Source organism: Hydractinia symbiolongicarpus, chromosome 1 (genome assembly GCF_029227915.1).
Source record: "Hydractinia symbiolongicarpus strain clone_291-10 chromosome 1, HSymV2.1, whole genome shotgun sequence".
Lineage (NCBI taxonomy): Eukaryota > Metazoa > Cnidaria > Hydrozoa > Anthoathecata > Hydractiniidae > Hydractinia > Hydractinia symbiolongicarpus.
Genome location: NC_079875.1, coordinates 12,310,059 through 12,517,268, shown reverse-complemented (window position 1 = coordinate 12,517,268; position 207,210 = coordinate 12,310,059). Strand labels below are relative to the sequence as shown.

Sequence of the window (207,210 nt, the reverse complement as noted above, 5' to 3'; positions counted from 1 at the left end):
AAATTGCACAAGTTCAACTTAAAGACATAGGCAGGATACTTACTGTAACATAACTATAATCTTGACATATTATAATGAAGAGTATAATAAATATATATGTTTTGGACTGTGCGTGAAGCGAATGTGTTTGCTGCCCATCTAAAGGTTTATTAGTTCATGACGTCAAAGTTCGCATAATTAGCGCAACTTTAGGATACATATCTGGAGAACCAATAAAGATTTTTTTTTTAAAATTTCAAAGATCATTTATATGAGCCCAACTTGTTTTTTTCGCGGGAGGTAAGCTTTAATTAAAAAGAAATAAGAGGGTAATTCAAATTAATAAGTAATTAGTTCATAATTATAGTAACTAAATATTAAAATTTATATAGAATGTTCAAAGCACTATGAACGTCAAAACTGTAAGTACAACACCCAGAGCGAGTGCATGATGTCATACAAATTAATGGAACTTCTTAGTCCAAATTCTTAAAAACCAATTAAGATATTTTGAAAAAGATGTACAAATTCCTAGACATCTTTTCAAGCTCTTTTATATGAAATTGATTTGTTTCGTCACTTGAAGCATTCTTTACGACATTGTTGAAATAAATTTGCAGACTCCCACATCCTTCGTGTCAAACATTTTGAAGAACGTATAACAGTGGCCTTCGATTTTCTGAATCTTAGTTTATTTTTATCTTCATTAAAGATTTTATCGCCGTCTTGTTGAATGTACATTGTAATATTTAACTATTATAGTTAGACAATTCTTCATCTAGGTGATATATTCAGAGAGTACATGTCAACAAGTCATATCAATGCAAGCTTAGTCAGTTGTTTTTTTCCTTTTTTGGTTTTTTTTTTAAAGTTTAAATGATCGAAAAGAATAAGCAATAAAAAGGTTCGACATTTTATAATCCGAGAGAAATGTTGCGATATAGATGTTTTTTCTTTCTACTTGCGTTGTTCGTCATTTTTATATTATTTGACGTAAACGGTCACCGTCGCAGGAATGGACTCGTCTTGAGGAAACAAAATTTTGCCGAGAGACGGCGGGTCAGTAATAGACTGAAATTTCGTCGAACAAGATATAAACTTCGTATTGCTAAAAGAAAAAGACTCCGGGTAAGACGAGTACCAGCTCCCAAATGGAACGGAGGATACGCAGGAACAAGTGGTGGATTATCTACATCGTGTCGTTTTGAAGTTACTCCTACATGCTTTCAGTTTTGTTATGCAGGCAATTGCAAGAACGTGTGTTACTATCCAGTTATTGAACGTTGTTTAACGAAGAAGTAGCAATCAAAATATTCTATCCTTCTACAAACAACAATAAAGACGCCAGTTATTGAGAAAGATTTATTTAAATTGTATGACTTAAAAACATTTTTTTTCGATAATAAGATATATAACAAGATAGAATACATTTTTGACGCCTATTATGTCTACATAATATGCTTCCGTGTACAAACATGCTTGTCTTTTAAAAGTTGATAAAGAAAATATACTTACCTTCTTTATCGCTTAGCTTTTTGTAAAAACAAAACATCGTCGTAATTTTATTGACAAAATACACAAAGTAATCACCATACGCTTTTTCTTCAGCATTTGGTTTGTAAATAGTGTTTAAATAGCGTTCAACTTTCATATCTGGGGATTTTTTAAGAATACATGCGGCGATACGTATAGCAAATAGCATTACAAACTGCGCTCATACGGTAAATTCGCTAGTTGAGAACTGATGATCCTGCAAAGTAACTCTCCCACCAATTACATTAGGTTTTCGATTATTAAAGTTTTATCTGTCCTTGTAATTTCAGAAAAAGAAGGTATATATGCTATTAAATAAAAATCATTCTTAAGCGCATATAAATTTCTTACAAGAAATTGCATTATGTTTTATACAGTTTATGCACAATGTTCCTGGTTCATTTGTACATTATGTCATTTCAGGGACCAACTTTTAGTAGTTTCTGCTTGACATCATGGTCGAAATCAATGTCTTTGTTAGCTTCTCATTCGCACTTTTTGTGTGAAACAAAAGAACCATAATGGCTAACCTTAGATGGTTTCCTAATTTTTCGTTTGTATTTAACCTTTAACATTATGCTGCTAGTCTTCTCTGCAGTACAGTCATTTGGTATTAAGCTCTAGGTAAGGGCAAATTAAAAGTTAGATAAGTGGCATATTTCTCTAATTACAAAGGCTTTCATTGCTCTCAATTGTTACCAAGCAATGAGACTTTTCATACAAGTGTCCTTCTTATACAAAAGCGTTGAATAATAAGCTAAGCTAAATCTCAAAATTCCTTTTCTGGGCTATGTGCCATGCCAATCTATAAAATAACTAAATGCAAGTATAATTTGAGCATCGATTAATGGTGTATCTAATTTCAGTTAGTCACACTTGGTTACTGCATTGACAATCGTAATATCCAAAGTCATGCAAACAAAAACTACTAAAACAATCGATTTTACTTTGATCTGTTTTAAGTTTTTTTTACAAACGAAGCATGTTAGCACAAGCTGTTGAGTACGAAGGCTTTTACCGTAAATTAATACTATAGAAACGTCGGTTAACAACACTAATTGAAGAGATAGATATAGTATTAGCACTACCATAAGTTATCTTTTACAAACCAGCATCATTATTTAAGCGAGCACTACGCCTAACAATGCATAAAAAAGGATTTCAAATAACTTGATAGCAGAGTAGAAGTGTTGATATGCTAAATAGTTGGTTGATAAGCGGCAATGATATTAGCCATAGATCTTTTAAAGGTAGCAGTTTAATTTGTATAATGCAATTTCCGTAATGCGACTATGCCGCCAGTTTTTTTGAAAATACTTCTCTTTATGCAGGTTGCTTTCAAATGAACACTATCAATTTGTCTTTATTAAGTTTCAATAATAAACACTTGTTTTTACATTTGATAAATATATATGGTTCATTGTGAAGCTTTTTAATGTCGTTTGAAGTCTTTTGGTGCCTTAAAGTGCTTAAAGTGAGGTCTGAATGGTGTGAGCATATGCTGTTCTAACATTTATCAATTACACAGAAATGAAGATGGCAAACAATTTAACTTGTAATTATAATGTTGCAAGTTACAGTTCTCACTCCAGTGACCGTTTGTCCGCCTTTTTAAATCCATATATTGGCTGCAAATTGACTTGCAACGCAAATAAACAAACCAGAGCATTTTTTACACAAGTAATGTGACTTAGTGTCCGCAAGAGGGGAAGATTGGTCAGCCATTAGGATTCAGGCCTAAAGCGCAACTCACAGCTGGGAAAACATTGCAAGGATTATTTTATGCAAACACAACTAATTTCAATTGTCCGACAGGAAACGCGCAGGCCAATTTATCTTATCTTTAAACCTACTAGCGAGTAAAGAACTCAGATCGAATAATAAAAGCCTTTTAAAGATTTTTTTGCGATGTTACTTTGTCAAAATTTTGTGTAAGAAAATCAAGAGCATTGCGTGAGTAGCGTTACTTTTTATTTTTCTTTATTAGTATTTTTCACTGATGAAGTAACTTATCATTCTGTAGTATTTCCATGCGATAATAGTGCTTACTGACTGAACAAATGCGAATTACCGAACACGTTTACAGAAAAGATAAAGATTATCCTTGTGTCTGACCGTTTGTTTTGTTCCCTTTTTCGACATCGATGAAAAACTTGAATTAAGAATGTAAGCGATTTGAAAGATGAAGCAGAAAAAAAGGCTTTTGCTTGCCAATACTTAATTGATGGATAAACAACTGCAGACCCAACAATAAACATGGACCCCACTTCTCTCAAGGTTTAGTGCGTATTCTGAAGAAACCGTCACGAAATCAATTATCACCTTAGAGGTGGCAGATGATACTATAGGCCTAATAGTAGAAGAACTAGCTTGTAATGATGACAGAGATTTATAAATTATCAAATTTTTATCTACGACTGTTGTGTCAGCTATCGTTAAGTTCTCCAGAAATATTCATCGGAATTCTAGGTATATTTTTGATAACACACTGAGATAGAAACAACTGAGTGACCTTTTTTTCTTTTTAATATATATTCCCTTTTATTTACATTGATTTTTAACTAGTTTTTTGTAGATTTTAGGTGCTGGTGTAAAACTCACATTCTTTCATTTTAAAGAACGTTGTGTATTTTTCTTTTTAATTGTAAATTTTTTATTATGTTTATATCTATATTTAATAAAATGTTTCTTAATTTTCCTGCTTGTTTTGTGTTTTTTCCAGCAGCTTTAACGCAAAAGCAATTCTGCCACATGCTTCAGCTTCCCATAAAGTATAAGTTTTTAAACACTGAGTCTTTTCAGACAGCTAAGAATCTAATATGCGTTTTTACATTTTTAATAGTTTTCATTGGCGCAGATCATGCATTTGCTGAAAAATGATTGGTTACCATTTATTTATTTTTTATTTGTTTATTATTTTTTTTTTTTTTAATGTATCTACCATGTTATATTGTATATTGTATATCGACTTTAAAGAACGAATAAATAAATAAACAAGAAGCCCTGGGGGCTCTAAGAATTTCCGCTCGCTACCAAAATATTTGATGAAAACCTGCTAATTCGTTGTGTTATTGTGCTAAACATTTGAGGAGGTTTGGTGCATGAACCTCTGAAGATAAATTACACAAGTGACATTATATCTTACAACAAACGCAAACAAAACGAAACGTGTCATAATAAACTCACATTTTAAAATAAATTCCTAACAAAAAATACAGCCTAACATTCATGGTAAGTCTTGCGATTGAAACGTTTATGGTCTTAAACGGCATTTAGTTGACAAAAAATCAAAATTTTGCTGTGACCATCATTTTCAGCATATTTTTTTTATTAACTGTGCCAATTTTTGTCGAAAATAAAGCAGTTTTAATTTTTGGTTAAATTTTGGCCCAAAATGACATTTAGGTGACAAAAATCAAACTTTTGTACCATCATCATTTTCAGCATACTTTATTTGTTAACTGTGCCAGATTTTGCCGAAAATGAAATGGTTTTAATTTTTGGATCAATTTTGGCCTAAAATGGCATTTAGGTGACAAAAATCAAAATTATTATGTCACCATTATGTTCAGCATACTTTTTTTGTTAACTGTGCCAAATTTTGTTGAAAACAAATACTAATTTTGTCCGGAAACATCATTTAGATGAGTTCCCAGTAGTTGGGGAGCTTGGGTGCGAAGTTTACATCTGTGACTCCGTCGTGTAATCCCAGGGTCGATTTTTTCTCAAAAAATGCTCCAAAAGAAAAAAACGACTGTTTTAAAGAATTTCCTACGCCTTCGGGCGCGGAAATTCAATAAATATTTTATTTTAAAATTTGAGTCATGCTCTTGATTACAGACAAAAATTCAATGTCGTTGAGTTACTGCAATAGAACACAAATACAACACTGTGATGGAGTGTTTAAAAAAGATTGATCTTTTAATTGTGCATAGGAAAAAAGTTCTGCAAAACAGGAAAATTGTTTCGTTGTGATTATTGCGGGGGTTCTGTAAAACGTCTGCTGCGCAAGTGCAACAGATTTTCCGCCAGGGTTATCACATTTATCTTTTTATACCACGTACAAACGCTTTTCTTGTTTTTTATGTATTGCCTGTTAGGCAAACGTTTAGTTTTTAGAATACACTATTTAGATTTATAGCCAAGCAAATTGATATGTGACTCCCCGACAACCCATTCGCGAGGTGAAGATAGGCCATGTCTTCTTTAAATCCCCATGGCCATCTTTTGATACAGATGTTAAGTAAATAATAGTGAGATATCCATAAAGAACAATTTTGACCAGAAAGCCATGTCAACTCGTTCTTCAATCGATATTTTGAGGATTTTCTTCTATTTTATTTTGTTTTCATGTTAACTCAAAATTAATTTTTTTGCCGCTATTTGTTGTGTGTATTTTGCAGAATATTTTATTGTGAAGCCCGTGTATTGCACTTCCATATTTACGCTTACAACACGAATCGGCTTTCTTGCTTCAATCTAAAGATTAGAAACCATTTTTAAGCCTTACAACGTGGGGCACGACATTACTCACTTAAATTAATTGCAATGCCTTCTAGATGTAAAAGAGATTCTTTATTTTAAATAAAATGCTAGCAAACAATAACAAGTCTGCCAAAATATATCATTCAAAAAATATTTACTGCTGAGGTAGAGTATTAGCTAACTGAGATTTCGAACTTAGCTAGCGACCCTTACTCTCAATGTTATTTGTAAGGAATTCGCTATCTTTGTTAAAAGTTTTTGCACATATTATGACGCACGTATAAATTATCTCTGCTAAATGTACACCATGTTTCAGAAATTACCACCCTGTACCAGAGGTTGCTTTGCCGCCGGCTTTAGTATGAAAAAAAGACAGGGACGCTTGAGGACAAGGTTGCTAGGGTACTTAGATGCATAACTAAAGATTTATGTTAAGTCATAGATGATGTTGCTATAAATTATACGTCTGAATAAAACCATCTAATTTTAACCTCAGAGATAAACTATGATGAACTCATTAATCATATGATGACGTCATGACCTGTTGCCTGGTCTTTTTGACTTGGTGCTTTTTAGGTTTCACCTCTTATCTTCCAATCTTCAGAGTTTTAGCATATACTCAACTTATTAAAGGGCGGGGGCGGAGTCCACCTCTTGGCCCTAAAAACTGTGAAAAGCCTATTAGGGGCTAAAGGAGATACTTTAAAAGTTGCGTTTCATGATTAATGACTGATTATGTTAATATTGTTCTCATGCAGATATCTGTCGTCATCCGAATCGGATGTTGATTAGGCTAATGTGCGTGAACGCAACGTTGATTTTAGTGAAACGAAACGAGTAATTGTTTATTTAAGACTGTGATAGCAAACAAGACATTGACTAGTTTTAAATCCCTTGTTATATTTGGACTGGGCACTGCAAGATGCATTTGATACGTTTTATCAGTAAGAAAGCCATTTTGTTTAAAAGTTCATTATTTAGAAACCACATGCTGTTGAAAGCACTTTTTCGTAAACCACGTAGATATTATTTTAAAATCTCCTTAAGAAAGAATGTTTTTATAGATTTATAACTAAAAGTATCATACATGAGTTGATAGTGCTACGGTGAGTTTTTTTGTAAAGTCATCAGCTCAAATACTGCGACTTGCTACTATTTAAGTTATTACCTTTGTTTGTCTGTATAATTGTTCATATTATTGTTACAGTTATCATCCCTTGAACTACCATGTTTAAGAAATTATAGACTACTTGTGCTACAAAAACGAAGGCTTTTCTGCTGCAAAGAAAAGTCTAGACAGATTCATCCCTCACAAAAAGCCATCACAATTTGTAGCCACTTTTCAAAATTAGTAGAACATCTCGTAGAGAATTAAGAAGAGAAAATACTGTAGCCATGTAATCAGTGGCATAGAACAATTTAGATTGGTATCTTCTGACCGCTCTACAATTTGAAAACTTTTTGAAAATTACCGGTATACAGGCAACGTAATAAGAAGAAATAAAAATAATCGATGTAACATAGGTGACAATAATAACTTCTTAATTGTTACTCTCCATGTCAATACAATACAATCAGTTAATGATCATTTCCGATGTATGGTTTAATATAGCCATTTAAATGTTTTGTCTTAAAAAGACGTCAATAAGTTTCTCTATCGTTTATCAATATTATCCATTCACATTCTTTATGTGAATGGATACGTCACAGATTATATAAATCTCTGTTACCCGGGTAACTTCATTACAGAAGAGTGTTATTATAAATACTGGTAAAAGAACACGCCGGTTAAAGAATAGTGTTACTTGGTAGAACGTGTATAATGTTGATCTATGGTACTGGCGTATTATCAATTTTTTATGAAATTTTATAAAGAATATTGCACAAATTGTTGCGACTTCAGAATAACGACATATAGGGAAAATTAATTTGCAAACTGATGACATTTTCGCTTAAGTAAAGCATAGTACAAAAATGTTTTTTGAACTTTATGACCTTAACATAGCTAATATTTTATATTTTTGTCGAGATTAACAAAAGATCAATAAGGTTTTTTGTTTAAAACATCAGAATTGTTTTTGCTGATTTAAAGGAAGTCATTAAAAATGTGGAAAAATAGTAATGTTCAATTTAAATGTCATCACTAGTATATTACATGTGCTCCTTGATTGTCCTTGATTGTATAGAAAAAGTAAAAATGGTAGTCGGGACATTATTTAACAAGATGCGTGAAAGAAGAAGATCTTCACGACGCAGCTCAAGAGGTTCCAGTAATGGATCGATTGGAATGGGTATTGAATGTTGTGGTAAAATAAAAATATTAATGCTTGGAGATCACAACGTTGGCAAGTCTTCAATATGTTTCAGATATGTCGCAGATAGCATGCTTGGAACAAACAAAATCAAAAATGAAAACGAGGAATTTGAAAGTAGCGTGTTTTTAGCGCCGCAGAATAAGAAAGAAAAAGTAAGACAGTACGAACTAAATCTGTCCATTGCTGATACGTTGTTCCGAAGACGGTCTGTAGAAAGATATAAACAAAAGATTGTGGAAACTGACGCATTTGTATTGGTATACTCAAAGGACAGCAGACAAAGCTATATAAAATTGATCGATTTAATATCTGATATTCATAAAATAAAAAAGGTGAAAATTCCCATCATCATTTTAGGGAATAAGAACGATTTAAAACAAGCCATAACGCACGTGCAAGAAAAGGGAGTGTTAGGCGATTACCCACACTTTGATGTTTCTGCACAAGAGAATGATGGTATACAAGAAGCTTTTAAATTTCTTGTCAGACTTTCAGTTGAACATGTGGTTGAAGAATAATGTTCAAAAACGATGTTTAAAGAAAATAATTGTAAATCGATAAGTTTTTATCATAATATTTTCACAAGTAGCTACTCAAGTGTTGAAAAAATATTAACGCTGCGTGAACCAAAACATTATATGTTTAAACGAGACATATTAAACTACAAAGGATGTGAGAGTTTACGTACAAACAATTTAAAATATAGTATTCCGAAAAATTATTTATAGCTATACTTATTATTAAGATTATTTATATATGATAAAACCCAGATTAACCTTGTAAAAATGAACATACAGATTGTTGACTCAATACAAATAGGCAAACGAAAAACAGATTTATTTCTGCTAGTAATGCTTCCTTAAGGGAAGGAAAATGCTTTTTTATTCTTAGCCTTTACAATCTAATGAATGTAAAAAATTAATTAAGTACAAGTTGTTGTTAGATGTTTATGAGATTGTAACTTCCGTGATAAAAACTCCTTCTTGTAGCCTTCTAGCTTTGTAGCCTTGTAGCTTTGTAGCCTTGTAGCCTTGTAGCCTTGTAGCCTTGTAGCCTTGTAGCTTTGTAGCTTTGTAGCCTTGTAGCCTTGCAGTTGTGTAATAATGAATTTTGCTAAAGAAATCACCAAACTGACAACGGTGACCCTCACAATTTTGATATTCAGTAGGTTATCTTAATCAATAAGAAGTTCCAAGATTATGGTTCAAATTAAGCATAAGAAAACTGAACTGCACAAGTTACTTTGAAAGACCGTACTGTCGCAGAAATAATGATTTTAAAAACATTTGAGAGGGTATTAATTACCTTTTTAGGGCTACTAAACATAGTATTTTCTACGAAATACAGTCTTTCATGTTGTCTTGGCTTGGCTAGTCAAAATAATCTTTTTATTTTAAAGTTATAACTTATACTTTCCAGACCGCAGCATATTTCACCGCACTAAAAAATACTAAAAAAATGTATCTATTTTTAGAAAAAACTAAAATTAACAAAGTTGCAAACCATATAGAGAAAGTATTTAATTATTAACAGATTGTCTATGTTGGTGCAAAAAGGGGCTATAATTTTTTGTAGCTCGACCTTCTAAGTGGTGATCTGGTCATTACACATTATTATTCAAAATATGCGAGGATAGAGAGTAACATCCATGATGGAGATCGTAATTTGGGTTATTTTGTAGCCCTTTAATTGTAGGTTAGCATGATGTAAATATTTTAATTCTAAACAATAAATCTTTCACAATTTGTTTGTTATGTCAACAATTGGCTACTTTACTAAACTTAAATAGCTCGTTACATAGATAGTTAGTTAATCGTTATTCTTAACGGACTAGAATAAAATTCTCCACACCTTGACAAAAGAGGTACAAGCTTGAGAAATAGGATTCTGTCAACGAATTAACATCGCAAGCTGAGGCTGTATACGAGTTACGAGTTACCCGTTACGAGAGTTACGAAATGCTGCATTTAATAAAAGTGCAATTTACGATTTGTTTTAATAGTTTTAAGTTGCAAAAGTGCGAATTAAATGAAAGTTTCTCAAAAAATAAAATAAAAATAACAGCCCTGACTATGAAGAAGTAAGTTCTGTGTTTAATAAGTGTTCGCGTAAAGCTACCACCATTCTTTCTTTCTTTTTTAAATGACCGCTTATGTCCAACTCGTACTTTAAAATTAATAATCGAATTTGCGCTTTTTTTAATATTCGGCATGCACTTAAAAGTTTAGCAACTCGCATTTTAATTTTTTAACTCGCACTTTTTCTGCAACCTGCGTTTTAAAACCAACTCGTGCAATTTGTGTAAGAACGCGTTAATTTTATGCACCAATTCGTAGATTCATGGCATGAAATTGAAAAAATTATAATCAACTCGTAATTTGCATTTCCCAACTTTTAACCTGCAGTTTTAATATCAATCAACGGACAACTCGTAATGCACAACTCCTTATTAAACAAGCCACTATAAAAAGGAAAAGATGAACAAATTCACTATCCTCTGTTTCATCTATATTCAAAAAATTAATTACAACTCGTCAAACTGTTTTCTTTTTGGTAACATGCTTGACGCTAAAGTTACTTTTTTGAGGCTAATAGCCATGCGTAAGAAAGCTGTTAATCTTTTTCCTGTTTCCTGCTGTTACTCATCGAGCATGTTTTTATCTATTTTAAGAGATTGTCAATATTATTGTGAATTTAACTGATGACAATTAAAGTTACACTGACACTGAGGATGATTTGAATGAAATAAATGTTGACTTCAGTGTTGAAATCGATAATTTTTTTCTTTCTGATAAATCTGAAACAAAAGCCAGTAAAATTGAAATTCGGGACTAAAGCAAAAAGAGGTTGAAAAAAAGAAAAGTTAAAAGAAGAATTATTACTGATTAAGTATAGCTATACAGGAATGCCCTGACTGTCAGAGCTGTTAGTCTGTATCTTTACAGTGTTAGGCGCCATAAATATCTTGTCTTAATCAAAATCTATGCACATCTATCCCAGTGGGCACTTTAACGTTGAAAAGACGTTGCATGCGACGTTGAATAGACGTTGATTTTGCATTGAAAATGAAAGTTTTTTGACGTCTTTTGCAGAGGTCTTCTCAATGTCAGAAAACAACATCTCGCAACGTCTAATCAACGTCATTTTTATGGTTTTTAGAAATGTTCTTGCAACCGTCATTCAGCCTCCTTTCAACGTTGAAGTAACGTCTTGCAACGCATCATCAACGTCGTTTCTAAGTTGCTTAGAAACGTTCTCACAACCGTTATTCAACTTTTCAACGTTGAAACAACGTCTTGTGACGTTTATTCAACGTCCTTTCTATGTTATTTAGAAATGTTTTCGCAACCGTTATTCAACTTCTTTCCAAAGTTTAAGCAACTGATTCGGAGATTTGGTCAAATCAGCATGATCAGGACGTTTTTGTGTATGGCTATTCCAAATAAAAATAATATCATTTGCATTGTATACGATTTTTTAGCATAAAAATCAGCAATATGTACAACCAATAAACCATACTTCCTAAAAAAAGCATCCACACCGCCACAGAATAAAAATTAATATAAGCTTAATCATATATATATAAAAAAAGTTTAATCTTCCACATTTCTTCTTCCCGCTCCTCCACTTCTGTCAGGTGCGCACTTCAGCACCGAAGCCATACATAAACGGACTTCTTCTTCGGTTGCTTTCTTCTGCTTAACAGCAGCTTCTATAAGTCTAACGTCACAAAAATATATGGCATATTAAACAATTGGATTGCAGATAGCTATTTTCTTAGTGAAGTTTCTAGATATTTATATCTATTGTTTTTAATCTAACATCCCAACCTGATATTCTTATACAGCATATTCCTATAAAGAAAATCGTGTCTATTTATTATTTCTGCCCAGCATGATGTTCTTATGAAGCATATTTTTATATAAAAAATCGTGTTTATATTTACTATTTCTGTTCATTGACATATTGTGACACCTGGCATGCATACATATAAAAAATATAGAGAGAGAAATTTTTGGAGAAAATTCTCTGTGCATAATTCTTTCTCCAGTTTCCGTAATCTGCAGAATACCTATCCCATTATGCTGACCCTTATAAATGTTTTGTTTCTTTAACAAACCAATCTCAAGAGGGACTTTTACAAATGTTCAAACTTTTTGGCCTAAGTTTCTTTAAAGTTAACAAAATCAGTAGCTAGAGCCGAGTAATTTAGGAGTGTGAAGAAATTTTATCTAGTCATTTCTTTTTTTTATTCGAGTAAGACCGAAACAAAGTTTCCGAGTTTGTACATACTGCACAAAAATACTTACGCCCGCGGATCGCCTGTTGCCCTCTTCGCTTTGTGAAGGGATACAAAATTCACAATTCTTACGAAAGTTTCCCGCCAATGCCTACGATGGTTATTACACGCGACAAAGTAGGTGTGTAAATATGTGAGAACGAAGTAAATAAAGAGTTGTTGTTGCATAATAAACTATAATTTGATAATATTGATTGTATTTTACATATTAAACACCCAAAATACAAGTTAAACTATTTCTTAAGCTCAAAATAAAAAGACGAATGTTTAGCACGCTCTGTTGTAAATTGAACGTTTGTGTATGTTTCGTTTGATAACTGTGCAAAGTTGGAACACAAATGTTATTATTTTTATAAAAAACACTGCGGTAAAAAGGATGATTATATATATATTTATATATACATAAAATCATTACGTCGGCGTAATATATTCAATGGCTGACAAATTGATGATTAAGTCATACTTGTGCGGTTGTTAATCAGACAGCTTTAGTGTGTGAAAAATGGGATAGTCAGTAGTATACTTTTAATTCCTAGTTTCTCCCATCTTCACAATAACATCGAGTACGCTTCTTCATTTTATTGGATAGATTTAGAATAACACTTTATGAACGTCTGTTTAAAATAAAACTTTGCAAACCAATTGAGATAACTAAAGTAATAAACAATCTGATTAAAATGCTGTCGGTGGAATTATTAAATAAACATCTTTGATGGTCGTTAAAACAACGTTTTGTATTCGACGTTGTATCAACTTTGCGACCGTTGGATTCAAATCCGGGAGCAATGTTGAAAATACATTGGATTTACGTCGGTTTAACCGACATTAGAAACGTTAAAAAGACGTCGGATTTACGCAGGTTGCATCGACGTTGCAAACCAACGTTGGAAAGACGTTGGATTTACGTCGGTCGCATTGACGTTGCTAACTCACGTTGAAAAGACGTTGAATTTAGGGTTGCGACGTCGCGACCAGAATTCAACGTTAAATCAACGTTGATTAAACGTTGTGTGCTCGCTGAGATGCAGATTCGGAAAAGCTAGAAAGAAAAAGAATATATATCTATGAACTGCCCACAGCCATTACCCACTAACATTGTTTTTCTTCGCTTTAAAGAATCCTGTCTACTCTTTTGGTGCTCAAATATTTACACCAGGGCCTAAATAATGCTGGATAAATTTTACGCTTCAATAGAAAAATAATTTATGCTTTTCTGCATTTGTTTTTGCGTATACAACCCTCAGAAATTATTTGCAGGATTTAGTAAATGTTTTTGTATATCAGCAGAAACTTGTTCCATTTGGTTACAAAACGAAGCACAATATATAAACTCTTTGGGTCTAAGGCATTTATTTTATTACTGCTATTATTAGACACTTACGATTTCGTAAATGAAGATGTGTAATAATAGAATTAGAAAGAATCCATGGATTTTTGGCGCTTGAGTCAATAATTATTGTGATTCGACTTAGCGCGCAATATCTATTAAGTGTCTGTCCACTTGAAGAGAAAACTTATAAAGCTTATTACACACTATAACAATCTTTGTGATGATCCTGCTGTGTGTTTCTCCTAAAAATAGAGAGGCTAACCATAAAATGTAAATTCCAACTACTTAAATTTCCCCTTGGAAACTAATATTGATGCTGAATTAAGTTACAGTATGTTGTTTTGCAGGCAATCATCCATAATCATAGCAGATATTGGAATATAAAGATTTGCGGTTTATAATATTTATATTTGTTTATCACAAGCTCAAAACTTAAACACAACACTGTACACAAATTTATTCAACCCTATATGGAACAATGTAAGTAGCCATCAACTGGCGATACCAGAGACCCCATTAAGTTTAAAATGTAGTCATCCAGTAGCAGAGCTACTTTTTTTCCACCAGCACACATACAAAATGCTAAAAAAACTTTGAGGATAAAAGTTATATTGGAAAACAGCACTAAATGTGGTGTAATAAAAGAAATAAAAAGAAAAATAGAATCTTAAGAGGTCGATGTAAGGCACTTTTAAGTCGCTTTCTGAGATCTCCTAAAATACAAAAGAATGCTCAGAGGCTTCGCAATAGTTACAACATATTCTGTTTTCCAGTGTAGTTTGAATTTCTCAAAATACCTTTAAGGTATTCTGTATACCTTGCTTAAACATCTATGCTGTAAAATATTAAAGCATAAAATTTGAAAATCTAGGATTTCGCACATACGCCCCTGTTACGTAATCACGTGGGAAACAGTCTTAAACGTGCAACGAAAACAAACAAACGTTCTCGGAGCTTTTATAATTAATTTTTGGTTATCTTTTATACATATAGCGTCATATTCTGTTTATCCCTATATCACACATCGGATACAAATTTTTCTACACCTGGAGTTACTGTTGCTGCAACAATGCTGAAATTTTTTTTATTCACTAATTTGTGATTTCAGGGGTTTAGGACCCTTTCACATTTTTAGATTTCGACGTTTGGGGCAAGAAAAACCTAAACCTGAATTTAGCTTCACTCTCCGATATGGTACTCACCAGCAACGAGGAATTTAACAATTCTCACACACTACAATTTTTTTTGACATCACAGTTTTTTAAATTACAGAACAGTTTTTCAGATGATGTGTTATAGACTTTGTTAAAGAAAACTACTTGTCGAAAATTGACAAAAACTTCCTAAGTTCCCGAAAGTTTAATACCCTTAGGGTGTATATACGTTCCCTAGTATATTTTTTGAAAAAAATAGCCTCAAGCACTACACACTTCAAAACATGGCATCAGACAACAATCTCGTTTATATACGTTTTCACCTAATAAGAAACTTGTATTTATTACCTACAATTTTCACACATTGTTTTCCAGCTACGTTTTATGAATGGTTTTAAAGCCCTAAATAGCACGTCACAATTGTGACACCTTTAGTGTACGAAATGTAACTGTCAGTTGACTTTATTGTCGTGAACGACGTAATGTTAAGAATGGTTAATCTTCCAGATAATCTTTTTTTCTTTCATATACATGTGTTTATCGATTGCTTCTACTTGTTTACCTTTCCCATGCCGCTGTAATTACCTATATAATGAGTTTGGCGACCCACGAAAATCAATGAAAGTTCTTTAACTGTTTTGTTACTAAGGAGTAAAAATAGCTTTGAAATTTTAACACAAAATGCCACCTCCCAGACTTTTAAACGCAACCTTTTAACTACTAAATGTTAAATATGAAAACATTTGATAACTTTTAATACCTGTTAGAAATTGTCCTCATATCGGAGCAATCTGTTTTAGGTTGAACAAGGACTCACCATCGCAACAAGCGTGACGTCATATCAATTTTTGACTATGATATGGCTAATTAAAGATGCTGAAATGTCACCAACATTTGATCCTATAACAATAGCGTTTTTTAGCTCCCGCTTGCCCGAATTCGGTTAAAGAAGAACTAACGATTGATAAGGAGTTATGCTTAAAATTTTCATTATTGTATGAACTTGTTAAATTTTTGTATTTGTGAGGGTCAATTCTCAAGATAATTTAGGTCAAAGTAGTACTGCAGTCGCCGCCATGACGGTGTCGATAAGTTTTTTTTTTTTGCTGTTGAGCAGCGACTGCTTCTCTAGCTGAGTCAAACTGGGACAACATGCAGCTTAATCTATTAATCAAGCTAAAAAAAACTTTAGCTTAGAACGTCACACTGTCCTCTCTGTTTGAATATTGCTGGCACATTTTATGTGTATATAAGCAGGCTTTTAGTTCTTTTCATGAAGTAATTTATGTGTATTAAGAACAGTAGCAGGTGAGCAGGTTTGAACCTAATTTATTTAACAAAAAAACATTTCTAACAACGTCAATGATATCCTAGTGTATAAATGTCTCAATTTGGTAGCGTGCTACATATCATTATATTTTATGTAAAAGGCTACCTTCCCTAAACATAGTGGAAAAGGATATGTTGTTTGAACGTTATTTTCCAAATCAAAAACAATCAAGCAAAACAATTCAAAACAAGGCAAGCAACCAGTATAAAATGAGGGAAGCATAACAAAAATGGTTTAAACTTGAAAACTGAATGTTTTTAGGAGTGCCTTTCATTCCCATATTAACAACTGACGTGAACGTCAAGAGTAAAGGAAGTACATCTAGAAAATGACCTCTTTGAGTTGCAGCACATAATTTTGCGGGAGGTAGGGAGAATTAAAGACATAGCATTCAAACAGTGCTTCGTGTTGTAACAATACAATTAGATCAAAAGTAATTTTATCCAGCCTTTTTTATCACATAAAAAATATTTTTTGTGGATCATTTATTCCCACACCACTTCGCAGAACGTTTGCGAGCATGACAGTTTCTTGTTTCCAATACATTATGCTCCTGTTATAAACAAGCGATGTTAGTTGTACCGGTTTGACAAAAAAACAGTTGAAATCTTTGGCAGCAAAGTGCAAAGACAAAAATGTTTGGAGTCAGCAATACATCCAACTCTCGCTCTTTGCCTAACATTACTGTCGTATTAAACCACTCTATACTTTGTGGCAACAAAAACGAAGGAATCTCTAAAAATAAAAAAAAAATACGCAGCTTTGTATCAATTAAGTTTTTGCAAATTGCTGGTCTGCACCAATATGTATGGCCTTAATAAATGATTTTAAGTAAAATACTGTCCTGGATTATCTCACGCTATCAAAAATAGAGAAATGGACTTAATGACTATTAAACGTGACTTATCTTTTTGAATCTTTGACTGCATCTTGGAGGCATTTTTATGGCAAACATTTAAACTTAATCATTAAGGGTAGGGAAGCATTATCCTGATACTTTTCATAGATCTCCGTAACTATCTTACCGAATCAAAACGACGCTAGTAGAATACCTAGCTACTCAAAAGCATTACTGAAAAGTCAAGAGAATTTTCGTTTTTTGCTGCTCTGTTCATCATGGCCAGTGCCAGATAAGTTAAGCAGATAGCAACAAAATAAACAATTCCGTAGCTATGATTTCGGTTAAACATTTTTCAGTGCAGAACAATGTTATTGTTCCGTTAACAAACCCGTGTTATTGTTTTCCATCTCTATCTTTTTAACATAACTGCGTCATCACAAATAGTGACGAGGCAGTTATGGTGCAGTTTTAGTTATTTCATTCATAAGAAGTGATGGTGCAAAAGATCTTGAAGAATATTCAAGCAAGAAAAACAGTAATCTAAAGTCTATTTGTTCTTCCATAACTGTTCATAGGCTTGTCCAAATTTAATCAAACTTGGCGCATATATTATACGTCATGAAAGAAACAAAATGGAATCAATATAAATTTCCTTATGTCAGCACTTTTTCTGTGACGTGTCAGAACCTTAAAATTTGTCTAAGATACCACTGTCTGCTTATAATACAAATAGTTTAGTTCTAAAGCAACTTTTCACATTGTGATTAAAATTTCTGACCGACAAATAAAGGTCATTTACCATATTTTACGGTGTTTACAAAATTCGCATGAAAAATCGCAAATTCGCTTCTCCCGATTTTTTGGTATAAGCTGAAAATATCAGGAAATCAGTTTAATCACGTGTCAAAGATTTACGGAATGATTCCCTTGATAAAATAAAGTTTTCTGGTATATGCACATTATAAGAATAATACTAACGAAAGTTTTTATGTTTTCCCGATTAAAAATATTTCATAGAGATTTTTAGGCGTTGTTTCGAGTAATGCCTAATATATAAGCCTCTGAGAGGTATGAGACCTAAACATTTAGCGCGCAAGTTCATAATAGATAAATGTAAAAAATGAGTAAGTACCATAACCATGCGGCATAGCAAAAACGTGTTATTTAAAAAAACTGGCAGGGGAGGGGTACGGTAATGTTACTGGCATGAATTTAGTGCACCAGAAAAAGCTGATTGATGGGGATAAAATTTTGCTAAAGTCAACGCCGCTAACCGTTATTGGCTGATTGAATTGGTTTGCTAAATTGCTCATATCCCATTACCTTTCAAAATGTAACCTTACAAGTCAATACACTAGGTGAGTAAAAATGATGCCCAAAATTAGAATTATTTTCTGGAATTTCAATTAGCAGTACCTGTGCCATGACAACTCCTAAAATAGAACCAAATAGAAAGACATTAAAAGTATGTAGCCCTAATGTTTTTTAGGAGTTTGTGACGTGATCTACTCTCTAGCATAAGTAAAGTTCTTTTAATTTTTGCTGTTTTTTCAGCGATAAAGAGAAGTCTCGTAATGTTACGTTTTAATTAATTAATTTCCATTGTGCGTCACATTTCTTACACACAAAATGAAGAATAAAAACTAATATGGCGGCTGCTGTGAACAAGGCATTACTTGTAATCCGATAAAATAGATTAGATCAGTTAAAATGACACGCCAATGGCAACAGCCCAGTGAATTGTAGCCTTGGAAAGGACAATATTAATAAGACGTTTCTTTAGGAGAGACGTCCGGAATTGATGTTCCTAGTTTTTATTAAAGTGGGCTGTGCAGTAAATAGAAATAATTTCTAAGATCTAGAAACGAGATTATAAACAAGTAAGAACAAATGTTTTTCTTGCATAGTGTAGCTAGATGTTGCAGCTATAAATATCAAATTATTACCAAACTAGTAAAATGGCCCATATCTACTTGATGTGGAGGCACTTTGTTACAGACTTGCATTTTCAAGACGTTATCTGCAACCCGCGGTATATAAAGAAACCTCTTATTTTCTCTGTTTGAAGCGTGAAATAAAATAATGTAGAAGCTCTAATGTTTTTGACAAAACGTATAGGATAAATTAGGGTTTAGAGTCTTGTGATGATTTCTTCGACTTGTCAAGTCTGAAACATATTGGTTGTCGCAGCGCTAGGGATTTAGTTTAATTTTAGTGCCATGTAGCCTTAGTGACCCACGTAGAAAGTGTTTCCACCCCTTTATAATTATTTGGCCTGAAACTTTAGTGCATTGCCGTGAAAGGTTTTATTTAATGTGTTGATAGCAATGAAATGCAGTGACGTGCCGTAACATCAAGTAAAATAAAAAATGACCTAACATGACCAACTGAAGTAAAAATAAACATATCAATTTTGCATGTCACTGAAAAACACACGCAACTAGCGTATTGATATAGACAAGATTGACAATCAACCAATATTAACAAAGATCTTCTCATATATAAAAGATTTTGTTTGGAAATCATGTAATTAGTCTCCAGTATTGTATCGAGCTTGAAACGCAAATCAAACAATGTACAGGTTCATGTACTTTTGACTGACTTTAAAGCTTATGTAGGATCGCCAAAAATGCGAACATAGTCACGCGAGTAATGCATAATGACATTTTGAAAAGTACTTCGCAATGTAAGTAATAGGGTTTTACATTCAAGTTTCCCACCTTTTCTTGCATGATCCAGGAATTGACTGCAATTTAAAGATAATTAGTTTGCCCATCTATGCAAAATGTAACAATTGACGTTCACTAAACATTGGATTGGTCAGCAAAATCAACATTTTATGCCAGAGGATACCTAAGATTTGAGATAAAAACAATCAAAACAAAAAAATATAAATCGTGGATCAATTAAAGCAGAATTTTTTTTAGAGTAAGAGAATATTATATTACAGAATTTGTTTCATGCGCGGGAGTAATGTAAACAAGAATATAAAATGCATTCTGGAGACAAGAAACACCACAGAGATTGTAAAAATGGCACCTGAGGATTTTAGTTTCCTGTTGTGCGTTATTTGTTTTCTGTGTGTTTCTATTTGTTTATGTGCATTCGTTTGTATTTTTTTATTTTCCTTGTTTTTTTCCTAAAGTTGGATATTGATACTTGCGCTAAAAGCTATTAAAAATCTCCTGTATTATTATTATTACGAAGCAGTACGTTTTAAAACATTCAATGCTCCAAGTTTTTTTTCCCTTACTTTCTTGCGCACTCTGAAATAGCTAGAAAACAAAGGATTTCACCATTGAAAGTGAGATGTTCTGATTGGTGGAAAATGTTACAATCACAAAATGAAGATTCGTGCTATAAGCAATGTATTTTGATTTGCAGTTAGTTAACCCGCATTCTCTTGACACAGGTAATTTTTCTAATTTTTCTAGATACATGCCGGAATTTAAGATTTGTAATTTAATTATTTTCTTTGTTTTGTGCACTAATTCTTAGGACGTTTCTTTTATTTTCTGTGGCTTACTCTTGCGTAAGCAGTAACAAATTGATGTTAAGTAAATCACGAGATGAAAAGTTTTCAGGATGCGCATCTTTGATGACCGATTGTCCCATGACATATCTATAGATAGTAGCTAATATCACCATAGCGCAAATTCCTTTATGCATCATAGTGTGTATTAGTATTAGTGCCACTGCACGAAATGCGCACAAGATATACCATAAATCATCATTTTTTGCTTTTAAGCATTTTGGAAGATCTTAATCAAATTTTCGAAGGGGGTTATTTCAAAACCGTTGGTACGTCTTAATAGAAAACACAGAAACAGGTCAACGAAAATCTAAAAATGGCTTGCATGTGACACTATAATATTATTATGGTTTAGTTTTCATTCAGCATACGTAAAAAAAGTGGGACCCCGGATTCCGCGACTCTAGAAGGTGTAGGACCTGGGTTGCAGGTTATATTTATTAATAAAAATACAAGTAAGATCAGGCATTCCATTGGAAATATGTTTGGTCAAAAGAAAAATCGATTTTAATTTATTCGAGTTGGAGTAACTCTTGAAGTCGACCCATTCTTATACAGGATGAAATATCGGAAAAATATAGTGTTGAGATCAATTTTAATATCCTTAGGGAAAACGTAGAAATAGGGTAAACAAGTGAAAGAATAATCCGCAGAAAGAGTCAAGAAGAGGTGCATTGTAAGAACAACATAGCGGAGAAGTATAAGAATAAATTCAGCTTCACTGTTTATTTTCTTAACTATACTAATCCAGTCTTTTTTACCATGTCCAAAACTAGCTACCAAAGCTTTACACAACTTCAGTTTTGCACTCCTATCTCGCATTGTTTGTTCTTTACTGAGTTTGGAAAAATCTTCTTCGTTACTTTTATCTTCGTGTAAATATGTTAGCACACTCGTGTCTCCTTAGGAAAAAACAAAACATTGCATAAAACATAGTCTCGTGAAAATCCTTCCTCACTTGCGTTCTCTCATTGCCTCGTTTACGTTTTGAGCATTCTGATCTTCGTAATTTGTTAAATTCAAAAATTTTCCTGTATCTTGGGCCCCGGGTCCTACTTTCTAGAGTCCCTGAATCCCGAGTCTCACCTTTCCTGTTTTCTTTTTTATTTCAACTATCTATAATCTGCATTCCTTTCACAAGTTGCACCATGTTCGTGTCGCAAGTCAATGAAACGTTTAAAAATAACCGGGGAACAAATGACGTAAGTATATAACTTCATGATATAAAAAAGTACGTTGGACATCCCCACTTCAGATTGAATAAGGCTAAATCTTACGAAGAGAAATATTACATGATGACGTGTTACTAAAAGATTTGAAATAAAATAGCCAATGGAAGTATGTTACTGCATTAACAATAGTTATACAAATTTCGTTAAAAAATACAATATTTGTTTCCTTGTCAACAAGCTTGACGAGGAAATCCTGCATTGTTGGCTTGAATTACATTTGTGAAACTTTAATGATAAAAAAGTTATTTTGCTCACTTTTTGAAAAAAATCTCGGGTAGTTCGCGAACTTCGAAGTCTAAGGGGTTATTATTAAGGCCTAAAGTGGAAACCTATTGAAAAATACCGATGAATGACGTTTTAAAATGAAAAACTATCGGTTTTTGATGTAATTACTCAACGACATAAAATTTATAATCAACATAGATTTAAACTACCGGGAATTCTGAGTAGTCGGATATCTTTTTAAAAGTGATATAATCTGAATGTCGGTACAACAAGTGGCTATTGTACGCAAGCTGAATCAAGGTTGATCAAATCATTAAGTTTATTGTACGCAAGTTCTAAGGATGAAATAAAAGTTTTAATAATATACTGAGGCTGAGAAAAAGATACAGTATGATTATAAAAAGTGTGTACATGTCACTTACGTTTAAATTTTAACTAACATGCTTTTATTCCTGCGTATACCCGCGTTTTTTTTTCACTCAACCTTTGAACTTAAAAATTTCAAAAAATTATTGACGGATCGGTCAGTGTCATCATTTACTCATCATTTATCGTGTGATATAAATGAAGGTGGTCAATATTCTACTTTCTTTATGTTGTCATAAGATGTACTTTTATTATTTTAATAGTTTAAAACAAGACATGTGACAAGGTCCAAAATAAAAAAATAAATTTAAATAGTTGCGCTCAGTTTTATTACTTTTGGTTTTGTTTCAAGTTAGATTACTCTGTTGATTTAGCAGGTATTAGGTCACAGCCGCCATTATGGATGTCTCACTTTTTGTCTTCAATATTGGTAAAATAGGTAGGACTTATATATGACGAAGTTTTGGTTTATGGTTTTTACTTAAAACGAAATTACGGGGAGAGAAGGCGGGTGGGGGGAGGGGTAATGATTTGCAACTGCCGTGCCGGTCTTATCTGGCAGAAAATGTCCTGGTAGTTTAAATTTGGTTATCAGCTTAATTTTATTTTGCATCATTCTCTCTCGTGAGTTCAAAAGCAACTGGTAAGAATCTCATTTAACGCATTTGCGAAATACAAAGCCTCTTTAATCTGTCCACCCGTTTCTTTTATTCTCCTTCAAATCTATCCTTTAAAAGAAAAAAATTTGTCCTGGTGTAACAATTACCCAAGACACACTGAAGTTGCATCATCATGATAAAAGGAAAATTTTACACCACCTTCTATTTGTGTATCAGTCTCGCAATAGGTACGTTTATTTTACAATTTCACATTTTTAACCGAACTACCATGCAGTCAACACAATTAATTTGCGTCTTTCAGAAGGCTTAAAAGGTTGAAATGAATTTTAACAAGGAAGATGTTTACTAAACTAAAAAGTAGGGGGAGGAGGGTGGGGAGGGGAGTGCCTCCTCTGATCCAAAAATGGTGTTTTAATAAAACTGGTATGGGCATAGTACTTTTACTTATCAACAAATTGACGTCAAAAAATCTTTATTTTTGATGACGTCATGAATTTTTTTACACTAGGATCAAAAATTAAACCATCTTCCGGTAAGTAGTAACTTCCTAGCGTTAATTTTTAGCATAATTAGATTTCAAATCTCATTCCTCCAATTAATTTGAAATCTAGTGATATATAATACATATATATATATATACTAGCGTGGAAACCCATGAGCCACAATTAACTGTTGTTAAACGCCCTAAGGAGCGCTTAAAAAGAACTGCAAACTGTACGACACAGTCAGGTGGAGCGCTTTAGTACAGGTATGTAGTATGTCGTAAATCAAGTGAAGCGCACACACCATTATAGTGTTGCGACTGTAACATATTCTTTAAAAAATAACTTTCCCGCGACAAAGGCTGAAATAATAACACAGTTTACAACCGTTGTGACTCCGTCATAGCAAAAACAATCGGTCAATATTATTTTATTTCGCGGAATAAGTTTTAACGCACCCTAACGCACTAAGCGCTCAGTCCGGTGAAAAAAAAACTTATTCCGCAAAAACAGCCTTTTCCAAAAAACAGGCTATTGTTAACACTGAGCTGACTGCTTAGTACAGTTAAACAGACTGGAACAGTACCCTTCTCCGAAAAAACTTTATCACAACTTCAGTTTAAATGACAACACGGGAAACAGCCTGTCGTTACCCCTCCAGCTAAAGCAATTGCTCAGCCATTTTATTTGCAAAAAAATTTTTAAGAAAATAATTAAAGATGTATAGCTACCTAGCTAAACTGCATATAGCATAAGATTTATTGCTGAGAATATTGCGATATTGATAGCCAAACGGAATTTTTATATTATCACTTTTTAGGTAAATATATGAGATAGCTAAATGGCTATATCCTCGACATAAAAATAAATGTTGGGTTGGAGAAAAACCTCCTATACCAAACAAAATTAGTAAAAAGAACGGCTATTAGCTAGTAGCCTTCAAAATATTCGTTCCTATCCAAATATCCTAAAACTGGTGCGTTTAAGATCTGCACGTAGCTAAAAAGCTTATAGAAGACAAAAAAGTGAAACAGACTTAGAAACAACACTGACCACCATTACTTTTTAAAAACTAAAATGGCCATCATGTTTCTTCGTTGGCATGTCTAGGCCGCGAAAGTCTTGATTGGTTTTTCAAAGAATCAGGCGTTTTGATTGGTATACACGTGCGAGCGGTCAAAACAAAGTCAGTTAAACTGTCGGTAAAACCATCCTATTTGTTTTCTGTGGCTCCTGGGCGAAATCGGCGATTAAGGTCACGGGAGTAAATTATTATTAAAAATTGCGCATTTAAATAATGAATTCATTTTAATCACTCAATTTGTTTTTTAAATTAGAGGTTTATCAATTAAATTAATTAAATTATGTAACAAAATAAATTAATTTCTGTAATTTATTTTGATATATCATAAGATTTCCAATTAAACAACCCCCTGGTTTCTAAAAATTCGCGGAAAGATCAAAGGAATATCGGTAACAGACAAAATACGGCTATTATTATAGAGATATGAGATAAAAAGTTAAAATTTGTTAAAATGTTGATCATAATAGCACCTCTTATGAATTTTTTCCCCGAAGTCATAAATTTATCTTATTTAAAAAAAATTATTCCGTACTATTCTTTCATATTAAATATTATGAAAATTCTGAAAAGCAACATGCAACATTCTTTCTCAACCTCAAGCAAATAAACGTTGCTGAATTATAAGTCAGAGAATGATTGCCTATCATCATTATTTCCTTCTGACATCATACTTTTCCCCAAAAGCGGACGTTTTCAGCGCATCAATTGATATTTGCCTAACTTGAACTTAATATGTCAAGGCCAAGTATAATTAGATCAAAGAAGATGTTTCTTAGAAACATCTACGTTAGAAGTGTGATAATGATGGCACATTCTCTACTAGGTTTGATATTTGCAACTTATTCGCCATAAAAAATTAAGTAACAAATATCTCGGCTGGAAGCAAATCTATCCGTTCAATATCGGTGAATTGTGGCGACGAAGTAGTCAATGCTGGTCGTGTAAATAATTTGGCGACAAAGTCTTTCGCGAATTGTAATTGTGGGACAAATTTTTCATAAAAAACTACCGCAAAAATAAATATCACTTCATTTGCAAGTGAAAATCTTTCGCGAATGACGAAATTTGTTTTTTCTTTTCTCTTTTCATCAGTAATCAAAAGTCTATAACCATTACTGTTTCAAGGATTTTGGACATCCGAGAAATGTTTGTAGCGCCAAAGAAGAATAAAAGCACCAAAGAAGAAATGAATAACCAACTATGAGATTTCCCTTTTCTTGTGGTGAAAAGACTACACCTGTCGAAAAATACTCATGACTTCGCGTGAAAAAACTTTAGCTTTTTGCTAACTAATAAATTCCGAAGCATAACTTTCGCGAAAATAACCGAAAAACACGAATAATGCGTTAGCCAAAATAGAAAGTATAAAACGTTACTTTCTCACGGCTTTGTTCTACGGAAAAATTAAAAAAACCACGTCTGTGACAGTTACATCGTCTTGTACGAGAGGAATCTTTATTTCGTTAGCGCAATAAAACATTATTGAACATCAAAAATTGCATTGGTTATGGATCTATGCCTTAAGAATATGGCATATTGGCTATGACAGTTGATGGAGAAAATCATGACACCCTGAAGGCGTGAAAATGCAACAGTCAGAGCGATTGAAGGGACAGCTTTACGCTGCAGTAGGAACATATTATCTGTGGTACATTGATGACTACGATATGCTCAATTCATATTTTATCGTCATAATAGTTTATAAAAGAAAAACATTTTGGTATCGCGACGCAAGCACAAACCACGAGCTACTACAAGGACTAATTAATGATTTGTCGCTTATTCCACGTTGCGTCATAGGTGATCGTAGATCAGAAAGTTTTATCGTGGCTGTTTTGAAAGCTTTTTATTTACACTCTCAGGCAGTAATCAGCGAATAGAAGACCATTGGTCTTGTTTCGCAGTAGATAACTGTTTTCGAAGATTTGTGTGATAAGGAATCTGATGCCTAAGATCTTGTTTCTTTTTGCTTGCTACAAGTTAAATCAGGCGAAAAGATGTAACTATAGAACAAGCACTGAATTGAAATAGCATTTAAATCTAAGATACAACTGGTCGTCCTAAAGGACTGTTTTATGCTCTGCATCTCTCTAATGGCAGACTATGTGAATAACTTAAAAAACAGCAACTTTGATAAGGAAAGGAATTCAAAACCACACTGAAATGTCACTTAAAAGTTGAATTAAAGAATTCGCACGCAGTTTATGCAGTAAAAAATATCGGTCAGTCAAACACCGAAGAAAAGATCAAGAAACTATATTGAAATAATTTATAACACAGATGTAAGTGTACCGAGGGGGGGTGGGTGGGGTGGGCGTTCTTCTAAACCAGATTTTCCAGGTTGAAATCAACTCGCTACCTCGTGACGTTACATAATTATAATACTCGTATATTTGTCTGCCACTCAAAATGGTACCGTAAATAGCGAAACGCACGCAATGCGATATTGCAATGACGGGTTTAACCCCTGGATTTTTCTACAGACCACCGACTACTTCTTAATGTTTTTCTTGTTAATGTAAAGAAAACATGTGTTTTACCATACGCAAAAATAGAAACGTCCAGTTGTCATATAGGAGAAATTCATCCGGCCTTGGAGTCTTGGTTGAAAAAAGAAGATGCTGGTCAGCCGGACTGAGTCGTTTATCATGTGGCAGGTTGTTGATTTTTAGATAAATTGGCTAAAAGAGCTGATATCACACCGAGCCAGCCCGGTCAACCGGGCTCACATGAGCACTCCCTATGTTCATACAGAGTATAATTACTGAAAAAACATACATCAAATAAATAAATATTCCACACGATGCATTCTTTGTTTAAAAAACATAAACATACGTGGTTTTTCTATTATGAATTCTTTCAACTGAACCTAGTGTACCGAGTTACAGCAGGAATCTTTTACCCACTAACTATATTCTAAATTCATTGAGAATACTTTTAGTGCGATAGAAGTTTTTTCTTCGTAAATAATAAAATCCTTTTACGAGATAATTGAAATACGTTCAACATTTTTATAAAGTTCCAATACTTTAACAGGACGATTTCCGCCGGGCACTTTTATCACACAAATCTGGCTTGAATTAATATGAACCTGTCCTGAATATTTTTTTCAGTTAGCTGCGAATGGTCTGATTGGTCGTCATGGACAGAATGCTCAATGACATGTGCTCATGGTTATAAAAGCAGCACCAGGACTTGTACGGCTCAACCATGCAATGGACGTAGATACAAAACAAAAGTTTGTTTTCTCACTCCATGCTCAGGTAATGCAAATGTTTCTATATGGCGATGCTCTGTACATGTTGTTTATTAAACACAGTTCTTTAATGTCCACACTTTATGTTTTTAACTAGCTAAATCTCTTTAAACAAACATGTACTTAAAACACTTGTATTGAATAATCACTTATTTTTACTGACGCACATTAGAAATTGGTGTTTTATCGTCTTGGTCCAGATGGACAACTTGCCAAGGAACCTGTGGTGTCGGGTACCGAACTCAAGCGAGAACGTGTTCAAATAACAATTGCCAAGGCAACTTAACAAATACAGAGAATTGTAATGGTGGTTGTCGCCTTTCAGAATGTCCAATTAAAGTCAGTCAGTTCGATTGCAATTTTGAAACTCCGTGCTGGCTATCAGATCAAACTGGACAATGGGTGATTGACACCTACACTCCTTCGCCAAGTACTGGACCAGATGTAGATCATACTTTTCCATCAGGTATTGCCAGTATTTCATATAATGTAAGTATATAGACTGTAAAACTAAGCAAAAAACTCTGAGAAGAATAGAAATAGGTAAAATCAATATTAAAAACGATATCAGAAATAAATTTTGAAGAAAATAGACGTAGCGTGACCCTACTCAAACATGTAAGTTCTTCTTCTTCCTTTTATTTCTCTTCTTCTGCTTCTCCCTACTTAGTCATAATTGTGTTTACTTATTTCTAGTAGCACCAAACATGACATTCATATTTTGTTTTAAGGTTGTGGGCATTTCGCTTATTACGAGGCTAGCTATCGAGCTAAGGGTCATGCGGCTTATCTAGCCACCTTCATGTTTGTTCCTATGCAAAGTCAGTATTGCTTTTCATTTTACGTATCAATGTACACTCGTTATCCACGCTATATGGGTTCATTGCATGTTTATTTGGTCAATGGCCTTACATATTCGCAAACCCTTCTTTGGGAAAACTACGGAGTGCTGACAAACAATGCATCACATTGGATGAATATTAACATTGATGTTGATGTTGTTGTTGGTGGTACAAACATGTCAGTAAGTAATCTAATAGAAACTGTTGTATATTCTTTTTTTTGGGTGCGACTTTCTCTGTCAATATGAAGCTTGTACAATTATCAAATTGCAGCTATGGGAGCTACACCATTATCCGACTACAGGACTGTAAGAACTTAATATGTAATATATAATATATAAGATAAAAGATATAACAAATATATAACAATATCTCGTAAAAATAGATTTTTTACGCGACAATTAGATTCTCAAATCGAATCCCCGAACAGAAAACAATATTAGGATAACATTTATGCTGTCTAAGATATTTCTAAAAATTCTTCACAGACACACATCCTTTTTGACAGATTTAACTCAACTGTAATATCATTCTCACAATTAGTTAACATTTTTTTTCCATTTAGTTCCTCTTTAAAGCAGTTAAAGGATTTGGATACAATTCTGATATTGCAATTGATGACGGTACATTGGTTGCTGGACAATGCACTGGTCCTGGTTGGTATACTTTTGTAAAACTAATTTGTCTAAGTGTGACATCCTAGATATCAAAACAATTTATTCCAATTTCTCATTTCTCGCAGAAACAGAAAAGACGAGAGAAATTTTGTGTTTAATTTTACTCAGGCCACGGGGTGCCTTAACCGACGTACTTTCGTTGACAAAATTAGAACTGGTAACTAAATATACCTGGAACTTCAAGCAGGTGGTATGCAACGTCCATTATAAATAGTATTATCATTTATATTATAATGCCCGTATACGTCTGTCCGTCCGTCCGTCTGTCTGTCACGCAAAATGGTAGCTTAGCTGCGACGGGCGAACCCGTGGATTTTTCCACAGACTAACGACTAGTTCTTTGTATTTCTTGACATGTTATTGCTTATTTTAAGAAAGTTCAAAATTAATGTGCTTGTACGTACATAATAGCTCAAATAGTTAACGTCCTTTGTTACTGATACCCATTATCGCCCTAGGACAATAATCCTATTTTAAAATTAAGCTCATTTACGCCATTTTGCAGTTTTTACATGTTTTGACTAAGTGAAATTTGTATCCAAAGTAATACAAAGGTAAATAAACACAACATCTTATTAAAAACATGTACGTAACGGGATGTTTAATGTCCTTGAGAAGCCCAATCTAATGGCTGGCCGTCTCTTTCATCCGACTGTAACTAAGTTACATTACCGCCAAAGTTACGCATAGCATTGCTCTAACCTACTTGCTTGCCGTACAAGTCAGTTAGCAGTCAGTAGATTGCACTTATGGTCTGCCAACACTATATTTAAAGTGCGTCGACGTGGGGACTAACATGCATCAAATTTTTCTGATCTAAGTCTAATCGGCTTCTCATTAAATTGGAGCACGGCTATATTATTACAATACCATTTATAATATCAATATAACAATTCAATATTCTCAGTGTTACTATCAAAGTCAACAAAAGTTATTGCAGATAGTCATCATTTGAGACATGATACTTAATTGTCATGTTACAGTTATTGTCCCAGAAATTGCGTAATTTTTCGACTTACTACCAATCATAAAAGGCGTTTTGGTGCTTGTACATTTTCCTCCACCGCAACCCCAACCCCCGAACCTCCACCCATAGGCTAAGCCTTAGTACGATTACAGCACGAAAACATAATAGTACAGTTATATTCTCTTATCTACAGTGCATGGAAATTGGGCTCTATGGGAAAGTTGGGGTGCGTGTTCGGTTGATTGTGGTCCAGGTGGTACAAGATCAAGATCCAGAAATTGTACTATGCCCGAAGCAACTAATAACGGCGACAACTGTTCTGGTAGCGCGACAATGATCGGACCGTGTCCAGTGATCATTCCTTGTCCTGGTAAGTGCAAGTCAAGGATGTTGCATAATCTATCCTTTTGTAGCATAATATTCTACAATTAAAGGCAATTTCATATGCGATTTTAAATTATCCTGTGTCTGTTGGGTTTTCTTCAAGGTTTGTGTATGCAATGTTACGAAATAAAAATGGTACTGTGTAAAGGTACTGTGAAAAAATTTAAACGCACAGATAGCAATAAAAAGACAAGATTTAGCGGCACATTTTGAGTTATTATCATAAATTATTTCTTAGTTCATGGTAACTGGTCTCAATGGTCGAATTGGACGCAATGTTCTAAAACATGCGACAATGGCACCCAGTTCCGTTTAAGAGAATGCCACAATCCTCCACCTGAGTTTGGAGGGGGTAATTGCACTCGAACTAACGGTACAATGGGGCTAGAAGAAGAAGAAAAGAGATATTGTGGTACAACACCGTGTTACCGTAAGTGTACTTTCCAATTATACTATGTAATTAGTATGAGAATTGACATATATTTACGTTCTAATATATTCTTAGGCCAAGGTGGTTGGAGCGAATGGTTTAATATCACCAGCTGTCCGCAAACTTGTGGTAATGAAACATATGAAAGAAACAGAACGTGCAACCATCCTGCACCAATTGGAAATGGCAGCATGTGTTTAGATCTGAACAATAAGAGAGCACTTAATGAAACAGACACTGCTCAATGCCCAAGATGTCCAGGTTTTCTAATTTTACAAACTAAAAAGTGTAGTTTCCATTTCTGGATAGGCGGGGGAAAACTTATAATATGAAAAGTAAGCTTTAATACGAGTTCACAACAATCCATCTATATGACGTTAAATTACCGTTGCGCTTACTTTTGAGCAGCAATAAAAAACTCAAACTTTACCTGTTTTGCAATAGTAGTGACGCTATTTTTAGGAGATATCAGCATACATAGCAATATATTTCCTTTTAAAACACAAATGTTCTAACAAATAACAAGGGAAATCATAGTTAATAACTTGAATTTCTAGTTAGACTCCCTTTTATTTTTCTTTGATATCTTAATGAAAACTATTTTAACAATATAAAGAAAACTTGCGATAATAGTCAACATATCGCATGGGATGCAATAGTTAAACAATTTGTATAGCGTAGGTCATCCTTTGTCATGGCATAGTGGAATTCGAGTAATCTGGTTAATTTGAATACCTATGCTTTTCGAATGCTTTTTCATTTTTTTTTAAATTGGCTTTCTTCACTTTGCACGCCATCCAATATAAGTAATGGTTACGACACCTTAGCATAATGGAATTTCGTTGAACGCTTAAGAAAATGTCCTGATTGTGTCTAGCTGTCCTTCAGAAAGCAATCTTCAGCACTTAAATTTCTAATGTTTAAGCACTAAAAATTATTAAAAAAAAGAAATTATTTTGACCAAAACTCCCAGTTAATGCGGTTGAATACATAGATATTTAATACATCGACCGCGCTGTCAAAATATTGCGAAATTAGATAATAATCAAAGTCTTCAAAATTGGAGCGAATTTCTTGTCCTTTTTTATGCTATAAATTCTATCGTTTATTTACGGTAAACATCACATGCTATTTTACCTTTTATGCTTTTAGTTCATGGTGGCTGGTCAAGATGGTCTATAACCGCTTGTTCAGCTACTTGTGGTACTGGTACAAACATAAGAAGCAGAACATGTACTAATCCAAGTCCTCTCTTTGGTGGCAATGAATGTGATATTGGTAGTGGAATGGGGCTTCTTGAATCTTACAAAAAGCCATGCGCAACACAAGGTTGCGCAGGTAGAGAATGCATTAATTTTTAAGGGTACTTAACATACGCCGTACTACCTTTAGTCCTGTCCAACATTTAGATTTTATTAAACTTTTATTAAACTTACTAAAAAGAACAATACAGTTTTTTGTTCCACAAAAGTAGTAAACGTAGGCAAATAAAAATTTATGATTATATGTATTTAGAACTTTTTAAAATTTGAATGATTTCCTACGAATTTGTCCGACGCAATTTCACATTTAAATGGTTTCATCAGTGTCATTGTTCTTGCTTAGACAATGTTATTACATCGCTTTCATGTTAGCTTGTGTTATTTTCTCCAGATCTTTTGATCATAAAGTTATTTATATTTCCTTTGTTTGTTTATTAAGTGTTGTAGTTTTTTTTATTTAGCATGTTCTTTTGAAAATGCCCCAGACAGAGCGACAAGCTGTTTTTTTCGATTTCCCGGCAGAGATGACAATAGATGGAGAATAAACAACGGCCCTACTACTTCTCCTCATACTGGTCCATCCTATGATCATACATTAGGTACGTTGTTATACATCCTTGCGGCTGGACACTCGCTTTCAGCGCAGAAGGTTGTGGGTTCAAACCCCGACTGAGTAATGCCAGTGAATCGATCATTCTTATTAGCGTTTAGAACTGATATTTTAGGCAGTTGTGTAGTTAATTCATTGCTGTGTTTGTACCATTTTGGGAGTTCAAAAAGAAAGCTTGAAATGCATTAAGCCCCCTTCGTCGATAGCAGTACAATAAGGAGCTGAAAAAGCTATCCTGGTTAAAAAGTAAATTATTAATGAAAATAAAAATTGATAACAGTTTATTATTCGTACATCACAGTGAGATATAACTTACTTCATTCCTCTAGGTAACTCTTCAGGATACTACGTATATTTTGAATCATCGTCTGGCCCACCTGATACAACAACAAAATATTCTTCTTCTGAATCCTATTTTGCTATGCCAAACTTACCACCAGTTAATGGCGCTGGATGTTTGACATTTTGGTTACAAATGAATGAAACATCCGCAGCTCCGATTAAGTGGGGTTCATTTTGGGTGGTACAAATTATTAGGGAAATTGAAGTTGTTCTTTTTACAAGAAACTCAAGTTTGCCTAATGATAAATGGCACCAAACACAAATCAATTTGACCTCTTCTCCAGATGTTGCTTACGAGGTATAAATCTCTTCATATATTATTCGATATTTATTTTGTTTGTTTTTTACTTATTTATTTTCGTTAAATTACCTCAAATCCAATCATTACCGTCAGTTAAGTGAGGACATCTCAATATCTTTAGAATTTACATCTGTCTTTAGGTTCGTTTCTATGCAATTGCTGTGGGCAAATTGGCAGATCGTGCAATTGATGATATTTCAATTGACAACGGTGCTTGTCCAAACTGAACTCTTAGGTAATTTGCTTTTTTTGTAGGATACATTGGCCTATATTCGCCAATGTTCTTCTTTCATTTTATAAAGAAACATTTAAACGTTTTTTTCTTCGTATCCAGGCTAATAAATTCGGATGGTTTTCGAACGTTACGTTAGATGCTTTTTATAGTTAATACTTTTTTTATTATTCTGAACATTCAGTACAACTCACCACCTATAGTTAATGGGGCGTAAACAACAAGACATATTTTTTTCTTCCTGTGTATTTTTCCTATTAGGCTTTTATTATCATTAAGTATTATAACATTAGTATCACTTAGTATTATAGCATTTTTAAGTAAAAAATTTTTTTTGCACAAACTAGTTTTCATATTGCACTTTACGACTGGCAGGTTTTAAGAACGGAGATATTCAGTTGGTTGTCTCACCCATCAGAGAAAGGTCAGTCCGAAAAATACTGTCATGAAAAGACTATATGACTTTTTCTGATAAGTATCTATGTGAGCTTCCCTTCTTTAGTAAAAAATTTTCGGTCGAAAGTGAATTAAATTTGAGCTTTATCTGCCTGCATTTATCTCTATAATAAAAGTCGCCACCTGTTTGTCAGCGAAACTAGGGGCATGCTTATTTGCGCACAAAATCTTCAAGCTGTGAATAACAATGCGGTATATTTTTATCGACTTTGCTGTGAATGTGTGAATTCCCGTAGATTTTCCAGTGGCAAACATCTAGCCAATATATTAAGTTATCATTACTTGAAAAATACCGCACTAATTTTATTCTTAAACAATATTTCTGTTTTCAGTGTGTCGTAACCAATACGAAGACTGATGAGCCACCATTTAATTAGCCATATATAAGTTTCAGACTCATTGTGTTTTCAACGCTGAATTTTTCTCCACTTTCTAACGAATTGTGCTCTCTCGAATAAGTAGAAACTTTTGGTTACGGTCCTGATTTTATATGCACTAATTATGTATATGTATATGTTATTGTTAAAGATGGTGATGTTTTGTATTATGGGACAGCTTATGCCATCATTTATCTTTTTTGAATTATACCCGTCTTCTGTTTAAAATGGCTGCAAAATCACAAATTTGTGGTAATGTTCGAATCGTGTACGATAAATGAATTTCCGTGGCATTTTTTTTCATCCACAAATAGTTTAACTTTAGTAATCACTTAGAGACACTTTCGTGCATGCTTGTCAAGAAACATTATTGTCATGACAACATGGAAGCCAAAAATAAAGTTTTCTGCCGTTTTGAAATAATGTATTCTAATGGAAACAAACGTTTCACAAACTATCATTCTTCGTGCAAGGCTAACTAACATTTATTTGCGCTTGATCAACAAAAATTTCTACGCAAATTGTTTTTCCGACAGAAACTAATTTTTTAATCAATTTTTTTTTTAAATTTTGTTAACAAACAACATCTCTGCCTTAAATTGAAAAAAATACAACCATTTCTCATTTCGTTCACCTAATATCACTCCAGGAAGTAAAATTGCGCTAAATTCCCTTCCTCTCCTTGCTTTACAGGTATTATAAAACCTGGCAAATTGTTGGATTTAAAGGCTCTAAAAATAGCTTTTCAATGATCCAGCTATATGAACACATCATTAAAACACGTGATTAACCATTAACCTTAGATCAGTTTGTGTGCAAATTTTGTTCGCTTACTGCAATTATAGTCAAAATTAAAAGGCAGTTGTTTTGTCAGTTATAAAACACGAAGAACAGCGTTAAATAGTCACTACGCTGCAGCCGGCAAGCTAAAACCTCGCTGCTTTTACGCACACCTAGGTCAGGTAGAGAGTGTGGAATTCGCTAGTAGCATTCTTTAGCGCATTTCACAACAAAATAATCCACGCCGCGCACGAAAGTCGCGAAATTCAGCAAAAATGGTCGTGCTGACGTCATCAACATTTAGTATATTTTAAGTAGCATTGAAAACTGAATTTCGACAAGTTCAAATCTTTGCACATGATACTCAAGTCTTTCATTTCAATGAACAAGTCTCAGCATTTCCTACAATTTTATTTTTGCAAAACAACCTTTTACTTCAATTTGTAAATAGTACGAACTAGTGAGACACCCAACAATACTAGCATATTTGAACTAGGTGAGGGTGGGGGACAAGGAACGGTCTAAAACAGAGCCCCTCCCCATATTGCCTGTAAGATATTCTGAAGCACACCGTTTTTGGAATTGTAATTTGATGATTTTTCATCATTTTAAATCACTTTCATGATAGTCAAAAAATTAAATTCGGAAATGTATAGTGACGTCATCCACTGTAGTAACATACATGTTTAACATGTTTTGTGGCAAATAATGTCTCCTTCGTCATCCTGGCGTATGAAGACAAACAACAATCTAATATAACCTGCTACAGGGTACACTTGTAGAAATCTTTTTTGATGACGTTGTTAGGATCAGAATTGACAGCCCAATGAAGATATAAAAATCGTTTTTATTACAATACTCGGTATCATCAACACTAGGGAGATTAGTACATGAGAAATTTTTGTTGTATTTTAACTATACTACAATAATCGCTGTCTGTTTGTGAACTAAGTTAAAAACCGGGGGTTTGTAATCGAAAATTATAAGAATATGCAAATTTCGGTACTTCGTGTAAACAGGTGGCAAGGATGCATGTAATAGCGCTGTAGAAAATATCTAGCTACTACTGATTATCACATGGTTGAGTTGGTTTCGCAATTTGATTGGCTAATCTACACGAAATACATGCTATGTTTTTATTTTCTGTCAAGAAACGAGTGCCATTTTTACATATTTTTCAATTCTACAGTGCAAAAAGCCTAAAATTTTCTCTGATCGGCTGAAATGGCTTATATTTATGTTCCTGATTGGTTGAAAAAAGTCATTGTTTTCTTGAAACACAATGTCTTTGACTGGGAATTTTATTTCGAAATCTTCTAAAAAAACCCAGATGTTTTAAGAAAGAACATAAATATTCACAATTCAGTTATTCTTTTGTTTGCACATAGTCATTAAAGACTCCACCGCCGAGATTGATCACCTGTCATTTTATAGATAGCTAAAAACACATTTGCGACATGCATGTAACGTCATCATTAAAGATAAGAAAATTTATCATGAACTAAATAACACGATCACACATATTGTCGTGCAACAATTTCATTTGCTGTCAAAAAACGTCATAATACATGACTGAAATTGACCAATATTGTACTGATTGTATCAAGTACTGAAGGCCGGGGCAAATGGAGGCAAATTTTTGAGCAACGTTATCCCTCAACAGTTGTTGATGAAAATGTTGACTCGATTTGGTACGGGCATCAACATATTGAGGAAGAATAAAAACCTCTGAAAATGTTGATAAACATTTATTAACTTTTTTATAAATGTTGATCAACATTGTTGATGAGTTTTGTATGTTGCTACGACTTCCTATAGCCGTCAATATTTCTGGCAACAACATTTTTCAGTATTTTCGGATCATTTAATTGCTAATTCGAATGTTCTAGCACAAATTCGAATGTTTTTGTTCGTGTGCATCACAACTTCCATGAAAATAGGATCAAAACATACAGATATATTTATTTTGAAAATAGCGGAAGTCACTGCTTCAGCTGATCCTGCAACTACCACTGCTGGTAAATAAAAATTTAAATGGAACGATGAATTAATGGGAAACTGATTGAACTCCTTCCTCTTCTTTTCTTTGAATCCATGTTTCAGAAAAATGTTGCTCAAAATGTTGACGAGAATGTTGACCGAAAATGTTGATTGATTTGCCCCGGACTTAAATAGACATTCAAGAAGGTAAAATTGGATATCCGTATTTATTCAGTCGAGCTTATCAAATATCAACAAAGCGAAACTAAATAACTGCGATATTCGATTTTACCCCGCTGTATATCTGTTTAATCATGCACTATTGGAAGGGAATGAGATGACAAAACAATTCATTTCGGTTAACACAAATCAGCAATTTTTCCATCTATAACAGAATAACGACTCGATATCGGATATCTGCTGAGATCTTCGACTCTCCGCTAGCGACTGCACGAATAAAATATTTCGTCAGACGCACCCGCCGTACGTGCATGATAAAATCATTTTATGCTCGGTTCATATAATGTTCATTACAAAAATTGTTACACAGGTGTCTTTGTATGGTAACGAACTTAAATTTGGACTTCAGAACATATTCTTGACCCCACAGATACCAAGACAAGCTATATGTGTTGGATTTTTTGGTGCTAATGTTTTATTTTTTGTTTAAATGTCAGTTTTTTAGTAGCTACAAAAGAAAATATGTATATAAGTACACAAAACCCTAAAATTTAAAACTGAACAGAATAAAATTAATTTTTGACTTCCGCCGATAATTTCCACTTCTGAATGTTAAAAGCAAATTAATCTGATTGGCGAAATAATTTTCCACCTGTACCTGTATAGAACGCAAAGAAAACGTTGAACTCAATTCTACTTTTCCAGTAACGGGGCTGAAAGAAAAATTTTCTACTCACGTGATGGATACCTTTCTAAGTACGCATGTTCAGAAGAAAATTTTGTAGAAGTGAAAAAAAGACTTAAAATGCTATATATCCAGGCCTATATCCTGTATATCCCGAACTACGTATGCTCAAGTCATAGCACTTGTCACAGTTGACGAAAATCTTTATACAAACTCATCTCAGGTACACAATAATATTGTGAGCGCGTCAGAGAGATCAAAAATTACGTCATATAATCTCTCATTAAAAAATATATTGTAACTTATTTTCGTAGTAATCGTAGTAATCGAGGCAAAATACAGATGCAACTCAATACGCCTGTACAACATTCCCACCGATTTTTACTTATGGAGAAAGAATTCGTTAATGATTCAATGAAGGATCTGCTTGAGTGCGGAAGGATTCGGGAAACTGAATTCACTCCTCAAGTTATAGCTAAACCCATTTTTTGTTTCTACTCAAGATAATGGTAAGAAAGTCTTAAGTCTTGGATTTGAGACATGTAAATAAACATATAAGACAAAGTAAAAGTTAAGGACTATAGAGACACGAAAGAATACTTAATATTTAATACCTGCAGTTTGATCTATAGCAAGGTTATCACTATATTGCGAAATTCAAAGAACATCAAACGAATTTTCTGGGAATTTCAATGGGATAACGAAACATTTCGTTTTTACTGTTCTAACTTTTGGCTTAACATCTGCCCCATTTATTTTACAAAAATACTGCGTTGTCTGGTTAAGTATTGGATGGAGGGAGCGAAATGTATCTCTGTGTACCTAGGCGACAGCTCAGGAGTTGCAAGCTCATGCAAAACATGTTTGGAACAGTCGGAATAGTTCAAAGACTTCATTTAAAAGCAGATTCGTTGTTAACAAGTTGTATCTATAATACACAAAAAGAAGTAGTCTAGTTAAAGCAGATTTGCATAGAAGTGTTTTCACTATCCCTTAAATAAGACTCAACTCCATCTCAGATTGTATTTGTAAAGTCAAAGCCTACCGTATTCAAAGCGATAAATTTATCAAGGCTGTATCGCAAAATTGTTTTTATGAAACTTGTTATGAAAAAATTAATTAAGTTAAAATCTAAAATTTTTTAACAAAATCATTGATGTGTAAATATCTTGGGATTCTCAAATTATTCTAAAAGAAAAAGATCAGGCTCTCAAGGGAAATATATTTTGGCATGATAATTATAAAGTGTTCAACAAAAGAGACGTCATTCCCTATAGAATTACACAAATAGATGTTTATTCTTACGCTAGTAATTACGTTATAGCAGTGTACAACAAAACATATACGTGTTTTAAGAATTTAAAATTTGATGAAAAAAACTTTAGCTCTACGCGGCGGGAATTACATACACCAGGCGCTTATTAAAAAACGAAAAACGTTGAGAAATGGAAAGTTAAACAAAAGTACAGTCAATAGTTTTACTTTATGAAGCAAATGAGTGATAAAGTATTTCAACATACTAGTCATTAGCCCGTGGAAAATCCACGGGTCCGCCCGTCGAAGCTAAGCTACCATTTTGCGTGACAGGCAGACGGACGGACAGACAGACGTATACGGGCATTTAATATAGATACACGGGCACCTTTATAAATCCCCAAACCACAAACACACACAAAATGAAAACTTTAAATAAGAAGAAATATAAGGCAAAGTCTATTAATGCAAAATTGAGAGCTACAACCATAAACTGAATCAGGTGGATTGATTATCGAAAATTACTCATTCGAACGTGTGATATACAACAAAGCGCGTGATGTAATACTTTGAAATCATATCGCACTTTTTCACCCATTTTGTTCCCACTTTGACGTATCACTTTTTATTCTTTTATATTAGAACCAATTGAGATGTTATTTATGCTTTTATTTTAACTTAAATTCGTATTTTTAAATGAAAAATATTACAACATAAATTTAATACCTATTTTTTTTCATTTTTAGTTCAAGACGTTTTAAATTAGTTTTTTTTTTAGCGTGGCCGCTCTGGGCCACGATATTGTCTCCGTTTTTTAAGTAATTCGCATGGTAAAGGCCAAAAATCGCTCGAAAATATGATTTTAGTAAATTTTTAGATAAATTCCAAACGAATCGACAATTCGGATTAATGACGTATCTAAGATTAACGCAGTGCTTTCCCTTGATGAAGTTGTGTTGTGAGTTTCAAGTTCTGAAGATACCCTAAGAAATATTATTAAGTTTTCCCGATTGTAAGAATGTCATAGAAACTTAAGGGAAGTTTCGAGTAATGACCAACATTAAAGACTCTGAGAGGTATGGGACTAGACTGAATAGGGTTAAAACAACTCTAGATAATAGTTCTCAGTGAGTATTCTAATAAATAACACGTGGATCAAAAATTTCGTCACTTTTTTTGGCACATCAATTTTTCAGAAGTAGTGACTTTCGTTATCCTAGATTTGGTCATCATTTACCTGTTTTTAGGTGAAAAATCAACAAGAAAAATAGGGGAAACAAAAAACAAAAGTTCCTTTTCGAACATATATATATATATTTCCCCAAAACTCTCTCAAGATATCCACATTTGTCACAAATAACCGAAAACCATTTAGTTCAGCTTCCGTAACCTTTCTTTTAATTCTCGAAGTCTTGTTCTTAGATCTTTGAGAGAGCGGACAGATCTTCTGTCTCTGTCATTAATAGCCTCTAAGCGAGTTGCTTGCGCCAGAGTTTGTACCAGTCCACAATTAAGTCGCCTGTTCACAATTCTAATACGCCTGATTAAACTTTGTAGTAAATCAGTAAGAAGAGCCAGAGCTCTGTTTATTGCTCTAACTCTCAACCGCACTCCTTCTGTTGTGTTGCCTAAAAAAAAAATTTTGATGACCTGATGAAACATTAAAGACTTCTACTGATTAACAAAGTAATTTCTTAATTATAAATGACTTAGAATTAAAAGGCCTTTCTATATAAAGAGGAAAGAACAATGACATAAGTAAATAAAAAATGGGGCAGCAAAATAATTGGTTCTATAATTTCATATCAAGAAACTCTCTCCCAACTAAAAAATGATTTGATCAAGCTTCCTTATTTTTTCTGAAAAACTAATAGTCGATGGAGTATTCTACAAAAGTTTGTCCGCATCGTTATTTCGTGAATCCTTGCCCAACTATCAGCATGAGATAATAAAGTTTTTTGGAGGGTGGTAATACTATGGATATAGGTGCGATTATAACGCTTCTTACAATTACAAAATTGTATGTTTATACGTTCAAAGACATGTAGCAATCATTATAATAAAGATAAACAACTTCACTTATAATTCATTCATTTTGCAAAATGTTTAAAAAGAGACAATGTGTACTTACTAGACAAAAACAAAATAGTAGCTCTGATCACTCTGTTAGAGGCTACTACAGCTTGATCAATGCCATCTGTGGTGGGCCTTCGTGGAACATTAGGAATGTTTGTGCAGTTGAGTTTAGAATCCATGGGCATTTTCGTAGGTTCCATAGTTGTTGATACATCTTGTGCAATCGTTCCTGTTGAAGAAGCATGCCAAATGTATATAAATCAAGGTTTTTATTGATTTATTGCTTATATTGATTGAAAAGTTAATTATTCTCTAACAATGTCAGTTTTCAAATAATTTACCTGCTATAAAAGAAAAGAAAACCACCAAAGTACACGCCACAACTTTACACGCCATCTTGTTTGTGCAGACAAATGTATCAAATGAAACTATGAAAGAAAAAGGGTAATAATGTTTATATTTGATTGGAACAAGTTACTGAGACAGAATAATAGCTCAAAAGGAAGCAAGATTATAGACAATATATTAAGTTTAGTTTGATAAAAACTGATGTTAGCTTCGAATAATGTTACAATCTAATAGTATAGCTGATAATTGTAAAACCAAATTTTGCCATTACCTTTCTTCTTTGTGCTTCAACAATGTTATATGAAACAAGCTGAAGTTAAAGCACTTCGTATGTGAATGAATACAACTGATAAAGACGAGCTTTTATACTGAAGCAGTACTGGAAAGAATATGTAAAACAAACATGACTAAACACTTTATCTAGGATATGTTTCCATAGCAGTCAAATGTGTGACTAATCTAAGTAAAACCATAATTGTTCTAAAATTGTATAAAGTGGTGCTACGTTCAACATAGGAAATCCTCCACTACTGTACCATTATTCATTTGCCAGACTAATTACCGGTTAAGGCTTATTGTCCTTTTAATAAATTAGGCGTATAGATGATAATTTTCTGACAAAAATAAGTTAATTTCATGGTTATTCATGACAACGAAAAGACAAGCGGAAAAATTATAACGTGAATAAGCAATACAACAAATTACGGCAACGTTGGTCCTGAATGGTAATTTAAAACGTTGAAAGTACTTTCGTCTGCTATTATTAGGACACATTTAAATTCAATTGATTTTGTCCATTCTGGAGTTCCTTTTACAAAATCGTCTAAAGGTATTCTAAAATTGGAAAGTATTATCCGCAGCTTAATTCTTTTGATGAAGAATTTTACAGAACTACGTCTTCTACAACCTGTGACAATCAGCGATAACTGTGGTAAAACAAGTATCAATGCACTTTAAGTGCAAAAAATCCGCGGCCAGATACGTCTGCAAACGAGAATATAAACTAATGCGAATTAATGCTCTAGCATAATTTAGCAGGTAGTAAGTTTCGCGAATGACTAAAAGTTTTTTTTTTTTAAATTATTCAAGGATTGACTATCAAAGCATACGACAAAAACTTAAGGCGATCATTCTTGTCAGGTATTTATTTTTTGCTTGCAAATAAGGCGACAAAAGCTCCCGCAATATTGGCTAAAATTCCCAAAACGTTTTACACTTAAAGTAGTTATTTTATCCAGAAATGAATGTTCGTTTTGTGATCACCTAGGATAATAAATTTCAAATTTAATCATGAGTCAGCACATAAGGCCAGTTTTCGTGAAAAATCCTGATCGTAGCCTTTCCGGTTGCCATGGTAATGATGTAGTATAAAAGAGGTCTTGATGAAATGTAAACATCTACAGCGGTCATTGTATAATATCCTAACAGAATTTATGAATTAGTGACGGTAATAAGTACGGAAGTGGCTGTGAAGAATTTGTCCAACATCTTGTTAATAGCCTCCTATTACTAATGGTGGTTTCTCGCTATTATATTACCACTTTAGTTGCCATAAAGATAATTTGCATGGTCATACCTTAGATCGTAGCCTTTCCGGTTGCCATGGTGATGATGTAGTATAAAAAGATGTCTTGATGAAATGTAAACATCGACAGCGGTTATTATACAATCAAACAATTACAAAGTGAGAGAGGTAAATATTACTTGTTGGTTATGCATTTGCGTTGTGTTGTAGCTTGACAATACAATATTTTGAACACAAAGACGTTGTGATAAAGATGTTTTAGACTTACGATGACATGTCCTTTATACTGATTTATCATTGTTTCAGCAACTGCTTGATTTGTCTCGAAAACTCCACTAACCTCAACCAATATCTTACTTGGATAAAGAAAAATGGCTTCTAAGGTCGTTACACGTGTTTTGATTGTGGTATTTTCCTTTATAGCAGGTATTCGCATTTTTAATATCTTAAACAATCTTTGTTTATTTTTGGCTATTCTTTCGAAGCACACCTTTACATTTCTTTTCGTTTGTTACATAGGGACATTTTCACAAGATGTATTAACAACTGCAGAAACTACAGCATCTATCATTCCTACGACCGCTCCACTTAATTGCACCAATGTCCCCGTTGTTCCACAAGCCCCTACTGTTGAAGACATTGATCAAGCTCTAGGAGCGTCAAATCGTGTGATAAGAGCAACTAATTTATTTTTGGCCAGTAAGTACTCATTAATCTTACATATACATCTCAATTGATAGTAGCCAACACATTTGACCTTTTGTGCTAAACGTTTTAATTTTTCATGGTTTGTAGCTGTTCTGATTTTTTATAGGTACAGAAACCGAAGGGACAGAAGACAGACTTAGAGTAGTCACCAGGGCTCTCAGAAGGCTAGCCAATTTGGTCAGAAGCTTAAGAACTCGCATTAGAATTATTATCAGACGATTCGCCTGCAGGCTTGTGGCAACTACGAGACAAACCAGCAGATTAAGACGACAAGTAGCAAGTGATCGAACAGCTTTGCGTGTATTTAAAGGTATCAGATTGCGACTCCAAAGACTAAGTGAGAAATTATCATCGAAGACTGAAAGCGCATAAATTTACCAGATTGTATTTTTGGTGTCTGTTAACATTAATTTGCTGTATTTTCGTGATTTATTTAAACACAAACGAAAATGATATCTTTTTTATTTGCTTTTTTTAACCTTTGACTTGTTTGGGGGAAGTTTTACAGGTTTTCTAAAAAGATCTCTTCCCGCGTCTTTAAATAGTGCGTTTTTCTCACTATTGGCACCAGAAACTAATCACGGGAAAGGTATAGTAAGTATGCAAGTAACTAAATGGAAGTTTTATTGTCTTTAAGGGTTTCATCCTAACGATTAGTCTTCCTCCCCTCCGACTGTAAAATGTTGCATTATTGCTAGCTAGAGATACGTATAGCATTGCTCTAACTTGCTTGCACGCCACACAAACAGATTATTGCATCTAGAGCCTAAAGTCTAGGAATGCAATAAGGCTTATGTTTCACATAAACTTCTGTGTTTAGCCAAAGGTAGTCTCCTTCTTAGAACCTTCTACCGCTTTACAGTATTTTCATAAAAAATAAATTTTGGTTACGATGTACTTGATAACCAGTATTTTATTACATAATATTACATACTAGCTGAATCTCTCATTGAATGCATGTAAGGGACACCAAAGAAAAACATACAACATAGTAATTTGAATTTTTAAAACTCCCAATCCAACCTTCGACTCTATGTCTCTTTTTTATTACGGGACGGCAAAAAGTGAAAAAGGCCCTGCCATCTCCATATGCGGTAATATCTAGCTAGTATATCAGATACTTTGAGTTGGGTAAAAAAATATCTAACTTTTTATATGTCAGCCATGTCACAACACCTATTTTGAAATACGTTGTGGCACTTTTGTGAGTATCGATCGGCCAATATAGTAATATTGTAACCATTTAATGCATATGCTGGTGTTGACAAAATAGCCTTTCACTACAGGGAAGACCTGTAGTGAAAGGCTATTTTGTCAGTACCTCATTACTGTAAGAATTTAATAACACTAGTGATATGCTTAATACGATTTATTGGATTCTTAAAATTTCATAAAATTGTGAACTTAAATCAATCTGACATCATCTTCTTGGACACGTACATGAAACTTCTTCTCAGTAAAAGCAAACTGACATATAAAGGAATATAGGATATGTGTCCCGCTAAAAATCTTAAGCAGCATTTTGTAAAAGCAAACATTTCCGAGAATTTATAATTCGAGCAATAACCGCGGAAATAAACGGATCCTAAGAAAAATAAATAAAAATATCTCATACATGAGGGAAAAAGAAATGTTTCCAGATGTGATTAAGGATGTAGAGTTAGACGACATGGACGTTGAAGGTAATACCAGGCAAAAGATGGGTATGATAGTATAACATAAGTGTTTCACTCTTGTTATTTAAAAAAATTAGGACTTCAAAATCACCACCACTTTTAAGCACAGAGTATCGAAGATAACTCCAATCAATAAAGTTACTCTCTATGTCTAGTGAAGATTACTTTAAAATAAGGCTTTTTTTCTTAACTTTTGCTTTATACACTAACGAATGTTTACTTATCTCTTGATAGATTTAGTCATCCGTTTTTCGTTTTTAAGTGAAAACAAGGCAACAACTTAAATTGGGGAAAAAAGAACAAACGTTTCTCTTTGAACATATATATTATCTCAAACCATTCCCAAAATATCCACACCTGTCACAAATCAAAACCGAGAGTAGTTCAGTTTAGCTTCTGTAACCTTTCTCTCAATTCTCGAAGCCTCCGTCTTAAATCTCTGAGAGAACGAACAGATCTTGTGTCTCTGTCATTAATAGCCTCCAAGCGAGTAGCTTGTGCCAGAGTTGTTACCAGTCCACAATTAAGTCGCCTGTTCACAATTCTAATTCGCCTGATTAAACTTTGTAGTAAATCAGTAAGAAGAGCGAGAACTCTGTTTATTGTCCTAACTCTCAACCGCACTCCTTCTGTTGTGTTGCCTGAAAATTAAGATTGAAATAATTTCCTTAACTTTACCCAATGAAACATTAACTGGAATAACTTTTACTGAATAACAAAGGAATTTTTTCATTACAAAAGACTTTGAAATTAAAAGACCTTTCTATTTAAACTTGAAAAAACAGTAACAGTAGCAATTAAAAAATGATGCAGCAAAATAATTGGCTTTAAAACCACTCTCCGAAATTAATAATGATTTTATCAAGATAAATAACTTCATTTATTATTCATTTATTGTGTAAAATGTTCAAAGTAAGACAATATCTACTTACTAGACAAAAACAAAATAGTAGCTCTGATCACTCTATTAGAGGCTACTACAGCTTGATCAATATCATCTGCGGTGGGCCTTTGTGGGACATTGGGAATGTTGGTGCAGTTGAGTTGAGAATCCATGGGCTTTGTATACATCATAGGTTCCATAGTTGTTGATACATCTTGTGCAATTGTTCCTGTTGAAGAAATATGTTAAATATGTTTTTCTAAAATTCGATTGAAAAGTAATTGCTCTCTAACAATGTCAATTTTCATATAATTTACCTGGTATAAATGCAAATGCAACCGCCAAAATACATGCTACAAGTTTATACGCCATCTTGTTTGTCCGGACAAATGTATCAAACAAAACTATGGATAAAAAGGGAAATATGAATTAATGACGATTGGAAGAAGTTACTAATACACAATAATGGGTACAAAATAAAACAAGTTTAGTCAAAATATATGAAGTTTGTTTTGATCAAATGCTTACAATCTAATTATAGCTAATAATTATGCAACCAAGTTTTATCATTACCTTTCTTCTTTGTGATTCTACAATGTGATATGAAGCAAGCTAATGTTAAAATCCTTAGTGTGTGAATACAACAACTAAAGATGAGCTTTTATACTAAAGCAGTGCTGGAAAGATTATGAAAAACAAACATGACTAAACACTTTATCTAGGATATGTTTCCATGGCAATCAAATGTGTAACCAATCTAAGTATAATTATAACTGTTACTAAAAGGATTTGAAGTTGTTGCTGTTACATTCAATATAGGAAATCCTTCACCACCGACACATCACTCATTAGCTAGACCAATTAACGGTAAACACTAATTGTTTTTTTTTTTTTTTTTTGATAAAGCACGCGCATGGATGATAATTTTCTGACGATAAGGTAATGTCATGGTGATTTATGGCAACGAAAAAAGAAACAGAATAATGATAACATGAATAAGCATAAAAACTATTTATGGCTTTGTTGGTCCTGAATGGTAATTTAGCATGTTGAAAATACTTTCGTCTGCTATTAAAAAACATTTGAATCGAATTGGTTTTCTCCATTCTTGAGTTCCTTTAACAAAAACTTTTTAAGGTATCCTAAAACGGGAAATAAAACTATATGTTAACCCTTGAAATTGCACCTGTTGACCATTTTTGATCAAAAAATAATTAGATTTCTAAATTTAAGTTTAATTGTTGGCTACGGAAAACAACTAGTTGCTTCATGCTTGGTACTGTTGGCTATCTCAACTTATACTTATTCTTGAAGAGCACTTTCCTCAAACAGCCTAATCCTCAGGAGTTATGGCGGTCCCTTGAGACTGTTTTGGCCTAATTCTTTTCGTAACACAAAGGGTTTATTCAGGACACAAAGGGTTTACTAAAAATCAGCAAAGGGCAAATAAAATCAGGCACTATTATAATTCTAATTGTTTTGATTCTTTTGACACACAAATTGTATTTGTCAATACTAGTCGAAAAGCCGTACAATATCTACAGGAATTTATTCATCGGAAAATCCATGGTAATTAACCCGTCGCTACTGGCAGTCAACACCCTTGGTTCACAGATAGACGGCGAGCCTTACAAAGGCTTTTTCCGTCTTTTACATGCCGTATTTCGTGTGGTTTACTAAGGTACCATTTCGCGCAGCAAAAGATACGCGACGGCTGTTATTATAGTACTAGGCTGTTAAAAGTTCACAGGAGTTTACAATTAACAGCCAAGTCAATAAAACTATATTTTATTTGTTTTTTGTATCTTCGCGATTTCCTGGTAAACACTGTTACAACCATAAAGACGGACAACGGCTATTACTACAGTGATGGAGAAAACCATAAGAAAGACGTTTATATTTAGTATAGTAACTCATAAATTTAAAGGAACGAAAAAAGCTTGATAATTAATAAAGGAACAATTGCACAAAATGGGCGGACGTAATTTTATTCTTAACACACTCTGCGTAGGAGGCACATACTATTTTTATGTCGTGTCTTTGAAATGCAATGTATGCTGAATCATTACCTGCTGTTGTGTGTGACAGTTACATTTAAAATAGAGAGTCAATAACCTCAACATTATGTAACCAATATTACCACAAGGCCTTTTGAAACTGTTTCACTAGATTTAAATGGTACGTGAACGAAATGAAAGTTTTAAAAGGATTTATATACACTGTGCGAGTTTGATGAATTAAAATGGTTTTGTGCCATACAATCGTGTTGAATTATGCCACAAGTTAATTTAAGTATTACAAATTCGAAATATTTGTTCTTTTTAAGGTCTATACTATGGCATAGAGATATGTTTTCTAAAACAAAATGAGAATCTTTGAAATCATTTCATGGTTAGGAAATCATAATACTGATTCAGGATACTGATTTATAAATACCACAAAGACGAATTACCGTTTTATTAAAAAATAGTTTACATGCATTAGGTAAATTTATTTGACAAATATCTAATGAGATAATTTACTGTCTCCTGAGACTTCAGAAGATGCCTTTTAACAAGTAAAGTTACACAAACAAAACGGTAACAAAATTTTTTGTGACAATCAGCGATAACTGTGGTAGAACAAGTATCAATGCACTTTAAGTGCAAAAAATCCGCGGCCAGATACGTCTACAAACGAGAATATAAACTAATGCGAATTAATGCTCTAGCATAATTTAGCAGGTAGTAAGTTTTTTTAGGACTATTATTAGGACACATTTAAATTCAATTGATTTTGTCCATTCTGGAGTTCCTTTTACAAAATCGTCTAAAGGTATTCTAAAATTGGAAAGTATTATCCGCAGCTTAATTCTTTTGATGAAGAATTTTACAGAACTACGTCTTCTACAACCTGTGACAAGCAGCGATAACTGTGGTAGAACAAGTATCAATGCACTTTAAGTGCGGAAAATCCGCGGTTTTTGCAAATAGTAACTTTCGCGAATGACAAAAAGTTTATTTTTTAAAACAATTCAAAGATTAAACTATCAAATCATAGAACTGAAACTTAAGGCCTTCATTTTTTCCGGGTTTCCATTTATGTTGTAAAAATATGGCGGCGAAAGCTTCCGCGAATTTGGCTAAAATTTGCAATAATTTTACACTAAAACCAGTTATTTTATTCCGAAGCGAATATTTCATTTGTGGTCACCTAGGATACCAAACGTTCAATTCAATTATGAGTCAGCACATAAGGTCTGATAAATCCTGAATTATCGTAACAAAAAATTTATGATTACGGAAGTGGTTGTATAGAAATCGTCCAACATCCTATTAATATCCTCCAATTAGTAAATAGTCATGTTTCTTGTTATTTTGTTACCACTTAAGTTGCAATAAAAATAATTTGCATGGTCATGCCTTGGATTGTAACATCTCCGGTTGCCATGGTAATGATGTAGTATAAAAAGAGATCTTGATGAAATTTAAACATCGACCGCGGTTATTGTACAATCGAAAAATTACAAAGTGAAGAGGTAAATATTACTTGTTGGTTATGCATATGGTGTGTGTTGTAGCTGGATATTACAATATTTTAAACGCCAACAACGTTGTAATAAAGATCTTTTAGATTCTTTTATTTTCAAGCGAATTAGTTCTTACGACGGCATGTCCTTTATATTGATTTTATCATTGTTTTAGCAGCAACAGCTTGTTTTGTGTTGATAACTCTGCTACCAATAACCGATATCTTACCTGGATAAAAACAAATGGCTTCTAAAGCTGTATCATGTGTTTTGATTGTTGTATTTTCTTTCATAGCAGGTACGTACTTACTTAATAACGTACACAATCGGATAAGATCTATGACTGTACACTTTTCATTTTTTTTTTGTTCTTTGAATAGGAACATTTTCACAAGATGTATCAACAACTGCAGAAACTACAGCATCTATCATTCCTACCACTGCTCCACTTAACTGCACCAATGTCCCAGCCGTTCCGCTAGCCCCTACTGTTGAAAACATTGATCAGGCTCTAGGAACATTGAATCGAGTGATAAGAACAACTAATTTATTTTTGGCCAGTAAGTACTTATTAATCTTGCATATACATTTCAGTTGATAGTAAGCAACACATTTGGGGTTGCTAATTTGCATAATTTTTAATATTTTATGGCCGTTCTAAAAATACCATCTGAATTTGTTTTAGGTACAGCAACCGAAGGGACGGAAGACAGACTTAGAGTAGTCAACAGGGCTCTCAGAAGGCTAGCCAATTTGGTCAGAAGCTTAAGAACACGCATCAGAATTATTATCAGACGATTCGCCTGCAGGCTTGTGGCAACTACGAGACAAGCAAACATATTAAGACGACAAGTGGCAAGTGATCGAACAGCTTTGCGTGTGTTTAGAGGTATCAGATTGCGGCTCCGAAGACAAAGTGAAAAATTATCAACAAAGACTGAAAACGCATAAATTTACCAGATGGTATATTTTGGTGTCTGTTAACATTGATTCGCTGTATTTTCAGAATTAATATAAAAACAATCTAAAATAATGTTTTATTTCTTTGTTATTTATTTTACCCTTTTTACATTGCTTGGCCAAAATAATTTTTGCAAAAAGGTGTACAGACGTTCTACTAAGCTCTCTTCCCGCGTTTTCATGTACTGCGTACTACTAGTAGTACTAAAAACTAATCACGGGAAGGATATAAAAGCGCATCTTGGGGCTGAAATCTAGGGATGTAATAAGGCTACACAAACATTTTGGGTTTAGCCATAACTAGTCTCCTTCCTAGAACCTTCTACCGCTTTACAGTAGTATCATGAAAAATAAATGCTGAATTTTATTACATAGTATTACATATACAACTCTATTTACATTTTTATAGACATCTACCATTCCAATTCGTTGTTGTCTTTCAACATGCTGTGTATTTGATTTCGTCTAACTTGAGTTCTATTTTCCCATTGATGGATACATTACGATCAGAGGTCTTTGTTTTTGTTTTATACCGCTTGTTTGGTGAAAAAGTGTTTACGTTACGCAGGCTACTTGCACCACGATCAAACCGTAATTTAATCCTCTCTAGCTCATGTCGTTGGTACACTTGTCTAACCTTGTTGGTAAATGAAGTGTAAAAATCTTTTATAAAATGATTTGTTGATGTCTTCAAATTCTCTAATTCGTTTGGTTCTAAAAATACGGAGAAGAGACTGTATTTTTAGCTTGACGAAAAGTTGAAACAATGCTTAAAAATTAAAAGGAACAAAAAGTAAGACTTATACAGGAACGAAACTCTACGAGGATGATTACCTCTTCTCTTTATTTGATAATACATGTCATTGGTCTGACACGCGTTTTAAGAAAACACGAACTAATTCTTGCCTAAATAGTAAACCAGATATGTTTTTATTAATTCCTGTTGATTTTTTAAGGGTTAGCCTTCTCCTAGCCTCCGTAATCATAGCTGCATATTGTCCGTTTCAAGGCCAAAACAGTGTGATGCTACACTTTCTAGCTACAAATAACAAATGCCATATATTTTAGATCAACCTTGTTGCAGCTGACCGTTGTCTATAGATTTCACACTGTCTTGCACCTAGTCTTATAGTTTTTGCTTACAACTCTTAAAATACTTGTGTTTTGTATGCCTGTTCCAAGCGGGAATTTCTATAATAAAAGAACTGTTACACAACTTAGTCAAAAAATTAAGATGCGTCTGTTATTTAACTTGTCTACTAAAACGCAAAAATATATTATGCATACCTTCTGGTTCTATTTTGAAGTTACCACCTCTTTTTCTTAAGAAACAAAACCAAATAAAACAACCAAACATCAGAAAAAGGAACAATAAACACGATAAGATGACAAGTGTTCGTTTCAAAAACTCAGAGTGAGGATCGAATAAGGATTTGATAGGTTTCGCTTCTTTTGGCTGGAATAAATAGAAAATAAAGGTACGTATTAGCAATTATAGTGCCATTACAACGTATGTTATATATGTTATTATCATTCACCGGTTAGCAAATTGCTCTGTCGGTTATTTTTAGATATTCGATATCGAATATTTAACAATCCTTCATCTTTTTATAGACTCCAAGGAGAAACAATTCTATAATTCCGAAATAAACTCAATTAAGGAGAACGGCGGTAAAAAATAATGTTGTTGATATGTCAAATGTTTCATTGTTAAGCTTTGTTGTGAAAGACTTGTTTAACAAACAGTAATCTTTTTTTCTTTTCTTGGGAGAATTATAAATCATATATTGGATTCAGTGAAATTGGATACCGAATTTATTTAGTCTTGCTTTAATGATATTCAACTCAGCCAAGCTCAACTGAATAATATTTGATAATCGATTCCACATCATCCAGTATCTGTTTATGTTTAAAGTGTTTACTTTTGCAATAATACACTTTGCCCTGTATTTCTATAACTCGTGTCAGACGACACTGGCGTTAGTGGATAATTCATTAATCATTACGTATTTTGATTTGACATAAAAGAAGAGAACTTACGTTAAGTTTCGTAGTATACATTTCCAGAACTTTTAATATTTTGTCTTCATTTGCAACTACATAATCACGGACTTCCTCATTTACTCGTGCTAGGCCACCAGATAATACAACACCATAAGTTCTTGGAAATTCCACTAAGCTCTTTTCTTGAACACCAGCTTGTTTTAAAAAGGATTTGTATGAGCCTGAAGTATAAGCATCTAATAGAATACCATCGACTTCATGGTTAACAAGTGAATTAACCAAAGATGATACTGTTGAATAAGTTTTATCTAGAAAATAAAAAGGTTATTTTAATCGGTTTTTAGTTCATAGATTATTTATTTTAATTCTTATAAGCCGACTTGGAAAGTGGATGCTAGTTTTCGAGGAAGTATTTTAGGGAGGCAGATTAAATACTCTCATTTTTTATTATCAAATTGTTTTTGTTTTTGTTTTTTTCGTTTTTGTTCCTGAATAAAGTCGTAGTATATTTGAATGTTTAAATAGAATAAGAATTAACCGGTAGTATTCATAGATACAAATACAAAGACACAATCCGGGGAAGACAAAGGGTTGGGCAAAAAGCCATGCCCCACCCTTATTTTGGTTTAAACGACTTTTGAAATGTTTGTTATGCAAAAACAACACCTAGAACAATGTAGATCTACGACTATTTACATTGATTTCCTATCACTCACCCACCCTTAAAAATTTCAATAATTGATTTGCCGGCATTAACACTGCATTTCCTCCATGCAAAAAATATATAATTTATTAATATATAATAAGGCATATGGCATAATACTTTAGCAGGCATGAGTTTATAAATAGAATAATTGACCGTACTTTTGTTAATCTTTCCATTTCTCAACGTAGCTAACTTTTCTTCAAAAGAGCCAGACAACGCAGCAATCTAAAAAATAAAGTTTAAAAAAAGTGACACTCTACCTTAGTGCTCCATTTTCCATTGTCTTTCGTTTTTTATAAGCGCCCAGTTTACCACTTTTATATCCTAAAATTTTTAACAAGCTTTGAGAGAAAAAATTACCTTCCTTCCATATATGGTATGTACCTCCTCCAACGCAGAAGTGGTAAAAGCTGTGGTAAGTGCGCCTACTAACAACACTGATGACATAATAATGCTTAGAAACATCCACCCGATCGCAAAACACCTCGAAAGAAACCTCTTGGGGGTAAAGTCACCATATCTAAACAAAAACACACACTTGTGTGTCAATATCACCAGAAAAACATTGGTTAAGGCCGCAAAGGGTAACGTAAATATTATTTTGTTCCTTGTGGTGGTAATATAATCTTGCACCACAATACACTGATCAATAAAACACTCTTCGCTTTTCTATTTTTATTTTTCTTAATTGAGTTGCCTTCATAATGCGCCATTTTACCCCTTCCGCTACACATTAACAACCAACTGGCACAACATCTCTTGCAAACATTTTCAGAACGTTCTAGAAAAGAAAGCTTTTCTTAAAAATAACTGTTAAGAAAGCGAGTATTCAAGTGTCGCATTTTGTACCTAATACTACCACGACGCCACGGCAACGAGAATGGTGTCAAAAATAAAGTAGCAAACAAAAAAGATTCACGCAGACATACCCTATGGTAGTTTGTGTAACATAGGCATAGTACCAACCCTCTCTTATACCATCCCATTTGTTTAAGGAAAAATGATTTTTTCCACTACCTGTTACATCCTGAAAAGTATGAAATAAATACGACTTTTTTAATGTTGTTGCTCAACTTTAATCACATTCTGAAAATTAACAACATAACTGTGAAAACTCACCAAAAGCCAAATGGCAGCTCCCACAAACACGATCAACATAAAATTTATCACAAACAGGGGCCATAGTTGAAGAATTTGTACCACAACGTGCATCACGTGTTCATGTATGTCGTACTGGCGAATAATAAATAAAGAACCCGGATATTTCAATATAGGTACGTAAACCATGTCCATCGAATCTTTGGCTTTCACACTTGCTGAAAGTGGGAAACTTAATTGCGTAAAATCATCAATATCTTCCACAACTCTCTCTAGCGTTGATTTACTGGCATATTCATATTTACCATTTGACGTCAAGTCAACAGTAGTTGTGTTCTGGTTGGCATCAGGACAAAACCCACAAGCAAATGTGAACATATCTCTTATAACTGTGGGAAATATTCCATCAAAAAACATTCTTAGACGAGTTGTATATGGCTTAGTTATGTAATAGTTACTGTAGATAACTTCTGGACATTTACAAGTTTCTAAAGTAATCAGTTTTAAAAATTTAGTCAATATAATTCCTTCACGATCTTATTAGGAGAAAAAAATACGTAGTGTCTGCCATAGGAAAGTTTAAACGAAAACTTACTGGCAGTAACTGATGCTCCAATGCCATCCCCGTATGCGTTAATACCTAGCACATGTATCATGTACTTTGAATTAGGTAACAAAATATTTAACTTCGCATATGTCTGCCATGGTGCAACATCTAGTCTTAAATACCTTGTGGCCTTTTCGTGAGTATCCATCGGCTTATATAGTACCTTATAACCGATGAGTTCTCCGTTCAATGCATATGCTGGTATTGGTCTCCACTGTATTGAAAGGCTATTGTGTAAGTACCTCACTACTGTAAGATTCATCGGCGATTCAGTTGGTGCTAAGGTATAAAAATGAATGCAATTACTATTCATTTCTTCAATCTGTGAAACCTTTTTAAGGCACGGACTAGTGCATTGTTTTATGGTGCACATCGTAGTTTTTACTCTTGTTATTACGACACACTTCTAGCGAATCATGTGTTTACTTGTGAAGTTACCCAGATTCATAGTGTAAGACAAAAACCTCATGTGCTGTTTTTTTTTTAATTTAGTAATGTAGGGATGATAAGGATAGGATTTAGTACAAAGCTCAAGAAACACGATGACTTGTTTTTCTGGTATTTTTACTAAACTCAAATTATTTTAATTGCAGTAAAAATTTATTCGAGATGTGCCAATATAATAACTCGAAAATTAGAACTTAGTTTCTGAAGTGAGGAGTTACCAACATGAACAGTAAACAAGTAAAGATTGATAAATATCCTTCAACGACAAACCTGAAGTTTTTGTTCGCACTTGTGTAACTCCACACGGTCCGGAGCCAGCCTTCGTGACCGCACACACCGAGATAACATATTGAGTATCACCCTTTAACTTGTCTAATATAACACTCGTATTTTCATGCGGGAAAAATATTTTCTTCCTGTTCATACTTTCATCAAGAATTATATCATAACCAATTAAAACTCCATTCATGGCACCTTCGTCCACTCTTTTCCATTGGATGAATATCTTGTCAAAAGATATGCTGATACCGGTAACATTACCAGGCGTAAGACTTGGAACTAAAACATATTTGAGAACATCAACCATGACCAGTGTTATATATAAGAGCAATGATTTGAAAGTCGTCATTAAAATATTTATAAATTGCGCCAAAAGTGAAGAAGAATTCTTTTAATTGTCGCATATAAATGCACCAATTGCCAAAAATGTTTTAGGTCTAACATTTGTGGTATAATTTTTATATTTTTATAAACAAGAAATATAGAAAATGATTTTAGGCTCAAGCAAAAACGTTTATTTTTTTAAAGAAAACAGTATCGAATATCCTCTAAGCTAGGAAAAATTTATTCCAACAACATATGTACGAACGAAATATTTCGTTCGATAATAATGTTTTCCGACGAAATATTATTTTTAAAATAAATAAAGCCAAATTTTCAAAAATTTGTTAACAGTCAATAATCACAAGCATGCTACTAGTATTCCTACCATCTTCTTCTGTTTGAACAACCATTTCCTTGGAGGCGATACCATTTCCTGATTTGGTGCTGGCCAATATTCTCACCACATATCTTGTTCCAGCCTTTAAACCAGAAAGAACCGCGGATGTTTGGTTCGTACTCAATGTATCATACATGCTTGAGACCTTGGATTTTTCTCGATAGAACAGGATATAAGATGTTATCTCCAAACCACGTATGTTGACGTCTTTCCATAATATGGTTAGCGAATTTGGCGATGAAGTTCGTATTGTGATATTGCTTGGCGGTGAGGTAGGAACTAAAAATTGAATATACTCTGCTAACTCTTTAATTTTTTAAGATATCTTGGGGGAAGGATTATATATCAGCAACTATGGTGAAAAGATTTGGCATTTGCAATTTTCTTGTTTATAAAATTGATAAAGCGTGGAATTTAATTGATTTACGGTAAAGTGCTCAAAATCGTCATTTTTTCTTTATCAAGTACTGAGATAATTAAGTATTAAGCTTGTATTGAGAGCAAAGTCATAACGATATAAAATTAATTTGAAATATTTTTCAAAAATATTTTTCGTAAAATGTTATTACAAGAATATCTGATATCTTCCGCACAAAAAACTTTTTTTCTGTAAAACATATGGAATTATTACAACCATTTCCGTTTCATGATGCTAGGAACATTCTAGAATTTTAATTTAATTACCTTTATCAGCTTTAAATGAAGCTATGGTATTTGGAACGATGGGTATTTTTCCGATTGCATGATTCACATCTATGCTGTCTTGTAGCGACAAGAGTTCAAAATTATTCAGTTTCGTGAATTCAATGGAGAACACCACGTCAATGCTTCCGGGTCTACAATATAATACGCTACTGATAAAACAACTTTAACTCTGTAAAAGCTCCCTGGAAGTTATCTTTTCGCACGTGGAACAGTTTCATAAAAAATAACATTTTCGCAAGTTCAGGTAAGTCATTTATAGAATTTTTACTTTTTCCTGAAAAGCCTTTAATCATTGCAAAAGCAATACTAGAATAACCAATTATTTATAGAATGAAAGAAATCACTATCTCTTATATCTGTATTTTGTCTGTATGTTCAAAATGGCATCCCACAGCAGTTTTTCGTACACCCTGCAGTTCTAATTTTATTACTTAAAGCCAAAAGGAAAGCAAAGACGCACAAAATACTAATGCGGGAAAAACATACGAAACGCGATGACTATTTATATCATAATACCTGACCATACGTCTGTAAGACAAAGTTGCAGGCAAATTCCTGTGGATTTTTTCACAGGCTTATTACTAGTTAAATATGTTATTAAACGAGTATAAATCATACAATATAAACTATCACACGAATGTAACCTAGCTATATGCTAACACTATTTTAAAATTTAAGAAATAACATACGATGCTTTTAACAAGGTAACCTTTTCCACATTTCCAATAGTGTTGTCGCTCATTATCTAGTAATCACAGAGAAGTGACAGGAATTAAGAACCAACGGAAAAGAAAAGCTATAAGTTGTGTTGCTCACGTTTTCCAGTTTCAGTTCAGTCACTCAAATTGCTTAACTTCAATTATAAAGGTTTATTCAAGAGGTAGCTAGTAACGACATTAAAGGGGCTACGAACCGGTTAACATGCGCACATTCCGTATACCCCGCGCACATATTAAAAATCCGGCAACCGCGTTTTGCACAATGAACAGATCAGCGCACTTTCCTTGCTGGTTCAATATTTTTTTTTGAAAAGTTATTACAAAGAAATATTTCAGCAAGACTCATTCTGGATGAAAACATGACCGAGGCTGTAGAGGATAAAAATTCTAGATGTTCGAGTCTGTAAATTACATACATGCCGAAAAAATAGCAATTTTTGTTTTTCTGCGCCATCAGCTCGACTTTCGTGTAAGTCACTAAAGTCGAAAACCAACAGCAGTTCCGTAGTCCCTTTAACAAACATAGGTGTGCGTACAAAACTTACTTCGTGACGTATTTCATCTTCCAACTTTGCGAATGGAATTTTACCGTGTGTTAAATCGAATGTATATTTTCTGTCAAGCTTACATGAAACTTGCACCGTCACTTCTAAAATAGTATTCAATGATGAGAAATTGCACTGGGAATTAGACATAAACTTTTTAAATCAATAATCCTAATTTGCTTAAAGGGTTGGGAAAAATAAATACCACAAAATTTAATAAAATATACCCGAGATTTTCAAACGAAATGTTATATTTTGCAATATTTTGGTAATGTCAACTTCAATATTATTTTTTTATTTTTGCAAAACACTATTTTGCCACGACTACTTTACAACTACACTAACGATTTTTAAAATTATTTTCTCGGAAAAAACAATATGTCTAATTGCCGATTCACTAACAAAGTCTGAAGGAGCTTTGTAAAAAAAATACGCTACCAAAACGTTAATAGGAATATTTGATAAACCTTGTCAATTTTTTTAGTAAACTTACAACTTCCAAACATCTATCACATTGCTTACGTACTTGGGCAGGTAGCGGTCCCACATGGTGTTTCTTCTTTTGACACTCCTTTGCAAATGCAACCACCATATAAGGGCAATGGGTTAGTGCAAGTTCTTGTTCGAACATAATTGCCATGACCACACGGTTTGTTGCAAGCAGACCATGCTGTCCACGTTGACCAACTTCCATTAACTACACGTTTGGAAAAAAATTAATAATAATATTAACTGTCGATTCAGAAAATAAAAGAAAATGCTGCCATGTTACGGTGTATTTGTGAAAAGTTGAGTTAGAATGGACAGTTGGCCCTCCATAACTCGAAACCCTTTAAACTCGATCCGCACAATAACTCGAACGATTTCTGATTGGCCGTGAGAGTTCGAGTAATGGAGAGTCCACTGTATTATAACTTGCATGTGTAACATGGTCAGCAGCGCAAAATCATTTAGGTAAAACACATTGTGTTATTTTTATTCAAATTATGTATTCTCGGGTTGTATACACACAAATTATTCCTTAAAAAATTTATTATTTTTTGCTTAGTAATTCTTAACAGGTTCAGTTCTTTAAAATTCTTTAGGGACTAAATTTATTGCAAACTCCGAAAAAGTAATGTTACACAAACTTGTTCATGGACTGCGCATTCCCTTTTCTTTTACCGCCTAACTGACATTCTTTCCCCTTGCTGGCTGGGTAATGCTTGTGTCAGTAAAACAGGAAATCATAACAGACACGTACCAAAAATACTTAGTATACATACCAGTGCAGGTAACGTAACAGGCTTGGTATTGTTTCTCTTCGCCAAAACATTTCTCACCGCCAAGGGATGGGAAAGGATTTGAGCAGCTGCGATTTCTACTTTGTACACCGTGACCACAAGTTTGATTACAGCGCGTCCAAGCAGCCCAGGCTGTCCACTCACCGTGAACTTAAAAACATACAGTGAGGAAATAGTTTAATTTAATTCGAATAGCATTAGAAAGCCAATAAATATATCAAAACCTATAAAAAACTAGTTGGCCTGTCAATTCGCCTAATAAAAATCTACAGGACTCGTACTCTCGCTATTCACAGCTGCAATCTTTGTCTCAAGGAGAAACAACAGTTGTTATGATGGAGAGTAACCGTCTGCCCATGGAAAAGTCCATAGGTTTAATAGTCACCACAAAAAAATAACAAAAGAAGTCAAAAGTGATCGAACTAAGGTAAATTTGGAAAAGTCAACAAAAATTTTAGGTCCAATGGTCATGAAAACATGCAAAACTTAGTGTTTTGAGAAAACTTTTCTTACTGCATTTTGACACAGAGACATTACGTTGATAACCATTGATACAAAAGTCTCACCTGGACAATCCGAATGACCACATTTCTTTACTTCTTTTCTATTTGCGGAACAAGGCCCATCAAAGCTTAGTGCGCATGTCCTCCTGCGAAAACATGTACCACCACACGTTGAGGAACATTTGCTCCATGGTGTCCACGTTGTCATACCTACATCATCTAGCAAAATATTTGATACAAAATTAGATCTACCTATAATTTAGCGTAAGGGAAGAAATTTTAGCGGATTTAGCGGTTTTTTCAAAAATCCCCCAAATTAAAATCCCCTTAAAACTTATTTTGCACTCTCTGTGGATATTAAAAAATCTGATTGATAAGAAAATACGATTATAATGCATTCGCGCCAAAAAGCTAAGGTTATTTATCTTTGCTTTTCGCCAAATTACATTACCGCCAAAATTTAATACCTTTTTGTTATCTGGTTATCAAAATCCATAAAAAAATCCTTAAACCATGAAAAGTCTGAATATATATTCCAAGAACAACTTATCCAGGTCCTTGCATTATAACTAAAAGTAGAATAAAGTGAAAATTTAAACTTTTATTGCTAAATACACAGTTTACCTACCTTGGTTAATACATTTACATATTCTTCTAAAATCCGGTTTACTTGGTTTTACTTCACAGTTGATTTCATTTGGCAGTTTCATGTAACCAACACACAAATAAGTGTTGATGTCAATATAAGGTTGAAATCCACCTGTCCATAAAACCCTTGAAATGTTGTTGGAGCACTGGTAACCAGTCGCGCGAAATAACTCATTTGTATCTCCGGTTTGAACTCGTTTGTCACAAATTTTTCCTGAAGAATATGAAAATTGCAAAACAATAAGTGATTAATTAATGATAGTAAAAGATTTATTATAGTAACCAATATCTTTAAAAAATCAGTGTTTCGTTTTAACTAGCGGAGCTTCTTGCGCCAAAAGAAGGATATAGGGGTCCGGAAAAGCTACAAACATGAAATTTCTAATGCACATTTCCTTGATAAGATAAATATTTTTTTAAAAATAAACATGACCTCATTGATGTTATTATAAACGCGTTGGTTTTTCTAACTACTTTTACACCTAATATTTTCACAAACCTTTTGCAGAGTCGTTATGGACAAAAACGTGAGTAAAAGCAATAAAAAATATGAATAAATACGGGAAAGCTGAATTAAACTATGGTTGACTCTAGTAGCTACATTAGATGTATCTTGTTACCTAAGCTTTCACAAACATCTGCACAACTTTGACTAACGCCAGCAGAATAAAATTTTGAACAGTCACCAAAGCCCAAACAATTTTTCTCTTTTCTTGCTTTTCCTGTACATAACTCTGGGTCAATCTTTCTGCCTCGATTATTCAGGCATTCACGTGTTTGGACTTGATTGCCCGAACCACAAAGAACATCACAAGGTAACCATGGCGACCAAGTTGACCACTGACCTAAGCATAGAGTTTGTATATTTCCGGAATATTCTTGTTACACAGAAAGAAAGATAGGTATAAAATTAGGCAATACAAAATTATTGCAAAAAACTATAGCTCCTCAGTAACCACCACCTCTCCATAATAGACCTTACGCAAAGCAGACAAAGCGACAGAATACAGCAGTTTTTACTTATAGCACATGTGTATTGTAGGGGAGACCTATTTTAAGTGCCGTCATCTTCGTGAATTAGATGTTAAACTAAGCTGTTTCACGTTGTGGGGAAACAGTGAAAATGTTTATTTTGTGACATGCATGCTTTCTGATTTTCAAAAATAACGTTCAAAAATATATTTCCAAACATATTTCCATAAATTAAATTTATTTCTTTAAATTTAGATTATTTTTTGTTTTGATTTTTGTGCTAGTGTATAAAGGCTCGTTTCCATTTGACTGCATATTCTGCTATAGCGCAGCTCAAGAGCATTTTGTTTGCGCGTGCCCACTGTTTTAAATTAGAGACTTATGTATAAGTATATTTAATGCAATTTATTTTAGCTTTAGTTTTGCATGAGTGAGGAGAAGAACAAGTCTTACTTGTCTAAGAATGGAATTGCTTTCTTCGCATTATACCTAAAACGTCTTTGTTTACATTAAAACACACGCGCTTTTTTCTGCGAAAGCTCGAACTTCAAGGCTGCTATTTTTTGCGAAATACATCTTGGAAAGTTTATGCATCAGAAGGAACATTGCGCACCATAATTTTTGTTACAGCTTCATTCATTTGGCACAGATGCAAATGTGTGTAATTTTAAAAAAAGGTGGTCATTGTAAGAACATGTAACTTATTCATAAATCTGATCATCTGATCTGGTGAATATTCTTCTACCTTAAAGACTTACCGACATCAGAGGGAAGCTGTGTTTTAATTGATATCCCTGGTCCTGTTGAGCGTGTTGTTGTTGGCTCTTAAATATAATATTTGTAAACAGTAGTAGTAGGAGAAAGCGTTGGCAGTCTTTTTTTAACTTTTTTCTGTTAGACCATTTGCGAAATGTTTGGAGAAACCAAACTAGTTTTGCGACCTTTGTCAATACAAAAAAAATTAGCTTAGAAAAAGGAAAAAATTCAGTGATATGATTGCTAGTCCAGGTATTACCTGGACTAGCAATCATATCACTGAACTGAATAGCTAATCACTTTAAAAGCAAATGAATGCTGGTGAAGTATGCAAGTATTAGTTTATTCCATATAAATTTTTTTCCTAGATTTTTTCAATGATTTTGCAAAATATCAGACTACCTAAAGTAGCACCAAGTATGCTGTGCATCTTTTTCTTGCAAATAAACTTCATATTGAGTTGACATGATATGTTACCAGTCTTTCCAAAAGCGTCCAGATATAAACACAGATTACTTTTGTTGCGCTGTTCTGACGAAGATGCTTTGAAGAAGATAAAAAATGGGATTAAGGTGATTTAAATATCGTACAATTCTGCATTAGCAGTGTAGTTTATAAAAACGATTGGGCTTAGATTCAGTTAAAAACTAAGGACATCTTTGTTTTTGTCTTACTTTTCACATAGTTCTAGTCAAACGTGCAATTTTTTGCGAAGAAAAAATATCTTCCTTGTTTCTAAATCTTATTTTAATCAAGTAAAGTTCTTGTTTCAGATCTAATATAATATATTTTAGTAACATAATGTGTATACGTGTCTTCATCAAAAATATAATGGCGTCACACATACCCAACCAAGAACCAGCAACTGTTGTTTCCTTAAAATTCCCCAGAAGGTAATGCCATTCGTGTCTCGTCGGTAACGTTAATACACTCGCCTTTATATTATTGCAAACTAGTTCAGCATGCTGCCATGTCATATCCAGTGGAATTAGAGTATAACAAGAGGAATTGTATGTCAAAGATGGCGGTACACAGTGAGTTATATATTCAGGTTTGTTACCTGTTGAAAATAAACACAATTATCAAGATATGGTATGAATATGGTAAAAATATGCATATAGATACTACTAAAAATTAAATAAAATAAATGTTAATGAGATTCATATTCTTTTACTCTCCAACTTCTGTTTTTCAGTAATACTATGAATTTAGTATTCTGTGAGAAAAAAATATAAAATTTAAATTGCGTTTATTTAAAGTGGTCTCATCTGAGCAAATGAGACAAACAAGTCTATAGTTTTCTCAACCGGTGCTATTCGCCAACGCTGCTCCATATTTTCATACCATATTTTTATTCCTTTATTTTATATATCATGGTGACGGTCCTTTTCGCGTTCTGTATTTACTGCGAAAATATACTCACCTCTTTGGCAAACCTGTGCATTGATTATAATATTAGTTGATGATGTTAAACCACACCTTGTCGCCATAATGTCTTGATCATTCCCATAATCAGGTATTCCAAGAACCCATAATGAGTGCTGATGTTTTGTCGAGTTTGCTAAATCAGTCCAAAATATACTTTCGCTGCCACTCGCGTTAAGCACAAAGTTCAACATACTTATTGTTGTAATAGAGGGTAACGCGCCTCCTAACGCTTCACACAGCTGTTGCGATGCACTTTTGTTTAGAGCTAGTCTCGCAAAAAAGTATTGGGAGTTTTGATAGACAAACCAGCCGTTATCTAAAAAGAGAATTATAAAACTTGAAGATATCAATCTTTTTTTTATTTGCAAAGGTTTGGAGGAAAATTTATAGCGATTGTTTAAAAACCAAAAGCTTAAATACGTAAGCAACATTATCCACAGGTAGCCACAACGTTTTTATAAAAATAAGATATACCTAGCTTATAATAGCCACCAGTTTCTTCAGTACTATTTTCACTCCCCAGAATTGCAGTCTTAGCTAGAAAGGAAAAACAGATTGTTTATTTAATACCTGCTAATGATTAAGATGGCCAATCCGAAATTATAAAAGTAAACACACCTGCAGGTTTGCCACAAACAAATTTCCTCTTTAAATCCACAGTGTCTGCTGATGCTTTAACCCAGAATGTATTTGACAAAACAAACTGCTTTTCACATTCGTTTTCTACATCAAGAAGACTGCCACCACCTGCTATGCAAAGATATTTTGCCATTGTTTTTGTTGTATGAATTTCAGACATGTAGTAGCAATAACCAAGATTGTGTGACCATGCCGAACATGTTTTCTTGTCGCCCAGCAGGTAATTTTCTAGATGAAAACCAACATGTCATTAAGAGTGTTTTTTTACAAATCATTTTTATTTTAGTTAGAAATAACTCTTTTCTGTGAAATTTTCATTCAGATACAGTATTTAATTCTTAGTTCAGTGTGGAAGTACTTGTGACAAAAAAAGAACAGAAATAGCCCATACTGTAAGAAATTGACTAAAACTATTAAGTCTAATATCAATCACAGCTTTTTGTTTCGTAACTTTGTGTAAATTTCAATTTTTTTACGTGAAAAATATGGATATTCTAAATATTCGGATGAATTTAGTGACAACCTTACCTCTTATTCTTTTACATACAAACGCATTCTTATTTTCATTCCTTTCATATACCATACCACATTTCGTTTTAATCAAAAATATTTTCCCTGCATCAGATGTATTTGTGGTTGCCCAAAATTTTTGTTCATATATTTTACCATCAGTCCAGCTAGACATTCCTTTAACATAACCAAGCCAAAAAGGAGTATGTTTCGACAAAACGTTGACCAGAAAGTCTTCTTCATCTGCAGTCAATACGCTAGTTAGGTTACTGCTCAAGTCTCTGCATATTCTTTCCGCTTGAAACCAAGTGACATTCTCATTGACAAATAAGTAAGAATTATTCTGGTAAGCAATCCAATATTTATGTTCTAAATGTAAACATTGAAATAATGTATTTTCAATGAAAACATAAAGGCAATCTTCTTTAGCTTAGCTTTGTACCTGTATCTGGTTGCGGTGTTTCACTGATGTTATTTCTTTTCGAATTTGTCACATTTAGATCTAGAAGTACAAAGAAATACAAAAATAACACCAATATAGTATTAAAACAAGGACAAAGGAAAAACACATTTTACATGAACCAAAATATATAAACGCAAAATGAAACCCTACAAACTCACGTTTTTCACATAATGAATAATATGTTTCAGGCGAACTAAATACAGAGATTTTCCATTCATAATTCCTGCTCGAATCAATGTACACATATTGTTGTTCTGAAGTTGTAAAATTTAGATCCAAGGAAGGATCTAGTTGGTATACTTTGGATGAATCTTCAGACGTGAAAACACTACTGTTTGCTTTACGAGATAAACCAATCCAATATTTTCCTTTATATTTCTTCGCAATGGCGTCTATAAAGTTTTTCTCACATTCAGTGTTGGGGACCGCTAAACGACCACCAGCCAGTTGACAAAAGTTACGACCCTCTGCCCACGATTTGTTATGCTTAAACAAGGCAAAACAACCAGAAAGGTATGGAATCCAACTGCGGCCACATATGTTTGTTTGTGAGTCTATAAGAGGTAAAGTACATATTTATTTTAGGTCTATATACTGCATCTTAGATTAGATTAGTCAAATCGAGTTTAAAAACATCCGTAGTCGAGATTTATACATTGAAATATTGTTATTATGCTGTAAGACAGCACACAAAATGTTTATCCATAACTACCTACATAGATTTCAAAATTGTACAAACGTAAACATTAATGTAAGGCCTTAGGACCTATTCAGTTGTTTCTGCTTAGCAAATCAAACACCATTCCATTATTCAACAAGTACAAATATAAAATTATTTATCGTGCATATTACCAATTCCATGCAAAAAGTCTCATACCATTTATAGCACGCTTGCAAATGAATGATTTCATTTTCATACAGTCATCGCTGTGCAACATCAATGTTGATGAGTTACCAGCACCACATATGTGAGATGCATACTTGGGAATGTACTCACTACTAACATTTTCACTATTTAACCATTCCCAACCTTTACTACGCTTTACTAAGCCAATCCAAAATTCTTGACTCGTTACAATTTGATTGATTGCTACGTGTTCTAAGTAGTTCGTGATACTAGTGAGAGTTGAACTGAATATTGCACAATACTTTTCAGCTTGATCGAATGTCATAGGTTCTTTTACATAAATATACGAACTTGATCCAAAAATATACCATGATCCAGTTTGAGTTAAGTCTGAGAAGTAAATTATTAGATTTTAGCAAACTTTTATAAGATTAATTTGATGGAAATAAGCATTTGTCCTTGCAATTACAAATGAATAATCTCTCTTATTGTCAACATAAATTACAGAACTGATGTTATATAAGAGTAGCTGTGAACTTACTAACTGTAAGAGGGCATTGAAGTGTCATTAAGTTAATCTGACTACTGGCATTGAATGACTCGACATGAATCGTTTTCTTGTATTTATTGTATCTGAAGTTATACCAGTTCGCAAAGTTTACAACACGAAGAATACCATCATCTAAGATTCTGAATGCAGTTTGGTGTATCTCTAAAAAGAATTCAAATCTTAACATATTTACGATCCATTAAACGCTGCTTAAAAATGGACCTACATTTATATCCACTTAAGGTTATGAATGCATGCATACCTTGTGGATATATTTGCTGATAAATAGCATGATAAAACATAACGTTAATTAAAAGACGTCTTTTAATTTTCCCAGACAGCTGATTTTAATTAATAGTATAAATACTTCATACAAAATCATTCTAGGTAAAAAAAACACAACTAATACAATGACGCCATAAGGCAGTATTAATTCGAATGTCATTAAACAGGGTACGAATGTTGATTATTGAAAGTAAAGATGATCAAGGTATAAAAGCATTATTATGACGTCATTTAGAACAAAAATGACGTCATATTCTTGCAAATATTTTCTGCTAGTCAGTCTGTAATTTACAGCAGTTAGTAGCAACTGATACCACTTAACAATCAAGATAAGTTGATTTTTATCATAAACCAGATTAAAATTTAGTTACTTACGGGTGAATTTTAAAAGGCTCTCTGGGGTAACGTGTAAATATTCTTGTCTATTTATCACGTTTCCATTTGAGAAAACTTTCATCTTTGAATTGCCATAGCAGCATTGCAATGAGAAGGGCGATGATATTTCAAAGCTTTGTAAATTTCGGATCACGCAATTACTTGTGTTGTCAGCTTGTTTATAAAGGAAGACAAATTCTAAAGACAAGGTGATTTTATGTTTCTAACGCCACGAATAATACGTAATGTTTCCACTAAACGCCTTTTTTCTTAAACGCCTCCTTTGAAAAAAAAATTCGATGAGTTCCTACATGTTTTTAACGCTTTTTTCTAATAACCATCACTTTTAAAATAGGCTTTAAATCAAACCAATAGTTGCCAGAAATATCCTTGCCAGAAACAAATTAGTAGCTAGATCAACATTGGCCATGTAGAATTCGAGTCGAAATAAAACTGTTTATGTGCTAACATAATCACAACCCAATTTCTAATTTTTGTCTGTTATAAAAGGTTATATTACGAAAAGTTAATTTCAAATTAAATACCTCCTCCACAAAAATACACTTAATAATCAGACACCTCATAGAATAGTTAAACAATTGAAAAAATGTATTTGGTCTTTAAAAATTATGTGCAAAAATCTAAGAGTTGCACAATTTAACAGTAATATTTCCAATACATTATTTGTGGACTTTAGTTCTAATTCAAGGCCAATTTTTACCAAAATTATCTCCAACCCTGAAAAAGCGCTACTAAACTACTATGGTCAAGAAATGATAAACGTTCAGCAAAAATATACGAATACTGAAGAGACAAACAGAAATAATATGTTCAATGACAGTGTATAAAGTATTTAATCGACGTACTTAAATATATTCTTATTTCAGTTGACAATAAAAATAATTTAAAACAAAAAAATCATTAAAATTGTGTCGCTATAACATTATAAAATTATGGAACATTACATCAAGGAAACAATATTTAAAATAATCGAAACCACAAAATAATTGTTCTAAAATCTTTGGTAATTTAAATTAAATGTATCTAAAATAAATTTCAGGACACTTTATTCCATTTGTGTATTATGCAGCATTTTTTGCATCTGTTGTAATTACAGCAGTTAAGAATTTGTATTGTAAGAAACTAATATCAATATTGTATTGACGTATACCTTGTGGCTTAATTCTAAGTGTAGGTTTTGTCTGAACGTCGAATGCATCTTCACATGCATCTAAATAACAGAAACAAGTGATATACAAATAACATTAATCCATAATTTAATTTAATTTCCTATTCTTTACTGACTGATTGGCCTGCGTTGAGGCTTTTGTTTTTTTATGGATATTCGCTGGTTCAAGACCTAGCAGCAGGCTATAGAAGTTTGAACCAGCCTTATCTGCTTAGCTTTCAGCATGAATATAACTTTATAAACTAAAGGATTGCCTAATGATTGGTTGCTGTTTTTACACGACGTCTGAAGCTCAAATGGAAATTCTACATGAAACAAGACCTCCTTTTAAGGACATTGACAACATTAGGAACAGGAACTGTAAATGTCATCTTTGTTTTTCGCATTTCTTAAGTAAGAAATACATAAAATGAATAGAGAAACCAATATACGCTGGATTCAAAATTAATTAAGAGTACGTACACACTTTTACTGATTGTGATCCACAACTTTTTAGAGTTGTTTGGCTGTCATTAGTGAAGCATCTGTTATAAGGATCGTTAAACGATGTCAAAAAATGTTCACTGTTTCCAGTAAATCGATGACATTTCTTATCTAAACTTGAAAAAGAATTATTATGGTGGGAAAGTTTTAATAATCGCCAAATTTTAACACATGTGGGAAGGCTGATTTTAGAAACGAATGATGAGTGAACACTAAACTCTAGCTTACAAAAGATTTCATCTATTCTTATAAAACTAGATATTCTATGTTATCTATAACTTAATCATGTGTTAATTCTTCTTTTGAAAGCCTCGACGTCGCATAATTCTTGTGCTGCATTTCCTATGGTTAACTTAAAATACCTAAAGTTATACTGATGCATTGCAACCTTGAGTAGCTTAATGTTTCAAGCGGTTGCAGGGCAGGCGTTAAGGGGAGGGACACATTATGCACCCGTTTTTGAATGCACAGAAAGTTAAATAAGCAGTAGATACTATACATATTTGACAGAAGAACTTATTATATTAAAATATGATACCGTCTTTTGCACGCTGCAAAAGTATTTGCGACGTGTCGCCTGCAATTGACCAGCATAATCCATTTTGATTGTATATTCTATTCATTCGCATATACCACTTCAAATTTAGGTTGCAACAATTTTCTCTTTTTTTCTCAACAGGTTTTAATAAGCAGTGATCTTTGTTCCATAGGGCAACTATAAAAAATAAACGCTAAAATTTAAACTTGGAAACTATCACCAGCAAAAAAAATGTGACTCTTAAGAGACCACAACATTAAAGACAATTAAAACATAAATTACATGAGACATTACCGTCGTACCATACTTAAAAATGCGGCATTAAAGTTGTTCGCAAGATAATCGGAAATACAATTTCTTGTTTAGGAGTGTGCATGGTAAGCATGCGTATTAGGATAAGAGCGAGATATAACAAAAGACTAACTGTGTGTTCTTTTTGGATTTTACTCAAAATGACAACAGTGCAGTAACTTATATCTTGGCCAAAAAACTAATTGACTTTTCTAACGATTAAGTATAATTTATTTCATGTAATTATGATGCAAAATGGTGCTAACATGGTTATATGTTAACATCGCTGGTACATGGTATAATGCCAAACGAGGAAGAAGACCAGGTAACGAAGACGCAAAAGATTTGCCTAACAAAAATCCTCAGTATATTTAAGATGAAAGTGTTTTCCAGCACAAATAATAGCTGGGAAAACAGCATTTTGTTTTGACTTCTGGAAAGCAGTTGTTTTTTAGCCTAGACATTACATATATGGTTGTAGAATAGGCACTTCACACGAGCTAGATATATTGGGATTAACTGTACTGTACTACTGCGCTTTGGAACACAAATTGTGTAAGTATTCAATAACTCCGTTGTTTGTAGTTTTATATTACATCGACTGTAAAAATAGAGCAGAAGTAAATTTCTAAAACATTTCTGATTGTTAGGTGACGAATTGGATGACGTAATATAAAAGGCTAAGATGAAACTATTTTTACTGAAAGTAAATAAAGTTTTTATAATAAAGTAAAATTTGAAATTAATAGTAGATATTTCGTAAAATATTTTTTTCATAAAAATGCAATGCAATTTGGAAGGGTAAAAAGATGTCAAAGTTTTTTTGTGAGGAGGACTGTAACAGCGGGCTGGAGAACAAAATAAACTTTTTTTCTATTTACGCATTTCAAACCTTAGTAATTACTACATATATATATAATAAAGTATGTGGTAATATTAAAAAAGAAACCCCACCTTGCCTCATGCAGGTAACTAAAATTAAGAAAAAATTAAAAGTAATTGAAATTCAGTTACATGTTTATTTTTTATATAAAAAATTGTTCATCGTAACTATTTACAAAACACTAGCATACGAAATTGCTTAGTAACGTTCGATCTAACTTACGCACATACCAGAATTTAACCTTGAGAAACCTTGTCGGCATTTTGATACAATTTCAAATTTATTTGCTTGATCGTTGACACAAACATCAGCAAGCATGTTTGTGCAGTCACCTAAGATATTGAATTGCGTTTTTATTTATAACAATAGGTCCTGGTTACTTCCTTTAAAGTCTTTATTTTATAACCTAGATACCTGCATATTCCTATTATACAAGCCTCCATTTAGACACTGTGCGCCTAAAGTCCATCACAATTTAAACCTCAAGCTTGAATGTTATAGCCAATGTAAAAAAGATGCTGTAACATAAGTTGAAAAGTAATTTAAAAGATAGTAAGCCAAGGTTATCTTAACGAAAGAAAATAGCAAAAATGAACCTCAATTGGAAAAAAACAGTGCATTCTAAAGTTTCGACGAAGTGTATAGCTTATTATTTCATAATTACATATTGATAAAGTCATACGATTTGTGCATATATATACATATATATCAAATATGTGAAAATTACACTACCTTCTAAAAGTAGAACGTACCTAATAGTGTAGGGATAAAGGCAAAATAACCAGTTTGGATTTTAAAGCAGTTTTCACTTGCTTTTCCCTTGTACCAGTACAAAATATCTCCCTTGTGGTGTCGTACTTTCTCATTAATAGAGCAACAACCCAAAGGATGTGATTTTACCACAGTTGAACTGACATTCTTAATACATTTGATGTTACCATCCACTGATTTGTAATATAAAGCATGCCGAACTTCTAAAAAGATCAATAATGACTATGGAGGTGATATAGACATGTATAAGCAGGTATAAGCAGTTATTAGCAGTTATAACTGTGCAAATGAAAGAATTGACATGCGAAATGGGATACGCCCAAGCTTCAGGCAGACTAAGAAAGATTAAATGGATCTGGTTAAGAAGAAGACTAATTATTAGTTACTAAAGGAGCCAAAAGTAGGATCAACTGTTAATGGTAGAACCAAAATTCTATGTAATTCTAATCTTTTTATTTTTTGCATTCTCGTGTTCAATCACAATGGTAACTGAAATTGTAAACAAACCCATTCTAATAATCACTATTCTAGTAGGCAATAGAGCATCGTGCTGTATGAACACAACATAGATGTTAAAAGTTAAAATACGATGATATTTTTAAAGAACCTCGAATTTTCACTATTTTTTCGCCGGCAAGGTTTCGCCATTGAAGTCTATTCCTGACCACCTTCTAATCTGAGCACTGCTGGATGGAAAATCCAATTCTTTTTTGCATGGATAGCCTTTGATATCTCAAAGTTGAGAATATACGAATATGACAAGTCAATTCCCTTTATTGCTTGAATCTATAATTTATTTGCATTTACATATTCATTTTGGTTTGTAACTTTTAACGTTGGGGAAATTATTTCTGCAGGACAATTTATTGCGTCTTAAATTGATATTTTTCTCTAACCTTGCTCTTCTTCGCAACCAGGAAATTTAACATTGGTGCATGTTTGTAAGACTGGATCAAAAAACAAATCAGGACGAGGACAATTCCACTCTGTAGTTTCATAATTTAAACATTCTATGAATCCATTGCAATTGTGTGGATCTTGGTACATGCCATCTGCTTTCAAATCGCAAAGTTCTAAAGAAAAGAACTTTCTAACTCTAAAGAATTTAAGCAAAAATATTGCAGCCAGTAAAAATGATTGAATCAGGCGAATTCGAATTCAGGTTATGTTCATACCAATGGTTCGTTTATTTGTTCATTTCCTATTTGATTTTTTATTAGACCAGGTAATTTTTTATAATTTTTTTTCTAATAATGAGTGATTATTATTCTCTTGTGTAAAATTAGTGTAAGTGATCTTAAATATACACCACGACTGTACACTGTAACATTAGAATGAGAATAGTAGCCACATTGCAATATTCCAACACTTATATTCCCGCCTCTCTGGTGCTCCTGTCCTCTCTAGTGCTTCCTCCCTCTATGGTGCTCCCGTCTTTTTTAGTGCTTCAGCCTTCTCTGGTGCTTCTGTCCCGTTAATCCTGCTTCTCTCATAGATGAAAACAACTGCAAACTTTACAGTAACAACGCATACCTGCAGCACAGAATGGAATGATGATTAGCAACCAAATGATGGCAGTCATTTCCTAAAGAAATATTTATTAGTACATTCATGTGAGAGTTGCAATTTTACAAAATGTTCGTTGAGACAACATTTTTATTTTAAGCTTAAATCTTTATATGCTTCAGAAATTTATAACATTTCTATTCAGCAGCAGAGGGCGTTCTTATTTCAAGCGATCCGGTGAAGACTACTAAGATACTAATTCAAACAAAATTCATTTATTGTAAGTTGTAAGGTAACCAACTAAAGAATTTATTTGCTTCAATAGCAGCGTACAGTCTTTTTTCTATGCTACCCCTTTCTTAGAAGAAAAAAGTCAATGTATTTCCTTATTTTTCCATATCATTCCTGCTTAACTTAACTTTTTCTTTCACTGGAGCATTTTTTAGTGACAATAATCTCATTAACTTTAATTGCATATTACCTTTTTTGAAAATGTCAAAAATGAAGCTTATTAGTTTTGTCTTATATAGTGGCAGATGTAAACATCCCAAAGACGTTGACATGTGTTATGTTGTAAAAGCACAAGTATAAACCAAAAATACAAACATAATGTAAGCAAGTTTTGTACATTGTAAAAAAAAACTTCTCTACTTAAATTTTTTCAATTCTCAGAACGTTATATTCTTCCTTTCCCTTTAATATTTTTTTAAAATCCGTCTCTGCAGTTTTCCTTTCCCACAAAATTTGGAACATACAATTCAACATAGCAACGGAGCTTGTATTTTGAAGTTACGTATATATGTTTAAAATGTTATCTTGACAATAATTTTAGAACTAAAAGAAAAACACCAATCTACAAGTTAAACACTAATTTTTAAAATGTTTGTCGTGAAAATTTAGATAAAAACACACAAATTAATTCTTCTGTTTGCTTTTCGAAGCAATCACGTTAATTTCATTTATATGTTTTTGTTCCTTCGCTATTTTCTTTGCATTTTTATATTTTCTTCACTTTTTCTAATTTATTTAATTAAACTTAACCGAAAGTGGAGTTATACTATGTAGGTTATATTTTTCCTATTTTTCTTACATTTTAATTATTCTTGAAGGATTCTTGTTTACTCTAGAGCTAATTTATGAAGTTATAAAATTCAAAAAAATAAAACAGGACAATGAAGATAATACTATAATCATTTTGTCTCATAAAAAATCTGGATACCCTCACATATCTGACTGGAAAGTAAAAACTTTTACGGACAAATACATCTTTTTTAGCACCTGCAACAGTTACAAACACTACATGGGTATTCCTTTGAAAAGGAGCGAAAAATTTAAATATCTTGGAAAATGATCAAAAAATGTAACGGGAAAATCACATTAATGACCTAAAAATCTATTAATTAATGCACTTAGCATATTCCAACTACCGCTCTTCGGCATGGGTTTGTAATATAAGCATATCGGAAAAGCTGTTATTAAAACTATAACATTATTAACTATTATGAAAATCTTGGAAAAGAAAGATAATTAGCTATTTTAGCTATATTAATTAGCTGTTTTGAAAAGAAGCTTTTGTTTTCGAAACAACGATTCATGTTGTTGCTGTTGACATATGCTCAAAATTTCTTCTGGCAAAAAATTTTCACAGTCACGAAAATAAAATAACTTCTAAAAACAGCAATCCTTTTAACATAAAGTTTTGGCAAAAGAAGCCTTCTCATTTAAAGCTGCAAAAGTGCTGAATAATTTAAGATTTTCATCTCTAATATTTTTTTAGGAGATTTTAAATTTTTCTGATTACCTTTTCTTTTTTTAATATTCACACATTATGAAATAATTTACAATAAGTCACAATCAACTTCCGAAAAATGCTTGAACTGTCTCTAAGCCAACTAAAGCACCGGGGGTATTGTAAATTTAAAATGCGTTACAATCGCACATATTATCATAGTATTAACCCCCGTGAAGTAAACACCGATGCTGGAAATAGGTAAGTTGCGGCCACCGTGTAATTTTTGACGGTCTGACTTTTATAAATTATAAATTGTTTTCGAGAATCTTCTCAATAAAACTGAGTTTTGTGCAGTATTTATCATTCTTTGTTACCAAACTGACATAGCAATACATAAAACTAGACCAAAAAAATTCATTCTTTGAAAATAAATTTTAAGGAAACAGAAAATCAAGTCTCTATGTTAGCTTACCTTTTTTACAAGCTTTTTCGTTTAAAATTCATAATAAAGTTAAAGTTACTTTCAAGCAGGTTTTTATAAATTCTTTTTCTTACTCCATTAGATCATTCAAAATTTCCAGTATCCTCCTTAATCTTCTGGTGTGAAATGGAAAACGAGAATAATAGAGGTATATTAGACGTGAAAGTTTGAACAGTTAAGTTTTATAACTTCCCAGGCTAATTAAAGTACGTAATATGAACATAGAATGAATAAAAAAATAGCTAACATATATAATTGCATGCAAAAATATGTGAGACAGAAAAAACATCTGCAAGAAAATCAATTTAATAGAACCAGGTAAACAACAAAAACTGTGATATTTACATGCCACTGACTTGATCTCTTAACACACACGTTACTCTCTTTCAAATCATGCGTTTATTAATTATTATTATTTTCACCAAACCAAACCCTACCATAGTATTTCTTTTCTTTATTTATATATAGTAAAGATAAGTCATAATTAAACGAACATCTCTCAAAAAAATCTTAAATTTGGAATTTAACTTAGAAAATATTTTTTGAGTGGGGATTTTAATCATATTAGGCAGGTAGGTATTGTAAGTTATAAAAAAAATTACCGCATAACAGATAGAGAGGCAGTTGTTTTCTTTTTCAGTTTCAGGTGTTTCACTGTTAATTGTAAGCTAGTTCAATTTTATGATGAATCCATTTTTTTCTTTAATAAAACGAAAAAAAGCAAAGAAAAAACGAAAAGTTTAAAGAGAATCTAAATGTACCATATTTTTTACATTAATCTTTAATTTGAATGCGGGCCATGAAGTTGTCCAAATTTAAATACGAGAACATCGCCTTGTTGTGAACATTGCCTGCAGCTGTAGTTATAAATTAAAAAAGCTTCAAAAACATGTCTCCAGCTAATTATGGCATATCTATTTTTTCACGAAATGCTTTTAAACTCATTTTGAACCACTAAGTACAATAAAATTTCTGGAATTTAAAATATTTTGAAGTGGAAACCATATTTTTTTTCTAACCTTTCGCCGGTATATGTAAGGGAGGCATACGCATCGCCCCCACACCAATTTAACATGACAAAACCGATATTGTTAAAGCTTGCGACCGCCCAGAACAAGTATATATTTGCATAGCTTGCATGCACGAAAACAAATGTCTTATTAAACGCCTGCGCTTGAATTTTAGGCAGAGTTTCCCTTTTTTAAAAGCATTAAGGACAGTACTTTTGAAGCATATATGTTTTTATAATAACTTTAACTTCAGGAATCTTATAAACTTTAAAACCTATACTTTTTTGTAGCTAGCGAGCTTTTGTTTACAGAAATCTCTACAGTAAATGCGGATACGACACAATTTTACATTATTCATATGTCGACCATTATTACAAGACTGCCACTTTTGAAAGTAGTTTTTTATGCACAGTCTGTGCAGATTCATTCTTCCCCGTTATATGTAATACTCATAAGAATAGTACAAAGTAGGCAACCCGACTGATGCGCTTTAAGTACGGGAGGTCTTGGGTTCAAACACCGACTGAGTCATTCCAGATAATATAAAAGTGAATCAATTCCTTATGCTTAGATGTCTTGTCTTGTTGTCTGGTTGAGAAAATGCTGTGCTTGCAAGACTTCTGTAGCTCAAATGGGAGCTGAGTTGAGTTCATTCTGCAGCGAAGACATTGACCACATCTTACATGACAAAAATGATTTTTTTAAAAACAGCACGTTTTAATTATATAGGAAAAGTCAAACCAAAATATTATTTTTTGATAGTTGATCCAACCTAGTCCATAAGTTTTGTGTTTGCATCGAAAACTAGCTTCTGTTTTGCCTCGAAGAATTGTTGTTGTCGTTTTTCGCGGAACGCGTTTTATATCAATGATCTGGAGCGGAGCAACAATAATGACGTAAAGAAGTTCAAAAACAAAAAAATTAAAGATTGGGTATAGTCGAAAAGCATAGACTGGAATAAGCTATAATGTATATTATTTCTTGAAAGCAACATGTCTAGTTCAAAATGCTATATGTCAAACCTAGTTATTATGAGTACAATAGCAACAGGATTAGCCTAGTTAACTAAGCTTTCTTCGAGGTTAATAAATTGAGTTTCTCTTATGCGAAAGCTTAGACGCCAACGAATGCCAGAGCAAATCCCAAAAATTCAAATCAACCTGAGAGCAAACTCTGAATTAAAGTTAATCAATGAGCACAAAGCTGGGTGGTTGCATTTCTTCCTCTTAAATCATAGGAGAATTAAATATATTTGATCGGGTGAGTGCAGCTATTCGTGTTTAAAACGATGGATTTCTCGACGTAGCCAATTAAAAAGCGCGGTTATTAATCTGAACTCAAGAAATTCGTTTGCGATCCTTATTAATAATTTCCACCTTAACTATTCCGGTTTTCCGGTGGTAAGAAAAATTATGCTGGGTCTGCTGGCTACAACACGATAAGTTTACACGATAAGTTTCCGAGCAATTCGAAGAAGATTAAGTCAATTAACCAAAACATAATATCTTCTTTTTGTGAGCATGCAACTAGTTATGCTTTTCTTGACTCTAAGTTTGCTTACTGCTAAATTAAAACTTTTCAGAACAAGCACGTGCTAATAACACAACAAGACAAACTTATATTCGTATTGTGTTCAGCGTACTATTAAGCTCACTTTCGAAATGCACACCTGGCGTGGGAACAACAAAATATTTGAGCATGGGCCGTTCGATGTTATTTTAGGTACATGAGGAAACAAAAGATTGACAACATTTACGTTATAAACCACGCTAAATCCAGTTTTATTGCTACTTTCAAAGGAGTTAAATTTTTCATCGAAAGTTTTAAAGAGAAACTTGATTTAATTAATTCTCACTGTTAGAGTTATGAAGTTGTGAAGTTGTTCACTTTTGTTCTGTCAAATATCAAAATTAAATTTTTGTTGTAACGCCTGCTTTAAATAATTTAAAATACATACCAATCGTTTTGTCGAACTCAATTCGTCAACTTGGACTAATCCGATCGCGTTTTAACCTTCTTTTTCATTTAGAAAATTTGCAAAATTTAACTTTTTCGATTTGCCAAATGTATCGTTGACCAATCAAGTTCTGCGACATTGTATCAAGCAAAATTGCAACCAATTAGAATAATAAATTTGAACGTTGTTTTTGGAAAACAAAAAAGTATGTTTTTAAATCAAAAGGATTACTTGTTAAACTGATAGTGTCTTGCATCTTTGTATTTTACAATTTGGGGGTTAAAGTAGCAATTCTCGATACAAAGCACATGATTTTTTACATTATAATCCAAATTTGATTAGACGGAATATTTTTGCCTAATATTTGCCTTAAATTTTCTTAATACCTTCCTGCGAAGAAATGTAACTTAACTGGATATTTTTGTATTATAATTTTGAATATTTTTATCTCCTTTATTAATATCCGTAATCCGTCTACCGGAAACAAGATGTGTAAAGAACGGGCAAACCCGTCGGATGTTTTTACGGGTTGCAGGCTAGTCTCTTTTATTAATACCCGTATTCTGTTCAAAATGTAGCCGACTTGCAGCTTTGTCCTAAGGTTGCATTAAATAACCATTCACAACGAGTGAAAGTCTGAGTCCCGAATTGTGTACGACGGACGAACTATCGGATTTAAACACGGGCTAACGGTTAGTAAGTTAAGAATGTCTGAGTATTATACAGTATGACTTGTTGTATACACGAACATACGATATATCATTTGAAAGTAGAAAATCTGTAATATTTTCTTCTTTTTTCCCTGAGTAATAAAAATTTGTTTGAGATTTTAATAAATTGCTGGCCCGATTGTTCTTATAAAGCAACGTCTCTCTAAAGTTGAGATTTCTTGGAACTCCATTGTCCCAATCGTAACTACATCACGTTACCCAAGAGTACCTATAACATTACTTTAACTTCTTTGCCTGCCAAACAAGCCAGTTTGCGCTTGGTAGATGGCTCCAAATGGGGTGACAACAGTATTAACACTAAGTTTAAGAGATTCGGGGTGGGTACTCCAACCTGAAATAGACGACTACAAATTAAATGCGCCACAATATCTCCACTCCTGTTTAAATAATTTACTGTTGAAATCCTTTATTTGTAACCATAGATATTTGTTTGCATTTTAAATGTTCATTTTTTATCAACTTTACGTTCTTTTCATCAGAAAGTTTAATTAAACTTCAAATTGTGTAATTTGATTAAAAACTTTTTAAAAGCCGCTTTAAACCGACAGTGAAAAGCTGGCTATGTTTTAGCTCTACCTTTCTTACTGAATCTCGTTTCTATTCTTTACTGAGCGTTCCCCCTACCTTTAAGATTGTTTGTCGCAGTTGTGTACGCTATTGGTTAAACTTTTTTTTTGAATGACCTCAAACATAGCTGGTTTAATGCATACAAAACCTATTGTTTTTGTTGAGCCAATCATAAAGCTGTATTTTTAAATTCAACCAATCATGCGTAAGTGTTAGTGCAGTTGAATGATATAATTCAAAAACAACGAAGAATGCTTCGGCATGATGGGTAGAACCAACTCATTGTTAGCATAGCTGAAAAAATAAATTTACAGATGAAATAATAAAAATATATAAATAGAGAGAAAGAAATAGCAAGTTTGTATTAGATATTTCAAAATAAAAATCTTATTACGAAATCATTTTTATATTGTTTAGATGGGAAGAGAAAAGATGTAAAGTAAATATATAAAATAATGAAATGAAAAAGATTTACTTAACACTTGGTTGAGTCGAATCGAAGAAAGAAAACGTCAAAAGAGCATGCGATGGTTTACTCTGTTCAACATGATAAAACATGGCTATTCGCTTGTTTTATAATTCTATCAAGTTTTCATCATATTCTCTTGGAGGAAATTAGTGACAATGGACCGGACAGTTCCGATAAATATTACACAAATGGCTGGGCTATACATATTGAAGGTTCTGATAGTTACAAAAGAGCTAAGAGAATAGCTGAAAAATATGGTTTTGAAAAAGTATCAAAGGTAATCGAACCGTATAATTTTTTGAGCGTTTATGGTTAGTGTATAGGAGTGAGCTCTATGAGTTATATGAAAGCAAGGATAGTGCTCTTTCGCTGTTTTATCATTAAATGTGTTGGAAAAGTTTAGAATAAACCTTTCGTCGTCCATAGTTCCATTATACATCCTTGGTTATAGCTAGGTCCTAAAGCAATGTCTTTTTCAACCACTTCAGATATCATCAGCATACGTGTTCCTAGAGAAACAAATGATGTCATATAGCAGTTTAAAAACTTTTTTGCTCTTACAAAAACATTGGTCATTTTGCCCATTAAATTATTCAGTTATAAACCTTTTCTATAATTACTCTCTCACTAATCTATATCTTCGGTAACGAATATGCTTATACGTGCATCTTCGGTAACGAATATGCTTATACGTGCATCTTCGGTAACGAATATGCTTATACGTGCTGTTGTGGACGCAAAAAAAATACTTGAACTATTTTTATTATTCCGAACATATATGCAGGCTATAGCCACATGACTGGAGACACTGTTATCAATGCGAGCCCTGTGTTCTAAATGTATAAAATTAGGTATACACCGGTATTGCTTACCCAACTTTCCTAACATGGCATGGATTGACCCGTAGCTGTGGTGAAGACACTTGCTAAACATGCTTGCGTGGTGGACTAGCCACGGATCTTGTGATTACGAAGCGAATTAAATAACCACAAAGCCACGCGCACGCGCTTTAATGTTTTACATATGCTTAATTTGCTTGGTAATATAACGAGTTTTAGTACAGTTTCTTATGAAAAAATTATTGTGTATAGGCATTGCAGACATTGCACTTTTTTAAATAAGAAATAGGTTTATAATAAAACAATATCAGTACTTTAAAAAGTACTGATATTGTTGTTGTTGTTTGTTGTTGTTTAATATTTTTTTAAAACTTTTTTGGATCTTTATATTCTATCTTTTCGTTGAGAAATTCTGATCAGTCTTAATGTTGAGATTGTGAAATTACTTCAGGTTTTTGGATAAAAAAATCTGATTAAAATCTTTTCACGTTTTAATTATAGTTTGTTCATATTTATTTTACTTTATATTTATTTATTTTTATGTCGTTGGTGTTTTTAATTGAATACGCATATAAGATCATTTATATCAAAATTTTCTCCCGCAATGGTTTAGCAAGGACCTCAGTGCTCTAATTCTCCTTATTCTTCAAGACCACCACGCCAATGGTAAAGTAGCAACAAGCTCATTTCTATACGGATATCAATTATCATGAAAATAAAGATAAAAAATTAGCTAAACTTCTCTAAAGTTTATGAACTTACATAATTACTTTATTAAATTAAAATAAACTGTTAATTAAAAAAAATGAGAAATTACAACAAAAAAACTTTGATCAGGTTGTTTTTGTTTGTTTAGAAAAAATAATGTTTATCGTTTATATCTTACATATACTGTCTCCCAGCAACTTTAACATTTAAAACGCAAACATTTTGCGCACCCGTGATTTTAAATTAAGACGGTTATGATCGGGAACTATTTTTTTTGATTTATCATTGTAGCGTTAAATAACGTGCCAGTAATGTGATAGTCAACCTTTAAAATGCAACATAATTGGAGTAGATTTTTCAGCAGTTGTGAACGCTTAGCTATGCAACCTATAGAAATTTGAGCTCGAAAAACTTACAGATTTGAAAATTTTTTAGGCCAGGACAGGACAGGACAAGGCTTGTAGGAAACTATAAAATATTAAATGTTACAAACAATTAATAATTAAATATAAGTTAATATTATGCACTTATATAAGAACCAGAAAATTTGGTTTTGGTCTAAATGTGCTTTTTTTCTTTTTTCTAAGACAAACAGTTAGACATTGTTACATCTCTTCCTTTATCAATGTTCTCCATTATTCTTTATACTTTTTTCAAGAAAAAGAGAAAATCTAGGGTTCTAGATGTTTTTACTTTGTTTTTAATATTTAACCAATTCCGTCCTTACCATTCTTATAAAAAATTTTATTATAAAATATTATATCTTGAAATTTAAAAACATTATAAACGTCACTTCACAAAAAGTTTAAAATTATCCGTTTAGTTGGAACATATAAATCGATTGTAAGTGCTACAACCATGTACTTTCTATAGCGTTCTATAGTGTCAACAACATTAAAATATGTGACTTTACAGATCCCACATTTTTTGTTTGCCTCACTGGCAACCTGACAGCAATTTGTTTAATTCGTTCCATAATTTTGATCAACACACCTTTAATTATCTTTCTTCAAACTGCCACAAAAAAAATTGATTGATAAATTTCAGCAAAAGGCGATTGCTTAAAATGACTGTACAGATTAACAATGATAAAATTTCTTTATCCTGATGTTTCAATAAATAATTAAGGCTCGTCTGAACAGTGGTATCAAAACTATTGATAAAGCAAATATAACATTGAAGAAAATTTACATGTTAAGATTGTATTCGACTGGCGTTACTTTTAATATGACTTAAAAACATATTACGGGGTTATCAAAAATGAGAAAACTTATGTCCAGTGGTTTTACTTCATTACGCAACTTACATAATATCATTTTTTATTCCAGATTGGTACATTGGAAGGTTACTACCATTTGGAACACCCACATCATCCAGAAAGATCAAAACGAACTGCGGACAGCAAAACAGATCTCCTGAAACAAGAAGATGATGTACGCTTTTTTTATTCTAGCTAAAATTTCAGTATTCCTTTGATTTGTTTTTCTATAACTTTGTACCAATGGCTATTTCTTATATGGAAGCTACTACAGAACTAATAAACTGCTATAAAATCTACTTTGAAGCATTTCCTGACACGCTTATATTCTGATCTGCCTATATCATTCGATAACAGAAACCACAAAGTAACTAAATGAACATATCACATTTCAGGTGAAATGGGTGCAACAACAACATGAATATAAGCGAGAAAAACGCGGACTTCATCACGAACATGTAGTGACAAGAGGCATTCAACCGAGATTTGCTGATCCACTATGGGATGAACAATGGTACCTTGTAAGTCTATGTGTTCATTACTGAACGTTTAATGTTACAAGAAAGGACTGAAGGTTAAGCGTAGTGTTCCTAGTATGAAAGAAGTTTTTCGTTTCAGATATTTAATGTTTCCTGTTGGTGTTTTGTAGTTACTAAATGTCGGATAAAATTTAGGGAACTTTAGAGATCTTCAAAAAATGAGACACAGCTTTTAGGTTGTAAATAGAGACAACGTATGGATTTTTAAAGCAATCAAAAATTTACTAAATTTATTAATTTCATCTTCAGTTCAAAACGGACACTATTCTTCCTGTTTAATATTACTTTCTTTATATCTCCAGCGATTACTTTCTGTATACAATCTCGGCCAAAATTGTGCAGACAAAATCATCAATTTCGAAGTTCTATCCTAAAAGTAATTATGTTGGCTGTTTCTACGTTGGGTTTACTCCCTAAGAACTTATCAACGTTAACTTGTCAGTTTTAAGAGCGAGCTTATGATCTTGGGTTATTTGGTTGGTGGTGATCACTGCTGACGTCAGCATGGTCATTTTTCTTAAATTTAGGGGACTTTGTGCCAAAAAAGATGGATTATGCTGTAATACAGCCAAGCTAGAAAATGCAACTAAAAGATTTTTAATGCTCTTCACCTGATCTGCACATGTTCAAAAGTAGTAATGTGTGACTGCAGACTATTGGCTGTTTTTCGGCCATAATTGTAGAGAAGCAAAAGAGATGCATTTTTCTATAACATTTTGTTTGAGACTGCAGACTAAAATAAACGATGCTATATTTAGGACGACAAACGCTCTTCGATGGATTTAGACGTTAATGTAATACCTGTCTGGAATGCTGGCATTTCAGGCAAAGGTGTTGTAGTAACAATTCTTGATGATGGAATTGAACACAATCATACCGATTTAGAGAAAAATTATGTGAGTAACAATTTTTGACCCGTAAAGTGTTAGTTACTCACAAGACCATTAAATAATCACAATCAACGTTGTAACAAGAAGAGAACAAGCTGAATTATTTAACTCCCAGATTGAATTTTTCCGTCCACCACTAATTTTCCCTAAGAAAGATAACTAATATATAAATAACCTAATCTACAACTCAGGAAACTTTGATATATTTTGATATATAGAATACTAATATTTTAATATTTCACGACTGAAAATAAAAATAACTATTACAGTGTAAACAAAAACCTGTTCTAAATATTCTTGCGAAGCTCTTTCGTTTTAAAATTAGTGGGCATTTCCTTTTTATTTTTGTGTTCACTGCTAAATCCTAGGATCCTGCAGCAAGTTGGGATGTAAATGACAATGATCCTGATCCATTCCCAAGATATGATCCAACAAATGAAAACAAGTAAGTCTACCGTCGATGTAGATGTTAGACTGTACTTTTTTGACTTTTCAAAAAAAAAGAGATTGTTGCTTTCTTGGCTCTCTTTTCAGTCTATATATTATTTCAAATTATTGTTTAATGACATTATTTATCTCTGTATTTATAATGCTCTTATTCTGTTGGTTTGTGCGGAAAGGAAGTTGTACTAAGGAAACACAAAATGTGATATATAAGGAACGGGCGACCCCGTGAATATCTCCACGGATTAATGACTAGCAGTAGCTAGGAGTAGTGCAGGCGTATTACCATAGATTTTGTCGACGGATGTATTGCCTTATGCTACAACCAGTTTCTTAAATATCTAGTAAAAACATTTCGGTGGTTTTTTAACATAATTAAGAAAATAAAGGTACGTCCAGCAATGAAAAAAATTTCATTTGGTCAAATAACTAAATTGGTCATTAAATTTGTCTTAAGTTTTGTCAAGAAAAAGCTTTTTGGTAAATAATATTTATTACAAAAATCATTACAAAAACTCAAGACAGTTTTCTTCCAAATCTGCTACTCAGACAAGAAAAAAGGCTTTGAAGAAATAAATGAATGGCGCTAAACAATATTCTAGACTAAAATTATTTACAAAGAAGAGTGTGAAGAGTGTAACAATACTTTCGTTTTAAAGACGGAGAGTTAAAAAAGTGTTATGATGGTATAGCCTTCATATTACCAGATTTGCACATAATAGTCAATTAAATTCTGAAAATAAAACAATTGATAAACTAGTTTCCGGAGATTGATTATTTATCCAGAAACTAATAACAAAAAAGGGTTAAACTAAACGTACCCTAGACTACAATTCTCACAAATAAATCCTAATAAACTTTGACGAACTAAGTATAGTGAGATTTTAGTAGTTACTGCAGTACCTTGGTTGGATAAATTGTTAGTTTGCAGTTTCTCTCACTTCACCACAGAATGATATTACGCATTCCATTTTAATGCTATACGACTTTTTCGAATGTTATTTGTATCTACGTGAACTTGTGCACTAGTGAAATATATGAAAATAATCATGAAGCTAAAATATCGATTCTGTAGAAAGTAAACAGAATAAGAAGAACGTTAAGGACTCCACGTAACAATTTGGAGTGATTTTGTAGGCATGGAACTCGATGTGCTGGCGAAGTTGCAGCGCAAGCTAATAATACTAAATGTGGAGTCGGCGTTGCATACAACGCAAAAGTTGGTGGTGTAAGAATGCTGGATGGGCGAGTCACAGATCGCGTTGAAGCTGAATCATTAAGTTTAAATCCGCAATACATTGACATCTATAGCGCTAGCTGGGGACCTAGTGATGATGGTATGACAGTTGAAGGACCAGGAACCTTGGCATCAGCAGCCTTCCTTAACGGCATCACAAAGGTATAATATATTATCGAAAAATATTTTAGCGGAAAATTTGTAGGCAAATCCTACGTTTTAACAATTTATTATGTTTTTCATCTTAGGGTCGGGGAGGTCTCGGTTCAATATATGTGTGGGCCTCAGGAAATGGTGGCCGTCATGACGACAGCTGTAATTGTGATGGTTACACAGCCAGTATATACACCCTCTCAATAAGTTCAAGTTCTGATCATGGTGAAAGTCCATGGTATAGTGAAGCATGTTCATCTACTCTTGCTACTACTCTCAGTAGCGGTGCACATGGAGAACAGAGAATTGTAAGTTTTAAACATATAGACCTTGCAAATTTTAAATAAATGTTGTTTCAAAGTTTTGTTAAAAATTTATTTAATTTTTCCTGGGTATTGGAGAATAAAATCTGCTCTAAAACATCTCGTCAAGGCACAGTATATATTAATTAACCAATCCGTGTTTATTTTATTTACTTATTTAAAGAACGTTCATACAGTATAGCTTTGTAAGTTTAATAATTACTGTTTTTTACAAATATCTTTTCAAAAATAAACTGATGGAAAGGTAAAACACTTGGTAGAGATAAGAAAAGATCTGGGAGTAAGATTTAAATTGATCCCAATACATATGCATACTTAAAACTACATATTTATACAATGCCAGATATTATGCAAAATGATTCGAATCGTTTTAACAAAATATTTTTTTAAAAAATGACATTTTAGGTGACAACTGATCTTCACAATCAATGTACAGAACGTCACACTGGTACATCAGCTTCAGCACCTTTAGCTGGAGGACTAATCGCACTGGCGCTTGAAAAGAAGTAGGTTACCTATAGATACTCTGATAATACAAGACCAATCTAAGTCAGAATCAAATTAAATAAAAGGAAATAAGTATTAAGAATGATCTACATTAAGGCTGTTTTGTACACAGCGCTCAGCGTTCATTATCTGCTTACACGGAGAGGAAATAAAAATATATTTTATTAATGGAGAATAGCATGGACACACGAATAAACCGTTGCTGAATTCATGCTCATTTTCATCAATTTTCACAATATGCACAGTATGTTCAGGAATGGTGCGCATAAAAAATATTTATAAAGCCTTAACATTGGAGTTAACAGTCAAAGAACTTTTAACATTGTAGCAACCATAAATTGATCGCCTATACTTCTTTGCAAAAAATAGCGTCTTTCGTTTTTGCTTGTTCCATATCGTAATATGTTTTTACTGTTATTCATTATCTAGCGTTTAAATTTATATTTTTCTAGTCCAAAGCTGACGTGGCGTGACGTACAGCATTTAGTAGTGCACACGGCCAACTGGTTTCCCTTAAGACATGATCCTGATTGGAGAATGAATGGGATTGGTTTGCATATGAATGAAAAATTCGGGTTTGGTTTGTTAGATGCTGACCGGTTAGTTCGTATGGCTGACAGAAAAATATTTCAAAATGTACCCGAGAAAAAGGAGTGTAAGGAGAAAGTGATGACCACTGCAAAGTGAGTTGTGTAGTTCTTTCAATGAGTTGTTCAATACAAAATTTGTTTAGTTGCCCACCTGCCTTATAATTTTTTCACTCTCTCTTTTTTTTGTTCCCCCAATGATTTTTACCCTTTAATTCCAAACCTATGAAGATTTGTTGCAAATAAACGTTTTCATTAATATTGTACTAACTATTAAGTCAAATATATCTAAAACATCAGCATTGTTAACAAGTCAATTATATCTTCTATGTTCTTAAAGTTATTCATCTATAAAAAAAATAAAAATATCAAATGAATTAGTTTAAATCATCAACTAATTACGTATATACAGAATATACATTTCTAAAAAATATGACTGGTTTTTCCCAATGATGTCATTTGGCATCATATAAATAAAAAATCGTTTTGGTGGTAGACGTTATAGCAAATTTTCTGAATTATAGTTTCTTTTAAAACCACTTATATCTAAGCTATAATTTAACAAAATGTAATAAAGTATAGCATTTCATTTTTTTTTTTATCATTTCATTTTCCAGGTAAAACATCACAGAAAACTACCAATATTTCCATTGGCACTAATCTATTTTCTCTAAAAAAGCCTACTGCTAGCTTTGAATGCCATTTTAGAACGATTCCAGCTTGTTTGCCCCCCTATGTGAGTTAAAAGTTAACTCCATCGCAACTATATTCTCTATGAGTGGCAATAACTGGCATTACTGAGTTAGTCCCTGTTGTTTTTTAATTAACTACAAGAAATGATACTTCATTCAATCGATTATCCCGGAAAAGTCACAAAGTTTTTCCATTGAATATTACGGGCACCCTTAAGGACACCTGCATGGGGTAAAAAAAATTTAACTGAATGGAAAAACCGTAAAATGTTTTCTTTGAAATATCTACTTTTAATTTAAACCCTCTTCATTTCAATTATTCTAATTCCCAAACGTTAATTTTTAATTTTTACAACATTTTCTACCTGTTTAATGGCATAAGTAATGTCAATGTCATTTCATACAAAACCTCTTTTTATCATTGTTTATTCTATTTAGGGCTCTACGCTGGGACCAACCGTTGTCAGTGGAGATAGAAACAAATGGCTGTGCGGGTTCAAAGGATGAAATTAGGTACTTAGAACATGTGCAGATAATTTTAACTATTGAATACACACGACGTGGTGACCTAACGATATACTTAGTAACTCCTATGGGCACCAGATCATGTTTGCTTCCAGTAAGAAGCGAAGATTCATCGGATGAAGGTTTTAAGAAATGGGCTTTTATGACGACGCATGCGTGGGGTGAAGATCCGCGCGGGAAATGGATTTTGGAGATTAAAGATGGCGGAGAGTCAAGGTCTAACACGGGTACTCTAAGAGACTGGCAATTAATATTGCACGGTACCAAAGAGAAACCTCATCATCAAAACGTAACACATCCAGAAAACCCGTTGCACAAGAAGGCTGTTGCCGACGACACAAAAACGAACGCCAAATCATCTGTACAAATCACGCAAATTACATATACTTTTGGTGAAAATGGCGCTCCATCAAGAACAATAGTGCCGCCAAACAATGTACCAAATTTATATAATAGCCATGGGGCGCCAACACAAGCTATTTTGCAAAATCAACAAGTTGCTGTGCAAAACCAACCATCGATAATGCCGAGTCAAGTATTAAATCCATACGCTGGTCTACAGCAGAACTTTCAAAACACGGCATCGAATGGGATGATGGGAGGTGAATATAACTACAATACAAATGCTTACAGAAACTATCAGAGAAATAATATACCGTCATACACTGCTCCTAATTATGGTACTAATAACCCTGCTTATGACAATAACCATAATTATGCCAGTTTATTTACTGGTCAACCAGCTTATAACCAAGTTAATAACGCGCAGCTATATCAGCAAGCTAATACTAATCCTCGTACAACCTTAGTTGGTCGCTCTGTAACATGGACTAGACCTAACCCAAATAGTATGCAAGTGTACACAGACCCTAATGCAAATTTATGGGATTTTTTTGGACATCTAAATGCTAGAAGATCTGCTGAAGAAGAAGCAATTGAAAAGAAGAAAAAAATGAACTCCTTGATACAATTGTTAGCTAGGTTACATAGTAAAAGACAAAGAAGGTAAAAGTATTGTAGCTAAACTATTAATTAGACTTGTTAATTTAAATTATGGTGTAACAGTATTGAATTTATTTCTTTTTTAAGACCACTCTATACGCAGTTCCATATCAGAATTCCAAATTTTAAAGTATCGCTGAATTATGTGTTTTTCGAAAGAAATAATTTCTCAAACTCATTTTGTTAACCAGACTAAGGTTTTTTATGCACTTAAACACGTATACAAAGATATTGGTGTTTTCAATTCCTTTTATTTTATAATACGCACGTACATCCAGTAGGAACGAAGATCTTTTTATTGTGTTTTGTGTTAACGTTTTAATAAGTTTTGGAAGGAGTTTAATGTTTCTCAGCTGTACATTTAATTTTATCTTTACATTTGCACCAGACCCGGTGAGACAGAGGAAAGATAATGTGGGGGGAGATATGATGTCACACATTTTTTTCTAAAAAAGAACTTTGATGCAACGAAAACAATGATAGCGTTAGACAATCTTTATTTTGATTCTTGCCCCCTTCCCCCCTTCTCATTTGACAAACGACTTGCCGGCCCTGTTCACTGACCGATGAAGACAAGGAATTGAGTTCGAAATCACCTGTTCTTTTTTGTTGTTATTGCCGATGGCAAAACAGGCTAAAATAACATACTAACAAACAGAGCGTGAAGTTAAACTCCTTCTTGTAACAACTTTATCTTTTCACTTAATAGATCATGGAGGTAAAGTTACTATATTTTCTCGCAAAGATTTTTACAATATTTTTCCAAAAAAATTGTAAATATTTTATTTTTCCATTAGTTATTAGAGGGGGGTTGGGTATATAAATATATAAATCTTCAAAATAACGACATTGTTGTGATTGAGTTTTAGTTGACAGTAAAAATTAATGTTACTTGACCAAACCCTATTTTCTGTGCAAATCTGCTTTATTGGCTGTCTTTTTTGCTATCCATTAGCTTTGTTAATTGATGTACATTAATATTTGTATTAGCAAAAGTAAATAAATATGATGTGACACTTATTTTTGGTAAACAACAATGGCAAGAGCTTTATGTTGCTGATTTTTATTTATATTGTTTTTTTGATTGCTTTTTTGTTTGTTTGTTTGTTTTTTGTTGTATCATATATTCAGTAGGAATATAGTATAGCACGAAAAAACTAATTAGTGAGGGGCGCCTGGTAGATAAAAATTTGTTTTGTCGTCGCCATTATGTCTCCATTGGATTGTTTTAATGGTTAATTTTGTTTGCTGAATTGATTTTATGTAAACACTTCTTTACCGCACCCAGTTGAGATAAGGTCATTTAACTGTTAATTAAGAGTACGTTACTTTCTTAATGGTATTAATTTTGATAATTTAAACCCAAGGAACAAGTTTTTTATTAATTTCTTCGTAAAAAAAGAGAAAAAATCCTGTTGTTGCATTTTTACTCTTCTTACGCATATTCCACATTTCGGGAATCTTCATATTTTCCAAAGCAATTTCACTTTGCAATTAAAACATTGTAATGCATTTTAGCCAAGCCAAGCGAAGCTACCGGGTTAATGTTTAAAAAATTTCTGCTTGGTGTGCACTTAACAATGATTGGTAAAGCATGCAACCCTAAGACCATTTAATTTTAATTTAAATTTGAAGATTAAAATTTTCGAACAAAGTTCGAGTACAAAGACGCACACTAAAGAAATAATAAAACACAGTTCAATTATAAACCAGTTGATTAGCTTAGTTTGCTAAACGTGGAGGACCGTTTTAAGTTGATAGTTGGTTAATTAACAACTAATTGTAAAATTGTCACGTCATTTGCAGGCAGTAACACTTTTAGCTAGCTAATGACAGAATGAAAAAGAAAGTCAGGTCCTTTATCACGTTAGTTAGTAGATCAGCTCGCTTTAGCCTGGATGGTAGGCCATATGAGGGACTTTAAGCTAGCTAATGTAAAAAAAGATCAAATATTGGTAGTGAATGTTTTAAAAGGAAGAATGGAATTATGTTCTTGATAAATATATATAGCCTATATCAAGCTTAGTTACGACATAATCAAACGCGAGCATACTTCGATTCTTCGTCTCTCCACCGCCATGTTTGTTTAACACCAATCAGAATCCATAACTTGACCAGACAGGTTCAAGATACCTTCAAGATGTATCTCAAAGAGCTCTGGGATGAAACTTTTGTGGAATAGGCAGGTTTAGTGTTTTTCATATCCTTTATTCCGTTGTTTGAACGTCTGCTTTTAAACCTTTTTTGTTAATCTTCGACGAAAAAACAATATTTTAAGCAGAAAACTGGACAGTGCAATTTTAACCGCATTATTCCCTGATATCGTTTTGCCGAAAATTTTGTTGGGAATGGAGAAAATGAAAAAATCAAAGCTCGAAAAATCCGGAATATCTCCGTATTCGTTATATAATACATTGTATTGTGCAAAAAGTTACAAACAAACATGTATAAAGAAAACTAAAACAAAAGAAGTAAAAAGTGTAAATAATAATCATAATAAATTTATAAACAAAAGATAAAATATGAATAAGGTAAAATGTATAAATATATAAATATATATAATATTATAATCAAAAAGCTAAACTAATAAACAATAATCAAATATGAGGATGAATAAGCAAAAAACAAAAAAACACTTGTCAATAATATCATGACGCATGGTATAATATATTAGGTTTTAAAAAAAGTCGAAATGCAAATTTATATCCAAATCCAAACATGGCCATTTAATTTTTATTCATCTTTTAATAAATGCGCGTCGCTCTCACCATATGAACAGATGAAGTCATTTGTAATTTCTCAATTTTTTTTGCTCGCCAAAACTTTGACGTAAAAAGTAAATGCATCATTTACATTTGATTAGAATTACGTGAAGTTAGATAATGGCGTTTTCATTCTACGATTATGACACTTTATATTTATATAAATAATGTTATCATTAGCACAAAAGACATCACCAACGTGGTTGGTTGAGAAGAGGACGTAAATACACGTTTTATAAGCACTGCACTGATCAGATTTTTCTATTACATTTTGAGATTTTAGGAACAAATGATAAACTAGTTATAGCACTTAAGCCTGGTACAATGCGACAAATATTTTTCTCGTTCTGATATTTGTATTAATTTCCCTAAAGGCGCGAAAATGAACCATACAAAAATATGAAAACTAATGATATTTCTTAACAAAACTTTAAACTGTTAAATTTTGGAAAAAGAGAGATTTACGTCAAAAAGGAGACAATTAAAGATCAAATGATATACAATATAACGGATATTGCATGTCCATTTTTTTCGAATATCAGAGTAATCCACCCTCAATAAGATACTATTCCATTCGGTTGCATCTCTTAAGATATTACTTTTCATTTTTGACTGAATAAATCTTAGTATTCAACGATTGCCATATGTCAAAGCATGCATCGTATGCTTATTGTATACATAGAGTTGAACAACAATATCGTTGACGTACTTTATGAACAGCTGTCTTGTTTTGAACGCAATAGTAACTGTTTTATGAATTTCTTATTGACAATGTTTTCTTTTTTTCTTTCTGCTTGTTGTATGTGATAAAAGAAACAAAAGCAACACACACACTGATTTGGTTCTTCTCTAAAGGTTAGCTGGCTAAACAAAAAATGGAGCATTACGTGGACTTGTTAAAAAAATCCTACATACCAAAATATGTTTTTGAAGTGACTTAAAAAAACACAAAAGCAGTTCAACTACTTTGAAAAATGCTTTGATGAACACAAACATAAAAAATCCAAAAACTGGTGTGCTGAAATATTCCATAAAAGAAAAAGCCTTTGAAATTAAGACGATCGTTGGTTGATGTTGAAAACCGTATATATATAGGAACGCCCTAAATATATTTACACCCACCAAAAAACACAAACTGACAAGTGAAGCAGTCTCCATCCAGTTCACTAGGTTGTCTTTATATGGCTTTACTCGTAAGTGAACAACTAGTAACAATAACATGATTGGCAGGATAAAGCAAAGACGTTGAATTGGATTGATTAAAAACGTAGCCAGTACAGCAATTATCAATCTTTGGTAAAGTTTCCATGCATCCCAAAAGAGAAAGCAGGTTTTATCATTTTTATAAGCCCTGAATGGTTCTTCAAACATACGACATATATATTCTGTTATTAAAGACCGTGTTTTTACTTTTGGCTTGCATTTACAACACGACATTACAAAATAAGAAAAAGCCATGGGTGGGCAAAATAACGAAAAGGAAAATTGTTTGATGTTGATTTGATTATATTCCAGCATTCGAACAGAAGCAAACAATGACACTGGTAAGGGCAATATCCAGCAAAAAAAGAATACTATGTCAACTCGTTGCCACCACGTGTAACACACCACATCTCCGTTTATGTATAAAACATCATTTTTGCCTATCCTTTGACAATTTATGAGTTGGAGAGAGAATCTAGTCAAAATTGTATAACCAATCATGATCACTTGAATATAACACAGAGTTCCTCTGAGTATGAAACGACGCATCTGCCAGTAAATATTTTTCTTTCCGTAGCAAAAACACAGCCCTGCCACAATAATGAAAGTTGAACTTGTTAAAAGCATCAGGCCTATAAATAAGAGTTCTTTTATGACCATCTTAGAAATTGCTCCAAGTCCTACAAATGGACAGATTTCTTGTAACGTTTTCGGAATATCTAAGGTAAAAATTGATAACATGGCTGACTCTAGTACATTTGGCAATCCAGACGATTCTTCTGTCATTTTGACATAAACCAACGATTTGATTTGATAGAAACTAATTAGCACTTTAAATGTTCCTGATACTCTGTTATTGTGCTTAATAAAATATGCATAAGAATCTTCCACTTCTTTAACTGGTGGTGACCCATGCACAACTATGTAGTCATCCTTTTCCATACAATATTCTAATTTCGAACGGACATTTTTAGTATCCACCAATACAACTACTTCCTCTGAATTCTTCTTCTTTCTACTCTTGATTCTTTTCATAATTGTTATCGCGTAGTACTTTAAAAAGAAGCTTATTTCTTTCATGTATGCCAAGACAAAGGTGTAAGTAAAAGCAAAGAATATATAAACAAACCAAAACATGCCTTGATTTGTACAATTTCTGTTTTTAACACATTTGTCATCAAAGTAGTTGACTCGATAGCCCTTTTCACACGAACCACATAATTTCCCTGTGCGATGATAATTACAAGCAGAAATTGATTTACAAGGTTTACCTTTGTTGGAACAGCAATAATCTTCAGGACAGGGGATGCACGAAACAGAATTATTTTGTTCAAATCCCCAAAAATTATCTTTAGCTCTAATCTGGCCCTGACAATCGGCTCCTGGCGGACAAAGTAAACATTGAACGCGCTGGTGGAGTGCTTTGATGTTGTCAATTGGATGAATATGAGTCTTTTGAAACCCTTTTTTCAAGTTGTACATTCCTCTGTCACATTTTCTACAATACAAGGTGTATGTGTAGGTGTAAGCATTTGATATCATTTGTTTGGACTCTGAAAAAGTCGCATTGAAATTTGTTGGGCAATTATAAGAAACATCTATATTTACATTCGAAGTAGTGTGTAATGAAGCAAATAGGGCAGTAGCTCTTTGAAGTGGTTGATTCAACGTAATATTGATGTCAACTAATTTAATTCTTACATTTTCAACTGAGGTTGTTATCCAAATAGCATGAATCGAGGGTGACATTCCACTTGCATTAACCACAACATTTCTCATTTCACAGCTTGCATTAACTTGGTTATCTACGTTGTAGCTAACGGCACTAGGAGAACGAAGAAAGGACTTGTTATCAATCAATGAGCTCTCTGTAATACTTAAATTGCAATTTTTTGTTATAATCCCTCCCGCCGCAGTGGCTGTGTTGTATCTAAAAACGGATTTTTTTACCTCCAAGTTGCTGTCTTCTGCGAAAATGGCTCCTCCATTGTCGCCTGCATTGTTGTTCTTCATCTCACAATTTTGAAACTCAACATCGCTACCTTTAGCAATAAAAATTCCAGAACCAGATATATCCGCACGATTATTTTTGAATAAACTATCACTTATATTCACCACAGAATTGGATATGTATATGGCTCCACCATTAACACCCGCATTATTGGCAAGAACAGATGAGGTAATTTTTATTTCACTGTTAATAAGAGCTACGCCACCGCCATTGTCAGTGACTTTGTTATTAGTAAAATTGCTAAATGCTATTATGCCAGTGCTTTCTTCGAATTTCATAGACATTGCGGCTCTATTTCCTTTGATATTTACATTTCTTAGCAAAAAATTGCTTTTTCTAATGAGTAGTGAATTCTCGTCTGTTATTTTACTATCTGTAATCAAGAGGTGTCCATCAAGCGATTGAAATACAGTATGCGTGCTGCGAAACGTGCAATTTGTGATTTGAAATTTACTATCGATAATCGAGGGTCTTGAACTTTTAATGAGCGGATCGTTTTCATTTGAGTGTACTTTCCAGGTACATTGATAAGCAGAAACATTTTTCATAATTATTATTCCCGGCACATAATGCGATGCGATTATTTTAGTCATTTTCATGTCAGTGTCAGTGATAATCATTATTGTTCTTTTTATCTCGCGTATTCTCTCTACAAACATGTCATTAATGATAAAATCCGTGTTTTTAATAACACAAGATATTATACTTATAAATAAATTTTTGAATAAGAAATTGCCTGTTGAAGCAAATCTGGCGGGTTGAATCGCCTTTGGTTGCGGAGAGAGGGTGCAATTGACCATATGGATCGAAATATTTCGAAAACTGCCAAGACCACTGATCAAGTGTCTTGTTCTGATGTCCAGGGAATGTAAGCGGATAGAAAAGTCATGTTTTAATTTGTTAATCAATAAGAAACTATATCCGACTATAGTCGGCTGAAAAACACTTTGTGGAGACTTGACAAGCCTCAAGTCTTTGAGAATAACCAAAGGTTGAACTAGAGTGTATATCTTACTTCGTGTGGTACCTCCATCCAAAACAATAGTATCTCCATTTGCTTGTTTCATGGCAGCCTCCTGTAGAGTTTGACATGGTGCTGTTGGTTTTCCACAATTTGGTAGACCATCTCCGTCGCTTGATACATAGATATCTTTTCCAAATGTTACTAGGTTTAAAAAAAAATATTCTTTACATTATAACTTCTAATTTACAAAAAAGGAAACGACTTCTTCGAAGGTGAATGTTTTAGGCACTTAGTAAAATAATCCTGGTTGTTGATTTGGTGACATTTCTTGGTTTTTAGTATAAAAGAGGCAACTTGATCTCAATCCTTTGGATTCTATCAGAAAGGACCATATTGAATAAAACAATTTTTAGCAGTGCTAAAGTCAAGTTGGTTATTTTGCAACTAAATTTATCGTTTTGCTGCAACTCAAATTACAAGACAATAGTTATCGCCTGGTACGGAGTACAATATGGTATATATTTTTCGGGTTCTGATATTTTGTCTGGCCATTTTTCGATCCTTCTACACGAAACTTCAGTGCAATAACTAATATCTCAAATGATTCCAATGAAACGAAATACGAAATACCATTTAACTAGTCGATAAGGCCCGTGGAAAACTTCACTTGGCAGAGGAACATAGGTTTGTTTTAGGTGTTTTGCTGACGTCAGCAATGCATATACAAAAGCAATTTGCGAAATTTGTTTATTTGTTGCCTATAATGTGGAGAGATTGAAACGCTGATCCTGGAAATGTATAGAATCATGTGCTTTTTACTAACACCTAAGAAGATAAAGGGTTTAAAAAGTTTTTTTTAGAAATTTGTAACTTGTGACAAACGGTTGCAAAGATATTGAGGTTTAAATGTTGTTTGGTGACGTCATTAACCCGTTCATTCTGAAACAGATTTGACGACGAAGGTTTAAAAAACTTACCCAATTTAGTTCCAGGTTGTCCCCAGTTATTCAAATCGCAGTAATAAACACATGTATATGAAGAGGCGGAATTAAGTTCGAGTTATAACATATTACAAATTAGTTCGCGCTGGTGGTACAAATATGAATTGGCTATCTATGTTTTTGCTGCAATCGATCTTTTCGCTTAGCCAATGTTCTATCTTTAAATGCAAGTACTGCTGCTAACCCTTACAATAGAACATTTACAGAAAGGCGAAGAGAGTGTGATTCTCCAAACCGTCTAGGTTTCTTGTTTGTTAAAAGATACGTATTGATGTCATAATTCTGCACAATTGGCGAAACTTTTATCTCGAAATTCAATAAATAGAAAGAAAAAAAAAAAGGACTCATAAACAACTTTTCAAGCTCTTTTCTCATATAAAATGAACGTGTTTTAAGTGGAAGTTATGCCTTAACAAAAAAGCGTACTTAACACTGCATAAGAAACAAACCTTTAAAAGCAAGTACGACCAATCCAATGATTCCAATCATTTTTTATCTGTTATTCATTTCATGTCAATCCTTACACCAATTTAAATTTTTATCTTCTATAAAATTTTTATAAGTATTTAAAAAAGCTTGTCAAACGTTTACGTTTGTTATCAGTGCTACAACGGATTAGAAGAAAACCATGCTACATATATATAACTCTAATTGGTTTCTGTAGTTACTATTCAACGCAATTATTAGAAACAAATAGGTTATTAAGCAAAAATACAAATTAAGAGGGTAATTAATTGACAAAAATGTAAGTACAGCACTTGTTATTTATAAAGCATATGATAAAACTCACCTTGTAATTGAATGCCAAGGGAAACTAAAAAGATGAATGGAGGGCTAAGACATTTCGTTTAACCAAAGAAGTACTCAGAGCTTTTCAAGCGAAAAAACAGTTGGTCGAAGTTGAGAATGTCCAGACGTTCGAAAATCAAAAGGAACATATTTTATTTGCAAAATGGATAGCCAGTGCAAAAACATAATATAGTTCAAAAGATTATCTTACCAGAAGCAAAATATGTGGCAATATAAGCAATACTTTTATTAGACTTTCATCAGCATGTCCTATGTGTGTTTTAAATCGCTTCTTTTTAGTGTTTTTCCTCTCTTTGATAATAATACACGGTTCGTTTAATGATATTAATGCCATTTACTTTGTTTTTATTTATATATTTTTGACACGTGTGATGGTGTTGAAGAGAAAGAGATAAAAGTAATCTGATCAATAATTTCACCTAAGCTTTTTATTATAAGTATGCAGAAATATACGAAAAGTTTAATAACAAGTCATTGTGCACATTCAATTTCAGCTTCCGCAAAATTTTTAACAGGAAATACAAATTAATTTTTTTTTCCGTTAATAAAATTAAGGCTGCTCTGATAACGACAAAAACGGCGAGCATTTTACATTTACCCAAGCATTGGGTAGTGAGCTAGTTACTTCTACTTCCTTTCCAAATTGATTTGGAAGTACATGCAATGAACAATTCTTTTATGAATTTTCTGGAAAAAATCCATTAAGATTGCTTTAATGACGTAAGAAGTTAGTGTCGGCTAATTTCCCGAAAAGAAAAATTACTTTATGCTTTATGTTACGTTATGTAGCATATTTCACTTTCAATTTTCCAAAATCTCATTTTAATTATCATATTCGTAAACGGCATACATCCTTTTTAATGTTTGCTGCAATGTATTTTAACTGAAAGCACAAATCTTCATTCATATCAGTTTCCTTTTTGGTAGATATGCAAAAAGGAGAACGATGCGAACTAAAACTAGAAAATTTGTTAGGAAATCTTAAGCTTGCAGCGATAATGTTTAGTTTACTTGCATTGTTTTGTAATATTAGTACGTGAAACAATCTTATTATCATTGTTTCGGTTTATACCGCTTATCTGCTTACATAAACGCTCACAATAGCTGACATTATCCTTTAATTTGGTATTTTGGTAGCTAGCTTCTTTTAAAACAAGCAAAATAAGGCCCGCAGTTTCAGAAAAGAAACATAGCAAACATTTAACCCTTCATAACATGCAAGAGGATTATTTTTAATGGTAGGTAGGTTCAACCACTAACTCCACTTTTTTTATCAACCCCTAAAGTACTGTTTAAAAAGAGCTAAAACTTGTTCTATTTTAGCATTTATCTAGGCAGAAAGTTTTTGTAGAAAATTTTCAAAATCTTATTTCGGGAGTTGACATGGAAATCGTGGTTACTTTATGTGGTTCAACATAGTAAATTTAATTATGCGGCATTGTTTTTAATCACCATGTGGGTTGGTAACGTCATAAAGGGTAAAAACATACAAACTATTTAGCTAACTCACGTGCAAACCAATCTAACCGACGCATAATTTTTCCAATGCATTTCTGATTTTAGACTGATGTACGTACGGAAAATAGATTCACATATATTTTAATTGCCTCCTTAACTTTAATTATTAGTGGTGGTAAATTATACCAAAACGACTTGACTTTAACATAAAACATAAGGAACCTTCCTAAAGATGGCATATCAGGATTGCTAAATTGATCTAAGTAAAAGCATATTATGATCTAAATAAAAGCATCTAAAGTCTAAATCCAAATAGCAACAAGGAAGCAAAAATCCTTGGTACGGATTGGCATTGGCATTGGATGGCACGTAGACGATTGTGCTTTCTCACTTTAAAAGGTTTGTTTCTCATTGAATTTTAAATATATTGTCTGTAAGCGATCAGATATGAATTGAAATAACTAGGTCAATAAGCATAGCTGTAGTTTGAAGTTACGTTTGCCGAGAGTATATTTTTGGGTAATTTTGGGGAAAAAATATTGAAAGTCAGAGGTCAAGTGGTAAAGTACTCCGCTTTTTATGCGTTTATATTTGCATGAGGAAATATAAACAACTACTATAAATCGTTTTTATGAAAGTTATTAGATAACTTGTACTACAAATGAAATTCTCATACGAAACAAAGTATCTCTATAATAATCTCCATAATAATATTTTGTCTTTCTATTCAAAATGGCTGCCCCACAGCTTTTTTCTAACCCCCGTCTGCGTAATTTAATTACTTCGTGTTAACAGGGGGACAAAAGTCACGAAATACTGATAGAAATTGTACAACGCGCAAAAATATGAATTATAATACTCGCTATCTGCGTGTCTGTGAGCTTATTTATAAAACAAGGGGGTTTGAAATCGAAATTGTAATCACCCATATAATTATAGTAATAACCTTACTTCATGTAAACAGGCGGCAAAAATGCACGAAAAAGACATGTGAGACATATGTACGACTGGCGATCCACCGTGGTATTTTTTTCGAGCTAACGACTAGTTAAATAAATTCCAGCAAATTACATTTCTACTCTGTTGCAATAGCTTCATGTCAGAACTTCATAAGCCGTGACTTAATAGCCTGCAATAATTCTAAAAAAACAGTAAAAGTTTTCTGAGTTTATCATGCCAAGGTTATTTTGTCCTGTAAATCAGACAAAACGGGAGAAAAGTATAAGAATACAGATCTGACCATAAACTGCATGCGCCTGTCGCCCTGGAAATGAGGTTTTTGTAAATGTTAGATCAGACAAAAATAGATCCAAATCTGATACTTTCTTTATTTTATCAGCTTGATAAGGACTTGGTGTTTCAACTTCCCGTCGTCACATTTAATATGACGACTGTGAATTACTTGGACAATAGGAAATTACATATATCCTTTCCAATGTCTAAACGTTCCTGCCTCTTAATGGCCCATGCTTTCCGAGTGAATAAAACACCAATGTTTGTACAGGTGATACACTCCCTCTATCAATGTATATGATACAACCGTACCCACAAAAAAGTCTTACACAAGAAAAAACTAGTGTTCAACTTCGACTTTAACGAATGAGAAGAATTTCGAAAATTGGGTTTGCTATACTGGCAAACAGATGGCATGTCTTTCGGCGACCCTTTGAAAATGTTGGCTACACGATGCAAATTTCGAAATTTTCGCTATGCAGCATAAAAATAATTGCTGCAACACTGCAACAAAATCAAACTGAGTTGAGTTGACATTTTTCGGCGATTTATGCTTCATTGCGCATGAAAAAAAATCTACGTTGCAATGTTTTGATGCAGCATGCAATGCATCATGCTGCAATGCATGCGCATCAAAAAACTGCATCGTGGACCCAAAGCTTTAGCAAGTTAAATTCCTGTCAAGATTATTTTTTTGCCCTCTGACAAATTTAGAAAATCTAATTAGATCGCTGACCTTCTTTCTTACCTTATCTCGTAAAAAGCCAAAATTGCCCTTGCCGCCAAAGTTACAGGAGAGGCAAACAAAAAATTATTTTGTGGGAGCCAGGAAATAAATTTTAAGCGAGTGAGAAAATTATAGATTTCTTAATGCTGAAAGCTAGATTAATAACAAATAAATATTTTCATGGCACCATAAGTAGGATTTGGATGGACATCAACATTCAAAGTAAAATCTTTGACTTGAGATAACCATTTATCTTTAGCGTACTATATTAGTAACAGCATTTTTTAACCTTTGTTTAAACTTCTTTTAACTTAAGAAATATCTGTCATGACAAATAACTATTTTTTCATGGTTTGAATGCCTTTTCCACAACATACTACGAGCTTCGAACGATAAAGTTTGTTATGATGAGATGGTGCCAAATTTAAATAAATATACAGGCGGAAACATTCAACAACAACAAATCGAACGCACAATATGGTGGCTTCATTCACGAATCTTTTCTTTCTTTATCTTTACTCAAGTAAATATCAATTTGTTCAGTAAGCTTATTAGTATATAATAATAAAAATATGTTCGTCACACGTTGGTCAACATTTGTTGCTATTTTGATCTTATCTCGTTATTTTGTGCGTATTGAACTGTGATCATCACAATAAGGGGAAATCTATTTCATGGTTTTTTAATTGGGCCACTCGTTTGACAAATGTTGCTGAGTTATAGATAATTTGCAATCACAAAATTGTAAGCAAAAACTGGTATTTCTAACAGACTGTTTTATATTTTGGGTCTCTAGTGTGTTGTCGTTCTGTAAAGTTTTTGTTTTTATGTAAAAAAACCTCAAAAAACCTCCACGAATATTTTTAATGTCAAACCACTCCTAGTCTTTGTACAAGACTTTTTTGGCTGTAACATGTAAATTGATTTATTATGGAGCAGACCAAGCCATTCGATCTGGTCTTTAACAAATCCACGCTTTCATCATGAACTTTTATTCAGCAGCCGTGCAGTGCGCAGTTCGCCTCTCCTTTAAAAAAGAATAATGTTGTTGCGTTTATGCTAAAGACAAAATCAACTTTCACGTTTTTTTCGCAACAATCTTTCGTCACCGGCTAAATCACCAAAAGATTTTTATTGTTTCTCTCTGCTAAATTTAATATTTTGTTATTTTTCGCGAAAATATGTTCCGCCAAATGTACTTTCCAATTTCTTCCCTTTAAATAATTTATGGGAAGATATGCTTTTAGCAAAGCTTCGATCAAATTTTTAGACGGTCCCAGAGAGCTCTGTATCTGAGTCAAAAGGTTGCACCCCAGAACGCATAATAGGCAGGATAACGTTGATAAAGGATCTGTACTTTTTATATTTACTAACATTTGAAAAAGATATCCATAATAGTGGAACATTATTATTAAAGTGTCAAAGTATACAGTATGCTATTGATAAACAAGAAGTTGGAGATACTATCATGTTAGACGGAGGCACCTCGCGAAGTGAAAGATACATGTTGCACAAACCTTTGAAAGTTTCCAAAGAGTTGCGGATTATCAAATCTCCCCAAAGTATTTTCCAGCCACAAGTGTCTTAAAACCTTTCAACGATTCTGTTTAACGGACATTTAAAAAGTATTTCTGTTCACTTACAGTCACTGAACATTAGTGCATCAAGTCTTCTAAGTTATCGTGGCAGTTTTCAAACTATTTCGATCAGTCTGTTCCTACCGCCAATCAAGTAAAAAATTTCAATCGGAAAAAATTCCTTAACAGGTGTGTCCTTATAGGGCCATTGTGTGCCATAATATAACATCGTGTGTTCTTATTAACGCCCAGTTTACCGGGCGGAATTATTTGTAAAATAGCACGTCGCCGCAGAAATTATTGATGGTTATCACGAACACCGCCGCTATGCGAACTACAATCTCTTTATGGATTGGTGGCATGGCAAGAATAATTTTGAAGAATGTCTCCGCTATTAGTTGTAAATTGAAGATAACTTCAATTAAATTTTTAGCTGCAGTAGAAGATATGGATATTATAAACACGTTACACGTTAAGGAAAGCAATATCTTTTTTAGAAGGATGAGTATCGGAAAAACCAGAGTAAAAACACTTTTGTATTAAAGAATTGTTCTGGCACAGTAATATTTCAAAGAATGTGACAGAGGAATGTACAACCTAAAAAAGAATTTCAAACGTTTTATGCTCATCCAATTGATAACATCAAAGCAACCAGCGTGGTCAGTGTTTACTTTTCCCGCCAGGAGCCGAATGCCAAGGCCAAATTAAAAGTAAAGATAATTTTGGGGGATTTAAACAAAAAAATATTGTTTCGTACATCCTCCGCCCTGAAGATTATTGCTATTCCGACTAACCTTGTAAATTAATTTCTGCTTGTAATTATCAGGCTATCGAGTCAACTACTTTGATGACAAATGTGTTAAAAACAGAAATTGTACAAATCAAGGCATGTTTTGGTTTGTTTATATATTCTTTGCTTTTACTTGCACCTTTGTCTTGGCATACATGAAAGAAATAAGCTTCTTTTTAAAGTACTACGCGATAGCACTTGTGAAAAGAATCAAGAGTAGAAAGAACAAGAATAATTAAGAATAGAATAAACGAAATAGTTGCACTTTTGGATTCTAAAAACGTTCGTCCCAAGTTAGAATACTGTACGAAGATTAAACTATATAACAACGAAAAGGATAACCCAATCTATAACTTGATACGTAATTAATACTAAGGGACTGAAAAGTAACTTGAGTAACTTTTTGTTGTGTCCTTGATCTCTGTCACGAGAGGCTACCGTTCTCTACGGTTTCGTTATGCTTGTGGTTTCGCTAAATTTCCGCGGAAATTGAATTTAACGACTAGCTAATTACTTACTCAAGCTTGAATGAACAGCCGTTGTTTGAAACTGGGAAATGATGACGACAAAGAAAAATAAAAAAGCGTTGGCGGAACAGTTTTCACTTCATAGAATTAGTGTGGTGACTAAGAATGAGCGCAGATTTCCTTGAATGTACCCTGAAGTACCAACTCATGTAAACGTCGAAAAGAATACTATTTGCTTTATTCTGTTGCGTGATGGATACTGCCGCTAATCACACACGCCGAAAAATAGCGAAACGGACGAGCCAATCTATAACTTCATACATAACTTATACTCAAGGATTAAAGAGTAGTTTGAGTAATTTTTTATTTTTTTCTTCATATGGTCGACGATAGGGCCACTATCACTAGTGTTTTGTTCTTCTTGTGGTTTCGCTAAATTGCTGCTGAAATAAAATTTTACGACTAGCTAATTACTTACTCAAGCTTGAATGAACAGCCGTGTTTTGGAATTGTGAAATGATGAAGACAAAGAGAAAAAAACGGGTTGGATTAAATAATTTTCACATCATAGAATTCGTTAGGTGGCGGAAAATGAGCGTAGACTTCCTTGAATGTACCCTCATGTTGACCAAGTTAGGTAAACGTCGAATGCAAAGCGATTTGCATAATTCTGTGGTGTAATGGATATTGCCTCAGCCAAATACACCGAAAAATAAAGAAAACGATAAGGCAATCTATATTTTGATACATAGCTTATACTCAGGACTGAATAGTAGTTTGAGCAATCCTTACGATTTCGTAGCACTTGTGGCTTCGCTAAATTTCCTTGGAAATTCAACTTCACGAGAAACTAATTACCTAACCAAGCTTTAATAAAGAATCGTTTCTTGGAACTGAAGAATGATGGCAAGAAAAAGAAATAAAAAAGTGATAGACGGAATATTTTCGCTTAATTGAATTCGTGTGGAGGCTGAAAATAAGCGCAGACTTTCTTGAGTATAACTTGACGTTGACCTACTCAGGTAAGCACCGAGTGGAAGCCGATATACAATACTCTATTACCTTATGGATATACTGGCCTGTACCAAGGACAGCGGAAAAAAAAACGAACAGGTAGTCTATAGTTTTGTACATACCTTTTACTTAAGGTCGGAATAATAGTTTAAGTAATTTTTTCTTGTGTCATTGATCTGTCTGAGGAAAGGACCACTAACTCTACGGTTTCGTACTACTTGTGGTTTCACCAAAGTTCCGCGAAAAATCAATTTCACGACTAACTAGTTACTTTATCAAGCTTTAATAAACAGCCGTTTCTAGAAACTGGAGAAAAATGATAAGAAGGAGAAATACAAAAGAGATGGACGGAATAGTTTCCACATCATAGAATTCATAAGGTGGCGGAAAATGAGGGTAGACTTCCTTCAATTTACCCCGACCTTGACCAATTTAGAAGGTGATTTGCATTATTCATTTGCGTACTGGATACTTCCCCCAACCAAATACACCGCGAAATAACGAAAACGAAAAGGCAGTATATAATGTGATACATACCTTATATTCAGGGACAAAAAGGTATTTTAAGTAAGTTTCTTTTATGTCTTTAATCTGCTTGACGAAAGGGCCATTATCTGCGCGGTTTCGTACTATTTGTGGCTTCGCTAAATTTCCGCTGAAATAGAATGTCACGGCAAGCTTATTATCTAATCAGGCTTACATGAACGGCCATTTTTCGAAACTTGGAAATGATGACAAGAAGGAGAAATAAAAAGGGATCGAAAGAAAAAGTTTTCACTTCATAGAATTCGTGTAGTGGCTGACAACTAAGGTAAACACCGAATGAAGGCCAGTATATATTATTCTGTTGCGTAATGGACACTGCCCCCAACCACCGCTAATTAACGAAAAGAATAAGGCAATCTATAGTGTGATACATACCTTATACTCAGGGACAAAAATTTAGATTGAGTAATTTCTTATTTTGTCCTTGGTCTTTCCGACAAAAGGAACACTAAATCTACGGTTTCGTACTACTTGCGGCTTCGCTAAATTTCAACTGAAATTGAATTTCGCGACAAGCTAATTACCCAATCAAGCTTGCATGAACAGTCGCTTTTCGGATGGTGACAAGAAAGACTAATAAAAAAGGGTCGGACGAAACAGTTTTCACTCCATAGATTTCGTGTGGTGGCTGAAAATGAGTGTTAAAACAAGGAAAAAAGACTTACCTTTTCTTTGTTCTTTGTTTGATCTTTTTCACGATTAGTTTTCCTTAAAATGTTCCACAGCAGATGTTGTTCGTCGTTTTTTATCAAATCAAATTGTTCAACAATTTTCCCTAATTTATTTACGCCAATATTTCTTTTTATCAGTAATTCTTGTATCTTCTTGTTCTTGATATGCAGATTTGAAATTTGGGTCGATGAAAGGTGATCAATTTGAAAATGACAACATTTAATTAAGTTGTTTTTTTTTTCTCTGATGATGTAAATGCATTAGATTTGAAGTTTGTGTCGCTAAGAATACTTGCTTGTACCAGGGTAAAGGCAGGTTTATAAGCAAAGTGTATGTGAAGTCAACAAGTATGCGAAGTGTGCGGGCTGAAGCAACGACCTAGCCTTTTGTTTGTTTTAAAAGAAGTCTCATTAGCATTTTAGGCTGCATCTAGCCGCTGTCAAAAGAAAAATATTTAAAATCGAAAAACAAAATTTTGTGTTAAAATTTTAAAGAAAAAAGAAAATGCTACACCAAGTTAGAGGGTGAGACGCTATGGAGATCGGAGTATAATTTTGCTTTATGCGCAATAATTATGTTATTTCTTTCTGTATAATTTCACAGGCGAGTGGCACTGTCGGCAGAATTGATTAAATTCACGACACTTTGACTTAAAGAAGAATTGTTGAAGCTAAATATTCTTGGTGAAGAATCACTGGTCTGACTGAACTACACTTTTGAAAGAGCACTTGTTTTTTAAGTACAAAAATGAATAAAAATAAGATTTTTTCATTTAGTAAAGGCTTATTACGACTGCCTATGTGTATGTAAGCAAGATTGCTAGCTAGTTCGCTAGCCAGATGTCTTTTCTCAACCGGCTAAAAAATACTAAAAGTCATGTGTTTTTACAAAGCTTTAAAAAGAAACTTTATTTTCATTCAAAATGTCAACAATTGAAATCTGCCAAAATAACATCTTTCATATTTACTGTTTGGCTCACTGAAAAACGTTTAAAAATATTGACTAAAAAAAATAAAACTATAAAAATCTTAAATTGTTTTGTTTAAGATTTATACATGGCTAAAAAACGTGACAATATTTTTATCTTAATATAATTCGATCAATCTCGTCCCAAGGGGCTTTTGCCTTTTTGACATCAAGGCTGGCGGCGAAAAAAACCCTGGTACAGGCTGGTTAGATCTGTATGGTGATTGGTTTACATCCCAACATAGATAATTTATTCGCGCTACATAATATATGCAACTATTTACTATAAAGATGGCAGATTTTGTTACAAAAATGTTAAAAAATAACAGGATTTTTGACTATGAGAGATGTTCAAAAATATTGACTAAAAAACATAGAGTTGTGTAAAAAGCATAGTGTCTTGTTATAAATACCTTCTTAATGTGGATATATTACCAAGTATGAGTCTATGTACTGAAAGGGATAAAGCTAAAAGTGGGCTATAAAAAAATGCTTACTTTTCATTACTATACTTTTTGCTAAAAATGAATTTGAAATAAAGGCTTGGAGCTTGGTATGACATGTTTTTGGGCTGTTTTGAAAATTTTTTTTGAGATTTTAACCATTTTCAGGGACACCATTAAGCCATTTTTGACAGTTATGCCATTTTTGATAAAGTTACATGTGCAAAAAACATTAAGATCAATTTTCATGATTGAAATATGTCAGAGCCTAAGTGTTATGTTTGGGTCTAAATAAATTTTTTTGCCATTCTTGATTGTTGCGACCCAGCTTCATATTGAAAAAATCTTCTATATTCGTTTTGTTAAATTCTGTTGCAGGATGCTCATAAAAGAAAAGTCACCAAATGTCAGCTGCGGGTAGGTTGATTCTATCTGCCCCTGCATGAATACGGTAAAGGTAGTTATAAAACTCGGGATTTCTCAGAGACACTAGGAGTTATAAAATTTAGGAATTTTACAGAGACACTAGACACTTGTTTTTCCTATATCAGTAGCCTTCTTTTCATGCAGCTATCTTTTTTCTTAATGTACAACGCGACACCATGAACTAGTCAGTGATATCTTAATAAATCTAAAAAAATAAAACCAAATGTTTTTTATAAATTTAACTAGCTTTATAACAAAGTTTTTTTTGTTTACAAATATAATCAACAATGGCTCAATGCGCTGTTTTAATCTGGACCTGAAAAGTGCTGACTAAGGAAAAAAGTCGTAATAATTATGCGAAAATGTGACAGCCAATAATATTTCAATATCCGGTAAACGATACCAGGGTATTTTTCGATTGATATGAGATTCATCTCTCATATCAAAAAGGCAAAAAACCCTGAGGACGAGGGTAGGAGGATGCTTAAGTCCAGCCCTAGTGATGTATATATTATTTATTTTACCTTCTTTTAAAAGTATCCTTGACGATCGAGACCAACTGTTCAGAAAATGATGCGTAACCTTAAAGGAGGGGCGAACAGGACGAGCACGGCTGCTGATTAAAAATTCATACACATGTCACGATTTTATTGCTATCTTATATATTAATTCCCTTGCGTGAGTAAAACTGTGAGTCCACGACACGGAAATCACGGGTCACTTTCTTATGACGTGGTTGTACGCTAAAATTTAACTAAAAAGATTAGGGATGTACTTCATAGAAATCGCACATAAGCTGTAAATATATAACCCGCTGCTAATAACGATATAAATATATATACCCTTATGCCAAAAAACTCTATGTTAGCATATATATATAGGTATCGCTACATATGAAACGGTATTAGATATTTACAAAGCATACGGACTGTTAAATGAAGTTCCCAGCATAAAACGGAAGTTGTGTTTACGAAAAAGATGGCTGTTCTCTTTGAGTATTCTCTACTCTTTCATTCAAAATAAATCTTTAAAAAAACATTTGAAGAAGAGCATGGTTTTATAAATTAATCATAGCAATGTTCTGTAAGGTTTTTTCATGTTTTATTTTCAGTTTTGATTATATTATTGTTGCCAGACATGTTTTATAGCTAGCATCATAAAAAGCCAATCACCACCAACAACTAGCTAGCTAGCTAGAAATATATATATATATATATATATATATATATATATATATATATATATATATATATATATATATATATATATATATATGTAGCCATGTTCTTTATACCTAGCTAAGTCTCCAGTTTATATTTAAGTGACTAGCTATTAGCTGCTGTAGCTAGCTAATGCTAGCTTTAAACTAAAGATTCCCAGTATATATATTCCCACAAAACCCATCAAACGTTATTAACCCTGAAGATTTTAAACATTTTCCTGTTTTTTTTTGGTTTGCGAAGTTCTTTTCCTCCAAATATTCTGAAAATAAAGTTCAGAAATTACTTATTTTTAAAATGTAAATTTAATTTGTTTCAAATTGTGGTTTTGACATTTTCATGTAAGAATTTGTGGGCAAAAACCTTAATCAGCATGCTAAAAGAACTGATTTTTCTTAATTTAGAATTACTAAACACAACCATTTTCTTACATTTAGTGTAAACTTTTGTGCGTATGGCTTATATTTAATACACCAAAAGAGCTACTTTGTTGATTTCAATTTTATACTCTTTGTAAGCTATTTTTTTCTTCTTTTTGACATTTTGAATTAACTTATTGCTGTAGAAGGCATATAATATACATGCATATAAAAAAATGGAATTTTGCAAATTTCTGTTTTACCACTCAATTTTTACATTTTATAAGTTATTTGGAACAGAATGGTATGAAATAGACCAAAATACCTGATCTTAGTTGTTTTTAATTTACAGGCTGTGTCTGTGAAACTTTAAGGGGAACATTTGGTGGAAGACAATGGCATGACATATACTGATAGAACTGATTTTTGTTGTGTTAGATGTTATATCTGAACCTTTTTGACATTTTATGTTAATTTTGCGAGAAAGGACTATATATATATACACAGAAGAAGAATTCAATTTTACACCTTGCAAGCTTTGTTTTTCTATATTTTGTATAAATTCTTACTGGGGAGGACTCCGTGCAATATATCGAAATGACTGATCCTTCTCGATTTAAATTTGATGTGTTCTAAATCGTATATAGTTTTGGAAATTTTGTGTAAGATTTAATGGGTAAGGGCTAGATGCAATATGTCAAAAAAACTTTTTTTGTTGAATCAGAAGCACTCCCTACAACCATTCTTTTTTTTACAGTTTGTGAAGCTTTTGTGAGGAAAGAGTGTATGCAATATTATCGAAATAACTGATTTTTGTTGCAAACTGTCTTTCTTAGGCATTTTAGCTTAAAATATTGTTTTAGAGGGCATATGCAGTAGATATATGTACCGAAATAATTGAATTTTGCAAACTTTGATTTTGTCGTTACCTCTCATTTTTTTACATTTTGATTAAACTTTTGTGGGAGACCGTCGGTATGCGAAGGACCAAAATAAGAGATTTTAGTATTATTTAGAATTTGTATTTTGTGTTGCAAAATTGGTGCAAAAATTGACATAAAATGAACTTATATACAGATTGATTGCTGTTGTTTAACATGACTCATTATGACTTTATATATATATTTTATGAAAATTTGTGACAGAATACTATGTGAGATTTGAAATTTTGTTTGCTTTATTGATGGTAAAACAGCATGCAAATTGCTAAAAGGACATTTTGTCTAAAGTTTGGTGAGGAAGGACCATATGCATTATATCAAAGAACGTTTTATTGCAATATAATTTAACCTTGCAATCCCTTTGTAACACCTTAGATAAAAATTTCTACTTAGGCAAAATTTATTGTTTATTTTTCGCATTTTGTGTCAACCTTTGGCAGGGTTTGCAATAAACTAACTGATTTTAACATATACAATGAGAGAGATTTGTGTTTGACATTGATCAGCTTTTTTGTATATATGTGGCGTTTTGAGTGGTTTAAATTTTATGGGTGAGATGTATGTTGAAATGCTTTTAAAAACTTTTTTCCGAATAATTTTCGCATTTGTCAGATGGTCAGAGCAAGTAATTTTAGTAGATTTAGATTTTAAATGTCACATATATACTGCAGTGGTTGAAAATCTTTAATTTTTTTGGTCATTTATATAATAATGCAGATGTAAGATGCGCACTGCTGTATTGTTTGTTTTTTGATGGACATATATCTGCTACATAAATTAAATGGAATACAGTGGATTCTTTCACGGGAAACAGCTAGTCTTATATGTTAATTCCCTTGCGTGAGTAAAACTGTGAGTCCACGACACGGAAATCACGGGTCACTTTCTTATGACGTGGCTGTACGCTAAAATTTAACTAAAAAGATTAGGGATATACTTCATAGAAATCGCACATAAGGTGTAAATATATAACCCGCTGCTAATAACGATATAAATATATATACCCTTATGCCAAAAAACTCTATGTTAGTATATATATATAGGTATCGCTACATATGAAACGGTATTAGATATTCACAAAGCATACGGACTGTTAAATGAAGTTCCTAGCATAGAACGGATATTGTGTTTACGAAAAAGATGGCTGTTCTTTTTGAGTATTCTCTACTCTTTCATTCAAAATAAATCTTTAAAAAAACATTTGAAGAAGAGCATGGTTTTATAAATTAATCATAGCAAGGTTCTGTAAGGTTTTTTCATGTTTTATTTTCAGTTTTGATTATATTATTGTTGCCAGACATGTTTTATAGCTAGCATCATAAAAAGCCAACCACCACCAACAACTAGCTAGCTAGCTAGGAATATATATATATATATATATGTAGCCATGTTCTTTATACCTAGCTAAGTCTCCAGTTTATATTTAAGTGACTAGCTAATAGCTGCTGTAGCTAGCTAATGCTAGCTTTAAACTAAAGATTCCCAGTATATATATTCCCACAAAACCCATCAAACGTTATTAACCCTGAAGATTTTAAACATTTTCCTGGGTTTTTTTGGTTTGCGAAGTTCTTTTCCTCCAAATATTCTGAAAATAAAGTTCAGAAATTACTTATTTTTAAAATGTAAATTTAATTTGTTTCAAATTGTGGTTTTGACATTTTCATGTAAGAATTTGTGGGCAAAAACCTTAATCAGCATGCTAAAAGAACTGACTTTTCTTAATTTAGAATTACTAAACACAACCATTTTCTTACATTTAGTGTAAACTTTTGTGCGTATGACTTATATTTAATACACCAAAAGAGCTACTTTGTTGATTTCAATTTTATACTCTTTGTAAGCTATTTTTTTCTTCTTTTTGACATTTTGAATTAACTTATTGTTGTAGAAGGCATATAATATACATGCATATAAAAAAATGGAATTTTGCAAATTTCTGTTTTACCACTCAATTTTTACATTTTATAAGTTATTTGGAACAGAATGGTATGAAATAGACCAAAATACCTGATCTTAGTTGTTTTTAATTTACAGGCTGTGTCTGTGAAACTTTAAGGGGAACATTTGGTGGAAGACAATGGCATGACATATACTGATAGGACTGATTTTTGTTGTGTTAGATGTTATATCTGAACCTTTTTGACATTTTATGTTAATTTTGCGAGAAAGGACTATATATATATATACACAGAAGAAGAATTCAATTTTACACCTTGCAAGCTTTGTTTTTCTATATTTTGTATAAATTCTTACTGCGGAGGACTCCGTGCAATATATCGAAATGACTAATCCTTCTCCATTTAAATTTGATGTGTTATAAATCGTATTTAGTTTTGTGTAAGATTTAATGGGTAAGGGCTAGATGCAATATGTCAAAAAAACTTTTTTTGTTGAATCACAAGCACTCCCTACAACCATTCTTTTTTTTTACAGTTTGTGAAGCTTTTGTGAGTAAAGAGTGTATGCAATATTATCGAAATAACTGATTTTTGTTGCAAACTGTCTTTCTTAGGCATTTTGGATTAAAATATTGTTTTAGAGGGCATATGCAGTAGATATATGTACCGAAATAATTAAATTTTGCAAACTTTGATTTTGTCGTTACCTCTCATTTTTTACATTTTGATTAAACTTTTGTGGGAGACCGTCGGTATGCGAAGGACCAAAATAAGAGATTTTAGTATTATTTAGAATTTGTATTTTGTGTTGCAAAATTGGTGCAAAAATTGACATAAAATGAACTTATATTCAGATTGATTGCTGTTGTTTAAATGGTGCTAAACTAAAAGTTTAGCACATGTTAATTGGGGTTACAGAAGGAAAGGTGTGTCTCCATTGACTCCTAGTATAAGGCTAACCTGGTTCACTAGTGTTTTGTCATTCTGCATTATTAATTTTACAAATGTGTTGGTGACCTATGACTAATAGTCAACACTATATTAATTTAACCAAAACATTAAACTGCCTTAAGCTTGTTACTTAAGGTCATAGATCCATACCACAAGCAGGGGGGTATAAATATGGAGTAGAACACAGTAAGCCTCTTGGTGTGAGTTTCTCCCCACTTGGAATGGCATCGCTATTATCCACACTGAAACATTAGACTCCTCTTCCATAAATCTTTTTACTGATGCTTCTGGAGTAGGCATAGGAGGATTTTTTTCTGGTGCATGGTTTTCAATTGCCTTAAACCTTATTCATAAGTATAGTATCACCTTCATTGAGTTATTGGCCATAGTTGTGGCAGTTTTTTCTTGGGGCGAGGCATGGAAAAACAAGCAATTAGTGTTATACACAGATAATTTGGCTATTGTTCATGTGTGGTCCTCTGGGTCGTGTCGTTGTCTAAACATCATGCATCTTGTACGTTTTTTATTTTTCTACACAGCAGAACACAATATAAACCTCCTGGTACACCACATTAAAGGCCAGCACAATACTTATGCAGATCTTTTGTCTCGATTGCAGGTACAACACTTCTAACGTCTATGCCCAGAAGCCGAAGCAGATCCAACACCAATTCCTTCATCGATACTACAACTCTTCAAAGAGATTTAAGTCATTATTTAAACTCGTCCATTTCAACAAACACCAGGGCAACATATCGGTCAGGATATCTCTCCTTTAAAATTTTTTGTGAAGCTACATCTGTACCTACCTTTCCTCTGACAGAATCAACACTTCAACTGTTTGTGACATATTTGGCAAGACGCGTCAAATTTGCCACTATTAAAGTCTATCTTTGTGGGGTTCAGTACGAGAGTGTAATACGTGGCTTTCACACGAAGATAGCCCACATGGGTCGCCTGTACTATGTTTTGCGTGGCATTAGAAGATGTCATCCAAATTCTGCTTCTCAGAGACTACCAATTGCACCAGCTGATCTGCGTAAAATGATAATGTTTATAAAAAACTCTATGTTTTCCAACCACGACAAAGCAATGTGGACTTGTCTTATCTTAGTGGCATTTTTTGGCCTGTTAAGGGTGTCAGAGTATGTTTGCCCCACCACGTCCACTTTTGATACAGAAACTCACCTCACACCTGCTGACATATCCTTTTCCACGTGTGGTTCAAATGCTGTAATTAACCTTAAGTGCTCTAAAACAGATCCGTTTAGGCTAGGGTGCAAGATTCGCTTAGCAAAAATTGGAGGCTCTCTTTGTCCTTACAAAGCCATTCAAAATTACCTAGCATTCAGAGGAACCAAACTAGGGCCCTGGTTCACGTTTAGTGACGGAAAGTTTGTTACCCGGAAGTTTGTTTCTTCATTTCTTACAATAAGCTTGCCTAACAATATTAACATTAACACGCATAGTTTTCGCATTGGTGGTGCTTTGGCTGCAGCTTCCTGCGGGATACCCGATTCTGCTATTAAGATTATTGGACGCTGGAGTAGTGATTGCTACAGAAGGTATATTCACCTGTCAGACAACGCTTTGAAAGAATGGTCTACTCGCATAGCAGAGTTAAATGGACTGACAAAAATCTGGGACATTAAGTCTGTGCTTTAAGCTGAGTTTAACTTAACTTAACTGAGTATATATAGTATGTAGGTTATTACAATCCCCTAACATATACAATTTTGAGTTTCAAACGTCTGTAAGGATACTGTAAATGTTGCACTATTCTTTGTATATTTTCCAATATGACAGCAGTTTATTAGTTGCAGATATTTATTTACGATTACGTGTTGTGTTAAATCATAGTATGTAGCTAATGTCGTACTTATAGAAGACTACATATTAGTCAACTCTTAGTTTTCAATTTGGGGAAATTTGGGGGTGCTGGGCTTCCTTCGTCAGCCGGCTTAGGTGCAGATGTCTATTTTGTCGACAGTGATAGAGTTAATTAAGTATTTTGTAAGTATAGAGCGTGTCAGTTCATGTCAGTCTGTCATAATGAGACAAACGTTTAATTGTCATTAATTGTCATGTACTGTCAAAAGTCGGTTGTCAAAATGTCAAAAGAAGCCAGTGGCCATATGGTGCAGGAAAAAGAAGCCCGTGGGCCAATCGTTACGATAAAAACCTCACCATAAGAGACATGTAGTGTCACGAGTTCGTTGTCAAAATGTCTAAAAGAAGCCAGTGGCCATATGGTGCAGTAAAAAGAAGCCCTTGTGCCAACTGTTACGATAAACACTCACCATAGTAAGACATTGTGTCAAGTGTCATGAGTCCGTTGTCAAAATGTCTAAAAGAAGCCAGTGGCCATATGGTGCAGTAAAAAGAAGCCCGTGTGCCAACTGTTACGATAAACACTCACCATAATAGACATGTAGTGTCAAGATTCAAGAGTCCGTTGTCTAAAGCATGTAGTGCGAATTGTCTTGTCTGTTACAATGTCAGTAATTTGTCAATTGTCTAGTCTGTTACAATGTCAGTAATTTATTTCAGTACTTAATTTTTAACGAAGCCCTAGCACCTCAACCCATACCCCAAAAATATAACTGCAAACTATTTAAGAATACATTTTCTACCACTACTTTGTGTCGTTTTCACTTCCGAACCATACCAATTAACATGACTCATTATGACTTATATATATATTTTATGAAAATTTGTGACAGAATACTATGTGAGATTTGAAATTTTGTTTACTTTATTGATGGTAAAACAGCATGCAAGTTGCTAAAAGGACTTTATTAATTTTAGATTTAAACACCGTTATTTTGTTGGCATTTTGTCTAAAGTTTGGTCAGGAAGGACCGTATGCAATATGTCAAATAATGTTTTATTGCATTATTATTTATCCTTGCAAATCCCTTTTTAACACCTTAGATAAAAATTTCTACTTAGGAAAAATTTATTGTTTATTTTTCACATTTTGTGTCAACCTTTGGCAGGGTTTGCAATAAACTAACTGATTTTGACATATACAATGAGAGAGATTTGTGTTTGACATTGATCAGCTTCTTTGTATATATGTGGCGTTTTGAGTGATTTAAATTTTATGGGTGAGATGTATGTTGAAATGCTTTTAAAAACTTTTTTCCGAATAATTTTCGCATTTGTCAGATGGTCAGAGCAGTAATTTTAGTAGATTTAGATTTTAAATGTCACATAAATACTGCAGTTGTTGAAAGCCTTTATTTTTTTTGGTCATTTATATAATAATGCAGATGTAAGATGTGCACTGCTGTATTGTTTGTTTTTTGATAGACATATATCTGCTACATAAATTAAATGGAATACAGTGGATTCTTCCACGGGAAGCAGCTAGTAATACATTATCTTTCACCAAAAATATTCAGCCTCAGCAATTCCTCTTTAAATTAAAATTCATTGATAGTTAATTAGTTCTGCTGAATATAGCTTTAGTCTACGTGCTTACAAATTTGTAGTACAGAAGGAAATGGCGTAATTATATAACATCAAAGATGGCGCATTATAAGACGATCTTCATTATGCTACACTGCACGAGCTTTAACTTTCGATTATAAACTTTAAAATAAAGTAATGTTCATTGGATAATAAAACAATTTGTTGTACTGTTAGGATTCTTATTGGCTTAAAACTCATTTTAGCCTCGTTCTCAGAAAAAGATCTGTCAAAACGAGGATTTAAACTTAAGCCTGGATAAGTTTTAGGCGTCCAGGCTCTGGGCTGTCTCTATCTATCTATCTATCTCCATCTCTATCTCCCCAGGCGATATTAAAGATTCCGCCTTCGCCGGCGGAAATCAATAAAGATTTATAAACCCGTTACACGTTCGATTTGTTGTTGAAAGTTTCCGGTCTGTGTATTTATCGAAATTGGCGCCATCTCATCACAACAAATTTCATCGTTTAAAGCTGGAAGTATGTTATAAAAAAGCAGCAAATTACGAAAAAAATATTATTATTGGCTATGACAGATGTTTATAAAGTTCCAAGAAGAAGTAGCCATTAAAGAACTACGATTGTACGTAAAATATTTTGGGTTATCTTCAGTTAAAGATCTTATTTTTTTATGTTTATTGGTAAGTACATCTTAAAATTGCTTCTTCTGGCCACATACAGCCATGAAAACTTTGTAAAAATGTTGCTTGTGAGGAATATGGATATTTATTTAGGAAACATAGTTATTTGTGTGTCGTTATAGTAGTTATTTTATTAGATTTAGAAGTTCCTTAATTTTTGCTTCTTCGCTTAAAATTTAGCTAATTTCCTTTAGCTAATTTACAAAACTTTTTTTGAAAGCAAGCGTGTAATACAGGTAAAATAAGGCCGAGAGGTACACAATCAAGTTACTTGAGGTTTCGTTGGACACTTTCTGGTGAGAAATGAAACATAAAGAGAACGAAGTTGGCCTCTACTGGATACGATGGATCTCCCTTCATAGCAGTTAACTATTTTTCGAAGATTTATGCTCTTCTTTCTTTGGAAACATCAACTGTTTCATTTCGTTGAAAAATCCCTACAGTTTACTTCACCACAAGAAACCAGTACATCGGGCTAACTGTATTTCACAAGTGGGATCAAGGACTTGATGAAATGTCTCGCCTCTCAACAATCTGTTGTGACAAAGTACGCCGCGATAGAGCACAGACCCTGAAGAGCAATAGAAAAGGACACAGGCCATATTTTAATGACGTAGGATGGCCTATTACACCGTATTCAGATCGTCAGAGGGAATTTTTGATACTTCATTCGGGTAACTTACTACATGCTAATAAAAAAACACGAAATCAGAGCTAAGGCAAACGACAGCCATTTTGGAAACTGTGATGCTGAGGTTTGGAGGTCCCTTTTTCACTTTTTTTTTTTGTAATTTTTGGTTTTCGTAAAATTTTTGCTCAGAATTTTGTAACGACAAACTGTACTACCTAGGTGTTATTTTATTTCAACAAAAATTATACCATTAATTTTTAAAATTTACCGAATACTAATTAAGTTTTTATTTAAAACCGTCCTTAACCTAGTATCCGTAATTAATAATTTTTAAACTATCACGTGAAGCCACTCGTCAAAATAACGAAAAGATGGCTGACTGCTTTTGCTATAGCGGGTAACTAACAAGTTGTATAACCTATGTTTCTATACTATAGCTCTCCACCTTGAGGTGTGACATGGTCTAGTTGCACTTAATCGCTCAGCCTTGCGTTCAACCTTGTCGCGGTAAGCGCTCCACTGGATTAAAAAAACAGTATTCTTACTGCAGACATTTTGTTTGCGATCCAGCGTAATTTTTTCCACCTAAACTACTCCGATTTCCCAGCAATAAGAAAAATTATGCTGGGCCTCCTGGCTATCGAGAACGAAGAATAAGTCAAACAAATAAAAATACTTTAATTTTAACGAAAATCTAAATTTTACTGTCTGCCGGTAAATTTTTTACCTGGTGTGTAAAGCAAGATTCTCATAAATGCACCTAAATCCAAAAACAAGCGGTGAAATAACATGTACAATTTCCGGAGTTAATGCAGTGGATAGTCAGACTGTTGTACATAAATCTCTACCTAAATAGTATGAATAACGCCAAAAAATGTTGTTGGTTAATTCTATAAAAATATCAATATTTTGTCACGTCCTTTTTTTGGTCACTTCTATGCGGGTTTAGCGGGAACTGAAAATCGATTGTTGTTCGGTTGCCATTTGATTATATGAGTTTAATCAAAATATGTCGAAATATATGTTGATTTTTGAGTTTTCGGATTCGGATTTTGACTAAATTTCGGGGGGTCAAAAAGTTTTAAGAATTTCCGGCTGCTTATTTTCACATTATTTTAACTTTCAAGAACACATATTATTTCGAATCAAAGATCTCATAGGTCAAACCTCTAAAACAAGCACTTTTCATTTTTTAAAATAAACAAAATAATGCTATGCCTAGGGTGTGGCTGGGCTATGAAAAGCCAAAGAGGGAGGGCGGTTATATCGCAATTGATGACGAAAGGAACATTGTATTGCTATAAAAATTAACACAAATATTTGTAATGACATTGGAAGAAAAGTAGAATGAAAAAAATTGAATGACGTCATCTCGTCCAAGATAAGTTCATCATATATCCGAATGTGGGAAAAGTCTTGAAGGTGAAACATAAACCTTGAAAGCGATAATAAAGATATTTCAAAAAAAAAAAAAAAAAAATTGACAGGTAAAGGAAGGGCTTTAAATAAACCTTGAACAATTGAACCGTAATTTTCTCAACATTTTGCCTTTTAACCTTTTTTATATAAAAAAACGTATATTGCAATGTACAAAAATCTGATCCGTAAAATACACAATAGCTTGATTTGTTAAAATCTCAGCATCCTGTTTATTAGACACATCACAGTTTGTGACTGAATACAGCATAAACGCCACTCTACTAGTACAAAAATTAAATCGTATTGGCTAGCGCTGCGCAAGATAATTATTAATTATGTTTTTTGTTTTGCTTTTTTCCGTGACATGCGTCGCCACGGTATACAATCGAAAATTATATTTAGATCGTAACTTTCTGGTCACACCTGTCAAGATTATAGTGATGTTTTATCGTGTCCTAATAACTGTACTAACCGTTGGAATCGTGTCAGTAAATATAGATGGAAACAATACTTTAAATGAACACGAATTCCTTATTCCCTTTTTTTGTTTGGCTGCTACGAGAATCACTTTATTAGCCTTTTTCATGTAACGCAGTCAGGAAGTGATTTCCTGCTTCGTCGTGAAAAAAAATAATCAAAATAATAATTTCAAGTGTAAACAACCATCTCCGTTGGGTTAAGCTCCTTTTGTAAACATATTTTTTAAAACTCATTTTGGCACTTTCTTACGTTTATTGTTTAGTCAAAAACATAGGAACAATATCAGCAAAATATGAGGACATACAGCTTTAAACTTAAATTCATACGCTCTTATTTCAAATGTAAACGGCGAAAGATGAAAACAAAATCACGAAATAAATTCCGATTTTACATAAAATAAAAACAATCTTCCTTTTATTATATTACTGTTAATCAAAAGACGGAATAAAATAAGTGTAGAAATAAAAAATCCACTTACAAGATCTTTCTGAAATTTTTTGTTCTTTTTATCATCTTATCATAAAATTTGTTCCTTGTTAATTTCTTAGAAATGGCGCGAAAAAAATTCAACTTTTTTTAACGAAATAGACAACATAATATTAATCGTCCGTAACGTTGTCCGTGCACGTATTTTGCAAGAAACAAAATAAATTTCGTGTTACCGTATGACTTTTTCTCGTGCACAAAGAGAAAGACAAAATACGGCTATTATTAACGGGCGGGTATTATTATAAAAAAATTGTCGTCTATTGACAGATCTTTGTCAACCTGTCAATCAAATTGTTTAGTTATCATTGTCTGTTTACACGAGTCGTTTTTTGACGCCGTGACCCAATGACGAGAATTCTTTCATTGCAAGCAGCAATAAAGGATTTTACGTAGATTTTTCGCCTAGCAAATCCCCGTGTATTTTTCCATGGGCATACGACTAGTAATTATATTTCTATTATCTATTGTGGTAATCAATACAATTAAGCGTTACCTTAGTAAAACTGGCCATGGAGTTCTTCCGAACATTGCTTTGACCGTTGTATATCGCTATAAGCAAAGCTTCCCGACATTTAGAACTCATACGCATGTAACCATAAGGCAATTGACTAAAATCTAAAGCAGACATTTTTAACTGATAACAAAACTATAAACCATTATTTCATGAATTAAAAATTCAACAAAAATTCCAATATGGTGCTACTGACATTTTATCCAGCGAAAATCTGCTAGGATAAGGCCAAGTGTTATTCCGTTTCCATATTTTTCTTAAAAGCGATTTTTCAAACGAACATGCTTTTTAGGTAAAAATGATTGAAAAAACGAGGGTGGCATACGTTTTGAGTCCAGGAACTCATTTTGCTGACATCATCGAGTTTTACAGTCAGCGAAAGAATTTTGTCACGAAAGTTGAATTTTTTATAAAAATAAATAGAGAATCTCAAATATATATAAACTATGTGTTGAAAATATACAAAGTTATTGTTGTTTTAAAATGTAATACCCGTATACACTATGTTTGTCTAAAATACTTTTCTAAGGTTTCCGCCGAAAAACTCGGATTTTAAATTGTATTTATAATTCCTGAAAACAAAATAGTTTCATCCTTTAGCCGAACTTATCCGTTTTGTAAACAAGCGTAATATATAAAACAGAATAGAACGCATTCTCTACGATACTATCTGTGAATTAGCCAGAAAACACGCTCTTTGACATATCAAGATTGAAAGAGATAACAATTTTTATATTCTTAAAAAAATCATTTCGTTCTTCGTATCTGTAAATAAAAAAAAAACAGTCTACATGGGCTAGATATTAATTCAAACCTTCATGAATACATTTTCTCGATTTCTCATCTTCTCTTTTTGTTGACTAACTAAAAGATTCGATAATTCGAACTGTGCAGCTGTCCAGATGTGTAAATCCCTCCCGTCGTTTTGTTGTACAACATACGAGCAATTTCCCAAAAGTTTTTAAGTCACGCTTCAGCGCCTATGTCCAGTAAGTGACTCATTATCTAATCATATAAAATTTATCTAATTATCTTAGCTCAAATTAAACAGAACTCTATTCATAAAAAATTGTTTTGCCTGTAGATAATCAATTTTCACGAGACATGAAAAAGAAAGCCAATTTTTAGATTTCACCAGAATTAAATTTCGCTAAAAGTAGGAATATTAAGTTTATTACTGTATTGTAGTATTTTAATTGTGCTGTAATTATTAATAAAAAATGGTTGGAAAACTATTCATTGTGACAAGTTGTAAACATTCATAAAAAACATGGTCAATAAGTTCGATTTGGAGAGGACGTAATTTGGCCATTGTAATTGAAAAATGATAAAATGCGACAAATGAAGCTTGAGAATAGCAACACTGGCATTGTATATACGCATTGTGCGAATTTGGCAAAATAAATACTCTTGTGAAAATGTATTATAATAAGTGTCGTTTCCATTTGACTGCATTTTCTGCTGTGGCGAAAAAAGTTTACGAGCTGTTTTGTTAGCGCATGCGCCCTTGCACAAAATTTGAGGTTTCGCCCAAGTGCGCAAGAGCTTTTTGTGCTTTTAATGCTATAGCGAAAAATGCAGTCAAAATAGAAACGAGCCTTTAAGGTAGTCATATTAATACATATTATTGATCATCATATTGATACAAGATATAAGATTTGTTGCATAAGATATTAAAAAAATGTAATAATAGTTAAGAATGATAACGCAACATGAGCAACAATAAGATTGTTTATAGGTAATACGTTACAATGTGTTATGTAAAAACAATGAGGCTATGAGTGCTTGTGCAATAAAAACGTAAACAAGTACCGTTCAAGGCAGAAATTTCGAATGACTTTGCGAATCTTATCCAAAAGATTTGCACTAATGTATAAAAACATGCTCTAAATAAAGAAGCAAGAGAAGAACAATTTACATACTAAACATCAAAAACCAAGCACATCTTGAGGTTATGAAATTCTAAATAACTAGTCGTTAACCCGTGGAAAAATCCAGGGGTTCGCCCGTCCTTTTTATACCGTACTGCGTGCGCCTCGCTACTTGCGCAGCTAAGCTACTATTTTGCGTGACAGACGGACAGACGTATACGGGTATTATAATATAGATTTTAAATTAAAATAATTAAACAACGTTAACCGTTTAAACACTTTTTAACTTATTTTTTTCGGCTGTTCGGCTTTTTTTTTGCTATAATTCTTTCCATATTTCAACGCACACAGACACAAGAGAAATCCCTATGTCAATCAAAGTTTATGTATAACGTTAGAGCGAATTTTTTTGAATCGGATTGCTTTAAATTCAAACAATAAAAAGTTAAGATGTTTAACATTTTGTCGAAAAGTTTAACAATGTTTTTTAACGCACAAACTCGATCGCATATACCCTTCTTTGAAAAACATATCGTTTCCTACCATATATATACACTTTTCCCACATAAGCGAGTTTATAAAACCAACATGAACCTCGAATCCTTCAAAAAACGAAGCAACTATTTTAACGTGTTTTGGAGAAAAAGAAAAAAAAGTTTCAGAAACATCTTGTTCCAGAAGTTTTTTTAATTAGCGCAATAGCCTAACTGCGTAGGTAACCACGTGAATAGAAAAATTCCAAAGAGATATTCGTGAGAGAAATTTAAGCAACTTTAAAAAAAGCATGTATAGAAATCACCCATTTTAATACACTACTTCCCACTACTTCCATGACATGTTCATACCACGTCATGTTTGGTGTGTCAGTTTAATCTTCTGTCATGGACAACACATATATGACAGTGTACACATCCCTCAACAGATGTTTGTTACGCTCTGGAAAACACAACAACTCATCGTCATCAACTACCATTTCAATGAATCCAATGTTCTTTAAAAACAGTTCAGTGGATGGATCATTTAAAAACACGCTTTTCATTGACTTCTTCGAGGTATCTTCCCCGTGTAGTTGGTTTTCAATCTGAAAATATTAAAACATTCAAAGAGTAAAAATTTAAAAAATTGAGTGGGTAAAAGCTTTACAAGAGCATCAATTTGCCACAGTTTGAAAAATCTCTTTCGACGCTCCAAGAATATTGCGAATGAGTCAACTGTTATTGGCACCTACTTTCTTCGCGAATTTACGTAATTTAAGGGTCAAATCACCATAATATTCCCTTGTCCCTTAACTGTGAATTATTGCGTGTTTACCCCTACTTGGCAAAGATGGTAGTCAAAACTTTAGAATGTTAAAGTTAAAAAACATTTTAAGAAGTTTGGGGATCAAATTTTAAGAGAAAACACTAAAAAGCATATAAAAACTTGACATTTTAAGATGAAATAAAGAGTTCGTCTTTGAAAAAGTTATAGTAAAAATATAAATACATCGAAAGAAAAGCAATTGCACATCGCATAATTTTTTTTTGCGGGGGGGGGGGGAGATTATAGGAGGGGTTATTTAGATTTTAGAAGGTGTAATCACCCTGGCAAACATAAGCTAATTTCAAACATATTTAGACACATTTATAGGAAAAAAGAAGGGACTGACGGTAGGTACTATTATTTGGTTTTCAAATAGCAACTGCCTTCATCGAAACATCAACATTCTCAATCAAACTGGCTGTTAAACAAAGAAATAGTGAAATATAATTCTCCTTGTTCAAGTACATTTTACAATCACAACAAAATCTTACCATCTTCAGAAGTCTCTTTAAATTGGCAGGCGAAATGTTTGAAAGAAGTTTTCGAGCTCCTAAGTCAATATCTAAACGAAAAAAATAAATAAAATAGTCTTCTAGTTTTTATCAGAGCTCTAATACATTGGACAGCGATCCTACGCAGAGAACAGAATTTAACACTGGATGCAAAGTAGCCACAAAAAAAAAAAAATTACAAAAATCAGAAACTTTCGCAAGATTAATTTTCGCATAAGAACTTTTTCCTGATCTCGAATAAAAAACTGACTTTCGCGAATAAGTACCAACAAGTGAATTTCTGATAAAGATATTTTTGGCAATAAAAAAAAGGTTAATGAGAATAGCAGAAAAAAATATATAGTAGCTAGAACCGTTTAGTGGGAATATATATGCCACAAAAAATATAATTAATTACTTTTTATTTTCACAATTTTCATACTTTATATGATGATTATTGTTATTGCATAACCGTGATATTGTTATTACTTACAAAAAAGATTGCGAAAAATGAATCCCTTTAAAATCATCAAAAAGTCGTCAAAAACGCACTTTTTACAAGAATGATAAAAATCAGAGCAGGCTGGAATAATCTTATATTTTATCAATTTTCAGGTCTAAATTATTTTAGCACATTTTTTTACACGTGTATTGTATATGTATATGAAATGTTTGCCATATTGTGTTAGAAGACCTTGACACACGTTGAATGTTGGCGTTTTATTACTTTAGATACGCTGTTGGAAACATTAAAAAGCTTGATAAGAATGAGTCTTTTTATTCTCCTTCTTCAACCTGAGGATTATTCTTAAGATGTTCTTAATTATTAAGTGAATCCCATTGTGATATTCCTATAAAGCGTTTAATGTTTTACAAGAAATTTAATTTTGCTAACAAGCAAAAATTGACAATTAAATGTCATGCGTATTACATAAAAGGCACGTGGACAACAGACAAATCAGTTCACTAGATGTGATTTTACTTGTCGTGTATTTACCTGCCAACGCGTCCACCAATCCTAAGGTAGCTTTCAAGATAGACTCTTTCTCTGATGAAGGGAAATAGATCTGTGCGTTCTCTTTATCTTTTTCAACAGTGAAGCCAAGATGCAATAAGAGGTGATTGAAGGTGTCATTTTCGTCACTTTGAGTCTCAAATATTTGACTAAAAAGAAAAGAAAGTTAAACAAATAAAGAATACCCTCTGAAACATCTTAAAAAGGAAGAACTTACATTTAATAATTTTATTGATTTCTTAAAAATATCCTCAATTTTGAATAATGATGTTTATATGGATTGACAATATCTTCGTGACATTGTAGTTGTTGCATACTGTTTTTAGGAAACTCTTTGATCAATGGAGTAATAAGTTTTATATTATAGTGAATTTCAACCTCTTCTCTCTCTCTATATATATGGTCTCCTGTTTATCAGCCTTTAAAAGAAGCATACCCCTACTTTTAAGACCCTTCTTGCATCGATCCCCTAACCTTAGCTTTAAAATACTGCCTTGTTCACGCTACAACACAAGCTTTATTCATTATACTGTGGACATATTTCAAATCAAAAGTCATATTTGCAAAAAGATTCACATATCTATCCTTTTTCCTTGAAACGGTAAGTTACAATACCATTTGACTTACAGAGCCGATCTTCGCAAAACTAGACATTGTGCAACCTGCAATGCACTGACTTTTCCATAAGTTAGGGAAAAAAATGCCTTTGTTTGAATAATAACACTCAAAAATCATAAATTATACAATGTTTAAAGACGGTTCCCGACACGAAATATCATAAATAGAATATGATTTTGAACTCTAACCATGTCTACTTACCTAAGAGAAGATACAGACATCGATTTATCTTCTGATGGTTGCTCTATACTCAATTCAGCAGAAGAAAGCTAAAAAATATAACATTAAAAGTTCATTTAATCATCTATAGTAACAAAAACAGGTTGATTCCGCATTATTAGGCTTCGAATTGCTGTATATTTTAATACTAATACTAAAGTGTCAAATAAATGCTTAAATACCACACTGTTAAAGTAATATTCGCTTCACCTGAAACATGCTTTGGCCGTTGATTTTTAAAGTAAGCAGCTTAATATATTTTTACCCAAATAGTAGTGTCTTTTTTAATTTCACTCCTTGCATTTTTTCAAGTGGGGAAAATTTAACCAGTTTTTCAGGCTTTCACTTGACTTATATAAAAAGGCCAAATAACATAATAAATATCTTTTTCTTAAGAAATATAAAAAAGGAAATATTGTGGTGGCACAGCAAAAGTAGTTGTAAGGAAATTTCAATTTTCAACGCAAGGGCATTAAAAAATGGTCTGTAGCAGCATTTTGCAAAATGATCACTTTGAAATGATTCATACCAACAAATGCAAAGCTTCCAGAGATTCATGAGTCATGCTTGGTAATATCAATTTACATCCATTTCTGAACTGCTCAAAGTTGTCTGCTTTAAGTAATGGTTCAAGCTTGTTCTTGATTTCATCAACTAAACCAAAGTGACTTTTTATATATATGTCATAATGAAGGAAACACACAACTGCACTTTTAAGTTGACTGACACTGCAACACCAAAACAACTCAATAGTCATTGTAAATGACATTAATTCAAATATTTATGTTTATAAAAAGGAAGTATTGAGGAAAACATTAGAAAATTATGTATTTCAAAAGGTTAATTAAACCATACAACATACTTGGATCATTGGCCACAGCTTTCTCTAGGAACAATGGTTCATTATAATCATCCAATCGGTCCACTACAGTGTGAAGTGCTGCAAAGCCCATCTTGTCAATAGAGAGCTCATTGCAGCTGTATGCTAGAACTGTATCGTGTGGGATTGTAAATGTGTGTGTATTTTTCTTGTTAAGAGAACCTGATTCGGTAACATCAACAGTAACAGTAGATTTTCCCCCTTCTTTATCATCAGTCGAAACTATTAAAAAATATGCAATATGATCATCCAGTTAATAAGACCTATTTTGCAGGAAACCTTGGCGCTTATACTGCACCAATTTCTTGGAGAAAAAATAAACTTAAAACTCCCTGAGTTTTTCGTAAATTTCAAAGGAATTAACATACTAATTAATTTGGTCTGTGGAAATATCCACTTGATCAGGGAGGCAAACAGTTACATGGATATACTTTGATGACGTCATTAAATATCCATCTACATAAATAATCATAAATTTGTGAAGCACTTTCTTGCATTGTGTACAGTTTGAAGAGATAATCAAAAAGAATCACATGCTTTTGACAAACTTTTAATGAGATATTAGGGTTAGAAGAATTTTTGATGATGTAATCGACCCCGTGGTTTCTACCCAGGTGGGTAAACCCAGCTGTAAGTAACTCGTTCCATTTTGCTCTCAGGCAATTCCCTGACAGAGAATGCTTCACCCCGATCAGACCGAATATAATGTGTGTCCCAGTTCTTTCGACCATATAATGTACATATAATCATAGTAGATGGGGGGGGGGAGATGTGCTAATCATTACTAATAACATAACAGACTTTATGCCCATGGGCATCCATTCTATTTCACACTCAAAACATATAAAGGATACCAATATATAACAATATGTATCAAAAACAAACAAGCTTTTATATAAAAATAGTGTTTTTTGTGTCAACCTATAAATATTCTAACTTTTCGGCAAAATCATCATGATATATTCTTAGCATAATCTCAGCACAGTTAAGGTCGTAAGGTCGCAAGGTATTCTCTCACATACGTCTGTTACAATATGTAAACAAAAAACAACAGCTCTTTTGGTATATTGCATATGAGCCTATAGCAACAGCTGATCCTCCAAAAATGAGAACTGTTTTCCAAAAAATTTACAATAAGCATAAAAAAAGCCACAGTCTGGAACACGTAAAATATAAATCAACTGAAAACAGTGATGTTGGTATTTTACATACTACCTTCTACCACAATGCTTTGATACAAAATTCAATATGGTTTGCAAGACTTAAATTTTAAATCAACAAAATAATCACATGGTCTTAAATACAAAGTTTTACACAAAATTTCCCCACCATACAGTTCTCCCTGATAAAGTTTATACAAAATATAAAAAATGCAATGTTGCTGTTTGGCTTGCAAGGTGTAAAGTCTAATTCAACAAAAATTAAATTTCATTCAAACATATATGATCCTTTCCCACAAAACTTTACACAAAACTTCAAAAAACAATTTACGACATATATGCAATATAAATAGACAATCATGCTATGCCTGTACACAAAACGTTAAATACCAAGTAATTTTTTCCTGATATGTAATCTTTTCAGAGTTTTACAAACATCTCCCCCATAAAAGTTTAACACAATGAGTTATAGCGCCTAAAACAAGAAAAGCCTCTATGCAAGATAGGACGTTCTAAAATATAATAATAGTATTAAAAAAAAGTACACTCCAAATTATAATTATGCTCTGAAAGTGTTCTCAAAATGTCCTGAAAAGTACCTGTTGCTTCTTTAACATTTTTCGTGTCTAAGTAGATATTCCACAAGTCATGCTGACAAACTCAAATCAAATCATTTAGAGCCATATTTTTAACAAAGACTACAAAGATAGATATCGTTAGATAAGTAAGATGAAATCTCAAAGTCATATAGGTTCTAACCCATGAGCTATGGTTTTAACAGATATAATCAATAAAGTAAAGCTGCTGTAGCTATACTAAACTTAATTTATACACTAGGCTAACTAATATCCAGACCGCTAAATATAAACTGAATACATATCAGGTAGCTATACTTTGTAAAACATATACAAAGAGGAAGTATCTATGGCTATCAAAATTACCAAAACTCTTCTTCTTTCTGTCTGGCTTATACTATTTTATCAATACTGGAAAAGCAAACAAACTATACACAAACCTTTCTATAGCACATTTCTATAACCACGCTGTTCTTCAATTATTTTATTAGTTTTACTTTGAAGGAAAAAGTAGAAAAAATGCTAAAAAAAACAAGAACAGATACAAAACGCAGTAAAAAATCGACTATCTTTTCAGCTGTTATACATTTCATGCTAGACATTTTATATAACGCTATTCAAGACAGGCTTTATGGGGCTCAGAATAGTTGATGCTACAAAACTTGTCACAGATGTTTGTTAGCAAATTAAAAAAATTAGGATAAAAAATTATGAAGTTATTTAGTCCAAGATGCAGCATTATTTATTTTTAAAAAAAAATGGTGATTTTGTCTAACTTTCCTGACCACCTGTTAAACAATTAGTCACCATGACAACAAGCATGACATCATATTTTTTCCTAATTCTGAAACCAACTAAAAATGATGAAAAATCAACAAATCTTCACCTTAAAACCAATACCTACAAACTGCACAAACCTGTTGCTTCTGATGTTTCCTCTAAGTTACCATCACCTTTAGTTGATAATGACTCTAAAACCACACAAAGAGATGTTCGCTTGGATTTTCTAACTTCACGAAATATTGAATGTGACAGATTGACCCTGTTTTCTTGAAGAAACTCTTGAAGTGTTTGCCAACAAACCTAGAAAAATTAAAAACAACAGATTGGGTTGATATTTTTCTTTCACTGAAAAGTGATTGTCTTGGATAAAGCTAAAGCCTTTATATTCGTTTAATGCAAGTGAGCTCACTGACACGTTCCTTTTCAGATAGAAAAATGAAAGCATGTCAGTTTTGCTTTCTACAACCTGTACTAAAGGAAAAAAAAAGCCCTGCCATATATAAAAAGCTACACTTTATCAGAAAGTTAAATTTAAGAGAGTTTGTAATATACATAAGCAGCTATCTCACCTCAGTTTTCACTACATCACCTAGTTTAATTGTAAGAGTCACTGTATCTGAACCTGAAAGGTTAAAATTCAACTCGGAAGCAATTTTGCCTCCTATTGATCCAGAAACTTTGAAGGTTGGTGATTCGGAAAAATTTTCTAATATCGTAAATGATTTTACAGTCTCTGGAAGTTCTTTTTTCTACAAAATAAGAACACATATTAAGATGACACAGGTTAAAATGAATTAAAAAAACCAACAACTAAAGGTAGTATGCAAGTTATATAAAAATATGAGTAACAAACATTTCAAATAGTGCACATTAAAACTAAACTTTTCAGAACGAGAAAATCAGTTGAGTTTAATATTTAGTTGACCTAAAGGTGGTTATTTATTCTTTTTAAAGTTGTTATAGTCTTTGTCTAACTTTTTAATATCTAATTTTCCATCGCTTCACCCCTATCGATTTTTTTTAATAATTTTTTTTGCTATGTTGCATTGTTATGGTACTTTACTGAATTTTTTATAATTTCCACACCTGCATGTAAAAATGTAGAAAAGGATAATGTAATAAATCATCAAGGGGAATCATTCTGTAAATTTTAGATAGTAGTATTTTTGACAAAATTAAGCTTTCAATAAAGTCATCAAAAAATGCTGACATAAGCAAAAATTTATAGTGTGCCAAGTTTATTTAGGGCAAAACTGTTAATGGGGAAGTAACCTCAAACATAAGTACTTTTTTTTACTATATGTATTTGTATTTCAACCTATAAAATCAGATAAATAACACACAAACATAAGAATTTATTTCTAAATATATACCTATTTTCCATGTGTACATATCCATAAAAACTTTGTATTTACAAAAAGTGTATTAAACGTTTTTTAGTTCAAAACATCGTGCAAGTTAGATGAGGCTCTATGTTGGTGTTTATTAACAAACTTTTAATTTAACAAACTTTTGAATGAGAAACAAAAATACATTAGAGTTTCTCATCAAGTGATAACGAAAACACTGTTCAAGACATTTTGGCTCTAAAGCCATTTAGTTTTTTATCTGAAAGTTCCAATCAAGAAAACAAAACTGTACAAAAAGGCAATAAATCTGGAAACAATAGTTGGTGTAAATACAGTGGTCACTGCAAACCAATAAAGTTTATTCTCTGAAAGTTTGTGCTGCAAAAAAAATGAAATTCTTGAGGACTACTTTGAAGGGAGAAATAATTTCACTGAATATAAAGTCTTTCATATTTATAATCATGACATATAAGTGATATTTTCTTTAACATTCTTCTATCTTCAAAAATTTGAATTTGGTAAATTAAATTGTGTTAAAAATAAAGTCCAACATAAAAAGTTAATACATTTTTCAGATGCACAAAAGGATGGAAAGTTTCTTACTAAGCTCTTTACAATAAAACTTTTCAACACAATCGTCATGAAAAAACCTTCACTGGAATATTTATCATAAAAATAGAATACTGAAAATGCGTTCTAATGAATAAATAGAATAGTGAGACGTGCTCTCAATAAGTGTATGTAAACAGGGGGTAAATTTTCAATTTCTCTTTTTAAGAAAACGATGTATCACAGAGTCTGAGGATGTTTTTTCCATGGTATGCTTGTGCAAACCTGTGTTCGCCACAACCCTCTCTGCTCTCAATAATTTGAGAGGTGATGCAATTAAAATTGAAAATAGGTACATTTTTAAAGAAAGTCATTATACCCCTGTCTGTCAAGATATTGAGTTGTAGGGATGTAAATATTATTTTAGCTTTAAATCCGAAGCATATTTGAAATCATCAATGTTAAAAGGAAGAATCATTGTGTAAAATATAATTTTTATTGGCTTGCTATGTAATTGTTGGTTACGAACACAAAGTTTACACCATATCTCTTCATGTGGATAAACAAATACAAAATAAGCATGTGTTTGTTTGATACATACAAAAACAAACAGATTTACGAGTGTTTATTATCGCACTCGTGAATTTTTTCTTTTTTTAAAAAAATATTATAGAGCGATGAAAAAGGCTATTACGCTGATTACATAACATGCATTTCTTCGTGATTGATTTGTTTAAAAAGTATAGAGAACATGAAAGTCCCCTTAAAGGCCCCTTTCCTTCATGCTGACACTCTTATGCTCGGCTGGTGCATTACACTGAGACTCGAACGAAAGACGGAAGACCATTTGCGATAAACAAAAAATAGTTAAGTGTGAATCACACTTGCAAATATTCACATCGCACTTGTAAATTTTGCTTACGAGTGCAATTTTTCGCACACCATAGCACTCGTAATTTTTTTAGCGGGTGCTTTTTGTAGCTCTGGCATAGTTTTATTCAAGAAATGGCCTGCTTGGTCATAGTATATTCGAAAAACCCTGGGCCATATAGGTTTAAGGATAAGTGGATACTATATACTGGAAAAATTCCATACATCAGCTTTTCAAAAGTTAACATTTTTGCTGATAAAAATGTGTACTTGATAGTATTAATTTCCCACATTAAATAGAATTTTGTTACAGAAAAATATTATTCAAGGACAAAGGGGCTGGTTATTATCTCATCCATTTTGCACCATAGTAGTATGTAAACCACTATTTCATTTTCATTTTCATATTTTTATTTTCCTTTTATATTCATATCTTGCTTTAGTTTCTAAAAAAATATGTTTTTTTTGTTTTTAATTGATTTGATTGATTTTGCAGAAAAAGTCTCTAAATTATGAAAAAGGTTTTTATCATCAGACCCTAAACTAAATACCATGACTAAACTGAGAATTCTTCTCTATAAAATGAAGCCTTTTTTAAACTGTACGCCATCAAACGTTTTTAACACAGTTTGCTAATGTTACCATTACACTATATCTGCCATTATGTGCAGAACTTTTAGGATACAAGGTTTGAGATATTTCTGTTATAAACCATTATTGAGCACTGCCACTATAAAAGATATGTTTATATGCAATTTTGTTTCAATGGATAAAGTAATGTCCCCTGAGCCTTATTTGCTGCTTTACAGTCACAAAATAAATGGGAAAAATTGTTGACACAACTTCCTGAGCCATGCCAAATGTATTTCGGGACACAAAAACTTGAGTCCATTGAAATCACAGTTGAAGGTGTCCACAACAAACTAAATGCATTATTGCGAAACAAATCACCAGGCCCTGACAAATCCCACTGCACTAAAAGAAATGTCATCAGTACTATGTGAACCATTGCCAATATATTCAAGGAAAGCATTAAAACAAAAATGGTACTTAAGGATTGGTTGAAAGAAAACATTACTCCAATTTTTAAAAAGGGATCAAAACGGCTAGTTAGCAATTATAGACCAATTACTAGTAGTTGGAAAGAATGGAGGAGGATATTTGGGTAAGAAAGTGTAGAGACTTGATAGTTCCTAGGGCAAAGCCCAGAGGCAGACCGAGAAAGACTTGGCAGGGGGTTATAAGGACAGACTTGATACAGAGGAAGTTGAGTATAGATCTAACACGGTCTAGATCAGATTGGAAGACGGTTATTAATATACCCCGTCCAACCGATGCTAGCATGGAAAGCGGACGTTAAGCCAAGAATAAAAAAAAATAATATAAAAAAAAATATGACTTCACAAATCTGTAAAGTACTTGAGTCAATTGTACGGGACAACTTAGTTGAACACTTAAAAAAAAACAATTTGTTTAAAGACTCTCAGCATGGTTTTCGAAAAAATAGATCCTGCTTAACAAATCTCCTGACATTCATTAACAAAATCACTGAATATCAAGATCAAGGCTACCCTGTTGATGTTATATACTTGGACTTCAGTAAAGCTTTTGACAAAGTCCCCCATAAGAGACTGGATAAAACATTCTTAGCACATGGAATTGGAGAAAATATTACAAACTGGATTGGCTCCTAGTTATCTGGGAGAGAGCAGAGGGTAGTTATTTCTGGTATAGAATTAGCTTGGTCACCAGTACTTAGTGGTGTTCCAAAGAGATCTGTTTTGGGACCTGTTTTTTTTATACTTTACATTAACGACATAGGTGAGGATGTAATCAGTCATGTTCTCAAAGTTTTCCAAAGTGAAAAACAGTAGAGTAAGACAGTAGAGAATCTAATTTGGCTTCCATTGCTTGCATCCACTTGTCTGCATTATGTCCTTTGATTGCTTTAGAAAATGTATTTGGATCTTCTTCTTGAGTGATGTATACCCATTCTCTGTAACGATCAGGAGGCCGTCGTTCTCTTACTTGTCGCTCTTGCTCCTCCTGTATTTGATTATCTGTGTTTTCTTCACGAGGTTGTAATTCGATCTCTACTTTTGGTTTGTCTATGTCACGGTCGTCTTTCAATTCACCACAGATTTCATTGAATGTCACATTTCGGCTGTAAAAGACTCTCTTCTTGTCGTTGTCATATAGGCGATATCCCTTGATTCCATCACCGTATCCAAGAAATACACTCTTCTTGGTTTTTGAATCAAGTTTCTTTCTTTCATCTTTTGGTACGTGAGCATACGCATCACATCCCAAAATTCTTAGATTTTCGACATTTGGTTTCTTTCCAGTTAATACTTCAAAGGGTGTCTTCCCTTTAACTGCTGTCGTTGGACATCGGTTACGAAGGTACGTTGCTGTAGCCAAGGCTTCGGCCCAAAATCGTTTTGGTAACTTTGAATCTGCTAACATTGATCTTTCAGATTCCACGAGTGTTCTGTTCATCCTCTCTGCAACTCCATTTTGTTGCGGTGTTTTCGGAATTGTCAACTCATGATGAATACCTTCATTCTTCAAATAGTCTTCGAACTCTTTGGATGTATATTCTCCACCATTGTCAGTTCTAAACGTTTTTATCTGAATTCCAGTCGATTTTTCCACAGTTGCTTTCCATTCTTTGAATTTCTCAAACACTTCACTTTTGTGTTTCATGACATATACCCATACGTATCTTGATTTATCGTCAATGAATGTAACAAAATATTCTGCACCACTAAGTGATTTTGTTTCTATCTTTCCACAAACATTGCTATGGATTATACCAAGGAGATTTTTCGATCGATCTCCTCCTGTCTTCGGAAACGGTATTTTGCTTTGTTTCCCATCAATGCACGGTTCACAAAATGTCGGTTTCTTTGTTGCATCATAATCAAACCCTTCAACAAGTTTGTCCCTTGCCAATCGTTTAAGATTCTGCACACCGAGATGACCGTATCTTCTATGCCAAATTTCTTCCTTTGTTGTAGCGTTATTATTACATTTCATAACTGTGTGATTCTTCTTATTTCTCAATCCATTACAGTTGAGATGGTAAAGGTTGCCATGCTTTGTTGCTGTACCAATGATTCCGTGTTTCACATCCACGATGTCACATTTGAAATCTTCAAACTGAAACTTCTTTCCGTTTGTTGCAGCTTTTGATACACTAAGTAAATTGTACAAAAGTTGTGGTACAAATAAGACATCAGATAACTTGCATACAACGTTTCTGTTTTCTGAAATGTTCATTTCCAAGGTTACTGTTCCTTTTCCAATTGCTTGTACTGAATATCCATCACCGACAGTGATATCTTGTGGTATTTCAAGTGACGAAATTTCTTCGAAAAATTCCTCTTCGTTACACATGTGACATGTTGCGCCTGAATGAACTATCCAGTTACTTTTTCCATTGACTGCCAAAGTATTTTCAGCAACTAAACTGATGATTTCTTCGTCATCATCTTCTTCTTCTTCAGCCGTACACACATTTTGCGGCTTCATTCGATTTTTACCGTATGTCGAAGGAGTCTGTCTTTCGAACTTCTTCGTTAATTCTTTGCAATATCGTTTCACATGAGCAATCCACAGTGATAACATCTGGGCACATAACCTGTTGAAATGTAAACTTTATATATTTGCAGAGTTGCTTCAACTGCTCCAATAACTTTATGACTCTATGACTCTAAAATTTACAAGACGTTCTCCTATTTATATATTAAAGATAAGATATTCTAGAATGTTCTACTTTAATTGGAGAAACTTTCGCGAAATTTTTTGGATAAACTTTCGCGAAGAAAGAAATTCGGAAAATTTCGCGAGATTAACTTTCGCGAAAGAAGAAACCTGCAAATTTTCGCGAGATAAACTTTCGCGAACAAGGATTTTTCTGTTAAAAAAAACTTCAAAATTCTTAGCATAATCGTCACTTTCTCTAGCCATAATATAAGTTTTCAAAAACTCTTATATTTTACAAAGATGTTTCGTCATCAAAATCGTCAAATGGATCGAATGCATTGGTATGTTCTTCAGGCTGCCATACTTCCTCCTCATCTTCGTAATCTCCGTTGATATCTCTCTGGCTGCGAAATGAATCAAACTGTTCCTGGCGTAGCTGACAGACTGCGTCTAAATTTGTTGCAACAGTTGAAGGATTGTTACCCATCAACGGATCAATATCATGAAAAGGATCTATGTTTGGTAATTTTTCGGTGCCTTGCTTTAAAGCATCGTAAATACCTGCACTTTTCCAACCATTCATGACGACTTTTTTTCCTTCGCCTGACGTTATGTAGTTGTAGAAATCCATTATTCAACCCGCGTGTAACCCTCCCATTTACTGTAAGATCTAATGGCTGATAAAAACGGGTCATGTTTGCAGGAACATTGGTAACTAATATGTCGTTTTTCTCTAAAACTTCTTTGACTTCGGAAGTCATTTGCCCCGTGAATACGTCCCTTATCACAAGTGCCTTTTGTCGTTTATCAAGACCTTTTAGCTCCCGCTCTTTTTTAACATACGGAACAATTACTTCATTCAGCAATTTAATGGACTCGGTGGTGTTGGAAAAGTGTTTCCTGTTTACACTTAAGGAAAAATCTTCGGGGAACTTGTAACGCGGTAAACTTTGCAATGTTTTCCCACCGTAAATTAATTGCATTGGGAGAAATTTTCCTGATAAGGTAACAGAAAAAGTGGCTGTTATAGATCTCATATCATCAGCTCCTACAATTGTAACTGCTTTGCTGTTTTTCTTTGCAAGGGTGCTGTTTCCACATTGAACCATTTTCAATGGTGTTTGGTCGAAGTTGATTATCAAACAATCTGAAATCGTGTACTTCTCCACTTTTCATACAATTTCGTACAAGAAAAGGTACTCGATCTCTTTTCGGGCAGATTCTGGGAGATCAATTTTGGCACAAGTTTTTCGGCGACGACAAAATCCCATTCTTCGAAATAAACTCTGCGCCCAATACGAAGATTCAAGATTGATGTCTCCTATAATGTTAGGGTATTTTCTGATCAAGGCTTTAGCGGCGGCATTAGCGATAGAACAGGTGGTAACAGCACCCCGATTGCTCATTCCTTCGATGTATGTTTGGACCATATGATCAAATTTTCCTAAGAGCAAAGGTCGTCCAGTCTTTAAACTGTACTTTTCGATCATTTTAGGTGGTTCGACATTTCTTTTTTTTGCTTCTTGAATAAGCCTTTGATACTTTTTTTTGAAATCCCTTACAGTACTTTCTTTTATGTTTGGGAATGGCTTTTGAAAACGCCGGACAGCTGAGGTGTTTCCATGTTCGGAGGCATACTTCCCAATCGTATAACGGTTCTCGTCGGTCCATTTGATGTAAGTTGCAGACTTTGCAGCTTTTCCATCCTGCATTGTTTCAAAATCGATATCGTCAAGTGTAGTGTTGTTCGAAGCATTTCCTTAGATTAGAGTAGTATTTACTTAAGATTTGAGTAGTACTGTACTGTTAGGTACTTTTTAAGCGATAATAATCTCAAACCTCTAAATGAAGCAAAATAAATTTTTATTATGATTCATACCTTTCTCATTTCCTTTTTGTGAGTTTTGCTTTTCATTTTCTTCTTGAGAGTTTTGCTTTTCATTTTCTTCTTGAGAGTTTTGTTTTTCATTACTTTTTTCTGCAGTGATCGTTGTTTGTTTCTTTACAGAAGCTCTTAGAAACGACATCTTGTTCACTCTGATATGAAATTACGAGAGTAGAGAGTTTTTACGGAAATAAACAAACGTATCAATTTTTGGACACCCTCCACCAAAGGTAATAATGCTGCAAAATAAAGCTAACTACAGAAATAAGTCCCACGAAGGAGAGTCTCTTTCTATTGTTTAATCTCATCCTCTATTGTTTCAAAAATAACATTCAAAAATATCATCCTCTTTCTATTGTTTTAATAATAACATTCGAAACTTTGTTGTCATTGATGATTGAAGAGGCCAGTAAGAATGTTGTCAAGAACATTTGATGCGGCTGTTCGTGGATTCCATTATTTCAGAAAATATTGGTCTCCTGAAAAGGAAGAAAAGCTTTTTTGCCTCCACGAAGAAAACAATGCCTTCAACTATTTTGCCATCAAAACGTGTCAAGAAGATGGTACAATTGTTGGTCATTTGCCACGTGAGCTTTCAAGAACTCTAAAGTTTATTTTGGACAGAGGGGCAAGAATTCTGGCAGTTTTGACATCGACACACTACAGAAAATCACCATTGGTTCAAGGCGGCATAGAAATTCCCTGTAAAGTGACGGTGGCAATGTCTCCAACATTGAAAAATGGACAACTTCTTGACCGCCTAATGGAACTAGTAGACGCAGTGTACAGTGAACCAACAGCACCCATCATCCTTGGTTCTATCTTTGCGGACGAATTGGAGGTCGAATGTGTGTCCGATGAGATTTACAAGAAGAATTTACCAAATGGTGAAAAAAGAAAAAAGGTGAAAGAGACAAAATCACATGACATAAGAGACATGTTATATAAAAACAAAGAATCGAAAAGGTCAAAGAGTGAAGACGCAAATAACGAAAACATGAAAAGACGAGACGAAAACACAGAGACTATCCTCATAGATTAATTTTTTTGTATCTTTGTATCAACACAGATATTAGTATTGAATACTGGATTCGATTGTAAAAATGTTATAAATTTTCTTTCTCGAAATAAGATTTCTAAGTATTTTGTGCGTTTTTGGTGAAAAATGATAAAATAGCTTACTGGATAAACTTTTGCGAATGAAGAAATTCGGAAAATTTCGCGAGATAAAGTTTCGCGAATTAAGAAACTCCTAGTAAAATAATTTACCTCATCCAGCAAATTTTCCAAATTAATTTGAGTTGGTAGCATCTTTGGTTTCTTCCAGAACCAAAATGGCTTTTTTCTCTTTACAATACATAGTGCTCGAAATCTTTCTGCTGAATTTAAATCTCTTGAAGAGTGTAAAGTTTTACTTCCAACACTTTTTGTAATATGTCCACATGCAGCATCGAACATGGAATGAGACATGGCTTAGGGAATCTGACAAAAAATGCAGTTATATCTATATTTAACATAAAAAAACTTATAGCTAGCTAAAAAAAATTGGAAAGATCACTGAAAACTTTCTGTTTTTAAAACCGTTCCGCATGATTTAATTAAAGCCTAAAGTACCACATCTATTTTTATCAATAAGCTTGTAAAAGTTCAGAAAATAAATGGCTCGCAATAAATCAGGAGATTGTTCCCCTACTGCTTTCGGTTTGACAAATGTGTCGGGCCTTGTTTTTGCACGTGATTCCACATCACTCGATTACTTCCAAGCCTTTCGCCCTCTGATTCTTTTTTGGCCGATAACCCCTAAAAGTAACATTTTCTAACGCGGCCAATATTCAAAAATATCTTCGGCATACGCAAGTGGAAAAAAAAGTTATACTTTTCCAATAATTTTTCATTAATTTTACGTATTAGTATTGGAAGAGTGCCGGGAACAAATTTGCAGGTTTTTGTCGTATTGCGAAACTTTAGAGGCAAAAGACAAGTCTGAATTGATAAATTTTACAGAAAAAAAAGGAGCTGGCTGATGTCGTAACTACAACCCTCCAGAAAACAATAGACATGCTGGAACTTTCTAGAAACTTTCTAATATGAAACCTTGTCCCCGTCCAGATTGTTGAGCTGAAACGCACTGAAACGAAAAGGGTCCGGGAAACACAGTGTATCACAGTTTTTAAGAAAATTTCTTTATGGAGCTACATTCAACCGTCTCTAAAATTATTTTTAAGAAAATCACATAAATTTTATAGCTTATCACCCACCTCGATCCCCCAGGGCCTATAGCGTTTTTTATATATGAGGATAAAACGCGTTTTCATTCTTATACCAAAAACCTCTTATACCAAAAAGATGCGTTAAATCAATCTTATTCCCAGGGTATTTTGCCTTTTAGATTTATTTGATAACGGCGGAATAATGCGCTCGGGGAGATCATGAGACCGGGGACGAGGTTGCTTTAAAATGCTACGACAGCAACTTCGATCCCATGGCCTGTAGCGTTTTTTTTAGATAAGGCCTGTGATCGCGGTTGGAATTAATAGCGGTGTGAGCATTGACCACTCCGTGATAACAGTTTAGGGGTCAAGATATCACAGGGAAGAGGATATGATTTATTAATCGTCCTCATGGGCATCGCAAGTAAATCTATTAGACAAGATATACGCACATTTTATTTTCATTATCTTCCTGCAGCAATTAATCTAAAGTAATATATAAAGACAATGATGGTTGTAGAGAATATTGTTTTCTATATACACACTTTACCTTATCGGTTACAATTCCACGTATGAGAAAGAACTGTGTTGTTATGTTAATCGTAAAAAAACATCCTCGTCCCCAGGTTTGGTTGCCTGATGTCAGAGTTCTACTGTCGCGTACTTGGGAACGACGTTGATAAAAAGGCGCGTATGCGTATTGTTGAAACACATCAAATTATTACGTACAACAAACTCATCCCCAAGAATTGTTTGTTATAGGGCTTTTAATATTTGTTGTTTAGGCCGTCCAAATAGAAAAAGCCTAACAAGTCCTGGGGACGAGGTTTTGCATACAAAAGATAATTAACGTGTACGATCCTAAATTGATTTTTTGGAAGCTAGATGTTGGCATAATAATTCTCGGAAAGAAAACATTTTTTTGGCTTTGATTAACGATTTTTTCATGAGTATGTTTTACGTCAAAGCGTAGTTAATAATGGTGTTTTTTTATTAACTTTGGTCAAAGCAAGAGTCAAATAAATTACTTTCGTTTTCTTTAATCCTTTTCGGTTGACGTTTGTGACTACCCAGAAGACTCAGCGTTCTACTTATTCAATAACATTTGCTCAGCAAAACAGTATTCAACCGCTTTACCTCGGTTGCGAAGGTTCTTTTCATCAAAGCCGGTTCACGGGGGGTAGTGCAAATGCTGTGACACTTGTCACAACTGTCCATGCTCTTACACTTTAACCATGACTTTTTTGTTGATTAACACGTGCAGTAGTGCTTAGTTCTGTTTTTAAGTTACTTAATTTTTTAAGTTTATTTAAAAAATAAGCTGAAAATCCTTTTAACTTGCTCCAAATAAACGGTGGAGTGCTTATATGCACTTGAGGAGATGCATGTTATAATTTAGCAGCAAAATTAGGCTTGGAAATCGCGCATGGAGGTGCACATAGACTTTGCATGTCAACAATTCAAAGCACGACCTCTAGCGGATCCAAAAGTAGTCTTTTATAGACTGGTAGCTAAAAAAAGGAAGATAAACAATATTTAGAAGAAAGCGTGACTGTTTGTTGATGCTTGCACTTTCCTAATAATGTCAAAAAAGGCTAATGCAATGTTTTTGCTGGCTATTATAGATAAATAGTTAGCTATGTGAGTAAATTAGTTTTGTTATCACTTTTTTTTAAGTAGTCAACTATATTTATAACAGGCCACAAAGTGGCATCTAATCACTCTTTAACTATGACTAATTAATAACTAAAATATATATAGAACTCTTTTTATTACATCAACCTAGTTTTACTCAAGACTTGATGATACACATATCGACACAAAATGTCCTTTTTATTATTGATAACTTTACTATCAACAGCACCTAACTTCATTCAAAGTATTGACATTGATTATTTTTTTCCCTTTGGAACAGCCCAGAACGATGTTGTACTTCATGATCTGGAGCAAAATATTCAACTTGTTGCAAAAGATGATGCTGTTCACAAAATCAAAACTCCACACATTCCATTTTTTGGCAGACGAAACAATGTCAATGTGCAGGTATTGTTTATGTTTTTGGATTGTTTATCCTACTAATACAAGAATGCCTTATGCCATGTAGAAAAGACCAGAGTTGGTTCTAAAATGACCTGTTTTTTGTGTGTGTACACATTCTGTACCAGTTGTGTACAGCCTGTGTGGAAGATCCACTTAACCCTATAGATAAATTCTGTTGTTTATATACCTTTTCAGTGGTAAGCTCTTTAGTTTTTGGCATCGATATGGAGTATAAAAAATTTTACAGATTTTAGATTAAAAGATAAAAATAGTATTTTATTTTTAACTTTCATTATCTTGATCCCCTACTTTTAATAACTTTCACAAACATCTCCTATTCTAAGAGACTGTTTATATAGAAGCTGAGCCAGCCCATCTGCCATGATCTCGCCTAAATGCTATTTTCAATGGAATTTCAACTCCATGTAAACAGTAACAAAGCGAGTAGTGTGGACTACTAGGGGAGATGGTATATTATGCTCAAGTAAATAAATTCTTTTGTCATGAAAATTATTTCTTTTGTTCTATATTATTTAATGTTTTCATTGTTTAGAGCCAGCCTGCCTAACCATATAAACACAAGTTGAAAACCAGGCCTGCAAGTGAGCCAGTTAAGTTTGCCAAGCCAGCCCAGCCCGCCTTTAAAAAATTTTAAACTCTTGTGTTTTGATTAACATGCAGAAGTTATTAAACTTATTATTTGATTATTTTTTTAAAATTATTTTAAGATATCAACCAATGGTTATGTTGCCTTTGGACATCAAACGTTTAATGAGTATACCAGTACAGACTTTCCAATAAAGCATAATAATCTAACAGTTTCCATTATTGCACCATTTTGGAATGACTTAGAATTGATAAAACCTTCCTCCAAATTCTATTACCAATTGCATGCAAACGGGACTGTATTGAGAAGAGCTTCCAATGAAATTAGATTGAGAATGGGTAAATCATTTTACCCAAATCATGTGCTTGTTGTAACATGGTTTAAAATCAACAGATATCAACATGAAGGGGTATGTATATATGCTGTTTGTGTCTAGGGGAGGAGGTCCCTATGGCTTCAATATAAACAGCACATTATTTTTAGTGCACTTTTACATTTCAACTGGCACTTGCCTGGGATGCATCGACAACATATGCCTTTTATCTATACAATACCATACAAAACACATTTGGCGAAACTACGGTAAGGGAACAAATTCATATGTTATATACTTGTTTATTTCTTTATGTTTCATGTTTCTTTCTAAAAGAGAGTATTTTCAGCCTTTCCAATTCAAATTTTTTCTGAACTTTTATATACTGTTTCACGTCGGCATTAAGCCATTTCTCGTCGGCAAAAAAATGCCAAAGTGAGTTTTCATTTTTTTGATTCGCCTCGGCAATCCACAATTTCACATTGGCAAAATGCGATGACATGAAATTTAATTGCGGTGTCTGATGTTGGCAAATCACCTTCTAAATTTAAGCCTTTTTCTTCCAAGCCAGCTTGCTCACCTTCAAACTACTTTAATTCTATTTAGGGTAAGTAAGCAAAATGCTCAGCAACCATTTTTACAATCTTTATTAATTCTTGCAATTAGAGATTAACCTTTATCACCGATATAATCTGTGTATATTTATGATAGGTTCAAAGCAATTGAAGAATATCATATGGGAAGAAAAAATAAGCCTCTGCAAAATTTTGCTGATGTAAACTTAGTTTTTTTTTTCAGATCACCTCTACATTTGCCGTGTATCGACGTGAAATAGAAAGGCTGATTATTATCCAGAGGCAACTACAGTTGATAGACATTCATAGTTAATCCACATAGTTAATCTCTCTTATCATTTTCATCGTTTTTTTAGTTTTTTAGTGATTTCAGCTTTACTTTCTGTTTTCGACACTCTTTACCTAAACTATATGGTTTACAGCGTTACTGTAGTGGTTTTGTTATTTATATATTTTTATTAAACTACATTATTATACTGGTTTTATATTGTTGTTACGTATGTGCTTATTCTGTATAACCAATACATGTATGACTATAGCTTACTACAGTGTTATTTTTTATTTTGTAGGTTGGTTGGCAAGAAGGGCCCACTAATGGTTTAAACTTTGTTCGAAACACATACAGTCGTTCTGATGCAAGACAAATGGTCTTTTTAACAACTAACTCTAATGTGAACAAACCAGGAGAATGGATATACAGTATTGGCGAACGTCTAGGTTTGTTTCATGTTAATTTGTAAAACTAGTCAATAAAGCCAGTGGAAAAATCCACTTGTGCAAATTAAAAACGAAAAAGAAGCGTCATTTGAATGATGATGACGTCAGCAACCCATCTATAAAAAAATGATGTGGTAAAATGATGAGTAAACCAAAATTTATGGACTTCCTTTTTGTACGCCTCATGTTTTTTGAGCCTACCTCAAGATAAATTCCTTTCCTCCATATAGACTAACTTTGTTATATTTACCCCTCAGTTTATTTACTTTTTTAAATCTGTTATCAGCATAATGACTTTTATCCTGATCAAACATTTATGTTCAAAGATGATTTGTTTGCCATTGTAAGTAAACCAAAATTCTTTCAAAAAATATAATATTTGAATAAACTTAGTTTTTACATCTTTTGGGACATGTTTTTAACTTTTATATGGTGTATATTATTGTAATACAGTTTTTAGTAATTCATTTTACCTGATGATGTAGTAATATGCCATGAAAAGCTTTGTATTTTAGTTGAATATACTTTGTTCTGAAAGAATTTTGTTTTAGACATTATGTCTTATGTCATCCTTTAGGCTTATACTTTGCTTTAAAGGTAACTATCCAATAATACACATCTTGCCAGTAATCACTGTCAAAACATTTCAACATGGCTTGCGTTTTGAATGTATTCTCCAAGACAACATCACAGATTTTCGTAGTGTGTATGAAGTTTCTTGGTATGCTCAAAACAAAAAGTCACTAAACAAAACTGATGTGCTAGTCTCTGGACAGGATCGCTCAACTTTTCAAAACAGTTTAACACTAAACACAAATGAAGTCAGATTCAGACTGGGTCAAGAGGTAGGTCTATGTGTGGAAATGTTTCAATAGTCGGAATAAGCAGTATACAAAACCAAAGCATCTCCTTTTTATACCATTAGCACAACAAAAAGTATAATTGTTATAAATGCCATTTTATATCTTCACTCACATCTATTTTAAATTTAACATGAAATCCTTAATAATACATAGTGCAAAAAAATAATATTGAGTCAATAATTTAATGTTTTCTTAGATATACTGCATTGTTCAGTCATGGTTCAATGATACACCTGCTATTAAAAGCAGGTATTATGAAAGTGCAAAGTTTTTTGCAGGTATTGAGGTAGGTGTAATGGTAACTAGACAAGTGGTAATAGGCCAGGTCTTGTGTCAGGTTTACATATATATATTTATTCAAAACTTGTAGTCATATCAGCCAAGTTATTACTTATTTTTAAAATTTTAGCTATAGCCTTCACTAATCCACTGTGCCGGGTGCAACAAAGTGTTTGTGATTTATGTTCTACACACTAATCATAAAAAATAGTTAGATGAGACTAGTTGAAGTTTTATAACATCGATCAATTAGAGTACTTGTCTATCATTATTTTTAATAAGTTTTATTTTTATAAATTCAGTTCTTGAAAACAGTGTATAGTTGAATTTGCAAATAATCAAAAGACCACCTATTCCGACCTACTGAAAAAATGCAAACTGCTGGTTTTGTCATAAAACATATAGTGACCCTGATCCAATTGTTTCTAATATTATAATTATTTAAGATAGTATAAAAAAACATGAAAATTTTAACTGAATTAATTTTCTTAAACTAGTTAGCCCATGGAAAATCCACGGGTTCGCCCGTCCTTTTTATACCGCATTGCATGCTTCTCGCTATTGCGCAGCTAAGCTACCATCTTGCCAGACAGACAGACAGACAGACAGACAGACAGACAGACAGACAGACAGACAGACAGACAGACAGACAGGCAGGCAGGCAGACAGACAGACAGACAGACGTGACAGTCGTATACAAGTATTATAATATAGATTAGCAGATTTGTATTTTATGCATTAACAAAAAAACTACAAAAAAGGCCAAAATTAAAAAAACTCTTTAAAGTTTTTTTCTAGCATTGTTTTTTCTGAATTCAGTTGCTATAAGTATATTGTTAAAAATTGGTAAAAGATGTGTAAATATACCTAAAAAGATACCAAAATAAATCAAAAAGTATTTATGAAAGATGACCTGTTACTGCAATAAAAACTAACGGAATTTAAATTTGACATACTTTTTGTTAACTTTCTATTCTATATTCCTTGAGAAAACACTTGAGTTATTATTTACGATTAAAAGAGGTTATTCTGACTCGAGTAGGTGTATTTCTTGATGTTTACTATATAAATAGAAGAGATTTGTAAGTGTGTAAAAAATTACCACACTCACAGATAAATAACTTTGCAGTCAAAGTTTAACTGGTTTGGTCAAATTATTTTATTGTGTTTTATTTCTTTTCAATTTTTATTTCAAAATCCTCGGACAGTCAACTATCTTGTGGAACATAATACTGGGAATTAGGTGGTGACAGAAACAACAGAAAGACTTATACCACATTAAATAATTTATATTTCTTTATTAAAAGGGGTTATAAGATTGAAAAAAAAGGGAAATGAAATATACACAACAAATATACAGTACTACCTAACTCGTTTTAACTTAAAAATAACAATTGACATTGTAAAACAATTGAATTTCCAATTCCTTTCATTGCACAAAGCTTAAACATCTATTGTGATGTTTTTTTAACAAATCTTTTGTACAAGTTAGTAGTTTAGCCTTTGTAGTAACAATTTAACAGTAGCTGAATTGCTCTTACAAGGCAGCCCCTTGCGATAAAATCAACAGCAAATTTGGGGATTTTTCTGAATTTTTCTTGAAAACTTCAAATATTCTTGTTCATTAAAGGGACAATATTTTCCGCGAGTTAGAATTGTTTTTGTTTATACATACATGTTACGGTAGATTTACGGTATGTGTTTATATGCATCAACAGCGCACAGCGCACTGCTACATTCTGACAGTATTGTATCATTTCATACATTTTTAGATTAAGCCAAAAAAAATCATTATCACGGAAGATTCAATCGGAAAAGAAATCAAACTCACTTTAACTGTCCCATTAGTGTGTGCAGATGCAAGCAAAAAATGCAGTGTTGAAATATCATTTGAACAAGATAAGGAGGACGTCTTTCTTAGCAGTTGTACTTTTGATTTTGTTCCAGCTGGAGAACGTTCTAAAATTTTAATCATTTACCCAAAGCAGGATTTTATAGATGATGGATTGAAAAATATAGCTGTTAAGCCTGTTTTAAGTGGCTTTAATAAAGTCTTTGATTGGAAAGGGTACGAAGACCAAACACCATTGCTGGTAATTGTTTTTCTTGCTTCCATTTTCTGAAATAAGGCATTTATTCACAGATGGTGGTGAAGAAGAGCCAAATATTAGGATATGGATTGCCAAAGGTGACAATTGTATTGTTACCTTTTACAAATGTTATTATCATGCCAAATACGATAATATTTAGCCATCACAATAGACCTTCTTTCCTGCCTGTTGCAACGTTTACTTAACAGAGATGCGTATAACATCAGTCTGTGCATCCAAATACACTAAAAATACCAATATTATATCTGTAACCATGCAATTTTATTCTGATGTGCAAAAGACAGCATCGTATAAGTTAGGAAAAGGTTTATATGCCAATCATAAAGATAAGAAAATGCATATCTATTCATAAGCAGAAAACTTTACACTTAAATTGCATTCACGAAGATAAGGAAAGTGTGAACTTCAAGGTTAATTGTTTTTTGTATTAATTTAGATCACAACAAACAATGTTCCAACAGCATCTTGTTCTTCAAGCGGAGATCCTTATATTAAAACGTTTGATGGGATTCGTTATTCCTTTTTCAGTCCAGGTGATTTTGTTCTGGTGCAAAGTCTTAAACGCAATATGAAGGTTAGTTGTAATTTATGTTTATTTCACAAGCTTACTAACAAGCAATGGAAATAATTTAAGTGCGAAAAAATGTGAAAAGTGATTTCAACTTGTCGCAAAATTATGTCTGTGACTTTTTAGGAGTTTTCTCTATTTTTCGGGTAAAGTGTCAGGAAAATAATGCACATTTACCTCTTGAATTGCAAAAATTTTAGTTTGTTTTTAGGTTCATATCAGAACATTTGATTGCTCACAAAGTGTTACGTGCAACTGGAGTGCAGCAGTGGCTGCTCAGGAGAAAGATGATGTTGTCGCTATAGACATGTGTAACTCATCGAAACCACACTTTAAATGGCCAACTGGCCACAAGCCGTCTGACGCAACTACCTTAGAAAGTGTGAAGTCGAAATATTTTGAGGTATGTATTATCTTTACTATAAAAACATACTAATTGTAGCAGGTTCTATGGCGAATGTAAAAATTAAATACACACATTAAAATTTGAAAATAAATAACCATAAAGTTATAATTTGTAACTAATACTCTTTCTACATTTGACTGTATTTGTTCAATTTTTGTTTATTTCTTGAATTTTAATATTTATAAAAGGGTAGATTTAAAGCATCTGCAGTTAATTTAATAATTCTTGACAGACACCGTGTATATATATTGTTTAATTTTGTATAAAGTATTGTGAGGCTAGGTTGCAACCGGATTGAAACTGTCCTGAAATATGGCATTCCTTTTGCTTTGACTAGAAATTTAGTCCGTTGTAAAGACAGATTGTCGAATGATATATAATTACTGTTTGTGAAAATATATTTCAGATCAATTTTTCATCTGGTTTGCGCATCAAGTTTAATGTCCAAGAGCGGGCAAATAGTAATTCCTTTGCGAATGTATATGTCGAAATACCGTCTATCTATCGAGATGCAACATTTGGCTTGTGTGGTTTATATGACGGGAATCTTGCTAATGACATGATGTCAAAAAATGGAAGCATTTACAGAGAGCGTGATCCAGCGAATTCAATCTTTGTTTATTCTTGGAAGTATGATAATTTCTCTCGTTTTTTTTTTCTAGCAGAATTCAAAAAATATATGCTGTAATAAAATTTTTAGCAAGTAACGGATTAAAATGACTACAAAACAAGCTGTTGATTTTTGACTTTGTGACTTAGACGAAAGTTGAGCTTATGGCAGGGAAAAAGGTTCGTAAGTAATTGGCATAGCGACAACATCTCGAATCATCTTTGATATCACAGTTCATACCCAAATATAAGTGAAAACGCAGGAAAATTACTTTACAAATATTTGACATCTATAATTAGTTCAATATAAGCATTACTTTCAAATCCATTTTTTTTAGCTAAAGAAATCTTCTTTAACCTAGAGTTGGCTAACTATTATCTGTTTAAATTCTGCAAAAAAAGATACCTGTTTATTGCATATAAAACCATTTAAGGCAACAACATAACTTTAAAATATTAATTACCTTCCTCAGGTTATGTATTGTATTATTTTTAACCAATTCTTATGTTGTCTTTGCCTCTTCAAAACAAACTTTTGTTTTTACTATTATATTTACTATTATATTTTGCAGACCAAAACTTAGAAAAATAAAAAAGTAATTATTTATGAACAGATTATCCATGGTGTTGCAATAAAGTGGGCATAATTTTGCACCTGACTTTCTAAGTTGTCTGGTTATTGTACTATGTTATTCACAATGTGCAAGGATGGAGATAAAACCTCAAAGAGGGAGATCTTACTTAACCGTTTTCTAGCCCTTTTCATATCTCCCTTTTAATGTCTAATGTTGAAATAAATTTTCTGAGAAATCTCCTAAGTACTTCAAGTAAAACAAATCCTGAATTTTTTTTCAGTCACAATATTCCAAATATGTTATTGTTTTCGATTTGCTTTGAATTACTATGTACATATCAGTATTTTTATTTTAAGGTTAAGAAAAAGAACCAGTCTTTTTTTCAAAAAAAGTGGCACTAAAAGATGTAAGAGATCCACTGTAACAAAAGATGAGTATTTTTGTATTTGCAAGAGACGTGATGGTACTGGTGTGAGATCTAGTTGCGTATATGAAAATACAGCAGTTCATCCTCAGCTGAACATGAAAACAGATCGAAGAATCATTATGTCAGCAGGTATATGTGTGTACTGATAATCAATATTTTTTCTGTTTTCTTGCATCATCCCACACAGGTTTTTTATAAGTGAAAGATTTTAAACAACAAAAAGACCAAAAAGGAAGGGAAAATTAAGCATAGGCATATTTTCGTTTTATAATCAGGACAGAAAGTGAAGTAAAACATAGAAGCATAGGCCATATTTTGGCCTCATATTTGAATTTTACAAGTATACAAGACTAGAAAAACAATAAATTGCTGTGTTAGGGAAAATACATAAGAGTACAAAGTTTAATTTTATGTATTTTTAGACAATTTTATTTTAATTTTAGCAAGGCTGAATGTGCTATTTTTATTACACTCTTTAAGTCTGGCATATTCCATATTATTTGTATTTCTGTATTGAATTTGTATTTCTAAACATTGGGGGATATATTTCAGATTACAAATGGTTATTAAAATTTTATAGGAATGGAAAGGATAGATTGTGTTGAATTTATCTTATTAAAAAAAAATACATGTATATTTGTTAGAAAGATAAGAAAAAATATTCAAAATGACTGTTTCATAGTAATTTCGTTATCAAATAATCTCAAATCCAAAAAACCTATTTGCATTATAAAACCACGAAAGTCATATAGCTTTTTAAATATTTATCACTTTATGTCATCTCAACTGTTATATTATATGACGTTCTAGCAGAAGTGACCTTTCGTAAAAGACAACGAATTCTATCCCTGAAATCAGTCAAGTCTTTACTGTAATACGAGTCTATGCATCAAAACTTCTACTATTGTATTAGCTTGTTTATTTTAGCTTTTGCTAACTGTGCCAGTCGAAAGAAAAGAGCAGTTTCGAATGTTATCGTTGTTCCAGACGAAGGTGATGATACCATATACGAATATAATCCTCCTGATCGCGAATTTGTTCTTCCCACCTGGCCCACTAAAAGTGGCAAAACGTTTACTGAAGTGGAACAGTTTTGCAATGAGAGCATATTTAATTCAACAATTGGAAAAGTTTGTTCCGTCACTTTGAGATCGGATTTTGACGTTGCAGCATTTCGCAACGAATGCATTTCAGACATTCAGGTTACAAGCTCTATTTTTTAATTTTGGGTATTATAATTGTTTCTTCTTATGTTGTTTTTTGGAGACTTAAATGTGCCTTGTTAGGAGTTTCTCTTCTGTTTTATTTTAGCTATATACATTAAATGAAATGAATTATTGTCTCCGTCTTTTGCAAATTTCCAAGCTTCTGTGACATAAGCAAGTTTGATTTAAGGCTACCCTATCTAAGACCTTAACTAAATTAAAATTTAAGGAAAGTACTAGTAGATTCGCGCGAATAAATGTTGGAAATTGGTGTAATTGCGACGGAAAATTAATCTTAACAAAATACATTTTTTCTTTAAATCACGAAAATATTTCTTTGTGAAAATTAATCAACTTAGAGTAGTTACAGCTTGTACATTTTATAAACCGAGTTTTTAATCATCGAAGTGATTCCTTAAAGGGGAAGTCCGGTCATTTTTCAAAATTTGTGTGTTGAATAAACACCATCGTGTTATTAATTTCTGCAAAATCTTTTTTAAAAATTCGTATTACAAATGATATAAATGTCTATCAAAGTTTAGGATTGTTACTGTTTTTTTTCAAACGACGCCATCTTTTTGTTGTTATCATCGAGGTCTGGGCTCTAATGTTTATCGTGACGTATTTTATGACAACAGCTTTCTGCACGCCGGAATACTTCAGTTGTCGATTACACCACTTCAAACAAGTCATAAATGTACCATTGATTTTACTGTTATCATGGTTACTTGTGGTGCTTTAAATTGTGGTAACTCTTCCACCAAAAAATCGGTAGCTGATGTAAAAGGGTGGCATAACGTTCCCACCGAAAAAGAAAATAAACAACGTCGTAAGAAATGGCTAGCAGCTATGAAGCGAGATCCACCATATCCAGCAGACACGAATTTCGTTCTTTGTGGTATGCATTTCACGTCCGAATGTTTTCAACGCGATCTCAAGGTATTTCTTGCACTTCTTAAATTTTTCTTGACTTCTTTTCACATTATTTCTTTTGTAAATAAGCTTGTTGCGAAACTGTATTCACCTTCAATAATTTTCTGAACACCTGTCTTTTGATCTTTTTGTCCATAAATAACCAGGGGGTAAAAATACATTTTTAAATTTTATTATTTAGGCGGAGCTCTGTGGCTCTGTGAGAAAGTTTATATTATTACCAAACGCTATTCCATCGGTATTTTCATTCTCGAAACCGCTACCTGCAAAGCGTTCTGCATCCATTGCAAGAAACGAAAGAAAAACAAAACGCCAGGTAACCCAGCAGGCCAATCGTGGTTAAACATATTTTTACACGTTTTTTATAAGAACATTTAAATTTTACCTCAGTCTGGTTGTTCTTTTTTTTTACACTTTTTCAGCCTCGAATGTCTTTTTTATGTGCTCTTCCAAAAAAATGATCAGATTTAAAAATCTTGGAGTTGGAAAAAATATTTGTTCTTTTAAGGAATAAAAAATTTCTTAATGTGTTCATAACTTTAGATTGTGGATGAAGCTTGTACGGCAGAAGAAAACTCAGGTGGCCCGGAAGCACCTTCCCTAGAACTTGAGCCCCTTTTTAAGGATGCTATTACGCAAACTGTTGATGTCGTCATGATCAACAAAGAAGTTAGCTGTGCTACACCAATGCGAACAAAGAGCACTATGGTTCCTGCTGTGTTATGCAAATCAATGTCTACTCAGATGAGTCCAACTTTGTCTTCGACGAACACGCAAACTGTTATATTAACTCAATATGCTAGCGTTTCCACAGTCAACCTTATTGCGAAAGAGGGAGATGAAATTGGAGATTGCTCTTCATTTTGCGCAAGTGAAGTAGAAGATCGCGCTGATCCGGATGCATCTTTCAATGTCAGTAGCGATGTTGATACGGTCGATAGTAGTGCCGATACGGCTGATAGTGATGTTAATGAGCAAGATGTCGATGTTAGGGAAGGTACGCAGTCGATTGCACCTTCAACAATGTTTCTAGTGTACTTTGAAATGCTTAAGTCGCTCTTCAAATTCTGCTTTGAATGCGGTGAGAAAGCTACTATCAAAAAACATATAACTAAGGGTAGTATGCTTATTGTGAAATTGGTTTGCGCCGGTAACCACGAAGTGACTTGGAGATCACAACCTTACTTAAATCGAATTGCGGAAGGAACGGTAAGGCTGTCTGCTGGAATATTGTTCAACGGATTAACATTTCAAGGTGTGAAAGAAGCATTTGAAACTGCCAATGTTAACTTTATAAGTAGGTCGCAGTTCCATGAACTTCAGCGAAGATTTTTATTCCCAGCCATAAATAGCATTTTTACGCATTATCAGGAAGCCACACTTGTTAGACTCGTTGCGCTTGAGGGTGTCGATTTAATTGGAGATGGTCGCTGTGACTCACCTGGATTTAGTGCTAAATATGGTACATACAGCCTCATGGACGCCATGACAAATGAGGTGGTGAACTTTTTTATTTCACACGTTCGTTTAGCAGGAAACTCGGCACGCATGGAAAAACATGGACTTGCTGAGTGCTTGGAATTTATCGACGAAGCTGGCGTAATAGTGGACACACTAGTTACCGACAGACATAGCCAGATACGAAAGTTTATGCGCACCGAACATGAACATATATCGCACCAGTTTGATGTGTGGCACATGACAAAAAATATCAAAAAAAAGATTTTGAAAGTTGCAAAAAAAAAGAGCTGTCGTGACTTGAATGACTGGATGAAGTCTATCATAAACCACTTCTGGTGGGCTTGTTCGACTTGCGAAGGAGATCCAATATTATTGAAGGAAAAGTGGCAGAGTTTACTCTGTCATATCCGTGGGGTACATTATTGGGTAAATAATACGCTATATCATAAATGTGCTCATGAAGAACTTACCCTGCTACAACAAGCTCAGAAGAAGTGGTTAACTGAAGAAAGCCCTGCTTACATCGCCCTGGAGAAAATTGTTAATGAAAAACAGCTACTAAACGATTTAAAACACGTAGCTGATTTCAAGCACACTGGACAGCTCGAGGTTTACCATTCCCTGTTGAATAAGTACTGTCCCAAACGCTTAGCATTCTCGTACGCTGGGATGGTTGCTAGGACGCAACTAGCTGTGCTTGACCACAACTCGGGTGTAGAACGACAACAAGCCACTACATCCGATGGGAGGTTGAAGTTCAAAGTTTCTTTCACCAAAATTACGAAGGAGTGGGTGGCAAAAAAAGTAATGGATCCGAAAGAAAAGAAATACCAAGAGGACTTGATGAAGGAAGTGTTTGATTTGGTTCAAAAAATCAAAGCTCCTATATTTTTTAAGTTGCCTGAAACACCCAGAAATATTGCATTAAAAATAAACCCTGGGAAGGAAGTTGTTGTCTCGAATATGCGTTCAAGATTTACCTAAAAGTAACCCCCAGGTTTATAAATGATATTTAGCATTACATCAAGAAACGCTTATTTTACAATTCCGGGGGACATTTGTTATATTTTAAAAACATATATTGTAAAAATTTCATTCATCATCTTTACAATTATACATGTTCTTATACATTTTATGTGTCCAAATCCATTCCTGATTCTGTGTATGGCACGTATACCCCATCGGGCTGCGGGTATTCATTACGGATTACCCACACAACACATGATGGTATAGGCTTTCGATAACCTATGCCCAGTCTTCCATACACCCACCATATATATTGTTTATAAGCAGCAAACCGATATGATCTGTTGCAAAGTTTATGACGAATCCCTCTCATGTTGTGAATAGCACCTAGTGCTGTCCGTAACACGGGTTCCGGCAAACAAACCATTTTGAATTCATCCGAATTTGTAACACACGTATGACCTAAGCGAAAAAAGAAAAAAGATCTTTAAAAAGGCGTACCCCCGTGTGTAAATAAACAACGTTTAGCTTTCTAAAACTTTGTTGTGACAGAACAGAAAGTGATTGATGTAGCAAACAAGGAAGTAAAATACACGATAAGAAGATATTTTAATCAACAGAAACCTTGAAAATGACCGTCCGGAATATCATTATTATCACGACAACATAAACTTTCCGTTTCAGTGACCATAATTTTACACTTTTTGCACTGGCACCACTCAACATTTCCAACACGATTTCCAGCTTCAACATTGCAGTTTTTAGCACCAACGTTGTTTCCTAAAGCTTCTAAAGCTGCAGCCACTTCACTTTGACTCCGTTCCGGTTCGAACATGAAAGGAGATAAACCAAACTCTTCATCTTCATTAAATTCAACATCGCTTACATCAGAAGAGGAAGATGACATAACTACTTCAAGATAAGTTTACTACTGCAAGAAAGTAACGCGCCGAATGTTGTTGTCACGAATGACGTCAGAAGAATATTAGTGTCCAGACTACTCGTTGCGGAAATATATCATGAAGTGAAAGTAGAAATGATATGAGGCAAAATTGCTTTTTTCATGACTTTTAGAACTTTTTAGCTGAAAAATTTTTTTTGGCTGTTATACAGACATGTAATATTGTGATTTTAAAAATTTTGAAAATTTACCGGACTTCCCCTTTAAAAAAGTTTCCTTAGTAAATTGTCAAATGTGCGCCCCACCCAAGGTACTTAACATCATCCTGTATTGTCTATTGAGAAATTTTTGCCCTTGTAATATAGCTATCAGACTCATATGAATTTGTCAAGTCAGTCATACACGTAATGTCAACATCTTGTGAGGATGTTGTTCTCAAAAATGTAAAAAAGTATTGGGAAAAGACTGACAATGGGACTTTGGAGCCACCAGCATTTGTTGCAAACAGCATATGTATGAACGACTGTAGTGGAAATGGAGAATGTATGAACGGATCATGTGTTTGCAATGACGCATATGTCGGAAGTGATTGTTCGATTTTAAAAGGTGTGATATATGATTTTTTGTTATGAAATGTAATATTAAATGAAGTTAATATATAATTGACTTTCATGTCTGGAAATTTAATTTTTATGCATCCTAATATATTTACGTTCAAAAATATTTTAAAAGTAATTTTGGTCTATTAATGAAAAAAAGTTCACATTTTTTCCAACAGTTTGGATGTTCATGTAGAAAATACCATTACCTGTCGTTGTATTTTACAGCAGACCTGGAAAATTAGGGTCTTACCCTCAAATTTCTAATTTCATACGAGGAATTGACTTTAAAATGTCATTTCTACAGCTAGTTAATAGGAGAGTAAAGAGATCAAGTTCTGACATTTCGCAGACAAAGGATATCTTTGTATGTTAATTAAACTTTCCATGTTTTAACTGCCACATTTAGGTTCACCTCCCATAGTCGTAGAAGCAAAACATTACTGCGATACGAGAAAGCATGAATGTGATATGGTGTCTGTGACAGGAAGAAGTATAGTCGATTCTTTAGATGTCACGTGTACTTTTATCTTGAATAAGGTAAAATACTAATCTGTCATTAGTTTCTCTTTTAGATATTCTTATTATGAAAAAATTGCCATCACCAGGTAACAATTCAAAACGAAAAAGAACTCGAAATTTGAATGATGTGATTTGGATCTGAAAAAGAACTTGTCTTTTTAATTTCTTTCTACTGTAACCCCTCTAGAATAGTGCCTAATTATACTGTTTTTGAGCTTGTATTGATCTTTATTGTAAGTTTAAAGCAACAAACCAACTCTATTTCTAGACTTGGTCAAATCGTCCTGCAATTGGATCACATTCAAACATCAAAGGCACGCTGGTTTCGTTTGCTGAGGTTCTGTGTACCTTACCTCTAGCCACAATATCTGTGTCAAGCCCATTAAAGATTTACGATTTGTATTTATCCCATGATGAAGGTAACACTCGCAGCGTGAAGAAAGTAATGCATTTTGTCTATGATTCAAAATGTGTTTACTGCACCAAAGACGTGAATGAGTGCATGCTGAAGGTGAGTTGTTATTTAAATGGATTACCACTTAAGAAAAAATTAGTACAAATAAATGTTATAATGCATTAGCTTGATTAGCTGTTTGGCTAGTAATTCCTTTGTCTTGTTATGATCTATTAATAACAACATAATTTTCTACCATCTTAAAAATCAGAACGGAAACTTTAGATAGCCAGTGTTTAGAAAGTAAGGTTTTCTCTCCTAATCCAATGTTCAAAATATGGTTTATTTCTTCTTCGTTTTTTTGTTTTTAAGATCCATATCTTAATTATTTATAGGTTTGCTTTTTCTTTGTTGCATTCTTTGTGTTTTTGATGTTGTTGTTGTTGTTGTTGGTATTCGTGTTAATGCTGATGGTGTTGGTTAAGTTAGTGCTAGTGTCGGTGCTAGTTTTGGTGCTAGTGTCTATTGTATTGTTGGTATTCGTGTTAGTGGATGTTAGTTGTGTGGTTAATGTTGTCATAGTTGTCATTGTTGTCATAGTATTTCTATTAACATAAAAAGTGTTGATGAGTAGTTGAACAACAGTTGCAAACAGTCACCGAAATCAGTGAAAACATGTATTGTACAGCAAAGCAACACAAGAGATGTTATCAACAAATGTTATAGAGATAACAAAAATTTCTATCTCTTTCACGACAATAACTGACTTTAATGAAAACAGGTCTTTAATTAAGTGGTTAATGGTGGTTGTACTGGTGTTGATGAGAAGTGTTTATTATTGTTAGTATTCGTAATAATACTGATAGTATTGATTTAATTTGATTTGATTGGGTTTTTTAATGTTCTGGATGGTGGTCGTAGAAGTTTTGATAATTGTGAGGTTGTTATTAACGTTTTTATTCTTGTCCGTTGGAGGTAATTCGATATGCTTTCTCTAGAATAACACCTGCTTCATTAACAATTATTGCTATGTTGCAAATGAAGCCAATCCGTCTAATAGTGATGAATACTGTAATCCAAGAAAGGATGCTTACAACTTTACCATAGGTGAGATGGTAACGATATTTACTTAATACATTGTATTTGTTTCTGTTTTTCTCTTTGTGAATGATGTGTTTATTATTTTCTTAGGCTTAATTAAGCGACTGTTAATAAAGTTGAACCAGGTAGCTATGAAATTTTTGATTAGTTTAGTCAAGTATGTCCTAATTACATACTTAACAAAATGTAATTTTTTTTATCTTTTCCTAAGTTCTGTTGTGTTTAAAATTGAGTTTTAAAACTTGATTTAATTATTTAGACGAAAATTTGCAAGCGTTACAACGTAAGTCGCGGATGTGTGCATGCCGAAGAAATGTCGCAGACGCTGGTTGATATCCTTAAACATGGGAAGTTATTAACGTCATCATTTCAAGTACAGCTTGTGTCCGATATAATTTCTGCTATCAGCAAGGATGGTAACATTACGAGAAAGGTAAAATTAATAGTTGTATTGAGAAGGAATGCCTTTAGGGAAGGATTTCTTGCAGGGGATTTTAATTTCAGTGAATTGGAAATTGTGCAGGAAAATGACCACAACTGGCTTTGAGTTTATTGCTTTTTCTTGTAACTGCTCTTTGGTATATGTTGACAAAATGAACCAACAGGTGAGGAAGAGAATTTTCCGCAACTGTTAGATTCTACAATGCCGTAGTAAGCGATTTTGTTTTGAGGGCTTAAGTTTTGTGTCCCAGAGAGGTCGATGGTTTTGCCCTACAGCACTGGTGCTAATACACACAAAAATATTTTAGAAGAACTTTTGTTCTAAAGATTTTCGATATCTTATTATGATTAATGTTATTGTATCTATATATTTTATTTCGTATATTATTATTTAGACATTTTCGAATACATTTTATGTCATAAACAACTTGTGGAACGCTAAACACGAGGCGATTCTTAAAACTAACGTGACGTGGAAGATAACTCATGCTTTTGAAGAACTGACTAAGAAAATTTCTGAAGCATTGATGGAAAATAAACAAAACTTATCCTTAACTGGACAAAATATAGCCGTCAGTGCTGCCTTCATAGAGCGGAATGCCACAAATATCATTGCTGTGCAAAAAAACGATGGTGGGCTAAAAGTTAAGATATCGAACACTGGAAGCTTGCAAACAATTAATGAACACTTTCAAGCTTCAATTCATTTGCCATCAAAAACTTTTTCTTATAAAGAAAACTTTGTATATTCGTTCTCGTATTTCAAGAAACCGTTTTTTGTTTCAGACGTAAAAAATTCTTTGAGAGTGTCAAACAGCAGTGTTGTATTATATGTAGCATTGGCAAAGAAAAATGTTGAAAATTTAAAAGTACCAATTATTTTAAAATTCACATCTATTAGAAAGAATGGTGCTTACGAAATTTGTGCATTATGGAAAACATATAAAGGTGATGAGATTGAAGGATTATTATTCTGACATTACTAGTTCATTACATTTGTTTTCTACTGACAGGGCGTCCATCTGAGGCACGAATTGAACTTAAATCGGTTTGAGTCACTTTATTGTACGGTGTATTTGTAGGACTGTTTATATATGAAAGTTTAATTAGTCCAAGTCAAGTAAAAGTCACTTAAGGTGGCATTTTATTAATTTTCACACCTGTGCGAGATTTCCATGTAAATAATTCACCCTGAAAGGAAATGCAGTTTTTGATCAGTGCGCATGCTTGAAAGTTGCAAACACAAAAGATGCGTCCCGTGTTACCCTCCAAACTTAGTTTAACCTGAAGTTCAACATCGTGTCAACAATGACACTGTTCTCTCTGGTTAGGAATTTCAATTTACCTTATTTTAAAGCAGTCTGTTTGAAAATGATGTTATCATTTTAACTTTTTCTTTTCAAATTTCTCTTCTCTTGTTCTTTATACCTTTAAGACTCACCAATTACTTTTCTTAACTGCAAACGTTTTATTGAAATGTCACATGTCTCTTGATACTGATTAAACTCCTTTAATTTTATATCATATTCTAAACTTATCTCATAGAGTCGAGTGGTATGAAAAGTCATTGGTCCACAGAAGGTTGCGTAAAAGTGTCTTCTGAACCAAATTTGATCACATGCAAATGTCAGCAATTGGGATACTATGCTTTAGTCCTGAAAAAAACTTTCAAAGCTTCAAGAAAGCTATTAAAACTTGGACTGGTCACTTGGATTGGTTGTGGAATTGCAATCATGTTCATTGCAATCACTGTAACTTTATTGTTGGTTTTCAGGTATTACATGATATATGTTTTCGTATTTCCCTTAAAATAATTAATCTCATTTTTTTTTTTTTTTACTTGGCATTCTTATTTGCCTTCTAAGTCTTTTCTAGAATTTTTTACCCACTTCTGTTTTTGCGTTCTTTTTTTAAGGCTAGAACATATTTTGCCTTAGAAGTCTTGGAAAGCTTCTTAAATGAAGAAATGCATATAATCTGTTTTTTTTTATGTTTTATGTTTTGTTTTTGTTTTGTTTTTTTATAATAAGCATAAAGTCGAAATTAAAAAATGTTTTTAAAGGCAGAGACCGTGTGCGCCTTTTTACCTTGATGTGTCTTTAAGAGCTTTTGTAATAAAACATTTTCTAATGGTGGTAAGCTGCGTCACGTCACCGATAATTGAGATTTTGAACTTTGACAGAACTGGTAACTTTAAGAAGAAAGCGAAAAAGCATTATTTAGTGTTTGTGTAAAACTAATTTAATATTTATCATTTATTCAAGTATCTTTATGTTGGATTTCTCATAAATATAGTTTTCGAATATATGTGTATAGTCGCCCCTCGTTATCTCAAACTCTCAAGGGACTGGCGAAAAAGTTTGGTATAGCGAATATACGAGATAAGGGGCGTCAACTGTAGCTTGTGCTTCTTAAAATCCATGTGTTGAAGTTATCATTTATTAGCTGTATTGTGTTTTTTTTTTTTTGTTTTGAACGTTTTAGAAAATCTTTGCAGAAACAAGATACGAGATTCATGCTTTGTATCTGTTTGTCTCTTGTCTGTTTACTGCTGGTGTTTGTGTCGGGAGTCAGTGACACGTCATCGTCAGCATGCCGTACAGTAGCCGCATTTCTGCAGTATTTTACTTTAACGACGTTTTGCTGGGTATTTCTATATGCGTTGTGGACGTCCCAGAGGCTCGGATCCCAGAGACTCGGATCTGCTCAATCTGAAAAAGGAATTTCGTTACTCATGAAAAATGCTCTGTTTGCTTTCGGTATGATTTGCGTTTTTGTTCGTGTTGTTTCCTGATTTTTATAACGACTTGGATATTTTTTTATTTTGTTGACCTTTTTTATAATTGGTGTTTTTACTTTAACGAGAATAATTTTCGCGAGTTTGGCTATCTCAGCATAGTCGGGAAATTGCCTCGAAGTTGTAATAAATATATGCAGAATTAAATTTTGCGAATTTGCCTCGTATTTGCAAACTCAAATTCCACACTTTTTCAAATTCCACAGACATTTTACTCTGCATTAAAACCAATTTCCGGTTTATTTGCATTTTTCCTGAAAATTCAGCATAAAATTTACTTTAGACAATAGAATATAACCATCCTGTTTGGTTGGTCCGTGGAAATATCTAGGTTACATTTTGGCAATCCGGAAATACGTAGTTTTTAAACAAAGTGCGTGTTTTCGCAACTTCCTATCTCGCATTTTTCATACTACTAATCACAAACTTAAGCTCCAGAATTTGTTCTCCAGCAAAAAAATTTCTTCCTTTAGTGTAATTCCTCGTTGGTGTTGTTAAGAATATTAAGTACCTCGTTATATTATATTTAGGAGTTCCTTTACTCATCGTGGCTATATCTCCAAATGCAGCGCCCTGGTTTTATGGAAGCCAAGACTTGTAAGAAGAACCTTTTTCCTGTCTCGCTTGCTTTTTTCTGTTCCGCTTACTTATGCAACTGTATTCTTTTTCAAATGTTCTATGACGATATAATGTCTTCTTCTTTTAGTTGTGTTGTACATGGTACACCATTTTATATTGGAGTTCTCGCGCCAGTCATCGCACTTATAATTGGCAGTATTGCGACACTATCCCGTGCTGGTTTTGCTATCCATAAATCCTCAAGAATGGAACAGGAAAACGAGGAGATTTTACTGCGGCTGAAAAATGCACTTGTTCTTTTTACCTTGTATGGCGTTACTTGGTTGAGTGGTACCCTTGCGGTTTGGTTTGCAACACAAATATCGGAATGGATTTTTTGCATATCAGCTTCCGTTCTCGGTTGTTTTGTCTTTGCCGTTTGTGTCGTTAAAAATAAAGATGTTCGATTTCGTTTTTCAACATGGACACCAAATCGTTTGTTTGCCAAAGAAGAACTGCCACTGGATACAGAACTGATAAGAGTAAAAATGCTCCCTCAAGACTAGCCGTGGTGGAGAGGACTATTCTTGCTAAAAAAACAGTGGAGTTTTAACATTGTGGCTTATTTTAATATTTAGTATTTTAGTAAATACAGTAAAACGGACGTCCTATGAAGCGGACACATCCATAAAAGTACAGTTTGATTTGTCCCCGACAATTCTTATAGAAACTTTCGTAGCAAAAACTTTTAAGCAGGCACTTCTACAAGACGGAGACTTTTTAAGTTAGAATTTCATGCAGGACTAGTAGATTTCCCTTTTTTTAGCCAGTCAAACCCCTACTTTTGAACCACCAACTAAGTTTGCTGGGGACTTCCAATTCCCGATCTCTAAAAACGAAGCGTTTTTAGAAGGTATAGATAAATAGGAAATATTATCTTACAAACGATTCCATACCCTTGTTGTTCGGGCAACAGGGAGAGCAAAGTATAAAAACAAGGCTAATATTAAAGTGAGATGATGATAAATTTTCACGTCTAACCGTTGCAAAGTGTACACGATGGAAAATTTTTCAATTACCTAAACATGCGTATGCCCAGAAAAATTTTTGTTCCTGTCCGTTCTGTTTTGCGGAAAACTTTCTTAAAGTGGAAAACTGTCTTTCCGTCCCCCAATTGTCCTGGTAGTTCCAATGCAGTCTTTTAAGCATATCTTTATGTAAATATTTTCTAAAGGTTGTATAAAAAGCATATGTGAGTTTCTCACATAAAACATAACTTGAGGTGGTTGTGCTTATATATATTTCATATAACTGTTAATATTAAAACATTGTAGAAGTGTGTTGTTTTTGTTTCGACCTTTCGCCATATTTTGATAGCCCGAAGAGTAATCATTCTGCTATAAATGCTTGAAGTATTCCCAGCCGGCAAAAAAACGTCTTTAAGACGTCTTTAGGACGCATTTCTGTGCGTCTTTTTGGCGTCTTATTGTGGTCATAAATGTCCGCTTTCCTGACGTCTTTTTTTGTGCGTCTGTACGACGTCTTTTCCGTGCGTCGTAAAGACGTCTTTTTTTAAGTTTTTAAGACGTCTTCCAAATGCGTTTTAAAGACATCTTTCAAGTGCGTCTTAAATGCGTCTTTTCTAGGTCTTAAATGTCCGCTTTTCCGACGTCTTTTTGTGCGTCTTTATGGCGTCTTTTTGTGACGTATTTCGGGTGCGCGCATATTTCATGCGCAGAAAAGCTCCAGAAAAGGCGTCTTTAAAACGTCTTGTGCCGGCTGGGTTCTTGAACTTTACCATAGCTTTGGCCACAGGACGATATGACCACTTCTCCACCGATAACTTTTTCAAGATATTTTTCTCGTCATAAGAACAACATTATCCAATCAGAAAAATACCCCTTTCTATTTGTTTTCAATGGTTAATTTAAACAATGACGTAATGATTTAGTCCTCTTTAAATTGTCTAAGCAAAACTAAAGCAGAAAGTATATCCTAAAGGCAAAATCTAACAAAAATTATCCTTTTCATGCAATGAAATTTTCCGAGTATTAAGTGCCTAAACAACTCTGAGTTGTCTATAGGAGGTACGCGGGTTTTTTTTTATCGTAAACAGTCGCTTCACGCACAACCAGTGACTCCATACTTTATTTAAAACGCCTTAACGCTGTTTTATACACAAATGGCTAAAGTGAGGTGTGAAGCAACTATTTAAGTGCAGCACATGTGACGGGGGTTACCTTTGTTAACGTGTGCAGCTGTTGAATATGTGTGGAGCGATTGCTTACGAACAAAAACCCGCAGGCCACAAGTAAAAATCTTCTCTCTCGCGTTGTTCATTTTTAAGGGGAAACAACATACGGTACAGGGCCGTAGTGTTCATGCTACCGACCCTCGAAACCAACAGAGCAGTGCAGCTGTGTGAAGTCAAAAAAACAACCCAAAAAGGTAGCTAGCTAGCTATATAGAGGTAGAAGTTCAGGGATTTTTTTACCTGGTAATGGGAAATTTAAAGTATTAATGTGGTATTTAACTTTAATTAGAATCCATTTTTATTTTGAGTTTCGAAATAGAACGGGTTAGCTGACTTTATAAAAAGGGCTAGCTAGCTATATTTTTCATATGCATAGCTAGTAGCTACATAGCATAGGCTAGACATGTATGTTTTAGCTTTGCTAGGTGGTGCATTGCCAGGAGTCACGCGCTTATCTTTTCGATATCAATATTTCAAGAAACAATTTTATTGTTATGATTACGCCAAAACAATGTTGGAAGAGTGTTAAGGAGCCAAAAGTCAGAATATAAAACAGGCAAAAGTTATGAAACAAATGTAGATAGCTAAAGTAGTTTGACCAAATTTAATTTTCAAAATAACCATACAATGTATAGATAAGTTGTGAATGTTGATAAATATCCGTATATGTGCGTGCATCCTAACAGGCAAGAAAGTAAGGCCTAGCTAGATTCGCCAAATTGAATCTTTATGCTAATTTATGGATTGTTAGGAATGTAAGGTTAAAAATGAATTGGAATTGTTTATTCTCAACTATTATCTTCTCTGTTTAAGAGCAGACATTACTAATTTTAGCATCAGTTTTTTTTTACACTTGATATTTTCAACCATGGACGTCTAGCTACAGATACTTTTTGCTTGTTGCACATGCATGCACATATCCATTGTTCTAGATGCAAAATCAAAACATTATGTCACGCAGCAACTTTTGTTTGTTCACCTGGTCTGCAAGACAACTTTATTTGATACTTCTTTCTAAACCAACCAGTCAGTCAGGAACAAGATGCCAATCAGATGCTAAATTAGCGTTTTAAAGCCTCGCTAAGTAGGCACACATGTATTATATATAATACATGTATCCGCCATACATGGAATCAAGTTCCGATATTCACTTGCGCACGCATCTAAGTAATTACATAATGCCCAATGCAAGCAAGGAAATGATGGTAAAAATGTAAACAAACCACACATTACCTCCCATTTCTGCCCACACAGGAAAAACACTTAACTATGATTGGGTGTATAGGTGATTTCAAGCATGATGTTATTTATTACTTTTTAGCTGTATATAAGTTCTTTTGGCTGTGGCTTTGGCAGCAGGAAAAAAGATGCTAGAGATTGCAAAAGTCATCATGTAGCTATAGGTTTATGACTCAGCTTTGCTGAAAATGGCAGAGGTCAGAGTTTTTCAATATTGGGTAATGGCACTAGGAAAAGACTAGGTTAACTGAAAACATGGAATACCCCAGTTTGGGTAGTGCTTAGGCCAATAGTTAAAGGGAACTCGAGGTATAAAATGATGTTGGACTTATATCATAGAGCTTAAAAAGTTAGCTAACAAGTCTTAAATTTTTTAAAAATCTCTTTTCGTTTTCAAGGCATTCACATTTAAAGAATTGTTTATCAAGTTAAGGAATATCGACTTAAAAATTATACGAACCTCCCTTGTTAAAAACGTCTTTTTCCAACTTTTCATATGTTATTTATATAGTAATTTAAAAAAATTAAAAAGAACAGAAAAGATATAAAAGATTATGGGGACGAAATTGGCTCAGCAAAGTATTTAGTTTCGATTTACAGGTATAACATCCATCATATGAATAAAACTTGTTTAACATCATTATTGACATCAATGAAATAAAAAGTTAATTTATTTGTAGCAAAAAAAGCACCTGTTTTTTTACAACTAATTAAAAAGTTTTATGTCCAACATGCATATGCTTGATCTGTAAAATAATAAAACTAAATGATCCAGCCGCCGCTGATCAAAGATATCAACAAAGAGTACTCGGTAAGCATAAATGGTAAAATTGCATTGCATTATGTCTTTAAAAAATCTTTGCTATATATAGTAGTCTTACGCAAGCGATAAATTTGCTCGCGTAACTTTTTTTGCGTGTGTGGGCAAGTGCGCATGCCTCTCCTTAAACGGGCCTGTAAACAAGTTCACAGTTTCAGCTAACAACTGTTTAAATAAATTTTTCTTTTGTTAAAACGCTCTTATTAAGATTTGAAAAAAGGAAGTAAACTGTTATGAATTAAAAAGGCTCTGACCATGAAGAATAGTTACAATATACTAATGCCGTAAGACTAATTATCTATATTATAATACCCATATACGTCTGTCCATCTGTCAGGCAAAATGGTAGCTAAGCTGCGCAAATAGCAAGAAGCACGCAATGCGGTATAAAAAGGACAGGCGAACCCGTTTTTCCACGGGCTATAGACTAGTTTCTTCAGAAAAGGAAAAATAATCATAATGCTCGTGGTCAAGGCCTTATAAAATTCACTCTGTTTACTTCCTTTTTTCAATATACAAAAAATGAGCAAACAACTTGAAAGGTGAAGAGGTGTATTGCTCTAGCATGATTGCCACATTTGCACATTTTTGAAAGAAAAAAAGATTTTTCCAGTGAATGTAAGTAATGAAGTAATGAAATATCAAGCACATAAAAAATACACTTGAAGGCCTATCAAAAAGAAAATAACACCCGAGCAATAAACCGCTTCCCCAAGGTTACAATAATTTAAACTGGGCGAGCAATCTGAATAAATAGAATAAGTTTATAAATGCTTATTTTATCAGAAAGTCTTTTTTATGTATTTTATTTTATCTTTTTTATATATTTTAGTTATTTTTTACTGTAAATAATAAGAAAGAGAACATTGATTTCCATGTGAGATGAATTGATATTGCTGAGCCTGAAAAACAATTTTTGGAATTGGGGGAGCAATTAATGGCTCAGCTAGTTTCTCATTTCTCAGAATTGGGTGAGACTTTGTTTGAGCAAGCGCAATTGCTCTCCCCTTATTGATAGGCCTGCACTTGCTACAAAAGCTACAGTGATCTCCTTTTCAGTTTGAACTTCCTCTTCAATCTCATCATCTTTTTAACAGGCAGCGAATTAATGTTCATTATGTTTTAATATTGCTAGTTGGTAAAAATAGTATGCTAATCAATCCCTGACCCAATCATTGAATAATGAACTATTATTTTTTAGTCTAGTAATATGGATTTATTGCCAGTATTCGAGGAGCTCACCAATAACTTGGATGATGCAGCAGTTATAGAAGAAGGCAAAAAAGTCTTGGAGAAATTTATTTGCGAAAATGAGAAGACATTTGAGTATTCAGAATTAGATGCCAAATGTCACAATAAACTGCTTGACAAAATCTTTTTATTAATCCATCAACATCCACTCTCGTTGGAATGTATCAAAATAACAAGATTGTTAAGCAGAGACAAAAACCTTGTGTTGAATATAAAAAATGTTGATTTCTACATGGACATATTTGCAAAATTGCTAAAGGAGAAAGCAGAATTAGGTTCCAATATCCTTTTGTCAAAAATTGAAACAGTGAAATGTTTATGTAACTGGGTCTATCTTAGTGACAAAGTCAGAATATATTTTAAAGAAAATAACTTAATTAAACTTATGATTGATGAAATGAAAATAACAGATCAATCTGTGACTGATTATTATTTTTACGAAATTCGATTAATGTTTTTGATGTCTGCATTGGAGGTTAGTGAACGGAACCAAATGCTTGAAGATGATGCTGTTGCAACTTTGGTTAAGGTTATGACAGATGCAGTTTTGGCTAATTCCAAGTATGTGTTAATTCCTCTTATATGTGTTACTTCCTCTTTTTATTATGTATGAAATTGAACATTTTCCTTATTTTTCTTTAATAAACTTGCTTTTATGCTTGTTTCTCAGAATGGTCACATCATGTGATGCCTTAAAGTCCATTTATATTTTCAAAGTAGTTTATTTTAAAAAACTTTGAAATCCGTTAAAATTTAAAAATTTTACGATTTTAAAATTAGAGAAAATGACCTTTTGCAGGTATTTTTAAGGTTTTTTGAAAAGGGAAATTAAAAAACTCTAAATTGTGATTTTGAACTACGGCTTCTTCTATTTATTAGCACTATTTAATCTATTTGTCACCAACATTTTCTGAAGTTTTAGTAAAGGTCCTCTAAAATGATAAGGAAAAATCTATTAATATCCTCAAAAACCCTCTGTATACTAAAGAAATTTTTTTTACTAATTTCCATTAAATTGACTGCACAGAGGTAATGTGTATTTTCTAACTGATTCAGAATAACTTTTATCTTATTTGCAACCAATGAAATTCGCGAATTCATGAGTATCAATAATGTTTGTGTGTTATCTTTGGTAATCTCGTAATACTATTTATTATTTTTTTTAGATCTGACGACTCTGGTCTGCATATTCCTATTATATGTGAAGTCTTGAAAGCGTTGTTTAATATAACCCTAGAGCTAAGCAATAGTACCTCTCCAAGTATTGTTGACGATTGTTTACATCTAGTATGCATTTTACAAAACATGTTAGTTAGTTTTTATCCCTTCGACTCCGATGAAAAAGATGATCTGTTGACACATATAGCTCATATGATGGTTAATATGCCGAAAACAGCTCTCGATGGTTTGGTAATAAATAGTAATAAAGATGAAGAAGAACAGTTTTGTGGACATCCGGTAACGTACGAGGTATAGAAATTGTGTAATGTTAATCTGAACCATATCTAACTGAAACAACGTTTATATTAATGATTCCTTATGCAGTTAATTTTCATCAATTTTGTCGTATGTATTTTTTTTTGGAAACACGTTGTTACATTTTATGGCTTCTTTTGTCACATGATTTTTCTTTAGCTTTGTGCAGTTGTTGTTATATTGACTTGATTGTTTTTTTTAGAACTTTGAAATGCGTTCCGTCATAGTGTTTCTAGATGCATTGAAATTGAGAATACAAATTGACAATTACATTGAAATGAAGGAGAAAACCATGGCAATTTTAACAGCGTTTTGTTTTGTGTGTCGAGTTAATCCTGTTATAAGAAAGTATTTGAAACGAGAAATTCTCCCTCCATTGCAACCATCAGATGTTCGTCCAGAGCAGTTTAAAGACCTAAGGGGGAATATTGTACAGTTAATGACAACTGTTGATGTGCCATTAAAGGTTATTCTGCATTTATTTTTTGAGTGGTTTTAGTCTCAACTCAAAATCAATGTTGAAAACCTTCCCTAAATGAAAATTTGAAGTTAAAATATTTGCGATTTTACAAAAAAAAATTTCCAGATTGGTAACACAGAGATAAGGTTTTATAAGGATGAATTTGAATTTCATGTAAAGGTTTAGCAGAGTCCACAAAAAACTTAAAGTAAGCCTAGTTTAAGCAATAACAAGGTGGAAATTTGCAAAGTTAGATTTCACGGTGTCATCTATTTCAGATTCCCTTTAATAAATCTAATTTTGTGACTTTGCATAAATAAATAGTTTTTAAGCAAGTTAATTTTTGCTTGTTTTTATTTTTGGTGTATTTTGTAAGTCGGGTAAATTGAATTATAAGGGGCAGCAATCCAATTACAATTTCTGGGTAGAAGCATATAAAAGTAAGAGAGAAAGAGAATTGAAAATGCCTTCATGTTTTGTGTGAAAACGTAGAAGTTTTAGGTGGATTTAATTTAATGAATTTGTGCAAAATTTAATCCACATGAAAAATTGTACCCTAAAAGTGGTCTACTCTCTTTTCTATATAAGCTTTTATCATCGTCTTTGCATACAACATAATGTTTACCAATTCTATATATAATATTCAAAATTTTCATTAATTAAAAAACAAGTTGATAAATTTATGAAAAATTATTGTACAATTTTATAATTTTTTTTCCAAGCTCTTTTTTTGTTAAATTGCAATTTATTTCATAGAATATGGCTGCAGATTTTTTGTTTGTATTGTGCAAAGAAAACTCACAAAGATTAATACAATATGCAGGGTATGGAAACAGTGCAGGATTTCTTGCATCACGTGGACTGATGATACCGGGAATGTCCGATGCAGATGGTGATTATTCATCTGATGAACTTACGGATGTGGAGGACGACGTTGACCCAGTAACAGGTAACTTTGACTTTCAGTCTGTATTATGCCACTTTCCAATTTGGTGTGTATAGTAATGTTTCTAGAAAGGTATGATAACCTTAAGCTGGCATTTTGTTTTCTGATTTTTACTTCCATAAAATTTGAGTCAAATGTGAAATAGAAATATCCTTCAAAATATTCTATTCCTTGAACTACTTCACACTTAAAGTAAAGGCCACCCTATCATTATATATTGCCTCTGTAAAGCACCTCTAATCTGGAAACTAAAGTGTTCTCAATTCTTCCTCATTGAATATTAGTATTTACATAACTAAGAACATAACTAAGTCTACCTCCTGATTTATATTGTATTACTTTCCAATCTTTTAAAGGTTAATACTGTTCACTATTTTTTCCTTTCAAATTGTTGTAAAACTTTACAACTTATTCCCATTTTTTACTAATATTTTTTGTTTACAGGAGCTATTCCTAAACCAAAAGACACTTCATTCGAAAGTCTCAGTGAAAGTGAAAAAGAAGCTGAGATGGAAAAACTAATGTGCATGTTTGACCGATTAAAAGAGCTGAATGTTATCAAACCCGCCGCTGTGGATAAAGATGGTAAAATTACGGAGTTAGAAACAGGGAATAACCAGCCAGGTCCTTGAGCTTGTTTAAAGCGTATGTAAATAGAAATTTAACAAATAAAAGAATACTGTATATATAATTTGAGGTAAATTTTTGTCTTTTATGCATTATCTGATTATGTTATTATAGGATTTATATATATATGTCTGAATTAACTGTAGTAGGTATAAAACTCCTTGATAAAAAAAGAATAAAACAACAAGAATACCCACAAGAAATTGTTAGCTGCTTATCTTATGGTGAAAAACGTAGGCAGTGGAAACCTTTTACTTACTTTTCTTGTTGTCGTGGTATTGTCATGTTTTATTTTCAAGTTTTTATTAATCTAGTTGACTTAGCATGCTAGGTGTAGTTGCTATAATACAGCTAGACATGAATCCACATTGTGAATACGGCTTTCTTTTTCATTTTAAAACACTTGTCTGAGCTTAAAGCCCCAAAACTCAGGCATGCTTGGTTCACTAAAATTATTGTAATATTACAAAGGTGAAAAATCCTGTGGAAGTATAAAACATCTTGCCACAAAAGTATGCCATTGTATAAACACCTGTTTTTAGCTTATAACCCCAAAAACTCAAACATTCTATGTTCACTAGAGTATTGTAATGCAGATATGCAGTGTTTGGTTTGGATTACCAAGAATGGAAATCAAAGATGTAGGGAAAAAAAATAACCAAAAAAATTTAGATGCAATATTACACTTCTTTGCTAAAAAGCTTGTTAAAGTTTGTTTGACTTATGCTATGAGACAATCAAGTTGTTGCAGAAGTGATATTTGTAAGTGGGTGTGTTTGAATTTTAGTAATACAATATTCTGCCTTCAACCTTCTGGTCAAAAACAAAGCATAGAACTGGAGGCAAAGAGATTCTTGAAAACAGGTAATGCAAAATGTTGATAAAAATTAACTCGGGAAAATAAATGATAAATGAGAATTTACTTTTTTATTTATATATATATATTAGTTTTTGTTTTATTTGTTTTTTGTTTACTTTTTGCTTTAGTTATTCAACTATCGTTTCGTACATTATTACTTTTTTCATGCATTTTATTAGACAACTGTGCCAGCTTTCCTAACAGTTCCAAGAATTTTCAATGGTGATTCCTTTTTGTTTTTTTCACAAAATGTTTCAGATAATTTTATATTAATTGGAATATTATCACGTATTTTTACTCAAAAATTTACAATTTCACAGTTCGTTTCTCTGTACAAAGTTCATTTCGCTGTACTAAGTTTGTACAAACTAGTGATGACTTTTCATTGAAACTGTAATTAATCTGTTACTCAAATTCAGTTACCTTATGGTACTTAGTTTTGCGCTTTTTTTTTCAATTTTGGTCAAATTCACTAACTTATTCACATGTGAGATATTATTCACTAAATTATGCACATTGAGATACTATTCAAGATATCCATAAATAAAAACAAGAAATGCCAATAATTCGTAAAAAATTTTCAGATAGTGGAAAAGAGCGCAATATATAAAGTGCCAAAATTGTATGTGTGAATGTTTTTTTGATAACAGGCTTTTCTTTAAAAAATATTTCATTTTCCTAAAAAAATAACACCAACAAAACATTTTACTAAATAAATTAGTACCATTAAGATATTGAAAATCAGGTATTACGAATTGTTTACATGTTCTACCTAGCAAAACTTTCTTGTCTTCAATGAAAATATATACATGTATAAACTAAATATTTTTACTTGTTTTTTTATGGATAGGTGTACCAGAATATGAAATGGAAATACAGTTCTTAATCATTGAGTGTGTGTTTTATTTTTTTCTAATTGTTGTTTTTACTGTTTTTGTAAAGTTCTATGATTTGTTTTCTGTAGTTGGCGGAATTTTGTAAGCATGAAATTTATTCTGTTTCACACTGCTATTAAATTAATTATTTTTGTAACATAATTTATTTTCACTCAGTTAGTTAGAAACTTTGCAACCATGATTGAATAGTAATAAATGTGGATTCACCAGCCTTTTTAACTATTGAACTTGTACTTTAAATACATATATCTGTTTTTATTTTAATCCTTTATTCTTTGTTTTTTGCAGCAATAATTTTATTAGTTCATAAGTAGATAGTAGAATAACATGTCAAAGCGTGTTAAAAGTAAAGAATTTATATCTGATGATTCTGACTCGGATGTCGAACAGTCCAAGAAAAAAAACAAGGTATATTCAAATTTTTGTCTAGGGTTTAAACCTATTACTACTAGACCAAAAGTTCTGTGTAAAGCAAGATAATCAAGTTATTTGATTGGCTAGCAGAACATGCTGCACAAAAACAACAGCTGCCAGAAAGTATTTGATCTGTAGAAATTTCTGCTAGCCAATAAGATTGCGTTAACCTATTTTGCTTGAAATTTCCACTTAGTGTAAATGAGTCGTTAGAAGCATCACCAATTTGAATGGAGGCTTAGTTATTTTTTTAAAAGTTTTTAAGTTTGAGTTTGTAACCAATGCAATATGAATGACTGATATTGTAAACTGACTTATTACCCCTGAAATATTACCCTTTTCTAAAATTGAAACATTATTAGCATAAGCCTTAGCTTTGCTAATGTTAAGTTTATTAGTAAAAATTTGAGTTTAGTTAGAACTTAAAACAAAGCATACGTTGTATTCTTATGGTTTGATTAAATGGTTGTGTGGTTGACCAGCTGCCCAATTAGTTGGTTTCTTCCTTACAGTGCTTATCAAGGTGGTCACACCTTCAATATCCTAAATAACCTAAATGTTGGACTCAAAATATTGATTTTTCCTATAATCTAAAAAATGTCATGTGACATATATGTTTTTTTAAATAGTAAGCTTTATGTTACTACGTTTTATGTTGTTGAAGATTGATGAATTATATTTACATATTAACTGCATTTCCAATTGAACAGCTTTTCTGGCATTTAAATAAGAAAAGGAAGTAACTTCATTTGCTCAAAGATTTTAACAAAATATCATAAATTATGGAACGTTTTATACACTTTTGGTGTTTTCTGCTAAACTTTGACCTATTTGTTGTAGAAAGAGAAGACAGCTAAAAAAGAAGATAATGCTTCACATGGCGATGACGACGCCAGCAGCTGGGATGTAAGAATTTTGACTGTGCTTGTTTTGTTCTGTTATTGGGTCCTTCTTTTAAGTAGGTGTGAGATCTGTAGCTATGCCATTTAAGGTGACAAACTTTTTATAGCTACCAAAACAGCTGTCTCATTTACCCAGTGTGTTACGATTTTAGCATACTATTTAAGTGTTGTATCAGCAGACATTTACGTCCGAAGCATGGTGCATGCAGGACAATAACGTAATGTTTTCTTGCTTTTTAGCTTGGCAAGAAAAAGAAAGTTTCGATCAGTGAATTTAAAGGACAAACGTATATAAACATTCGAGAATACTATGAAGCTGACGGAGAATTAAAGCCGGGTAGAAAAGGTGCACCGTTTATTATTTGTGTTTATTGTCTTAAGATTCAGTTTTTTAAAAAGCAAAAAATTTGTAAACAAAAAGCGTTATTATACAGTCGTTAACTCGTAGAGAAATCTACGGGGTTGCCCGTCCTTAAAATATTGCATTTCGAGTGCCCGCACCAATTTTTTTTTGCGAACGGACAGAGTACGGCTTTTATTATTATAAACTAGTTGTCAACCCGTGGAAAAATCCACGGGATCGCCCGTCCTTCATATATCGCATTTTGTGTTTCCCTAACACGAAGTTTCTCTCGTGGACAAACCGACAAAATACGGCTATTATTAAAGACTAGTCGATAAAGAACCGTGGAAAAATCCACTTAGGCAATAGGACATTGAAAAAGTTGATTTGCTGACGTCAGCATTGCAAATCCACAAAAAAAATTGGCGAAATTTAGTTTATTCGTTGCCTGTAACGTTCAACGTGAGGTTGAAACGCTGATCAAAATAATATATAGGATCATATCTTTTCCACGAGCGACAAAGGACATAAAAGGGTTTAAAAATTTTGCTGACGTCAGCAATGGCCCGTTAAAACGCAAAAAAATTTTTTCAGAAATTTATATCCTATCCCTGTTACCTTCATCGCATAGAACGTGAAACGATGATCAAGAAAATGTATAGGATCATGTACTTTTGACAAACGGTTGCAGAGATATTGGGGTTTAAAGGTTTTTTGATGACGTCATCAACCCGTCCATTCCGAAACGGATTGGGGAACCAGGTTTTGGAAAATTATCCAAATTGGTCCTAGGTGCTCCCTAGTTACCTACGCGGTGAAAAATAATTGACGTCACCACCTCGTTTCCAAGTTATTTGGCCTCTAAGTTTTAGGTACACTGTAATGGCTTCGTTAATTTAATATAGGATATTGACGTTAAAGTAGTGTTATTGACGTCGCGCCGTAACGTCAGAAAATTTAACATATTAGACACAAGTTTTTCGGCGACATCAAAGGAAAGTGACGATATCCACTTTGCCTGTTACAAACAGACGCGGTCTCTGCATTATTATAAGAGACTAGTCAATAAGGCCCGTGGAAAAATCCACTAAGGCGCAGAAGAACAATGGAAAATTAGGTTGCTTTAGATTTTTTGCTGACGTCAGCAGTGCATATACAAAAAGAAAATTGGTGAAATTTAATCATTTGTTGTCTGTAATGTGCAGAGGTTAAAACGCTGATCAAAATAATGTATAGTATCGTATGTTTTTGAAAAGAGCCTAAGGAGATATAGGGTATAAAAATTTTGCTGACGTCAGCAAAGTTCCTACCAAAAGTTCTAAAGAAAAATTTCTTCACAAATTCGTACACCCGTTGCATTCATCATATAGATCTTGAAATGCTGATCAAGAAAATGTATAGGATCGTGTACTTGTGACAAACGGATGCAGATATATTAGGGCTTAAAGGTTTTTTAATGACGTCATCAACCCGTCCATTCCGAAACGGATTCGGGGACCCAGGTTTGGGAAAATTACCCAAATTGGTCCTTGGTGGTCCCTAGTTACCCACGCGGTGAAAAATCATTGACGTCACCACTTCGTTTCCAAGTTATTTGGCCTCAAAGTTTCAGGTGCACTGTAATGGCTTCAATAATTTAATATATAAGATATTCACGTTAAAAGATATTGACAAAAAAAATCGAAAAACTCGCGCATTCGAGTGGTAACAAATATCGTCTTTGCAAAAGTCACAGACAGACAGACAGAACTGGCGTATTATTATATAGATAGACTAGGGCAGAAGAACAATGGAAAAATAGGTAGCTTTAGATGTTTTGTTGACGTCAGCAGTGAAGATCCCAAAAAATTAAAGAAATTTATTTTATTCTTTTATTGCAATGTGTAGAGGTTGAAACGCTGATAAAAATGACGTATAGAATGATATGTTTTCGAGGAACGCAAAAGGAGATATAAGGGTTAAAAAATTTTGCTGACGCCAGCAATGGCCTTTCAAAACCTAAAATTTTTTTTTGGAGATTTCCATACCTTTTGCCTTCATCGCATAGATCCTGAAACTCTGATCAGGAAAATGTATAGGATCATGTACTTTTGATAAACGGTTGCAGAGATATTAGGGTTTGAAGGTTTGTTGATGACGTCATCAACCCGTCCATTCCGAAACGGATTCGGGAACCCAGGTTTGGGAAAATTACCCAAATTGGTCCTAGTTGGTCCCTAGTTACGCACGCGGTGAAGAATCTTTGACGTCACCACCTCGTTTCCAAGTTATTTGGCCTCAAAATTTTAGGTGCACTGTAATGGCTTCATTAATATAATATAGGATATTGACGTTAAAGTAGTGTTATTTTCGTCGCGTCGTAACGTCAGAAAATTTAACATATTAGACATGCATTTTTCGGCAACATCAAAGGAAAATGAAGACATCCACTTTGCCTGTCACAGACACACAGACAGACACACCTAGCGTATTATTATATAGATAAAAGAGAATAGATAAATATTTCGAAATTTTAGGGGGCTGTTTTTATTTATCTACATAGGTATAGCATTGAATTTAAGCCAGTGGGATGAACTCACCAAGGTGGTAGACAAAATCAACAAGAAAATTAAGAAGTAACAGCCTTATATGGAGGAATCCTAACTATTCGTACAGAGATTTGTAACAGTCCCGGTATCGTTTGTTGAAGTTCAGTCACACATTTTCACACATCAGAAGTTCAGTCACACATTTTTTTGTTTTTGTTGTTGTTTTTCTTTTCTTTATTGATGTAAATAAACTGACGTTTTTATCAACATAAAAAGCATACTGTATTATCTTTCCTTTAAGCGGACTTATTCTCGCAGATTTTGTTGTTTTCACAAAATGAGTCCGAAATCTGAAATCGTCATCCTTGTGTGCCAAAAACAATGCTTGATATTGTCCAAATATCAAAGTTGTAGTTTTTACAAAATAATATATGAAATCAAATTTGCATTAATGATAAATTTTCGCGAACACTGGCAATAGAAATGATGTTAATTAAAACTGTAGAAATAACAGTGTAAACTTAATGACATAAATTATTACGGACGTTAATTATTATGCCATAAATTATTACGGACGTTAATTATTATGCCATAAGTTATTACGGACGTTAATTATTGTGGCATAAATTTGATATGTTAAACAAGTAAAATACTAAGTAGGCAATACATGATTTTGAAACCTGTGGACAATGCAGGATTTATTTTGTTGAAATTGATTTATTGATGTAGCAAATTTGATTGGTTTATTATCCTTTTTTGATTCGAATTCTCAAATTTGAATTTCTTTCGGGGAGTCGGATTAGTTGCAATTTTTCATTTTAGGAAAACTGGTTGGTCATTGTTTGTTTTTTGACAAATCCGAAAATTTAAACATATCTAATTTGAATTTCAAATTAAAAAATTGAATTCAACGCTTTGAAACAACAAAGGGCAAATACACAATTATAAATTTGCGGATTTAATAAATGGATAGTCCTTTTCGTGAGATTTTTAAAAATCAAGTCTTTGCTAAGAAATCTTTTGGTGAGTTCAAGAAAGATTTTCAAGCATATTAGGCACTTACGGAGAACTGATAATTAGCCAGTAACAGAATAGTAGCAGTTTTCAATGGTACGGTAGCTTAGTTGTTATAACTCTGGTATTTGGTAACGGGATTTCGATTCCCTTGGCGCATTTTCTCTCACATAGCTTGGGTTCGCCCAATTATCAACTTTGACTTGGTTTGTGTTCTATAAAGTCTGGTTCCACGGTCAATCCCTTACAAAAAATCATACCGTAGTTATGTCTGAAAACAACCTTGCCTTGAGCGCAATAACGTCTAGCGCTACGGTTAAGCCCTCACGGAAGAACATATTATAGTAATACCTAGAAACAACCTTGACAGGGTTTGTGTGTTATAAACATATGGTTACAGTCTGACATAAAAGAGGATTAGGCAAACATCGATTGATTGAATTCACGGTGTGTATGCGATATAGTTGATAAAGTAAAGCAAACTAAGAGTAGAATTTTGTATCCGGGTTTCCGGGTATAAATTAAAAACACCGGGATTAATTTTGGAAATTATTTCTCGTGCACCGCAACGTAATATTTGGCTCATTTTTTTACCACGTCGCGTGACAAGGTTGACATAGTCGAAATCCGCGCCTGAGATTAAGGGCAATATTGTCTCCCTTTACAAATTGAAAAATAAAGAATTCTTATTTGGCTAACATTAATCACAAGTAATAGAGCTTTTTAACAAGTTACTAACTAGCTACTTAGCGCTTCTTTTCAAAACAAATTTTGCCGTTTTCTGTCACTGCATCTCTTTTAATATCACTACTATAAGGATCAACAAAACTTGTAGCATCCTTTTCCATCAATGCAATTTATTAAAAAGGAAGTTAAATTACAATAATAGAGCTTGAAACTTTGTAAACCTATCTTAAATCTGAAATAAAATGCTCAACACTTACCTCGTTTTTTTAAGGAAGTCCTCGTTTTCATTTACGACAAAATGGAAAATCGGAAACTGTTGTTTCATGTCTAGAATATTTCAACCTGCTCAGGGATTGAAATTTCTCAAGGTGAGTGTTGATGGTTAAATCTGCGCAAACATGTGTAATACTACTAATACTAACAATGTATTTCAAGTTGACATAATTTACAAGGGTAAAATAGCTCCTCTTATTGAGTGCTAATCGAAGTCAACTAAAATATAATAAAAATCACCAGTTACAACAAAAAAATGTTTAAACATCCAAAAAAATGAATACAAAATACTTTAATAACTAAAAGAATTTTCTCAAATTTAGCGAAATTGAAAAGCTAGATAAAGGCTACTCCTGGAATATAGTTTTTATCTAGCCTGCAATGTTTGAAAAGTTGAAACAACAGAAAACATATCACATAGTTTTCAACACAAAATGCGTTAAAAAGACTTGTACTTATTGTTTCATCTCATTTTTTTACTTCTTGTTGAAAAAGGTCGAATTTCTGCGAATGTGTTTATCACAGGGCCGAGTGTAGGAAGTTTCGTAGAAATTTGTTCAATTTATGTACATTATTTTTGTCACTTCGCGGAAAGTTACTAAATAAACAACAAAGATTAACAAACTAAAAATTTTAGACACTTGGATGGGATAACACTCTAGATTTATAGATAAAAATTGAAGAGAATGAATCAAAACGTTGTCAAGTTTTTTTATTAGCAACTAAAAGATAACCGTGGTAAACAATACAACGATGGATCAAGTTCACTTTATTTTTGTTTTAATATTTTCTTACCAACAACAATATTTGAGTGCTTAGAGATACGCCGTGATGAAAGAGCCAAGAGTTTGAGAACTCTGTTTTTTTGTTTGTTAAAAGTTCCCGCAAAAAAAAAGAAGTTCACATCAAAGAGCTTAAAAAAGTTGTCTAGGAATTTGTATATTTTTTTGACAGATTTTAATTGAGTCTTAAGATTTTAGACTTGTTCCACATCCTCTTTTCTAAATATATACATTAGGTATACACCAGCATTACTTACCCACATGGCAGGGGTTGACCCGCAGCTGTGACTTAGACGCTCGCTAAATATTGCTGCACCGTGGATCGAACCACGGACCTTGTGATTACGAAGCGAACCCAATAACCACAAGGCCACGCGCCACACAAACAATTGGGAAAATTATTGGGGGGAGGGCCAATTGCCCCCTCTGCCCCCTATATGAATATATATTTATTCTTCAATATATTTTTATTTGGCTATTTGAACATTTTACATAAATTTCAATAACAACAGTTACGTGTTTGGAGCTAATGATGCTCTCTATCTCGAAAACCAATTAAAAAATTTAAAAAGATTCCCAGACATTTCATATGAATTCAACTTGTTTTTGTCGTGGTAGGTAAGCTTTTAAAGGCTGTCCTTGGTAGAAGTAGGAAAGCATTGTCTTAAAAAACAATCCTTAAAACATTTTGTATTTGATATGTGTCATTTATTATTACCAAAACTTGCGCTCTTGGAATAACAATTTTTTGTCTGTTTTGTTCGTGGAACTTGTACACCTGGTTTCTACATGCGTTCCAAGTGGATTTTTCCACGGGCCTTATCGACTAATGATGCTCTCTATCTCGAAAACCAATTAAAAAACTTAAAAAGATTCCCAGACATTTCATATGAATTTAACTTGTTTTTGTCGTGGTAGGAGTAGAAAAACATTGTCTTAAAAAACAATCCTTAAAACATTTTGTATTTGATATGTGTCATTTATTATTACCAAAACTTGCGCTCTTGGAATAACAATTTTTTGTCTGTTTTGTTCGTGGAACTTGTACACCTGGTTTCTACATGCGTTCCAATATTTATAATCACCTAAAAAACGTAATTATGTGTGTATACTTTATTGGCTTCATACTGGTAATCTATGGTGTGTATTCAAAGATTAAATAAATTCAAAGTTCACAAGCTACCTAGTTACCTTACCTAAGTAAAAAAACAGGTTGGGCCATATGAAAACCACGTCGTGTCATGAGAGTGTGGGTGTCAAAATAAATAAAAACACATGACTAGCCTGATGTGGATTACTTAGAATAAAGAAACAGTGACGGATGTACATCGTGGAACATGGAGAAACCAAAGTAAGTTCTATTATTTTTATTATATATATGAAGAAAAAAACGGTAATCAAATAATTCATGATTATTCCTTAAATTTATATTGTTCTAATTTAAAAATCATTTTTAACCTTGAATTGAATGCATAAGTATTCATAAATTTTGTTATAATTAAGTGGAGGGAATTGTCAGCGGTTAAAGAAATACTGCATGCACAAAATACTAATGATCTTGTTTCGCGCTTTACGCCAGTGTGAGTCAATTTCGTGAAAATTAGTTCCTGCGAAATTTTGAATTTTATTTTGCTTTTTAGCAATTTACACTAATTTTTTACTTCTGATTTACCTAGAACTACATTTAATATGTATGTGAATTTCAATGCATAAAAGTCCTCGAAAAACGGTTTGAATTGAGAAACAAACTGTCATCAAATTTTTTTTTCGCAAAATCCGCGAAATTAAATTCTAGCAAAATATTTGGACTTGCCAACTTCGCGAAAATTCGTTGTCGCACAATTTTTATGTTATTTTTAAAAAATGTCTTGCGAAAATTAGTCTCTTGTGAAAATTAATCTCTTGCGAAAATTAATTCCCTCAAGGTATGTGCAATGCTTATTACGTGACATCAAATACTCCTGATTTTTGACGCACAAGATGTAAACACTCGGTAAAACCTTAGAAAAAGTGCTAAAAAAGGCCAAGGCTATGTGCATGTAAATTTAATGGCGATTTATAGAAGGAATAATGCCAAAAGCATATAAACTAAACAGCCTGTATACTGCATACAAGCTGGAAGCAATATAAAGGTAGATAGCCACAGTTGCATAAAAGAAGAAAGATCTATTCATGTACAGAGTTAGAATTCAGTCGTTTAAGACTTCTCAATAAGCTAAACCACTATTTCGTTCAATCTTCGCGATACTATTCTTTCGGCTTTAGCCAGCAGAACGTCAATAAGAGCTCGTGCCACCATTATTTGATGTAACCAGCGAGTATCAAGCATTATTATCTGACTGATACTAAACACCTGTTGGTATAAAAAATTGATTTGGTTGCTTTATGGCTCATGACAACAGGTCTTTGTATGGTAGTATAGTAACCCGTTTGGGAAGAACTTAAAGACACGATTCTAAATTTTTGATCTACATAAGAAACATATATCTTTTTTTGTCTGTACTTTTGACCTCAGGCTTTGTATTTCTTGTACAACCTCAAAACAGGTCAGTATCCGTTTACGACCAGTCCATTGTAGCGATACGGATTATTACAAGGCAATGTAAAAAATTTATTTTTACGATTTTGTTTTTCAATAAATGGTATTGTTAAATGCTGGCCACAATCGAACACTCGTGCATTTTTCCAGGGGCTCGCAACTGCTGTGTTCAAAATGACGGCCAAGTCGATACTTTGTGCTAACAATGCTTAAATAGTGTACAACGGGTGAATATCAGTGCTTTTTTCACGCTACTTCATGTAATTCCGTAATTAAAACTTGTTATGGTATATTGATAGATAACTTGATTTTATCGCGTGGCTTCTTTCTAACCAACTAAGAACAGAAACAAAAATCATTTTTCTGTTCAGCCCTCATATTTTTTACATCGGTATTCTGTGCATCCTCATATTAAAATTGTTAGGGATGCTGTCAATCTGAAATGTCGTCGTGTTTCCTTGTTGATTTTCTTGCTAACTATTAAAACATTATGTGCAGATAAAAGACGCTGGAAGTGAAATTGAACATTTCCATTTCCACAGTTTGTCATGTAACTTGCTTTTGACTAAGATCAGAAAAATAAAATTTTCCTAAATTGCCGGCTTGACTGCTTGTTCAAAAAATCATGAATAAGATGCGAAATCCATGTAAATTACGTGTTTGCATTTATTTGGTAGAAGGATGTTAGCTTTTCTCAGTGTAACTGCTTTTCCCTTTAATTTACTCTGGTAAGCTATGTTTTTCATTTTATTTTTGTTTTCAACAGGGTACGCATGCGAATGTCACTTCGTGAACTGGAAAAACCACACAACGCAAAAAATCTCAATAATTTTTTAAAGGCTTGGAAATTAATAAAAGAGCTTCCCCCAGATAATCCAAATTCATTTTGGGGACTTGCTACATATCATGGTGAACCATTTAAAAAGAGAATAGCTCCGGACATAAAAAATTATTCGTTTGTTAATTTTTTCGAGTTTTTGTTTCCAAGTATAGACAAACCACCACATAACCGGCAGAAGTGGGGTGGATACTGCCAACATGCTAATGTTTTGTTTCCACCGTGGCATCGTCTGTATCTGTTACGTGTGGAACAAGCCTTGCAGACAGTTCTCCCTGGTGAAGATGTGGCATTACATTATTGGGACCAAACTTCAGAAGAAAGCCTACGACATGGTTTACCTAGCATCCTAACCAGAAAAACTGTCATGGTAGATGGTAAGGAAGAAGTAAATCCTCTCTTAAATTTCACTCTGCCAAAGCAAATTGATGCCGATGAAAACAGTTTATACAAGAAACCTATCCATTACACGACAGTCCGCTACCCTTTTTCAGGTATTAGGAATCCCAAAACAGCTGCAGAAGCTGCAGAAAAACACAACGAGAGAATCTTTGAACTTGATAAATCTCCAGATAAATTGTTGAATGAAAACATCAAGTACTGGTTAAACCATGGCTATAAAAGTAAGAACTCGGTAGTATCTGGTTATGAAGACTGCTTGGATGAGACGGATTACAATAAATTCTCAAACATAAGCTCGGCCAAAGTCAAAGGCAGGGTTGCGTTTTCCTTGGAACAGCCACACAATGATATGCATCTTTCAATAGGTGGTTACTCCTTACCTAAAATGAATGAGAATGGTGAAATTGAAAGAGATGAGAATGATAATCCAATTATGCAAAATTATGGTTTGGTAGAAGGTGCAAACGGTGATATGGGTGCAAATGAGGTGGCTTCCTTCGATCCAATTTTTTTTGTGCATCATTCAAATGTAGATAGAATGTTTTGGATTTGGCAAAAAAAACATAACCATAGCACAGTCGAGACAAGTTTTGAAATTCGGAAAGAAAAGAGAAGTGAAGTTGGACGTGACGATGTTCTTGGTACATCAACGAATGGCCAAGGCCCAACTCCCGATCAATCCTATAATCAAATCTTAGGTATGGATACCGTGTTGTATCCATTTCAAAATTCCACGGGTGTTCCCATGACAACCAAAGATTGCGTTGATATCGAGGCACAGCTTGGGTACACTTATAGCATAGGCTCCTTTGACAAAATTGATTGGCCGAGCTGTACTTCAAAGAACATGTATTCCCACATCGTAACGACGTTGAATGACCTCACCTACTATATGGAAAACGTGACACAAATCCAAGTATCAAACCCTAAAAAAGTCTATTTCGATTTCACAACTGTCGAAGCACCGAGTCAAAGTTGGTTAGCGCTACCATTTTTCAAGAAAGGCCGTCCAGAATTCACCTACGGTGGGTGCAAATGGAAGAGGATGTTTTACTTGCGTGTGTGTAATCTGAAATGTGATGACTACCCAGGTTCGTTTGTTGTACGGGCGTTTTACAAAAAAAATGGCAAGGAATATTTTGCAGGCCAGCGTGGTGTGTTAAATCGATGGAATCGTAAAATTTGTGAAAATTGCCAGTACAACAATTTTAAAAGCGTTGTATTTAAATTCCATGAAAACGATGTTTCCTTTCCCACTGGGGTTAAAGAATTCAATGTAGATGTTTTGGCAAAGAATCCTAGGTGCTCCCTAGTTACCTACGCGGTGAAAAATAATTGACGTCACCACCTCGTTTCCAAGTTATTTGGCCTCTAAGTTTTAGGTACACTGTAATGGCTTCGTTAATTTAATATAGGATATTGACGTTAAAGTAGTGTTATTGACGTCGCGCCGTAACGTCAGAAAATTTAACATATTAGACACAAGTTTTTCGGCGACATCAAAGGAAAGTGACGATATCCACTTTGCCTGTTACAAACAGACGCGGTCTCTGCATTATTATAAGAGACTAGTCAATAAGGCCCGTGGAAAAATCCACTAAGGCGCAGAAGAACAATGGAAAATTAGGTTGCTTTAGATTTTTTGCTGACGTCAGCAGTGCATATACAAAAAGAAAATTGGTGAAATTTAATCATTTGTTGTCTGTAATGTGCAGAGGTTAAAACGCTGATCAAAATAATGTATAGTATCGTATGTTTTTGAAAAGAGCCTAAGGAGATATAGGGTATAAAAATTTTGCTGACGTCAGCAAAGTTCCTACCAAAAGTTCTAAAGAAAAATTTCTTCACAAATTCGTACACCCGTTGCATTCATCATATAGATCTTGAAATGCTGATCAAGAAAATGTATAGGATCGTGTACTTGTGACAAACGGATGCAGATATATTAGGGCTTAAAGGTTTTTTAATGACGTCATCAACCCGTCCATTCCGAAACGGATTCGGGGACCCAGGTTTGGGAAAATTACCCAAATTGGTCCTTGGTGGTCCCTAGTTACCCACGCGGTGAAAAATCATTGACGTCACCACTTCGTTTCCAAGTTATTTGGCCTCAAAGTTTCAGGTGCACTGTAATGGCTTCAATAATTTAATATATAAGATATTCACGTTAAAAGATATTGACAAAAAAAATCGAAAAACTCGCGCATTCGAGTGGTAACAAATATCGTCTTTGCAAAAGTCACAGACAGACAGACAGAACTGGCGTATTATTATATAGATAGACTAGGGCAGAAGAACAATGGAAAAATAGGTAGCTTTAGATGTTTTGTTGACGTCAGCAGTGAAGATCCCAAAAAATTAAAGAAATTTATTTTATTCTTTTATTGCAATGTGTAGAGGTTGAAACGCTGATAAAAATGACGTATAGAATGATATGTTTTCGAGGAACGCAAAAGGAGATATAAGGGTTAAAAAATTTTGCTGACGCCAGCAATGGCCTTTCAAAACCTAAAATTTTTTTTTGGAGATTTCCATACCTTTTGCCTTCATCGCATAGATCCTGAAACTCTGATCAGGAAAATGTATAGGATCATGTACTTTTGATAAACGGTTGCAGAGATATTAGGGTTTGAAGGTTTGTTGATGACGTCATCAACCCGTCCATTCCGAAACGGATTCGGGAACCCAGGTTTGGGAAAATTACCCAAATTGGTCCTAGTTGGTCCCTAGTTACGCACGCGGTGAAGAATCTTTGACGTCACCACCTCGTTTCCAAGTTATTTGGCCTCAAAATTTTAGGTGCACTGTAATGGCTTCATTAATATAATATAGGATATTGACGTTAAAGTAGTGTTATTTTCGTCGCGTCGTAACGTCAGAAAATTTAACATATTAGACATGCATTTTTCGGCAACATCAAAGGAAAATGAAGACATCCACTTTGCCTGTCACAGACACACAGACAGACACACCTAGCGTATTATTATATAGATAAAAGAGAATAGATAAATATTTCGAAATTTTAGGGGGCTGTTTTTATTTATCTACATAGGTATAGCATTGAATTTAAGCCAGTGGGATGAACTCACCAAGGTGGTAGACAAAATCAACAAGAAAATTAAGAAGTAACAGCCTTATATGGAGGAATCCTAACTATTCGTACAGAGATTTGTAACAGTCCCGGTATCGTTTGTTGAAGTTCAGTCACACATTTTCACACATCAGAAGTTCAGTCACACATTTTTTTGTTTTTGTTGTTGTTTTTCTTTTCTTTATTGATGTAAATAAACTGACGTTTTTATCAACATAAAAAGCATACTGTATTATCTTTCCTTTAAGCGGACTTATTCTCGCAGATTTTGTTGTTTTCACAAAATGAGTCCGAAATCTGAAATCGTCATCCTTGTGTGCCAAAAACAATGCTTGATATTGTCCAAATATCAAAGTTGTAGTTTTTACAAAATAATATATGAAATCAAATTTGCATTAATGATAAATTTTCGCGAACACTGGCAATAGAAATGATGTTAATTAAAACTGTAGAAATAACAGTGTAAACTTAATGACATAAATTATTACGGACGTTAATTATTATGCCATAAATTATTACGGACGTTAATTATTATGCCATAAGTTATTACGGACGTTAATTATTGTGGCATAAATTTGATATGTTAAACAAGTAAAATACTAAGTAGGCAATACATGATTTTGAAACCTGTGGACAATGCAGGATTTATTTTGTTGAAATTGATTTATTGATGTAGCAAATTTGATTGGTTTATTATCCTTTTTTGATTCGAATTCTCAAATTTGAATTTCTTTCGGGGAGTCGGATTAGTTGCAATTTTTCATTTTAGGAAAACTGGTTGGTCATTGTTTGTTTTTTGACAAATCCGAAAATTTAAACATATCTAATTTGAATTTCAAATTAAAAAATTGAATTCAACGCTTTGAAACAACAAAGGGCAAATACACAATTATAAATTTGCGGATTTAATAAATGGATAGTCCTTTTCGTGAGATTTTTAAAAATCAAGTCTTTGCTAAGAAATCTTTTGGTGAGTTCAAGAAAGATTTTCAAGCATATTAGGCACTTAAGGAGAACTGATAATTAGCCAGTAACAGAATAGTAGCTGTTTTCAATGGTACGGTAGCTTAGTTGTTATAACTCTGGTATTTGGTAACAGGATTCCGATTCCCTTGGCGCATTTTCTCTCACATAGCTTGGGTTCGCCCAATTATCAACTTTGACTTGGTTTGTGTTCTATAAAGTCTGGTTCCACGGTCAATCCCTTACAAAAAATCATACCGTAGTTATGTCTGAAAACAACCTTGCCTTGAGCGCAATAACGTCTAGCGCTACGGTTAAGCCCTCACGGAAGAACATATTATAGTAATACCTAGAAACAACCTTGACAGGGTTTGTGTGTTATGAACATATGGTTACAGTCTGACATAAAAGAGGATTAGGCAAACATCGATTAATTGAATTCACGGTGTGTATGCGATATAGTTGATAAAGTAAAGCAAACTAAGAGTAGAATTTTGTATCTGGGTTTCCGGGTATAAATTAAAAACACCGGGATTAATTTTGGAAATTATTTCTCGTGCACCGCAACGTAATATTTGGCTCATTTTTTTACCACGTCGCGTGACAAGGTTGACATAGTCGAAATCCGCGCCTGAGATTAAGGGCAATATTGTCTCCCTTTACAAATTGAAAAATAAAGAATTCTTATTTGGCTAACATTAATCACAAGTAATAGAGCTTTTTAACGAGTTACGAACTAGCTATTTAGCGCTTCTTTTCAAAAAAACTTTTGCCGTTTTCTGTCACTGCATCTCTTTTAATATCACTACTATAAGGATCAACAAAACTTGTAGCATCCTTTTCCATCAATGCAATTTATTGAAAAGGAAGTTAAATTACAATAATAGAGCTTGAAACTTTGTAAACCTATCTTAGTATCTTATAAAATGCTCAACACTTACCTCGTTTTTTTTAAGGAAGTCCTCGTTTTCATTTACGACAAAATAGAAAATCGGAAACTGTTGTTTCATGTCTAGAATATTTCAACCTGCTCAGGGATTGAAATTTCTCTGTTGATGGTTGAATCTGCGCAAACATGTGTAATACTACTACTACTAACAATGTATTTCAAGTTGACATTAATTACAAGGGTAAAATAGCTCCTCTTATTGAGTGTTAATCGAAGTCAACTAAAATATAATAAAAATCACCAGTTACAACAAAAAAATGTTTAAACATCCAAAAAAATGAATACAAAATACTTTAATAACTAAAAGAATTTTCTCAAATTTAGCGAAATTGAAAAGCTAGATAAAGGCTACTCCTGGAATATAGTTTTTAGCCTGCAATGTTTGCAGTGCTCACAAAAAAAAAGAAGTTCACATCAAAGAGCTTAAAAAAGTTGTCTAGGAATTTGTATATTTTTTTGACAGATTTTAATTGAGTCTTAAGATTTTAGACTTGTTCCACATCCTCTCTCTTCGCTCGCTAAATATTGCTGCACCGTGGATCGAACCACGGACCTTGTGATTACGAAGCGAACGCCATAACCACAAGGCCACGCGCCACACAAACAATTGGGAAAATTATTGGGGGGAAGCCAATTGCCCCCTCTGCCCCCTATATGAATATATATTTATTCTTCAATATATTTTTATTTGGCTATTTGAACATCTTACATAAATTTCAATAACAACAGTTACGTGTTTGGAGCTAATGATGCTCTCTATCTCGAAAACCAATTAAAAAATTTTAAAAGATTCCCAGACATTTCATATGAATTCAACTTGTTTTTGTCGTGGTAGGTAAGCTTTTAAAGGCTGTCCTTGGTAGGAGTAGGAAAGCATTGTCTTAAAAAACAATCTTAAAATATTTTGTATTTGATATGTGTCATTTAGTGTTATTATTGCCAAAACTTGCGCTCTTGGAATAACAATTTTTTTTCTGTTTTGTTCGTGGAACTTGTACACCTGGTTTCTACATGCGTTCCAATATTTATAATCACCTAAAAAACGTAATTATGTGTGTATACTTTATTGGCTTCATACTGGTAATCTATGGTGTGTATTCAAAGATTAAATAAATTCAAAGTTCACAAGCTACCTAGTTACCTTACCTAAGTAAAAAAACAGGTTGGGCCATATGAAAACCACGTCGTGTCATGAGAGTGTGGGTATCAAAATAAATAAAAATACATGACTAGCCTGATGTGGATTACTTAGAATAAAGAAACAGTGACGGATGTACATCGTGGGACATGGAGAAACCAAAGTAAGTTCTATTATTTTTATTATATATATGAAGAAAAAAACGGTAATCAAATAATTCATGATTATTCCTTAAATTTATATTGTTCTAATTTAAAAATCATTTTTAACCTTGAATTGAATGCATAAGTATTCATAAATTTTGTTATAATTAAGTGGAGGGAATTGTCAGCGGTAAAAGAAATACTGCGTGCGCAAAATACTAACGATCTTGTTTCGCGCATTGTGAGTTAATTTCGTGAAAATTAGTTCCTGCGAAATTTTGAATTTTATTTTGCTTTTTAGCAATTTACACTAATTTTTTTACTTCTGATTTACCTAGAACTACATTTAAAAGTATGTGAATTTCAACTCTTCAGCAGACTTCTGCATAAAAGTCCTCGAAAAACGGTTTGAATTGAGAAACAAACTGTCATCAAATTCTTTTTTCGCAAAATCCGCGAAATTAAATTCTAGCAAAATATTTGGACTTGCCAACTTCGCGAAAATTCGTTGTCGCACAATTTTTATGTTATTTTTAAAAAATGTCTTGCGAAAATTAGTCTCTTGTGAAAATTAATCTCTTGCGAAAATTATTCTCTTGTGAAAATTAATTCCCTCAAGGTATGTGCAATGCTTATTACGTGACATCAAATACTCCTGCTTTTTGACGCACAAGATGTAAACACTCGGTAAAACCTTAGAAAAAGTGCTAAAAAAGGCCAAGGCTATGTGCATGTAAATTTAGTGGCGATTTATAGAAGGAATAATGCCAAAAGCATATAAACTAAACAGCCTGTATACTGCATACAATCTGGAAGCAATATAAAGGTAGATAGCCACAGTTGCATGAAAGAAGAAAGATCTATTCATGTACAGAGTTAGAATTCAGTCGTTTAAGACTTCTCAATAAGCTAAACCACGATTTCGTTCAATCTTCGCGATACTATTCTTTCGGCTTTAGCCAGCAGAACGTCAATAAGAGCTCGTGCCACCATTATTTGATGTAACCAGCGAGTATCAAGCATTATTATCTGACTGATACTAAACACCTGTTGGTATAAAAAATTGATTTGGTTGCTTTATGGCTCATGACAACAGGTCTTTGTATGGTAGTATAGTAACCCGTTTGGGAAGAACTTAAAGACATGATTCTAAATTTTTGATCTACATAAGAAACATATATCTTTTTTTGTCTGTACTTTTGACCTCAGGCTTTGTATTTCTTGTACAACCTCAAAACAGGTCAGTATCCGTTTACGACCAGTCCATTGTAGCGATACGGATTATTACAAGGCAATGTAAAAAATATTATTTTTACGATTTTGTTTTTCAATAAATGGTATTGTTAAATGCTGGCCACAATCGAACACCCGTGCATTTTTCCAGGGGCTCGCAACTGCTGTGTTCAAAATGACGGCCAAGTCGATACTTTGTGCTAACAATGCTTAAATAGTGTACAACGGGTCAGTGCTTTTTTCACGCTACTTCATGTAATTCCGTAATTAAAACTTGTTATGGTATATTGATAGATAACTTGGTTTTATCGGGTGGCTTCTTTCTAACCAACTAAGAACAGAAACAAAAATCATTTTTCTGTTCAGCCCTCATATTTTTTACATCGGTATTCTGTGCATCCTCATATTAAAATTGTTAGGGATGCTGTCAATCTGAAATGTCGTCGTGTTTCCTTGTTGATTTTCTTGCTAACTATTAAAACATTATGTGCAGATAAAAGACGCTGGAAGTGAAATTGAACATTTCCATTTCCACAGTTTGTCATGTAACTTGCTTTCGACTAAGATCAGAAAAATAAAATTTTCCTAAATTGCCGGCTTGACTGCTTGTTCAAAAAATCATGAATAAGATGCGAAATCCATGTAAATTACGTGTTTGCATTTATTTGGTAGAAGGATGTTAGCTTTTCTCAGTGTAACTGCTTTTCCCTTTAATTTACTCTGGTAAGCTATATGTTTTTCATTTTATTTTTGTTTTCAACAGGGTACGCATGCGAATGTCACTTCGTGAACTGGAAAAACCACACAACGCAAAAAATCTCAATAATTTTTTAAAGGCTTGGAAATTAATAAAAGAGCTTCCCCCGGATAATCCAAATTCATTTTGGGGACTTGCTACATATCATGGTGAACCATTTAAAAAGAGAATAGCTCCGGACATAAAAAATTATTCGTTTGTTAATTATTTCGAGTTTTTGTTTTCAAGTATAGACATACCACCACATAACCGGCAGAAGTGGGGTGGATACTGCCAACATGCTAATGTTTTGTTTCCACCGTGGCATCGTCTGTATCTGTTACGTGTGGAACAAGCCTTGCAGACAGTTCTCCCTGGTGAAGATGTGGCATTACATTATTGGGACCAAACTTCAGAAGAAAGCCTACGACATGGTTTACCTAGCATCCTAACCAGAAAAACTGTCATGGTAGATGGTAAGGAAGAAGTAAATCCTCTCTTAAATTTCACTCTGCCAAAGCAAATTGATGCCGATGAAAACAGTTTATACAAGAAACCTATCCATTACACGACAGTCCGCTACCCTTTTTCAGGTATTAGGAATCCCAAAACAGCTGCAGAAGCTGCAGAAAAACACAACGAGAGAATCTTTGAACTAGATAAATCTCCAGATAAATTGTTGAATGAAAACATCAAGTACTGGTTAAACCATGGCTATAAAAGTAAGAACTCGGTAGTATCTGGTTATGAAGACTGCTTGGATGAGACGGATTACAATAAATTCTCAAACATAAGCTCGGCCAAAGTCAAAGGCAGGGTTGCGTTTTCCTTGGAACAGCCACACAATGATATGCATCTTTCAATAGGTGGTTACTCCTTACCTAAAATGAATGAGAATGGTGAAATTGAAAGAGATGAGAATGATAATCCAATTATGCAAAATTATGGTTTGGTAGAAGGTGCAAACGGTGATATGGGTGCAAATGAGGTGGCTTCCTTCGATCCAATTTTTTTTGTGCATCATTCAAATGTAGATAGAATGTTTTGGATTTGGCAAAAAAAACATAACCATAGCACAGTCGAGACAAGTTTTGAAATTCGGAAAGAAAAGAGAAGTGAAGTTGGACGTGACGATGTTCTTGGTACATCAACGAATGGCCAAGGCCCAACTCCCGATCAATCCTATAATCAAATCTTAGGTATGGATACCGTGTTGCATCCATTTCAAAATTCCACGGGTGTTCCCATGACAACCAAAGATTGCGTTGATATCGAGGCACAGCTTGGGTACACTTATAGCATAGGCTCCTTTGACAAAATTGATTGGCCGAGCTGTACTTCAAAGAACATGTATTCCCACATCGTAACGACGTTGAATGACCTCACCTACTATATGGAAAACGTGACACAAATCCAAGTATCAAACCCTAAAAAAGTCTATTTCGATTTCACAACTGTCGAAGCACCGAGTCAAAGTTGGTTAGCGCTACCATTTTTCAAGAAAGGCCGTCCAGAATTCACCTACGGTGGGTGCAAATGGAAGAGGATGTTTTACTTGCGTGTGTGTAATCTGAAATGTGATGACTACCCAGGTTCGTTTGTTGTACGGGCGTTTTACAAAAAGAATGGCAAGGAATATTTTGCAGGCCAGCGTGGTGTGTTAAATCGATGGAATCGTAAAATTTGTAAAAATTGCCAGTACAACAATTTTAAAAGCGTTGTATTTAAATTCCATGAAAACAATGTTTCCTTTCCCACTGGGGTTAAAGAATTCAATGTAGATGTTTTGGCAAAGAATCCTGTTACTGGAAAAAATGAAGTACACAAGATATGCTGTGATGGTGGGCCGTATGGTGATAAAGGATTTCCTAAGAAAGAATTTTTAGTTTCTTTTGAAGAAGTAACTAATTAGTTCTGTTGATCAATAAATTTCTCAGAGTGTGTGGCATCAGAAACATTCACAATCAAGCATTTTTTATAATTGAATTACTATTATGAGCGATTTTTTTTAATTTTTTTTAACTTCGCATCATTTAACCAGTTTTCCGTAATATTATTGGATGTCATCATTAGAATGTCAACTTTTTCGAATTTTAAACTTCTATTTGCGGCTTTGTATTTATAAAACATTGTGGTTAGTATTTTACACAACATACAATCAGCATTCTGACCATAACGGCGACGGTAAAATTTTGATACGACGTAACTAGAAATCTGCACATTTTGACGGAAGTTTGAAAAGAGAGTATACTGGACATAATTTTAAACTAAAATTTTAATTTTTTGACACATTAATGCTGTTTTCGTTTCTTCGTATCTCATCCTTGCCCAACGTCTTATCTGAATAAAAATCTGCACATTGTGACAAAAGTTTGAAAAGAGAGCATACTAGTCATGAGGACATGAGATAATGATATGTTTATAATACTTAAGACATAATTTCAACACAAAATTCTGATTTTTGACACTTTCATGCTGTTTTTATTTCTTCGTTCACTTAAAAATTCTAAGCGCGGCCTCGAAGAGACATTGTTCTCAAGAATTTGTACAAACCGGGGGAGTTTATTCGAAGCATCACGGTCAATATTACTTGTTCATCTATTTGCTATTATATATGAAGATTGCGAATATGCAAAATGTCAAAGTAACAGAATTTTGTTGGTTTAGAATTCACTCCTCAATAACTGTACTTTTTGACATTTGAGATTAGAATTTCTTTGGAGAGGGCGGTATGACTTATAATTTCCATTTTGTTAATTTAGCAATACAATATACTGTTGGAGAAGTATTATAACAATAATTTTAAAAATAATTTTGCAAGCAGTATATTTTCACGGGTATTTTTATATCATTTCTAAAACTTATTTTAATTTGTAAAGAGAAAATTTACGATTGGTCGTATTAGCACGTGACTCATGCGCTAATATTTTTAGAGTATGTTGCTTTCAAGGTTTGTGAAATATACAATCTGCCGTAACCACGTGTTAAATTTATTGCCCTTACCACTTGTGAATTTGAGAAATAGTCGTATACTATAGGAACAACGATGCATCTGTGACACATATCTCGTTGGTACGTGTAAGTTAAAAGGTATGTCGTAAGGAAGACATACGCCTTACCCTCGTCGTATGTCGCAAAGAGGTAGTATCCTCGCCTCGTCTACTACATGTGTTAAGGAGAAAGCATTAGATCGATAGCTTAGTCAGTAGAGCAAACGCCCGGCAAGCGCGAGGTCGTGGATTCAAGTCTTACTCCGTATCTTTGCAGCACTTGGGAGGCTAATGTATATGCAAATATAGCCGTATACGCTATTTTTAAAAATCTGTATATGATTAGCCTGAATTAAACATGTTCTTCAGCCGCTTTTCTTAACACACGATGGATTTTTTGTGAGAAAGTCTCAAATTAACTAAAGTTGGTTATCAGGTCAAACAAAAACAAGCTAAAACTTCTCGTTAAAAGCGGTTGGCTGTTGCTCAGACCGCGCCTTTCAACCAGGCCCACAGGAAGTAAAAAAGCAAAGTTGTTTTTTTGTTTTTTGATGGGTCGGAGGGGACGAGCAATTTCCCCCTTTAAGCAAATTGTAATTAACATCACTGTGGTACAAATTTTAGGTAAACCAGGTGGAAACAATTAGTATCATAATTTTTTGTAAAAGAAACCTAAATTTTGCAAAAATTATTCTTAACGAATGTCTCAGATAGCGAGCTTTATATAGATGTTTTTGAAAGCACAAGACCGAAAAGGCAAAGAAAATAATTTTCTGAAATAAAAATAAGGTTCAACCCATATTAAGTGAGTAATGTTCTTTAGTAACTGTTATTTGACTTGCCTATTGTTCTTAACGCAAAATCAAACGTCTATATTACTGATTCTTTTTATGGCTGCCAAGAGAATGAAATAAGACTGCAAAAATCATTGCAGTACGCTTCTTTACAATCATGTATCCATCAAACGTATCCATGCGGTGTCCAGATGAAAAACTAATAAGAATGTGGACAACCTGTAACATCCGTTACAAGTGATATTCATATTTGATTCTTGAAGCTTACATTCCCTATCGGCTTTAGTTTAGTAAGATGTTGACGTTAATATCCTGACGTTAATCTATTTGTTTTCCGCGTTTACCGTAAGATCACGACTAAAGGATAATTTTGTAACTTTTTTTTGATTTAACCTTTGTTCGGCTGGAAAGCTATTCACAATTTTCTGCTGTAGACAAAAGTTTTTTTTAAGTTCCAATCCGGCAGCTGCCTCAATAGGGTATAACATCGCTGCGATGTGGTCACATGTTTCGAACATACCAGCTACACATATACAATCGGCTCTGACACATACCAAAAGTTAATGTGGTGCATTATTTATCCTTTCAGACTGTCTGTAATCTGCTGTTAAAAAACTAAGCTGATGATAAATCCATGCATTGTTAACTAAAAGTTGCAAGACATTCCCCTATTAAAATATCTGAAACCTTTTAGTTCTTATAATGGTTTAAATCCGTTCCACCATGCTCGTTGAGATTGAAAGCTAAGTAGTTGAATATATGCTATGTAAGGCCACTGAGTAATACCATCAGTTTCACACGATCAACCAGATGTTAAGTATAACTGGGACCAGGTAGCTAGTACCGCACCATTTAGGAGTTTGGCTTGATAACCTTGCATGAATATAATTCGTCTTTCTTCTGTGCTGTTTTAACAAGTATAACTTTGGTCTCTGCAGCAACAAACTATATTGCTATCATTTCTACTTATTTGCCTGAAACCCTTAAACAATAAGGTACGATAAGCGTCTTAGACTTACCCATATCACTGCATATTATTGACCATTTCCTTAATTAATGACAAACCTTAACGCTTTAACCAAAAATTCAACGTAACAAAAATTCAACGTAACACTTTGCAGCTTGAACTTTAAAACTGATGAAAGCGCTAAAAAAATTTGTCTACTAACTCTCCGACAGTGTCTCTTTTCCGCACGGTCCCTGGAGATATCGAATTCGTGTAATTATTAACAAAGTAGGCAACAAACGAACAATTAAGTCTAATTAGCCTTGATTTTTGTATAAGACATTTAATGCATATTGAGCGGTTCTTTTAAATAATACTGAAGGCTGGTTTCCACTTAAACAAAAATGACCAAATCAATCAACATCAATGACAAAAAGAAGTTCTATAGCGCGGAGTTGTGTAAGCGGCGTACATAAAGGCGATGTACTTATAGTTTCTACGAAAACAAACCAGACCTAAACGCTGCGAAGGAATGAAGTATCGTGTCAAAGGTTTTCTAAGAACAGCTAAAAGATACCTGTAAGGACCATACGATTACCAAGTGGAAATTTATGTTATATTTGGTTAAATATTTTCTTTTTTATTACAACATTTCTAAGTGTGAAAGAATTTGTCATGAAAGAAACAGAATCGTTTTACAACTTATTCCTTGCTACTGTAATATGTCTTTTCTTGTTCCTTTTTTATTATTATTTATTTATCTAATATTTTACAGCCTACTTTTAACAATAATATAAATTTTTGATCTATATACATGTAAAAACCAGGTTTTGTCGTGTGAAAAATAGGTTGTGCAGTGATGCAAATTAAGGTTGCACCATGTTATTCGGTGTCCAGAGTGGATAAGAATACGTATAATGCTCGCTGCGGACTACTTAAAATAGAGATCTAGGGACAATGCACGAAAATGGAAAAAACAAAGTAAGTTTTATATTATGTTATTCGTAAGGTAAGAATACCTTAAAAAGAAATGAATTCGCGCTGCAGGACATGCAAAGGAGAGAGACATTCTGAAGCAACATATACGTTTGCATCATGGAATAATGAATGTTATCTCGAGTAAGATTTTCATCGTACATTATATATTCAGAGGAAAATTAAAAGCATTTAGAAAACATTTAAAGCACAAAATTCTTAATAAAAATGTTGAATAACTTTCCAAGGAAGCAAAGGTTTTTTAAACCTTTAAGTTAAGAACAACCCTATATATGTAACTTAAAAACAAAAATTAGAGAAAACGATAATTGCATATAAAGATAATTATATATAGACCAAAAATTTTTCCGCCGAACTTATATACGCCAAAATTTTTGGTTGTTAAGGTACGTTCTGAGCTTCAAGGTATGGTTAGCATTATGCTTAGTTTCATAGAAATTTGAGCTTATATGTATTAAGTATTTAATTATAAGCGTTGTTGTTATAAAAAAAAATTATTGTACTTATGATAAGTGGATTAACTAGTTTGCTAGACAACATCATAATCTAACATAACAACTAGGCGATCAAGGGAATTGGTTAATGTCTTTGATATTATGTCTTTTCCTAATTCAATTAATAACAAAGATGAAATCTTGTTTTTGTACGCCATGTGCACAGTTGCTCGCTTCTTTAGCATGAAGTCAATGACATCATTATCACAAAATAATACGACTATTAATATAGAAAACAAGTTTTTAGCCTTTGAAAATTTACCCCCTTTACACATTTCCACATTGCTATTTCATACATCCTTGTTTACTTTTTAGGATTAAATAATTGGATTACCTTGCGTGCAGTATTGTTTAAGGTTTTGGCAACCGTTGTGAACACACAAGGTTACGGCTATTTTTATGGAGGGTTCGCCCGTTCTTTAAAAGCCCGTCGCAAAAAAGTGGATAAAAATTTATCGCATTTGATATTCGTGTTCCCATAGCACGATTTTCTAACTCACCGGGGGGTCCGCGCAGAGACAGACAAAATACGGCTATTATTAAAGAGACTAGCCGTTAGTCCGTGGGAAAATCCACGGGTTCGCCTGTCCTTTAGATTTACCCGTCGCAACAAAGTGGATAGAAATATATCGCATTTGTTATTCGTGTTTCCGTAGCATGATTTTTTAACTCAGCGGGGGTCCGTGCAGAGACAGCCCGTCCATTTTATTTAGCCGTCGCAACAAAGTGGATAAAAAGATATCGCATTTGATATTCGTGTTTCCATAGCACGATTTTGTAACTCAGCGGGGGTCTCAGCTTTTTTTTCTAACACGGATCTATAACCTGTCACGAAAATATTAAGACAATGGTACTTGTTCGGTCTTTTTACAAAGTTAATAAAAAGCATCGACTCTCGAATTTTGTGCAACTGGTGGGGTACAGAAGTGTTGCTTTTACAGATGCGTGGGTGAGCTAAGCAGCTTTAAATTGCACTAGTCCCAACACACTTGCTTCACGGTATAATTCACGTCTGTGTTTATAAGGACCCCGAAATTAAGGAAAAGGACCACGCTGAATGTACTAATTGTTGCTTACTACATTTTAGGAGGTTTTTTTCTAACCAAAATAATTAAAAAAAAAAGAAATATAAACTTTACGTGGAGGCACAATATTGAATAACGGACTTAAAAAAGATTGTAGAAATTAATTCAAATTCAGTAAAATAACCAAAATGTTTTATAAAATACCGCTCAACGTGCTAGCGAATTCAAAAATTGTGTTTTACAGTTATTTAAAATATGTTTTTTTATTAGACATTTATGAAATTATTAGTTAGTGCCTGCAGAATTTCATTTCGCAGAGTGATCATTCATCAAAGCTGGGATTTTGAATCTAACAAAGTTAACCAAGCTTTCTGCAATGATATTAGAATTCAGTTCTGGGGGTGTGCCAGCACATTTTCTACGAAAGTAAACGAGGTAGTTAGTAAAAAGAGGTGAAGAATTATATCTCATAATGACAACTTTAAAGTATAAAAAAACTCTTCTTGAATATTTGGAATGAAATAATTAGAAAATACAATCTATTTTATTGGCACATTCCATTTAATCAGTAAAAATGCAGCTACAATTCCTGCTAAAATATTTTGATGTAAAGCCCAAAATTTTAACCATTAAAAGTTAGTTATTCAATTTAATCAATAAAAGTATATGACATTGTAAGAGGTTAGTCAATCCGCCTAGACGACTCAGGCTTGTTCTTTCAACTTGGCACCGGTTGGTTAGGTGGGTTGACTAGTTTAATATGATATAACTTTCCCCACCCAAGCGCCGGGTTGAAAGAAAAAAGCATGCGCATTAAGATTCAAAGCAGAAGAAAAACAATAATGGCGGGAGTAGCAGCAGACTAAAAGTGTAATTGGACTTCAGACAATTATGATGATAATTTTGATTTATTTTACATCTAGCATCCACCATTTTTAAAAAATTACGCGCATTTTTTTCAACCCGGCAGCAGTGTAGGTCTTATCCCGGGTTGACTTTCCCCATATAATATGCAATTTTTTTTAAACGGGTTGACTCGCCAACGGGGTCAACACCGAGCCAACTAACCTCATATAATCAGGCTCTAAGACGGCTGGGCTATCCGTCCATGTTAAGATTCCTCACTGCGGACCGGTTTAGCTCATAGCAAAATTGAACCTTTTTTCACAAAAAACTCTTAATTGGTGCCTTCTTTATTTAATGGTGAAGCACACTGACGAAAGAAAAAATGTTTCACGCAAAAACCTGTCTGTCTATCATTTACGTTTGCCTCACACTAGGAATTTAAGTGGGTTTAAGATGGTTTAAGATGGTTGTTTTTAACCTAAGACCGTAGTGCGAGCATTCCATGTAAAATTTGCAGTATTAAACCATTTAAAACCACAAAAAGATATAAAGTTACGTATCAAACACTAGCAAGAAATCCTAGAAATTTGTATAGCAGAGCTCAAAAAAATGTTTTAAATATACGAACTGCTAAAAGCTGAAAAGCATGTGACATTAAAAATTGTGCCGTCTTTTACACGATAAGAAGTCCAAAGTTAAGGAACCCAAGGTTTATGGGCGTATTATGCGCTCTCATGGCGTATTATTTCGTGCTGTGGCGTAAAAAGGGGGTCAAAGGGGTATAAGGTACCAAAGCTAGCATACGAAGACCATTAAGTGATCAAATAACCAGTATCGTGTCCGTTGGGATTAAGTACTAAATTACCATAAAGTAAATCAGTAACGCAATTATAAGTTTCAGACAGATAACCCTGGATTGAAGGATACCCCCTCCCCTCTCCTTTTTACAACGTGAATGGGATTAATTTTAATTGGTTTTTTGAAGTTTACAAACCGCATTGACTTATTTTACATAACAGTATTTTATTTGCTCCTTCGTGTTAAGGTCAGGCGCTATTTCGTTAACCCAGAATTTTTATAAACGCTAATTTCGTATAAGTTATGCTCTGCTAACTTTTCACAGGTTACGAGAACGGATGTCACTTCGTGAACTAGAAAAGCCTTGGAACGCAAAAAAACTCAATGATTTTTTAAAGGCCTGGAAATTAATAAAAGAGCTTCCACCAGATAATCCAAATTCGTTTTGGAGTCTTGCTACATATCATGGTGTACCATTTAAGAAGACAATAGTCGAAGACATCCAAAATAATAATAATACTGTGTTTGAATATTTGCGTCATTTGTTTTCACGAAAGGACGACATACCACACAATCAGCAGAAGTGGGGTGGATACTGCCAACATGCTAATGTTTTGTTTCCATCGTGGCATCGCCTGTATCTTTTACGTGTGGAACAAGCCTTGCAGACAGTTATCCCTGGTAAAGATGTAGCATTACATTATTGGGACCAAACTTCAGAAGAAAGCCTCCAACATGGTTTACCTAGCATCTTAACCAGGAAAACTGTCATGATTGATGGTAAAGAAGAAGTAAATCCTCTCTTAAATTTCACTCTGCCAAGGCAAATTGATGCCGATGAAAACAGTTTTTACAAGAAACCTATCCATTACACGACAGTCCGCTACCCTTTTTCAGGCATCATGAATCCCAAAACAGCTGCAGAAATCGCAAACAAACACAATGAAAAGTTATCGCGACTTAATAAATCTCCAGATGAATTGTTGAATGAAAACATCAAGTACTGGTTAAGCCATGGCTTCGGAAAGAAGAACTCAGTAGTATCTAGTTATGAAGACTGCTTGGATGAGACAGATTACAATAAATTTTCAAACACGAGTTCAGCAAGAGTTAAAGGTACAGTTGCAATTTCCTTGGAACAGCCACACAATGATATGCATCTTTCAATAGGTGGATTCTCTTTACCGAAAACTAATGAACACGGGGAAATTGAAAGAGATAATAATGGACATCCAATTATACAAAATTATGGTTTGGTAGAAGGTGCAAATGGAGATATGGGTGCAAATGAGATGGCTTCTTTTGATCCAATTTTTTTTGTGCATCATGCAAATGTAGATAGAATGTTTTGGGCTTGGCAAAAAAAACATAACCACAGCACAGTTGAAACAAGTTTTAAAATTCGGGAAGAAAAAAGAAGTGAAGTTGGACGTGACGATGTTCTTGGTACATCAACGAATGGTCAAGGCCCATCTCCTAACCAATCCTATGATGAAATATTAGGTATGAATACCGTGTTGTATCCGTTCCAAAATTCAGTAGGCATGCCTATGACAACCAAAGATTGCGTTGATATCGAAGCACAGCTTGGATACACCTATAGTGTAGGCTCCTTTGACAAATTTTATTGGCCCAGCTATGCGCCAAAGATTAAGTATTCATACACCGTGACCGAATTAACGCACTTCACTGATTTGATGAAAAGGTTGACACAAACACATACATCAAATCCTAAGGAAATCTGTTTTGATTTTACATCCGTTATAGCGCCAACTCATCATTGGGAAACCCTGCCATTTTTTAAAAAAGGCAGTCCAGAATTCACCTATAGTGGGTGCAAATGGAAGAGGATGTTTTACTTGCGTGTGTGTAATCTGAAATGTGATGACTACCCAGGTTCGTTTGTTGTGCGGGCGTTTTACAAAAAGAATGGTAAAGAATATTTTGCAGGCCAGCGTGGTGTGTTAAATCGATGGAATCGCAAAATTTGTGAAAATTGCCAGTACAACAATTTTAAAAGCGTTGTATTTAAATTCCATGAAAACGATGTTTCCTTTCCTACTGAGGTTAATAAAATTGATGTTGATGTTTTGGCGAAAAATCCTGTTACTGGAAACAATGAAGTACACAAGATATGCTGCGGCGAAGGGTCGTGTGGTGACAAGCGATCTCCCAAGAAAGAACTTTTAGTTTCTTTTGAAGAACTAACTAAATATCGCTTTCTTTAGCGGTACTGTAAAAATATTTCTGTGTGCCTAAAAGTTTTGTCGAATTTGAGAATTTCTTATTACAAGGAGAGTTTCGAAAGAAATTTAATTAGTATTAGGAAATGAAGACCAAATGTTTTTTTCGTGACACGGAACAAAATGTACATTCTGAATGACAGGACAATTTTGTTTTTGACAGCCAACCATGCAACGCACGCGACAAACAAGGCTTTCCAAACCGTTTTAGCGTAGACTTGTTTACGTCTATTCATAAAACACTTCTCTTTACGTATCTGCTTTAAAATCAAATAATTGAATTCAATTTTGATAATCTTCTATGCTGTTCGCTTCTTCCCTGATATAGTTAACATCTCAAAATAACGTACCAAAAACAATTCCCCTTCGTTTAAACCTTACGAAACTCTTATATATCCTATCTATATAACAAACCCCCAATATAGTGAACTCTCGATTAAACGAACCATATTTTTTGTTCGAAAGTGTTCGAGTTTTAAACGATTTAGGTCTTTTGATTTTTGATTTGAATTCTCCAAATAACGAACTTTTTTCTATTCGCCTTGGAGGTCCACTGTATTTTGTTAGCGATGAAAGAAACAGATCAAGAAAATAAATTGAAAAGTACGTTTATTTTTTATTGTGGTTTCAGAGATTTTGCAAACATTTTTTTTTTCTATATATGTTTTAGTTTAACCCTATTCGGTCCGGGGTTTTTCGAACATATTATGACCGGGGGGGGGCGGATTCCGCCCCCCCCTCAATAACTTTTCATAAGATTGTTCAAATTGAATCAAACTTGGCACACTTACAGTACGTCATAAAAGGAACAAAATGGCGGCAATAAATTTTTGCTTGCGTCAGCACATTTTCTGTGACGTCACCAAAAGCTTGAAAATTGTTAAAAATGCCACTATCTGCTTAAAATATAATTACTTTTGTTCTAGAGCGAATTTTTACATTCTGTTTAAAGTTTCTGAAAGCTAAATAAAATTTGTTTACCATATCTTCCGGTTTTTACATGGATCGGATAAAAAATTGCCAAAAATTGCCGAAAATCCGTTTTTTTCTGATGTTCGGGTAAAATCCGACAAAATCGGGAAATCGGATTAGTCACGTGTCAAAATTATTTAAAATGATTCTTCTTGATGAAACAAAGTTGTGTTGCAAGTTTTAAGTACTAAGGATAATCCTAACAGGAGTTATTACATTTTCCCCATTATAAGGATTTCATAAAGATTTTAGGGGTAGTTTCGAGTAATGGCCAATATCAAAGCCTCTGAAAGGTATGGGACCTAAAAATTTAGCATGCAGGTGTGTAATAGATAAATGTTGAAACTCAGTAAGTATCATAGCCATATAAGAAAGCAATCAGGAGTTATTAAAAAAAAAACCGTCAGGGGGGGCGGAATCCGCCCCCCCCCCCCGGACCGAATAGGGTTAATTGCATTTAGCTATTTTTTGTATTTTTTTAAAAATGTTATGTTTTGTTTATTTATCAGCCTGACTAACGCATCCTCGTTCCTAGTGTTTTTTGCTTCAAGCCGTTACTGCGCTGTTTTCGAGTTGATCATCAAAGCAAAATGCACTGGTAAGGAAGTTGTAAAATAATTTAATTTAGTAGTTGTGTTTATGTATACACGCTCCTTTAGCTCATTTAAATTATACTGCTAAGATACTTTGAAAGTAATTCCTGGGAATGTAACAAAATCACTAGCCCGGAGACCCTGTGTCACACATCTTACAACCTCACAGTGCAATAAAATATTTTTGAACAATATCTTCCAATGTATTTAGTATTTTTTTGTATACAATTGTGTCATTAATCTTTTCTAGGGATAAAGAGAA

The 207,210-nt window shown here is 33.4% G+C and overlaps 12 protein-coding genes across 18 annotated transcripts; 10 read left to right on the top strand and 2 right to left on the bottom strand.

The window, feature by feature from the left end:
- The first annotated feature begins 7,806 nt into the window (after window positions 1–7,806).
- On the top strand, window positions 7,807–9,127 carry LOC130630192 (ras-related protein Rab-9A-like). The gene has a single exon (XM_057443626.1). The coding sequence runs from the start codon at window positions 8,132–8,134 to the stop codon at window positions 8,828–8,830; it is 699 nt and encodes a 232-aa protein (XP_057299609.1). The 5' UTR covers window positions 7,807–8,131; the 3' UTR covers window positions 8,831–9,127.
- Window positions 9,128–50,822: 41,695 nt separating this feature from the next.
- Window positions 50,823–75,013, bottom strand: LOC130639838 (uncharacterized). Of its 5 annotated transcripts, XR_008982371.1 has the most exons (39): window positions 74,286–75,013; window positions 73,649–73,825; window positions 72,734–72,955; window positions 72,212–72,313; window positions 72,053–72,070; window positions 70,808–70,984; window positions 70,249–70,380; window positions 69,769–69,828; window positions 68,598–68,795; window positions 67,929–68,099; window positions 67,418–67,777; window positions 66,699–67,094; window positions 66,520–66,579; window positions 66,096–66,446; window positions 65,547–65,795; window positions 65,403–65,465; window positions 64,924–65,244; window positions 64,348–64,560; window positions 63,903–64,043; window positions 63,503–63,568; window positions 62,393–62,617; window positions 61,753–61,986; window positions 61,188–61,343; window positions 60,604–60,771; window positions 59,865–60,035; window positions 59,339–59,442; window positions 58,764–58,819; window positions 58,054–58,205; window positions 57,358–57,648; window positions 56,640–56,927; window positions 55,911–56,201; window positions 55,337–55,803; window positions 55,147–55,244; window positions 54,578–54,737; window positions 54,376–54,442; window positions 53,548–53,819; window positions 52,795–52,963; window positions 52,342–52,413; window positions 52,093–52,221 (listed from the first exon to the last, which is right to left on the bottom strand). XR_008982371.1 is itself a non-coding variant. In XM_057447106.1 (38 exons), the coding sequence occupies exons 1-38, from the start codon at window positions 74,332–74,334 to the stop codon at window positions 51,947–51,949; spliced, it is 7,170 nt and encodes a 2,389-aa protein (XP_057303089.1). In that variant the 5' UTR covers window positions 74,335–75,013; the 3' UTR covers window positions 50,823–51,946. The 5 variants fall into 5 exon arrangements, 3 of the variants coding, with proteins under 3 accessions (XP_057303089.1, XP_057303090.1, XP_057303091.1); XM_057447106.1 differs by lacking the exon at window positions 52,342–52,413 and having other exon boundaries at window positions 50,823–52,221; XM_057447107.1 differs by lacking the exon at window positions 52,342–52,413 and having other exon boundaries at window positions 50,823–52,221; window positions 64,924–65,061.
- Window positions 75,014–81,130: 6,117 nt separating this feature from the next.
- On the top strand, window positions 81,131–91,753 carry LOC130639822 (neuroendocrine convertase 1-like). Its single transcript, XM_057447104.1, has 10 exons — window positions 81,131–81,482; window positions 84,081–84,185; window positions 84,406–84,531; window positions 85,308–85,445; window positions 85,808–85,884; window positions 87,021–87,282; window positions 87,369–87,581; window positions 88,002–88,102; window positions 88,556–88,786; window positions 89,821–91,753. Exons 1-10 carry the CDS (start codon window positions 81,264–81,266, stop codon window positions 90,914–90,916), a joined length of 2,568 nt encoding a protein of 855 aa, XP_057303087.1. The 5' UTR covers window positions 81,131–81,263; the 3' UTR covers window positions 90,917–91,753.
- A 24,237-nt stretch (window positions 91,754–115,990) lies between these two features.
- Window positions 115,991–117,543, top strand: LOC130651021 (uncharacterized). Its single transcript, XM_057456058.1, has 3 exons — window positions 115,991–117,003; window positions 117,237–117,348; window positions 117,451–117,543. The coding sequence occupies exons 1-3, from the start codon at window positions 115,991–115,993 to the stop codon at window positions 117,541–117,543; spliced, it is 1,218 nt and encodes a 405-aa protein (XP_057312041.1).
- LOC130639806 (activated RNA polymerase II transcriptional coactivator p15-like) lies at window positions 117,018–180,717 on the top strand. The gene is made up of 5 exons (XM_057447103.1): window positions 117,018–117,027; window positions 175,564–175,684; window positions 176,531–176,596; window positions 176,833–176,938; window positions 179,478–180,717. The coding sequence occupies exons 2-5, from the start codon at window positions 175,604–175,606 to the stop codon at window positions 179,552–179,554; spliced, it is 330 nt and encodes a 109-aa protein (XP_057303086.1). The 5' UTR covers window positions 117,018–117,027; window positions 175,564–175,603; the 3' UTR covers window positions 179,555–180,717.
- Window positions 123,699–141,987, bottom strand: LOC130639790 (uncharacterized). Its single transcript, XM_057447102.1, has 10 exons — window positions 141,964–141,987; window positions 141,540–141,752; window positions 132,479–132,658; window positions 132,044–132,209; window positions 129,374–129,613; window positions 129,041–129,165; window positions 128,494–128,561; window positions 127,657–127,823; window positions 126,660–126,730; window positions 123,699–125,947 (listed from the first exon to the last, which is right to left on the bottom strand). The coding sequence occupies exons 2-10, from the start codon at window positions 141,738–141,740 to the stop codon at window positions 125,735–125,737; spliced, it is 1,431 nt and encodes a 476-aa protein (XP_057303085.1). The 5' UTR covers window positions 141,741–141,752; window positions 141,964–141,987; the 3' UTR covers window positions 123,699–125,734.
- LOC130639689 (uncharacterized) lies at window positions 143,595–165,784 on the top strand. Of its 2 annotated transcripts, XM_057447095.1 has the most exons (25): window positions 143,595–144,121; window positions 144,396–144,523; window positions 145,074–145,122; window positions 145,249–145,536; window positions 145,611–145,709; window positions 146,585–146,732; window positions 147,330–147,577; window positions 147,792–147,881; window positions 149,647–149,967; window positions 150,422–150,559; window positions 150,765–150,956; window positions 151,366–151,589; window positions 152,500–152,699; window positions 153,498–153,772; window positions 158,402–158,642; window positions 159,045–159,175; window positions 159,426–159,668; window positions 160,550–160,658; window positions 160,743–160,777; window positions 160,912–161,085; window positions 161,489–162,041; window positions 162,639–162,867; window positions 163,578–163,852; window positions 164,421–164,487; window positions 164,597–165,784. In XM_057447095.1, the coding sequence occupies exons 4-25, from the start codon at window positions 145,462–145,464 to the stop codon at window positions 165,012–165,014; spliced, it is 4,485 nt and encodes a 1,494-aa protein (XP_057303078.1). In that variant the 5' UTR covers window positions 143,595–144,121; window positions 144,396–144,523; window positions 145,074–145,122; window positions 145,249–145,461; the 3' UTR covers window positions 165,015–165,784. The 2 variants fall into 2 exon arrangements, with proteins under 2 accessions (XP_057303078.1, XP_057303079.1); XM_057447096.1 differs by lacking the exon at window positions 145,074–145,122.
- On the top strand, window positions 153,828–157,299 carry LOC130639715 (uncharacterized). Its single transcript, XM_057447097.1, has 3 exons — window positions 153,828–154,714; window positions 154,890–155,024; window positions 155,252–157,299. Exons 1-3 carry the CDS (start codon window positions 154,496–154,498, stop codon window positions 157,151–157,153), a joined length of 2,256 nt encoding a protein of 751 aa, XP_057303080.1. The 5' UTR covers window positions 153,828–154,495; the 3' UTR covers window positions 157,154–157,299.
- Window positions 166,744–175,480, top strand: LOC130639773 (synembryn-A-like). The gene is made up of 6 exons (XM_057447101.1): window positions 166,744–166,896; window positions 169,963–170,573; window positions 171,179–171,482; window positions 171,691–171,954; window positions 172,705–172,897; window positions 173,339–175,480. Exons 2-6 carry the CDS (start codon window positions 169,972–169,974, stop codon window positions 173,524–173,526), a joined length of 1,551 nt encoding a protein of 516 aa, XP_057303084.1. The 5' UTR covers window positions 166,744–166,896; window positions 169,963–169,971; the 3' UTR covers window positions 173,527–175,480.
- Window positions 180,718–182,014: 1,297 nt separating the features above from the next.
- LOC130639757 (uncharacterized) lies at window positions 182,015–189,353 on the top strand. The gene is made up of 2 exons (XM_057447100.1): window positions 182,015–183,570; window positions 185,525–189,353. The coding sequence occupies exons 1-2, from the start codon at window positions 183,557–183,559 to the stop codon at window positions 187,335–187,337; spliced, it is 1,827 nt and encodes a 608-aa protein (XP_057303083.1). The 5' UTR covers window positions 182,015–183,556; the 3' UTR covers window positions 187,338–189,353.
- A 4,938-nt stretch (window positions 189,354–194,291) lies between these two features.
- LOC130650855 (uncharacterized) lies at window positions 194,292–196,163 on the top strand. The gene has a single exon (XM_057456057.1). The coding sequence runs from the start codon at window positions 194,292–194,294 to the stop codon at window positions 196,161–196,163; it is 1,872 nt and encodes a 623-aa protein (XP_057312040.1).
- Window positions 196,164–199,756: 3,593 nt separating this feature from the next.
- Window positions 199,757–205,886, top strand: LOC130639731 (uncharacterized). Of its 2 annotated transcripts, none has more exons than XM_057447099.1 (2): window positions 199,757–199,962; window positions 203,466–205,880. In XM_057447099.1, the coding sequence occupies exons 1-2, from the start codon at window positions 199,949–199,951 to the stop codon at window positions 205,366–205,368; spliced, it is 1,917 nt and encodes a 638-aa protein (XP_057303082.1). In that variant the 5' UTR covers window positions 199,757–199,948; the 3' UTR covers window positions 205,369–205,880. The 2 variants fall into 2 exon arrangements, with proteins under 2 accessions (XP_057303082.1, XP_057303081.1); XM_057447098.1 differs by lacking the exon at window positions 199,757–199,962 and adding an exon at window positions 199,995–200,100 and having other exon boundaries at window positions 203,466–205,886.
- Window positions 205,887–207,210: the final 1,324 nt, after the last annotated feature.

Excerpts from the sequence above, each read along its gene's own strand:
- LOC130630192 (XM_057443626.1), top strand. The coding sequence starts at position 8,132 with ATGTCATCACTAGTATATTACATGTGCTCCTTGATTGTCCTTGATTGT.
- LOC130639838 (XM_057447106.1), bottom strand. The coding sequence starts at position 74,334 with ATGACTGCCATCATTTGGTTGCTAATCATCATTCCATTCTGTGCTGCA. Across the intron at positions 60,036-60,603 it reads CTGTTACGTTACCTGCACTG|TTAATGGAAGTTGGTCAACG; the intron begins GTATGTATACTA and ends CCAAACGTGTAG. Across the intron at positions 53,820-54,375 it reads AAATGGAAAGATTAACAAAA|ATAAAACTTATTCAACAGTA; the intron begins GTACGGTCAATT and ends TTTATTTTCTAG.
- LOC130639822 (XM_057447104.1), top strand. The coding sequence starts at position 81,264 with ATGGTTTACTCTGTTCAACATGATAAAACATGGCTATTCGCTTGTTTT. Across the intron at positions 84,532-85,307 it reads GGGATGAACAATGGTACCTT|GACGACAAACGCTCTTCGAT; the intron begins GTAAGTCTATGT and ends TGCTATATTTAG. Across the intron at positions 87,283-87,368 it reads TCCTTAACGGCATCACAAAG|GGTCGGGGAGGTCTCGGTTC; the intron begins GTATAATATATT and ends TTTTCATCTTAG.
- LOC130651021 (XM_057456058.1), top strand. The coding sequence starts at position 115,991 with ATGCCCAGAAGCCGAAGCAGATCCAACACCAATTCCTTCATCGATACT. Across the intron at positions 117,004-117,236 it reads ACAAAAATCTGGGACATTAA|AAGACTACATATTAGTCAAC; the intron begins GTCTGTGCTTTA and ends TCGTACTTATAG. Across the intron at positions 117,349-117,450 it reads ATTTTGTCGACAGTGATAGA|TCGGTTGTCAAAATGTCAAA; the intron begins GTTAATTAAGTA and ends TACTGTCAAAAG.
- LOC130639790 (XM_057447102.1), bottom strand. The coding sequence starts at position 141,740 with ATGTCTCATTCCATGTTCGATGCTGCATGTGGACATATTACAAAAAGT. Across the intron at positions 129,614-132,043 it reads GGAAACATCAGAAGCAACAG|TTTCGACTGATGATAAAGAA; the intron begins GTTTGTGCAGTT and ends ATTTTTTAATAG. Across the intron at positions 128,562-129,040 it reads TGGAAGCTTTGCATTTGTTG|CTTTCTTCTGCTGAATTGAG; the intron begins GTATGAATCATT and ends TATATTTTTTAG.
- LOC130639689 (XM_057447096.1), top strand. The coding sequence starts at position 145,462 with ATGGGTAAATCATTTTACCCAAATCATGTGCTTGTTGTAACATGGTTT. Across the intron at positions 162,042-162,638 it reads ATTATGGAAAACATATAAAG|AGTCGAGTGGTATGAAAAGT; the intron begins GTGATGAGATTG and ends CTTATCTCATAG. Across the intron at positions 163,853-164,420 it reads AAATGCTCTGTTTGCTTTCG|GAGTTCCTTTACTCATCGTG; the intron begins GTATGATTTGCG and ends TATTATATTTAG.
- LOC130639715 (XM_057447097.1), top strand. The coding sequence starts at position 154,496 with ATGGTTACTTGTGGTGCTTTAAATTGTGGTAACTCTTCCACCAAAAAA. Across the intron at positions 154,715-154,889 it reads GTTTTCAACGCGATCTCAAG|GCGGAGCTCTGTGGCTCTGT; the intron begins GTATTTCTTGCA and ends TTTATTATTTAG. Across the intron at positions 155,025-155,251 it reads AAAGAAAAACAAAACGCCAG|ATTGTGGATGAAGCTTGTAC; the intron begins GTAACCCAGCAG and ends TCATAACTTTAG.
- LOC130639773 (XM_057447101.1), top strand. The coding sequence starts at position 169,972 with ATGGATTTATTGCCAGTATTCGAGGAGCTCACCAATAACTTGGATGAT. Across the intron at positions 170,574-171,178 it reads GCAGTTTTGGCTAATTCCAA|ATCTGACGACTCTGGTCTGC; the intron begins GTATGTGTTAAT and ends TATTTTTTTTAG. Across the intron at positions 171,955-172,704 it reads CTGTTGATGTGCCATTAAAG|AATATGGCTGCAGATTTTTT; the intron begins GTTATTCTGCAT and ends TTTATTTCATAG.
- LOC130639806 (XM_057447103.1), top strand. The coding sequence starts at position 175,604 with ATGTCAAAGCGTGTTAAAAGTAAAGAATTTATATCTGATGATTCTGAC. Across the intron at positions 175,685-176,530 it reads AGTCCAAGAAAAAAAACAAG|AAAGAGAAGACAGCTAAAAA; the intron begins GTATATTCAAAT and ends TATTTGTTGTAG. Across the intron at positions 176,597-176,832 it reads ACGACGCCAGCAGCTGGGAT|CTTGGCAAGAAAAAGAAAGT; the intron begins GTAAGAATTTTG and ends CTTGCTTTTTAG.
- LOC130650855 (XM_057456057.1), top strand. The coding sequence starts at position 194,292 with ATGTCACTTCGTGAACTGGAAAAACCACACAACGCAAAAAATCTCAAT.
- LOC130639731 (XM_057447098.1), top strand. The coding sequence starts at position 200,012 with ATGAATTCGCGCTGCAGGACATGCAAAGGAGAGAGACATTCTGAAGCA. Across the intron at positions 200,101-203,465 it reads AATAATGAATGTTATCTCGA|GTTACGAGAACGGATGTCAC; the intron begins GTAAGATTTTCA and ends AACTTTTCACAG.